The sequence below is a fragment of the Bubalus bubalis genome, chromosome 7 (assembly GCF_019923935.1).
Source record: "Bubalus bubalis isolate 160015118507 breed Murrah chromosome 7, NDDB_SH_1, whole genome shotgun sequence".
NCBI classification, from domain to species: Eukaryota; Metazoa; Chordata; class Mammalia; order Artiodactyla; family Bovidae; genus Bubalus; species Bubalus bubalis.
The window spans coordinates 37,341,298-37,629,655 of record NC_059163.1 but is presented as its reverse complement, the minus strand read 5'-3'; the positions used below and the strand labels follow the sequence as shown (position 1 = coordinate 37,629,655).

Genomic DNA, 288,358 nt, shown 5'->3' with positions numbered 1-288,358 from the left:
TGGAGAATTTGCATGGTATGTCTTGCTCTGGAACTTGTTGGCCCTTGGGTTGTGCTTGCTTTCAGCATAGGTATGGAGGCATTTGATGAGCTTCTATCGATTAATGTTCCCTAGAGTCAGGAGTTCTCTGGTGTTCTCAGGATTTGGACTTAAGCCACCTGCTACTGGTTTTCAGTCTTATTCTTACAGTAACCTCAAGATTTCTCCATCTACACTTCACTTTCAGATAGTCCCTTGATCCGGCTTATACTTCTAAAGATCTATAGGCCCCTTCCTATGTAGTCGGTGCTAACCACAGGTTTTAATCTATTGCACCTGTCACTTCCAAGGCGGTTTCCTCTGTTTTCGCTTCTTCTGTTTGCTGGTCTCTTCAGTGTCTAATTTCCACCCTGATACATGGGGGCGGTGGTGGTCATTTTTTAGGCTCCCTTGTTCAGTTGTACTGTGGGGAGGGAGGATCGCTGCAAAGAGATATCACTGGTGTCTGTGAGGGATGCTCGCAGTGTCTCAGCCACACCGGGTTTTCCCCAGTTCATGGCGTGTGTGCTTTCCCTGTATACACTGCTTAGGCTCTAGGTTGCTCTGCCGGGAACTTTCTGAGGCTGACCCTGGGTTATATGCACATCCCAGGTCTAAGCCGCTCAGGTTCAGGTACTCGGGTACTCCTCAAAAGTGCAGACTCAGTTGGGCCTGCGTTTTGTGCCCTTCCCAGGTCCAAGAAGCTCAGGTGACCAAGTGTTGGGCGAGCTCAGTTGCTGCAACTTATCGTCTCCCCCATCCCTGCCACTCGGTTTTCTGGGTATACAACCAGCGCACCTTCTCAGGCAGATGTTGACCATCCAGAAACCCAGGAAGTCCTGGTTAGCAACTAAGCCTGCTTGCGGTTTGGTAAATGATGCCTCTCTGGGGCCGTGACTGCCCTCTTCCAGCTCTGGCTGCCCTTGCCTGCCTGTCTCCGGCAGGGGATGGGCCGGTCCGCAGCCGGCTAGCTCTGCTCAGTCCTTTGTTTTGTGAGCTGGCCTGGTGGTGTCTTAGGATAGAGCTTTTCTCAGGGTAGCTATCCCACAGTCTGGTTTGCTATCTCAAGTTAGTTCCTTCAGATTGCCCTCGGGGCATTCAGGCCAGGTCCTTACTGTAAGCAATGCAGCCACACCTCCCTGCTCACCCCCTGCTCGCTAGTGGTGGATGCAGGCATCTGCGCTGCTTCTTGGCTGGAGTTACCCTTTGGCATGTAATCTGTGGGTTTTAATTATTTATTTATTTTTCGTCCTGGTTATGTTGCTCTCTGAGGTTCCAAGGCTCGCCACAGACTCATCAGTGAGAATGTTTCCTAGTGTTTGGAAACTTCTCTCTTTTTAAAGACTTCCTTCCCGGGATGGATCTCCATCCCTACCTCTTTTGTCTCTCTTTTTATCTTTTATATTTTTTTTCCTACCTCTTTTCCAAGACAATAGGCTACTTTTCTGGGTGCCTGATGTCTTCTGCCAGCGTTCATAAGTTGTTTTGGGGAATTTACTCAGCGTACAAATGTTCTTTTGATGAATTTGTGGGGGGAAAAGTGGTTTCCCCATCCTCTTTCTCCACCATCTTAGGACCGCCCTGTCCATGGGATTTTCAAGTTAGAATACTGGAGTGGGCTGCCATTTCCTTCTCCAGGGGATCACCCCTATCCCAGGATCAAACCCAGGTCTCCTGCCGCAGAGGCAGGTTCTTTACCATCTGAGCCACCAGGGAAGCCTTGGAAAAAAATAAATAAATAAAACTTCCCTTCAATTACAAAAAAAAAAAAAAAAAAAACACAGAAAAAAGCTATAAAGCTGACTATCATTTAAAACACGGGTCTCATTCCTTGATTTAAAACTTTTTGGTTAACATTTTTAGTGAGACAGATGCATTAACAATATGACATAGATAATTTATATGACACAATTCTCTGACAGTACCTGGACTTGCAGATGTCACTTGATAATACTTTTTTTTGCTTTGGGGAGTGAAAAGTTCTCAGTTGTAAAGCTGATATCAGCAAACTCTATGACTTTGATCTTCATAAGGTTATGCCTTAAAAATTAATGGGACAGCTACATATGAAATCAAAATCAATATACTATTTTCTACAGTGAGGCAAAAATGAATTATCAATATAAAAGTGTGGAACACTATAAAGGCTGCAGTCTCACCTCACTATTCTTATGTTTTCTTTTAATAAACTGTCCATGCTTTTTTCTTACAGTTTATGATATCAAAAGGACTCTTCTGTAAAATTACAGCAATAAATTTCACCTTATGCTGGACAGATTTTATTTCTTTCTATCTGACATCCTGTTTTGCAAATAATCAAGTCATGACAAAATTGATTAAAGATTTATCTTGCCTTCATGAAATACAATAACTGCCTTACTTAGTTAAAAAATGGCAATGTAAAAGCAGAGCTAAGTTTAGATCATGTTTCCATTGTTTATCACCACCCAGAGATAAGTGTATTAAGGTAAACCAAAATAGTTGCCTTTATTATCACTGAATATTTAATTCCATGTATTTCAAGATAAAGTGGATTTCTTTATTACTACTAGCATTTGGCAAAAGTTGTTAATCCATTATTTAAAAAAAATGCATTGTTTACTACCATCTGCTGTCACATCTGTTTTACAAATCCACGGCTCCAAAGAGATTATATATAGTTTGAACACAGACCATATAGTTTTCAATGTATTTTGAAATGCTAAACAAAGTTGTTGTTGTTATTGTTGTTGTTGTTTTATCTAACACCTGAATTTTCAGGATTTTTGTTATAACACCAAAAAATTACTGAACCATGTCTTACTTCTGGAATAAGCTTTCTTATATATGTTCTGATATTATTTTTTTATAATTTGTTGACTTTTGTACTCAGACCAAAATAACAAACCCTCATTTATCCCCCCATTTGATCGTTAAATACTATTACTAAACGTTGGTAATTAATACCAGTAAATGTCCATCCATTGTTGCTCATTGTTTATAATTTTCAATGATACTGCTCCCATTTTCTTGGAGTTTTACATGCCTCATACCTGTTTTCTCTGCCTTTGGTTAATTCAGTAATTACCATAGTCATACTGATTTTACACTAGTAGTTTTATTTTCTCACTCTTCTGCTTCAAAACTTTCAATAAAAAGCCTCAAACTTCTTATTTCATTGAATGTTATTCATATATGACTATACCATTTATTTACTCTTAATTCTCACTCTTTAACTATAATGATGATATAAACTCTCTCTGTACATAATTTGAATTTCTCTGTAGTTCTTCCTTGTAAAAATATTTAATTCCCTATTCTGCAAGCATTCCATTCTCACCCTAACTGTTCACCACATAGACACTGCCTACTTCCCTCTCTTCTACACCCAGCATATTTTATACCTGTTATGCCCACTTTCTTGAGAAGCCTTGTTTTATGTATTATAGTTGCTGCTGCTGCTGCTGCTGCTAAGTCGCTTCAGTTGTGTTCGACTCTGTGCGACCCCATAGACGGCAGCCCACCAGGCTTCCCCGTCCCTGGGATTCTCCAGGCAATAGCACTGGAGTGTGTTGCCATTTCCTTCTCTGATGTATTATAGAATTCACCACTAAAGGGAAACTTATTAGATACCCACACTCATCCATCACCCAGCATAACTTGAAATCCTTGATTTAACATGTGAAAAATACACCAGCTTTTTTTTAACTTTAACTGTTTAACCTGATATTACTTTCAATCAACACTCTATGTATCATAATGCTGAGACACAGAGCTGTAGTTCTTTGTAATTTAGTCTGCCATGAAAAAGTATAATATTAAAGGCCATGGAATAACACATGAACTAGCAAGCAAAGAACTTATTATGTTATACATACTCACTAAGGAGACCTATTTCAAAACAAAACATTGTGTTTTATAAATGGGATAAATTTCCCCCAGGATTTAAGTGAAGGCCACCCAGTTCTGAGATCTCTAGATAATGCTGCCTAATGTCCCATATTAAGGACACTTCCATTGGTAATCTATAATGTTGGCCTACAAAATCTTATATTTTATAAAGATCCCATTTTTCCCCCCACTGTGTCCACAACCCACACCTTCTCTCAAAAACTTCTGACCAATTCATATTCCTGCTAAACTAGACTACTTTGTCATTCAGATTCATCCAAGTATCCCCTCATAGCCTAAATCTCTTCTCTACATGTTCCCTCTACTGATTTTGCTCTTTGTCTCTCCTGTGAGGATAGTGCTTCCCCGTTCATGTTGCTAAATATTGGCTAGATTCTCCTGGCTCAAAACCTACCAGTAAGTCCTAAATGTTGAGTGTGGGCCTCTTTACTCCTCATTGCTATTTTCACAACCCTCATCATAGGTGAAAAGATACGAACTAAGGTTACAGTTGTCTAATTTAGAATACTAACAGTATGCAGAAATTAATAATTGCGTCTCTGTGAATTAGTATTTTACAAAACTAGTGGCAGAATAATTAAAACATTATCAAATGCTAATATGTCCTTAACAAGAAGTTTTAAACTTAAAAACAGAGCTTTAATTGACTGTCTATGGAAGTTCTTTGCAATGTCTGTGTATGTCCATCAAATCTGCAGAATAAGAAACATTCATGTACTCTATTTGGAGCTTTCAGTACCTTCAAGAATTGTTATTGAAATTAACCATTATGTAACATAGTGAAGTTATTTTTTTTCCTTCCTAATTAAAATGTTTCAGTGAACCTGTTGCTTCAACAGAAATGGCAAAGGAATTTAAAACTATCTTTTTATAATCTAAATATTCAAAACCCCTCATATTAAGGACAAATTTAAGATCTGTTGTTCTCTTCAGTATTTTAGTAGTAGACAAATTTGATAGAATGTGGAATGTGAATTGAGAAAAACAGGTAAGATCTATGTGTCAGTAAAGCTTATTACAGAAATAGTCTCATAGTGTTCCATTAAGAGGCAACACCTGCCTTTGTTTAAGTTCAGGTTTGCCAGTGTAAATTTAATATAGTGAGCAACTAATCCAGCAACATGCATTTATATAAAACATGATCCATGAAAACCAATTATGGAAACTGTTGACTCTGAAATATGCATGTCTCTGTAAAGCTTTGTTTTTCGTTTTGAAACAAATTTTTCTTGGCAAGAATGTTCTATGATTTTATTTAAAGGCAAAACCTTACAGATGTTATGTATCCTCATTTTCATTTTATTCTAAATTTTAGTTTTAAAATAAGATGATGACTTTCTAAAGAAAATTGACATAATTGCATACCACTTTAAAAATGGATAGAAAAAAAAAAAACTTAAAGAAACTTGCATTTCTGGATCATTCCTGAATAATAGTTCTCATTTCACTCCAAAATAAATAAATAAATAAGCAAGTATAGCTATTTTTAAACATAGCCCTGCTCCGTACGTGAATCTGAGTCTTTAGAAAAAAGAAAAATATATAATGATTAAATGAGACATCTTAAGTGATTTAGCATACACGTGGAGCACATTTAATACTTAAACATCCACCTTGGCTCTATATGTGCTCTGCAGAGGGCTACAGTTTTGATCCAGCGACTCTATTGCATAGGGATCCTGCTCCCGGGATTTTGTAGGCCAAGGGCAGAATCCCTAGTGGCTTTAGGCAGAGGTCAGCTGGCCTACAGGAGGGAAGTTATGGCTCTCCCTTTTGAAGCAAAGGAGGCAGTGCTGACAATCTTCGAGTTGCCTTTAGGGTTTGTTCTTTCCTTTGTCTAGAAAAATGATCTTTACAGCCAAGTAGCTCTATGGTCCCATCTTGTAAAATCCAAAATATCTGACAATTTTCCTTTTTTCTTTCTGATCTCCTTTTCATGCAATCAAACTAGTTTTCCTGCTTTCTTTATGAAATAGTTAGTTGGCCATGTTCCTAATGTTCTCTTCTGAGTGTGCTTCCTCATTTTCTGCATTATGGATAGGCTGAGAATTTCTGAATGTATGTTCTAGTTCCTTTTTTCTTAAGAATTCGGTCTTTAGGTTACTTCTCTCTTCTCATATTTTACTGTAAGCAGACAGGAGGAACCATGTTATTCCAACACTTTACTTTGAAATCTACTCAGCGAAATGAACACATTTCAGTGATTTTTTTTTTTTTTTTTTTTTGGTCACTTTATAACAAGCATTGCCTTTCCTCCAGTTTTCAAAAACATGCTCCTCATTTCCATCTGACACCTCTGCAGAATCATCTTAATATACATATTCACAACCATTCTGGGCATGATTATTTATGTATTCTCTCCAAAAAAGATCTTCATGACCCAGACAATCACGATGGTGTGATCACTGACCTAGAGCCAGACATCCTGGAATGTGAAGTCAAGTGGGCCTTAGAAAGCATCACTAGGAACAAAGCTAGTGGAGGTGATGGAATTCCAGTTAAGCTATTTCAAATCCTGAAAGATGATGCTGTGAAAGTGCTGCACTCAATATGCCAGCAAATTTGGAAAACTCAGCAGTGGCCACAGGACTGGAAAAGGTCAGTTTTCATTCCAATCCTAAAGAAAGGCAATGCCAAAGAATGCTCAAACTACTGCACAATTGCACTCATCTCACATGCGAGTAAAGTAATGCTCAAAATTCTCCAAGCCAGGCTTCAGCAATATGTGAACTCTGAACTTCCTGATGTTCAAGCTGGTTTTAGAAAAGGCAGAAGAACCAGACATAAAATTGCCAACATCCGCTGGATCATAGAAAAAGCAAGAGTGTTCCAGAAAAACATCTATTTTTGCTTTATTGACTATGCCAAAGCCTTTGACTGTGTGGATCACAATAAACTGTGGAAAATTCTTCAAGAGATGGGAATACCAGACCACCTGATCTGCTTCTTGAGAAATTTGTATTCAGGTCAGGAAGCAACAGTTAGAACTGGACATGGAACAACAGATTGGTTCCAAATAGGAAAAGGAGTCTGTCAAGGCTGTATATTGTCACCCTGCTTATTTAACTTACATGCAGAGTATATCATGAGAAATGCTGGACTGGAAGAAACACAAGCTGGAATCAAGATTGCCGGGAGAAATATCAATAACTTCAGATATGCAGATGACACCACCCTTATGGCAGAAAGTGAAGAGGAACTAAAAAGCCTCTTGATGAAAGTGAAAGTGGAGAGTGAAAAAGTTGGCTTAAAGCTCAACATTCAGAAAACGAAGATCATGGCATCTGGTCCCACCACTTCATGGGAAATAGATGGGGAAACAGTGGAAACAGTGTAAGACTTTATTTTTTGAGGGGCTCCAAAATCACTGCAGATGGTGACTGCAGCCATGAAATTAAAAGACGCTTACTCCTTGGAAGAAAAGTTATGACCAACCCAGATAGCATATTCAAAATCAGAGACATTACTTGGCCAACAAAGGTCTGTCTAGTCAAGGCTATGGTTTTTCCTGTGGTTATGTATAGATGTGAGAGTTGGACTTTGAAGAAGGCTGAGTGCCAATGAATTGACGCTTTTGAACTGTGGTTTTGGAGAAGACTCTTGAGAGTCCCTTAGACTGCAAGGAGATCCAGCCAGTGCATTTTGAAGGAGATCAGCCCTGGGATTTCTTTGGAAGGAATGATACTAAAGCTGAAACTCCAGTACTTTGGCCACCTCATGCGAAGAGTGGACTCATTGGAAAAGACTCTGATGCTGGGAGGGATTGGGGGCAGGAGGAGAAGGGGACGACAGAGGATGAGATGGCTGGGTGACATCACTGACTCTATGGACGTGAGTCTGAGTGAACTGTTGGAGTTGGTGATGCACAGGGAGGCCTGGCGTGCTGTGATTCATGGGGTCACAAAGAGTCGGACACGACTGAGCAACTTATCTGATCTGATCTGAGGAAGGTGGAATCTCTAGAGCTTTCTCCTATTCTTTGAGTTCTAACCAGAATTGCTTTTCAAATTCCCTTCACAGCAGCATCAGCTTTTTTTAGCTTACATACTGGGGTCCAGCCCCAGTGGATCCAGGGAAATTCGAAGGAGTGACAGCGTCGGTGAATACACTGGCTTTAATTATACATTAATTAGAGATATAAAGAGTAATAGAATGAGGATAGCTCAGCAGGAAAATTCAGTGGATAAAAGAGGCTGAATTACTTGGTTTACATGGAAAGTTAATAAAATTCCAAGGCAAGGATTTTACATCACCTACATAGGCCTCAGGCATCCTCCCATTCTCCCGAAGGAGAGGAGACACTAAGGCCTCCCCAGTCAGATCTTAGAAGCCCAGGCATAATTAGTAGGCTTGATGAGCCTCCACGTTCCAGATGGGGATTCAGCCAGAAGGTGAGAAAAAGAACGACATGAGGAGGCCAGTCTTTCGAGGAACTGATCCCATATTTTATTTTTCCAGGGTCTGTATTTATACACTGAGATGTTATACAAAAGTCACGCGGAGTCAGCTTCATACAAATGTATACAGAGGTCTTAGGGGTGTTACATCATCTTCTGGCCAGGGGGCCTGCTGACAATTTATGACCCTCTCCTTGTGACAGCGGTCAGTCAACACTTATTTCTCCAGGGGTGATTATTCTTAAAACAGATGCCACCTTCCAAAGGTACCAGATAAAGTTACATTCCTATGGGGTGAGGGTATAGTGGGTTTTAATTAAGGAAAGAATTTGCTTAGCCTAAGGCCTAATGTGATTAATATCAAAGGTTAATACTTATTTCTTCTATATATTCATTAATGTGTATAAGGGGAGGGGATGTGGAGACTTAGCAGCAAACATTGGCTCAACAAATGAAAAACCCTTCACCAATACAATTTCTAATCAGCCCACTATACTATACTAATAGTTTTCTAACTTCTCTAAAAAACCTGTTTTCAGAAGGTTTAAAATATCTTGTGCCTCTCACGGTTGAACAATCACATGTGGCCGGACAAGCCTGTCAGGCAGGCTAGAGAACCTTCAGAGGAGTTTGTAGGTTGAAACACTCCTATCACGCCCAGGAATTATTATTAACTGGAGCTCTAAGTTAACTCCTTCTCCTAAAGAGGTGGTGGGGGACAGCCCCCGTAAAGTCAGAGGTGTAGGTGAGAGCACAAAGTAGTAAAGTAGGAGGCTCTGGTTTTGGGGGTAGATGCTCAAGAATTTCCAGGGGGACTCCTGAGGCTCGATCCCGCCTTTGTGTATGTCAAGCCTCCTTCCTCATGACCTTTGCCACCGGCAGAGTTCCTCACACTGGCTCCCGGCACTTACATATCAGTACTTTTCCAGCTTCTCCACATTACCTAGTTCCTAAGTTGCTTCCAGATTTAGGGATATTTGTTACAATAGCACCCTACTTCTTGATATCAATTTCTATCTTACTTCAGGATGCTATAATAAATTACCATAGACTGGCTTAAGAACAAACATTCATTTCTCACAGTTCTGGAGACTGGCAAATCCAAGATCAAGGTACCAGCATATCTGGTGTTTGAAACAGAAAGATCCCACTTTCTATTTTGACTGCCACTTCTCTTTCTATCCTCATGGAAAGAGTAGTTCTGTGCATTTTTACGTAGCCACTAGTTTCATTCATGAAGGCTCTACTCTCATGGTCTAATTACATCCCAAATTCTTACCTCCAGATACGATCACACTGGGGATCAAATTGTAACACATGGATTTGAAGGAGTCTAATGATCCCCAAATCTCACTCACATGTCAATTTATATACTTTGACTATGTTCCAAGTGTTATTTATTATGTGAATAAATAAACTAAGGAAATCCAGTTTCTCTTTCATTTGTGAAACAGAATAAAAGTGCATGGCATATATTCTCTCTACTAAAATAATTTTAATACAATTATTTATGGACAATAGAGGGAAATAAAGCATTCATCAGTTCAGTTCAGTTCAGTCACTCCGTCATGTCCGACTCTTGATAACCCCATGGACTGCAACATGCCAGGCCTCACTGTCCATCACAGACTCCTGGAGTTTACTCCAACTGATGTCCATTGATGTCCATTGAGTCGGTGATGCCATATAACCATCTCATCCTCTGTTGTCCCCTTTCCTCCTTCCTTCAATCTTTCCCAGCATCAGGGTCTTTTCAATTGAGTCAGCTCTACGCATCATGTGGCCAAAGTGTTGGAGTTTCAGTTTTAGCATCAGTCCTTCCAATGAACACCCAGGACTGATTTCCTTTAGGATGGACTGGCTGGATCACCTTGCAGCCCAAGGGACTCTCAGGAGACGTCTCCAACACCACAGTTCAAAAGCATCAATTCTTCAGTGCTCAGCTTTCTTTATAGTCCAAATCTCACATGCATACATGACCACTGGAAAAACCATAGCTTTGACTAGACAGAACTTTGTTGGGAAAAAATGTCTCTGCTTTTTTAATATGCTGTCTAGACTGGCCATAGTTTTCTTCCAAGGAGCAAGCATCTTTTAATTTAGTGGCTGCAGTCACCATCTGCAGTGATTTTGGAGTCCAAAAATATACAGTCTGTCACTTTTTACACTGTTTCCTATCTATTTGCCATGAAGTGTTGGGAATAGATGCCACGATCTTAGTTTTCTGAATATTGAGTTTTAAGCCAACTTTTTCACTGTCTTCTTTCATTTTCATCAAGGGCCTCTTTGGTTTTTCTTCTCTTTCTGCTATAAGGGTTGTGTCATCTGTATATATGAGATTGTTGATATTTCTCCTGGCAGTCTTGATTCCAGCTTCTGTTCATCCAGACCAGTGTTTCTCATGAGGTACTCTTGCATATAAGTTAAATAAGCAGGGTGACAGTTTACAGCCTTGACATACTCCTTTTCCTATTTGGAACCAGTCTGTTGTTCCATGTCCAGTTCTAACTGTTGCTTCCTGACCTGCATACAGATTTCTCAAGAAACAGGTCAGGTGGTCAGGTATTCCTATTTCTTTAAGAATTTTCCAGAGTTATATCTATTACTGTGGGCAAGAATCCCTTAGAAGAAATGGAGTAGCCATCATAATCAACAAAAGAGTCTGAGTACTTGGATGCAATCTCCATAATGACAGAATGATCTCTGTTCATTTCCAAGGCAAACCATTCAATATTACAGTAATCCAAGTCTATGCCCTGACCAGTAATGCTGATGAAGCTGACATTGAATGGTTCTATGAAGACCTACAAGACCTTCTAAAACTAGCACCCCAAAAAGATGTCCTTTTCACTATAGGGGACAGAATGCCAAATTGGAAGTCAAGTAACACCTGGAGTAACAGGAAAATGGGCCTTGGGATACAGAATGAATCAGGGCAAAGGCTAATAGAGTTTTGCCAAGAGAACACAGTGGTTATAACTAACACTCTCTCCCAACAGCACAAGAGAAGACTCTACACATGGACATTATTAGATGGCCAATACAGAAATCAGATTGATTATATTCTTTGCATCCAAAGATGAAGTTCTATACTGTCAGCAAAAAAAGACTGGGAGCTGACTGTAGCTCAGATCATGAACTCCTTTTTGCCAAATTCAGACTCAAATTGAAGAAAGTAGTGAAAACCACTAGACCATTCAGGTATGACCTAAATCAAATCCCTTGAGGTTATACAGTGGGAGTCACAAATCAATTCAAGGCATTAGATCTGTTAGCCAGAGTTCCTAGAGAACTATGAACAGAGGTTTGTGACATTGTATAGGAGGCAGGGATAAAAACCATCCCCAAGGGGGTGGGGGGAAGGCAAAATGGTTGTCTCAGGAGGCCTTACAAATACTTGTGAATAGAAGAGAAGCAAAAGGTAAAGGAGAAAAAAAAAAAAAAAGATATACCCATTTGAATGCAGAGTTCCAAAGAATAGCAAGGAGAGATCAGTTCTAATGAGGTGAATGAAACTGGAGCCTATTATATAGAGTGAAGTAACCCAGAAAGAAAAACACCAATACAGTATACTAATGCACATATATGGAATTTAGAAAGATGGTAATGATAACCCTGTATGCGAGACAGCAAAAGAGACACAGATGTAGAGAACAGTCTTTTGGACTCTGTGGGAGGAGAGGGTGGGATGATTTGGGGGTATGTCATGGAAACATGTATAATATCATATAAGAAGCGAATCACCAGTCCAGGTTCGATACAGGATCCTTGGGGCTGGTGCACTGAGATGACCTGGAGGTATGGTACGGGGAGGGAAGTGGGAGAGGGGTTCAGGATGGGGAACACGTGTACGCATGTTGTGTATTCATGTTGATGTGTGGCAGAACCAATACAATATTGTAAAGTAATTAGCCTCCAATTAAAATAAATAAATTTGAATTAAAAAAGAAAGAAAGAAAGAAAGCCTTCTCAGCGATCAATGCAAAGAAATAGAGGAAAACAATAGAATGGGAAAGTCTAGAGATTTCTTCAAGAAAATTAGAGATACCGAAGGAACATTTCATGCAAAGGTGGGCTCGATAAAGGACAGAAATGGTATGTACCTAACAGAAGCAGAAGATATTTAGAAGAGGTGGCAAGAATACACAGAAGAACTATACAAAAAAGATCTTCATAACCCGATAATCATGATGGTGTGATCACTCACCTAGAGCCAGATATCCTGGAATGGAAAGTCAAGTGGGCCTTAGGAAGCATCACTACAAACAAAACTACTGGAGGTGATGGAATTCCAGCTGAACTATTTCAAATCCTATAAGTTGATGCTGTGAAAGTACTGTACTCAATACTGTCAGCACATTTGGAAAACTCAGCAGTGGCCGCAAGACTGGAAAAGATCAGTTTTCATTCCAATCCTAAAGAAAGGCAATGCCAAAGAATGTTCAAACTACCACACAATTGCACTCACCTCACATGATAGCAAAATAATGTTCAAAATTATCCAAATCAGTCTCAGAAGTACGTGAACCATGAACTTCCAGATGTTCAAGCTGGTTTTAGAAAAGGCAGAAGAACCAGAGATCAAATTGCCAACATCCACTGGATCATAGAAAAAGCAAGAATTTCAGAAAAACTTCAACTTCTGCTTTTTCACCATGCCAAAGCATTCATATGTATGTTTAAGTGACTTTAAAAACTTAAGTCTTCAAATACTAGGAAAGGAAATGAAGAGATATAGTCTAAACTGGATAAACCAAGACATAAATATAACCATTATTAAATATGCTATTAGCATATTAAAATATTGTTTAGAAAAGACAGTGTGACAGTTCAAAGGGACTGAGGGGCACAGTGGGACTGACAGGGTAATGAGTGTTGGTGGTGGGGGTAAGGGATTGCTGCTTTTAGACACTGGGCACTACCTTAATAAAAAGAAATAAATAATTTAAAAAGAAAAAAATATTTGAGGCCAAATATAAACTATTACTATAACATAGATAGTAAGTAACAAAACAGAAAATATAGATATCAATAGAAGAAAAATCACTAATCACCACACAACCCAAAGATAAATAGTGTTCACATTTGCTGCAGGTTTTGTTTTTTGTTTTCCTGTCTTTTCTCTATGAAAATATTTTTGTTTCTTATTTTTACATAGTTGTGTTCATACAATTGACTATTCTGAATTTATTTATGTATTATCATAGCAAAAACATTTCCCCATGATCATATTAAAATTTAAACATACTTTCAATGGGGTGCATTATAGCAGTATTGAGTAGCTATATTATAACTTTTTAAAAATTGAAATACAGTTAATTTACAATATTATTTGCAGGTTTACAACATAGTGAATCAATATTTTTTTGTATTATTTCCACTTAAATTTATTACAAAATGATATCTTTGTTTCCCTATGCTGTACAATATGTCTTTATTGCTTTTTTTTTTTCTTTTAAGTGCATGGTAAAACAAGGGAAGGTTCTTAAAATTTCTTTTGTAAAGTATCACAGCTCATTTTTAACCTTTTTTAGTTTTTTTGGCTAAAGCTTGTAACCAAAGATGGCTACATCTACCTTAATAGACTACAGAAGTATACTCCTCTTTCAGTGAAGCACTGAAAGTCACAAGGCAATGTGTGGGATGTAGGAATCTTTTTCCAGAGACAGCAGATAATAATTTATAAGTATATGCATTGTTTTGGGGGACAATTCACTTGTTTTCTATAATAACTAACCCCCTTCTGTCAAAAGGTGTAGTGCTTTGAAAATGTTGTTCAAGTCTACTTTGTGTATCTTGGGAGGTTTTCTCATTTATGTTGCCAAAAAAAAATTGTTACATTTAATGTCCCAATAGCTTATCCATGAATTGTTATATTAAATGACTTTTTCTCATTATGTTTTTAATTTGAACCATTTAAAATGTATTTTTCCTATTTGCTCATTAATAAACAAATCATTTTTAAAGACTTCAATCTAGGAGGCAATATAAAATGTGAAAAAATAAATAAGAAAGTATCCCTGTTTTTAAACAACTGCCCATAATATAAGAGATAAAACATACTCAGGTAGTGTCATCTCTTATGAAATTTAACATAGTAGGTAGTATATATAAATGGTTTGATTTTATATAAAATGGTTTGATTTTGAATGTAATGAAATTAGCTCAGTATTCCTCCATTGATTGAGCTGAGTAGATTTAATCCATGTGGTTCTTTACTATTCTCTGAATATATCTCCTGAACCAGAAAATCTCATTCAGTAATATGAACATGTATATGAAAGAAAAATTTCTATCTAGTGATTTGTTACTTAATATAGATATTCTGAGTAAGTATAAAATTGTCACCCTAGTAGCTCAGTTGGTAAAGAACCTGCCTGCAGTGCGGGAGACTTGGGTTCGATCCCTGGGTTGGGAAAATCCCCTGGAGAAAGGAATGTCTACCCACTCCAGTATTCTGGCCTGGAGAATTCTATGGACTGTATAGTCCATGTGGTCACAAAGAGTCAGGCATGACTGAGCAGTTTTCACTCACTCATAGGTAAAATATTTCAAAACAGATGAAAAAGTAATTAATATACTTCTGATTGGCATAAATACTGGTTTAAAACAAAATGTTTTATTTTCAATTTTCTGAAGATAAGCTTTCAATCATGTTAGATGATGGATGCATTAAAGCGGCAACACTTGAGATCTCAAAAAATGACACATGGTTTAATTATTCTGGAGTACAGGTGGTTGAACAAAATTATTACTTTTAAAATCCAAATATATGTTTCATTAAACTAATAGAAGCCCTTAGAATTTAATTTTAGTTTTAATATTTGAGTGTCAAAGAAACTTCTGTCCTTCTGACACCAATAATGTTACTAAATGAATTATTAATGTCAAACATTTTATGAAGTATTTTACATATATTATATTATTTAATGTTTAATAAAGCTCCTGTGAAACAGTCTAGCTAGTTCATGGTACAGACTAAAGATCTTAGGTCTAGAGAGTTTATGTAATTTACACAAAGTCAAAAGGCTAGAAGCCAGAGCTTACCTTCTGATCTGTCTCTTCCAAAGTACATGCCCCTGCTCAGTTTTGCTCAGTTTTGTCTGACTCTTTGAGACCCCTAGACTATAGCCCACAAGGCTTCTGTGTCCATGGGATTTTCCAGACAAGCATACTGGAGTGAGTTGCCATTTGCTTCTCTAGGGGATCTTCCTCACTCATTGATCAAACACACACCTTCTGTGTCTCCTGAAGTGCAGGTAGATTCTTTACCACTGAGCCACTGAGGAAACTCCCAAAGTAAAATACTAGATACTTATTTCAATATGGTTCTTATGTGTATCTTATGAGTTACATAGTTTGGAAGATGAAGAAACTGGAAGTTTGGAAGCTGGCTAGTAAAAGACAATTAATAATAAGTTAAAATTTTTAAGATATGTGATAGTAACCTGAATTATACATTTTCAGTACAATATTGATTTAAACACTAAAATATGCAGCTTTCTGCATAATAAACTGTTAAATACATGTATAGTGGTATTCAAAATGTTCTTTTGAGTTTTTCTGTAACAATTTATGGAAAAGCTCTAATGATCATTTTTGCCAACCCAGTAATAAAGAATTTTAGTACTGCTGTTACAAACAGGTATCAAAGAGAAAATTAATAGAGAGCATTATACTATAAAGTTAGAAAATTAGTTAGAAAATTATGCAAGAAAAAATTGGAGACTCCAATATTATGGAATTATAAACATCATTTTCTGAAGATTTTCAAGGGATTTTAACTTAATTATTGACACTCAGATGATGAATGTAGGTGCAAATTATAGGGAAAATATATATTATCACTTTTCTTATTCATAAATGCTAATAAAATGAAACTTTTTATATGGAGTTGATAGGATTATATTATATAATTAATGTCAAATAAATCATACATCTTGAATTCTGGCTTTCTTTTCTTGAATTTTAAGTGATTCCTAACTTTTATACAGGTTTCTGACTTTGCTGGGTTTATAATTGCAAAATAAGTAAATAAAATAAAACTCCAATGTTATGTTTGAAAAAAATGTAAATAGATTGTCAAAATTAGAATCCATTGTATATTTTGGTCTTTGAAATAATGTCAAGAAGATTTTAAATCAAAAACAAAAAGTTAAAATCAACAGGTGTTACCTGAAGTAAAAAAACATTATTAAAGGAACACACACAAAAAAATAATAAAAAAAAACATAAAGGAACACAAACATATTAAAATTAATATTGTGTGAAACACTATGCACAAGACATGGATTAGCATATTTAAAAATAATCATTTAAAATTTAACTAGTGATTAATATGTTATATAGCTAATATCACAACCTGGTGAACAACATTAAAAGAAAAAAGACTAGTAGAATTTAAGAAAAAGAAATGAAGGTTATACTGGGCATATACATGATTATTTTCCTTATTAACATTTTTTCAACCAATTTTAGGTTTATTTCTTGCATTGCATGTGAAATTTCTTTCAGCAACAATTTCAGTCAACATATTTTATTGATATTCACTTTCATACACTATTCTAACAGACACTGAGGATAAAATAGTTAACAAAATAGGAACGTGATGTCCAGTCACAGGGCTCTGACATTCTAATATTATAATTGTGACTCTTTTATATTACACAGATAAAATTTTATTCTACTTCTTTATTAGAAAATAAAAATGCCCCTCCCATTTCATTGTGCTGTAATCTATTATTTTGATACTAAATGAGAAAAAATTGAATAAAAGAGTGTATTCTGGGTGCATTTTAGCAACCATCCTCTGAACATCAAGGAAGACCATAAATAGCATCAAGTATAATGCTGCATGTAAGTTAAGGTTCAGTTCAGTACAGTCACTCAGTTGTGTCCTACTCTTTGCCACCCCATGAATCACAGCACGCCAGGCCTCCCTGTCCATCACCAACTCCCAGAGTTCACACAAACTCACGTCCATTGAGTCAGTGATGCCATCCAGCCATCTCATCCTCTGTCGTCCCCTTCTCCTCCTGCCCCCAATCCCTCCCAGCATCAGAATCTTTTCCAATGAGTCAACTCTTCGCATGAGGTGGCCAAAATACTGGAGTTTCAGCTTTAGCATCATTCCTTCCAAAGAAATCCCAGGGCTGATCTCTTTCAGAATGGACGGGTTGGATCTCCTTGCAGTCCAAGGGACTCTCAAGAGTCTTCTCCAACACCACAGTTCAAAAGCATCAATTCTTTGGTGCTCAGCCTTCTTCACAGTCCAACTCTCACATCCATACATGACCACAGGAAAAGCCATAGCCTTGACTAGACGAACCTTTGTTGGCAAAGTAATGTTTCTGCTTTTGAATATGCTATCTGGGTTGGTCATAACTTTCCTTCCAAGGAGTAAGTGTCTTTTAATTTCATGGCTGCAGTCACCATCTGCAGTGATTTTGGAGCCCAGAAAAATTAAGTCTGACACTGTTTCCCCTGGTTCCCCATCTATTTCCCATGAAGTGATGGGACCAGATGCCATGATCTTCGTTTTCTGAATGTTGAGCTTTAAGCCAACTTTTTCACTCTCCACTTTCACTTTCATCAAGAGGCTTTTTAGTTCCTCTTCACTTTCTGCCATAAGGGTGGTGTCATCTGCATATCTGAGGTTATTGATATTTCTCCTGGCAATCCTGATTCCAGCTTATGCTTCTTCCAGTCCAGCATTTCTCATGATGTACTCTGCATATAAGTTAAATAAACAGGGTGACAATATACAGATTGACCTACTCCTTTTCCTATTTGGAACTAGTCTGTTGTTCCATGTCCAGTTCTAACTGTTGCTTTCTGAAGTGCATATAAATTTCTCAAGAGGCAGGTCAGGTGGTCTGGTATTCCCATCTCTTTCAGAATTTTCCACAGTTTATTGTGATCCACACAGTCAAAGGCTTTGGCATAGTCAATAAAGCAGAAATAGATGCTTTTCTGGAACTCTCTTGCTTTTTCCATGATCCAGTGGATGTTGGCAATTTGATCTCTGGTTCCTCTGCCTTTTCTAAAACCAGCTTGAACATCAGGAAGTTCACGGTTCACATATTGCTGAAGCCTGGCTTGGAGAATTTTGAGCATTACTTTACTCGCATGTGAGATGAGTGCAATTGTGCAGTAGTTTGAGCATTCTTTGGCATTGCCTTTCTTTGGGATTGGAATGAAAACTGACCTTTTCCAGTCCTGTGGCCACTGCTGAGTTTTCCAAATTTGCTGGCATATTGAGTGCAGCACTTTCATAGCATCATCTTTCAGGATTTGAAATAGCTCAACTGGAATTCCATCACCTCCACTAGCTTTGTTCATAGTGATGCTTTCTAAGGCCCACTTGACTTCACATTCCAGGATGTCTGGCTCTAGGTCAGTGACCACACCATCGTGATTATCTGGGTCATGAAGATCTTTTTTGTACAGTTCTTCTGTGTATTCTTGCCATCTCTTCTTAATATCTTCTGCTTCTGTTAGGTCCATACCATTTCTGTCCTTTGTCGAGTCCATCTTTGCATGAAATGTTCCCTTGATATCTCTAATTTTCTTGAAAAGATCTCTAGTCTTTCCCATTCTGTTGTTTTCCTCTATTTCTTTGCATTGATCGCTGAAGAAGTCTTTCTTATCTCTTCTTGCTATTCTTTGGAACTCTGCATTCAGATGCTTATATCTTTCCTTTGCTCCTTTGCTTTTTGCTTCTCTTCTTTTCACAGCTATTTGTAAGGCCTCCCCTGACAGCCATTTTGCTTTTTTGCATTTCTTTTCCACGGGGACCGTCTTGATCCGTGTCTCCTGTACACTGTCATGAACCTCATTCCATAATTCATCAGGCACTGTATCTATCAGATCTAGGCCCTTAAATCTATTTCTCACTTCCACTGTATAATCATAAGGGATTTGATTTAGGTCATACCTCAATGGTCTAGTGGTTTTCCCTACTTTCTTCAATTTAAGGAGTTCATGATCTGAGCCACAGTCAGCTCCTGGTCTTGTTTTTGCTGACTATATAGAGTTTCTCCATGTTTGGCTGCAAAGAATATAATCAATCTGATTTCAGCGTTGACCATCTGGTGATGTCCATGTGTTGAGTCACAAATAGCTAAGGGAGAACAAAGAAAGGTTAGCTGCCGGGGTTCAGCCCCAGCTGATCCAGGGTATTCGAAGTGGGGACGATGTCGGCGACTATTTATTTATAAATATTTATCAAAGATATAAAGAGTAATAGAATGAGGATAGCTCAGTAGGAAAACTCAGTGGAGAAAAGAGGCTGAGTAGCTCGGTTTACGCGGGAGACCAATAAAACCTCAAGACAAGAAGTTTGCACCACTTACGTAGGCCGCAGGCGTCCTTCCATTCTCCCGAAGGAGAGGAGACATTGAGGCCTCCCCGGTCGGATCTTAGAAGCCCAGGCATAATTAGCAAGCATGACGGGTTCCGCGCTCCGGATGGAGACTCAGCCAGAATTTGAGAAAGAGAGCAACATGGGGAGACCAAGTTTCGGTGAACAAGGCCCGCACTTTATTTTCCAAAGTAGTTTTTATACCTAAAGTTGTGCAAGAGGATAATGGGGGAAGGGGTGGAGTCATGCAAGGACAGCAGTTCCTGGTCCTAATCGAAGCCAGGCTTTCAAACTTATCATATGCAAAAGTTCAGGTGAATTACATCATCTTCTGGCCAGGAGGCCTGTTTACATTTTAAGAAACTTATCTTTCTCTAAAGGTGATTGTTCCAAAGTCAGGCACCAGCCTCCAAAAAAGCATTGGACAAAGCTGCATTCCTATAGGGCAAAGGTGAGGTGGGCTCAATCAAGAAAAGAATTAATTCAAGGGTCCAACGTTACAAACATTGAGGCTACTACTTACATTTCTATGCACCCATTATATCAATCAATACACTGCCAAGGACACAGTAGGTACGGAGTATGGAGACTTAGCAGCAAACATTGGCTCAATAAGTGAAAAACCCTTCACCAATACAATTTCTAATCAATCTTTTAACTACTCAAAAGAATCTGTGTTTAGACAGTTTAGAACATCTCCTGCCTCCGGCAGTTGGGAGGCTCTGAACAATCACATGTGGCCGGGAAAACCTATTCAGACACGCTAGAGGACTTCCAAAGGAGTTTGTAGGTTGAAACACTGTGACACCCAGGAATTATTAACTGGAGCTGTAAGCTAACTCTTTTTTCAGAGAGAGGTAGTGGGGGACAGCCCCCCGTAAAGTCAGAGGTGTAGGTGAAAGCACAAGGCAGAAAGTAGGCAGACTCTGGTTTTGGGGGTAGATGCTCGAGAATTTCCAGGGGGACTCCTGAGGCTCGATCCCGCCTTTGTGTATGCCGAGCCTCCTTCCTCATGACCTTTGCCGCGGGCGGAATGCCTCACGCTGGCTCCCAGCAGTGATAGAATTCTAGTTGAGCTATTCCAGATCCTGAAAGATGATGCTGTGGAAAGTGCTGCACTCAATATGCAATATGCACTCAATATGCAATATGTCGGCTCCCGGCAGTTAGCAGTGTTGTCAGTCTCTTGTGCCTCTTCACTATCAAGGCCTTAATACAAATTGCTGCCATGATCTTTGAAATCTTTTCAAAAAGATTATGCATAAATGTAAACATAATGCAAAATTAGTGTCTTCTCTTAAAGCAAAACTTAGCTCTACTAGGCTTCCATCGTTTGAATGCTTCCTGGATTATCAAGGGGCTTCCCTGGTAGCTCAGCTGGTAAAGAATCCTCCTGCAATGCAGGAGACCCCAGTTTAATTCCTGGGTCTGGAAGATCTGCTGGAGAAGGGATAGGCTACCCACTCCAGTATCTTGGGCTTCCCTGGTGGCTCAGCTGGTAAAGAATCCGCCTGCAATGCAGGAGACCTGGGTTCAATCCCTGAGTTGGGAATATCCCCTGAGAAGGGAATGGCTACCCACTCCAGTACTCTGGCCTGGAGAATTCCATGGACTGTATAGTCCATGGGGTTGCAAAGAGTCAGATACGACTGAGTGATTTTCACTTTCACTCTGATTATCAGGTGACATATGATTTAATTACAAAAAATCAGAGCAGGCAGAGATTGGTCACAAAAGAGCAGGCACAGTTTGCAACATAGTAACCCCACCCTTGACTGAGGGTATGCTTTCTTGTTCTTTGGGAAGAAAGAACCCTACTTTTGAATATCAGTTTTCTCCAAGGCCTTGGGCTAAAGCTATTACAATTAAAAATTTTCATGTACTTTTTACCTTCCTAAGATCCAGGGGAACAAAGGAAAACTTTATCTTTGTGTTACATCTTTGTGTTACTTGAAAGAAAATTTAGTGCAAATAAACATAAAATATTTCTTTACCAAATCCTGATAACCACTTACACTGTTTTGTTATGAATTTTAAATAAAATATTTTAATATGTGCAAGAATAAATACAATAATATTCAGTAATGGAATTTGTAGTCAATGAGTGACATCTATTTCACATTTTAACTTTTTCAAAATTAAAGAGTAACAGAAAATTTTAAGAAATCTCTTATAAAACTACTTACTTAGATTTTAAGTTTAAAACTCATTAAATAATAGGATTAAACTTTTTAACCTATGTTACAGAGAAAGTGTACTTTATAATTTGATGTAAACAATGGGAACATTATTCTGTTAATATTATAAGTCAACTGTGCAAAATTATGATTTTATCATAAGGTGGAACGTGTTGAATTCACGTGTTCTCCCTTGACATCATTTAAATTGATGCCAAGTTTGGAAATTTGTCACTAAGATTGCAATAGTATATACATATGTTTGCTTTAAAAACTCACCAAAAGAGTGAGTTTTGTATGACTTTTTTTTTTTTTCGCCTTAAAACCTATTATTACAATTGACTAGTGAAAAATGCTACAATAAAAGAGATGCTTTTGTAATTTGTTAATATTTCGTTTAAAATGTTTCAGGAATGAATAGTAAATGATAAGAAAAAGCTGTAAGGATGTATCACTGAAAAAGAAAGAACACAATTAAAAAAAAAAAAAGCTTCTTATCTATACATAAATAATGGCTAAGCTGTTGTATCCTACTGTTCCTTATAAAAGGTCATTTTTGTACATATTTTCTGACAGAATGAGGACGTTTATTTTATCCCTGATTAGCTGAATAATGTCCAGTGGCATTTTCTCCATTGATGCAACATAGCAATGACAGCCTCATCTGCTGTTCATCCTGACCTTCTTCCCACCCACCCCTTACTACAGTCCTTCCCTCTAATTGACTTAGGGAGATCAGTATGTTCCAAAGTCTAAAAATAAAATGCAATTTTCTTCTGGCTTACAATACTAAAATGAGACCATTTTCATTAACATTCCTACCTACATTATGCTTTTTAAAGTGTACTTTTCTAAGAAAGTTATTCAATCTTATAAGAATTAATTCCCCACTAGGTAAAATTTTTGTTTAGATAAGATTTAATTTTAATTATACTTTACCTTGATTGTATATTTGTATATATAAACTGGATCTATGTTGTGCTTTTTTATTTTAAATATATTTAGTTAATTTAATGTATAAATAGCAAATATGGCTTTGAAGGATATTTGTAAGAGGAAAATATATGAAATTAATATTCACTTAATGATAAGCTAAATAACCCATTCAAAACATATTTTTGAATTTACTTTTTACATAATTGAAACAAAAAAGACAACTTTGAGAATCTTACATATACATAATAAAAGTAAACACATTGTTTTCACCAAAATGAAAAATGTTACTATCTTGAGTTATAGTGGAATATAGTCTGCTTTCTTAATAACATCATGTAATAGCCATTTAGAACAAAGGGTCTTTCTGTATAGTCTGAACAACTGCAAGAAATAGATGAAGTGGTCACATCAGCAAGGGAAAGATAGCCTAATACATTTCCCAAAATATGTCTCATGTTTAATTAGTTGTATTGAATGTTTCATGTATGGCATCATGGATTGTTCTTGTTCCTATAGATTTAGAAAGTACTGTATGAAACAAACTGAAATGCATTTACTTATTTTTACTTGATTTAGCAGCAGTATTTAATGTGCATTTTGATTCTTTCATACTTCTAAAATCTAATGAACATGAAACAGTTTCCCCAGAGGAGCCCATGGAACTAATTCTCTAACCACATATTCTTCTGGGAAATAATACTTTAATATATCTTGGCATTCTTTACGGAGAAGGCAATGGCACCCCACTCCAGTACTCTTGCCTGGAAAATCCCATGGACAGAGGAGCCTGGTAGACTGTAGTCCATAGGGTCGCTAGGAGTTGGACACGACTGAGGGACTTCACTTTCACTTTCATGCATTGGAGAAGGAAATGGCAACCCACTCCAGTGTTCTTGCCTGGAGAATCCCAGGGACAGGGGAACCTGGTGGGCTGCCGTCTCTGGGGTTGCACAGAGTCAGACACGACTGAAGTGACTTAGCAGCAGCAGTAGCAGCAGCATTCTTTAAAATGATTTAAAAAAAAAGCCAAATAAATGGAAACTCAAGGAAGAGAATTATAGTTAGCACATAACTCAATTAATTTCCGAGATAGAAACTACATATACTTGTTGTTGTTCAGTCACAAAATTGTATCCAACTCTTTGCGACCCCATGGTTTGCAGCATGCCAGGCTCCTCTGTCCTCCACTATTTCCCAGAGTGTGCTCAAATTCACATCCATTGAATCAGTGATGCTATCTAACCATCTCATCCTCCACTGCTCCCCTCTCCATTTGTTTTCAATCCTGCTTATTATCAGTGTCTTTTCCAATGGGTCTGCTCTTCACACCAGGTGGCCAAAGTATTGGAGCTTAGCTCCAGCATCAGTCCTTCCAATGAATATGTGGGGTTGATTTCCTTTACAATTGACTGGTATGATCTCCTTGCTATCCAAGGAATGCCCAAGAGTCTTCTCTAGCAGCACAATTTGAAAGCATCAATTCTTCACTGCTCAACGTTCTTTAGGTACAACTCTCAGCCCCATATGTGAATGCTGGAAAAACCATAGCTTTGATTATGTGGACCTTGTCAGCAAATTGATGTCTCTGCTTTTTAATATACTGTCAAGATTTGTCATAGCTCTCCTTCCAAAGGACTCTCAAGAGTCTTCTCCAGCACCACAATTGGAAAGCATCTGAGGGTCATTTTTGCTTTAGCCTAGCCACTTCATTCTTTCTGGAGCTATTAGTAATTGCACTCCACTCTTTCCTGGTGGCTCAGTTGGTAAAAAATCTACCTGCCAATGCAGGAGACACAAGTTCAACCTCTGGGTCAAGAAGATCCTCTGTAGAACAAAATAACAACCCTCTTCCCTATTCTTGCCTGGGAAATTCAATGGACAGAGTAGACTGGTTGGACTATAATTCACAGGGTCACAAAAGTTTAGAACACAGCTTAGCGACTAAACAATGACAGGAGGAGTCTGGCCTACAAGAGATGTTTAAAGCTTTCCAGGCTTTGCAGTGAAGGGCACACAGGAGAAAGGAGGGAGTGAATGAGGGAGTCTATCCACCATGTGGAACATACCAATGACCAAGATAGTGGAAGTTCATTATTGAATGCAAATATAACATAGGAAACAATTATGGATTGAATTGTCTCTCCAAAACTCACGTATTAAAGTCCTAACCCCCAGAACCTCAGAATGTGTCTTTATTTGGATGTAGGGTCTTTACAAATGTAATCTAGTTAAAATGAGGTTATAATCTAATTCAACATGACTGATATCCTTTTAAAAAGAGGAAAATTGAACTAGAGACATTCTTAGCAAGATCATGATGTAAAGAAACAAAAGTAAAGACAGCTGTCTACAAGGAAAGAGGCTTGAAACAAATCCTTCCCTCGTTACCTTCAGAGAAACTCAACCTAGCTAACACCTCAATGTTTAGACTTCTGGCCTCCAGCTAAGATAATACATTTTTGTTAGCTAAGCCATGTTATCTGAGCTACTTTGCTATGGTGGCCCTATGAAACTAGTACAGAAACTCACATCCCAATTTTTGCTATTTTATTTAGGTCTACCTTGTGAGCAAGCACATATCTAACAGTTAATAACTTTTTTCTTCATCTACCTTAAGTGTTGTAATATTTCATAATACAATTAAATGTTTGAATTATAAACCATTTCCTTTTACTCTATGAGGATTCTGAAAAGTGAAAGTGAAAGTCACTCAGTCCTGCCCAACTCTTTGCAACCCCATGAACTATAGAGTCCATGGAATTGTCTAGGCCAGAATACTGGAGTAGGTAGCCTTTCCCTTCTTCACGGGATCTTCCCAACCCAGGGATTGAACCTAGGTCTCTCACATTGCAGGTGGATTCTTTACCAGTTGAGCCACAAGGGAAGCATGGGGTTTCTAGGAAAGTCAATAAAATCTAATGGTAGAATATCCTTTTTACTTTGATTATCAGTTTATTATGTAGCTGTATGTTTGTTTGCTATGTTCTTTTTAAATTGCTGGGTGATTTGTATGTCACTAAGCAAAAATAAAAATTTTCTCAAATTCCAGGAAACATATAGTCTAATTAAGCTATATTATAAACAAATATCTGAAATATAATTTTAAAAAACATAAATTCAATGTGAATAATTAAAAAATAATAATAATTAAAAAGAAAAGTGTTAAATTTATGTAGTAACAGAGAATGGTGAACAGGAATTGCATTTATACATATAAATAACAAAATGTAAACTTTCACTTTTTAAATTTAATCATTGAAAAAGGAATCAATGGTATAATTTAAGATTTACTTTCACTAATGCTGGTATTCTTTTCACATAAAATCTGTGTATTTTAATGTATATAAATTAGTTTTGATTCAGGGTCTATAGGAATATTAGTATTATGGTGATTCATAGTATGTATTTCATTTATAACATGGCTGTTAATGATTGATTATAAATAATAAAACAGTCCTTAATTTATTAAAAAAATAGTAGTAAAAATATTCCATTGAAATGTAACAAAACCATATTGTAATTTAAAGCCACTTTGAATTACAGATTTAATATGTTAGATTCTTCACTTAAATGCATATATTTTTATGATTTAACACATATGGGGAGATGATAACCAAAATAAATTAAAATACACTCAAAAGCTTATTCAGATAACCTGCCATATAAAAAGACAATTCATATTAGACTGGGTGTGTGTATTTAAGTGACAAGTTATCAAATGATAACTTCCAGTAATTATTGGGTGTAAGACAGGCTTTTTAAACACACATATATACATCAGTTCAGTTCAGTTCAGTTTAGTCGTGTCCGACTTTTTCCGACCCTATGAATTGCAGCACGCCAGGCCTCCCTGTCCATCACTAACTCCCAGAGTTCACACAAACTCACGTCCATCGAGTCAGTGATGCCATCCAGCCATCACATCCTCTGGTGTCCCCTTCTCCTCCTGCCCCCAAACCCTCACAGCATCAGAGTCTTTTCCAATGATTCAACTCTTCGCATAAGGTGGCCAAAGTAGTGGAGTTTCAGTATTAGCATCAGTCCTTCCAATGAACACCCAGGACTGATCTCCTTAGAATGGACTGGTTGGATCTCCTTGCATTCTAAGGGACTCTCAAGAGTCTTCTCCAATACCACAGTTCAAAAGCATCAATTCTTCGGTGCTCAGCCTTCTTCATAGTCCAACTCTCACATCCATACATGACCACTGGAAAAACCATAGTCTTGACTAGCTGGACCTTTTGTTAACAAAGTAATAGCTCTGCTTTTCAATATGCTATCTAAATTTGTCATAATTTTCCTTCCAAGGAGTAAGTGTCTTTTAATTTCATGGCTGCAGTCACCATCTGCAGTGATTTTGAGCCCAAAAAAATAAAGTCTGACACTGTTTCCACTGGTTCCCCATCTATTTCCCATGATATGATGAGACCAGATGCCATGATCCTCGTTTTCTGAATGTTGAGCTTTAAGCCAACTTTTTCACTCTCCTCTTTCACTTTCATCAAGAGGCTCTTTAGTTCCTCTTCACTTTATGCCATAAGAATGGTGTCATCTGCATATCTGAGGTTATTAGTATTTCTCCCAGCAATCTTGATTCCAGCTTGTGCCTCTTCCAGCCCACTGTTTCTCATGATGTACTCCGTGTATAAGTTAAAAAAGCAGAGTGACAATATACAGCCTTGACCTACTCCTTTTCCTATTTGGAACCAGTCTGTTGTTCCATGTCCAGTTCTAACTGTTGCTTCCTGACCTGCATATAGGTTTCTCAAGAAGCAGGTCAGGTAGTCTGGTATTCCCATCTCTTGAAGAACTTTCCACAGTTTATTGTGATCCACACAGTCAAAGGCTTTGGCATAGTCAATAAAGCAGAAGTTGATGTTTTTCTGGAGCTCTCTTGCTTTTTTGATGATCCAGCAATTGTTGGTAATTTGATCTCTGATTCCTCTGCCTTTTCTAAAACCAGCTTGAACATCTGGAAGTTCACATTCACATATTGCTGAAGCCTGGCTTGGAGAATTTTGAGCATTATTTATTACCCACATATATAATTTATAGTAATTCTTTTATTATAGTTTAATCTTGGAGATGAGGTTAGGGTAATCCCTACCTATATCTGTATTGTACACTTTGTTTTCTTACTAAAGCTAGTTTTTCACCAAATTCATATGATTAAAGGCAAGATAGATAAGCAGATGATAAATGATAGGTGGATGTATAGATAGATAGACAAAAGTCATGCTTTTGAGATTTAAAGTTTACATAAAGCCACCATGAAGTGGTGTCAATATTTGCCTGATGCATTTATGATCTCAACAAATATTGATTGGTCATATGAAAAATGATGTTAAAACTCATTTTTATAAATCAGATGGACATTGTACTAGATTGGGAATTAACTCCCTAGTGGTGAGGCAAAATGTTATGAAACTAAAGATATACAATGCAAGATTTGGAAATCCTGACTATATCCTTGAATATTTGTATCCAATAAATTCCTAATAAAGCAAAAACAAATAATCTATTTGTATATGCTCAGTTGCTTCAATCACGTCCAACTCTTTGGAACCCATAGAGTGTAGCCTGCCTAATTCCTCTGTCCATGGAATTCTCCAGGCAAGAATACTGGAGTGGGTTACCATGCCCTCCTCTAGGAGATTTTCCCCAGATCAGATCAGTCGCTCAGTCGTGTCCGACTATTTGTGACCCCATGAATCGAAGCACATCAGGCCTCCCTATCCATCACCAACTCCCCCAGTTCACTGAGACTCACGTCCATCGAGTGAGTGATGCCATTCAGCCATCTCATCCTCTGTCGCCCCCTTCTCCTCCTGCCCCTAATCCCTCCCAGCCTCAGAGTCTTTTCCAATGAGTCAACTCTTCGCATGATGTGGCCAAAGTACTGGAGTTTCAGCTTTAGCATCATTCCTTCCAAAGAAATGCCAGGGCTGATCTCCTTCAGAATGGACTGGTTGGATCTCCTTGCAGTCCAAGGGACTCTCAAGAGTCTTCTCCAACACCACAGTTCAAAAGCATCAATTCTCGGTGCTCAGCTTTCTTCACAGTCCAACTCTCACATCCATACATGATCACAGGAAAAACCATAGTCTTGACTAGACAGACCTTTGTGGGCAAAGTAATGTCTCTGCTTTTGAATATGCTATCTAGGTTGGTCATAACTTTCCTTTCAAGGAGTAAGCGTCTTTTAATTTCATGGCTGCAGTCACCATCTGCAGTGATTTTGGAGCCCCAAAAAAGAAAGTCTGACACTGTTTCCACTGGTTCCCCATCTATTTCCCATGAAGTGATGGGACCGGATGCCATGATTTTCGTTTTCTGAATGTTGAGCTTTAAGCCAACTTTTTAATTCTCCTCTTTCACTTTCATCAAGAGGCTTTTTAGTTCCTCTTCACTTTCTGCCATAAGGGTGGTGTCATCTGTATATATCAGGTTATTGATATTCCTTCTGGCAATCTTTATTCCAGCTTGTGTTTCTTCCAGTTAAGCTTTTCTCATGAGGTACTCTGCATATAAGTTAAATAAACAGGGTGACAATATACAGCCTTGACGAACTCCTTCTCCTATTTGGAACCAGTCTGTTGTTCCATGTCCAGTTCTAACTGTTGCTTCCTTACCTGAATACAAATTTCTCAAGAGGCAGATCAGGTGGTCTGGTATTCCCATCTCTTGAAGAATTTTCCACAGCTTATTGTGATCCACACAGTCAAAGGGTTGGCATAGTCAATAAAGAGGAATAGATGTTTTTTCTGGAACTCTCTCTCTTTTTCCATGATCCAGTGGATGTTGGCAATTTGATGTCTGGTTCCTCTGCCTTTTCTAAAACCAGCTTGAACATCAGGAAGTTCACGGTTCACATATTGCTGAAGCCTGGCTTGGAGAATTTTGAGCATTACTTTAGTAGCATGTGAGATGAGGGCAATTGTGCGGTAGTTTGAGCATTCTTTGGCATTGCCTTTCTTTGGGATTGGAATGAAAACTGACCTTTTCCAGTCCTGTGGCCACTGCTGAGTTTTCCAAATTTGCTGGCATATTGAGTGCAGCACTTTCATAGCATCATCTTTCAGGATTTGAAATAGCTCAACTGGAATTCCATCACCTCCACTAGCTTTGTTCATAGTGATGCTTTCTAAGGCCCACTTGACTTCACATTCCAGGATGTCTGGCTCTAGGTCAGTGACCACACCATCGTGATTATCTGGGTCATGAAGATCTTTTTTGTACAGTTCTTCTGTGTATTCTTGCCATCTCTTCTTAATATCTTCTGCTTCTGTTAGGTCCATACCATTTCTGTCCTTTATCGAGTCCATCTTTGCATGAAATGTTCCTTTGGTATCTCTGATTTTCTTGAAGAGATCCATAGTCTTTCCCATTCTGTTGTTTTCCTCTATTTCTTTGCATTGATCACTGAGTAAGTCTTTCTTATCTCTTTTTGCTATTCTTTGGAACTCTGCATTCAGATGTTTATATCTTTCCTTTTCTCCTCTGCTTTTTGCTTCTCTTCTTTTCACAGCTATCTGTAAGGCCTCCCCAGACAGCCATTTTGCTTTTTTGCATTTCTTCCATGGGGATGGTCTTGATCCCTGTCTCCTGTACAATGTCACGAACCTCATTCCATAATTCATCAGGCACTCTATCTATCAGATCTAGGCCCTTAAACCTATTTCTCACTTCCACTGTATAATCATAAGGGATTTGATTTATGTCATACCTGAATGGTCTAGTGGTTTTTCCTACTTTCATCAATTTCAGTCTGAATTTGGCAATAAGGAGTTCATGATCTGAGCCACAGTCAGCTCCTGGTCTTGTTTTTGCTGACTGTATAGAGCTGCAAAGAATATAATCAATCTGATTTCAGTATTGACAATCTGGTGATGTCCATGTGTAGAGTCTTCTCTTGTGTTGTTGGAAGAGGGTGTTTGTTATGACCAGTGCATTTTCTTGGAAAAACTGTATTAGTCTTTGTCCTCCTTCATTCCGTATTCCTAGGCCAAATTTGCCTGTTACTCCAGGTGTTTCTTGACTTCCTACTTTTGCATTCCAGTCTCCTATAATGAAAAGGACATCTTTTTTGGTTGTTAGTTCTAGAAGGTCTTGTAGGTCTTCGTAGAACCATTCAACTTCAGCTTCTTCAGCGTTACTGGTTGGGGCATAGACTTGGATTACTGTGATATTGAATGGTTTGCCCTGGAGACGAACAGAGATCATTCTGTCGTTTTTGAGATTGCATCCAAGTACTGCATTTTGGACTCTTTTGTTGACCATGATGGCCACTTCATTTCTTCTGAGTGATTCCTGCCCGAAGTAGTAGATATAATGGTCATCTGAGTTAAATTCACCCATTCCAGTCCATTTCAGTTCACTGATTCCTAGAATGTCGACATTCACTCTTGCCATCTCTTGTTTGACCACTTCCAATTTGCCTTGATTCAAGGACCAGTGATCAAACCTGCATCTCCGGCATTGCAGGTGAATTCTTTGCCACTGAGCCACCATAGAAACCCATCTACTTGCATAATGGAACTCAGTTTCTGGTATTATTTAGAATTATCAGTGAAGTTCTTAAGAATGCAAATACTGAGTTCTCACCTTATTATATTGTGGTAAAGTGGATTGAATCAGGCTAATAGTATATGTGTCTTTATCAAACTTCTCAGATGTCTGTGTTACACACTAAAATTTAGAGGAAGAATCATTTATAAATAATGTCACTTATGTACATTTTTATGTCAATCTATAATATTTATACATACATTTTCACAACTGGCTAATATTTAAATTTAATTTATTTTTAAACATTAATTTTACTAGTACACTGGAACTAAAAATGAATAATTTCTTCTAATATTGAGATATCTTACAAAAACCAATCAAGGATTTATAAGATAAGTATCAGTAATTAAATATAAACAGAGTCTGCTTATATCCTTTGAAAGAGATTGGGGAGAATTGATATAAATTCTTCCTTAAATGAATTGTAGAATTCACCAAAAAGCCCATTTGGGCCTTGTGTTATCTGTTTTGGAAGATTATTACTTATTATTCCCATTATTTAAAATATACTGGCTAATTCATATCACTTATGTATTCTTATGTGAGTTTTTACAAACTGTGTCTTTCAAATAATTGGTCCATTTCCTTCATGTTAACACATTTGTGGACATCAAGTTGTTCATAGTATTTCTTTATTATCCTTTTAATAGCCATGTGACCTGTAGAGATGTTCCTTTCATTTTTGATGTTAGTAATTTGTGTATTCACTCTTTTTTTCTTATCTAGCCTAGTAGATATTTATTGACTTTATAGGCCTTTTCAAATTTCAACTTTAAGTGTTCAAGTCACTTTGGTTCAATCTTTGTTGTTTTCCTTATTTAGAGTAGTTTTCTTATTCACTTTAAATACTATTTGTTTTACTTTCTCTTGATTTCAATTTTAGGCCACCATACTGGTTGATTTTGTTTTTGTTGGAAGGGTTGTGGATGCAAAACATCAACACAGTTCCAAAAATAATAAAGAAGCAAGAAAAATTCTCAGACAAGTGTTGTTACTTCTCAATTATATCTATGACATTCTTAACACTCATTTCTTCCATCACAACCATTCCTTCTTTAAGTGACAGTCTGCTGTTGGCACAAGGAGAGAATGACTAATAGACCAATGCTACATATTAGTGAGTCCGGGAGTAGGAACAAATAGACACACATACATGCATGTACATGTACACTCAGGTATTTGATCATTTGTTTACCAAAAATGTGTTCTTTGAACAGTAGGAAAATGATGCTTTTATTAAATAGTGCCAGGTCCGTTGAATATACTTATGGAATACGTCAGTGAATATAATTTCTACTTAATATCAGTATAAAAATTACAGATAATTGCAGCTCTAAGTGAGACAGATACAACAGTAAAATATTTAAAATATAAAATATAAATATATCTTAATTACTTGAGTGAAGAAAAGATGCTTTCCACTATAAAAAACACTAACCATGTAAGATTGATAAATCTGATTTCTCAACATTTTAAAATTTTGTTCATATGAGAATATGAAAAAGGCAAGACATTGATTGCAGAATTATACTTGTAATACATATATCACAAAAATATTGAAACCAGAATATTTAATAAGCTTCAAACAATGAAAGTGAAAACAACTTAATGCCCTCATCCCATCATGGACAAACATTATTTTTTTTGATAGAAAATATTTTTAATGCACTTTACAAAATAAGATATAAATTGTCCTCTCTCTCTCTCTATATATATATATATATATATATATATGCAAATGTACCAAAATTGATAACAAAAGATAAATATAAAATAACTGTCATGACATATACAAATTAAATGATATACAACACAGAAAATTTAAAAATCAGGATTTAGAAAGAATTCAGAATAATTATGCTTATATGCAGTGAAATGAGAGTATAGTTGCCACAGTTACTTTGGATAATTATTGACCTTAGTTAGAAAACAGGACAGAGTTTGAGACCCACAGTACAGAAGTACCCCGAGTGGCCATTATCAGTAGAATATATATATATTACACATTTTACACTGTAATTTTATACAAGGAAAAATGACTGATTTTTGCAACAATAAACAGTATGTTATTATCTCTCAGAAAAATGTCTGAGCAAATAATGTCAGACACAAAATCTATTTCTCTATGAGTCATTCATTATAAAATGTTCAGTTCAGTCAGTCAGTTCAGTCGCTCAGTTCAGTTCAGTTCAGTCTTTCAGTCCTGTCTGACTCTTTGCGATCCCATGAATCACAGCATCCAGGCCTCCCTGTCCATCACCAACTCCCAGAGTTCACTCAAACTCATGTTCATTGAGGTGGTGATGCCATCCAGCCGTCTCATCCTCTGTCGTCCACTTCTTCTCCTGCTCTCAATCCCTGCCAACATCAGAGTCTTTTCCAATGAGTCAACTCTTCGCATGATGTGGCCAAAGTATTAGAGTTTCAGCTTTAGCATAAGTCCTTCCAATGAACACCCAGGACTGATCTCCTTGAGAACGAACTGGTTGGATCTCCTTGCAGTCCAGGGGACTCTCAAGAGTCTTCTCCAACACCACAGTTCAAAAGCATCAATTCTTCGGCTCTCAACTTTCTTCACAGTCCAACTCTCACATGCATACATGACCACTGGAAAAACCATAGCCTCGAATAGATGGACTTTTGTTGGCAAAGCAATGTCTCTGCTTTTTAATATGCTATCTAGGTTGGTCATAACTTTCCTTTCAAGGAGTAAGCGTCTTTTAATTGCATGGCTGCAATCACCATCTGCAGTGATTTGGAAGCCCCAAAAAATAAAGTCTGTCACTGTTTCCACTGTTTCCCCATCTATTTCCCATGAAGTGATGGGACCGGATGCCATGATCTTAATTTTCTGAATGTTGAGCTTTATGCCAACTTTTTCACTCTCCTCTTTCACTTTCATCAAAAGGGTCTTTAGTTCCTCTTCACTTTCTGCCATAAGGGTGGTGTCATCTGCATATCTGAGGTTATTGATATTTCTCCCAGCAATCTTGATTGCAGCTTGTGCTTCTTCCAGCCCAGCATTTCTCATGATGTACTCAGCATATAAGTTAAATAAGCAGGGTGACAATATACAGCCTTGATGTACTCCTTTTCCTATTTGGAACCAGTCTGTTGTTCCATGTCCAGTTCTAACTGTTGCTTCCTGATATGCATATAGATTTTTCAAGAGGCAGGTCAGGTGGCCTGGTATTCCCATCTCTTTCAGAATTTTCCACAGTTTATTGTCATCCACACAGTCAAAGGCTTTGGCATAGTCAATAAAGCAGAACTAGATGTTTTTCTGGAACTCTCTTGCTTTTTCGATGATCCAGCAGATGTTGGCAATTTGATCTCTGGTTCCTCTGCCTTTTCTAAAACCAGCTTGAACATCTGGAAGTTCACCGTTCATGTATTGCTGAAGCCTGGCTTGGAGAATTTTGAGCATTACTATACTAGTGTGTGAGATGAATGCAATTGTGCGGTAGTTTGAGCATTCTTTGGCATTACCTTTCTTTGGGTTTGAAATGAAAACTGACATTTTTCAGTTTTGTGGCCACTGCTGAGTTTTCCAAGTTTGCAGGAAATGTGAAGTAAAAGTACAGTAGGATACTACTATACACTCATCAACATTATGAAATGTTGGTAAATTTCCAATTTCTGGAAATGTTATCATTTTTCAGTGTATAAAAGTTCCTACATCTTTAGGAAACATTTTAATAATTTCTTATAAAACTCACTCTGTGAATGAGCAATACCACTTTGAGGTAGTTATCCAAGAAAATGCAAAATATATTTCACAATAGATTCATATGAAAATATTCTTAGAAGCTTTATTTTAATATCCAAGACTGAAAATTACTTTGTTATCCAACTATATGAGGTGGAAGGTGTGCTTACACGGAAAACACATAGCAAACTGAATGACTCTCAAAACCTTATGCTGACTGAGATAAACTTTTTTCATAGAGCAAATATTGTGGGTTTCCATTTATACAAAGTTTTAAAAATGGCCATTTATGTAGTAAATGGTTCTAACTAAATTTGTAAATGTGCTCATTGTAAATTTTTTTTTCAACTTTAATAAATGTTTGAATATTTTCAAGTAAAAATCTTATAAATTGGTTAAAGAAACAGCAAAGTAGATATTTCTGTAACCATATGTCACATATGGATTGCCAAACAAAGAAAACAGAATATTTGTTTAGATCTCTTCAATTTTTATCTATAAACAGCATTTAACATTGACACTCTTGGCTGATACACTTTTTTTTAAACTTGCTTTTTAATAAATACACGGGCTCTTTCTTTGTTTTAAAACATTTTACCAAGCCCGTCATAATTTTCTTTGCTGAATAACCTTGTGTTTCTGACCGTCACTGGAGTGTCCCAGAATCAAGAGATTTTCTTCTCTCTTCTGTTTATAAACATTATTTTGGTGCATTCATTTTGCCTCTTGATATAAAATACTAGGTATGTATTTTCAACTCACAGTTGTATATCTTTTGACCATAGCACTCTTCTAAATTCTAGAATTTTCCTACTCAGTAATTCCATTTAGAAGTTGAATTTCATCCAGAACTTATAATATCCAAATACTGAGTCACTGGAATTTTCCAAAACATTCTATATCTGCAATCAACCATATTTAGTTCATTACAGTGTCATTATTCCAGTTGGCCAAATTGAAAAAAAAGAAAACTCTTCCTTTATCTCTAATACCCAGTTCTACCTACTAGACTATTCTATTAAATTTATTTTCAAAATATATTCAGAACTTGGCTTCTTGTCTCAATCTCCATTTCTAGGACCCTAGTTGTAGTTACCATAATTTCTGCCTGGATTTTCTGCACTTTCCTTATGATTGCCTTTTTTCCACCAAGTCTATTCTAAGAGCAGATAATTCCACTAAAACAGAAGGCATAAAATGGTGAATATGTTATAACTCATTATTTGATATGAGTAAAAGCTCAAACTTTGCTCCATGATTTAGCTCTATGTCTCTTCTCTGACTTCATCTGCTACAATTCTCTCTCAGGTTTGATTACCTCATTCAGGCCATAAAGTCATATTTGCTATTTTTCAAAACTACTAGGGATATTCCTAAATTAAGGGTACTGACTGTTTCTTCTGACAGGGAAGAGTACCTGTTTGGATCCCTCCCTCCCATCTATGATGTCTGTGTATAAAAGTTGCATTTCAATGAGGCCACGGTTAATCAGTTCATATGGCGCTGTAAATGTTATGTAATGTTAATGATAGCTATTACCTCATTTTTTTCCCTCATGCAATTTATCATCTCCAATTTACATTTGATTATTTAGTTAGTATATTGATCATTTCTTTCCTGTCATTATAAAAATTCAACTCACTGGGAGCTGGGAATGTTGTCTATTTTCTTCATACACATTTCCCAAGCATAAATACCAAGGTTTAAGATATAGAAAGTACTATAGAAAGATATAGTAAGATATAGAAATACGTATTTCTCTAGTGAACAAGTTTAAACAGCATTATTTAGTGTGCCTGTGTATTAAGAAAAAATGAACTAAAGAATACACATTAAAAAAAAAGAATACACATTTTTTAGCATGCAAAAGATATTTCTATAATTTAAAGGCAAAGTGGATCATTTAAGATTGTAAAATTAAATAACTGATATCATAAAATAGCATGTTCTGATAATGACAGAATTTGGATAGACACTAATAACAAAGAAATATATACTTAAAACATAATTATACATTTGAAGACTCATAAACACTATCATCAACACAAGAGAAGACTCTACACCTCTACACATGGACATCACCAGATGGTCGACACCGAAATCGGATTGATTATATTCTTGGCATCCAAAGATGGAGAAGCTCTATACAGTTAGCAAAAACAAGACTGGGAGCTGACTGTGGCTCAGATCATGAACTCCTTATTGCCAAATTCAGACTGGAATTGAAGAAAGTGGAGAAAACAACTCAACAATTCATGTATGACCTAAATCAAATCCCTTATGACTATATAGTGGAAGTGAGAAATAGATTTAAGGGACTAGATCTGATAGACAGAGTGCCAGATGAACTATGGATGGAGGTTTGTGACATTGTACAGGAGACAGGAATCAAGACCATCCCCAAGAAAAAGAAATACAAAAAAGCAAAGTGGCTGTATGGGAGGCCCTGCAAATAGCTGTGAAAAGAGGGAAATGAGTCCTATTGTCATGTACTTGACCATTTCCCTCAAATATATTGCTTTTGGTTCTGTGGGCTTCCATTTTTGTATCTTGCTCAAACTCAATGGAGACTATTGCTAAAAATCAGCAAGCTTTATGCTAATAAAATTTTGCTGAGTTAAAAAAAAATAAAAAGAGGAAATGAAAAACAAAGGGGAAAAGGTAAGATATACCCATTTGAATAGAGAGTTTCAAAGAATAGCAAGGAGAGATAAGAAAGCCTTCTTCAGTGATCAATGCAAAGAAATAGATGAAAAAAATAGAATGGGAAAGATTAGAGATCTCTTCAAAAAAATTAGAGATACCAAGGGAACATTTCATGCAAAGATAGGCTCAATAAAGGAAAGAAATGGTAAGGACCTAACAGAAGTAGAAGATATTAAGAAGAGGTGGCAAGAATACACAGAAGAACTGTGCAAAAAAGATCTTCACGATCCACATAATCACGATGGTGTGATCACTGACCTAGAGCCAGACATCCTGGAATGGGAAGCCAAATGGGCCTTAGGAAGCATCACTACGAACAAAGCTAGTGGGGGTGATGGAATTCCAGTTGAGCTATTTCAAATCCTGAAAGATGATGCAGTGAAAGTGCTGCACTCAATATGCCAGCAAATTTGGAAAACTCAGCAGTGGCCACAGGACTGGAAAAGGTCAGTTTTCATTCCAATCCCAAAGAAAGGCAATGCCAAAGAATGCTCAAACTACCACACAATTACACTCATCTCACACGCTACTAAAGTAATGCTCAAAATTCTCCAAGCTAGGCTTCAGCAATACGTGAACCATAAACTTTCTGATGTTCAAGCTGGTTTTAGAAAAGGCAGAGGAACTGGAGATCAAATTGCCAACATCTGTTGGATCATGGAAAAAGCAAGAGAGTTCCAGAAAAATTTCTGCTTTCTTGACTATGCCAAAGCCTTTGACTGTGTGGATCACAATAAACTGTGGAAAATTCTGAAAGAGATGGGAATACCAGACCACCTGACCTGCCTCTTGAGAAATCTGTATGCAGATCAGGAAGCAACAGTTAGAACTGGACATGGAACAACAGACTGGTTCTAAATAGGAAAAGGAGTACATCAAGGCTGTATATTGTCATCCTGCTTAGTTAACTTATATGCAGGGTACCTCATGAGAAACACTGGGCTGGAGAAAGCACAAGCTGGAATAAAGAATGTCAGAAGAAATATCAATAACCTCAGACATGCAGATGACACCACCATTATGGCAGAAAGTGAAGAGGAATTAAACAGCCTCTTGATGAAAGTGAAAGTGGAGAGTGAAAAAGTTGGTGTAAAGCTCAACATTCAGAAAATTAAGCTCATGGCATCCAGTCCCATTACTTCAATGCAAATAGATGGGAAAACAGTGGAAACAGTGGCTGACTTTATTTTTCTGGGCTCCAAACTTACTGCAGATGGTGATTGCAGCCATGAAATTAAAAGAAAACTTTCCTTGGAAGGAAAGTTATTTCCAACCTAGATAGCATATTGAAAAGCAGAAACATTACTTTGCCAACAAAGGTCCATCTAGTCAAGGCTATGGTTTTTCCAGTGGTCATGATTGCATGTGAGAGTTGGACTGTGAAGTAGGCTGAGCACCAAAGAGTTGATGCTTTGAACTGTGGTGTTGGAGAAGACTCTTGAGAGTCCCTTGGACTGCAGGGAGATCCAACCAGTCCATCCTAAAGGAGATCAGTCCTGGGTGTTCTTTGGAAGGACTGATGTTGAAGCTGTAACTCCAATACTTTGGCTACCTGATATGAACAGCTGACTCATTGGAAAGGACCCTGATGCCAGGAAAGATTGAGGGCAGGAGGAGAAGTGGACGACAGAGGATGAGATGATTTGATGGTATCACCAACTCAATCAATGGACTTGCGTTTGGGTGAACTCCATGTGTTGGTGATGGACAGGGAGGCCTGACATGCTGCTGTTCATGGGGTCGCAAAGAGTCAGACACGACTGAGCGACTGAACTGAACTGACTGAAAAATCTTCATAATTAACACTTTAGTTAAAGTATAGCAATAAAATTTTTAAGTACTGTAAACTATGCTCTAAAGAAATTACAGTTCTCAATATTTATATTTGTAAATACCTCATGATTCAAAGAAGAAACAATAATAAAAATTTAAATTAATTTTAGATCTCCCATGAGGAATATATATTTTGAGTGCTAGTATAAATAAATTTATAAACGGTAAAAATGTATTTTTAAATGGATTTGTGGCAGAAGCATGTTGATGTATGGCAAAACCAATACAATATTGTAAAGAAAAAAGTTAATACATAAAATAAAATAAAATAAATAATTAAAATAAATTAAAAAATAGATTTTATACTTAAATAAAGTTGCAAAATAAAAAAATAAAATAAAATAAATGGACTTCTAGGATATTACAAAAAGAATGAAAAAATTTAAAAGTGTGTCAGATTATATTTCCTAAAGCTGATTGATGAACCATGTGCACGTCCAACAATATAACTGACTATTGGTCTTCATTTACTTCCCTTGAATCTCAGCAGAAACTTGGGAGTATCCATTTAAGTAGATGATATTGGAAGGATGCTAAGTCGATTCTGAGGCTTAGTCTTAAAAAGGATAGAGTTTCCACCTTACTTCTCACTCTCTAATGAGATGCCTTGGGGGACCCGAGTGGACATGTAAAAAAGCCCAAGTACTTTGAAGTGTCTGTGCTAATGAGATCACATGTAGACACCACATAAAGTAAATATTCCAAAAGAAATTCAGCTGTACTGGTCCTTAGCTCTTTGAGTTTTCTCATCACCAATTACCAGACTTATAAATGAATACATTTTGAGATGATTACATCTCCTGGCTTTCAAACCTCAACAGAAGATGCCAAGTAGTACTAAGACAAATATTCCCTACTGTGTCCTGTCAAAATTTCTGGCTCACAGAATCTGTGAGGATAATAGGTATTTGTCAACTTAGTTTAAACTGGAAACTATATTTTCTATTTTCCTCTTTCATATATATATTCCTTAGAGTTGAACAAAACAGGAAAATGGATAAGAGTTAAAAGTTTGAAATAAAGAAACATAATTTTTCAAAGGTCTTAGGACCACATCAGAGCTAGACATAGCTATATTCTGGAGTTCAGAATCCAGGTGATATTTCGAACTACTGGACCCAGCAGTCAATTGTGGACCCAAGACAGCTGCCAATCCTTTCACTGAAATTGCTTCAAGAATAGCTATTTCCACAGATCTCTCCACCAGATTTCCTTTCATGGTCTCACTTTGAAAGCTAGACTTGCACAGCTTCTAAGATTTCCCTTAAAGCTGAAATCAGTGCAACTGCTTCAATGACTAAGACTGTTATTGACAATAATTTTACCTCACGTCCAAGGAGTGGTGGCTGCGCTGGTGAAGGAGGGCTCAGAGTAGCTATTCCACATTCAAGGCCAGGAGGGGCCGTGGTGAGGAGATACCCCTCATCCAAGGTAAGGAGCAGCAGCTGTGCTTTGCTGGAGCAGCCGTGGAGAGATACCCCACGTCCAAGGTAAGAGAAACCCAAATAAGACGGTAGGTGTTGCAAGAGGGCATCAGAGGGCAGACACACTGACACCATAATCACAGAAAACTAGTCAATCTAATCACACTAGGACCACAGCCTTGTCTAACTCAATGAAACTAAGCCATGCCCTTGGGGCCACCCAAGACAGGAGGGTCATAGTGGAGAGGTTTGACAGAATGCGGTCCACTGGAGAAGGGAATGGCAAACCAATTCAGTATTCTTGCCTTGAGAACCCCATGAACAGTATGAAAAGGCAAAATTATAGGATACTGAAAGAGGAACTCCCCAGGTCAGTAGGTGCCCACTATGCTACTGGAAATCAGTGGAGAAATAACTCCAGAAAGAATGAAGGGATGGAGCCAAAGCAAAAACAATACCCAGTTCTGGATGTGACTGGTTATAGAAGGAAGGTCCAATGGTGTAAAGAGAAATATTGCATAGGAACCTAGAATGCCAGGTCCATGAATCAAGGCAAATTGGAAGTGGTCAAACAGGAGATGGCAAGAGTGAATGTCGACATTCTAGGAATCATTATATCTACTACTGTGGGCAGGAATCCCTTAGAAGAAATGGAGTAGCCATCATGGTCAACAAAAGAGTCCAAAATGCAGTACTTGGATGCAATCTCAAAAATGACAGAATGATCTCTTTTCATTTCCAAAGCAAATCATTCAATATCACAGTAATCCAAGTCTATGCCCCAACCAGTAATGCTGAAGAAGCTGAAGTTGAGTGGTTCTATGAAGACCTATAAGAACTTTTAGAACTAACACACAAAAAATATTTCCTTTTCATTATAGGCAACTGGAATGCAAAAGTAGGAAGTCAAGAAACACCTGGAGTAACAGGCAAAATTGGCCTTGGAATATGGAATGAAGCAGGGCAAAGACTAATAGAGTTTTGCCAAGAAAACGCACTGGTCATAGCAAACAACCTCTTCCAACAACACAAGAGAAGACTCTACACATGGACATCACAAGATGACCGACACTTAAATCAGATTGATTATATTCTTTGCAGCCAAGGATGGAGAAACTCTGTATAGTCAACAAAAACAAGACCAGGAGCTGACTGTGGCTCAGATCATGAACTCCTTATTGCCAAATTCAGACTAAAATTGCATATATATATATCTTTACATAAGTATTTAAGCCTCAAAAGTTTTAATTTTTAGTATCTTATCTAGTTTAATTGCTTTTAATGTTAACATTCAGAAAATGAAGATCATGACATCTAGTCCCATCACTTCATGGGAAATAGATGGGGAAACAGTGGAAACAGTGTCAGACTTTATTTTGGGGGGCTCCAAAATCACTGCAGATGGTGACTGCAGCCATGAAATTAAAAGGTGCTTACTCCTTGGGAGGAAAGTTATGAACAACCTCGATAGCATATTGAAAAGCAGAGACATTACTTTGCCAACAAAGGTTCGTCTAGTCAAGGCTATGGTTTTTCCTGTGGTCATGTATGGATGTGAGTGTTGGACTGTGAAGAAAGCTGAGTGCTGAAGAATTGATGCTTTTGAACTGTGGTGTTGGAAAAGACTCTTAAGAGTCCCTTGGACTGCAAGGAGATCCAACCAGTCCATTCTGAAGGAGATCAGCCCTGGCATTTCTTTGGAAGGAACGTTGCTAAAGCTGAAACTCCAGTACTTTGGCCACCTCATGCGAAGAGTTGACTCATTGGAAAAGACTCTGATGCTGGGAGGGATTGGGGGCAGGAAGAGAAGGGGACGACAGAGGATGAGATGGCTGGATGGCATCACTGACTCGATGGACATGAGTTTCAGTGAACTGGGGAAGTTTGTGATGGACAGGGAGGCCTGGTGTGCTGCGATTCATGGGGTTGCAAAGAGTCGGAGACGACTGAGTGACTGAACTGAACTGAACTTACCTTATCTCCCAGTTCTTATCTATCTTATTTCATTTAGCCAGTTCCAGTCACATTCTTGTAAGTCCTGATTTCCATCATAAACTCCTTAGCCCTCTAATATTTTAAATAGTTCTGTGCTAATCGCTAAGTCACTTCCATTGTGTCCAACTCTTTACCACCCTATGGACTATAGCCTGCTAGGATCTTCTGTCCATGGGATTTTCCAGGCAAGAATACTGGAGTGAGTTGCCATTCCCTCCTCCAGGGGATCATCTGGATCCAGGGATCAAACCCACATCTCTTATGTCTCCTGCATTGGCAGGCAGGTTCTTTAGGACTAGCACCACCTGGGAAGCCCCTGTCCTAATTAAGCACTAGTGTAATAATGAGCTTATTACCTATTATATTGAAAAAAAAATCTATGGCAAACTGGGTCAGAAAGAGCCCCTGGAGTAGTGAATGGCAACCCACTTCAGTATTTTTCTCTGAAAAATTTCATGGACAGAGCAGTCTGGTGGGCTACGGTCCATGGGATTGCAAAAAGGCAGACACACTGAGCAACTGAGCATGCACACACACACACACACCACACACACACAAGGCAAACATAAATATTTTTCTAGCTTGTATTAGAGACTACATTACTGCAAAGGAGACTTTGAACATTAAAAAAGGCAAACAACTTATACTAGTATTTAACCTTCAAGGATTTTCATACATTCAGCATGGAGTTGGCAAAATATTTTTGCAAAAGATGAGATCATGAATATTTTAAATTTTATAGGCCTTATAGTCTCCATAACAACTACTCAACTCTGCAGATGCAGTGCTAAATCAACCCATAGACAATACATAAATGAATGACTGTTACTGTGTTCCAATAAAATTGTATTTACAATAAACTTATAATATGCCAAACTTGGTCCATGGACCATAGTTTGCTGAACATGGTCTGTAGAATAAGATTGAAACAAATAAAAAGAAAATAATCTGAAAATCTGTTCTATTTTGGATTCTACTTAATTTAAACTTGCAAAACTGCTCTGTGCAAACCATATTTTATTACATATTTCTGTTGTAGCCATTCACTGCTTTCTAATTTGTATCACACATGCATTTTTCTTCTGGCACTAAATATCTTAGATACTTCACTTTCACTTTTTAAATGCTCAGCCCATTTCCAGCTAAAGTCTAACTCCATATATCAATTGACAAATTACATGGACTCACAATCTCATGTGTATCAGTTCATTTTATGCTCTGACTATCCTCCCGTATTTATTATGGAAATCTGGTATATGAATGGGATCCCCCATGGTAAAATGTCAGGGGAAACAGTGGTACATGAAATTCAGGTTGATTGAGCACCACAATACTGAACCTCAACTTGTCAAGCAAATGTGAGGATTTATTCCCTTTGCTCCATGCTAATAATATATCACTTAAAGAGTGAAAAATATAAAGAATAAATGAAACACTAGTTCAAAGAGCCTGAAGAATTTGTTAACATTCACATCTTGTGGACTTCATCTCTTTTAGGCAATGAAATCTCTGATTCATTTGGTAACCCTTAGAAGAAAACAAATTACTGTGACATTCCTGAAACATTTGTAATTCTGTCCACAGGCAGCTTAGAGCCTCTCCTTCATTAAGACTTTACATTCTGTAGCTGCTGTTGTCTGTTAAAGTCACAGTAAACACTTCTGACAGCCATCTGTTCCTTTCTTATACCATAACTGAACTGCTTAAAGTAAATCATTAGATTAAATCCACACACATTATATTTGCCACTCAAATGATAAAAGCATTCATCTGCAAATATCAGTAACATGGATTTTGAGTAACATAACATACTTCTCTGAGAGAAGAATTACATTTCATGTTACAAAATCTACTCTTAACTGTACACAGGCTTCAAATACTACTGAACATTTATATAACTATGTTTTGGCTTTGAACAGTGACTGGTTAAGAAGATTTGTTTGTTATGTGAAATGGTATTATTAAAAATGTTAAAGTGCTCTCAGTCAACTGTAGCTGTTGATTGTTCATTTAAACGAAGGTTAAATTTAAGGCATTTAAAATGAATATCATCCTTTTTCCTAAGTAAAAGATGATATTTTCATCTTTGAATTTAATTCAGGCAGTTATTGTTAACTGAGATAAGTTTATATATTTTTGGCATCCTTAAATACCCAGTAATTGTATGTGTACTTGTGCATGTAATTTTTTTTTTCTGGTAAAAATAAATCTATAGATAATAGATTAAAAAATGGAACCATGAATCAAAATGATCAAAAATGATTGTTATGATGCTAAGATCCAAAATATAACTTTTAACACCTTTTCTTTTAATTTAATAATAAAGCAGCAACATATGTTCTTTTTTTTTACTTTATTGATTTTTTAATTTAAATGTATTTATTTTATTTATTTATTTTATTTTATTTTTTATATTTACAATATTGCATTGGTTTTGCCATATATCAAAATGAATGTACCACAGGTATACATGTGTTCCCCATCCTGAACCCTCCTCCCTACTCCCTCCCCATACCATCCCTCTGGGTTGTCCCAGTGCACCAGCCCCAAGTATCCAGTATCGTGCATCGAACCTGGACTGGCGACTTGTTTCATATATGATATTATACATGTTTCAATGCCATTCTCCCAAATCATCCCACCCTCTCCCTCCCCCACAGAGTCCAAAAGACTGTTCTATACATCAGTGTCTCTTTTGCTATCTCATATACAGGGTTATTGTTACCATATTTCTAAATTCTATATATATGCATTAGTATACTGTATTGGTGTTTTTCTTTCTGGCTTACTTCACTCTGTATAATAGGCTCAAAATGGATTAAAGATCTAAATGTAAGACCAGAAACTATAAAACTCCTAGAGGAGAACATAGGCAAAACACTCTCCAACATAAATCACAGTAGGATCCTGTATGACCCACCTCCCAGAATACTGGAAATAAAAGCAAAAATAAACAAATGGGACCTAATGAAACTTAAAACCTTCTGCACAACAAAAGAAACTATAAGCAAGCTGAAAAGACAGCTTTCAGAATGGTAGAAAATAATAGCAAATGAAGCAACTGACAAACAACTAATCTCAAAAATATACAAGCAACTCCTACAGCTCAACTCCAGAAAAATAAATGACCCAATCAAAAAATGGGCTAAAGAACTAAATAGACATTTCTCCAAAGAAGACATACAGATGGCTAACAAACACATGAAAAGATGCTCAACATCACTCATTATCAGAGAAATGCAAATCAAAACCACTATGAGGTACCATCTCACACCAGTCAGAATGGCTGCGATCCAAAAGTCTACAAGCAATAAATGCTGGAGAGGGCGTGGAGAAAAGGGAACCCTCTTACACTGTTGGTGGGAATGCAAACTAGTACAGCTACTATGGAGAACAGTGTGGAGATTCCTTAAAAAACTGGAAATAGAACTGCCTTATGATCCAGCAATCCCACTGCTGGGCATACACACTGAAGAAACCAGAATTGAAAGAGACACGTGTACCCCAATGTTCATCGCAGCACTGTTTATAATAGCCAGGACATGAAAGCAACCTAGATATCCATCAGCAGATGAATGGATAAGAAAGCTGTGGTACATATACACAGTGGAGTATTATTCAGCCATTAAAAAGAATACATTTGAATCAGTTCTAATGAGGTGGATGAAATTTATTTATTTTAATTAGAGGCTAATTACTTTACAATATTTTATTGGTTTTGCCATACATCAATATGAATCTGGTTAACTTAATTGTGGAAACTTAGACTCTAAAAATAATTTTGTTTCTGGATTTAAAGCCTTTACATTTAAATACAATTTTCATGTCACATGCAAAAGGCATTGCATAAGACACTACAGAAATGACAGCAGAATTAATGCCTTTTCTTGAAATCAGTCAATAACTAACATTAGTATATTGTACTAACAATAAGTATATTGTAAACCAGAATTCTTCATTGTGGTTCTAATAATGACATGTGGCCCTATGATATAGAACAGTTATTAGAGCTTTAGTTTTTGAGGTTATCAAACTTTGGTCTGTGCCAGGGCACCAATTATTTCATACCATTTGAAAAGTCCTAAACAAGTGTTTATTGGTAGTATGATTGACTTTGTTATTTAGATGGCTTTCTCTTTCAATATATTTTAAACCACAAAATCAAGACTTTAGAACATGCTCATCTAGAAAATGGGTCTGGGTTAGGTTAGGAGAACTAGCAAATAGGGCATATTTATAATTATCCTTAAGAAACATTCATTTAAAATGAAATATAAACCAGTTTCACAAGAACTAATGAAAGAAAAGACACTTAACCTTCCTGATTCTGTAGTTTTATCATTTGTAAATCTCTTTTTGCTTGAAACTGCTGTGATTTCAGTTCAAAAAATGTCTAGCAATGGACCATGAAAATAATAAAGCATTGATCAGGATAATGGATTGAAAAGGATGTAATAAGTATTGGTGATTCCTTCTCAGAGGAATGAAGCTACCAAACACCTAAGGGCAATTTCAGCCATCAGCTAGTGAGATATTTTCACTTCAGTTACTAGGTAAATTTTATTGAGCAGAATCTGGACCTGTGTACTGGACTTAATAATGTACAATGAAAACTGTAGGACTTCCCTGGTGACTCAGATGGTAAAGCGTGTGCCTACAATGCAGGAGATCCGGGTTCAATCCTTGGGTTGGGAAGACCTCCTGGATAAGGAAATGGCAACACACTCCAGCATTCTTAACTGAAAAATCCTGTGGTCGGAGGAGCCTGTTAGAATACAGTCCATGGGGTTGCAAAGAGTTGGACACCACTGAGCGACTTCACTTTCATTTTCAATGAAAACTCTAAGGTATAGTATCTGATGTTAATGAGGCAAACAACCTACTTTTTCCTCCAGGCTTATTGAATTGACCTAAGAAAACTACTTCATGGCAAATAGATGGGGAAACAGTGGCTTTATTATTCTGGGCTCCAAAATCACAGCAGATGGTGATTGCGGCCATGAAACTAAAAGACACTTACTTCTTGGAAGGAAAGTTATAACCAAACTAGACAGCATATTAAAAAGCAGACACATTACTTTGCCAACAAAGGTCCATCTAGTCAAGACTATGGTTTTTCCAGTGGTCATGTATGGATGTGAGAATTGGACTATAAAGAAAGCTGAGCACCAAAGAACTGATGCTTTTGAACTGTAGTGTTGGAAAAGACTCTTGAGAGTCCCTTGGACTTCAAGGAGATCCAACCAGTCCATCCTAAAGGAGATCAGTCCGGGGTGTTCATTGGTAGGACTGATGTTGAAGCTGAAACTCCAATACTTTGGTCACCTGATAAGAAGAGCTGGATCATTGGAAAAGACCCTGATGCAGGGAAAGATTGAGAGCAGTAGGAGAAGGGGACGGCAGAGGATGAGATGGTTGGATGGCATCACCGACTCAATGAGCATGGGTTTGGGTGGACTCCGGGAGTTGGTGATGGACAGGGAGGCCTGGCGTGCTGTGGTTCATGGGGTCGCAGAGGGTCGGACATTACTGAGCGACTGAACTGAACTGAAGAACAATACTTGTTAAATATTTTAATTGGCCAAATGATCCACTCTTCATTGCTGTAGAGAAAGAGCAGAAATAGACTCCAGTGGAGGTTTATCAGAGACATGAATCTTCTAAATTATAATAAATATATGAATGCATCTGAGAGGCTCCCTTTGTAGCTCACTCGGTAAAGAATCTGCCTGCAGTGCAGGAGACCCAGGTTCAATCTCTGGGTTGGGAAGATCCCCTGGATAAGGAAATGACAACTCACTCCAGTATCCTTGCTTGGAAAATCTCATGGACAGAGGAGCCTGGTGGGCTGCAGTCCATGGGGTCGCAAAGAGTAGGGCACAACTGAGTGACTAGCACATACTTACTGAAAAAAAAAAAAAACAATATGAATTCTCTTATTTTTTAACTATAATGAAACACTTGGTTATGCATCCAGTATAGAAATGTACAGATATTTTATTTCTGAAAGTTTTATATTTTTGTTTATATAACTTATACCAGAAGAATTGACCCCACCTATCTCAGCGATTCATGGGGTTACAAAGAGTCAGACACGACTGAGCAACTGATCTGATCTGATCTCAGTGAAATGGTTCAAATAGTTGCTTATATTTAGAAACATAATTTTCAGCTACAACTGTCAATATTTTAAAAATAAGTTCAAAGGTGCTAATGAGGACTTGCCTCTATCATGTCATTCAAAAATAAATATGAACAGTTAAAATTAAGAAATACAAACAATACAAAGCACCTGGGTGAAAGAATTACAAATGTAAGAGATAGAAATAGCTACATGTTGAGGTCCTTTAATGGACTGGAACTTGGTGGTCCTGAGTCGACGATAAGAAAGTAAAGGAGAGAAAGAGACTGATATTCCTTGGTTTACACAGAAAGCCAATAAAGCCCCTGCACGGGGCTTGCTCTGTTCATGAAGGCCTCAGGCACCCTCTCAATGGGGTGAAGATGCAGAGCACCTTCTCGAGAGGGTCCTAGGGGCCAGGCAGGAAAGTGAACTCAGCGAGCCTCTGTGCTCCAGGGGATAAGCCTGAGAGAGAGAGAGAGAGAGAGAGAGAGAGAGAGAGAGAGACACGGGGACCAGAGCTCTGATGGAGCAAAGGTGTTTTATTCAACATTGTATAGGTATTTATACTGTCTTACAAGATAGCTATTTTCAGCAGCATCCATATGAAAGAGAGAGTTGTAAATAACCACTTTTACCATATGGTTCATAAAAAGGAAGAGGGTACTTATCACCATATAGAAAAACTAATGAAGGAAATGGATTCCTCAATCCAGGGAGAGGCTTGCCTCGCCTCTTAATTCCTGAATATTCAGGAATTAATAAGGAGCAGAGAATTCCTGACAGATCCAAAACAGCACACAGGAAGCCTCCTGTTAAATGCTTCCTGACACTACAACATAATTATATTTGTAATTATTTATGGTCTGTTAGAATGTGATTTTAGATCACCTTTACTGGAAAAGGTATAAGATATTTTTTCTCTTAATATTAGCCTTTTTAGAAACTTGGTAATATGGTTTAAATTAGTAAGGTAAAAGGTATACACATTAATCATATACATGAATATAACATTGAACATATAAACAGATTTATGTTTAAAATCACATTTATTTGTTAAAGAAAAATGGCAGACATAGAATATGAAAAACAAAGAAAAGTGAATTAATATTTTTTGAGGAGGAGCTACTATTATAAATAAGCCTTAGAAATGAATGTGTTAGTTATTTAGGTGCTTTTGCTTTCTATTATGAGTTACAATTCTCTATTTTGTGTCTTTGTAGGGGAAATGAAGAATACATTAATTAATTTTCAAAAATTTTAAGAAACAAATTTTATGGTTACAAAATTTTGTTCAAATTACCAAGAATAACATACGATTTGGTTTGGAAAAACTACTTGGTGTTTTAAGATAACTGATTTAGTTCAGGAGAAAACAGAGGTGTAATGATAATTATCTTATTGAAGGGCAGCATTACTTAACTGAAATAAAATGCTGCTTTCCATTTCAGGGACTTTCTCTAGGTTCAAGGATTACCTGTGTTTGAAAATCTAATAATTTGATAAGAAGCAGAAAGTGTTTCCTATTAAAAGCACAACAATCTAAAGCATAACTTCCTTCAAATCCTGAATAAGTTGCCTTCATTCTTTCCATTTAAGAAAGAATCAGGTTGAAGTAAAAATATTTTTTTTACTTGAAAATATTCAATTTCAAGATTTTCCTGTGTAGACAGCAAAATTTTCTTTCAACTCAGTGGACATAGTTCTGTAGCTTACTATTTTCTCTTGTCAGAGAAATGGAAAAACATGGAAATTGAAAATTTGAGGCTATAGAGATATTTATTATGAGCTGCATTGTAGTGTAGTTTCCAGAGACTCCATTTGATTAACTTAATGCATAATCAATCTTTGGACATGTGAATTGCAGGTCCCAAGCACTATAAGTTCAATAAATACTTCCTGTAACATTAAGTGGACCGTGCTTTCAGTCAAGATTTCAAGACCAAAATAAAAGTAATATAAATCATGAATAAAGATGATATTTATAATTACATGATTTAAAACAGAGTGTGAACATTAAGGGAAGACACTAAAATTCACTTGGCTAAGGCTTTGAAAATATATCAATTATCAGACTCAGGAATGAATGAATGGAATGAATAGAAAAGTAACTAGAATTATTTTATTGAGTGGCTATTATATAATAGATGCATTATGCATATAGTGTTTCACCTAATCTAATAATTTTACCATAAATTTAGTATCTTAATTCCAATTTTCATAAATAAGATTCATTTTGACATTTGGCAAAACTAATACAGTTATGTAAAGTTTAAAAATAAAATAAAATTAAAAAAAAATAAAAATAAATAAAGATTCCATGTGCTCACTTAAAGAATGAGGACAGTTAAAATCTTATCTAGAGTTTAGTTGGAAGATGTAAAGTTCTTCTGCAATTGAGCATGTTTGGGGAAGGAACAATGACTCCTATATTCCGAAATAAGAAAAGAATCTAAATGAGTTTTCTTTAAATTCTCAAATACCTTACTTTGGCAGCCCTTCTCTAATTAAAAATCAAATCCGAAACATAAAATCTGTATAAATTAAGGATTCACTCTCCATGCAGTGTTGAAAATGTTAAAAATCTAGTATGTTACAATATCTTTATTGATTTTAGAAATTTACCTCAAAACTGGAAATGTGCAAAAAATACTTTTCTGGTAAAATTATCTAAAAATTAAATAGGACTAGAAAGCACTCCCTGGAAGAGGTCATGGCAACCCTCGCCAGTATTCTTCCCTGCAGAATCCCCATGGACAGAGGAGCCTGGGGGATTGCAGTCCACAGGGTCACAGAAAGTCAGACACAGCTGAAGTGACTTAGCATCAGGAGCAGAAAGTACTCATAAATGTAAGCTTTGAACATACAAAATCACAAATTCAAAGATATATGTGTGTGTGAAATTATTAATTATGAAAGCATGGATTTTATATGTAGGTCTGCCGGGGTCCAGCCCCGGTGGATCCAGGGAATTCGAAGCGGGGATGGCGTTGGCGAGGATCAGGAAACAACTGCTTAATTAAACGTTAATTAAGGATATAAAGAGTAATAGAATAAGGAGAGCTCAGTGAGGAAATTCAGTGGAGAAGAGAGGCTGAATAATTCAGCCAGAAGGTGAAAGAAAGAACGACATGGGGAGACCAAGTTTCGGTGAACAAGGCCCGCACTTTATTTTCCAAAGTAGTTTTTATACCTTAAGTTATGCATAGAGGATAATGGAGGAAGGGGTAGAGTCATGCAGCAAGCCAGGCTTTCTTCCTGTAAACTTATCATGTGCAAAAGCCTAGGTGATTTGCATCATCTTCTGGCCCAGAGGCCTGTTAACATTTTAAGACCCTTTCTTCAGAAAACTTATTTTTCTCTAAAGGTGATTGGTCAGGAGCCACCCTCCAAAAGCATTAGATAAAGTTGCATTTCTACAGAGCAAAGGTGTGGTGGGCTATAACAAGAAAAAGAATTAACTCAAGGGTCCCAGGTTACAAACATTAAAGCTACTACTTACACCAATTATACTAATCAATACACTGCCAGGGACACAGCAGGTAAGGGATATGGAAACTTAGCAGCAAACATTGGCCCAACAAGTGAAAATCCCTTCACCAATACAATTTCTAATCAATCTTTTAACTGCTCAAAGGAATCTGTATTTAGACAGTTTAGAACATCTCATGCCTCTCACAGTTGGGAGGCTCTGAGCAATCACATGTGGCCGGAAAAACCTATTCAGGCAGGCTAGAGGACTTCCAAAGGAATTTGTAGGTTGAAACACTGTCACGCCCAGGAACTTTATTAACTGGAGCTGTAAGTTAACTCTTTTTTCAGAGAGAGGTAGTTGGGGACAGCCCCCCGTAAAGTCAGAGGTGTAGGTGAAAGCACAAAGCAGAAAGTAGGCAGACTCTGGTTTTGGGGGGTAGATGCTCGAGAATTTCCAGGGGGACTCCTGAGACTCGATCCTGCCTTTGCGTATGCCGAGCCTCCTTCCTCATGACCTTTGCCATGGGTGGAGCTCCTCACGCTGGCTCCCGGCAGTGATAGAATTCCAGTTGAGCTATTCCAGATCCTGAAAGATGATGCTGTGGAAAGTGCTGCACTCAATATGCAATATACAATATGCACTCAATATGCAATATGCCGGCACCCGGCATAGGTCTATGTAGGAAACTGATGGGGCCCAAATTTTGTACAGCAGGCCCTCCGTATCTGCAGACACAGAACTCACAGATAACAAGGGCTGACTATAAGGGACTTGAGCTTTAGAAAATTTTGGTATCCACGGAGATCTTGAATAAATGAACAAAACTGATGGATAGCAAACTAAAAGTGTGTGTATTATATATGTAAAACCAAACCAAACCAAAAAAATCCACCAAATTTAGAACAGTCCACTTTAGGAAAGCTGAGTATGCATTTACTGCTTGGTAACAGATTCTTCTTCCTTCTTAGGAGAACCCTTTCCCCTGTTCTGAGTACACAGTGAACTTGTTTGTTTTGCTTGACAGTGTGCATTATATGGCATTTGGCCAGTTCCACCAGTATATCTGTCCCTGCAGGAAGGGAAGAGGATCTTCACCTGCATCACAAGGAGGGTACATGTTATTCATCACCCCAAATCAACTATGGGGAGGGGCCTGATGGCCATGGGAGTTCTGCACACACTATAGATACTGATTATGTAAAGCATTGCTCTACCAGTGACTTGTGAGTTGAGTCTTTCTTGAAAACTCCAAACTTGTAAGAGTATGCTCACTTATGTCTGTGAGCAAATGCTTCTGATGGTTGGCATTATGACTTTTGCCATCCTTCATGTCATGGGAAACCTCACTTGGGACTGGTAGTTTGGATCTTCCTTCCCAACAGATAGACTATCCTGTCTATGTCTGTTATATCCAGTTGTGTGATTCAAGCCCTCTATTTGCTTACTTATCTTTTGTCTAGTTGCTCTACTCATTATTAAAATCTGATAATGAAATCTTTATTATTTTAGAAATGTCTGTATCTGTATCTTGAATTCTGTAACTATTTGCTTCATATAATTTGATGATTTATCATTAGGGGCATAGATATTTATAATTTCTATGTCTTCTTGATATATTAAAACTTTTATTAACATATGATGTCTTTTTTGGATCTTGCAAACTGTTTTGATTTTAAGTATTTGACTTGTCTTATATTAGTGTAGCCCACCCTTGCATGGAATACCTTTTTCCAGCATTTCCCTACCTATTCATATCTTTGGATCTAAAGTAAGTTTCTTGTAGGTAGCATATATATGAATCATGTTTTTCTTTTTTGTTAAATTAATCCTGCCCATCTCTTTCTTTTGATTGGAAAGTTTGTCCATATATATTTAAGTTACTTACTGATAAGGAGGGGCTTAATTTTGCTATTTGTTTTCTATTATGCATATCTTGTAGCTTTTTTTTGGTCCCTCATTTCCTACATTACTGTCTCTTTTGTGCTCAGCTGGTTTTTTTCTAGTGAAACATTTTAATTCCCTTCTGATGTCCTTTTCTGTATATTCTGTAACTATTTTTTTGGTTACCATGGGGATTATATTTAGCATCCTACCATTAAACATTCTAATTTGAATTTATACCAGCTGAATTTCAATAACATAGAAAAACTCTGCTCAGTTACACTTCCATCCCCACTCTTTTTACTTATTGATGCCACCAAATTACATCTTTGCATGTTGTGTGCCCAAAATCATAAGGTAACCATTTTTAATATATTAATATAAAATTATTTAAAAAACAAAAAAAGTTACAATTCAAAGTTATAATAATACTAGCTTTTAGATCAATCATTTTATGATGTATTAGTCTCTTAAATCATATAGAACACACAAAAAATGGAGCCATAAACCATTGTTACAATAATGCAAGCTTTCAGGATTGGAGAAGGAAATGGCAACACACTCCAGTATTCTTACGTGGAGAATCCCATGGACAGAGGAGCTTTGTGGGTTACAGTCCACGGGTCGCAAAGAGTCAGACACAACTGAGCGACTTCACTTCACTTCAGGATTGCCCATATATTTACCTTTACTTAAGTTGTTCTTTCTTTATATGGCTTTCTAGTTACTGTCTGGTGTTCTTTTATTGCAACCTGCAGGAATCTCGTTAGAACTCCTTTCAGAACAAGCCTAGTGGTAACAGACTTCCTCAGGTTTTATTTGGGAATATTTCTTCCTCACGTTTGAAGGATATTTCTTACCCGATATGAGATTCTTGCTTGGAAGTTTTGTTTTGAATTGTTTTTTTCTTATAGCACTTTAAATATATGACTCACTACCTCTGGCTTTCAATGTTTCTGGTTAGAAAACTACTGATGATGTTATTGAGGATGTGATTATTGTATGTGACAAGTCACTTATCTCTTGCAGCTTTCAAGATTCTCTCTTCATCTTTGTCTTTCCCCCATTTGATTACAGTATGTCTTGATTTGAACCTCTTTGAGGTCATACAGCATGAAGTTCATTGAATTTTTGGATGTTCATATTCACCTTTTTTACCATATTTGGAATTAATTTCATATGAAATGGTACTGAGTTTTCCAATGCATTTCTTTAATATGTCATAAAACCAGAGACATTTCTATTTGTCTCTTATAAACATTGTCTTGATTTTAAAAATAGTCTTCCTTTCCTTCAGAGAAACCATGTAATTCCACGGACTAAAAGGGGAACTAATCAATCTGAGATTATATAACTTCTAATACACATATTTTGCTAATAAATATGGGTGAATTCTACCTATCATTTATACCATCATACTTTGGGAGGAAAAATAAAATAATCAGCTAACACTTCCATGTAATGAAAGACTCAAAAGACTCAGAAAAATACACTATCCAGAAAAGTTCCAAAATTCCACTAGTTTCTCAAGGTAAATGTTTAATTGTCAACTGTATTGAAGTTTTATTTGTTTGTTTTTTAATGCTGCCTAGCCTTTTCAGTCAACACAGCAAACATTTAACAGTATTTTGGCAAATTTTAGTAATCTTTCTAGTAGTGCATCCCCAATACATTAGCTTATTTAATCTATCCAAATAAATAAATAAATGACTATTCTCCTCTATCTACTTTTGTGTGGTTTTTTTGAATATTTGTTTATTTTTGGGCTGTGGTAAGTTGTTGCTACACACAGGCTTTCTCTAGTTGTGGCACGTGGAGGCTACTTTCTTGTGGTGCATGGGCCTCTTATTGTGGTGGCTCCTCTTATTGCGGAGCACAGGCTCTAGGTGTGGGCTTCAGTAGTTGCAATGCATGGGCTCAGTAGTTAAGTAGTTAAGGCAGGAAGGCTCTAGAGCACATGCTCAGTAGTTGTGATGTATAGCCTTAGTTGCTCTGAGACATATTGGATCTTCCCAAACTGAGGATCAAACTGGTGTCCCTTGCAGTGCAAGGCAGATTCTTAACCACTGGGAAATCAGGGAAGCTCTACTTTTGTTTATTTTGGTGCTGCCTTTTTTGTTGTTGTTTTTTTCCTGTATTATTGTCTGTAGATTGTATATGTCATCAGGACATTTGAATGCTCTGAAAAATAAAATTGTAATTACATATCAAAATATTTCTGAAAAATAACATCCTTGGTGCTTGTCAGGGACAAACCTCTTGTCATCATGTTTTGTAATATATTATTCACAAATATTAGCACAGAAGCAGTATCTTTACACATTTTAGAAATGTCAAAATATAAATATTTTTCTTACATATGTTTTTATAGTCCTCAGAACATAAAATTTTGCTTTGTTTTGCAATGCATTCCCCACTACCCTGTTGCACATGTCCAGATGTAGTGTTATTACATGAATTGAGTTCAAACAGATAAAGGTGACCATTTTCTCTAAACACTTACAGAATGATAGTCCAGTTGTCCATCTTTTAAAACTGGGCTTTTCCTCATGTAGCAGTTGTCAAAAAAAAATAAGTCATCTGAATTATACTATTGTAGAACAAAAACTGATTTCACATTAGCAATGCTAGATTCGGCATTTCCAATCAAAAGAAAAAGAAAGGGAAAGAAAGAGCCCTAAAACTGAGCTTTTATCTGTGTGTCATGTCTAGATTGAAATCCCTGTAGCATTCTTGAATAATTACTCTTCACTCCAGATACAAGGATGATTAAAGCTTGATTCTTGCCTTCAAGAAAAGCAGAGTGCACTATCTATTAATGTAGGGAGATAATAAGTATATAAATATGAAAGATGATAGATAACTTGTTCAAAGAGAGTACATGCAAGTATAATAGAGTACAGTAAGCATGTTTGGGAGCCCAGAAGAACCAACAACCAGAACCTGCTTGAAGAGAAGAGGAAAAGAAAGTGTCAGGTTATGGAGTTTTACAGAAAAGTTGTTAATTTGGTTCATCTTTTAAGATGATTTCATAGCTTTATGATTTTACCTCTTTCTGGATAAAACTTTTGTGTGCATTAGTGTATACACACACACACACACACACACACATATAGAAACACACACATGGTTAATTGTAATGGAGATTGAAAAGATTGAAAAAAGTCAGATTAGACAAACACCTTCAAGGGATATTTTTAGTATTAAAATTTGGTCCTATCCTGTTCAGTTGCCTCAGAAGCTAGTACTGCCAGAAGGAAGAATATTATTTTCACTTACATTTAATTTAAACTTAAATCCACACGTTAATTAAGTTGTAAGTGCTTAATAAATAATGACAAGTACTTATAATCAGGGCTTCAATGTTTAAAAGTATATGTGTACCTATTCTTCTCTAATTGATCACAGGTGTGGAGAATCAACCAGGGAAACAGTTTTTAAACCAAAATATGTTAGATAGCAGAATAGCTAAAGGAATAATTTGCTTTCATTTTTTCTCTTGAAGAAACTTTGTTGGACTCTTGAGAGTCCCTTGGACTGCAAGGAGATCCAACCAGTCCATTCTGAAAAAGATCAGCCCTGGGCTTTCTTTGGAAGGAATGATGCTAAAGCTGAAACTCCAGTACTTTGGCCACCTCATGTGAAGAGTTGACTCATTGGAAAAGACTCTGATGCTGGGAGGGATTGGGGGCAGGAGGAGAAGGGGACGACAGAGGATGAGATGGCTGGATGGCATCACTGACTCGACTAACGTGAATCTCAGTGAACTCCGGGAGTTGGTGATGGACAGGGAGGCCTGGCATGCTGCGATTCACAGGGTCTCAAAGAGTCGGACACGACCGAGAGACTAAACTGAACTGAACTGAATGAGGTTACTTTATTTATGACAGTTATATGTTTCAAATGTGAAAGGTGCACAATGAATCAATAAACATATCTTCTGTACCAACACAGATATACTGGTGAAAAATGTGGAAATTTTCCAGTTGATTCAAGGGCTGGGAGTGTGCAGAAGTGAGAAGGGACCATTGTAATCAAGATCTTCTGTGGTTGTAGGATGACTTCAGGTACTGGGTTTTCAATCACCAGCACAGAAAAAAAAATCAGTTTAGCAGGATAATTTATTAAAACTGGAAAGTCCTCTAATAACATAGGTCATAGATATGTAACATAACTTTTTGCTCATGAAGTGAGAAGCCAAAGTGAAACTGCACAGTTGATATCAATGTAGAAAGTCATCAAATGCACTGTTGTGCCTATTGCTGATGCTTATGGATTACATAGTTTGGGGGATTTTCCAAATGAAAATTTTGTGGGTATTGATAGCTTTCACCTCTTGAATCCTAAACACAATTACATGTTTTTGTTTTTTCATGATCATTAAGTAGTGATAGAAGATTGTTTTAAAGTCTATAATGAATATGTTTTATTTTCTTTTACTCATATACCCTATAATTTTTTCAGGACAATTTGGACCAGTTTACTAGTTTATAATTTCCAAATTATTATCCATATTTCTTTAATCTCATTGTCTGCTGATGAATGGGGCTCTGGTCCCTCCCTGTTAGTTGTTTGTCCTGAGACAGCCCAGTTCTGGGGTCTACAGGCTCTATGGTAGGGCTCCTGGAGATCTCCAAGAAGAGGACTTATGCCAACATGTGCCTCCCAGGACTACTACTGCCAGTGCCCCTGTCCCCATGTCAGGCCACTGATGGCCCATGTCTCCACAGGAGACCGTCAAACACTCACAGGCAGGTTTGGCTCAGTCTATCACAAGAATAGATTTGAAAGTTTTTCTTCTTTCTCCATGCTCTTCTCGTGGTCCTACTGCTTGATGCTGTGCTTCTCTCTGGGGAGAGGTTTTGGGCTGGCTGATTCACTCTTTTAAACATTGTGTGGTCAGAATCATGGTTCTTTCCTGGGGCTCCTGCCTGTCCTGGCACCAGCCAAAAGACAGGGAAGCCTGACATGCTACAGTTCATGGGATCGCAAAGAGTCAGACACGATTTAGTGACTTAACAACAACAATCTTTATTTCGGCTCTACTAATAACTGACAGTGTAATTGTGGACAGGTTATCTATCCTATATAGCTGAGATTCTCAATGACAGTACTATTGCCATTTTCAACCAAGTAATACTTTATTGTTCATATTGAGGGCTGTTGGAGGAGGTGTATCGTGTGCATTGAAGGATGCTTAGCAGCACTTCAGGCTTCTATTCTATTGTTTCCAGTAGTAACCTCCCAGTCATAGCAATTAAAAACACCCTAAATATCATTAAATATTTTCTGGGGGACAAAAGCACCATGTTCATAGGCCACTGATATAGACCCTCTTAAAATCCAGTGTCTTTAGCAATACTATGAATATTTGAAGCTTTTTAAATGAAAATATGTAGTTCCTGATTGTCAGTAAATGTTAGCTATCCTCATTGTTTTGATTTTGTTACATGTTAATATATAGATGTGTTTTTCTTTTTGAAATATGTGTCTATAAATTATAGAGATATGTTTCACAAAGGAATATTTTATTACCTATAAATTATACTTATATGTTTCCTGTGCCAGCTAGAAAAATAAATTATGAATAAAGTTGTGACTATATTACATTTTTATGGGAAATGAAAGAATAAGAAGACATGTCTTACTCAAGTGGGTAGGTACAACTCTGTGCTTTTGAGAAGACAGAGATGGCAAAGCCCCAAGAGGAAGCAATAATTATTCTTATGAAATAAGAAATATTGAAAACCCTGAATATTACTATTAAACAAGGAGATGCTAATTGGATGAATGGAAATAAGTAGTAAATGTAGATGTGCACTGAATAGATAATTTTGGAAGTAAGAATATAGATGTTGGAGCTGGAAAAGTTTTGCCAAGTAGAGAGAAGTTGCTATATTTCTTTTTAATATAAGCAATATTGCACATCATTTTTGTTTTTGCATCCTAGCTAGACTGCATGTCAGTACGACCTACCATCAAAAAATTGGAACCTCAAACTGAGATAAAAGAAACCAGGTTTTAATCTATTCTCATTTATTACTGAAAGGGATAACTATATGTAATATGGCTGGGAAATGAGCTCAGTGTCTTCATTATTTTGGGCTACTATAATAGCATACCATAGACTGAGTACCTTAGGGGGAGAAATATTTCTCACAGTTCTAAAGACTTGGATCAGGGTACCAGGGTGATTGAATTCTGATGCAAATATTGAAAGGGATGAGGATGTCCAATAAACAACTAGAAAAATGTGTGCAAAGCTACATATGATACTGTTTATTAATCTTGAATGTTTTGAATAAAAAAAAAACAAGAATAAATCACAGCAATTGTACAGTTAGTCTACATTATTAGAAGTCATGCTCGCTTTACTTTTTGGGGGGTTAGTGGTAACTATAAGATAGCAGAATGGGTTGCAGGGAGGGGGCCTCTGGGATGCTGGAACATTCTGTTTCTGGAATAATCTGAAAACAGATTAAATAGTACTAGATTTTTCTAAATGTACTCCTATGTCATCTCTTTTACCCATAACAATTTTCCAGATAAGATATAGAATATCATATTTCTAAAGGCATATCTAAAAGCATATTTCTAAAAGATTGCATTGCAATGCTTGTTACCCTGCATGTATATATTTTTCCTTAGTTAGAATTAAAATATATATTCTATACTGTCCTCTTTAAAATTATCTTGATGCAATTTCAAATGTGCCAACTCATTTTCTTATATCCTCTGACAGAATTGAATATTCTAAAATAATACATCAAAGTAACATTAGATCCAGACTGGCCTAAGAGTCATGCATGTCCTCTCAATATCTCTCCAAACCCAGTACAGTTTGTTTACCCAGTATGTTCTAACTATAGTGGGTGATTTGTTGATCCTCAAACACACCAAGGGTTTCCTGTATCAGTGCCTTATATAAATCAGTTTTATTTGTCTAAGACATTCTTCCAGCAATACTTCACCTGGTTAAAATACTCTATAAGTGACAGCTGAAAGGTCACCCAATTAGAGAGGAAATTCACGGTCTCACCATATGTCTCATCCTGCCCCTCATATTAGTCTTTACTCTGTCATAGCATATAATTCGGAGAAGGCAATGGCACCCCACTCCAGTACTCTTGCCTGGAAAATCCCATGGACAGAGGAGCCTGGTGGGCTGCAGTCCATGGGGTCGCTAAGAGTGGGACACGACTGAGCGACTTCACTTTCACTTTTCATTTTCATGCATTGGAGAAGGAAATGACAACCCACTCCAGCGTTCTTGCCTGGAGAATCCCAGGGACGGGGGAGCCTGGTGGGCTGCCGTCTATGGGGTCGCACAGATTCGGACACGACTGAAGCGACTTAGCAGCAGCAGCAGCAGCAGCATATAATTCATTTCTTTATAACATGATCACAGTCTAAATTTACTTTGCTACTCATTTGATTATTATCTTCTCATTTCCTCTCTTAAATGAAGTTCCAAGAAAGCAGAAACCCTGTTTACTTTATTCAGGAGGGCTCAGAACTATTTTCTCAAAAACCAAATACCAATAATTATTTTAACAAATTACTTGAAATTATGTTGTACAAAAACTAAAAACCAGTAATATAAATCAAACAAAGATGTTATATAATTTTAGAAGCAATAATAATTTGAAAATTACTTGAGTCTATGACCATTCTCTATAAGGGAAAGGATATTATAGGTTGCTTACTTCAAACATCTCATTTTATAAAAAGAAACCACGTATCTAAACAGGTTAAAAAACTTAGCCAATGTCTAATAGTTAACAATAATAATTCATAAATTACTTACTTTTTCTATAAATTTATTTTTAATGTAACAGTACTTGGATTAAAAAATACTTATCAGTATTATATATCCTATTGCATTTTTTTATTGAATTAACCAAGAGATGATTAGGTAAAATATAACAATTCCATCTACTTAGAAATCCTGCCAGGGAGTATGAGAGAGCTTTTGGAAAATAAATCATTTGGTGAATTTATAGCAAGTAGAAAAATGAATTGTAAGTAAGAATTCATTATAGAAATAACATTGATTTCCAGGTTAGTAGAATGACAGGATATACAGAAAATTATGCTTTGTGATTCTTGTGAACATATCTTATATTCAATGTAAAAAGTAAAATTTTTAGGTAGCAGTCATTTCTCAGTCAAATAATATGAAAACATTACTTCTATATTGTCAAGAAAATTTTTTATGCTTATACATTCATTTTTAAAAATATTTCTGAGTATATTTTTCTTACATATTTTTAACACTTTTATCAAGCTACAGTTAAAAACCAAAATACCATTTTAGCAAGGACCTTCTGCCTCCAAAAATGATTTTGTACATTTCCATGATCAAACCTCCTCTGAAGTAAAGTTAATTATAGGTTTCAGTATGCACCTGGGTGAATATTAACTTTTAAGCAGCCTTTAAATAAATGGTTTTTAATTATTATCATTATGCAAAAGCTGCATAAATGCCTTTAATTGTACTTATAAAGTAACATTTGCTATAATCACCTCTAATATCCAGGAGCAACTACAATGTTTTTTTTTTTTTTTTTTTTCCTTTTTTTATTAAAATAAAAATAGAAGTAATCCTCATTATTGACTTTCAGGTCATTTTATTTTAAGAGCACAAATATTATAATTAAAATACGTCAACTGCTAAAATTTAACATGTATTGATAGTTACTCAAAATTGAACTTAAAGTTTCAAGAAAATAAGTTTAATTACTGGAAGAAGATTAAAAGTAAGTATGCACGATATTCAACTATAATGTTGAATTTTGTGACTTGATTACCCTTCAATATTAAGCATGATATTTTTTGAAAAGTAGAATTAAGGATGCACATTTGAAAAATAAGACTATATTTCATCTATTTCAAAATATTTTATGCTACCATTTTGTATTATATCTTTTAAGAAATGATATTGCTAAAAATTACTGTGTCTGTCTGTGTATGAGTTAGAGAATAATGTTCCCACAATATTTTGCTAAAAGACAAAATGTGCTAAGGGTCTATTTTTATTTAAACTTAGAAATTTTAAAAATATGGAAACAAATTAAAAATACCTTTAAAGTAGCAACTTGAGGTAGAAATGATGAAACGGTGGTCAAGAGAGGCAAGTGATAATATGAGGTGGTGTAGCAGCTGATTCAACTTTAGTTCTTTTGCATTTATTTTGATTTCTCTCCCTCTTTAGCTACTTTTTATAAGAAATGTGTAAAAGATGAAGATGTGGTATTTTAAAACCACTTTCAATTTTTTACTTTTGGGTTGAAAAAGTATTATTCCAGACAATTATTTAAAAATTAGCTATCAATGACTGCTGGGGTCCAGCCCCGGCTGAGCCAGGGTATTCGAAGTGGGGACGGCGTCGGCGACCTATTTAATTATTTATTCATAATAAAATGAGGATAGCTCAGTGAGGAAATTCAGTGGAGAAAAGCGGCTGAAATAAGGATAGCTCAGTAGGAAAATTCAGTGGAGAAAAGAAGCTGAGTGGCTTGGTTTATGCAGAAAATCAATATAACCCGTGACACCAGGTTAGCTCTGACCACGGAGGCCGCAGGCGCCCTCTCGAATAGCGGAAGGTGCCCCACCTTAGACACCTTCTCGAGTGGGTCTTAGAAGCCCAGGCAAATAAATGGTCGCAGAGGACATCCGCGCTCCAGATGGACACTCAGCTGGAATTTGGGAGAGAGAGTGACATGGGGAGACCAAGTTTCAGTGAACAAGGCCCGCACTTTATTTTCCAAAGTAGTTTTTATACCTTAAGTTATGCATAGAGGATAATGGGGGAAGGGGTAGAGTCATGCAGCAAGCCAGGCTTTTTTCCTGTAAACTTATCATATGCAAAAGTTCAGGTGATAGACACCATCTTCTGGCCAGGAGGCCTGTTAACATTTTAAGAAACTTATCTTTCTCTAAAGGTGATTATTCCAAAGTCAGGCGCCAGCCTTCCAAAAAGCATTGGACAAAGCTGCATTTTACATTTCTATACACCCATTATATCAATCAATACACTGCCAAGGACATAGTAGGTAAGGAGTATGGAGACTTAGCAGCAAACATTGGCCCAACAAGTGAAAAACCCTTCACCAATACAATTTCTAATCAATCTTTTAACTACTCAAAGGAATCTGTGTTTAGGCAGTTTAGAACATCTCCTGCCTCTCACAGTTGGGAGGCTCTGAACAATCACATGTGGCCGGAAAAACCCATTCAGGCAGGCTAGAGGATTTCCAAAGGAGTTTGTAGGTTGAAACACTGTCACATCCAGGAATTATTAACTGGAGCTGTAAGCTAACTCTCTTTTCAGAGAGAGGTAGTGGGAGACAGCCCCCCGTAAAGTCAGAGGTGTAGGTGAAAGCACAAAGCAGAAAGTAGGCAGACTCTGGTTTGGGGGGTAGATGCTCGAGAATTTCCAGGGGGACTCCTGAGGCTCGATCCCGCCTTTGCGTATGCCGAGCCTCCTTCCTCATGACCTTTGTCATGGGCGGAGTGCCTCACGCTGGCTCCCGGCAGTGATAGAATTCCAGTTGAGCTATTACAGATCCTCACTCAATATGCAATATGCCGGCTCCCGGCAAATGACTAAATTTAACTGTGATGCTTCTTTTTAATATTGTTTGTAATTACAAATCTAGTATCTGTCAGAAAATTCTAACTTTAATTCATTAAATATTGAATACTTATATCATAAAACTTCAGTGAAAGATATTAGCTAGCATTCTAATACTTCAAATAAAAGACAGAAACTATAGCTTGCAGGCATTCTAATTGTTACATAAAATGATTTGGAGATAGAGGCTAATATCTGTGAATTGTGATTCTGCTTACTGCTGTTAAAAATTATTTCCAGCATTAGCTTGGAATGGGGCCTTTATTAGTAAAGACATAGTAATTACTACTTTGACTTTTTTCACATTCCTTTTTTTTTTTTTTTTTTTTAAATTTTTTTACATTTAAGCCATCCTACGTGGCATGCGGTATCTTGATTTCCTGACCAGGAATCAAATCCATACACCCTGAGGTGGAATTGTGGATTCTTTTTTTTTTTTTTTTTTATTTTATTTTTAAACTTTACATAATTGTATTAGTTTTGCCAAATATCAAAATGAATCTGCCACAGGTATACATGTGTTCCCCATCCTGAACCCTCCTCCCTCCTCCCTGGCCATTCCCTCTCTGGAATTGTGGATTCTTAGCTTACTGGACTGCCAGAGAAATCTCTAGTAAATTCTACTTTAAGACAGGCAGGTTTATTTGAAAAACCTACTCCCCCGTGGGTCCAGTCTACTTTGGGTTGTTTTATCCTCCTGAAAACCCTTAAATTGATTCACATAGATTTGTGTTAATAGAAGAGAGTTACTAAACACCAAGTAAATGAGTGGATAACTCCATCTATGAAAATAGTATTGGACATTAATCATTAGTTCATAGATCTATCTCAGAAGACAGACTCATGGTATATTTGTATACATCAAAGAGTAATGGTATATTTTTAGTTTTTAAACTTTTTTATTTTATTATTAATGACATGTTCCACAAAAATGATAGAAATGGAGAGCAAATGCATTCTAATGTAAAATAATGGAGAAATGGCCTGAGAGAAAACTGCTCATGTGAACCAGGACATTTAATACAACCACAGTAGATAATTTTTAATAGGAATATAGAGGTTGAGGTAGTAGCCATTCCTATGTATCCATTTAGACCAAGAAATAAAAGAACCAAAATTGTCTTCACCAGTTCAGTTCAGTCGGTCAGTCATGTCTGACTATTTGCGACTCCATGGACTTCTGCACACCAGGCTTCCCTGTCCATCACCAACTCCTGGAGCTTACTCAAACTCATGTCCATTGAGTCGGTGATGCCATCCAACCATCTCATCCTCTGTTGTCCCTTTTTCCTCCTGCCTTCAATCTTTCCCAGCATCAGGGTCTTTTCAAATGAGTCAGTTCTTCCTATCAGGTGGCCAAAGTATTGGAGTTGTCTTCATATATGTTTTCAATTAACTTAAATTATTTCTACTAACAACATACTTTATCCTCATGAGTTATATTTGGGCTTCCTTGGTGGCTCAGATGGTAAAGAATCTGCCTGCAATGCAGGAGACATGAGTTAGATACCTGGGTCTTGAAGATCACTTGGAGAAGGGAATAGTTACCTGCTCCATCATACTTGCCTGAGACATCCCATTGACAGAGGAGCCTGGTGAGTTACAGTCTGGATCACAGAGTCAACAAGATTTAGTGATTGGCAATTACAGCAACAGCAAACATAGTCCAATACTTCATAGGGCTCATTTCCCCAAGCACTGAATGAATAAGGGAATATACATACTTTGTAGTTTGCATAACCTCATTGTGAATTGATTTCTTGGGCTATAGGACAAGAACTATTGCCATGGGGAAATCCAAGTGGAAACCTCTGAAACAGCACTCATTCTTTTGTAAATATAAACAAGCTGCATCCCAATGAATGACTCAGTTCAGTTCAGTCACTGAGTTTCTTCCAACTCTGTGACCCATGGACTGCAGCACACCAGGCTTCCTTGTCCTTCACTATCTCTCAGAATTTTCTCAAACTCATGTTCACCGAGTCAATGATGCCATCGAACCAGCTCATCCTCTGTCATCCCCTTATCCTCCTGCCTTCAATCTTTCCCAGCATCATGGTCATTTCCAATGCATCAGCTCCTCACATCAGGTGGCCAAAGTATTAGAGCTTCAGCTTCAGCCTCAGTCCATCCAATGAATATTCAGAACTGATTTCCTTTAGGATGGACTGGTTGGATCTCCTTGCAATCCAAGGGACTCTCAAGAGTCTTCTCCAACACTACACTTCAAAAGCACCAATTCTTTGGTGCTCAACTTTCTTTATGGTCCAACTTTCATAACCAAACATGACTACTGGAAAAACCATAACTCTAACTAGATGGACTTTTGTTGGCAAAGTAATGTCTCTGCTTTTTAATATGCTATTTAGGTCACCCATAGAATTTCTTCCCAGGGGCAAACATCTTTTAATTTCATGGCTGCAGTCACCATCTTCAGTGATTTTGGAGCCCCCCAAAATAAAGTCTGTCACTGTTTCCATTGTTTCCCCATCTATCTGCCATGAAGTCATGGGACCCGATGCCATGGCCTTCGTTTTGTGAATGTTTTGTTTTATGCCAGCTTTTTCACTATGCTCTTTCATGCTCATCAAGAAGCTCTTTAGTTTCTCTTCACTTTCTGCCATAAATATGGTATTATCTGCATATCTGAGGTTATTTATATTTCTCCCAGCAATCTTGATTCCAGCTTGTCCTTCATCCTGCCTAGCATTTCCCATGCTGTACTCTGCCTATAAGTTAAATAAGAAAGCCTTAATTACAGCCTTAATGTACTCGTACTTCTTTCCCAATTTGAAACCAGTTCATTGTTGCAAGTCTGGTTCTAATGGTTGCTACTTGACCTGCATGCAGGTTTCTCAGGTGGTCTAGTATTCCTATTTCTTTAAGACTTTTCCACAGTGTTGTGATCCACACAGTCAAAGGCTTTAGTGTAGTAAATGAAGCAGAAGTAGATGTTTTTCTTTCTGGAATTCTCTTGCTTTTTCTATGATCCAATGGATGTTGGCAATTTGATCTCTGGTTCCTCTGCCTTTTCTAAATGAGTGATTAGTGCTACGCCTAAAGAGTCAGACTGGACTAAGTGACTAACACTGTCCTGTTACGTGGCCATATTGGAACTCTGTTTCCTAGGTGATATGGCTGATGATAGCATCTAAATTGTTCCTTTCTCAAACCATGCAACTTATTTTTGACAAATCCCATATTCTTTGATGCTGACATTATGTGTTCAGTTCAGTTCAATTGCTCAGTTGTGTCTGACTTTTTGCGACCCCATGAACCACAGCACGCCAGGCCCCCATGTCCATCACCAACTCCCAGAGTTTACCCAAACTCATGTCCATTGAGTTGGTGATGCCATCCAATCATCTCATCCTCTATCATCCCCTTCTCCTCCTGCCCTCAATCTTTCCCAGCATTAGGGTCTTTTCAAATGAGTCAACTCTTTGCATCAGGTGGCCAAAGTATTGGAGTTTCAGTTTCTTTTTTTTTTTTTTTCCTGGTGTTATGACATCTTTTTTTTTTTTTTAATTTTATTTTATTTTTAAACTTTACATAACTGTATTAGTTTTGCCAAATATCAAAATGAATCCGCCACAGGTATACATGTGTTCCACATCCTGAACCCTCCTCCCTCCTCCCTCCCGGAGTTTCAGTTTCAACATCAGTCCTTCCAATGAACACCCAGGCCTCATTTCCTTTAGGATGGACTGGTTTGACTTCCTTGTAGTCCAAGGGACTCTCAAGAGTCTTCTCCAACATACATACATACTTTATTTAAAGTAGAGATAAGACCTATTTGTCTTTCTCTGTTTAAAGCATAGAATTTTTCACTTGCTAATATCTTCATAATCTTTACATTGACATAAAAATCACAATTATTGAAAATATACACACAAGAATTTGAGAATGTAGTTGCATTTATAAGATGAAAGTAGTCACACATTTGGAAATACAGCAGCATATCTGGAGTAAAATATTACTGCAAATAATTGTGATTTCATGCTGTTTTGCTGAATGAATATTAGGGAATAAAGTATGCTGTTATATTCTTTTGTGATATTTTAATAAGGTGCACTTGGAAGTGGTAAAGCTTTTGAATAGAGAATTTTGTTATTTCTTGAATAGTTGATCACATATCTTAATAAGAAACACCTACAAAATGCATTTAGACCTACCTTTACCAAAGACATTTTGTCAAATATCTAAATATCTAAGAGCTTTAATAATGATATTTTGATATATGTATGTCTACCTATCCATCTATTTAGATACATTTATATCCAATAACTGGTAAGACTCTAGATATTAAGCAGATTAAAAAGACCCAATTTAAATATGAATAAAAATTTCCTTTAAACTTTTAACTAATATGTATTTAATTTTTATAATATAATTCATCTCTTTGTCAAAGTATATTTCCATATTTACACACACAATCTTATACTTACTACACTGGATTTGAGAAGACATAGAAATTTAAAAATGTGGAAATAAAGGAAAATATATTTCCACTCTTAATCTCAACATTCTAATGCACACTTTCCTCATCATCACATATTGTCCATTTGAAATATATCTATTTCTATATTCACATATAAACATGATATATATGTAAATGTAAATATATATATTTCAGTATAGTATATTCAAATGTTTAATGAGTAATGTCTAGAATATATCTTGAATGTTGCATTTCCAAAATGATATACAATGTATATTATGAATAACCAAGATGCATGGCATATTACAAATATTTAACTTTTAATATAGGTAAAATTGAACTACTGACATAATAGTTTCAAGACATCTGAAATTTCTCAATAACATATTGAACAAAAAGAAAAAAAAATCACTCTCAAAATAATATGTAAAATTCAAGTGTTTGAAATATTGCAATATTCACTTTATAGAATTCAAATATTTTAAATTGTCTTAAGCCAATAGTGTTATGAAAGATTTAATGAAGTAAGAACATCTCATTCAAGTATCAGTCCCTTGCAAACATACTGGATGCTATTTTCAATTAGCGATATCTATAATTTCAATTTTCATTTGCCTCAAGTTTATTACTCTAAATTCAGCTAAATTTTGCTCTTATATATTTTTACTCAAGCCAAAATACTATTGTTTGTGAATTTATGGAACAGAATAGACAATTATCCTTGGTCAAATTTCATTTAGTGAGTTATTATACTGCTTTTCTGTACATGAGATAAGATCACTTATTTTTCTTACAGTATGAATGGAATCATTGCTGATTTCCTATGCATATAAGAATTGAATTTCTTCAGATAAATCTTATGTTTCTTTTTTGCCCACAGAGACATCTGGATACTCATCAGAAGTGTAAAAATCCCAACTAGAAGAAAAAAATAAATAATTATTGTTTCTTTTTTATTTTTATTATGGACATAACAAGTTATATTTGAAAAAAATAGCTCTTAAAATATTTCCCAAGTGTCATATAGTTCTCTATCAATTTTCCTTATTTATATTGCCTAGCATCATATGCATCCTATCAACATTGCATGGTTGAATAAACATAAAAATATAGAAATTGAAATAATTCTACATTTTTTACACCCCACTGCCACATAATACTTACAAAGAAGAAATTCTTAAAATCCCTTTGAATTTTTCAATAATAGTTTTTCATATGTATATAAAACACTTCTTCTACACACATATATACATATAAGACAAATCATATAAATTCTAGTCCACATTTTTGTACAGTGGAACAAGAATGAATGAAATGGAAATAATATATATCCCTTCTAATAAAATGAGTTTATTACAATTTAACTTATTTGTGTGTTAAAATGACCAGCATTCAAGATGATACATTCATGCCCCCAGCCTTCCCATCTCAGATGGGTGTGAACACTTGAAGACACAGTATGTACAAGTCTGTGTGCATACATGAGAGAGTTTAAAGTGAAGTGTGTTATTACCACTTCTTTTTAACAAAAACTTGTTGCTTAATACAAATATTTGGACTACATTTTCTAGTTTGGATTAACCACATTTTGGCCTCCCTGGTGGCTCAGTCAGTAAAGAATCTGCCTATAATGTGGGAGACCTGGATTTGATCCCTGGGTTAAGATGATCCCTTGGAGGAGGAAATGACAACCCGCTCCAGTATTCTTGCCTTGAGAATCCCATGGACAGAGGAGCCTGGCGGGCTACAGTCCATAGGGTTGCAAAAGAATCACACATACTGAGCGACTAAGTACAAACATGCAACCACAATTATACAGATATGCATAGTAAACAATGTTTCAATATAATTTTATACTGATAAAAAATCCAAAATAAAAATAAAGGCAAAAAAATCCCATTGCAAACATGCCTAATTTCAGTACTATAGCAATTTGTTCTCAAAAACCACTTCTCCTAAAGGTGTATCTACTTCAATCATTAGTAAACCTAGGTCTTACCTGGCAATGTTTGAGTCATGATTGTGAAACTAATCCATGATCCAATCTGTTAGATTAAAACATAAATTGACAAATATTGATAGTCAATCTAGAAATTTGTTCACTTGTGAACAATTAAATAGGCATTTATTAGGTATTTTAAAAGCTTAAAACAGTGGAAAATTTTAAGTAGAAATATATTTTCCAAAGTTATAATTTCATTGTTAAATATGATAGTGATTAAAAAACTCATAAAACAGTATCATTTTCCTAATAAAATGAAAGACATTATTCCAATTTTTTTTTATAAAATCCAGAGGCTTCTCAAGACATTTAACATGCTGTTTATAAAATTTTCTTTAAATATAGATAGATATATGCACAAATACTATTTATTCTGCAGGAAAAATTGTGAGTGAAATATTCTAATTTCCTATGCCTATAACTTCAATTTAAATCTGTATCATAATCTATATTTCTGTCTATGCCTGTATCTACACACTAAACATACATACATATCATGCATAATCTATAATACATGTAAGTACATAAACATATGTAGTTAGTATATTATCAAATAAAGTTCAGTTATACACATGCATATATAACATACCTCATAGGTGTAGTTAGGACATGAAACCAGGAAAAACATCCATGTAAAGGGGTTATAATTTGGACTTGGAAAACAGGCATTATTTCCTTTTAAAAAGTAGAGTACAATGTCAATGATGTTTCATATTTCAAATATAATCACTTATTTATTATATAGTTCTAAATTCCCTACAACTATATATCATATGAAATCTCATCATATATTTATAAAAACCTGTTTTACAAATTATTCAAAAGAGACCCAGTTTCAAATGTCATAAACTTTTGACTCAAAAATATCCTTATAATTTTCTGACCATGTCTACAGCTATGTAGCAGTAAAATCACAGGATGTCACCATAATAATCAATTCCTTAAATTTAAAAATTAAACAATATATAAACATTATTTTCTTTATCATAATAGTTCAGAAGTATTGCCTACTGAGATTTACATTATATTTTAATACTGCTAATGTGTTTTAATAATTGCTTGCCTCTTCTTATTTTCCTTTAGTGTCAAAGAATATATTTTTGGTTGAGATTATTAAATACCTCAAAACTCTCTTTCTGTTAAATTAGTAATGATCCAGAGGGAATTTCATAAGTATGTCATTTATATCAGAGAAGTATGAAAATCTCTCATAAGAGGATTACAGTGTATATCAGAATAGTTTATATTCAGAAAGTGAAAGTGAAGTCGCTCAGTCGTGTCTGATTCTTTGCGACCCCATGGACAGTAGCCTGCACCAGGCTCCTCCGTCCATGGGATTTTCTAGGCAAGAGTACTGGAGCGGGTTGCCATTTCCTTCTCCAGGGAATCTTCCCAACCCAGGGATCAAACCCAGGATTCCTGCATTGTAGACATACGCTCTGAGCCACCAAGGAAGTCATATTCAGAAGTACCACACAAATTATTTCTGCTCAGTAATCAGGATTGTTATTTACAACTCTCATTATACTTAGCATATTGTCCTTTATTTCAGTTACTTTTTGCCTTTTGAATTTTTCAAGAAATATTTTGTATAATAAATTCATAATGATATCGAGTTGAACTTTGAGCTGTGACATTTGTAAAAGTAAATGTGAATTATAAAATTACTGTGTATTCATAGCAAGACTTAATTAGATAACAGATCAACTAATCTCTTTTATTTAAATTCTAAAGTCTTAATAAAATGATAATATGCTGTTTTCAAAACTGTAAGGATTGTTGAACTATCAAAGTGAAAAATATATTAGGCAATGTGCAAATTTCATGTACTGCTTATTTCAAGATAAGGATAAATATATATGCCATTTAGTAGAACAGATTCTCTTGGTAACATTTATGTAAACACCTTTCTGTAACATTCATATATTTATCAAAAGAAAGATGATTGAGGAACCTATCCATGTTAACTGACTTTCAGAGGCAGAATGTGAACACAAGGTAATTTGGGTTAAAGCCAGTTTATGTCTGTTCAATTCCTGGAGGTAGTGGAATGATCAGGGTCCACAAATACACATTTCTTCCAGATGTGGTTTGTAGATTAGATAACCAATGTGTCTTATGACACAGAAAAATATATGTATATAGATATTTTGTTCAGTGTGTTGTTTGCTATTAATTGTAATAATATGTAAGTTTAGATATTAGTACCATCCTAAAGATCAGTCCTGGGTGTTCATTGGAGGGCCTGATGTTGAAGCTGAAACTCCAATATTTTGGTCACCTGATGTGAAGAACTGACTCATTTGAAAAGACCCTGATTCTGGGAAAGATTGAGGGCAGGAGGAGAAGGGGACAACAGAGGATGAGATGGTTGGATGGCATCACCGACACAATGGACATGGGTTTGGGTGGACTCAGGGAGTTGGTGATGGACAGGGAGGCCTGGTGTGCTGTGGTTCATGGGGTTGCAAAGAGTCAGACACAACTGAGTGACTGAACTGAACTGAACTGAACTGAATCTAATACTTACATTCCTATGAAATGTATCTCAGTGTATAGTTTCTATTTATAACTAATCTTTTATTATATTAAAAGTCTGAAGATTGTGTTACATTACAATGCTGCAGCTACCCAGATTCTTCCCCAGGTATAAAGGGTTTATTCCACAGCTTCTGGATTTACTGTTGGCCGAAAGCCTTTAACTTTCAGCATCCTCTGTGAAGATAATCTGGATGAAGGGAGCAAACTCATGCAAGGTCACACTCACTTTTTGGTTTACCCTTATCCATTATTGGATCAATGTGGCAAATTGATGACTTAATTCAGAACAACATTGATTGTTCAGTCCAGCTTTAGAAGGCCCCTAGTTTCATCTGATACTCTCAATGAAACTGTGTTACTCTCAACTTCTTACCCAGCCATGATTTCTTTCTTTTCATCTATCAAATCACCCTAACACAACTCCTGAATGCAAATCTCTGTTTCAGCTTCTCTATCACAGAAAACTGAACCTACAGTATTTGCCACAAGGAATAGCACCCAAAGCAGATACCAGAATGGCATTTAAGAGTTGAATGACCTACTGACCAGCCTGTGCTGTGTGCCCCATTGTTGATGGCAGGGGCCAAACGAAGAACTGTTGTTACAAGGTAGCCTTGCAAACATAAAACCTTTTATCCTGGTCTACTGGTATTTTATGCTGTTGAAAAGGATTGCTTTATTTGGTCCAATAGAATTTAGTGGTGACGCTATCAATGTTCTTCTTGGTAAAGATAGCTAAAACTGAAATGGATAATTAGCACTTAAAAGCCAACTGTGAAAACTGGAAGGCCCCCTTGGTAGTAAATTGGATTGGCCAAAAAGTTCAATTAGATTTTCTATAAGATGTTATGGAAAACCAAAATTAACTTTTTGGCCAACCCAGTATGAAGCAGCTCTAATCTGCAATGAGAGAAACGAAGAGTAAGCGAAGACCAGCCCTGGGACTTACTTGCAAGAGTAACCAAGCACCAAAGAACACACAACTCTAATCCAAACCAGGTCTGTTAAGCTAAGTCATCATTCATAGAATATTAGGCAGTACAGATTTTCATGAACTGCCTGAACTTGTAGAAGTAAGCTGCTCTTCCCTGTTCAAAATTAGCACACTCCCTTAGGGGAGCTAGTGATGCAATCTATAATGCATCTGACTACAAATCAGAAAAATTAACACAGTTCCTTCCTTAAAATTAATACAGAGGCTACTAAATTGCAATAAAATTCCTATCTTCCTCAACCCTCTCTTAACCTGTATGCTATAGTTAGTGTGACAGTACCAAATAATGTACCAGAGGTTGTTGTGACCAAATAAGGGAAGAAAAAAGTTATTCCCCAAGAGTGCTACAGAACCCAGCCAGTGTGAACTAGCATATTATAGGAGAATTTAGCTGTAATTGGATTCTGTTGATGCTGGATAACAGAGAAAGTGAAGTCGCTCAGTTTTGTCCAACTCTGAGACCCCATGGACTGTAGCCTGCCAGACTCCTCTGTCCATGGGGTTTTCCAGGCAAGAATACTGGAGTGGATTGCCATTTCCTTCTCCAGGAGATCTTCCCCACCTAAGATGGAACCTGGGTCTTCTGCATTGTAGGAGGCAAGATATAAAAGTGGATAAGGGGTTTCTGTTATTGGAACACTCTTATGGGATATAGGCATTCAGTTCAGTCGCTCAGTTGTGTCTGACTCTTTGCGACCCCATGGACTGCAGCACGCCTGACTTCCCTGTCCATCACCAACTCCTGGAGCCTACTCAAACTCATGTCCATTGAGTTGGTGATGTCATGCAAACATCTCATCCTCTGTTGTCCCCTTCTCCTCCCACAATCAATCTTTCCCAACATCAGGGTCTTTTCAAAGGAGTCAATTCTTCACATCAGGTGGCCAAAGCATTGGAGTTTCAGCTTCTGCATCAGTCCTTCCAATGAATATTCAGGATTGATTTCCTTTAGGATGGACTGGTTGGATCTCCTTCCTGTCCAAGGCACTCTCAAGAGTCTTCTTCAACACCACAGTTAAAAAGCATCTATTCTTCAGTGCTCATTTTTCTTTATAGTCCAACTCTCACATCCATACATGACTACTGGAAAAAACATAGCTTTGACTAGACAAACCTTTGTTGGTGAAGTAATGTCTCTGCTTTTTAATATGCTGTCTAATTGGTCATAGCTTTTCTTCCAAGGATCTAGTGTTCTGCTAAGCTAGTACAAACGCATTAACATACACCTGAAGCATGAACAAAGCAACAGTTCTCAGTAAATGAGGGGAAAAAAGTGTTTTGTGATTTCACTGGCAAACAGAAAAAGGTGTTACATTGCTTAGAAAAGTGAAGGTCCTTGGGTAGATAGTCTAAATAAGGCCAAAAGGGAAGTTCCGTTTCCATGGGAGGGAAAAAAATGTTCCCCATTTTTCGTATTCCCATAGTATTCCCCATGTTTCATTGGAAAACCTAGAGGACACACCATTTTCCAAAGCTAAAAGAAAGGTGTTAGTGCAAGGGCATCACCATTACTAAGATCAAGGTTGGCTTTCTGACATCCCAGACTGAATTTAAGTGATGTCATCTTAGAATGGGATGACTTGTAGTAACTGGGATTAAAAGATTCTTCCCCATCTCCCAAATCAAATCCATTTCTATTTGTGGCACTTCTTATAAGCCAAAATGAATGGGAAGTTCAGAAGTTACTTGATCCACAGAAAGCAAGGCTGGTTATAAGAACACAGTGTTCTGAAAGGTTAGAATTGACGGATACCACAAAATGAATGTCTTAATTTAGACAAAATAAATTTGAGATGAATAATCCAGAGACATGGGGAAGCTAGTTCAATACAAAGTTCCCTATTTCTTTCCCAGGTTTTAGACTGAAAGGAGTTGCAAGACACTAAACTCATTGATGAAATAACAGTCTGGGACCTCAAGGAGAAAGACTGCAACATGGAAACAACTGTAGATATATAAGCATTTTCATAATCATTCATTAAAATAACTTCACTAAATGATATACTGGCATCTGTTCATGGAACTGTGTACTAGTGAGAATATACTATCCTAAATTTTAAAGACTGCTACAAGTTCAACATTCAGAAAACTAAGATCATGGCATTCGGTCCTGTCACTTCATGGCAAATAGATGGGAAAACAGTGGAATCAGTGGCCGACTTTATTTTTCTGGGCTCCAAAATCACTGCAGATGGTGATAGCAGCCATGAAATTAAAAGACACTTACTCCTTGGAAGGAAAGTTATGACCTACCTAGATAGCATATTAAAAAGCAGAGACATTACTTTGTTAACAAAGGTCTGTCTAGTCAAGGCTGTGTTTCTTCCAGTGGTCATGTATGGATGTGAGAGTTGGACTGTGAAGAAAGCTGAGTGCCGAAGAATTGATGCTTTTGAGCTGTGGTGTTGGAGAAGACTCTTGAGAATCCCTTGGACTGAAAAAAGACCCAACTAGTCCATACTAAAGGAGATGAGTCCTGGGTGTTATTGGAAGGACTGATGTTGAAGCTGAAACTCCAGTACTTTGCCCACCAGATGCGAAGAGCTGACTCATTTGGAAAGACCCTGATATTGGGTAAGATTGAGGGCAGGAGGAGAAGGAGATGAGAGGATGAGATGGTTGGATGGCATCATCGACTCAATGGACATGAGTATGGGTAAACTCCAGGAGTTGGTGATAGACAGGGAGGCCTGAAGTGCTGCGGTTCATAAGGTTGCAAAGAATCGAACATGACTGAGTGACTGAACTGACAACCTGATGGCTCAATGGATATATAATCTGCCTGCCATTGTAGGGGATATGGGTTTCATCTTTGGGTTGCAAAGATCCTCTAGAGAAGGAAATGGTAACAACTCCAGTATTTTTCCCTGGGGAATCCCATAGACAGAGGGGTCTGGTGGGCTACAGTACATAGATTGCAAAGAATCAGACATGACTTAGTGACTAAACAGCAACAATAATCATAGTCTATTTCATAGGGCTCATTTCTCAGGCAGTGAATGAATAATTGGAATGTACATAGTTTGTAGTTTGTATATCCACATTGTGCATTGATTTCTTGAGCTTTAGGGCAAGAGCTATGTCCATGGGGAAAATCAAGTGGAAGTGTCTGCAATTGTTCTCATTCTTTGGTAAATATAAACAATCTGCTTCCCAATGGGTGATTAGTGCTACACTGAAGAGCCAAAGTATGCTTGAATGGTATTATTCATTATATCATCATTTAAGTCACTTTGCAAGCTCTGCAGAAGCCAGATGTATTTTGGAGGGTGACAGTGGAGTCCTGCAGACTTATATTATCCAACATTGCAATTGATGCATGCATGCTCAATAGCTAAGTCATATTACTGCCAGGTTTTTTTTTTTTTTTTTTTTTTCCCCTTGGTTCTTGTGTCCTTGTAGCAAAGAATTAGACTGACAGACTAGTTACAACTCAAGCAGGCAGGATTTATTAAGCAGGCAGTATTCACTGGAGGTTCTTGCCTCATCATAGCAAAGAATTGTAAGGCACACTAGTTAGAGCTCAAACAGGCAATATTGTTAAGAAGGAGGCATGCTGTACAATCTCAAGACAGGAGAGTGGACCAACTCCTGGAGGAGTGTTCTCGACTCCTTTTGGCTTCCCTTTTTATACTTTTTGTCACTTCCACTTGGTGGTTCCTAGGGCTTGACTGGCTATTCCCCAAGCAAATTAGGGCTTCTACTGGTGACCAGTCAGGGAAGGGAAGGTAAATAGAGTGTTCAAGGCCAACCCGGGAAAGAAGCCTGTTTGGGTGTGTTTTCAGGCCTGAGGTTCTCACTGTGGCTGCGGTTTTTCTTGGGCTTTTTCTCTTTCTTTCTTTGTCCATTTCATGTTTGTTTGTTTGTTTTAATTTCTTTGTTACTTTCAAGGGCTTTCTAAACTGCTACTTCTTCTGAGTGCCATTTTGAACTCTTTTTTTCTACTCTAACTACCTAATATTACTAAGGTAGATTAACCCAGCCTTGGGTCTATGGATATAGATTCTGACTGTTTAAAAATGTGTTTTTCCATCTCCATAAAAAAGGGAGGTCAGAATAGTTTACTTTCCTTTAAAATGAGCAATAGCACAGAATTTCAGTTTTTGTTGTTGTTTTTTCTAGAATTATTACTCCCACCCTTTACCATAAAACAGTCCAAGAAGGCTCAGGCTGGGCATCTCATTGAAAATCACTGTATCAATAACATTATGCTATTCATACTGAATGAGTAAGTGGCTAGTATGTTAATGGCCTTTTTATGACATTTGTGGTCCACAGAAAACATGGGGGTTGCTAATAAACACTACAAAGATTTAGGGGCCAAACGATTGTGGGGCATCCTCTCCAAAACAGAGAAAATATAGTGCAGCATGTACCTCCTATCATTAAGAAGGAAGCAAATTGTCTTACAGGGCTTTTCCAGTTTGGCAGGTAGCATATTACACACCAAGGAAATCTTTGAACTGTACACCATGGAGCACAAAAGCTATGAAAATTTGGTAGGATTCAAAGTAGAAAATTGCAGCTGTTTCAAGTTTTATTGTAAGCACTCCTGCCCTTGGACTTATAATCAGATAGATTCTACATATTAAACTTATCAGTGATGGAAAAAGTTAAGGTGTGGAACTTATGTATAACCTGCTGTTATATAATGATGTAAAAAGATGATATTTTGCCTCTAGCATTTGGACATCTCATGATATTCTCTCAACCCAAGAACAAGGGCCATACCCATGTCCTGATAAGATCCCTTCAGGTGAGTGTCCACATCATGCCATATATAATCCTTGAAATGTTAATTGTGCCAGTTGATAGTGGAGGGAATCTAGAAGTTTGTGAAGAAGAAAACTGGTGCAAATCAGTTGTTAGACGAAGGCCATGTGCAGCAGTGAAGGCTGTGTAATTTCCCACTAATGTCTCTCTTTTAAATTTCTACTGGTAGCAGAAAGCTTTTGAGTAGTATACCCTCTGAAAGGATGGCCTTGACAAAAGAAAGCTGCCTTATCCAAGATAATTTCCTCATTCTCAGGGGCCCCAAATCCAATTTAAATTTTTTCTAGTCATTCCAGCTTAGGCTAATTCAGAATAATTGCCTTAGTTTCAGATAACCCAACAAAAATGGCTGAGACCATCCTTGAGATAGCTTCACAGCTCAGTTTCCTACTTGGCATAAATTTGTCTCTCTCTCTCTCTCTCTCTCTTTTTTTTTTTTTTTTTCAGTACTTTGTAATAAGATTTTAAAAGCTTGTTCTATATGAAATTGTTGTTTCCTGGGGAACACATTTTGTAGATCTTGCTTAAACAGTCAGTAAGAGATAGTCCCCATCCATTATTCATGCCTACAGCATATCTAAGATATAGAGATATTAGTATAAATTCCAATGAACGCATAAGTGGGGTAATAAAATCTGGAAGCAACAGAGACTCAATTAGAGCCGACACAGAAACTGAGAGTTGGATAAAAATTTTATGTAAGGAAAAAGAATGCAGTGTGTGTGTGTGTAAATGTCTATATTTCATGATCAGAGGAGGTTTTACTCTCAGAAGCGGTCTGAGACTTGATATTATTGGAACACTAAATATAGAGAAAGGACATGCAATGACTTGAGAGTAATGAGTCCAGAGGTTCTCATCTTAGAAGACAAGGCTTCCAAGAAAGAAGATAATACTTGAAGGCTTAGAGGGGAAAGAAAGACGGATACATTTCCAGGAATTAAGAAATTTAGAAAACAAAAGAGTATATAGAGAATCAAAAGACACAATGAAACATCTCATGTCCTCCAGAGCACACTTTATCCTTTAGAGACTCCACTTCATCACCACATCTGTGAAAACATTTGTTATTTCTGTTCAAGGACAATCCATACACTTAAAATGAACATAATTTGATCAATATTCACATAAATATTTTATTTGAATAAAATATAAAGCAAGAATTTTCCCCAAGTGATAAAATGAATCCTCTCCAAAACAAAAGAGAAAAATTTTAACATACAGAAGCATTTGCAGATAACAGAGAATGTAGCTATGAGGAAATCCCAGAACTCAAAAAAGATATGTATATAACAGGAAGGAAAAGGAGTTGATTGTTTTCAAGAATTAAATTGTAGAAAAAGAAAAAAAAAAGTAATATGAGTGGAACATATTTCAGTTTGCATAAGGGTGGAATGATCAATAGAATAGTGGATATTTAGTAGATGAACAAAAACAGTAAAAACAACAACAAAAAAGAATGAACAAAAAGCTAAATATTGAAAGTGATAGAAATATAAAATAGAAGCAGATGTAACATGTGCACCCCACCATCTTCTCACCATCCACAATGTAACAAATCAAATTTAAACTATAATGCAAGAATAATAATACAAGAAAACTTTCTAGAACTTAAACAAGACATGAGTCAACCGACTAAAAGACTACATCATGTCTCTGGGAAAACTGGGCTTCCTGGTGGCTCAGATGGTGCTGAATCTGCCTGCTATGTGAGAGAAACAGGTTTTATCCCTGGGATGGGAAGATTCCTTTGGAGAAGGAAATAAATGGCTACCTGCTCCACTATTCTTTCCTGGAGAATTCCATGGACAAAGGAACCTGGTAGGTTACACTCCATGGGATCATACAGAGTCAGACATGATCTGGAATTATCAGCTCTGATACATCCTACGAAATTCAGTACAAAATTAATATACTTTAGTGATAATGAAAAGTGTTCTGAGTCTCAAGGCAAAAGACCAAGCCAATTAACCAAGGAGAGATTGCATTGGCTTCTGACTCGGCAAGAGCAACATACAAAGCAAATTAAAGAGTGGAGTAAAGAAACACACACATAAGTCTTCCTCACATGAACTTTTTCAGAGTTTGAGAATGTGATGATTTAAAATTTTAAAATAATGACAGCATATTCCAGGTGAAGAAACTTGAGCAAGTCACCTTGTTAGAGCCTCAGAGTAAAGAATAAACTTTTTGATAGTCATAGGCTTGTCAATGTTGATATTTTTATAAAATTGCATTGTGATCTGCTTCTATGCTTAAAAAAAAAATCAGACCATCAGAAGTTTTTCATCTGGACTTCACATACTTCAAAAGAGAAACCAGTAGATCTATGTATTTGGGTCAAATGAAAATAGTATTTAATCTCTTTGTTAAATGTAGGCTTTACTTCAATACAAATGCAGACAACAAACCATAATAGTATTTGCATTATTATGTTAAATTTTTTTCTGCAAGAGAAAGTACAGATAGTTTCAAGTCATATTCAGTTGTTTTATATATCCAAATGTATAATTTGCTATAATAAACTCAATCAAAAAGTTAGTTATTAAAATATGTGAATATTATAATAAAACAGTTATGTTATTATATATTATATATAGCTTTTTATATGTTCATAGATAGTCTAATATAAATTTTCTTTGTAATTTTATGAATTACGTGAAAAAAAATTCTGGAACATATTTCATATATCTACTTCTCCAGCCTGCTAGAAACTTTCAAGAAAATGTTAGGAATTTCAGGTCGATGTCAAAACAAACTTGAAGACACAAACACACTTGCAATTATAATGAAAACATGAAACTCAAGTGTTGACCACTGCTATTTTAAATTACAATTAAATTATGTACAATGTAAAATAAGTCATTGTGCTATAATTGAGCCTGAATGAGAGTATTGATTTACCAAAAATACCTTTAAATTATATAGACACTCTGTGTGTTCAATCACTCAGTCATGCCCAACTGTTTATGACCCCTATGGACTCTAGCCCACCTGGTTTCTCTGTCCATGCAACTTTCTAGGCACTGTAAATATTTTCAAATCTTTTAGCAAAATACTAAATTCAGTGTTCTCTCAGGTATTGCTATTCCACTGCCACTAAATTTGTCAAAGAAGACTCACTTTTATTGAAAAAGCTTATGATTTTTTTTTCAATCATGTTGGATTGTAGCAGTTATTGTGCAAACCAGATTAAGATTGAAAGTTAAGCTAAGAAATTTGGATAATCATCAATGGATTTCACACTTCTTTACATCTTAATCATGTTTTTTTTTTTTTAATGCTTAAAGAAAGTATGTGTGTGTGTGTGTGTGTGTGTGTGTGTGCATGTGTACATGTACACTTCATTTTAGAGAAACCATAATTAGGAACTATAATTTAGTTCAAATATTTTGAAAAATTAGACATAATAAAACAAGAATTGGGAGCACAAACCTTAAATGTTTCCAACCATTGTTTTAAAAAATAATAATTAGCATAATTCACTCTGGAGAAGATTTAAAAAGTGACTAACCTGTGTGATTGGGATGAGCCAACACTACATTGATGAAATGATTTCCAGCTTCACAAATCTGCAAAACATTTCAACATTTTGGTGTGATATACTTGGGTCTCTTTTAAAAATATATTTTTAAATATTCAAATATCCATGTAATATATTCTAAAGACCCAAAAGTATACTATAAGTGTAAGAAGAAGAGATATTGTATTATAACAGTGAAAGAAGCTGTTGTAGACATATATAGAATCAAAGGAATGAGTCACATTGAGGTAGAGATTTTGAAGATATCCTCAACCCCATTAGATAGCTATGTTCAGATTGCCTTGCCAATCAGGTCCTGTTGATTATCTGTTCTTTATTTGATACAATGGGTATATTTTTACAGCACCAATAGACAGGTCTTATCACTGAAGATAGATTTGGCATAGGTTTATGTATTCTGAATTTGCTAACACAGTAGCAACCTTTCCACTGCAAGGGTAGTAGTATGGTTCCCAGCTGGTCTCAGCTCAGTTTAGAAAACCTAGTATAAGCAATACTTCCCCACACAGGCACTTGTTGTCTGTCTGTCACCTGACTCTTTAGTCATGTACACTTCACTAGTTGTTCCTGTTTAGCACACTACAGTGGAAACAGTGACAGACTGTTTTTTTGGGCTCCAAAACCACTGCAGATGGTGACTGCAGCCATGAATTAAAAGACGCTTACTCCTTGGAAGGAAAGTTATGACCAACCGAGATAGCATATTAAAAAGCAGGGACATTACTTTGCCAACAAAGGTCCATCTAGTCAAGGCTATGGTTTTTCCAGTGGTCATGTTTGCATGTGAGAGTTGGACTATGAACAAAGCTGAGCGCCAAAGAATTGTTGCTTTTGAACTGTGGTGTTGAAGAAGAGTCTTGAGAGTCCCTTGGACTGCAAGGAGATCCAACCAGTCCATCCTAAAGGAGATCAGTCCTGGGTGTTCATTGGAAAGACTGATGCTAAAGCTGAAACTCCAGTACTTTGGCCACCTCATGCAAAGAGTTGACTCATTGGAAAAGACCCTGATGCTGGGAGGGATTGGGGGCAGGAGGAGAAGGGGACGACAGAGGATGAGATGGCTGGATGGCATCACCGACTTGATGGACGTGAGTTTGAATGAACTCTGGCAGTTGGTGATGGACAGGTAGGCCTGGCATGCTGCAATGCATGGGATCGCAAAGAGTCAGACACAACTGAGAGACTGAACTGAACAGAACTGAACTGATGACCTGCTAAGAAGTTTGACTGTTAATATCTTCTGGGTTAAAGATGTTTGAATTTGCCACATGTATCCTCTGAAGATAATCCCTTTGTCTGTCATATACATTTGACAATTTAATGCAAAGTATGTACTCAAGATATAAGTATTATGTTATTTATAGTAGGTTATGTTATCCAAGATTTTTGTTGTTTAGAGTATCCAACTTTTCATATTAATGTACCCCATAAATTGCACACTCTTAACTCAGTGGCTTTAATGCTAAAATCTTTTGCAATATATCTGATCTTTTTTTCTTTCAACAATTTCTGAATGCATTTCTTCACATATACTAATAGTCATATAGATTTTATTTTCTGGGTGACTTTAACATAACTGGTATATAATTCTACTCTGTAAATTTTAGGAAAGAAATAGATTGAAAGTGAAAACAAGACTCCATTTATCATCACCTAGAACTGTTGTACAAAAAGTCATTTGAAATAATCAGCTTCAACAGATTAATTCTCATAGAAGAATAATATTAGCAAATATATCAAATGTATTAAAATATTTGAAGAGTTAGAATATCATGATTGTTAGCAATCATATTTGTGCATAAAAATAATTGCAGAAAAGACTTCTAGTTTTTTATTTTACCACTAGAAAGACAAAGCTAAAAATTGAATTTTCAGATTATTATTTTATATTTGAAATGATTTACACATTAATGTGATTAAGCTTGTAGGCTTTATGCTAGATGGACCTGTGTTTGAAACCTGAGTCCTTTGTTTTTCATTGTTAGAGATTAAATGATTTAGATTTATTCTACATTGATTGCACTTCTCTAAGTTTATGGGTCACATAGTTTCAGCATTACAAAACATGTAATTACCAAATTTAATGTTATATTTGTCTAAGTTTTAGGTAGACTACTACTAGAGCAGCCTTGTAGCACAAGGCCATAACTTGTATTTGGGTGTCTTTAACCCACCACCACCATGATCACCCCCAAATATATAATATACTAACATAAGAAATATGAGAGAAGAGAATTTTAAAACTCGTAAATACACTGAATTTTTTTATTTTGCTATCACTAATGAAATATTTTTCTATATATATATTGTATGTGAAAAATCAACTCTATATGCTTAAAGATGCTTACTTTACCATTAATTCAGCAACTCTATTGGAATTTAAAGAACAGTTGTAATATTCGTAGTTTTTACCTTAAGCACTGGTTTTCAAAGTCTAGGCAATGAATCACTCCAATACATACAGGTATCAAAGCTAATAGATTGAAATAAAAGTATTTGATTTAATTTCTTCTTGGGTCAGCAATAAGATTAGGAAATTCAGTCAGTGCTATAAAACTCAGTATATAGTTTTATCACTGATTAAAATTTCAGGGCACATTAACTTTGAGACATTGGAATATTTCTCAGCATGATTCACATATTTCTCCTGAGTTGATTCTTCCCTAAATTAAATATTTTCATTTGGCGTACTATATGTTAACACAACAATTTCATAAATATTAGAGCTTGTGGGAGTTGCTAATAGTAGATTTTATTTAGCACTACTTAAATTGCAAATTATTGTAGATAATAAAATATGTGAATACTATCTACTTTGAGCCATTTATGGTTCCTAAGTAGAACATATTATGAAGGAAGTTGTAGACAATCATAAATAGTAAGGAAACACTGTCCAAATATATTTACATAAATTATACCCAAATATTATATACAAAAGAAGCATGATTTTCTTCACTATAGTAATATAAAAAACAAATATGAAAATATTTGTTGGGTTGCTCATATACAAATTGATAGTTTGCAACAATTTTACTTTTTTTTCAAAAAGTTTAATATAACTAAAATTAAGTTTATATATTTTAAACAACTTAAAGAAAGAGAGATAAGCAACTCACAGATATTACCAGAATTACTGTAGTTGTGAAGAACAAACTGGCCTAGATTTTAAAATTGTACAACAGTCTGAATATACTTAATACTACTGAACGGTACTCTAAAAATTGTTTTTACCACAATTAAAAGAAGACACTAGGTAGAGTGTTCTAAGTGAGAAAGAACATTAGAATGATAAATAATAAAAATTCAAAGACATATCTGAATGCTTATAGGTGGCTTAAATTTAAAAATATTCATGTGTGCTTTATTTTATATAAATTTATTGACTACTTGTTGCTCACACTAGCATTCATTTAAAAAATAGCACGGTGTTGAATGATTTAATAGTTCACTCTCTTCTTCAGAATTATCATTAGGTGGATAAATATTAAATATGAAATTTCAAGCTCGTAGAATAGAAAAAATATATTTTTACATAGAAAAATCATCTTTAAAAAATGTTTTCATTCAAAACATTTTTAATGAAAACATTTTTACTTTCTTCAGCACCCTTTGTACTCTCAGTTCATTGAGATTTCCATTTTATTTTTAATCAGCACAATTAAACATTTAACAATGTACAGTATGGGGAATGTTAAATTTTAATAAAACATGAAGAACCTTGGTTAATATATTAGAAGTGACATATTATGCATTATATTGTACTCCATAGAGTTTTCTGAAAATGCAGGCGTGTGTGTGCATGGTTAGTCATGACTGATTCTTTGCAACTCCATAGACTGTAGCCCACAAGGCTCCTCTGTCCATGGTATTTTCCAGGCAAAAATACTGGAGTGGGTTGCTTTTCTCTACTCCAGGGGATATTCCTGATGACCCAGGGGTGATGGAAGTTACATCAGCTGTCTTGGCAGAAGGATTGTTTACCACTGAGCCACCTGGGAAGCCCAAACAGGACTATCCCAATTAAATCCCGTTGTTTCCAGGCTGAAAGATGTGATTGATTCAGAATATACAACATTTCATCCTTAAGATTCTTATTGTTTAGTACTAGGTGAAGTATCCCCTTGACTTTATCTGCAGTTTCACTCTCTGTGATTTCAGTTACCTACAGTCAACTGTGGTCCAAAAGTATTAAAAAGAAAATTCCAAAATTTAAAAATTCATAGATTTGATGTTGTCGACCATTCTGAGTAGCATGATGAAATCTCAGGTCATTCTACTCTGTTTGGACATTCTCTTAGTGTGCTTAATTTATAAATTAAATTTTGCCATAGGTATGCTGAGAAAAAATGCATGGTATGTATAGGGTTCTATATCATGATATGTGATGTTCTATATCATCTATATCTCTGATATATGAGATCTTAGACATTCAACGAGGGCCTTGGAATGTGTAACCTATAGATAAGGGGAGACGACTATATTGTTCCTCAGCATGTTGGCATTGTGGCAAATATGCCAGTGGTCAATGAGCAAAAGGGTCGAGGGAGATCAACTTTCTGGGATATATAGTTTATATATTATTCTCCTAACAAGCTTCATCATGTTAAGCAGTCTCAGCTTTAAATAGTGAAAGTGACGTATACACAGGAAAAAAAAAGAAAACACTATAATACAGAATTTATTGCCATCAGCTAGTCAGGCTGTCACATTGTGAAAGTAAAATCCTTTTAGTTTCCACAGTAAAAACAAGCAGTCTTTATTTTATGACTGCATAATATTTTTATAGGATAAATATAATCTATCTTATTTCTGCATACATGTTATCCCTACAGTTTTATATGTATTATTAATTATTGGCAACTCTAATATTTTATAACTATCAAGCAATTTGATAGTCATTTTACTAATTGATTTGAAACACAGAATCAGCTAAAATGTTTCTATCACTTATAAGCTTGAGCTTCAGATATTTTTATTGTCTATTTATAATGATGATAATAAAATAATTATAATTTTGTTATGTTTATTTTTCCTTAATATATATTTCAAGAATAAAGAAAATTCAGGATAAATAAATAATTAGAAAAAGTTTCACCTACAAAATATATCAATGCCTCTGATCTTGGGAATTTAGCTTCCTATTTTTTTTTCCTCTTTGAAGTGTTCATTTCTACTTTAAGGGATAAGACATTATCACATACATTGTAAAACTGTATGACAATATAAGCTAATATTATACTGTTTCAGCAATCATGAAGTCTTTTAACTTATGATAATTTATATTACTGTGATCATAAAATTATATAACTTTATTCTAATTCCTAATCTCTACTCTTTTATTATGAAACTGACTTATATATTAGTCCATTCATAAAAAAAGGATAATATGCATGTATTTCAGAAGAAATGTATTTGATATATTAATTATTAAAATATTTATATATATATATAGTTGAAAATTATGAATGCCAACCTATAATGTTTTCATTGAGTTAATTTTTTAAAGCAATGTAAAATACACAGCAAAGTTGAGGAGAAGTTACAGAGATTTCTCATACATCCCCTTCCCCTGTATATGCATAATCTCCTTCTTTAGCAACACCTCCCAGCACAGTGGTACATATATTGTATTTGATGAACCTGCATTGATACATCATTATTACCCAGTGTGCACAGTTTACATTACAGTTTGCTTGGTGTTGTACATTCTGTGGATTTGGACAAATGTATGACATCTATGATTCCCACATCATATAAAGTATTGTCACTTTGCTCTGTACTTTATCCTTCTTGTTCATCCCTCTCTCTCCAGCTCCTGGAAACCACTGACTTTTTTTTTTAAACTATCACTACAGTTTTGCCTATTTCAGAATGTCATAGAGTTAGAATTACATGATATATATGAGTTTTTCAGATTGGTTTAAATATACCTTTAAGATTTAAATATACCATTAAGTTTTTCATGGATTGATAGCTCATTTCCTTTTAACATTGAATGCTATTTCATTGTCTGGATGTACCACAGTTTATTTATCCATTCACCTATTGAAGGCTAACCATTACTGCTTCCAAAATTTGTCAGCTCTCAAAAAATCTGCTTTAAACATCCCTGTGCAAGGTTTTGCATAGAGATATGTTTTCAACTCCTCTGGAGAATACTAAGAAGCATGATTTCTGGATCACATGGTAAAAATAAATTTAGTTTTGTAAGAAATACCAGTCATTTTTAAATGGCTTTACTGTCCTCATCAGCAGAAATGATAGTTCCTGTTGTTCCACATCCTCTCCAGCATTTGATATAATTAATGTTCTGGATTCAGGCTATTCTAATAGAAATATTAGGACTTCCCTGGTGGCTTAGACAGTAAAGCGTCTGTCTACAATGTGGGGAATCCAGGTTCGATCCCTGGGTTGGGAAGATCCCCTGAAGAAGGAAATGGCAAGCCACTCCAGTACTCTTGCCTGGAAAATCCCATGGACAAAGGAGCCTGGTAGGCTACAGTCTGTGGGGTTGCAAAGAGTCAGACACAACTGAGTCACTTCACTTCACTTCATTTCAATAGGAATATTATGATATCTTATTATTTTAATGTGCATTTCCTTGATGAAAATGATGTGGAGCATCTTTTCATATGCTTATTTGTCATTGCTATATCTTCTTAAATGAAGTGTTGGTTAAAGTCTTGGTCCATTTTTTACTCAAGTCGTTTTGTCTTTTGTTAAGTTTTAAGTGGATTTAAAAAAAAATACTTTGGATAACCATTTTTCATCAGATGTGCCTTTGCAAATCTTTTTTCTAGTCTATGCTTGCTATCTTATTCTCTTGATATTGTCTTTGCAAATCAGTTTTATATTTTAATAAATTAGTTTTTCAGTTATTTCTTTCATGGATTGTGTTTTGTTTAGTGTTTCGTTGTCAAGTCTGTGATCCATTTTGAGTCAATTTTGTGATAAGTGTAAGTTCCAGGTCTAGATTTTTTTTTTTTTTTTACCATGTGTATATCTAGTCATTTCAGCACCACTTATGACTATCCTGGCTCCATTGTATTGTTTTAGCTGTAACAAATATACTTTACTTCTGAAAATGAAAAACTAAAGGGTTTTAAATGAAATATAAAACATCATACTTATATTATTGTATGATAAAATGATACATTTGCTAGTTATTTTATTAATTTTTCCATGAATCTAGTATTTTATTCTATAAAAATGCCTATGACAGATGATATTTTAAGTCAGTAAATTGTAACTCAAAGTCTGATTTTGGAATATATTTAATGTTTAAAAATAGGATATCTTTATTTCTCTGACACATCTCATTACCACAATTTTGGGGATATCTCCATTTTTTTAATCCATAGAGCTTTTATGAAATACTGTATAACATAATAGTATACATATATACAATAAGAATATAGTGTAAGAATAGCACAATAAAGTAAAATTTTTAAAATGAATATATTTTACACATAGTAACTATGTAGTTCATTATTGTCAACAAACTAGTGATGATTATTTTGAGGACTTTTTTTACATTAGCTTTGATATTATATATTAATATATGTATATAATTTATAATTTTATATTTTATAGTTATATTTCAAATGACAATTTTATGGTTATAATAACAGCTGATTTTAATTTAAATAATTATTTTGCTTAGGTATAAGTCAGTTTTAGGTGAAAAAATAAGGATACTTATAATAAATTATGATAATACAGCAAAATATAATATCTGTATAATTTATATAATCAACTTCTTAAACTAGTTTTTTTAAAGCAAGTTATTTAGGAAACAGCAAGTTCAGCCTGATTTAGGTACAAAACTTGATTCCTTTTTATGTTATTTTTTATATCAGATATATCAGGGACTTTGAGAAGAAACTAAAATGATAAGAAAACATAGAGTCATAGATTTTAAATCTCCAATAAAGAGTAAATGTAAATTTTTTTATTGATGTCTCCCAATAGTTGGAAAAGTATCAGAAAAAAATCGTCACGTCCAAGTCTGAGCAAAGTGATGAAAATATTTAAGTTCGGTACATTCTTTTTCCTCTCACATTTATCTTATCCACGAATACTAAATATAAGCACTTTCCTAGCCTTTCTGTGCTTTCCACAGCAGGGTCCTGATCTCCCCCACCTTTATTAAAACCTATCATATATCATCCCAGAATCTTCTGCCCTAATCAGAAATTACTGTTATATACACAGTGTTTTTTTTTCAGCTAGATGTTATAAGAACAGCTATAACTTCTTGATAAGAGCCCAATTTATTGCTTTTCCAAGAGTATCTGCATTCTAATAATGAGAAAAAAAAAGCTCAACCTAAATGAGTGAATAACTAATGGTGACAAGGAAGACACAGAAGTAAAACCAGGGAGAAAAATTATTTCCATCACTCAAATATGAATTTTTCTCAAATTTTAGTTTTCAAATTTAAATTTTATTTATTATTAAGTTATTTAATAATTTTATTCAAAATTATTTTTTCAAAATTTAATTTTCACTCAAAATGTAAATTTCACCACTTAAAATGTCAATAATAGGCTATATGAACTATCAAGTTTGATACTTGGGTCAGGAAGATCCTCTGGAGGAGGGCCTGGAACTACACTCCAGTCTTCTCGGCTGGAAAATCGTATGGACAGAGGAGCCTATTGGGCAGTAGTCCATAGGATCACAGATTGTTGAACACAACTGAAGTGACTTAGCACACATGCATGTGAACCATAGGCTGTTATGCTCTTAATGATACAGTGCATGTGTCCTCAGTCACTCAGTCATGTCCAACTCTGATATGGCAGGAACCTTCAATTTTAGGTGATTATATACAAACTTAATAAACACATTAGTTGTTATATTCTGTTTTAGAATCAATTTTCTAAAATTTATATCTTACTATCCTATTTTATTTGTAAAAGTTAAATGTGTCTTACCTACATTAAGAAGTACTAGGACTAGTGAACCTTTTATTTCATTTGTTTTTTTTTTGTTGTTGTTGTTGTTTTGTACTTTGCCACTATAATTTATTACAAGATATTGACTATTGTATATTACAGCTTGGCTTCCCTGGTGGCTCAGATGATAAAGTGTCTACTGCAATGCGGGAGACCCAGGTCTGATCCCTGGGTTGGGAAGATCCCCTGGAGAAGGAAATGGTAACCTACTCCAATACTCTTGTTTGGAAAATCCAGGGATGGAGGGGCCTGGTAGGCTATAGTTCATGGGTCACAAAAAGTCGGACACAACTGAACAACATCACTTCACTTATTGACTATTGTCCCTGTGCTATGCAGTAGGCCCATGTAGTTCATACACAATTGCTTGCATCTGCAATCCCAAACTCCTAATTTATGTCTTCCCCAACATCACTCTCCCCTTTTGTAACCATAAGTTTGTTTTCTATGCCTGTGAGTCTGTTTCTGCTTTTTATTATATTTTATATTCAACATATATGATATAATACAATATTTGTCTTTCTCTAACCTACTCCACTCAGTGTGATAATCTCTATGTCCATCCATGTTGCTGCAAATGGCATTGTTTAATTCTTTCTTATGACAGAATAGTATCCATAAATATATATTGGTATATACTATGTTCTTTATTTACTCATCTGTCAATAGACACTTAGATTGCTTCATGTCTTAGCTATTGTAAATAGTGCTAGTATGAATATTGGGATGCACATATCTTTTTGAATTAGAGTTTTCTCCAGATGTATCCCCAGGCATGCAATTGTTGAAACAAATGGTAACTCTAGTTTCAGTTCTTTAGGGAAACCTCCATACTGTTTTCCATAGTGGCTGCACCAATTTACATTCCTACTAGCAGTGTAGGATGGTTCCTTTTTCTACTGAGGAATATTTTAAACAAGTTTAATACTAGGTGCTAAAAAGACAGTGGCACAACCTGCCCCTCTCACAGCCAGCATGGTACTGTATGTTCTTAACTAAATTATCAATTCTATGTGTATACACATACACACATACACACACACACACACATATATATATATGTGTGTGTGTGTGTGTATGTGTGCGTATTCATAGATCAATTCAGTCACTCAGTTGTGTCTGACTCTTTGCGACCCCATGGACTGCAGCATGCCAGCTTTCTGGTCCATCACCAACTCCTGGAGCTTATTCATACCCATGTCCATCGAGTTGGTATACACACATACAGAGGTTCATAAGAGAGCTTTTTACAAAGGTAAATGTTCAATTTGTGCCTGTATGAAATGGTGGGATATAAGTTGTTCAGTACAAACTTCACAAAGGATCTTGTCATATATGTGAATCATGTGAGTTTATCAGTGTATTAGGGACAGGAACAGAGTGAGTTAATCTATCATGGGCAAGAATGAGGGAAAACATGAATGAAGAATAAAAACATGGAATTAATATATGACATGCAGAACTAAATATGTTCCTAATACAGTAATTAATGCACTTCAGAAATTATGAAGAGTCTTTTGTAATCAGATTTATGCATATCAGATTCAGGTAATGCATATGTGAAGTTAAATAGAATGATCTAAAGACCTGGACTGAGGATAATTAGTAAAGAGCCCTGTTTCATTCACAAAAATATATTTTATTTTCATTCTGAATTACTTAACAATTAAGCCAAAGTATTTTGATTGATTATCAGGTAGACTTGTAAAACTTTTTGCGCTTAGCAGTTTGTAAGTTGGTAAATGTGAATACAACAGGAAGAATTACTGACTTTAATTTTTTCCCAAATTTTATTGTATTTCAAATAATTCTAATCATCCTTTAAAATGAGTAGAACATTTGGAATAAAAGACTTAGAGACTAATGACTTGATTATGGAAAGCTATTTATTTCATTTAATAGCATTATGTATATGGATAAAAATAAATCATATTTTCTATATGACAAATTCTCAAATGCTGTCTATTTGAATTCATAATAACGCCATGATTAGAGCATGAATAGCAAATAATATAAATAATACATACCAAAAAATTTATAGCAGATACTGCGACTTGCCTGTATCCAAATGCTAGAAAACAGAAAAAGATAACATTCATTTTTGTTATTTACATACTCTAAACATAATTCAGGCAAGGTTTATTGGCTATCACTACCCTCTAAATTAAAAGCACTGTGTGATATGTAATTGAGCTTTTGGAATGATACTTTTGCAATCTGCAGAGATGGTAATATTCTTGCTTTCTACATACACTTTTCTTCTAGTGACCTAATGATATTTAGAATATAAATGTAGTCTATTCATAATTTTTATTATTAAACATTTTAAAAGCAGGTTTGATCTATCCTGTTTATCCCTAATTTTTAATTAATTAATTTAGTTTTATTTTTGGCTGCATTGAGTCCTCTTTCCTGTACACAGGCTTCTCTCTAGCTGTGGTGTGGGGGCTTCTTGTTGAGGTGGCTTCTCTTGTTGCAGAGCACAGGCTCTAGGCACAGTGGCCTCAGCAGTGGTGGCTTCAGGGCTCTAGAGCACAGGATCAGTCATTGTGATGCACAGGTTTTGTTGCTTTGCACCATGTGGGATATTCTCAGACCAAAGATCAACCAGTGTCCCCTGCATTGCAAAATGGATTCTTAACCACTAGACCACTTGGGAAGCCATGTTTTTGTCAGTGTAAGTTTGTCAGTGTAAAAGCACATTAGTATGATCTAGTGTGTAAATGAAATCAATAATATCTCTTTTTAATGTTCAACAATAAAAAGAAAAAGATAATAATAATTTTTCATGTCAATGTATGGCAAAAACCACTACAATATTATAAAGTAATTAGCCTCCAATTAAAATAAATTAAATTAAAAAATAATAATTTTTATTTTTGCATTGATGTTTTGCAACAGACAGTATTTTAAGTGTTTTAAATATTTTCAACATGAAAACAAATACATGGAGCAAATACTATTTTTCTCATCATTTGGTAATATATATATATATACATATATATACTTTACATAATTTGTCAAATCTTGAAGAGTAATGGACAAAATGGAATTTGAAGCAGAGTTCTAAATTCACCTTGTTTATAGTAGAGAAGTTTGAATATAGAAAATAATGAAAATGGAGTTTTCTAATAAACTCATTATCTATATTAATAGTTGCATTTCTTCTAGTTTTATGTATTGGGCTGGCCAAAAAAATCCAATCATGTTGTCCTGTAACATCTTATGGAAAAATTGGAAACTACTTTTTGGGCAACCCAATAAATTGTGTTTATTTTTGTAAACACATCTTCAAATTACACATTAGTGTAATTACTCATTTTGAATCTTGGATTTTTTAACATAAGAATATATTTAAAGTATTTTCTGATATTATAAACATTCATTGTCAAAGGTATGATAGAAATTACATCATATTGTATAATGTAGTTCAGAGAAGGCAATGGCACCCCACTCCAGTACTCTTGCCTGGAAAATCCCATGGACGGAGGAGCCTGGTAGGCTGCAGTCCATGGGGTCGCTAGGAGTCGGACACGACTGAGCGACTTCACTTTGGCTTTTCACTTTCATGCATTGGAGGAGGAAATGGCAACCCACTCCAGTGTTCTTGCCTGGAGAATCCCATGGGCAGAGGAGCCTGGTGGGCTGCCGTCCATGGGGTCGCACAGAGTCGGACACGACTGAAGCGACTTAGCAGCAGCAGTATAATGTAGTTCATAAAATTTAATGTGAATATTATATATTTATTAATATAATTATATTAAATATATTCTAAATATTACATAGGAGGATCTATGCAATATTTAATTTAAGAGCTAAAAGGAGGGATTTGTTGTAATCAGGAAGATCAGGGAGGACTTTGAATACATAACCGAACTTTTATCTAAAAAGTGAATAGATGTTAATACATGGAAGAGAGGGGTTCAGAACCATTCATGCATCAAGACTGTGAAGATATGCTTTGTTTTCATTTTTAGTGAGAATAAATAATGACATGATAAAAAGGTATTGGACCAAAGAGTGTAATTTTAAAGTATTTTATATTTATTTCCCCAAATAAGTTGTAGATAAGATAATTTGAAACAAGCTTTCTAGAAAAAATATTAGATACCATTAAAATTGTCTATAATGTTTTTATAATTTGTATAATATTTCACATATAGATTGACAAAATATAGGTCATTTTTTCTTGAGTGCTTTTGAGACTAAACATTTTTATATATTAAACTTCCTGTACATATGCATTCTGGTTAGTAGTTAATAGAATGTTCTTGCCACTGGGCAGTTCAAATATGGTAATATATTTTTCTTATTTATTTCAAGTATTGTTCAAGTATGTAAAATGATCTTCCTAATGGTATATGTGTTGGAAATACATACCTATAGATTGCTTTTCATTTGTTAATGTGTGTAAATGTGTAGATGCTATTTATTTTATGCAGTCAAATCTATTGAGAATAAGGCTATAAAATGTGGAACTATTTGTACAGAGAATGTAGAAAGAAGTGAAAAAAAATTGATACAATGGGCAAGGAACAATTATTTAAATTATAAAAACATAAAAATAACAGAAAATTTTAATAATCATGTATGTAGTAAATAAAAAAATATCCTGAATTAAACACTTGAGTATGCATTGGGTTGGTCAAAAAGTTCCTTCACATTTTTAAGTTAAAAATAAAAGACACATTTTTCATTTTCACCAAGAACTATATTGAACATCCCATTCACCATTTTGTTTCGCTACCTTCTGCTATTTTTCAAGAAACTTCATAATCCCATTTTCTCAAACCTTTTCATTTTCTTGAGCAAAGAACTATCCCAGGTGCCTTTTACAGCCTTACAGGGAATAGAATTTTTTCCCTTAAGATAATTCTGTAAAGATCAAAATAAATGGACACCCAGAGTTGCAACGTCTGGTGAATTCGGCAGATGTAAAGCTTTAACAGTTTTCGCCTAGTCATCAAAGAAACACGCAGTCTTATGTTATCCTGATGGAAGATTACACATTTTCTACTGACTAATTCCAGACACTTTTCGTCAAGTGCTGCTTTCAGTTGGTCTAATTGGGAAGAATACTTTTTAGAATTAATCATTTGATTTTTCAGAAGGAGTTCATAATAGAACTTTTCAATCCCACCATATACACGGCATCACATCCTTTGGATGAAGACCGATCTTTGGTGTGGTTGGTGGTGGTTCCTTTCACTTGCCACATAGTCACTTCTGTACTACATGATTGCAAAGTATCCAGATTTCATTGCCTGTCACAATTTGTTTTAAAAATGGAATGTTTCTCTATATGTTTAAATAAAGAATCACGTGGAAATGTAGTCAAGAGATTTTTTTTCCCCTTAACTTATATAGAATACAAACACCAAAATGATTAACATTAACCAAGTCGGTGCAAATGATTTTTGGCACTTTATTTGAATAAATTGAATGTATCAGCTATCTCCCATTGATTTTTTCAGTTAGTGTCTCAATTTGATGACTATCAACTGCAACTGGTCTACCCAACCATGGTGCATCATCCAGCAAGAAATCTTCAGTACAAAACTTTGCAAACCACTTCTGACACATTTGATCAGTCACAGTACCTTCTATATACATGGTGTAAATCAATTTTTGTGTTTCAGTTATATTTTTACCTTTCTTGAAATAATAACACAAAAGGTGCCAAAAATGTTGCATTTTATGTTCCATCTTCAATATTAAAAGGCTACATAAAAATTCACCAATTTCTATAAGTAATTTTTTTTAAACTGCACACTGTAATGACAGCTGTCATAATAAAATGTAACAGAATTGTTTTGAATAAAGTTAAAGACAATTAAGCAGACTACAGATATCTTATGGGAAAAAATAAATGAACTTTTTGGCCAGCCTAATGTCAAAAGACGGAGAAGGCAATGGCACCCCACTCCAGTACTCTTGCCTGGAAAATCCATGGACAGAGGAGCCTGGTAGGCTGCAGTCTATGGGGTCGCTAAGAGTCGGACACGACTGAGTGACTTCACTTTCACTTTTCTCTTTCATGCATTGGAGAAGGAAATGGCAACCCACTCCATTGTTCTTGCCTGGAGAATCCCAGGGATGGGGGAGCCTGGTGGGCTGCCGTCTATGGGGTCGCTTCAGTCGTGTCCGACTCTGTGCAACCCCATAGACGGCAGCCCACCGGGCTCCCCCGTCCCTGGAATTCTCCAGTCAAGAACACTGGAGTGGGTTGCCATTTCCTTCTCCAATAGCATAGCATAGCAATGTCGAAAGAACATATATAAAGTGAAAGCACAGAAAAATATGATGAAAAAATTAGACACACATAAAAATACAATCATTGTTTCTTTCATTTTTATAATTGTGAGGTTAAACGAAAGATTACATTATATTATATGCATTCAGGTGTTAAAGAAAATTTACAATGGAAATAATACAGAAATTGGCTCAAATCTTCTGCAACTCTTAAGTATCTGAACTTAATACAGCATGCAGTTTGATTACAGTTTTTTAATCTAAAATAACTTTTAACTTGTTTAATTAGTATGCTTGTTTATTTTCATTAAATACAATTATTTAATAAGATTCTAAATACTTGGCTGAAAAAGTTTTTATATGTATCTTTACTCTTTTTGTCATAGTCTTTTCTATAATGTTAGTATTTTTGCTTTTAGATTAAATGCTGATTTAGGAATGGATTTTTAAGTATCTAGTTTTAAAATTATTGTTTAAAAAATTTTTGTGTTTGTCTATGTTTTCAGATTTAGTTCATCTCATTCAAAGATAATGTAGTTTGTATCACCTTTTTTTGTTTTCAGATTCCACATATAAGCCTATTTACAAAGCAGAAATAGAATCGCAGAGTAAAAAACATAATTATGGTTACAAAAGGGCAAAGTGGGGGAGGGACAAATTGGGAGACTGATATTAATATATACACAACTCAGCTGATAAAGAATCTTCCTGCAGTACAGAAAACACCAATTTAATTCCTGGGTCAGGAAGATCTGCTGTAGAAAGGATAGGCTATCCACTCCAATATTCTTGGGCTTCCCTGGTGGTTTAGATAGTAAAGAATCCACCTTCAATGCGGGAGACCTGGATTTGACCCATAGGTTAGGAAGATCTGGAGAAGGGAACGGCTACTCACTCCAGAACCTTGCCTGGAGAATTCCATGGAGAGGAGCCTAGCAGGCTACAGTCTATGGGGTCCCTAGGAGTGACTTTCACTTTATTTCATGTATAAAATAGGGGCTTCCCTAGTGGCTCAAAGGTAAAGAATCTGCCTGCAATGAAGGAAACCCAGGTTTGATCCCTGGGTTTGGGAAGATACCCTGGAGGAGGGCATGGCAACCCACTCCAGTATTCTTGCCTGGAAAGTTCCATGGACAGAGGATCCTGGAGTATTACAATCCATAGGGTCACACAAAGTCTAACACAACTGAAGCGACTAAGCAACAGCAGAATATATAAAAGAGATAATAAGAACCTCCTGTATAGCACAGGAAATCCTATTCAATATACTGTAATGACATTTATAGGAATAGAATCTGAAAAGGAGTGGATATATGTATAACTGATTCGATTTGCCTTATAGCAGAAACTAACACAATGTTGCAAATCACTATACTCCAATAAATAATAAATTAAAAAAAAAAAAAGATAGTGTAGAGTAGTCCTACTTTGGAGGAATAGCATTGAATTTTCCCTGTGGCTCAGTTGGTAGAGAATCTGTCTGCAATGCGGGAGACTTGGGTTAGATCCCTGGGTTGGGAAGATCCCCTGGAGAAGGAAAAGGCTAACTACTCCAATAATCTGGCCTGGAGAATTCCATTGACTGTGTAGTTCATGGGATTGCAAAGAGTTAGATAGGACTGAACAACTTTTTCATTAATTTCATTGTCAATATAAAATCAAAAAGTTTAACCTTAAGTTCTAAGCAAGCATTATAAAAGGGAAAGAATCCATTGTGTATATGTACCACAGCTTTCTTATCCACTCATCTGCTGATGGATTCATGTTGATGTATGGCAAAACCAATACAATATTGTAAAGTAATTAACCTCCAATTAAAATAAATTTAAAAAAAGGGAAAGAATCACTCTTTAAAAATCATTGGCAGAGATAATGAATGCAGGGCAGATCTTTTTGTAGATTAAAGCAGAAAAGTAAAATTCTGAGGAAAAAATTAAATGTAACAAATGTCATAATCATATGACAAAGTTAGATCTGCTGGATCCCATTATTAGGCTTCCACTCCACTAAGTCACTTCAGTCGTGTCTGACTCTGTGTGACCCCATAGACAGCAGCCCACCAGGCTCCCCTGTCCCTGGGATTCTCCAGGCAAGAACACTGGAGTGGGTTGCCATTTCCTTCTCCAATGCATCAAGGTGAAAAGTGAAAGTGAAGTCGCTCAGTTGTGTCTGACTCGTAGCGACCCCATGGACCACAGCCCACCAGGCTCCTCCGTCCATGGGATTTTCCAGGCAGGAGTAATGGAGTGGGGTGCCATTGCCTTCTCCATATTAGGCTTCAATGTGAGCTAATTATCCTAGGCCCACACCAATATTGTTACAGACTTAATGGTGCCCCCTAATAGTTAGATGTTATAGCCATAAATTTCAATATAATGGTATTTAGAGATTCCCTGATACATCAGTTGGTAAAGAATCCTCCTGCAATGCAGAAGACCCCAGTTCAATTGCTGTGTGAGGGGATCTGCTGGCGAAGGGATAGGCTACCCATTCTAGTATTCTTGGGCTACCCTTGTGACTCAGCTGGTAAAGAATCCACCTGCAATGTGGGAGACGTGAGTTTGATCCCTGAGTTGGAAGATCCCCTGGATAAGGGAAAGGCTACTCACTCCAGTATTCTGGCCTGGAGAATTCCATGGATATGAGCTAATTATCATAGGGAGCCCACTATTGCTATAGGTTTAATGGTGTCCCCTAATAGTTAGATGTTGAAACAATAAGTTTTAATAAAATTGTATTTAGAGATGGAACTTTGGGGAATTAAGTTTAGATGAGGTCATGAGGTTATGGCCCTTGTGATGGGACTAGTATCTTTGAGAAATGCCAAAAAGCTTGCTTTTGCTCTTCACCATGTGAGCAGTCAGTGATAAGGGAGGCATAAAGAGAGTCCCCACTAGAGAACCCCACTTGCCAACACCTTGATCTTGGACTTTCCAGGCTGAATATTTGTGAGAAATAATTCCTTTGGATTAAGCCAATCTGTGGTATTCTGTTAGAGCTATCAGTGCATACTGAGAAGTGATCAATTTAAGAAATTTAAGGTTTTTCTCAGTTCAGTTCAGACGCTCAGTCATGTCTGACACTATGTGACTTCATGGAATGTAGCACCCCAGGCTTCCCTGTCCATCACCAACTCCCAGCGCTTGCTCAAACTCATGTCCATCTAGTCAGTGATGCCATCCTACCATCTCATCCTCTGTCATCCCCTTCTCCTTCTATCAATCTTTCCCAGCATCAGGGTCTTTTCCAATGAGTCAGCTCTTCATATCGGGTGGCCAAAGGATTGGAGTTTCAGCTTCAGCATCAGTCCTTCCAAAGAATATTCAGGACTGATTTCCTTTAGGATGGACTGGTTGGATCTCATTGCAGTCCAAGAACCTCTCAAGAGTCTTCACCAACACCAGTTCTAAAGCATCAATTCTTCAGCTTTCTTTACACTCCAACCCTCACATCCATACATGACTACTGGAAAAAACATATCTTTGACTAGACAGATCTTGTTGGCAAAGTAATGTCTCCACTTTTTAATATGTTGTTTAAGTTCCTCATTTTCTTCCAAGGTGCAAGTGTTCTTTAATATCATGGCTGTAACCACCATCTGCAGTGATTTTGGAACCCAAGAAAATAAAATCTGTCACTGTTTCCATTCTTTTCCCATCTGTTTGCCATGAATGATGTGACCAGATGCGATGATCTTAGTTGTTTGAATGTTGAGTTTCATACCAGCTATTTCACTCTCCTCTTTCACTTTTATAAAGAACTCTTTAGTTCTTCTTCACTCTCTTCCATAAGGTGGTGTCCTCTCCATATCTGAGGTTACTGATATTTCAAATCCTGGCAATCTTGATGTGAGTTTGTGCTTCAGCCAGCCTGGCATTTCTCATGATGTACTCTCTAAGTTAAATAAGCAGGGTGACAATATACAGCTTTGACATATTCTTTTCCCAATTTGGAACCACTCCATTGTTCCATGTCCAGTTCTAACTGTTGCTTCTTGACCTGCGTACAGATTTCTCAAGAAGCAGGTCACGTTGTCTGGTATTCCCATCTCTTTAAGAATTTTCCACAGTTTGCTGTGATCCACACAGTCAAATGCTTTAGCATAGTCAATAAAGCAGAAGTATATGTTTTTATGGAACTCTCTTTCTTTTTCTATGATCCAATGAATGTTCACAATTTGATCTCTAGTTCCTTTGCATTTTCTAGATCTAGCTTGAACATCTGGAAGTTCTCAGTTCATGTACTGTTGAAGTCTGGCTTGGAAAAAAATTAGTATTACTTTGCTAGCATGTGAATGAGTGCAATTGTGAGGTAGTTTGAATATTCTTTACATTGCCTTTCTTTGGAATTAGAATGAAAACTGACCTTCCCAGTCCTGTGGTCATGGCTGAGTTTTCTAAATTTGCTGGCAAATTAAGTGTACCACTTTCACAGCATCATCTTTTAGGATTTGAAATAGTTCAGCTGAAATTGCATCACTTCCACTAGCTTTATTCGTAGTGATTTTACTAAGGCCCACTTGACTTCAGACTCCATGATGTCTGGCTCTAGGTTCATGATCATACCATCATGGTTGTCTGGGTCATAAAGATATATTCTGTATAATTCTTCTGTGTATTCTTGCCACCTTTACTTGATATCTTCTGCTTCTCTTAGGCCCATACCATTTCTGTCCTTTACTGAGCCCATCTTTGCATGAAATGTTCCTTTGGTATCTCTAATTTTCTTGAAGAGATCTCTAGTCTGTTTCCTGTTCTGTTTTTTCCTCTATTTGTTTGCATTTATCACTGAGGAAGGCTTTCTTATCTCTCCTTACTATTCTTTGGAACTCTGCATTCAAATGGGTATATCTTCCTTTTCTCCTTTGCCTCTCACTTCTCTTCTTTTCTCAGCTATTTGTAAGGCCTCCTCAGACAACCATTTTGCATTTCTTTTTCTTGGGGATAGTCTTGATCCCTGCCTCCTATACAGTGTCATGAACCTCTGTCCATAGCTCTTCAGGCACTCTGTATATCAGATCTAATCCCTTGAATCTATTTCTCACTTCCACTGTATTATCATAAGGGATTTGATTTAGGTCATACCTGAATAGTCTAGTGGTTTTCCCTACTTTCTTCAATTTAAGTCTGAATTTGGCAATAAGGATTTCATGATCTGAGCCACAGATCATGAAAGCCACAGTTCCCTTGTCTTGTTTTTGCTGTCTGTATAGAGCCTCTCCATCTTTGGCTGCAAAGAATATAATCAGTCTAACTTCATTATTGACCATCTGGTGATGTCCATGTGTAGAATCATCTCTTGCTGTTGGAAAAGGGTGTTTGCTATGAACAGTACGTTCTGTTGGCAAAACTGTTAGCCTTGGCCCTGCCAAACTTGCCTGTTGCTTCAGGTATGTCTTGACTTCCTGCTTTTGCATTCCAGTCCCCTGTGATGAAAGGGACATCTTTTTTTTGGTGTTCATTCTGGAAAGTCTCATTGGTCCTCATAGAACCGTTTAACTTCAGCTTTTTCAGCATTAGTGGTTGAGGCATAGACTTGGATTACTGTGATTTTGAATGGTTTGCCTTGGAATTGAACAGAGATCATTCTGTCATTTTTGAGATTATACCCAAGTACTGGATTTAGGACTATTTTGTTGACTATAAGTGCTACTCCATTTCTTCTAAGGGATTCTTGCCCACAGTAGTAAATAGAATCATCATTTGAGTTAAATTCACCCATTCTAGTCCATTTTAGTTCACTGATTCCTAAGATGTGGATGTTCACTCTTGCTATCTCCTGTTTGACCCTTCCAATTTGCCTTGATTCATGGACCTAACATTCCAGGTTCCTATGCAATATTGATCTTTACAGCATCAGATTTTACTTTCATCACCAGTCACCTCAATAACTAGGTGTTGTGTTCACTTTGGCTCTGTCTCATCATTGTTTTTTGAGTTATTTCTCCACTCTTCTCTAGTAGCATATTGGGCACCTACCGACATAGCGAGTTCATCTTTCAGTGTCATATATTTTTGCTTTAAGCTTCTCCTACTTAGATCAAAATTTAAGATCAAGTTGATGTGATTTTTTTTTTTTTCCAGAAAATGTCTATCCAGAATATATTGGTTTGGCCTACTAAGGGCTGACTAGCCTTTTACTCAGATTACTTCTTTCTGTGCCAAAGTGCCGATTCTGTTCCAGTTATTTGCTGGTTGTGAGTGAACTGAATAAGGGATGTGCAGTACCAACCACTGTCAGATGTCACTGACCATGATGTGCATCTGTTAGTTATAGAGTGATATGTAGACTGAGAGCTAGCTGCAAAGGTTGTACTTTGTGTCACTGCAATTCTCATGTGTGGTAACTGAAACCTGAAGTGTGGATTTAGGGGCTGGTATTATTTAACTGAACTATAAGAACTGAAATACATGCATATCAGAGCCATGCAAAGCCTGAGGTGCCTATACATGATATTCACTCTCCACTTGGCACAGTTATTGTAATGCTCCATATATCTTCACAGAATTGGAATCCTACTTACATCATATTTATTGTAAAGTCTTAAGCATGGTAAAATTAAGCTTTTAGCATCTTAGTTTCCTGATATATAATGGGGATTATTAACAGTTACATAATGATATTTTTCTCATTTAATTTTTTTTGTACTTTTAAATTGGAGGATAGTTTACAATGTTATGTTGGTTTATGCCATACATCACTGTGAATCAGCCATAATTATATATATATATATATATATATATATATACTCCCTTTCCTCTTGATTCTACATAACCCTCAAATGTTGTTTCTAATTCCAAAACAAATACCAATTTTACAGTTCTTGCCAAATAATACATTTTCCATAATTATTTTGCACATATTAAGCACTGCTGCTGCTGCTGCTAAGTCGCTTCAGTCGTGTCCGACTCTGTGCGACCCCTGAGACGGCAGCCCACCAGGCTCCCCCATCCCTGGGATTCTCCAGGCAAGAATACTGGAGTGGGTTGCCATTTCCTTCTCCAATGCATGAAAGTGAAAAGTGAAAAGTGAAAAATGAAGTCGCTCAGTCGTCTCCGACTCTGAGCGACCCCATAGACTGCAGCCTACGAGGCTCCTCCATCCATGGGATTTTCCAGGCAAGAATACTGGAGTGGGGTGCCATTGCCTTCTCCAAATATTAAGCACAGTTAACCTCTATTATTTTGCATCATATATATGAATGCAGCAATTTTCAGAGGCTCCTTTTCTTAAATATCATGAATCAAAAATATCTTTATTTTTTTTCTGTTCATGTTCTAAAGTTGGAAAGTACATTTTCAGATAAAATATTTTAAAATATCAGAGTTTTGTGAGATCAAGATCGGGGAATTTTTTTCCTTTCATATTCATAGTTCATTGGTTAGTATTTTGTTGTTCAGTCGCTCAGTCATATCCAGTTCTTTGTGACCCCATGGGCTGCAGCACACCAGGCCTCCCTGTCCTTCACCATCTCCTGGAGCCTGCTCAAACTCATGTCCATTCAGTCAGAGATGCCATCCAACAATCTCATCCTCTGTCATCCCCTTTCTGCCTTCAATCTTTCCCAGCATCAGGATCTTTTCTGATTAGTCAGCTCTTTGCATCAAGTGCTCAAAGTATTGGAGCTTCAGCTTCATCATTAGTCCTTTCAATGAATATTCAGGGTTGTTTTCCTCTAGGATTGACTAGTTTGATCTCCTTGCTGTTCAAGGGACTCTCAAGAGTCTTCTTCAACACCACAGTTCAAAAGCATCAATTTTTCAGCACTCAGCCTTCTTTATGGTATGACTCTCACATCCACACATGAACTACTGGGAAAACCATAGCCTTGACTAGATGGACCTTTGTCACCAAAATAATATTTCTGCTTTTTAAATGCTCTGGGTTTCTCATAGGCTTTCTTCCAAGGAGCAAGAGTCTTTTAATTTCATAGCTGCAGTTACCAATGACAGTGATTTTGGAACCCAAGAAAATAAAGTCTGTCACTGTTTTCATTGTTTCCCCAAGTATTTGCCTTAAAGAAATGGGACCGGTGCCATGAGCTTAGTTTTTTGAATGTTGAGTTTTATGCTAGCTTTTTCACTTTCCTCTTTCACTTTTATGAAGAGGCTTTTTACTTCCTTTTTGCCATGCGGGTGGTGTCATCTGCATATCTGAGGTTATTGATATTTTAAATCCTGGCAATCTTGATTCCAGTTTGTGCTTCATCCAGCCTGGCATTTTGCATAATGTACACTGCATAGAAGTTAAATAAGCAGGGTGAAAATATACAGCCTTGACATACTCCTTTCTCAATTTTGAACCAGTCAAATGTTACATGTCCAGTTCTAATGGTTGCTTCTTGACCTGCGTACAGAATTCTCAGGAGGCAGATGAGTTGGTCTGGTATTCCCATCTCTTTACAGAGAGTTAAAATTCTGAACACTGAAATCATTTGCTCTGATGGCTGAAGTAGATTTGCTGAATTTTGACAAAAACTCTGAATAATGTAATTCTCTGTGTCACTACTTCAAGTAAGGATATTAATTTAACATCTTTAAGGTTATCTTGTTTTATAAAATCTAAAATAAAGCTTGAATACATAATTTATATTCATTTATTTTCAAACTTAAAAGGTAGAAATTGACCACAAAAAACTCTGAATTAAGTGTGAAACATCACATATAATACTATGTGTATTATAATACATAATATATAATACTATATGTATTATAATACATAAATAATATATAATACAAAGGCTCTGCTATGAGTGCCTTTTGGACTGCAAGAAAAGATGAGGAAAGGTCCACTGAAGATTAAAAAAAATGGAATTCTTTGATCATGACATGTATGTCTCCCCCAAGAAGAGGAAATAAGGATTTAGGTTTTGTTACAGTGTGCATTGCACTAAATTGATTCATCTGCATCAAGGGATAAACATTTAATAAAGTTATAGGAAGGAATATGTCACAAGGGGAAACAAAAAGCCTTATTTTTCTTTTTGAATTATATATATATATTTTTTGAATTATATTTTTTAAAAATAACAATTATTTATTTAAAAACTCCTGACAGTTTATTGTACATAATTATGTGATTATGTGGAATTTTTTTTTCATCTTTACCTTTTCATTTTACTATCTATCATTTTTGAGATTTATAATCAAGTTATATTTTTGCTACAGTTTCTATGGAGAGAAAATAAATCAAAATATGTCAGTCAAATTTGATATTCTAATCCTACATAAAAATTTAATGGAGTATGTGTGAAAGCAATTTAAAATTGATATTTTTTCATTATTTTCTTATTCCTTTATGTGTGCCATGTCATGCATCATTTCTATGTACTTTAGAACAGAGTTTTGATGTTGGCAATTTAGCATGGGGATAGTTAAGAAGAAATTCTACATACATGGTGGTGTATACCGTGGATGATTAATGTAGTAGGCGATCCAAGAAGTGAATCCCCAATAAAAGGCACAACTCTACAAATAAAGCAAAATAAAAGTTAAGGAATATATATATATATACATAACATCATTTGAATCCACCCCATATATTAGTATTCCACATCACAATATTTTGGTATAAAAAGGTTATAAATTTTCTAAGCTTGATAACTGGAATGCTTCTTCATCCAGTCAAGTAGCTAACATCTTAAAAGCACCTATCTGATATCATTAAGAAAATGCATTTCTTTGCTCAACCCTTGTTAATAGAAATGAGTATTTAGAATATAGAGAAATGTAAAAATGTATTTTAGGAAGATTTTTCAAGAATAGCTTTTGTCTGTCAAGTAATAAATAGGAGGGAAGTAATAAAAATAATAAATTAATCTATTAGATAAGATTTACCAATAGTCATATCCCCAAAGTAAATGAATAATAGCATGAATTACCTAATGTTTCTTGACTGATTATGAAGAGAAATGGACTAGTTTGGGTTTACTAGGTTATGATGCTGATCTAATACTAATGTGATGAATGTTAATACCTTCTTTCAAAAGCAAAGCTAGTCTAAATGTTTTTTTGAGGTTTCTAAGACTTCAAGAGTTTACTGCTTCATTTTAGTGACAAAAATAGAACAGCTTCCTCTTCAAAAATTTTAGAAAGTAAATATTTGCTAAAATCCAGGAAGCTCTTAAAGATATAATTCATTTTGAAACCAAATTTTAAATAGGAAAATAAAATAAATTTAAATTGGAAAATTGAGTTATACCATATTGTCTAATGTACATTTCCATCTCAATATTACACAATGTTTTCTGCTTTCTTGATAATCATTTGATGGTTAATAGCATTTATATTCATCATTTTTGGGGACAGCAAAGATCCTGTCATTACACTGACAACAACCACAAATAGAGGATACAGCATCATCATTTTAGTCATACAAATTTATATTTATTAGAGGGTTTATTTTTCAGATTCTTCCTCTTCAAGTGGTACTTAGTCTGAATTCAGTGCTAAGTACTTTCAAAATTAAAGGTGCCTAAAAGTACCTTGTAACATAAGGTCATGGCAAATATTTTATGTAATATTATTTGTTGGGGTCAGCTCTGATGAACCAGATCCCTCACAAAATGACATTTCAGCAGTTTAAGATATGCTGATACACCTGAACAGAAAAATCTAAGCTTGAGAGAAATAAGCATGATTAAATGATGATGCAGATGATCCTATACATAAAATTTATCAAAAACAATTAAAATTACAAAACATATCAGTGCCCACCGTTAGCAAATTTTTCAAAGATGTATGTCCTGAAGAAACCTTGTGAACAAATAAGGTTTCCAAAAGGTATCGGATATAGTGTATACAATGACAGAAGCAGGCCAAGCTAGAAGGAAATAAAACACAAACCCATTAAATTCCTTTCCAAAAATTTGGATCACCTTATGGATAAGATATTTTCATTTTTTTTTTTTTAGTTTTCTATTACTTTCCTTTTTATTTTTGAATATAAATCTTTTAAAGTTAATTTTATTATAGTTAATTTACAATGCTGTTAGTTTCTGCTTTTCAACAAAGTGAATCAGTTACACATATCCACTATTTTTAAAATTATATTCCCATATAGATTATTACAGAATATTGAGTATAGAGTTTCCTGTGCTATATAGTAGGTTCTTACTCATTATCTGTGCTATATTTAGTAGTGTACATCAATCACAGTGTCCCAATTCATCTTTTCCCCACCTTTCCCTTTTGGTAACTATAAGCTTGTCTTCTACATCTATGAGTTTATTTTTGTTTAGTAAATAGCTTCATCTATATTAATATAGTGTAACTTTCTCTTTATCAAGAAATACTGGTTTTGATAACTAAAACACAAATTTTAGTTTTCATATTTTTATTTTATTTATTCTAGAAAATTTCTAAATTTAATAATAAAAGTACTGTTACAACAGTTTCTTTAAATTTACTTCTGATGATGCTCAAGATATTTTATAGTATCAGTCATAAACAGTATGTTCACATCTTTCTGAGGAATATATATATATATAAAGTACTTATAAATGTGATCATATGAAAATGGCTTAAATTTGAAGCAGAAAATTTACAACCTACTTAGAATGCATTTGACATGTGATAATATTCAAAATAGCTTTTCATTGCCTGGTTGTCCTTTAACAATTATCACAGATTGAAAAAGTTTGAATTTCACTTCCTATGGATTCAATGCAGCTTTTTTTTAGTTTGTTTTCTTGCCTAACATATTGCAATATTTTGTGTCTCTTTATGTAATTTGTTTTTGTTGCTTTTCTAACCCATCACCTCTTCTTGTCATTTGTATAATTAATATATAAAAAGTGAATGTCAAATACAGTTTACAGATGTATATTTCCTTGTTTACACTTAAAATATATTTCCATTAAAATATGCATCTATTTTATTATGAATAAACATATAAAATTTCAAAACTATTATTGCTATTCAAGAAAATCAATATTTATCAAAGATCATATATTAAACCAATAAATGTTAAGCACAAAAATCAGCATTTCACCTACAACATGTAAAATCAAACACTGAATCTACACTATATGTTTATAAAACCACAATGAATTGATGATTTCTGGTACTAATGAGTGACTTTGGGACAAACAGATAAACAACAAGCAACATACCTAAATCATTAGTTAATATATCATTGTTCATTAATTCATAAAAATAAAACTGCACCTGTTATGGGAGAGATGTTCTACATGGTGTATAGATCTATGAACAATAGGCAAATTCTGAAAGAAGTGAGAGAGTACTCTGTATGTATTTGGGGGCAAAGCTTTCTAGACAGTAACAGAAACAAAAGCAAAAGTTCTGATATAGGAAGTTGTCTGTGGGTTCAAGGGACTGACAAAATCAGTATCTCTCATAACTAGCTGGTTCAGTTGTAGAAGTATTTGTATAAACACCTGAGAAATAGAATTTTACATTTTGTAAGAAAGCAGAAAAATTATCTTTTGCCCAACAATGAAGCAGAGCACTGAATGAGAAATTTTAGTTTAAGCTATGATTAAGTTAGTCTACTTATTTAATTTTTATTATACCATTAGGGCATAGAGATTAGCATAGCAGATAGCAATGGTTTAATAGTTGGATATACACCACTTTGTACATTATTGATAACTCACCAAGTTTGATTTCATTTCAAAATATTTATGTTTGAAAAAGTGAAAGTCACTCAGCCCTGTCCAATTCATTTGAGACCCATGGACTATACAGTCCATGGAATTCTCCAGGCCAGAATACTGGAGTGGGTAGCCATTCTCTTCTCCAGGGGATCTTCACAACCCAGGAATCAAACCCAGGACTCCTGCATTGCAGGTGGATTGTTTACCAGCTGAGCCACCAGGGAAGCCCTAATTATAGTTGACTTCCATTCAAACATAAAATCTTTCTTTTCTAGTGCTAAACTAATAGAACATCCATAAGTAGGTTTGGATCCATTTCTTTTTTCCAGTTGTAATATTTGAAGATTTCTTATGTTTTATCAACTAAGTTTCAAGATATGAGGACTGTTAAAAAGAAACTTTATAAAGTTGCAAGGCAGTCATTGTATTAGGTTTTTTTAGAGGAAGAATATGAAGGCAATATTCAGATAAAAGTTTGTCAGTGTAAAAGATTTTGCTAACAGTGGATACTGAATTGCAGAAGGCACAGTGTAAGAATTCCAGGAATTGAGGGAAGTTCAGTAAAAGCAACAAATAGAAGGTTTTAGAGCATATTTAAATGGAGTATGAGATATGAGGGATGATCTGAATGTGGGGAGTTCATAAGGTCAGAGACCTAAACAAGGACAAAGTATCCAAATATCAAAAGCTGTTTTGTTGTTTTTTTGTTTGTTTGTTTTGTGTTTGTATTTAAGGCAGATATTCAAACTGTGGATACTGAGCACAGGAAAGTTTTCTCTGGCTACTTTTTCATCCCTGATGTTGCAGTTAAAGCCTTAAGGAGATGCACATAAGGCAAATGTGCATCTAGATCACTAGATCCCTCTGCTGGGAGGGACCATGGCAGTTTTGAGTATGTGTCTGCTCTCTAAAACAGTATTGACTGAATAAAGAACACTTGCATTACATCAAGCCGTGGGCCACCATTTCACTACTTGAGGAGCATAGAGATCATGCTGGAGATCTGTCCTTAGTCCTAGTATGTAGAGTTTTGTAAGAGATTCAAAGAATTTGGGGTCAGTTGAGTCACAAAAGAAGTGGAAACTAGCAGAAAAATGCTCTGTAATATGATTCAAAGTGACTTAGAAGAAGTAACATTGGATTATATGTCAGGTGGATGTGGGGTTTGAAATTTTATCTTTTTAACTTTGAGAAATGACCTGTCCTGAAACTGAATTGCTTTAGAGATCTTGGGATTATTTTATAGACCTCTACTAGACACTTAACTTTCAAAAGTAGTTTGTGTGTATCTACTCTGAATGATTTCATGTAAACTTAACATATTTGTGCTTTAGGAAGAATGTGGCACCCATGCATTTATCACTGAGATGTTACAAAACATGCCATGTTTGTGTTTAAGACTAGCAACCAATTATCAGTCAATTCCTTTGACAATGTTGCCGGGTAAAAAAAGAAAAAGGTCCTCCCTCCATGCTGTGATGTATATCTGGTGCACATTATTATTATATGTCTGATCTAAAAAATGAGGGCAATTACATTCTCCAATAAACTCTCCACCCCAGACTCTTTCTAAATGATTTGGGCATTCTCTTCACTTAAGAAAAAGAAAGACTGACTTTCATGTTACCAAAGGACCTGAACAACTTGTCCTATACTACCTGACCATGATCCCTGAGATCCAACCTTCTCTTGCCTCCTGTACACATGCTCCATACGCTTTCTCTCTGCTCCTACAAAGCATCAAACTTCTATGTACCACAGATAATTTCCATATTAATATTTCTCAGATTTACTAGTTTGGCAATCTCACATACCTTCAGAAAACATAGAAAATATTTAAACATAACTTTCTTTAAAAAGCCCATCTCAGAACACACATCCAGTTCAGGTTCCTTTCTTTTCATACTCTAAAAAGCCCAATGTAAAATAAATTTGTATGTAATTGTTTCATGCCTCTATTCATTCAAAACATTACAATTGCGTGTTTTTTTTTAAAATCATGTAATGTATTATTAACATAAAAGATTGAACATCAAAAGACACTCATTATATAACTTAAATTCATAGAGTGAAAAACACAAATGACTATGTAAATATATAATTTTAAAGTAATAAAATGTATAAAGGGAAATATTTTAGTAGTATATTTCTTATGGAAGGAATAGAAATGCTAACACTGATAAGAAATATTGAGCTTTATGTGAAGTTTGAATAAGAGATAAGAAAGTGAAAGGCCATGAAGAAAGGTTGGAGGAAGAGGGATGGTGTGTGTAGATGCTCTTGTGTGAAAGGGCATGGCAGAAATCAGAACAAGAAGGGTGGGCATTGTGGCTGTAGTACAGAAGTAATAGTGAATGAAAGATTAATTTCATATGGGACATCCAGGAGTCAAGTTTTTCTCTATCATATAGCATCCATACGATCTGAATTTTGCTTCTTAATTCACTTAGAGTTTAGGCATTTGCTCAGATTTCTTTTCCAAAAAAAATAAATTGGTAACTCTACATATCAAAGTAGCATCTTGCATGATTATTCTCTTTCTTTTTAATTTAATATTTGATCTAGGGGACAGACGTAAAGAATCCACCTGCAATGAGAGACCTGGGTTTGATCCCTGGGTTGGGAAGATCCCCTGGAGAAGGGAAAGGCTACCCACTCCACTACTCTGGCCTAGAGAATTCCATGGACTATTAAAGAGTTGGACATGACTGAGCAACTTTCACTTTCACAGAGAAAGAGGTTATTTCCATAGTATGTAAAGAATCATACATTCATATTTGATAAGTGTCTTTGGTCTTTTTTTGTGTTTTATATCAGAGTTAAATTTGATTTTGGCCTTTAATTTATTAAACGTAAATTTTAAAACCTTTTTTTCTTCCAGTTTATTAGTTAAGTTATTGATTATCTATGAAATTGTGCCCATATTTTTAGTATTTATATTCTGAGCCCTATATATGACCTCTAAACTTTGTAACATTAAGCATTTCATTTGCTTGTTGATTGTGATCATAACTAACAGAACTTATCTCCACTCTAAGGTGGAGGTATATACTCTATTATATACTCTTAATATACTCTATTAAGTATATTAAGTAATAGGTACTTTATAAACATATACTCTTAATATACTTTATTAAGTATATTAAGTAATAGATACTTGTTTATAAACTTACAAAATGTATTTCCCTAAAAGTGAATCCATGTTCATTGAGTTTACAATATTTTTTAACATAATATCTGTGTATTAGTTTGTCTACTTCTTAATCTATATGTACCATGTGTATGTATTACTTACTGTACCACTGGGTGACATAATCTTCTAGAGCTCTCTTTCATGTTATATATATACGGGATCCTCAAATAAAAGAGGAGATATATTAGCAGAGGTCCTGTGTATTCAGCCAAAAATACCTGAAAAAAGAAAGTGATTTAGTTTAAACAGTACATTTTATAGCTTCCCTGGTGGCTCAGACAGTAAAGAATCTGCCTGCAATGCAGGAGACCCGGGTTCAATCTCTGGGTCTGGAAGATCCCCTGGAGAGGGGAATGGCAACCCACTCTAGTATTTTTGCCTGGAAAATCCCATGGACAGAGGAGCCTAGTGGATGACAGAATACCTGGGGTCTCAAAGCATTGGACATGACTGAGCTGAGCGACTAACACAGAACCATGATAAAATGTCCCCAGACTTACCCTGCTGTATAAGCTGGTGAAATGGATAGGTGAGCATCTGTTCTCTAAAAACAACTAGACCAAGTGCTGTCACAAATAACAGGAAATCTTCCTTAGAAAAATTAGCCAAGAGTTAAGGTAAAGGACAATTATAAATAGTTAAATAAAAATATTAGACATAAATATAATGATGTCTTCATAAATAGCAAAGATTTTTATTTAATCATATGATTTTTATCATTAAATAAATTCATTTAATCAAATGCATAAGTGCATTTCTCATGTCTTTCCAGCCCCGTACTGAATGAATCTTCTATGTTAAACATCCCTGTCACTAAATGGAATGGGAAATAGCTTTTTGCTGCCATGTCATCTAGAATTCAATCAATTTGAAAGTGAAAGTGTTAGTCGCTCAGTTCTATCTGACTTTTTGAGACTCCATGGACTGTAGCCTACCAGAATCCTCTTTCCGTGGAATTCTCCAGGCTAGAATACTGGAGTGGGTTGCCATTCTCTTCTCCAGGAGATCTTCCTGACCCAGGGATCAAACCCAGGTCTCCCACGTAGCAGGCAGATTCTTTGCCATTGGAACCACCAAGAAAAATCAATTTGACCCTTATTCAAACTGAAATAATTTACTTCTCTCTCCTGGAAATTTCAGATTTTTACTGAGTCTGAGTGAGTAGTTTTAGAGGATTGCTTTCTGAATTCTGGAGCTTCTTTTGGAACTTGTCACAAGTATGACAACCATGTATGTGGAGAGAGATATCCAATCTATAGAGAGACAATCATAAGATTTGGAAAGATAATTGGAAACTAGACCACATGATTTCAAAAAGATTAATTGGCTGATTTTCTGATAGCTTTCTGAATCTGGTGAGTGTCCATCATTTGACTTTGTCTTGATGCTAAAACCAGGTTAAAGTCACATTCTGAAATTTTCAGTCAGAAAAGGGAAAATAATTTCCCTACGAGTTTTCAAAGAGAAAAGCAGAGAAGAGAAAGAAGACAAATATGACAATGATAAATCCAACTGCCACTTCTGTTTTGCTTTGTCTTTGCCAATTTTCATCATTTCTAAGAAAGGAAACTTGAAGCTGTATGTATTTTGCTCAAATATGTAAGTGCGCACATTGATTTTTCAGTGGAAACAGTGTCAGACTTTATTTTGTTGGGCTCCAAAATCACTGCAGATGGTGACTGCAGCCATGAAATTAAAAGACGCTTACTCCTTGGAAGAAAAGTTATCACCAACCGAGACAGCATATTGAAAAGGAGAGACATTATTTTGCCAACAAAGGTCTGTCTAGTCAAGGCTATGGTTTTTCCAGTGGTCATGTATAGATGTGAAAGTTGGACTGTGAAGAAAGCTGAGCACCAAAGAATTGATGCTTTTGAACTGTGGTGTTGGAGAAGACTCTTGAGAGCCCCTTGGACTACAAGGAGATCAACCAGTCCATTCTGAAGGAGATCAGCCCTGGGATTTCTTTGGAAGGAATGATGCTAAAGCTGAAACTCCAGTACTTTGGCCACCTCGTGAGAAGAGTTGACTCATTGGAAAAGACTCTGATGCTGGGAGGGATTGGGAGCAGGAGGAGAAGGGGATGACAGAGGATGAGATGGCTGGATGGCATCACTGACTCGATGGACATGAGTCTGAGTGAACTCTGGGAGTTGGTGATGGACAGGGAGGCCTGGCGTGCTGCCATTCATGGGGTCGCAAAGAGTCAGACACGACTGAGTGACTGAACTGAACTGATGCTTTTATCTCTGTTGACAATTTTGTGGAGCTACATGATTACAGTATATGATATATAGGCACATACATATAATCACATGTATATACATAAACATGTATAAATGTCTATTTATATATGTAACTGTCTTTTTACACATTTTTAAACAATATTTATTATCTCACAAGGTAAGAAATATTTTTAAATGAGGATAAGAACAATGCAATAATTTTATAAATTTATAAATCCAATAAATTCAGTACTAAAGCAACCTTTTAATATATTAATTTATGGCATAAAACATTCCTGATTATTCATATATAAATAAAAATATCTTCTGAATGTCTGATAATAGAATCTAGTTAATACTCTAGACTAATTAGGATGATGATTGTTTTAAAATATTTATTTCAATGTCTCTGACCTAGTCAAGTCAATTTTGAGCAAATTCTATAGTAAGATGTCAGAAATGAAAAACGTTGTAAACAATAGTTAATATGACCAAATATCACTATTTATTAAGTTGATAAACATACTGTCATAAATAGAAAGTTTTTTTTTGGATCAGAGGAAATTAAACTACAATCTTATCTCCATCATCTCTTAAAAAAATTGGAGATCCTGCTATCTTACAGTAATATGTTCTAGGAAACCCAATATTTTATCACAAATATTGTTCATTCTGAAACACTGGGATTAAAAGAATGCCAAAGTATAAAGGGTATATTCTGATTTAAAAGCCCTGGAGGGTAATAAAAAAATAACTTTTGGACTGATTAAACTTAGAAAGTGATCAGAAAATAGATTTATAATTTAAAAAGCAGGATATATAAATGTTAATAAAACAGATTTCTGAAACAGAAATTGCTTTTCTTCTACTAAAAAGAATAACAAAACTAAAGATGAAATAAACATACAAAGGAAATATATACTTAGAGGTATACAGCCTATGCAGATGAATTTACAATGATTAGAAACTCCATCTTAATCCAAAATTTACTGGTGATTTTATTTTCAAAATAAGCAAGTACACTTTCTTTTTTTTTTTTTACTTTGAAGATACATACTACTTCTAAGTTCAATATATTTTTATTTTTATTTTTTTTAATTTTATTTTATTTTTAAACTTTACATAACTGTATTAGTTTTGCCAAATATCAAAATGAATCCGCCATAGGTATACATGTGTTCCCCATCCTTATTTTCATACTTCCCCTTTATAGAAAGTTCTCTTTTTTAAACTAATGTGTTGCTTTTAATGTAAAATTCACTATTTTTACTAGACAAGCTATGAAACTGGTATTTTTTAGAACTCCTCTAGAATATTCAACTTGTTGTATTTCTAAATTGAAAAGGAGTAAGACAATAAACAGTTTTAGAAAATATAAATTCTATTCAACTGCAGTTGTAAATTGATTAAAACCCTTGGGCTAAGATTTCATTTAATGCATGCATCCTTCCTTTAAAAAAATATTTTTTAATCCTATTATTATTAGGGTGGTTTTGGCTTGTTCTCTAAAATTGCAATTGACCATTAAAAGGAACATGAATTGCTTGTGTCACAGTTGTTGAAAATTGTTTAGTTGCTAGGTCATGTCTGACTCTTTTGAGACTCCATAGACTGTAACCTACCAGACTCCTCTGTCCATAGAATTTTACAGGCAGGAACACTGGAGAGCATTGCCATTTCCTACTCAAGGAGTTCTTCCCAATCAAAGGACTGAACCTATGTCTCCTACATTGGCAGGATGATTCTTTACCACTGAGCCACTAGAGAAGCCCTGCTGCAAAAAATAGTGTCAACAGTAATTTTCTAAAGATAGGAGAGCTACTAAAATTATGAGAAAATTTCCCAATAGTAATATTGCTTAGTACTCCATGAGTACTATTGAAGCTAATGTGATACTAGAAGGTTTTTTTTTTTTTTTTCCCAAGAAAAATTAACTGTTATATGAACAACATGTAATGGATAATTCTATGCTCATGTTATGCAAACAAACCTTCATAATGAGATCACCAAGAAAAAATAATCAAAATATTTTTCAGGCTCCAAAGAGTTACTGAGTCTTTTAAGAATTAGAAGATCAAAATATTTTATAAGATTCTCCAGAGTAGTAATTAACCTGGGGTATGAAATTTGGTAAGTGCCTGAAGTAAAGACCAATCTTTTGAGGGTGCTTAAGACTGGAAGCACCAAAATTACTGTTTGTTGTCTGTTGAAGACTAAGGTGGCTATAAAAACCCCAGATTTTGAGTTGGAAAGTAGAACAGTTAAAACTTAGGAATGAGATGACCTGTACTCAATAGTGCCATTAGTCCATCTTCAGAATGATAAATTATATTTGAAAGATAAAATCACCCAAGGCTTCTCCAAGTAATCTTTAAATTTATTAATATAATTTTTCTGCAATGTCAGAAATATGCAGTTATACAAGGAGTGAAGATATCATGACCATAACCAAAAGCAGCCCCAGGCATTGAAAATGGTTGAACTAAAGGTTCACATAACAGAATTATCAAGCACATACTTTTAGAAAACAATCTTTTAATGTTCAAAGAAAAATAAAAAGTTGAAATTTTAGTGATATTTGAAAACTTTGTGTTTTTTTAATTTTATTTTATTTAACTTTACAGTATTGTATTGATTTTGCCATATATCAACATGAATCTGCCACAGGTATACATGTGTTCCCCATCCTGAACCCTCCTCCCTCCTCCCTCCCCATACCATCCCTCTGGGTCGTCCCAGTGCACCAGCCCCAAGCATCCAGTATCAAGCATCGAACCTGGACTGGTGACTCGTTTCATATATGATATACATATGAAAACTTTGGAAAGGAAAATATGAAAATGTAATAGGAATCCCAAAAAGAGAATACAAAGAAAATAATGGAGAATCAAAAGATGAAGAGATTATGCAATTTTTTCAAATTAGATATAACTATCAAGCCAGGAATGCAGATAACACAATAAACCCAAAGCAGGATAAATAAAACCACAATCATAACTATGTGCACCATAATCAAATAAAATAAAAATTCTAAATAAACCAGGGAAAAACTTTAAGGAGTACAGTAGACTTTTCAACAGAAATAATGGGAGTTGGAAATCAAACTAATAGTGTTTTTAAATAAAGACAGAAATAGCTGCCAATGTGTATTTTTTTCTGAAAAAATATTGTCCAAGAATATAGACTAAATGAATACATTTTAAGATGAACAATAATTGGGAGAACTCATCAAAGACAGAACGATAATACAACATTAAGGTGTTTTTCAGAAAGAAGGATAATGATACCAGATGTAACCTCAGTATTAGAAGGAAAAACTAAATTGCAGTAAAAAAAAATAAATTTAAATAAAGATTGACCATATGAAATTATAGTAGTATATTTTTGCTTTAAAATTTATAAAGAATTAAAATAATTCACAATAGAAAACTCAGAAGGAGACCAAATGCCTCAAATAAAACTCATTCAACTATTAATGCATTATCTTCACATTAATAAACAATTTTATTAGTACTCAATAGTTTAAATGTGCAGTGTAATCTCTTGGGTAATCATTAGAGTTATTGAAACATAGGATATAGCTACATCTAATTCTGCTTCATTGACTATGCTAAAGTCTTTGACTGTGTGGATCACAACAAACTGTGGAATATTCTTAAAGAGATGGGAATGCCAGACCACCTTACCTGACTCCTGAGAAGCCTGTATGCAGGACAAGAAGGAACAGTTAGTACTGGACATGGAACAATGGACTTGTTCAAAACTGGGAAAGGAGTACATCAAGACTATATACCACACCCTGCTTATTTAACATATATACAGAGTACATCATAGGAAATGCTGGGCTATATTCACAAGTTGTAATCAAGTTTGCCAGGAGAAATATCAACAACCTCAGATATGCAGATGATACCACTCTAATGGCAGAAAGTGAAGAGAAACTAAAAAGCCTCTTGAAGCTGATAGAGGAGAGTGAAAAAAAAGTTGGCTTAAAACTGTCAATCAGTTCAGTTGCTCAGTCATGTCTGACTCTTTGTGACCCCTTGGACTGTAGCATGCCAGGCTTTCCTGTCCATCACCAACTCCTGGAGCTTGCTCAAACTCTTGTCCATCGAGTCGGTGATGCCATCCAACCATATCGTCCTCTGTCATCCCCTTCTCCTCCTACCTTCAGTCTTTCCCAGAATCAGGGTCTTTTCTAATAAGTCAGTTCTTCACATCAGGTGGCCAAAGGATTGGAGTTTCAGCTTCAGCATCAGTCCTTCCAATGAATATTCAGGACTGATTTCCTTTAGGATTGACTGGTTTGATCTCCTTACAGTCCAAGGGACTCTCATGAGTCTTCTCCAACCCCACAGTTAAAAAACATCAATCAAGAACAAGACCCAGCTTCCCCCACAGTCAGTCTCTCCCATTAGGAAGATTCCATAACCCTCTTATCTATCAGAGGGCAGACAGAATGAACACCACAATCACAGAAAACTAATCACACTGATCACATGGACCACAGCCTTGTCTAACTCAATGAAACTATGAGCCATGCCACATAGGGCCATCCAAGATGGACATGTCATGGTGGAGAGTTCTGACAAAAGGTGGTCCACTGGAGAAAGGAATGGCAAACCATTTCAGTATTCTTGCCTTGAGAACCACATGAACAGTATGGAAAAGCTTATAACTCAGAATTCAAAAACAAGGATCATGCCATCTGGTCCCATCACTTCATGGCAAATAGATGGGTAAAGAGTGGAAACAGTGTCAGATTTCATATTTTTGGGCTCCAAAATAACTGTGGACAGTGACTGCAGCCACAAAATTAATAGATGCTTTCTCCTTGGAAGAAAACTTATGATCAAACTAGACAGTGTATTAGAAAGCAGATGCATCGCTTTAGTGACAAAGGTCCATATACTCAAAGCAATGGTTTTTCCAGTAGTCATGTATGGATGTGAGAGATGGACCATAAAGAAGGGTGAGCGCTGAAGAATTGATGCTTTCAAACTGTGGTGCTGGAGAAGCCTCTCAGGAGTCCCTTGGACAGCAAGGATATCATACCAGTCAATTCTAAAGGAAATCAGTCCTGAATATTCACTGGAAGGACTGGGGTTGAAGCTCCAATACTTTGGGCACTTGATGCAAAGAGCCAACTCATTGGAAAAGACCCTGATGCTGGGAAAGATTAAGGACAAGAGGATAAGTGGGCAACATGGGATCAGATGGTTGGATGGCATCACTGAGTCAATGGACATGAATTTGAGCCTACTCAGGGAGACAGTGAAGGACAGGGAAGCCTGTTGTGCTACAGTTCATGGGGTTACAAAGACTCAGACATGACTTAGCAACTGAACAACAACCACCAAAATACCAGAGAAGCTAATAGTATGGCAATTAATCCAAATGGAACAATAAAAAAGAAACCAGAAATGGATTATAAGATACGTGAGACAAATTAAAAAAAAAAACATTAGGCCTTGTGATTAAAAATAGATAATTATTTATAATAAAAATATTATGATTAAAATGTAAAATATAAAAATGTTAAATGATTAGAAAAACTCAGAAGAAGAACTCCTAGGTCTAGGGATAGGCAAATATTTCTTACATATGAAAGTGAAGAAAAGATCCTTTAAGAAAATATTAATAAATTATGCTGCATTAAAATTGAAAACTTTTTGTACAGCAACAAAAATCCTATTAAAATGATGAAAAGACAAGCTAAAACTGAGAGAAAACATTTGCAAACCACGCATCAGACAAAAGACTTGTATCTAGATATGTAGAATATTAAAAGTAATATTACAACTCAATAGTGATTGCAGAAAATTAAAAACCTATGTTCATATAAACACCAACACACAGGTAGGTTGTTGCTTTATTTGTAACAAACAATACTGAAGACCATTCAAATGTCTGTCAGTGGGTGAATAAACAAACCCAATTACATACATATAATCAAGTACTACTCACCAATAAAAAGAAGCATAAGTATTGATATACATGCAATAACCAAGATGGATCCCAGAGTCACTATACTAAGAGAAAAATAAACATCAGTCTCAAAAATTATTTGATTCTGTTTACAGAGCAATCACTACATGGCAATAATATAGAGATGAAAAACAGATCAGTGGTTGCCCCAGGATAGATTTCTCTGTAAATACAGAGGAATAAGATGAAGGAGTTCCTTTTGAAGAATTGAACAATTCTATATCTGAGTTTGGTAGATACATAAATCTATGCAAGAACTAATTTGCATAGTAGTAGTAGTTTAGTAGGTAAGTCATGTCTGATTCTTGTGACCCCATGGACTGTAGCCTGCCAGGCTCCTCCTCTGTCCTTGGGATTCTCCAGGCAAGAATCCTGGAGTGGGGTGACATTTCCTTCTCCAGGGAGTCTCCCTACCCAGGTATCAAAACCAGGTCTCCTGCATTGCAGGCAGATTCTTAACCAACTCAGCTATGAGGGAAGTTCATAATTTGCATAGGACTATGCATACACATGCTTCTCTTGTGGCTCAGATAGTTAAAAAAAAATCTGTCTGCAATACAGGAGACCTGGGTTTGATCCCTGGGTTGGGAAGATCCCCTGGAGGAGGGCATGGCAACCCACTCCAGTATTCTTGGCTGGAGAATCCCCATGGACAGAAGAGCCTGGCGGGCTACAGTTCATAGGATCGGACACAATTGAGTGACTACGCACAGCATGTACAGAAACATTAATGAAGATAAAAATGATGAAAACGGAATGTGATCTTTAGTTAATAGGATTTGTATGATGGGAATTATTTTATTATAATTATATTAATTTATAACATTATCCTAAGTCTTCCAATTTATCCTAAGTTCCACCAGACAAGAATTTTCTCAACATTCTGCAGCAAACTCTCGCCTCTTGAAAAATATTATTAAATTACTAATTTTGACCTTGCTAAATTAAAGAGATTGTTTCTCACAAAAAAGAAAACTTAATAATGCTTTTATTATAGGAGTGAATTTTAATATTTTATAAATGTGTAAGAATGTTAATTGTGGTAAAATATTGCTTTAATTGTGCAATTTAGTTGATATAAAGTGGGTGTGATGGCAATGTAATGTGTATATTTTTAGCATTTAATAGGACTGACTCATTTGGAGCAAAAAAGTGTGAACCATAGGGTTGATTTAAAAATATCCAGCCTATTTCATAGTTCTCTTTGTCACCTAAATGACTTTCCTCTCAGATAAGCTGTAATTTTCTAGCACAATTGTCACAGAATTCTACCTTAGCTTTTTTTTTCTCAGTGCTTATCCCAATGATGCAGCTGAAATTTATTATGTATCACAGTTATTGCCACTCACTCTGACACAGTTTCTGTAGATAGAATTCCTTTTTCATCATGAATGTGGACAAAGATTCTTTGAATATTTTAACCTTTGAAGATAAAAATCTGCTTGTCTAACATCTCTTTTAGCAAGGGTCTGTAGATATTACTTTTAAACTCTAAACACTTTTGTTACAATATGCATGCGTTAGTAGCTTTTTGGTAAACAGTATGATATACTCCACAAAGATTCAGAATACTCTAAACTTCAGTTCAGTTCAGTTCAGTCGTTCAGTCATGTGTGACTGTTTGCGACCCCATGGACTGCAGCATGCCAGGCTTCTCTGTCCATCACCAATATCAAGTTGGTGATGCCATCAACCATCTCATCCTCTGTTGTCTCCTTCTCCTCCTGCCCTCAATCTTTTCCAACATCAGGGTCTTTTCCAATGAGTCATTTATTCATATCAGGTGGCCAAATAACTCTAAACTTAGTTTTATTTATTTTTTAATGCAACAAATTAACACTCAAAGGCTCAATAAATCTTGGAAACTAGAGCAACCATTTAGCCAAGCACACTAAATATAATTATCTAAATTCAAGAAGATAATACAGGAAAAATTGGTGGAAAATTAAAGCATGTGACATTTTGATTCATGAATGTAAACTTGAATTTCTCATTATGAGACTTAAATAACAATGTATAAATTATCCTGTGTCTTTAATAATTTTAAAAATTGATTGTTTAACTATACAGGGAAAACTCAAAACACTAAGCTGGCAAAAGAAAGCCAATTTGAATAGAAAATATTAAAAGTAATCACATCACAAGTATGAAATTGAATGTAACCAGAAAAAATATTAAAAGTCTGAATAATATAAAGAAAATAGGTTACATTTAACTGAAAAATGAATGATTGCACTAATTTTTATACATCAGTGCCAAAGTTACTCATCAGATTAACTCCTTCACTTCCTGTCACTAAATAACACATCAGTTCAGTTCAGTTCAGTCGCTCAGTCGTGTCCGGCTCTTTGTGACCTCATGAATCACAGCACGCCAGGCCTCCCTGTCCATCACCAACTCCCGGAGTTCACCCAGACTCACGTCCATTGAGTCAGTGAAGCCATCTAGCCATCTCATCCTCTGTCGTCCCCTTCTCCTCCTGCCCCCAGTCCCTCCCAGCATCAGAGTCTTTTCCAAATACCACATAGCTTCTTGCTACTGAAGATATCCCATCTATCTATTCATTACTCATGAATCCTTCAGTACTTGTGAAGTAGTATCAAGTATTTTCTGTTTCTTACTTCTCTTGTTTTTTAATATGGTCTTCATTCTTCTAATGCTATTGGATTCAGTTGCCACCACTTTGAAATTACCTCCTTCAAGAAAGTTGAAAAAACACCCCAACCCCTACAACTCAAATAAGTCTTATTTCTTCACTCTCAGATTTTAAAATGTCCTCTCAACTGTCTTGGGACATTTTTTATTGAATATTCTATCTCCCTTCTTTCCAATGACAAATGTGTCTTCATTATACTGAGGCTCCTAGAAGGAAAAGATGAAGAAATACCAAGTAACTGACAAGACACAGGGAAAATAGAAATGAGGCCATCACTCATGCGATAGATTTGAATTTACAAAATAATTATTTCTTCTTTCAACCATTTTTTCCCCCTTTCTCCAGTTCTTGAATGGAAATTTGGCCATTGATCATAGTAAGAATGGAGAATTTAAAATACTTTTAGTGCAATATTTTGTTTCACTATGAATTTATTTGATAGAAAATATCCTCTCTCAACAAATCATTCACATCAAAACGTGGGACATCTATATTGCATTTCAAATTGATACTTACTGTAGTCCAACTGACTTGTTGACCTAGGTCTGTAAAATAGAGTGTGACAATAGATGAAGCTGCAACACTTTGAATGGTTAAGTTGTCCTTCAGAAAGGGCCCACCTTAAACAATAAGGAAATAATATTTTAATACAATTTTGAGGCAAACAAATGATAAAAATTTTTAAAGTGAAACTAGTGAAAGCTAAGGACAAAAGAAATTGCAATTTATAGTAAATCTTTAAAATAAGATAGCATATGAATAAACCAATTTTATAAAATATATCTGGCAAATTTTCAAATACACAGTGGTTTTCTAATGCCATTTAAACAAAGTACAGATTACCACTACCTACTATTGTGCTCTGAGAAAAATGTAATTTTAGATAATATCATAATCAAATATGATAAAGTATATTTTGAAGTATAATTTTGTGTGTCAGTAGACATACATATCAACTGTTCTATAATTGATTTTAATGTAAGATGAATTAGATGGAGTAGAATTTTTTTTTTTTACAGGTTTCTTTCATTTTTTCCTGTTTATTTATTTATTCATTTATTTTTTTAATTTTACAATATTGTATAGGTTTTGCCATATATCAAAATGAATCCACAGATATACATGTGTTCCCCATCCTGAACCCTCCTCCCTCCTCCCTCCCCATACCATCCCTCTGGGTCGTCCCAGTGCACCAGTCCCAAGCATCCAGTATCGTGCATCGAACCTGGACTGGCAACTCGTTTCATATATGATATTATACATGTTTCAATGCCATTCTCCCAAATCTTCCCACCCTCTCCCTTTCCCACAGAGTCCAAAAAACTGTTCTATACATCAGTGTGTCTTTTGCTGTCTTGTACACAGGGTTATTGTTACCATCTTTCTAAATTCCATATAAATGCATTAGTATACTGTATTGGTGTTTTTCTTTCTGGCTTACTTCACTCTGTATAATAGGCTCCAGTTTCATCCACCTCATTAGAACTGATTCAAAGGTATTCTTTTTAATGGCTGAGTAATACTCCATTGTGTATATGTACCACAGCTTTCTTATCCATTCATCTGCTGATGGACATCTAGGTTGCTTCCATGTCCTGGCTATAATAAACAGTGCTGCGATGAACATTGGGGTACACGTGTCTCTTTCAATTCTGGTTTCTTCAGTGTGTATGCCCAGCAGTGGGATTGCTGGATCATAAGGCAGTTCTATTTCCAGATTTTTAAGGAATCTCCACACTGTTCTCCATAGTGGCTGTACTAGTTTGCATTCCCACCAACAGTGTAAGAGGATTTCCTTTTCTCCACACCCTCTCCAGCATTTATTGCTTGTAGACGTTTGGATCACAGCCATTCTGATTGGCATGAAACGGTACCTCATTGTGGTTTTGATTTGCATTTCTCTGATAATGAGTGATGTTGAGAATCTTTTCATGTGTTTGTTAGCCATCTGTATGTCTTCTTTGGAGAAATGTCTATTTAGTTCTTTGGCCCATTTTTTTGATTGGGTCATTTATTTTTCTGGAATTGAGCTGTAGTAGTTGCTTGTATATTTTTGAGATTAGTTGTTTGTCTGTTGCTTCATTTGCTATTATTTTCTCCCATTCTGAAGGCTGTCTTTTCACCTTGCTTATAGTTTCCTTGGTTGTGCAGAAGCTTTTAAGTTTAATTAGGTCCCATTTGTTTATTTTTGCTTTTATTTCCAATATTCTGGGAGGTGGGTCATAGAGGATCCTGCTGTGATGTATGTCGGAGAGTGTTTTGCCTATGTTCTCCTCTAGGAGTTTTATAGTTTCTGGTCTTATGTTTAGATTGTTAATCCATTTTGAGTTTATTTTTGTGTATGGTTTTAGAAAGTGTTCTAGTTTCATTCTTTTACAAGTGGTTGACCAGTTTTCCCAGCACCACTTGTTAAAGAGATTGTCTTTAATCCATTGTATATTCTTGCCTCCTTTATCAAAGATAAGGTGTCCATAGGTGCATGGATTTATCTCTGGGCTTTCTATTTTGTTCCATTGATCTATATGTCTGTCTTTGTGCCAGTACCATACTGTCTCGATGACTGTGGTTTTGTAGTAGAGCCTGAAGTCAGGCAGGTTGATTCCTCCAGTTCCATTCTTCTTTCTCAAGATCGCTTTGGCTATTTGAGGTTTTTTGTATTTCCATACAAATTGTGAAATTATTTGTTCTAGCTCTGTGAAGAATGCTGTTGGTAGCTTGATAGGGATTGCATTGAATCTATAAATTGCTTTGGGTAGTATACTCATTTTCACTATATTGATTCTTCCAATCCATGAACATGGCATATTTCTCCATCTATTAGTGTCCTCTTTGATTTCTTTCACCAGTGTTTTATAGTTTTCTATATATAGGTCTTTAGTTTCTTTAGGTAGATATATCCCTAAGTATTTTATTCTTTTTGTTGCAATGGTGAATGGAATTTTTTCCTTTATTTCTCTTTCTGTTTTATCATTATTAGTGTACAGGAATGCAAGGGATTTATGTGTGTTGATTTTATATCCTGCAACTTTACTATATTCATTGATTAGTTCTAGTAATTTTCTGGTGGAGTCTTTAGGGTTTTCTATGTAGAGCATCATATCATCTGCAAACAGTGAGAGTTTTACTCTTCTTTTCCAATTTGGATTCCTTTTATTTCTTTTTTTCTGCTCTGATTGCTGTGGCCAAAACTTCCAAAACTATGTTGAATAGTAATGGTGAAAGTGGGCACCCTTGTCTTGTTCCTGACTTTAGAGGAAATGCTTTCAATTTTTTACCATTGAGGATAATGGTTGCTGTGGGTTTGTCATATATAGCTTTTATTATGTTGAGGTATGTTCCTTCTATTCCTGCTTTCTGGAGAGTTTTTATCATAAATGGATGTTGAATTTTTTCAAAGCCTTTTCTGCATCTATTGAGATAATCATATCATTTTTATTTTTCAATTTGTTAATGTGGTGTATTACATTGACTGATTTGCAAATATTGTAGAATCCTTGCATTCCTGGGAAAAAGTCCACTTGTTCATGGTGTATGATCTTTTTAATGTGTTGTTGGATTCTGATTGCTAGATTTTTGTTAAGGATTTTTGCATCTATGTTCATCAGTGATATTGGCCTGTAGTTTTCTTTTTTCGTGGCATCTTTGTCAGGTTTTGGTATTAGGGTGATGGTGGCCTAATAAAATGAGTTTGGAAGTTTACCTTCCTCTGCAATTTTCTGGAAGAGTTTGAGTAGGATAGGTGTTAGCTCTTCTCTAAATTTTTGGTAGAATTCAGCTGTGAAGCCGTCTGGACCTGGGCTTTTGTTTGCTGGAAGTTTTCTGATTACAGTTTCAATGTCCGTGCTTGTGATGGGTCTGTTAAGATTTTCTATTTCTTCCTGGTCCAGTTTTGGAAAGTTGTACTTTTCTAAGAATTTGTCCATTTCTTCCACATTGTTCATTTTATTGGCATATAATTGCTGATAGTAGTCTCTTATAGCAGAAACTGAAGAGGAACTAAAAAGCCTCTTGATGAAAGTGAAAGTGGAGAGTGAAAAAGTTGGCTTAAAGCTCAACATTCAGAAAACTAAGATCATGGCATCCAGTCCCATAACTTCATAGGAAATCGATGAGGAAACAGTGGAAACAGTGTCAGATTTTATTTTTCTGGGCTCCAAAATCACTGCAGATGGTGACTGCAGCCATGAAATTAAAAGATGCTTACTCCTTGGAAGGAAAGTTATGACCAACCTAGATAGCATATTCAAAAGCAGGGACATTACTTTGCCAACAAAGGTTCGTCTAGTCAAGGCTATGGTTTTTCCTGTGGTCATGTATGGATGTGAGAGTTGGACTGTGAAGAAGGCTGAGCGCTGAAGAATCGATGCTTTTGAACTGTGGTGTTGGAGAAGACTCTTGAGAGTCCCTTGGACTGCAAGGAGATCCAACTAGTCCATTTTGAAGGAGATCAGCCCTGGGATTTCTTTGGAAGGAATGATGCTGAAGCTGAAACTCCAGTACTTTGGCCACCTCATGCGAAGAGTTGACTCATTGGAAAGACTCTGATGCTGGGAGGGATTGGGAGCAGGAGGAGAAGGGGACGGCAAAGGATGAGATGGCTGGATGGCATCACTGACTCGATGGACGTGAGTCTCAGTGAACTCTGGGAGTTGGTGATGGACAGGGAGGCCTGGCGTGCTGTGATTCATGGGGTCACAAGGAGTCGGACACAACTGAGTGACTGATCTGATCTGATCTGATGATCCTTTGTATTTCTGTGTTGTCTGTTTTGATCTCTCCATTTTCATTTCTAATTTTATTGATTTGATTTTTCTCCCTTTGTTTCTTGATGCGTCTGGATAATGGTTTGTCAATTTTATTTATCCTTTCAAAGAACCAGATTTTGAATTTGTTGATTTTTGCTATAGTCTCTTTTGTTTCTTTTGCATTTATTTCTGCCCTAATTTTTAAGATTTCTTTCCTTCTACTAACCCTGGGGTTCTTCATGTCTTCCTTTTCTAGTTGCTTTAGGTGTAGAGTTAGGTTATTTACTTGACTTTTTTCTTGTTTCTTGAGGTATGCCTGTATTGCTATGAACTTTCCTCTTAGGACTGCTTTTACAGTGTCCCACAGGTTTTGGATTGTTGTGTTTTCATTTTAATTCGTTTCTATGCAAATTTTGATTTCTTTTTTGATTTCTTCTAGGATTTGTTGGTTATTCAGCAGCCTGTTGTTCAGCCTCCATATGTTGAAATTTTTAATAGTATTTCTTCTGTAATTGAGATCTAATCTTACTGTATTGTGGTCAGAAAAGATGCCTGGAATTATTTCAATTTTTTTGAATTTACCAAGGCTAGACTTGTGGCCCAGAATGTGATCTATCCTGGAGAAGGTTCCATGTGCGCTTGAGAAAAAGGTGAAATTCATTGTTTTGGGATGAAATGACCTATAGATATCAATTAGGTCCAACTGGTCTATTGTATCTTTTAAAGTTTGTGTTTCCTTGTTAATTTTCTGTTTAGTTGATCTATCCATAGGTGTGAGTGGGGTATTAAAGTCTCCCACTATTATTGTGTTATTGTAAATTTCCCCTTTCATACTTGTTAGCATTTGTCTTACATATTGCGGTGCTCCTATGTTGGGTGCATATATATTTATAATTGTTATATCTTCTTCTTGGATTGATCCTTTGATCATTATGTAGTGACCTTCTTTGTCTCTTTTCACAGCCTTTGTTTTAAAGTCTATTTTATCTGATATGAGTATTGCTACTCCTGCTTTCTTTTGGTCTCTATTTGCATGGAAAATCTTTTTCCAGCCCTTCACTTTCAGTCTGTATGTGTCCCCTGTTTTGAGGTTGGTCTCTTGTAGACAACATATATAGGGGTCTTGTTTTTGTGTTCATTCAGCCTGTCTTTGTCTTTTGGCTGGGGCATTCCACCCATTTACGTTTAAGGTAATTATTGGTTTCACCTTGGGTTTATCCTGTTTGGGCCTCTCTGGATTTCTTGGTCTTGAGTGATTATTTCCTTCCCCATTTTAGGGAAGTTTTCAACTATTATCTCCTCAAGTATTTTCTCATGGTCTTTCTTTTTGTCTTCTTCTTCTGGGACTCCTATGATTCGAATGTTTTAGTGTTTAATATTGTCCTGGAGGTCTCTGAGATTGTCCTCATTTCTTTTAATTCATTTTTATTTTTTCCTCTCTGATTCATTTATTTCTACCATTCTGTCTTCTAATTCACTAATCCTATCTTCTGCCTCTGTTATTCTACTATTTGTTGCCTCCAGAGTGTATTGATCTCATTTATTACATTATTCATTATATATTGACTCTTTTTTATTTCTCTAGGTCCTTGTTAAAGCTTTCTTGCATCTTCTCAATCCTTGTCTCCAGGCTATTTATCTGTGATTACATTTTGATTTCAAGATTTTGGATCAATTTCACTATCATTATTTGGAATTCTTTGTCAGGTAGATTCCCTATCTCTTCCTCTTTTGTTTGGTTTGGTGGTATTTATCCCGTTCCTTTACCTGCTGGGTATTCCTCTGTCTCTTCATCTTGTTTAAATTGCTGAGTTTGGGGTGTCCTTTCTGTATTCTGGCAGTTTGTGGAGTTCTCTTTATTGTGGAGTTTCCTCACTGTGTGTGGGTTTGTACAGGTGGCTTGTCAAGGTTGCTTGGTTAGGGAAGCTTGTGTGTGTCAGTGTTCTGGTGGGTGGAGCTGGATTTCTTCTCTCTGGAGTGCAATGAAGTGTCCAGTAATGAGTTATGAGATGTCTATGGTTTTGTAGTAACTTTGGGCAGCTGTGTATTGGAGCTCAGGGCTGTGTTCCTGTGTTGCTGGAGAATTTGCTTGGTATGTCTTGCCCTGGAACTTCTTGGCCCTTGTGTGGTGCTTGGTTTCAGTGATGGTATGGAGGCGTTTGATGAGCTCCTGTAAGTTAATGTTCCCTGGAGTCAGGAGTTCCCTGCAGTCAGGGTTTGGACTTAAGCCTCCTGCTTCCAGTTATTGGTCTTATTTTTACAGTAGTCTCTAAACTTCTCCTTATATACAGCATCATCAATAAAATATTTAGGTTAAAGATGAAAAGTTTCTCCACCGTGAGGGTCACCCAGAGAGGTTCACAGTGTTACATGGAGAAAAGAAGAGGGAGGAGGGAGTTAGAGGTGACCCGAATGAGATGAGGTGGAATCAGTAGAGGAGAGAGCAGGCTAGCCAGTAATCACTTCCTTATGTGCACTCCACAGGTGGACCACTCAGAGATGTTCACAGAGTTATACAGAAAAGAGAAGAGGAAGGAAGGAGACAGAGGTGGCCAGGAGGATAAAAGGGGGTAATGAAAAGGAGAGAGACAGATCCAGCCAGTAATCAGTTCCCTAAGTGTTCTCCACCATCTGGAACACAAATTCACAGAGTTGGGTAGAGTAGAGAGGGGTTAGGGAGGAGACACAGGCGACCTGGTGGAGAAAAAGGAGAGTCCAAAGGGGGAGAGAGCAGTCAAGCCAGTAATTTCGCTCCCAAGTAAAAAATGGATACTGAAGATTGGGTTCTTAAAGGTACAAAATTGGTAACAAATACCTAAAAGCAAAAATTAAAAATCTAGAGTAGAGTTTGGAATTTCAAAAATACAATGTTAAAGAAAAGAAGAAGAAAAATAAAGGGAAAAAACAAACAAACAAAAACAAACAAAGTCACAAAAATTATAAAGAAAATATAGGTACAAAATTGATAACAAATACCAAAAAGCATAAATTAAAAATCTAGAGTAGAGTTTGGAATTTCAGAAATACAATGTTAAAGAAAATAAGAGAAAGAAAGAAAAAAAATGTCACAAAAATTATTAAAAAAAAATATAGGTACAAAATTGATAACAAATACCAAAAAGCTATGGCAACCCACTCCAGTATTCTTGCCTGGAGAATCCCAGGGACGGGGGAGCCTGGTGGGCTGCAGTCTATGGGGTCGCTCAGAGTTGGACACAACTGAAGCGACTTAGCAGCAGCAGCAACCAAAAAGCTAAAATTAAAAATCTAGAGTAGAGTTTGGAATTTCAAAAATACAATGTTAAAGAAAGAAAAAAAAAAAGAAAGAAAGAAAGAAAAAGAAAGAAAGAGAAAAGGAAAAAAAAAAAGGTTACAAAAATTATAAGGAATATATATGAAGTTTGCTTTAAAAAAATAGGGTCTTTTTTTTTTTTTCTTTTGCAAAGTAATAGTAGGTTATAAAAGTGAAAATTAAAGGAGTAATAGAGGGCTTAAAATTTTTTTTAAAAATTTAAAAAAAGAGAGAAAGAATGATCATAAAAATAGTAAAAATATATCTAGGACTTTCTCTGGTGTTGTGGGTATTGTGGGGCAGTTCATTTTCGGCTAGTTCCTTGGTCCGGCTTATATTTCTCAAGATCTATAGGCCCCTTCCTATGTGGTTGGTACTAACGACAGGGTTTTAATTTATTGCCTGTTGCTTCCAAGGCGGTTCCCTCTGTTATAGCTTCTTCTGTTTGCTGGTCTCTTCAGTGTCTGATTTCTGCCCTGATACAAAGGGGGCGGTGGTGGACACCTTTTTTTTTTTTTTTAGGCTCACTTGTTCAGTCACGCTGTGGGGAGGGAGGGACACTGCAAACAAATAACATTGGCATGTGCTTGCAGTGCCTCAGCCACACTGGGCCTGCCCCCACTCACGGCGCGTGTAGCCTCCCTGCCCACACTGCTCAGGCTCTAGATTGCTCCTCCGGGAACCATCTGAGGCCAGCCCTGAGCTGCTTGTGCTTCCCAGGTCCAAGCCGCTCAGGTTCAGGCACTCGGGTAGTCGTCAGAGGCGCAGACTCGGTTGGGCCAGTGTTTTGTGCCCTTCCCAGGTCCAAGCAGCTCAGGTGATAAGGTGTTCGGTGAGCACGGTTGCTGCGACTTATCACCTCCCTGCCGCTCAATTTTCTGGGTGTACAACTGGCGCACCTTCTCAGGCGGGTGTTGACCGTCCAGAACCCCAAGAAGTCTTAGTTAGCAAAGAAACCTGCTTATGGTTTTGTAGATGATGTCTCTCTGGGGCTGCGATTGCCCGCTTCTGGCTCTGGCTGCCTGTCACAAGAGGGGGATGGTCTGCAGCCGGCTATCTCTGTTCAGTCCTTTGTTCTGTGCGCGGGCCTGGCAGTGTCTTAGGTTAGGGCTGGCTTTTTGCATTGTAGTTATCCCACAGTCTGGTTTGGTAGCCCAAATTAGTTTGCTCAGGTAGCACTCGGGGCATTCAGGCCAGATCCTTACTCTAAGCGATGCATCCCATACTTCCAGGACATTATAAATTATATTAATCACAGTAATGAGAGAACACATTTAGGTTACCAGTTTGTATGACAGATTTATTGCAACAATGGCTGAAATTATTCACCATTACCATGGCAGCATTACTCATAATATGACTTTTAGTCCCTTCTATTAAGAGTTGGTGTCGGTTTCCCCACCCCTTGAATATAAGGTAGTCTAGTATCTTGCTCTGACAAATAGAATGTGGGACAAGGGATCATAAGCCAGTTCTAAGCCTGGGCTTCATGAATTCTTGAATGCTTGTGCTCATTTATTTGCACTTCTGATTCCACCAAGGCCAGAACTTTCTGATGAAGCATGAAACCATATAGAGCAGAGAGGACTGGCTGCAGCCCTGAACATTCTGGCCAGTCCAGCAATCCACCAGCTCACCTTAGCTGTTTGAATGAAACTAGCCAAGCAAGGCCAACCCCAGCCCAGCTAAGCAGAGATCCCAAGCCAAAAAAATGTTGGCTATATTTTCCCATAAAAATAAATTGCTTGTTCTTTTATTTGTGTTTTAGCAGTTTTTTGTGTACAGAAAATGTAAAAGACTCTAAAATAACATGATATAATTATTCATAGTGCACTCATTCTGGCAAAGATACTCTGGCAGCAAATATGTAATATTCATGCCTTGCTTTGTTTTGGTGTTGTCTTTTTCCTTAATATTAATAGTTATAACTATGTTTAATGAGGTGTTAACCATGCACAAATCATTATAGTACTTTATAAACATAATCTTACTTACACACTAGCCACCACCTACAAAAAAGCACACATACACACACACACAAACCATAAGTTAGATTCTTTATTAGCTCACTTTACAAAAGAAGATTCTGAATATAAGTAAGTAGAAAGATAGGTTTTAAATTGTTTTATTCCAAATAGCCTTTGTGCCATATCCTGCTTATATCACTAAATTCATAGATTCCCTTTTTCAAATAGTTCATCACATTCTTATAAAAAAAACAATAAAGGTAGTCCTTGATGGGGCTGTTTATAAAACACTCCAAAAAAAAAAAAAACAAAAAAAAAAACAAAGAACACTTGGAGGGTTATGCTTTATTCTCATCACACACTGGTACATCCAACCAGGTATATGAGTGAAGGGAAATAAAATGTCACATTCACCAGAAAGGTTGAAGTAACAGAAATTCCCCAGTCCCTTATAACATCCCTCAAATTGAAATTACATCTGACACTGATGCTTGTGGTATTCAGGTTTTTTTTTTTTTAATTCATATAAGAATCAAGTTCAGAAAACAATACCATGATTTCATTTTATATTATTTCATCAACCATGTGTTAAAAAGCCCCATAGAGGCAAAAAGAAACAAGACAATGATTCTTCTTTTCAAAACTCTAACTGGATGAGAATTTGCCTTGAACACTTGAATTTCAAAAAATATGAAACCTCAAGAAATGGTGATTTATAAAAATATTCTGGATACCCATGTTTTCAACATAGACATCTCAGAAAAAGGTGGAATAATTAAGATAGCAATGAAAACAACAAAACATCTTAGAGAAATCATTTGCCCTTAAGTGAATATGATATCTAAGAAATGATAGCCTGGATATTAGCAAAGTACCAGAAAAATACAATGCAGGTCAGGATTGTGTAGGAAAATTTAAATATTTAAATTTCTTAAAAGATATCTCTGTAGATTTATTATCATGAACCTGAACTGAATATTCCTCAGACATTTCCAATCTACCCAGAGCTTTTATTTAACAAGTTCAAATGTAAGGTCAAGTGATGTGATGTCAATCCCAATGATTCTTAGCAGGACTCACTTTTGTGTATTTTTAGCATAAAATTTTTAAATTTTATGACCAGAAAATAAGGTTTGAAATTTTGAAACACTTGAGGCTTATTAAATGGAAAGAATACTTCTCCTTATAATTCATTAATTCTGTTTCTCCTTATCTCTCTTATTCTGCTTTTGAACAGGAAAAAAGGGAAAGAGAACTGAGCCGTATCCCTGAGAGTATATTAGCAGGCAGTAGACTGAGGGATATAGCAATAAAAGCTTTTGAGACAGATGTTAGTTAAGATCCTGCCTTCAATACACAATGACAGTGAATGTATGAAATTTATTTTTGTGAGACTAAAATTCCTCTACCATAAACGTGAATCACTAGCTTTTGAGGAGGCTCAAATAAAACAATATGTTTAAAGTATTTATTATAATACCTGTCATTTGGTAAGCGATAAATAAATATTGCCTATTGATGACAGAAAAGGGATTCTAAATTAAATAAATAGATGAGTGAAATTATTTCTTACCACGTTCTAGCTGCAGGCCTACTCGAGAAGGATACCACTGTGGACCTATTCAATGAAAAATGACATTTAATTGTAAGCACAGGTGTAAACATATTTTAAAAGCAATATTTTCCATTAGAAGATAGATTAGATCTCAGAAGATGATTAAAAATGATTATCCAGTATTAGAAATGGAGATAGTAGTTATCCTTTACAGGATAAGCACTATGGATAATTCTGGAAGAAAGCATGATGGGCGGGTGCTTTAGGGATGGTGATTTTCTGCTTTTTGGTCTAGGAACTTGTTACACAGATGAATTCAATTTGTGGACATGTAATAAAATAAGTGACCTATGTATGGTGGTGATTTAGTTGCTAATTTTTGTCCAATTTTGTGACCCCATGGACAGTAGCCTGCCAGGCTCCTCTGTCCATGGAGTTTCCCAGGCAAGCATACTGGAGTGGGTTTCCATATCCTTATCCATGGTATCTTCCTGACCCAGGAAGTGAACTCAGGTCTCCTGCATTGCAGGTAGATTCTTTACTGACTGAGCTATAAGGGAAGTTGACCTATGTATAGCTTGTGCAACTTGAAAATTATTCTTAAAAAAAAAAAAAAAAAGTCTTAGATAGCTTCATTTAAAACTGGAGAACTGTGACCTCATTCAAAATTTATTTAAAATTAACATGTGGAACTGAGTTATTTTCTCTATCAGGAATAAGCCACTCTATCACAATAGTATGTACTATTGACTTTTAGTATTATGAGCAAATTAATTATAGCAGAAATATAACTTTACTGTCTTCTACATAAAATACTACTAGTAATAAGTAGAATACTAAAATTTCTGTATGATTAGGAAAATCAAAATACCTTTATTATATGCTAAATCTGAAACTTTAGAAAATGAAGATCATGGCATCCAGTCCCATCACTTCATGGGAAATAGATGGGGAAACAGTGGAAACAGTGTTAGACTTTATTTTTTTGGGCTGCAAAATCACTGCAGATGGTGACTGCAGCCATGAAATTAAAAGACACTTACTCCTTTGGAAGGAAAGTTATGACCAACCTAGATAGCATATTCAAAAGCAGAGACATTACTTTGCCAACAAAGGTCCATCTAGTCAAGGCTATGGTTTTCCAGTGGTCATATATGGATGTGAGTGTTGGACTGTGAAGAAGGTTGAGCGCCGAAGAATTGTTGCTTTTGAACTGTGGTGTTGGAGAAGACTCTTGAGAGTCCCTTGGACTGCAAGGAGATCCAACCAGTCCATTTTTAAGGAGATCAGCCCTGGGATTTCTTTGGAAGGAATGATGCTAAAGCTGAAACTCCAGTACTTTGGCCACCTCATGCGAAGAGTTGACTCATTGGAAAAGACTCTGATGCTGGGAGGGATTGGGGGCAGAAGGAGAAGGGGACTACAGAGGATGAGATGGCTGGAGGGCATCTCTGACTCGATGGACGTGAGTCTGAGTGAACTCCGGGAGTTGGTGATGGACAGGGAGGCCTGGCGTGCTGCCATTCATGGGGTCTCAAAGAGTCGGACACGACTGAGCGACTGAACTGAACTGAACAAGCATCCATAATAAAAAAGTTGATTCACAATTATCAGAATATTTTTATTTTTTCTTAAAATGAATTCTTTATTATTACTTTAAAGGCTGTATTGAAAATTTAATTCTTAACTTTGAGGTACAATTTTAAGCAAATTCAATTCATATATAATAATTTAAGAGTACTGTCAAAAGAATATTACACAATTGTTATTTCATTTTCAAAACATTACTTTCTAAATTGTCAGTAAGAGTAATGATAATGTAATACAGCTTAAATGCAGTCAATTCTTTCTAAATTTACTGCAAAAATTCCTGCAACTTACACATGCAAGTTCTCATGAATAAATAACTCATAAGTTAAAACTTGTAATCAGAAGTTAAACTTTATTAAGATTACATCTAAACAAAATTTAATAATAGTGTGGCAAATGAGGAATACACAAACATTTAACTCTGACATTTGATTTTTTTTAATTAGAAAACATTCAGGTAAAGACACTTTTTTTTATTTACTACTAATTGTTTTATTTATATAGCCATTTGTTGTTCTGAAATGCGTGCTAAAATTATTTGTTGAAAAGAATTTTTAAATAGCTATATTTATTAATCATACTGAAAATATGCTGCCAAAGAAGTATGATGGAAACAAATGCAAAGAGGTATCTACAGTTTAAAATGACTTTGCAATTATGATATAGAAGAAAATATAAAACTTATGAAAATCCATTTATATTTGACAAATAATCATTGACCACCTCTGATTATACATGTTGTCAAGTTCACTCCATTTTAGTAATATTGGTGTAAGACACTATTTTCAATAGCACTTTATGAGGTTTTGGGGCTTCTTTGGTGGCTCAGATGGTAAAGAATCTGCCTGCTATGTAGGAGACCCAGGTTTGATCCATGGGTTGGGAAGATCCCTTGGAGAAGGAAATGGCTACCCATTCTAATATTCTTGCCTGGAAAATTCAAAGCATAGAGGAGCCTGGCAGGCTACAGTCCATGGGATTGCAAAGAGTCAGACATGACTGGCTGAATTTCACTTCACTTTTTTCACATTTATAGCATCTTTTTAATAGTGGGAAATATCAGTGCAAAATTAATTCAATCCTTCTAGGCAAAGAGATCTACCTGTGACCTAGATGAGTCAATTCTGGCTGTATCCACAATGATCAATCAGATAATTTAGAAGCTGTTAATGCCTTCAAGGAAAACTACTTCCTTTCAACGCTCTCAATAAGAATAAACTATAAGTCTCAGTTCAGTTCAGTTGCTCAGTTGTGTCCGACTCTGTGACCCCATGAATCACAGCATGCCAGGCCTCCCTGTCCATCACCAACTCCTGGAGTCCACCCAATCCCATGTCCATCGAGTCGGTGATGTCATCCAACCATCTCATCCTCTGTCACCCCCTTCTCCTCCTGCCCTCAATCTTTCCTAGCATCAGAGTCTTTTCAAATGAGTCAGCTCTTCACAGAAAAATAAAGTCAGCCATTGTTTCTACTGTTTCCATCTATTTGCCATGAAGTGGTGGGACCAGATGCCATAATCTTAGTTTTCTGAATGTTAAGCTTTAAGCTATAACTATAAATCTACTTATGAAATAAACATGGCATTTAAAGGTTGTAATCTTTGAACACTGTGTCCCAGAGAAACAGAGTTACTAACTGCTATATAAACCTTTAGATTAGTTTCAATTATGTTTTCAAAGAGCAAAACATACATTTTCTGATATTCTCTATGCTTGTTGAGCTTAGATGGAATAGGCTGGAAAAACATCAGGAAAAATAGTTTATAAAGGATAAGGATATACATTGCATAATGAATTTTAGCATGTGTGAATAGTCCTGAAAATTATAATACTGAGTACATTGAACTCGGACAGCTGGCTCACAGCTGAATTATGGCTATGTAGTAGCTCTAATGCATCTACTATACCTATTATATTCTACCATGACTTTGAGTTCTATCCCTGATGATTGGAAGAGTTCATAAACTATGAAATAACATCCCAAATAAGTAGTGTCTGCATACGATTCAAATATATTTATTTTACTAAAATAGGTTTTTCTGAATTGCTGGTTGTGACCATAATACGTTTAAAGATAGAATTAGTATTATTATCAGCAGTATATAAAGGGCTAGAATAGAGTAGAATAAAGTAGAAATGGATTGTCATGGCACTGGATGCAACATATTAGGATAAATTCTAGATAGACAAGTTTAGTATTGTTTCTTCAATGTTTTGTTTCAATAGCTTAAATTGTATAGATACATTTTTGTTTTTAGCTTAAATTGTATAGATACATTTTTGTTTTTATTTGACTACTGTACATTCTTTATTATGAATCATAGTAAAAAAAGTTGGTGACTAAAATGACAACTATGTGTGTGTGTGTATATATATATATATGTGTGTGTGTGTGTGTATATATAAAACTGCATTTTATTGCAAAATAAATAAATTTTTTTCTAAAGCTCTCTATTATAGAGGTTTTGCACAAAAATTCACATTAATGGTTGAATTAAATCCTATAATATAAAACAGATTTAAAAGGTTTGAGTATTTTTTTCCTTCAAGAAGATTTGTTCTTAAATTTTAAAATATTAAGGAACAGGGTAATGATACAAATTATACCGGATTTAAGTCATCTAAAATATTCAAGAAGTTTTACAAAGAAGATGAGAGCCTTGAAGATGAGCACAGTGGCCAGCCATTGGAAGTTGACAATGACCATTTGAGAGCAATCATCAAAGCTGATCCTTTTACAACTACATGATAAGTTGCCTAAGAGCTCAATGTCAACCACTCTACAGTCGTTCAGCATTTGAACAGGTGAAACAGCCCAATAAGTGGGTTCCTCGTGAACTGACTGAAAATCAAAGCAATCATCATTTTGAAGTGTCATCTTCTCTTACTCTAAGCAACAACAATGAAAAATTTCTTGATTGTTTTGTGACATGCAACAAAAAGTGGATATCACAACTGGCAATGACCAGCTCACTGGTTAGACCAGGAAGAAGCTCCAAAATACTTCCAAAGCCAAACTTGCACCCAAAAAATAAAAGATCATAATCACTCTTTGGTGCTTTGCTGCTGGTCTGATCCACTACAGCTTTCTGAATCTTGGCAAAACCATTATATCTGAGAAGTAGGCTCAGCAAATCGATGAGATGCACAGAAAACTGCAACCCATGCAGCCAGCACTGGTCAACAGAAAGGCCCCAATTCTTCCCCATTACAATGCCCAACCTCATGTCACAAAACCAATACTTCAAAAGTTGAACAAATTGGGCTACAGAGTTTTGCCCCATCTGCCAAATTCACCTGACCTTTCACCAACCACTTCTTCAAGTATCTCGACAATTTTTTGCAGAGAAAACATTTCCACCACCAGCAGGAGGCAGAAAATGCTTCCCAAGAGTTCACTGAACACTAAAGCATGGATTTTTATGCTACAGGAATAAATAAACATTTCTGTTGGCAAAAATGTGTTGATTTTAATGGTTCCTATTAATACTTTGATTAATATAGGTGTGTTTGAGCCTAGTTATAATGATTTAAAATTCGCAGTCCAAAACCACAGTTACATTCACATCAATCTAATATGATTAAAATTCTCCTTCTAGAATGTTGATCAGCAGTATAAATTTTAACTTAAATACTTAAGTTCATGTCTCCAGATATTCAATTTTAGAAATAATAAAAGTCAGCAATAGAATTTTTTTTTTAAATAATGAAAGTCAGAAATCTTTATTGACTCACTGATGGCATGTGTTCTGTATTTGTGTTTATGAGAAGCAGGAAGTGTTAGGCACTCAGTCATGTCCAACTCTTTGCAATCCCAGGGACTGAAAACTTAGAGTCAGTTAGTATTAACAGTTAGATCGTACAGACTAAAGCTTGCATAGGTTAAATTATTTAATACAGTATAATTTATAAGGTATTAAAATTATTTTTCATCGATCTTAATTACAGATGGAATTGAATACTAACTGAAACCTATATTCATAGTAATACTGAAAGAGGAAAAATTTAGAAGAAAAAATACTGAAGGAATTTTTCAAAAATAATAGTATCCTTCATGACCTAAAACATACCAAGTCTCATACTTAAGACTTGGTAAACCTGCCACCTAACCTCTACCCTTTGTATTTGATCACTAATCCTACTAGGAAGAAGAGGGCTTCCCAGGTGACACTAGTGGTAAAGATTCTGCCGGCCAATGCAAGAGACGCAAGAGACATGAGTTTGATCCCTGGGTCAGGAAGATCTCCAGGAATGGGGAAAGGCAACCTGCTCCAATATTTTAGCCTGGAAAATTCCATGAAAAAAGGAGCTTGGCAGGCTACTGATCATGGAACTGCAAAGAGTTAGACATGATTGAATGACTGAGCACACACATTAGGAGGGATAAATTTCGAGAACAGTTAAGGATTAATTAAAGAAACCACTTCATTAATGTGGTGGAATATTCCTGGTGGACCATGCAGAACATTTGGGGAAAGAAAACAGTGATCAATTTTTGTTGTCTACATCTTGGGTGCTTTGTGACTGCTGTGATGAGATAGGATGAAGAGTAAAGAAATAAAATTCTGTTCTTAAAAGTGTGTTATGCAGGGCTGGCATCAGTGACATTAATAACCTCAGATATGCATATGACACTACCCTTAGGTCAGAAAGTAAAGAGAAACTAAAGAGCTTCTTGATGAAGATGAAAAAGGAGAGTGAAAAAGCTGGCTTAAAAACTCAACATTCAAAAAACGAAGATCATGGCAAGTGGTCCCATCACTTCATGGCAAGTAGATGGGAAACAATGGCAACTATGACAGACATTATTTTCTTGGGCTCCAAAATCACTGCAGATGGTGACTTCAGCCATGAAATTAAAAGATGCTTGCTCCTTGGAAGAAAAGCTATGGCCAACCTAGACAGCATACTAAAAAGCAGAAACATTACTTTGCCAACAGAGGTCCGTCTAGTCAAGGCTATGGTTTTTCCAATAGTTATGTATGGATGTGAGAGTTGGATGATAAGGAAGATTGAGCTCCAAAGTATTTATGCTTTTGAACTGTGGTGTTGGAGAAGGCTCTTGAGAGTCCCTTGGACTGCAAGGAGATCAAACCAGTCAATCCTAAAAGAAATCAATCCTGAATATTCATTGGAAGGACTGATGCTGAAGCTCCAATACTTTGGCCACCTGATGCAAAGAGCTGACTTATTAGAAAAGATCCTGATGTGAGGAAAGATTAAAAGCAGGAGAAGAAAATGACAGAGGAAGAGATGGTTAGGTGGTATCACTGACTCAGTTTACATGAGTTTGAGCAAGCTCTGGGAGATTGTGAAGGACAGGGAACCCTGGCATGCTGCAGTCCATGGGGTCACAAAAAGTCAGACATGGCTGAATGACTGAAGAACAACAATGCAGGGCTGGCTCTGTTGAAAAGTTTGGTGGAAGTAAGAAAATGTTGTATATGGTAAAGCCAATACAATATTGTAAAGTTAAAAAATAAAATAAAATTAAAAAAAAGAAAATGTTGTACAAGTTCCTATGTGGCTCAGTTCAGTTCCTATAATTCCAGAACTTCATGTCAGAGAAAAAAAGTGAATTTGTATGGATTGTTCACTGTGATGTGCCACTAGATACAGGTGTTTCAGTCAATCTGGGAGATGATAAATACTGAGCGGAAGAAGCAAAGAAAGACTCTATTTTCTAGATAATTAATATATACAGACTATTAGGAGATATATTTGAAATGCTCAGAAAAATAAATATGCTACGTCAACAACCTTTAGTTAGTAAAGACTCAAAAAATGTAACATGATAGATTTAAAGTTTACTAATTATTATTTTCAATAATCCATTTGTAGAAAGCAAACTATATGATTAATGTGTTCATATGTAATATAAATGTGCTGATATTATAAATGTTCATTTTTTCAAATAAAATAATTATATATATAAAACAATATAGATTCATTTTAAAGTTAAAAAAGAAAAAATGGATTAAAATAGTTGCATCAATGTGTGAATAACATAACCTTAATACAAAAGAAACATTTATGTTTCAGAATTCTATTTGTAATGATAAAGTCTGGCAAAGTGTGAATATGTACTAAAGTTATTATATTGCAAAATCTTTTAATTATATTCCTTGTGTGAAAATTAATAAAGGAAGGATATCACCAATAGTTGATTAAGATGTTTGAGATTTTGGTGATAAATTGTTGAGCATAGAATACTATATTTCACATTCAGTGGACTTTTTTCTTACCACAGAAAATGACATTAGTAAAACAAATGCTGAAATAAACATAATTAGAAGGCCATTAAGATCCTATAGGAAAGAAACATTAAAAAAAATCTTTAACTCATGAAACAAACTTGATTTAATCTAAAATGACTTCCTGAAATGAACTAAAATAACTGCAATTGTAATTGAAAAACAATTGTCAATCCAATAGTTATTAGGTGCATTTCAAATGACATCCCATTTCAGGATAATCTTGTAAGGCAAGTAAATAAAATGAGTGTATTGTGAAATAAATTAAAGAAACTACAAGCACAAAGTAAAATAAGGAACTTAATTTTCCAAAAAAGATATGGTAGTAGTCTGCTATGCTTAAGTTCTATGAAACCATATCTGAGCTTTGAGTATATATTTACATGCAACACTTTGATGAAAACAGGCAAGAGGCAGTTCATAGAAAACATCAAGCATGGTGACTGTTCTTGAAATGTTGATTTTCATGTGATGATTCTGAAACATAGTATACATTTTATCTAAAAAAAAAGATTTAGGGGAAAATGAAAATAATTTTTAAATCCTGAAAAATTATTAAATAGAACACAAAGTATTAAAAACACCATTAGGGTTATTTGGAAGAAGGAATATTTGTACAAGGTCGAATTTCATTGAAAGTAGTTTAACCACTGTTTTCCTCTCATGCATGGGTGAGTGCTCAGTCATGTCTGACTCTTTACAACCCCATGGACTATAGCCTGTCAGACTCCTCTATACCTGTGGCAGATTCATGTTGATGTATGGCAAAACCAATACAATATTGTAAAGTAATTAACCTCCAATTAAAATAAATAAATTTATATTAAAAAGTATAGCATACTAGACGAATTGCCATTTCCTTCTCCAGGGGATCTTCCCCACTCATGGATGGAACCCATGTCTCTTCATCTCCTGCATTGGTAGGCAGGTTCTTTACCACTGAACCACCCAGGATGCCCTGGTTTCCTCTCACAAGCTAAGCTAAGCTAAGTCACTTCAGTCGTGTCCGACTCTGTGCGACCCCATAGATGGCAGCCCACCGGGCTCCCCCGTCCCTGGGATTCTCCAGGCAAGAATACTGGAGTGGGTTGCCATTTCCTTCTCCAGTGCATGAAAGTGAAAAGCGAAAGTGAAGTCGTTCAGTCATAGACATGTGTTAATGTGAATGTTTAGAAGATGATGTAGCATAAATACCTGTATTTTGTGAGAAGGCAGACTGAAAAACTTTTAACCAACATATCACTTCTCAAAAAAATATTAATTTAGTTCAGTTCAGTTCAGTCGCTCAGTCATGTCGGACTTTTTGCGACCCCATGAATTATTATTAAAAAATGAATACCTGAAACTTTGCATTAGCTTTTGTCAATTATCCTAATAGTATATATTTTTAATCTTTGTTAAAGGTAAATTAAATCAAGACAAATGATTGGGATAATAAGCATAAACTGCTACACATAGCAAGCATAATACTTATGCATAATAAACTGATAAATAATTTTTCAACATAGAAATATAATAAATAATTTTTCAATACTTTTACTTTATTCATGTGATACTGTAAATGTCTTTGAAATATATCTACTATTAATCATATGCGTGTCCATAAAGTTCTTACAGGCTGTTCCATAACATCTTACTGGAAACTTTTTGGCCAACCCAATATATGAACAATAAAAAAAGTAAGGACAAGTATGATTAAATTATAGGTCTAAATTTAATCAATTTAATGATTTTCTTTGATTTGATGTAATGGCTAATCTTGTCTAGCACCTAAGGATCTCAATTCCTAATTTACTAACTTTCTAATGTACTATTTTTTTTTTTTCTGAGTGTTTTCAGTCAGTAAATATCATGATAAAGAGGAGGAGTAAAATCAAAACAGTAAATGCAGGAAAAGGAAAATGAATATATGTAGCCACTGTTATTCTTCAATTCCCTGATTGTTTTAAGTTTTACCTGGGAGTTTTATTTTATTTATTTATTATTTATTAACATATAGTTGATGAACAATATAATATGTTAAATATATACAATATAGTTATTCACAGTTTAAGGGTTGAGCTCCATTCTTAGTTATTATGAAATATTGGCTACATTCCCTATGTTTCAGAATATATCCTTGTAGTTTATTTTATACATAATAGTTTGTACCTCTTAATCCCCTGTCTTTATGTTGCCCCCTCCCTTTCTGTCTCCCGCTTGGTAACCACTGGTTTGTTCTCCATATTTATGAGTCTGCTTTGCTGTTGTTGTTATATTCACTAGTTTGTTGTGTTTTTTTAGATCCACATATAAGTAATATCATAGAGCATTTTTCTTTCTGGCTTATTACACTTCTCATAATAACCTCCAAATGCATCCATGTTGCTACATGTGACAAAATTTCATTCTTTCTTATGACTGTTTCCATTTTATATCTCTATATCACATCTTTATCCATTCATTTGTTGATAGATATTTATGTTGCTTGCATATCTTGGCTATTGAAGTAAATGTAGCTTTGTAGAAATTATGTTACTTCTATAAAAATAACAAATTAAAATAGATAAGAAAGCTGATGGACTCTATTCATAATTAGTTTGTGACTCTCCATAGTCAATGATTGTATTTGTTTGGAAATTACATTTTCATTATCATGATTCACTGTATTCACATTGATAATAAATAAAGCCTCCAAGGTTTGTTTATGATATAGTCAATAATATGCTCAATCATCAGTGCTTTTTTAAAAACAAACATTGGAAATGTATCATACAATGTAATAAATTATCAAAGCCCAAGATTAATTTCAAAGAGCATTAGATGTATAAAGTGTCTCATTAACTTTATCACCTAAATTTATTTAAAAATGAGTAAAGATGTAAAATAAAGAATCAAAAACATGAGAAAATGTTGATGGTACTATAAACATTGTTTCATCTGACAAAATACCAAATAAAATGTATAGAAATCAAACAATTTTATGGCAATAAAAATGTAATGGAATGATGGTATAGCCAGTTAGACTAAGCAGAAGAATTTGTCAATTAGAGAATGAACCAGAATGTCTCATCTCTTATGTCTCCTGCATTGGCAGGCAGGTTCTTTACCACTAGGGCCACCTGGGAAGCCCTCAAAAAAAAGGAAAGAAAATTGAATGATATTCTATGTATTAGGTATCCTTAAGCATAAACAAAGAATTCCATCAACTGTAATGGTAAACTGCATGTTCTACCCAAAACTTCCTTCAGAGGACAACTAGGAAAGTATAAAAAATATTTTATCAAAATCTCCATAGAGTTAATAAGAAAGTGTAGTATTAGGAAGCTAATATTTGGGAGGAAAGGAACTCCAGAAAGCTGAGCCCAGAAACCGAAGCCACATTCCCCTAGAGACATCTGCTTGTATTGGAAGAGACAGTTAAGCAAGACTTTCCATAGACCCACAAGCCTGAGCAAACAAAAAAGCAGACTTTATTTCCAGTTAAGAAGGAGAATCCTTAATAAAAGCCAAAAATTTCACTGGTATCACAAAATAAAGAAGTCAAAAAGAGACCAGTTCTCAGAAAAAATGAAGCTGAATTTTGAATCATCTTACCACTTGTTTGGATTTAAGTGATCTGTAATTTCTAAAGTCCAGCCCTAAAGATTGAGGAAGCAAAATAATTCTTCTCTGGAAAGATACAACTTTATCCAGAGTCTTTAATTACCTCTACATTGTTTGATATTGTTAGACTTCACGAAGGGCAATTAGACAGACAGCAGGGTTCTAAATGATAGCAATAAGAGATTTTGTCCAAATAGCTTCCAAATGAAGTGTTTTTAAAGAAAATATAAAGCAATAACATTATTATTTAGAATGATCTTATACTCGAGATCCTTTTTCTGTCTGTTAATAGATGAACATGCAAAGGATCAACTTTGGGAAAAAGAAATTGATTCCAGAATTGAAATGAGATAAGTTAAACAATACTAATCAAAAAAACTGAGACATAGTAGATGTCTTATAAAAAATAGCAGAGCATATATATAATAGGAATATCTAAAATAATTATAAATAATAATTTATATTTATATACAAAAACAAAATATTTAACAGCAAAAGTATGTAAAGTGGAAAGTATTCTTTGAATTAAAACACCCTGGATGCCTTATATAATTTAGGAAAGATGTAAAAATAATCATTAATCTCAGATTTTGATAAAAGACTTCTTAAAATTTTAATAGTATTATTAGTAAAGTTTTATACATCTGCAAAGCCAAGCTTTTTCTTAATAGAAGCCACCTATTTTCCTTGTTCTGGCATCCAAAGATGTACCCAACTTTCTCCTTTCCTGTCTTATAAAAGCCCTGTTCTAGTGGGAACTTCTCATGTGTATAAAGCAAAATTAAGGGACAGAAAATATTAACCAGGCCATGGAAAGTTATACAGGAAATGTGGTTGTATCACGGAATGTCCTGTGCACATTGAATTATCACTTTAGTTACACTGTGTTAGTAGTACCATTGTGTTCTTTCCAAAACAGTAGAAGATTAAAAGCCTGAACAGAAGGGCGTGCACATGAGTTCTGTTGCTTTTTTGATTAGAAATAAACACCAAGTATCATTAAAAAAATAAAAAATAAAAAAAAAAACTCTTTCTTGATGTACTGAAATACTTTCTGGTGATTTAATATTGTTGAATCAGTTATCTGTGAGAAATGATTCCTTCATTACAGTAATTCACTCAAACTAAATGAACCATTTTATTTCCTGTATACCATTTCTGTGCAGTCTTATAAATGCCACCTACATAATTAAGTGATAAAGCTAAAATGAAATCAAGAAAACCAGTAAAAATATGTGTGATAGTGTTTATGTATCTGAAAAATAAGAGAACTATTTCCTATCTCATACCCTATAACAACAACAAGAAGTTATAACACTCAAATCAACATCAACAAATGTGTATAATTTTGCTGACCTTGAAAAGACAAGACATCTGCTAAGGAGTTTGCTAGTACAGAGCTCTCAAATAAGAAAGACAAAGTGTAATAATGGTGTATAATCAGCAACCACGAAGCAAATCCTCTGTAGGAAAACAGACATGATTCTAAAAATATTTAAAAGCAGTGTAAACAAGTATTCAGAGTTAAAGAATAAAGAATATGAAAAACAAGAGGCATAAAGTAACAAGCCAATTTCACGGTAAAATATAAAACACAAGGCAAGAAAATATGGGACAGGAAGAAGCACATACAGAGAATGACTGAACTATTTATTTGTCTTCCCTTGTTTAAGCTTATAACTAGCTTGTTCACCTAATCACCTACCATACTTCTAAGGAACCACTAGGGTTGGTCATTATGCCTACGTTCCCATTTACCTTACATTACCATTTAACTGTTCAGGAGTCTCAGAGCATCCATCATCACAGGAATACTTTTCTCAATTTGGCTTTGTACAACCACTACTCAGACTTTACTATCTAGCTTCTCAGTCTTCTCCAGTGTACTTTAGAGCATTTATAGTTTGTCATTAGCAACAACTTTAAATCAACAACTTCTACTCAAAAGACAGTATTCTTACTTTACTATAAATAAAAGTTTTCTGCATATTCTTCAACTGGTGTGTGTTCTTTATGCCAAACTCAGCCAATCATGAACCTAAAAGTGTATTAGGAATTATTCTTGCTGTTACATCCAAAACCTGTGTTCTCCATTCTCCTCAGGTAATGCTCATCACCAGAATTTACTACATAGTATTATTTTGTTATTGTTATTGCCATCTGTGATGGACTGGGATTTCCATCTAAGTCACTAAAGACAACTCAGAGTATCCTCTCCACCACTACTCATTTACCATTGTGTGTGATAGTCACTCAGTCATGTCTGACTCTTTGCAACCCCATGGACTGTACCCTGCCAGACTCTTCTGTCCATGGAATTCTCCAGGCAAAAATACTGGAGTGGGTTGCCATTTCCTTGTCCAATTTACCATTATAAGTAATTTCAATATCACTTAAATTCCTTCCTTGGTCTATGCGTTCAAATGTTTTCTGCCTATTGTCTCACTCTTATCCAGAGTCTTATGCTTACCAATAAATATTTCACCTCCAAACATATTTCAAATATTCTACTTTCTAATCATCATGACCATTCCTTCCTATTTAATTAAGTCAGTATTTCTACTTCAGATAATTTTTGATTCTCCAAGGATTTCCCAGCAATCATCTTACTGTTTTGACTCTGGTAATTTTTTTTTATTTCTCCCACTATAACTGTAATCACACCTAATCAATGATCTTAACTACTTTGTCTAACTTTCTTGGTTTCACTACTTGGAAAAATGCTGAGCCTTACTATATTCAACTATTCCATACTCTGTGTCTGAATCTGAGTCTTTGAATCATTTTCCCATGATGCTGTCACTTCCCTGGTTTCCTTGATGCCATCAAATTTAGCAGATCCCAGTGCTACTTTCAGTTACTTTCTCTAATTACCTGTTTTTGATTTTTCTACCTGAAATTATATTATGGACATATTAAGATGCTTAGTATACATTTCTCCTTATTATTATGAAATATTATGAGAACTAGTAGCTGTAACCACATTTATTACCACTATACTACAGTCCATGATGGGGTCGCAAAGAGTTGAACACAGCTGAGCTACTAAGCACAGCACAACTCATTAGAAGACTGCCTGGCACAGAGGAATGCGTGATTTTATAAGATTTCAATAAACATATAGCCTCTTATTGAAAAAGAATCGGCAGAAGGTATGAATGTGCCATTATTTTAATAAAATGCAATGTTAGTTGTCTATGGTAAATTATTTCCCCTATAGTGAGTCAGTGTCTTATAATATTTAATTTCAAAGGCTGTGAACTTTGACTAGATTTAAATCCTGAGACTAACTACTAGTTGTCTTTTTTATCTTGAGCAAGTTACCTTTCTGAATCCTATTTTTCTCATATGTTAAGCAAAAGTTTTTTTAAAAAGAGGAACAATTAATAAAGTTATCTCTTAGGGATGTTGTGATATTTAAATAAAATAGTACATTCCAATTACCAAAAACTCTGAAGAACTAATTAAAAGATGTGATATATGTAAGAAAGATTTGTGACTGCTGAAATTAACAAAGATAAGGGGAAAATAGATCATAAACATTTCAAAGGCAGAACACATGGGCAAATTGAGCCAAGTAAGTAATAAATACTGTAATATAGTGTCTATTATGTGAAAAAGATCACATCTTCACATGGCCATGCCATGTACTTTGCCATCAGTTACTGTTCCTCAGTAGTTCAAAGTAATAATTCTTATACAAGTGTGTATGAAAAATTGTAAACTTAGTATTATGCTAATATAATTCTCCTATTTATCAATCACATATGAATGTATCAGAGTTATAGAAATAGAGCAAATAAACAGAATATGAATAATCTCATAGTCAAAAAAGCTGCTGTTCAATAGGGAAAAAAAAAACTAAGAAAACATTCCTCACTTCACACCTCAAATGACATATTATATATATATATATATATATATATATATTTTATTATTATTATTATTTTTTGCCACCACTGAGATAAACACACATGCACATGGAGTATGAGGACATTATGAGAAACTTCTAAACCATAAAGAGCTTGATGTTGATATTGGAGGTAGTAAGGTAGTAAGGACAATATACTAGAGTGAGTAAATATGTGAGAAAATGTATCCAACTGGAGGTTATTGCAGGTATATTTCTAGATTACAAAGACTTAAACTGTAGTGATGAAAATTAGCTATTTTCAGATTTCAAAGATATTAGTGGTAGAGAATGGGTAATTTTTTAGTAGTAGTCATTTATTAACAGTCAGAGATCCCTTTCAGTAATTTGCATTACAATCTCTGAATACAATCTAAGAATTTTAATAAATATACTTGTAACAATAATATGGCTGTATATAAATATACCCATACAATCACACTTATACACAAAAACAAATAGTTATTCTTATAATTGCTAGCAGTGATTTCTAAATTGAGATATTCTTGATAAAAGAATAAAGAGGAAGCACTTGAAGATAAAGGGAAAATGAGATTAAAGGGATAAAACTTCTGAAGATATGGAGAGAGGATTACATACTGAAGCTAAGAATTCAATTTGGATCAAGCCAAAAGAAAACAGTTTAGATAAAGTGTAAAAGAAAATCTTAAGTTAGATGATAAATGACAAAGACAGGTGGTGTTCTACAGACTATATATCTCTGTGAGTTCCAGAAACTGGGAATCCTGAAGCAAGAAAGAGAGATGTTTAGAATAGTAGATGGTCAAGAGATTGCTCAAGTCATATTGGCATAGGGAATTAAGATATTCTGTTGTTCAGAACATGTAGATATAACTAATTGTAATGTGTTAATCATAACTTATTTGCATTATATATACAGGACATCCCAGATGGAGCAATGATAAGAAACCACCTGCCAATGCAGGAGACACAAGAGACAAGGGTTCTATCCCTGAGTTGGGAAGATCCCCTGGAGTAGGAAATGCCATGATCTTAGTTTTCTGGATGTTGAGCTTTAAGCCAACGTTTTAAGCCATACTATGTGGCATAAAATTATAAATGATGCATTAAAGGGAAGGTGTTAGTCATTCAGTCATGTCAGACTCTTTTTCCATCCCACAGATTGTAGCCTGCCAGTGTCCTCTCTCCATGGAATTCTCCAGGCAAGAATACTGAAGTGGGTAGCCATTCCCTTCTCCAAGGAGTTTTTCTAACCCAGGGAGTGAACAGAGGCCTCTCACATTGCAGGCAGATTCTTTACCATCTGAGCCACTAAGCAAGTCCTTATAGCACACTAAATGAAGAAGAGATATTTAGAAAAGTCTATTAAAATTTTAAATTAAAATGAAATAGAATTCATGAAACTTCATTCTCTTTTCCTGGAATAACTTTTTTATTTTTCTTTTTTAAGTCATCAAGGATGCAGCTAACTGATGGGTCTCTTGTTATTTTCAGCTTAGAGGAGCATGTATAATCCAGAATCTCTTTGTCCAGTGGTACACTCGTTAGAATTTCTTCAAAGACCAGAACATCAAAATTGACAGGTTTTATTAACTTATCTCAATCTTTAAATTTACATGTAATAGGAAAAAATTGATGAATTTTGTGCCGAGTTGTAAAAGGGCCCTATAGTACCTTCAGTTCAGTTCAGTCGCTCAGCTGTGTCTGACTCTTTGCAACCCCATGAATTGCAGCACGCCAGGCGTCCCTATCCATCACCAACTCCCGAATTCACTCAAACTCACATCTATCGAGGCGGTGATGCCATCCAGCTATCTCATCCTCTGCCGTCCCCTCCTCCTCCTGCCCCCAATCCCTCCCAGCTTCAGAGTATTTTCCAATGAGTCAACTCTTTGCATGAGGTGGCCAAAGTACTGGACTTTCAGCTTTAGCATCATTCCTTCCAAAGAACACCCAGGACTGATCTTTAGAATGGACTGGATGGATCTCCTTGCAGTCCAAGGGACTCTCAAGAGTCATCTCCAATACCACAGTTCAAAAGCACCAATTCTTCAGTGCTCAGCTTTCTTCACAGTCCAACTCTCACATCCATACATGACTACTGGAAAAACCATAGCCTTGACTAGACGGACCTTTGTTGACAAAGTAATGTCTCTGCTTTTTAATATGCTATACAGGTTGGTCATAACTTTCCTTCCGAGGAGTAAGGGTCTTTTAATTTCATGGCTGCAATCACCATCTGCATTGATTTTGGAGCCCCCCAAAATAAAGTCTGACACTGTTTCCACTGTTTTCCCATCTATTTCCCATGAAGTGATGGGACCAGATGACATGATCTTAGTTTTTTGAATGTTGAGCTTTAAGCCAACTTTTTCACTCTCCCCTTTCTTTGTGATTAAATTTCTAGAAGGCCGTAGCCTCTTAATCCATAGCTTTCACAAAATGTAACCTTGACTCTTATCAAAGAATAAACAACTGCCAAATTACTCCATTTCTCCATCTAAGTTATTGACAAGGTTCATAATTCCTTTTGCTAGAGGAAACTACTAGAAAAAGAATGTTAGCTGCTTCTTGATTTAGCAGTAGATCACTTTTGTAAGAAAAGCATTCTGCCACTTCTATCTTTAATGGGATTTTTCATTTTTCTAGCTTGTTTTTTTGAAGAGATCAGGGAATTCTACAGCCTTGTCAGGGAGGCTCCTTTGAAATTGCCTAGAGAATACTCATTATTCTATCCTATAAATCCTTCTACTGTGTTATCTTTATTTGAGTTACTCTCTTTGAACCTGTCAAAGTTTTGCATTGTTTTTATCTCCCTGGCCTTATGGCAAAGATGTATATGCATTTCAAGTGTCACAATAAATTATTTATTCCTTTATGTGGCTGAAATTACAGCTGGACTGCTAAATCCACTGTTCCTTCTCTTGCTTTTTTCCTAGGGCTCTGTTTGGGAGCTGCAGAGATAATGGTCCAGTAGATTACAAACATCATTGAAACTTCTTATGATTTTGTCAAGTAACAGATAACATGCAAGTGAAAGTGAAGTCTCAGTCATTTCTGACTCTTTGCAACCTCGTGGACTGTAGCCTACCAGACTCCTCTGTCCATGGGATTTTCCAGGCAAGAGTACTGGAATGGGTTGCCATTTCCTTCTCCAGGGGATCTCCCATCCCAGGGATCGAACCTGGGTTTCCCACATTGCAGGCAGATGCTTTACCTTCTAAGCCACAGGGAAGTCATACAAGTCATGGGCAAAAATGATTTTGCTTTTGCTTTCAGAAACTAATTCTATGATAGAGAGCCAGTGCACAAATTACACTTCAGTTATTTGTCATTCATTTTTTTTTTTTTACCTTAGTTTATATACTACAAACTCTTGTTAGTCACACAATAGAAAATGTCATTAGCAGTTTCAAACCATATTTCATTCTTTCATTTTATTCATATGTATGATTGTTTTTAATTTAATTATTTGTTTTATGGTGACATATGGCATTAGACAGAGATTTCAGTTATTGGAACCAATTGAGAACTAGGCTTAGAATGATATCACTATGAATTATTATGTAATTTCTAAATTAACTTTCTAGTTAGCTCCCTACTTTCCAATTGGGAGTAACAATAACCTTTACCATGGAAAATAAATTGGTGTTATTTTGATTTCTACCTGAAGAAATTTACAAAAAAAATAACTCAGTAAAACAAATACAGTGGAGATTAGTGGAGTACAAGGTATAGAGTCGTATTATATAGATCCCCTAAGTAAATTATATAGTTTGAATTTCAGCTCAGCCATTTATTAGCTCTGTGACCTTGTTCAAGTTATCTAAACATTTTTAAATGTCATTCACTGTAAAATGAAAATTATAATACTACTAGATGACCACAGAGTTTTATTTTTTTTAATTTGCTATATGGAAATATCTTAGGAGATTCATGACAAAAAGTGAGTGTTTGACAAATTCGACTATATTTGTTTTATGTTGATTTTATAAATGTTAATGCAAGTTAGCTAGAGCTTAACACAGAGATATTATAAGGCACAGTATTTCATAGTAAGTGCTCATATTTGATGCTGGCTGTAATTTTTAAAACCACAGGAAAGTTGTCACAAGAAAAAAGCTTTCCCTTCACTTTTCTTCATGATTTCCTCCAATTTTCTTAAACACAAATTTTTTTTAATGAATTTTGACAAATATACTGCTAGTCCATATAAACTCTATAAGGAGGGAAATTCCATAGAATTGCTATTCTAATTTCATGGTGGTATTATTTCTGATGGTTTTCTTTAATTTTTATGTGTTTATTTTAAGTTCTCCACCCAATTGCGACAGATGTGTGGTACAGTCTCCCCACCACACATACACCAACAAGCAAATCTCAGGACACTATAGTGGCATCTTATAATTTGAATCAATTCTGACACTATGTACCTGGAGAGAGCATCGGGTTTCACAGGTTAAATGTTATTGCAAACCTGCCCTTCTCCCTCACCCCCTGCCATCTTCTCATGCCAGTTTCAGGTCTAAGTTCTCACCTGCACTTCTAACCAATTGGCCTCAGAGATCCCCATGAACCCTTCCTTGGGTTCAATTAATTTGCTAGTGCAACTAACATAACTCAAAGAAATATTGTACTTAACTACATGTTTCTTTAAAGAAAAAAAAATACCTTTTATTGGAGTATATTCAATTAAAAATGTGATAGTTTCAGGTGGACTGCAAAGGAACTCAGCCATACATATGCAAGTATCCATAACAGGTTTCCTAAAAAGGAATATAACTCAGGAATAGCTAGATGGATGAGATATGAAAGACAAGGTACAGGGAATAGTCACAGAACTTCCAGGCCCCCTCTCCAAATTTACAGCAGCCTCTCTGAACCCCCTCCATTGGGATTTTTATGAAAGCTTCATTACATGGGCATGATTGAATAAATCACAGGTGATTGGAAATTGTTTCAATTTTCAGCCCCTCTGAGAGTTCCAACTCTCTAATTACAGCTTGACAATCAGCACTGATCTTTTGGCTAGGTCTAGAATTCACCGCATTAACAAGAAAAAAAAAAAAAAAAAAACCTTTATGCTGTTATCACTTAAAAAATTTCAAGGGTTTTAGAAGCTCTTTGCAAGAAAAAGTGGACAAATAAAATACATATATATTTTATTATAAATCATAATATAGCATCATCCTAATATATTTTGAAGAATTTAAAAGGAAGCATGAGCTAGAAATGCTAAAAAACATGTATTGCTTAAAAATGTCTAAATAAAAAAAGTAATAAAATTTTTGTTTCAAATAAGGATCCAGAGTATTTATGGTGAATTATCTAGAAACAATTCATCAAGTGTTTGGTATGTATGCTTACCTCAGTCAGACTCTTATACAGTTAATTTGCCAATTATGTATGTGTCAATATAGACTTCGAAAATAAGGGTTTTGATATAACTTTGAAGATATATAGTAAATGTTATATGATCTGTTACTTAAAAAAAAGATTGACTTTCATTTAATATTCTTGAAATGCTCATTGGAATTTATATGCCATCCAACTTTAAAGCTAGTTTTAACTATAATGATGGTAGAGTGTGGTGTATAGAGACATGAGGGTGAAAATCACTGATGTTCTCCAGGAAAGACTTCAAGATACAAGCAAAAACAATGATTACAAATGTTAATGAATAAACAGAGAATATGCAGCAAAGGGTCTTTTATCATTTTTCATACATTAAAGAAGAAGAAGTGAAATAGGCAAAAGTATATATTTGTGTGCACATGCATATATATAATTTATAGTTTTATATGTATCTTTTCTTCAGGAAAGCCATTGGTCTTTCTCCTTAGTCTTGCTGCTGCTGCTGCTGCTAAGTCACTTCAGTCGTGTCTGGCCCCATAGATGGCAGCCCACCAGGCTCCCCTGTCCCTGGGATTCTCCAGGCAAGAACACTGGAGTGAGTTGCCATTGCCTTCTCCAATGCATGACAGTGAAAAGTGAAAGTGAAGCTGCTCAATCGTGTCTGACTCAGTGACCCCATGGACTGCAGCCTATCAGGCTCCTCCACCCATGGGATTTTCCAGGCAAGAGTACTGGAGTGGGTTGCCATTGCCTTCTCCCTTCTTAGTCTTAACAGCTAATATTATAATTGTAGTTTTCTTCCCTCTCATCTTTTCATCAGTCTAATTGTTCATTACAGTGTCACCAGGGTGATCTAAAAGGTGACTTATACAAAAGCAGAATTGAAAAACATGAACCTTATAAAGGCATGATAGTCATTTTATAGAATGAGAAAATCACAGTAAAGTAAGTTCTAAAATAGAGCTAAGAAAAATATTAAACTGACACAAGTCAGAGAAATAGGAGGAAGACAAAAATTCAAGATCAATTTCTAGTAGTCATGTATGGATGTGAGAGTTGTACTATATTGAAAGTTGGGTGCTGAAGAATTGAAGCTTTTGAACTGTGGTGTTGGAAAAGACTCTTGAGAGTCTCTTGAACATCAAGGAGATCCAACCAGTCCATCCTAAAGGAAATCAGTCCTGAATATTCATTGAAAGGACTGATGCTGAAGCTGAAACTCCAATACTTTGGCCACCTGTTGAGAAGAACTGACTCAATGGAAAAACCCTGATGCTGGGAAAGATAGAAGGCAGGAGGAGAAGGGTACAACAGAGGATAAGATGGTAAGTAATCTCAGGGAGTTGGTGATGGACAGGGATGCTGGGAGCAGGAGCTCCGCCCATGGCAAAGGTCATGAGGAAGGAGGCTCGGCATACACAAAGGTGGGATGGAGCCTCAGGAGTCCCACTGGAAAATTCTCGAGCATCTACCCCCAAAACCAGAGTCTGCCTACTTTCTGCTTTGTGCTCTCACCTACACCTCTGACTTTACGGGGGGCTGTCTCCCACTACCTCTCTCTGAAAAAAAGAGTTAACTTACAGCTCCAGTTAATAAAGTTCCTGGGTGTGATAGTGTTTCAACCTACAAACTCTTTTGGAAGTCCTCTAGCCTGCCTGAATAGGTTTTTCCAGCCACATGTGATTGCACAGAGCCTCCCAACTGTGAGAGGCATGAGATGTTCTAAACTGTCTAAACACAGATTCCTTTGAGCAGTTAAAAGATTGATTACAAATTGTATTGGTGAAGGGATTTTCACTTGTTGGGCCAATGTTTGCTGCTAAGTCTCCATATCCCTTACCTGCTGTGTCCCTGGCAGTGTATTGATTAATATGATTGGTGTAAGTAGTAGCTTTAATGTTTGTAACCTTGGACCCTTGAGTTAATTCTTTTTCTTGTTATAGCCCACCACACCTTTGCCCTATAGGAATGCAACTTTAATGCTTTTGGAGGGTGGCACTTGACTAATCACCTTTAGAGAAAAATAAGTTTTCTGAAGAAAGGGTCTTAAAATGTTAACAGGCCTCCGGGCCAGAAGATGATGCAAATCACCTAAACTTTTGCATATGATAAGTTTGCAGGAAGAAAGCCTGGCTTACTGCATGACTCTACCCCTTCCCCCATTATCCTCTATGCATAACTTAAGGTATAAAAACTACTTTGGAAAATAATGTGCGGGCCTTGTTCACCAAAACTTGGTCTCCCCATGTCGTTCTTTCTCTCACCTTCTGGCTGAATTATTCAGCCTCTTTTCTCCACTGAATTTCCTCACTGAGCTATCATTATTTAACCACTCTTTATATCCTTAATTAATGTTTAATTAAGTAATTGTTTCCTGATTGCCGATGCCGTCTCCCCTTCGAATTCCCTGGATCCACTGGGGCTGGACCCACCGGGGCTGGACCCCGGCACAGGGAAGCCTGGCATGCTGCACTCCATGGGGTTGCAAAGAGCATGAATGAGCAACTGAACTGAACTGAAGAGAACAAATGATAGAGATAAAAGACATACAAGGGGAAATTTTCCTCTTAGGAAATCTAGTCTTCTGATAAGAGTTATATATAATTTTCTTTATAAAATTAACACACATTCCCATTATAACTCCAAGGCCTAGAAATAAACAGCATTTGAAGTATCTTAATAAAAAATCACTTGGTGTCAAAAACATAAGAAGTGACTGTAAAAAATTTATAGTTCTAACACTTTAGTTATAAAACAATTGCATATATAAAATATATAACTACACATGTAATATATATTTTTATTATTTAAATAATTTATGGATTTAAATAAATGTTGATTTAACAAATTTTAAAATATGTTAAAAAGATGAAATATTAAGGTGATCAACAGATCAATCTTTTTATAATTATGTATACAGTCACTTCGTAAGTCAAGTTGGCCTTAGAAAGAATCACTACAAACAAAGCTAGTGGAGGTGATGGAATTCCAGGTGAGCTACTTCAAATCCTAAAAAATGATGCTGTATAAGTGCCGCATTCAGTATGCCAGCAGATTTGGAAAACTCAGCAGTAGCCACAGGACTGGAAAAGGTCAGTTTTCATTCCAATCCCAAAGAAAGGCGATGCCAAAGAATCTTCAAACTACTGAACAACTGCACTCATCTCACATGCTAGCAAAGAAATGCTCAAATTTCTCCAAGTGAGGTTTCAACACTGTGTGAACAAAGAAAGTCCAGATGTTCAAGCTGAATTAAGAAAATGCAGAAGAACCAGAGATCAAATTGCCAACATCTGCTGGATCATTGAAAAAGCAAGAGAGTTCCAGAAAAATATCTACTTCTGCTTCATTGACTATGCTAAAGCCATTGACTGTGAGGATCACGACAAACTGGAAAATTGTTCAAGAGATGGGAATACCAGACCACCTTACCTTCCTCCTGAGAAACCTGTTTGCAGGTGGAGAAGCAACAGTTAAAACTGGACATATAACAATGGACTGCTTCCAAATTCGGAAAAGAGTATGTCAAGGCTGTATATTTTCACCCTGCTACTTTAACTTATAAGCAGAGTACATCATGTGAAATGCGAAACTAGATGAAGCACAAGTTCAAGTCAAGATTGTGGGGAGAAATATCAATAACCTCAAATATGCAGATAACACCATCCCTATGGCAGAAAGAAAAGAGGAATCAAAGAGCCTTTTGATGAAAGTGAAAGAGGAGAGAGAAAAACCTGGCTTAAAACTCATCATTCAAACAACAAAGATCATGGCATCCAGTCCCATCACTTCACAGCAAATAGATGGGGAAATAATGGAAACCATGACAGATTATTTTCATGGGCTCCAAATCACTGAAGATGGTGACTTCAGCCATGAAATTAAAAGACACTTGCTCCTTGGAAGAAAAGCTATGTCCAATCCAGACAGCATATTAAAAGGCAGAGATGTTGCTTAGCCAACAAAGGTCTGTATAGTCAAAGCTATAGTCTCTCCAGTAGTCATGTATGGATGTGAGATTTGGACCATAAAGAAAGCTGAGCTCGAAAGAATTGATGATTTTGAATTGTGGTGTTGGAGAAGATTCTTGAGAGTCCCTTGGACTGCAAGGAGATCCAACCAGTCCATCCTAAAGGAGATCAATCCTGGGTGTTCATTGGAAGGACTGATGCTAAAACTGAATCTCCAATACTTTGGTCACCTGATGAGAGGAACTGACTCATAAGGAAAGACCCTAATGCTGGGAAAGTTTGAAGGTAGGAGGAGAAAGGAATGACAGAGGATGAGATGGTTGGATGGCATCACCAACTCAATGGACATTAGTTTGTGCAAGCTGTGGGAGTTGGTGATGGACAGCAAAACATGGTGTGCTGCAGTCCATGGGGTCACAAAGAGTCAGACACGACTGAGCGACTGAACTGAACTGAATACAGTCATATATTGTTGGATTTAGCAATATTTTTTAGTGAATAAAGCATAATTTAATTGACATCTAGATATTTCTCTGTCATGTAATATGGAAAAAATGGTTTTGTGTTTCTGTACTTTTTAAAATCTGAAGACCAATACTTTTTTGAAATACATTCTAATAAATGCAATATTTTATGGATATTCTCTTTCTTTAAGTGATGGATATACTTTTAAAGGAAAGGTAATTTTGAAAAAGTAGAAAAATTTACAATTTACTTAAAGCTGTTAAAGTTTAGAACTGTTCTTTGAAAAGTGATAAAAATACTTGTCAAGAAATCCCTAAGTGTATATGTCTTACTACCTTTAATATAGGTATTAAAACTAATCATATTGTCATATTTTCAATTGTCCAGTCATAAAACTGGATATTTCTAGGAGTTTTCACAAGCTACTACACCTCACTTTCCTAATTACTAGAAAGAAGTTCTAGACAATGTAAATGTAGTGTGTGCTCAGTTGCTCAATTGTATCCAACTCTTTGCCCATCCCATGGGTTGTAGCCCTCCAGGCTCCTCTGTCCAAAGGATTATCCTGGCAAGAATAGTAGAGTCGGTTGCTTTCCAAGCATAAATTGAACCTACATATCCTGAATCGCCTGCATTGGCAGGCAGCTTCTTTACCAGTAAGCCACCTGGGAAGACAACATAAATGTAGTCATGGTTTAGTCGCTAAACCATGTCAAACTTTTTGCAGCCTCATGGACTATGGCCCACTAGGTTCCTCTGCCATTGGATTTTCCAGGCAAGAGTACTGGATTGGGTTGCAATTTTCTTTTCCACAGGATCTTCCCCACCCAGGGATTGAACGAGGGTCTCCTGAATCGCAGATAGAATCTTTACCAACGGAGTCATAAAAGAAGCCCATACATAAATGTAGAACTGGATCTAAAATTTTGTTGACATATAATTATGTCCATTTGTAGATACAGACTAACATAAAAATAGTCACAATAACACACATCAAGGTGATTACACATTCTTTCTAAATATACATTAGTTTCTGATTAATTTCCTTGTTTTCAGACAATAATACAAATAATAAATTTATACTGTCATTATTAAATGAAATAATTTTGTCATATCTTTCTACTCTACAGTAAGCAAGTGTTTCTGAAATGTCTTCACACTTATTCAGTTCAGTTCAGTTCAGTTGCTCAGTCGTGCCTGACTCTTTGCAACCCCATGAAGCACAGCACGCCAGGCTTCCCTGTCCATCACCAACTGCTGGAGTTCACTCAGACTCCATCCATCGAGTCAGTGATGCCATCCAGCCATCTCATCCTCTGTCATCCCCTTCTCCTCCTGCACCCAATCCCTCCCAGATTCAGAGTCTTTTCTAATGAGTCAACTCTTCGCATGAGGTGGCCAAAGTACTGGAGTTTCAGCTTTAGCATCATTCCTTCCAAAGAAATCCCAGGGCTGATCTCCTTCAGAATGGACTGGTTGGATCTCCTTGCAGTCCAAGGGACTCTCAAGAGTCTTCTCCAACACCACAGTTCAAAAGCATCAATTCTTCGGCGCTCAGCCTTCTTCACAGTCCAACTCTCACATCCATACATGACCACAGGGAAAACCATAGCCTTGACTAGATGAACCTTTGTTGGCAAAGTAGTGTCTCTGCTTTTGAATATGCTATCTAGGTTGGTCATAACTGTCCTTCCAAGGAGTAAGTGTCTTTTAATTTCATGGCTGAAGTCACCATCTGCAATGATTTTGGAGCCCCAAAAAATAAAGTCTGACACTGTTTCCACTGTTCCCATCTATTTGCCATGAAGTGATGGGACCAGATGCCATGATCCTTGTTTTCTGAATGTTGAGCTTTAAGCCAACTTTTTCACTCTCCTCTTTCACTTTCATCAAGAGGCTTTTTAGTTCCTCTTCACTTTCTGCCATAAGGGTGGTGTCATCTGCATATCTGAGGTTATTGATATTTCTCCCCGCAATCTTGATTCCAGCTTGTGTTTCTTCCAGTCCAGTGTTTCTCATGATGTACTCTGCATATAAGTTAAATAAGCAGGGTAACAATATACAGCCTTGATGTACTCCTTTTCCTATTTGGAACCAGTCTGTTGTTCTGTGTCCAGTTCTAACTTACTCCATGTCCAGTTCACACTTATTACTGTAATCTAAACTTTCTGAAACCACTTTACTAGATAGAATTACTGAGTCTTTCCAAGGATGGCAATTCAATTGCTAGCTTAACAAAACAACTGCATTTAGAATCTAAATAAACTGGAGATACTCATGGAAATAACCAGGGCAACATCTTTCACATACACTATGTAGATATAAATTTGGAGTTTCAATAATTTACAAAAATATTGGCATAAATATACAGAGAATTTTTAATTACCAACCTAAAAGATTTAATCCATTATAGATCTCTGCACTTCTCTTGCTTTATTCTTTTTATCTCCACTATATAATTCATTTCTGTTTCATGTTAACATATCTAAATCTGACTTGTCTTCATGGTAAAATATCAGAACTCACCTTCCTCTAGAATTTTAAACTGACTAGGCCTGTTTTCCCCTTCATGGATCACAGCCTTTTTATGGTGAAGGGGCTTGTGTTACTCTGAAGCTATGAAACATGCCATGTAGGGCCACCAAGATGGAGGGGTCAAAGTGGAGAGTTCTGACAAAACATGGTTCACTGGAGGAGGGATGGCAAACCACTCCAGGATTCTTGCCATGAGAACCCCATAAAGATTATAGGAAGGCAAAAAGATATGAAACCAGAAGATGAGCCCACCAGGTCAGAACGTGTCCAGTATGCTACTGCGGAAGAGAAGAGGGTAATTACTAATAGTTCCAGAAAGAATGAAGAGGCTAGGCCAAAGCAAAAGTGATACTCAGTTGTGGATGTGCCTGGTGGTTAAAGTAAAGTTCATGCTGTAAATAATAATATTGCATAGGAATATGGAATGTTAGGTCCATGAAACAAGGTAAATTTGGATGTGATCAAACAGGAGATGGCAAGGGTGAACATTGACATCTTAGAAATCAATGAACTAAAACGGACAAGAATAGGAGAATCTAATTCAGATGACCATTGTATCTACTACTGTGGGCAAGAATCCCTTAGAAGAAATGGAGTAATCCTCACAGTCAATAAAAGAGTCCAGAATGCTATAGTTGTGTACAATCTCAAAAACAAAAAAATGATCTCTATTTGTTTTTAAGGCAAACCATTCAACATCACAGTAATCCAAGTCTATGCCCCAACCACTGATATTGAAGAAACTTAAGTTGATCAGTTCCATGAAGACCTACAAAACCTCCTAGACTAACATCAAAAAAAAAAAAAATGTCCTTTTCATCATCAGATCAGATCAGTCGTTCAGTCGTGTCCGACTCTTTGCGACCCCATGAATCGCAGCACACCAGGCCTCCCTGTCCATCACAAACTCCCCCAGTTCACTCAGAATCACATCCATCGAGTCAGTGATGCCATCCAACCATCTCATCCTCTGTTGTCCCCTTCTCCTCTTGCCCCCAATCCCTCCAAGCATCAGAGTCTTTTCCAATGAGTCAACTCTTCACATGAGGTGGCCAAAGTACTGGAGTTTCAGCTTTAGCATCATTCCTTCCAAAGAAATCCCAGGGCTGATCTCCTTAAAAATGGACTAGTTGGATCTCCTTGCAGTCCAAGGGACTCTCAAGACTCTTCTCCAACACCACAGTTCAAAAGCATCAATTCTTCGGCGATCAGCCTTCTTCACAGTCCAACTCTCACATCCATACATGACCACAGGAAAAAACATAGCCTTGACTAGATGAACCTTTGTTGGCAAAGTAATGTCTCTGCTTTTGAATATGCTATCTAGGTTGGTCATAACTGTCCTTCCAAGGAGTAAGTGTCTTTTAATTTCATGGCTGCAGTCACCATCTGTAGTGATTTTGTAGCCCAGAAAAATAAAGTCTGACACTGTTTCCACTGTTTCCCCATCTATTTCCCATGAAGTGATGATTGGAATACAAAGGTAGGAAGTCAAGAGATTTCTAGAGTAACAGGCAGGTTTGGCCATGGAGTACAAAATGAAACAGGGCAAAGACGTAAGAGTTTTATCAAGAGAACACACTGGTCATACAAAGCACCCTTTTCCAACAACAGAGTAGACATCTCTACACATGGACATCACCAGAGAGTCAATACCAAAATCAGATTTTTTATATTCTTTGCAGCTGAAGATGAAGATGTTCCATACAGTGAGCAAATACAAGACCTGGGGCTGACTGTGGCTCAGATCATGAGCTTCTTATTGCAACATTCAGTCTTAAATTGAAAAAAGTAGGGAAAACTACTAAGCCATTCAGGTATGACTTAAATCAAGTTTCTTATTATTATACAGTGGAGGTGACAAATAGATCCAAGAGATTATATATGATAGACAGAATGCCCGAAGAACTATGGATGGATATCCATTACACTGTACACACGGCTGAAGCCAAAATCATCCCAAAGAAAAATAAATGCAAGAGTCAAAGTGGTTATCTGAGGAAATTTTATAAAAAGCTAAGGAAATAAAAGCAAAAAGCAAGGGAGAAAGTGAAATATATACACAACTGAATGCTTGAGTTCCAGAGACTAGCAAGGAGAGGTAAGAAGATCTTCTTGAATGAACAGTGCAAGGAAGTTAAGGAAAATGATAGAATGGGAAAGACTGGAGGTCTTTAAGTAAAATTTTAGATACCCAGTGAACACTGCGTGCAGGAATGGGCATGATAAAGACAGAAACAGTAAGGAACTAGCATAAGCAAAAGAGATTAAGAAAAGATGGCAAGAATACACAGAAGTACTATACAAAAAAGCTCTTGATCTGGATAACCATGATGGTGTGGTCACTCACCTAGAGCCAGGCATACTGTAATGTGAAGAACTAAAGATTCTCTTGATGAAAATGAAAGAGGAGAGTGAAAATGTTGGCTTAAAACTCAACATTCAGAAAACTAAAATCATGGCTCTGGTCCCATCACTTCATGGCAAATAGAAGGGGAAACAGTGGAAATGGTGACAGACTTTATTTTTTGGGCTCCAAAATCACTGCAGATGGTGACTTCAGCCATGAAATTAAAAGACACTTACTCCTTGGAAGGAAAATTATGACCAACCTAGCTATGACAACTCACTCTAGTACTCTTGCCTGGAAAATCCCATGGGCAGAGGAGCCTGGTAGGCTGCAGTCCATGGAGTCACGAAGAGGCAGACATGACTGAGCGACCTCACATTCACTTTTCACTTTCATGCATTGGAAAAGGAAATGGCAACCCACTCCAGTGTTCTTGCCTGGAGAATCCCAGGGATGGGGGAGCCTGGTGGGCTGCTGTCTATGGGGTCACACAGAGTCAGACATGACTGGAGCAACTTAGCAGCAGCAGCAGCAGCAGACAGCATATTAAAAAGCAGAGACATTGCTTTGCCAACAAAGGTCCATCTAGTCAAGGCTATGGTTTTTCCAGTAGTCATGTGTGCATGTGAGAGTTGGACTATAAAGAAAGCTTAGCACAGAAGAATTGATGCTTTTGAACTGTGGTGTTGGAGAAGACTCTTGAGAGTCCTTTGGACTGCAAGGAGATCAAACCAGTCCATAGTAAAGGAGCTCGGTCTTGGATATTCATTGGAAAGACTGATGCTGAAGCTAAAACTCCATTATTTTGGCCACGTTATGAGAAGAACCAACTCATTTGAAAAGACCCTGATGCTGGGAAAGATTGAAGGCAGGAGGAGAAGGGGACAACACCGGATAAGTATGATGGCAATCACTGACTCAATGGACATGAGTTTGAGTAAACTCTGGGAGTTGTTGATGGACAGGGAGGCCTGGGGTGCTGTAATTCATGGGATTGCAAAGAGTTGGACATGACTGAGTGACCGAAATGAACTGAACTGAACTGAATTGATTACATACAAACCCAGTTTTGGTGATGGAATTCCATCTGAGCTATTTAAAATACTAAAAGAAGTTCTTGTTAAAGTGTTGCACTCAATATGTTAGCAAATTTAGAAAACTCAGCAATGGCCACAGGACTGTAAAATGTCAGTTTTCATTCCAATCCCAAAGAAGAGTAGTGTCAAAGAATGTTCAAACTACAGTACAGTTGTGTTTATTTCACATGCTACTGAGGTTATGCTCAAAATCCTTCACGCGAGGTTTCAACCGTACGTGAACAGAGAGCTTCCAGATGCATAATCCAGATTTAGAAAAAGCAGACGAACCTGAGATCAAATTGCCAACATTTGTTGGATCATAGAGAAATTTTGTAATGATTCCAGTAAAATACCTATTTCTTCTTCACTGACTACACTAAAGCCTTTGACTATGTGGATAAAAATAAACTGTGGAAAGTTCTTAAAGAGATGGGAATACCAGACCACCTTACCTGTTTTCTGAGAAACCTATATGCTTGTCAAGAAGCAACAGTTAAAACTGAACATGGAATAAAGGAGTTCCAAACTGGGAAAGGAGTATGTCAAGGTGATAAGTATACTGTCACCCTGTTTGTTTAACTTATATGCAGAGTACATCATGCAAATGCCAGGGTGGATGAATCACAGGCTGGAATCAAGATTGCTAGGAGAAATATCAACAAGATATATCTTTATATATATATATAATATATGTTATAGAGTATATATTTATATAAAATAAAATATAATGTATTGTAATATAATATAATATATAATATATGATATATTTATTTATTTATTATATATAGAATCTTCTTTATTAGAAAATTTTTGAGGGCTAGTGAGAAATTATCTGTTTTCATTTATTCATTATGCCTATCATGTCATAAACACAAAAAGTATTCAGCAAATATTCTGCATCTTTCTTGAAAGAAAATAATGAAATAATTTTCCTAGTTTACTCAAGTATTTTTTAAAAAATTGATAAATTAAATTATAAGCTTTAAGTATTTTCTGAAAAGAAACATTGTTCAAATAAATCTAGAAGTATTGAAAATGCTCCTTTGCAAAATCTATAGAATGTGCAACATTGAAAATGAATTCTAATGTAACTACGCACTTAGGACAATAATGATGTGTCATTGTAGGTTCCAGGAGTATAACAAATGTACTCTTCTGAATGTTATGGTGGAGAATGCTGCCCATGGTTTTCTGTGTTTGCCAGGCACAAATAATCCACTTGCAATGCATGAGATGAGGGTTTGATCACTGAGTCAGGATGATCCCCTGGAGGAGGAATGGCAACCCACTCCAGTATTCTTGCCAGGAAAAATCCCACAGAGAGAGGAGCCCGTGGGATCCCAAAAAGTCAGACATGAAACTGGGACTGAGCATGCATGCTGTCCATGTGTGGGGCAGGGGTATATTGGAACTCTGTGTATTTTCTCAACAATCTATCGTGAATTTAAAAATGCCCTAAAAATGAAGTTTATTAAAAATTGTTAACTGGTAATTATAGGCATCATCACTATGTTAACAATTATAGGTAAACTAATAAAAAAGTTGTAAAAATAAAAATTAAACATATTTCATATATATATATATTTCCCTATAAATAATAACAGGATATCTATTACTGAGGAAAATCTAGCCATTAGTAAAATTAAATAACAATTTAAATGCAATTTTTAAGTATTCCTATGTGATAGATATTTAATCAGTATAAATACATGAAATAAAAAGCCTTCTCTATATTTGCTTAAATATAAGGAAATACCTTATATTGATTAATGACTTTCACATATAGGATGTTTCCTGTTAGAATGGAAAAGTTCAAATAAAACTTTGAGTTTTGAAGATTAGAGTGTGAGTTAAAGAGGTAGATATGAAAATGTTCACGATGAAGGGGCATTTATCATAGTATTATTTCTGAGTTCCATGTAAAAATATGATTTCCACATACTCCTTCCATCATAATATTGAACTTATTCTTATAGGTAAATCTGAACCAATTTGAGAAAAAGAGTGTAATATAAATTCAAAATTGTATATAAACTTACATGCTTTGTGAAATTTCTGCTTAACATCATGAATGGTAGACTTTTGTGTCACCTGAAAAATGGAGAGAATGATTAAGAAAACGTATTCATTTGTTTGCTTCATATTCATTTAATAAGAAAACATTTGTTTAATAGGTTTAAAATATAAAATAAGTACAAAATGTCTAGCTTTTTTGTTTAGCTCTCTAGTCACTACCTCTCTGATGATTTTGAAACATTGCCTCTTTAAGGCTTTTGCCAGTTTTGTATTTATATATAACACAATAATGTAATGATGAGGTCATCCAAATTCTTATTTCAAGATTTATTTTTATTGATTTTCTCCACCTGTGATATTCAATTTCTGATTTCCAAATTGGTGGGACTATCAATTCAAAGTATGAATGAATTCAAAAGAAATAAAGTAAAAGAGTTATCAGAGGGATCCAGGGATATAAAATTTATTTACACAAACAAAAGAGGGAAATATTTACTTCAGAATATCATGTAAAGAAACAAAATATTCTAAGTTTCATAGTTATGTTTTTAAAATTTTCACCTGAGGTGCCATGCTGCTGCTGCTGCTAAGTTGCTTCAGTCGTGTCCGACTCTGTGTGACCCCATAGACGGCAGCCCAACAGGCTCCCCGTCCCTGGGATTCTCCAGGCAAGAATACTAGAGTGGGGTGCCATTGCCTTCTCTGCAAGGTGCCATAGGACCATCAAAAATCTGTTAGACATTTTTTTTTTATTCTTTAAGTATATTATTATTATTTGGTCCTAAAAGACTCTGATGCTGGGAGGGATTCGGGGCAGGAGGAGAAGGGGACGGCAGAGGATGAGACGGCTGGATGGCATCACTGACTCGATGGATGTGAGTCTGAGTGAACTCCGGGTGTTGGTGATGGACAGGGTGGCCTGGCGTGCTGTGATTCATAGGGTCGCAAAAAGTCGGACACAACTGAGCGACTGAACTGAACTGAACTGAATCTACAGAAATTAAATCTTTCCAGTGTTAGAAAAGGGCTTCCAGGTGTCACAGTGATAAAGAATCCACCTGCCAATGCAGGAGATGCAAGAGACACAGGCTGTATCCCTGGGTCAGGAAGAACCTTTGGAGTAGAAAGTGGCAACAACAACAGAAAAGGAGAAAAGTGTGGCAGAGGATGAGATAATTAGTTAGCATTACCAATTCAATGGATTAGAACTTTAGCAAACTCAGATAGTGAAGGACAGGGAAATCTGGTGTGCTGCAGTTACAAAGAGTTGAACATGACCTAGCAATTAAACAATAACTACAAAAATGTTAGAAAAGAGAATAAGGGAAAATGTTTCTTCATCTAAATAGGAAAATTCATTAGGATAAGAGTTTTATCAAAATACCCCAAACCATTAATTACTTTCTGATTCAGTCCCTAGCCAGCTTGCAAACTGAAATTCCCCTCTGCTTCTGATTTCTCATTGGCTTATGAAAAACCCAACAATCCTTCAAGGACTATGTCAAAGATATTTTCATATTCATGCAAGTCAAATATATTTCCTTTCTCTAAACAAATATAGAATATTGTGTGCATGGTTTATTTTAGTTTTTGCTACATTAAAATCTTCTTATGGCTATTTTGGGAGGATAAAATGAAAAAAAATGTGTCCAAAGGGATGGTACATAATAATATTCTAGGCAGTTGTTATTGAAATTATCATATTTAATATTGTATTATAAATCAAAAGCATAACAAAGAGTACATTTCTTTTACTATATTCCATTCCCTCCTGTAACCAAGTGTGACAAACCATTCAGAATTATTTCTTATTTCTTCTATGTTCATAGTTTACTAAACCAGAAAGTTTCAAGCACTGAAAAATGATATTTTTTCCATTTGTGTTATGCTTTAAATTACAAAAGAAACCTAAATGATTCTGTTAGTGTGAATTTTAAGTTCTTCATATCATTGTCTTTTCTAAATGTTGGAAAATATTTGAAAAATTTAGAAAGGATAATACATATTTATATGCTTAAGCATATCATGTTTTAATTTTGATTATTAAACTTTGATATTTGAATTATATTTTTAAAGGTGATGGTTTGTTTTAGTAATATTCACTCCAGTAGTTCATTGTTATTTAATAACCATAAATAACATTAAATAACAAAGCACCATTATATGTTGTGGCCTCTGACAAAGACACCTAAGATCCATGTACTATTCTCTAGAGTAAAAAATATCTGTTCATCAGTCTTTTCAAGAGCCATATATTTAAAAATATAATATAATATAGTAATAATTTTCATGATTAACTCCTCAGTTAGGGTTCACTGTCTGCTCAGCTCCCGCTATTTGAGGGCACATAATCTTGACTGTGTGGATCCCAAAAAACTGTGGAAAATTCTGAAAGAGATGGGAATAGCAGACCACTTGCCTCCTGAGAAATTTGTATGCAGGTCAAAAAGCAACAGTTAGAACTGGACATGGAACAAAAGACTGGTTCCAAATAGGAAAAGGAGTACATCAAGGCTGTATATTGTCACCCTTCTTATTTAACTTATATGCAGAGTGCATCATGAGAAATGCTGGACTGGATGAACCACAAGCTGGAATCAAGTTTGCCGGGAGAAATATCAATAACCCCAGATTTGCAGATGACACCAAATTTATGGTAGAAAATGAAAACAAAACAAAACAAAACAAAAGCACCACTAAACAGCCTCTTGATGAAAGTGAAAGAGGAAAGTGAAAAAGCTTGCTTAAAACTTAACATTCAGAAAATTAAGATCATAGCATCCAGTCCCATCACTTCATGGCAAATAGATGGGGAAACAATGGAAACAGTGACAGATACACATGGTGACTGCAGCTATAAAATTAAAAGACGCTTACTCCTTGGAAGAAAAGTTATGAGCAAACTAGACAGCATAGTAAAAAGCAGAGACATTACTTTGCCAACAAAGGTCTGTCTAGTCAGGGCTATGGTTTTTCCAATAGTCATTTTGTGTATGTGAGTGTTAGATTATAAAGAAAGCTGAGAACCGAAGAATTTGGTGCTTTTGAAGTGTGGTGCTGGAGAAGACTATTGAGAGTCCCTTGGACTGTAAGGAGATCCAACCAGTCCATCCTAAAGGAAATCAGTCCTGAATATTCATTGGAATGACTGATACTGAAGCTGAAACTCCAGTATTTTGGCCACCTGATGTGAAGAACTGACTCATTTGAAAAGACCTTGATTCTGGGAAAGATTGAAGACAGGACAAGAAGGGGATGAGAGAGGATGAGATCTTTGGATGGCATCACTGACTCAATGGACATGAGTTTGAGTAAATTCCAGGAGTTGGTGATGGACAGAGAAGCATGGTGCATTGCAGTCCATGGAGTCACAAAGAGTTGGGTATGAGTCAACTTCTGAAATGAACTGAATTGAATCTTGTGTATACATGCCAGTGGTTCTAACAGTCTACGAAATCCTTGAAAACAATTATCTGGTGTATCGTAGTTTGTGTTTCAAAGTGTAGCATACCATATAGCATATAATACAGTGTTAGGTCACTTTTGTTGAAGTGAAAAATAAAGATATGAGCAGAAATTTGCATGAAAACAGAAGCCCCATGATTTGATATGAAAAATCTTTCACAAGATTACTATGGAAAAGCTGTATGCTTTGTTTTTCAAACCAGCATACAGTAAATAACAATCTTCTAACTTGGCATATACACATTTCCCTCCCTGAATTTATAGACTTCCAAGACTAAAATTATGTTTCCCTGAAAAAAACCTACTTGTGGAAACTGAGTTATTATTACAAGCTTTTCACAAAGTTTTAAATTTAATATTTTTATTGTTACATTTAAATTTCACTTGTTAAAAAAAAAAAGCTGCTGACTTTGAATAAATCTTTGAGAACTGCCCTTTTCTAGAACAATTTTAGTCAAACACGGCAGAAAAATATATGATTAACCATGAAATGATTCAGACAGTAAGTGTTGCTCAATTAGCCACAAGCTTGTGCTTGGTCAACTCTTTCAGTACTTTAGTTGTACTCAGCACAAAAAGAGGAAAATATGATCATTAATAGAGCATATAAGACTTTATGATTACTAAATAAATGTCTCTGTAGATTCATTAAGAAATTTTTTCATAGTAATTTCTACTTTTAGCCAGTTTAAACAACAGGGACCAGCTAGCTATCTTTGCAATAATTCATTCATTTTTGTAAATCACAATTAATTGTGCTGTTGGGAGAAAAAGTATTCTGTCGTCTGAAATCTTAAAATTCTCTTCATTAATCTTTCTTTATAATCAGAGTGACTTAATCTTAAAATGTTAAGTACACAGGGTAATTGATGTTAATTAGTTGAACCAAAAATTTATTCCTAAATTTCAACTAATCATAGTTGAGTTTTGCATCATCATTACTGTTTTCAACATTTAAGTTGATGGACTTAGAAAAATATTTTCATGTTAAAGTGCAATTTAGGGTTTGCTTGAATTTCCCCCTTGTAAAGATACTGCAGTATTTCACAAAATAATTTTTTTTTCACTATTACTACTTTTTGAACTTTGAAAGTGGCAATTCTTTTACTGTCTGAGCCACCAGGAAAGCTCTTTATATAATATAGTGGGTTATTTTAAGAAAAGCTTTGCACTATCAAAAAAAAAAAAGTATGTATACATATATGTATTTCAGATTTTATTATCATAGCAAATGGTTCTTTATATGTTACAATAACACATTTTGTCAATTATTTTTTAAAATATAAAAATAAGCATTCATACATAAATTCTTTAAAATTTTCACCATGGAAATTTTCAAAAATATATCCTTCTGAATAATTTTCTTTTAAATAAATATTTAGCTCCAAGTGAATTATGTGTAAATATACATTTTACCTAGAATTGTAGCCTAAATATTATTTATTTTCTCATTACATATATATATATATATAATATAAGTATTGTAAATATAAGAGTAGAAAGAAAAGTATGGTTGAAAATATGACTGCATATCTGATTTTATTCTATATAACTATTATATGATTACAACATTGCAGACATAAATACAGTGTCAATAACCACTCTAAGACTAGCATTTAATTTTTGCAATCCTTCAATAAAATTAAATATCCTTTAGTGACTAGAATATTCATTTATAATGTCTATTATCAAGCCATTTAATTTCTATTTAATGTGAAAATAATAGTCTTTATACATCATGTACTGAACAAGTGGCTATTTCTATACATTATTTTCTGCCTTATAGCTTGATATTATAACATGTTGAAAATATGAAACAAAATGTAAAATTGCAACTAGAGTTTGATGCCCAACTCAGCAGTGGCAACAGGACTGGAAAAGGTCAGTGTTCATTCCAATCCCAAAGAAAGGCAATCCCAAAGAATGCTAAAACTACTGCACAATTGCACTCATCTCACAATCTGGTAAAGCAGTGCTCAAAATTCTACAAGCCAGGCTTCAGCAATACATGAAACATGAACTTCCAGATGTTCAAGCTGGTTTTAGAAAAGGCAGAGGAACCAGAGCTCAAAATATCAACATATGCTGGATCATGGAAAAAGCAAGAGAGTTTCAGAAAAAACATCAATTTCTGCTTTATTGACTATGCCAAAGCCTTTGACTGTGTGGATCACAATAAACTGTGGAATATTCTGAAAGAGATGGGAATACCAGACCACCTGACCTTCCTCTTGAGAAATTTGTATGCAGGTCAGGAAGCAACAGTTAGAACTGGACATGGAGCAACAGACTGGTTTCAAATAGGAAAAGGAGTATGACTAGGCTGTATATTGTCACTCTGCTTATTTAACTTATATACAGAGTACATCATGAGAAACGCTGGGCTGGAAGAAACACAAGCTGGAATCAAGATTACTGGGAGAAATATCAGTAACCTCAAATATACGGATGACACCATCCTTATGGCAGAAAGTGAAGAGGAACTAAAAAGCCTCTTGATGAAAGTGAAAGAGAGTGAAAAAGTTGGCTTAAAGCTCAACATTCAGAAAACTAAGATCATGGTACCTGGTCCCATCACTTCATGTCAAATAGATGGGGAAACAGTGGAAATGGTGGCTGACTTTTTTTTTTTTTTTTTTCTGGGCTCCAAAATCACTGCAGGTGCTGATTGCAGCCATGAAATTAAAAGACACTTACTTCTTGGAAGGAAAGTTATGAACAACCTAGATAGCATATTAAAAAGCAGAGACATTATTTTGCCAACAAAGGTCCATCTAGTCAAGGCTATAGTTTTTCCAGTGGTCATGTATGGATGTGAGAGTTGGACTATAAAGAAAGCTAAGTGCAGAAGAATTGATGCTTTTGGCGCGTGGTGTTGGAGAAGACTCTTGAGAGTCCCTTGGACTGAAAGGAGATCCAACCAGTACATCCTAAAGGAGATCGGTCCTGGGTGTACATTGGAAGGACTGATGTTGAAGCTGAAACTCTAATATTTTGGCCACCTGATGCGAAAACTCATTTGAAAGACCCTGATGCTGGCAAAGATTGAGGGAAGGAGAAGACGGGAAGACAGTGGATGAGATGGTTGGATGGCATCATCGATTCAATGGGCATGGGTTTGGGTGAACTCCAGGAGTTGGTGATGGACAGGGAGGCCTGGCATGCTGTGTTTCATTGGGTTGCAAAGAGTTGGACACAACTGAGTGACTGAACTGAACTGAACTGAAAATACAAAATAAATAAAGAAAGAAAAAAGTGTTTGTTTTTATTAAATTAGAAAATAATGTGTTGGATTTTAAGACTGCACTGTTTTCCATGGTGAATAAACTTTCTGGAATATTTTTTAGAATATATGTTTTATTACCTAAGTGAGAACATTTTAGCACTAAAGGAGACCATAAAGACCAAAGAATTATAAATATATTTGTGAAATTAATGTTTATGATTATTTCTTTGATGATGTTCATTATGCTTTCCTATTATGAGTTTGTGAAGTCAAAATAATCCTTGCACTCAGGGAAGTTTGCACTTAACACTGTATTACTGAAATAAGGAAGCCCAAATCATGTTTAAATGAATTGGTTTCTCCATACATATTGGAGGACTCTTTCAAATAAAATAGTATCACCTATAAGAAAAATAAGTTATCATTTTAAAAATCTATTATAAAAGCTAGTGATCAAATGACAATTATATTCCTTTCCAAATAATCAACACGTATCATTAATGAAAGTTAACTATATGAAGAAAACATTTAGCAAATGATTGATATTATTTACTTATTGATTAATTACTCAGCCTCATAATCATAGGGAATAAACTATATATATATATATATATGCATTATCCAAATTAATTTATATTTATTTCTTTGACAAAGATGATTTTTCCATAAACACAAAAATTCTACATCAATATGCAGAAGAATTGATGCTTTTAAACTGTGGTGTTGGAGAAGACTCTTGAGAGTCCCTTGGGCTGCAAGGATGTCCAAACAGTCCATCCTGAGGGAGATCAGTCCTGGGTGTTCATTGGAAAGACTGATATTGAGGCTGAAACTCCAATACTTTGGCCCCCTGATGCAAAGAGGTGACTCATTTGAAAACACCTTGATGCTGGGAGGGATTGGGGGCAGGAAAACAAGGGGATGACAGAGGATGAGATGGCTGGATGGCATCACCGACTAGATGGACATGAGTTTGGGTGAACTCCTGGAGTTGGTGATGGACAGGGAGGCCTGGCATTCTGTGATTCATGGGGTCACAAAGAGTCAGACACAACCGAGCGACCGAAATGAACTGAACTGAACTACAGTTCATCAAAATGTAAATTCAGATAAAACTAAAGGGGATGCGATACTGGATGCTTGGGGCTGCTGCACTGGGACGACCCAGAGGGATGGTGTGGGGAGGGAGGAGGGAGGAGGGTTCAGGATGGGGAACACATGTATACCTGTGGCGGATTCATTTTGATATTTGGCAAAACTAATACAATTATGTAAAGTTTAAAAAATAAAATAAAATTAAAAAAAAAAGAAGAAAAAAAAAACTAAAGGGGAAATAAAATGTCCATATGATATATTTTAAATCTATTTTGAGTTTTCTTTATTACTATCTGAAATGTTTTACGGCCAAATTTAAATGATATAATTGCCTAATAATTATCAGAAAAAAATTCTTGGAAAAAGTAAGGATTTATGTGCTTAGTCACTCAGTCTTGTCTAACTCTTTGTGACCCCATGAACTGTAGCCTGCCCAGCTCCTCTGTCCATGAGGATTCTCCAGGGAAGAATATCGGAGTTGGTTGCCATGCCCTCTTCCATGGGATCTTCCAAACCCAGGGATTGAACCCAGGTATTCCACATTGCAGGCAGATTCTTCACCTTCTGAGCCACCAGGGAAGGACAAGGATTTATAATCTTTTGAAAAAATTTTGATTAAAATATAGTTGGTTATCAGTTGTTGATTTGCAGTAACAATGACAAAGACATTTACCAAAGTTGCTTAGCCTTTAGTTGTAAAAGGAAAAGATGATGTTTATGAATACTTCAATAAGTATTGCCATGAAATGTATGTTGAATAAAGGCCTAAATATAGGGGAAATACCAATGGAAGTGATAAGTAATAATGAGTTCAGCATTAGAAGTATCCATCAATCTGCATTGTTTATATGTATCAGTTCAGTTCAGTCGCTCAGTCGTGTCAGACTCTCTGCGACCCCATGACTCTTAGCACGCCAGGCCTCCCTGTCCATCACCAATACCCAGAGTTTACCCAAACTCATGTCCATCGACTCAGTGATGCCATCCAGCCATCTCATCTGCTGTCATCCCCTTCTCTTCCTGTCCCCAATCCCTCCCAGCATCAGGGTCTTTTCCAATGAGTCAACTCTTTGCATGAGGTGGACAAACTATTGGAGTTTCAGCTTCAATATCAGTCCTTCCAATGAACACCCAGACTGGTCTCCTTTAGGATGGACTGGTTGTATCTCCTTGTAGTTCAAGGGACTCACAAGAGTCTTCTCCAACACCACAGTTCAAAAGCATCAGTTCTTCGGCACTCAGCTTTCTTCACAGTCCAACTCTCACATCCATACATGACCACTGGAGAAAACATAGCCTTGACTAGACAGGTCTTTGTTGGCAAAGTAATGTCTCTGCTTTTTACTATGCTATCTAAGTTGGTCATAACTTTCCTTCCAAGGAGTAAATGTCTTTTAATTTCATGGCTGCAATCACCATCTGCAGTGATTTTCGAGCCCTAAAATACAAAGTCAGCCACAGTTTCCCCATCTATTTCCCATGAAGTGATGGGCCTGGATGCCATAATCTTAGTTTTCTGAATGTTGAGCTTTAAGCCTACTTTTTCACTCTCCTCTTTCGCTTTCAACCAAAGGCTCTTTAGTTCTTCTTCACTTTCTGCCATAAGGGTGGTGTCATCTGTATATTTGAGGTTATTGATATTTCTCCTGGCAATCTTAATTCCAGCTTGTGCTTCTTCCAGGCCAGCATTTCTCATGATGTACTCTGCATATAAGTTAAATAAGCAGGGTGACAATATATGCTATTTATTGATAATAAAAGTACACATTATTCTCTACTATTGTGCTGTGATAAAAACAGTCACAATATTTTGCAAGTCCTCCCATCAAGAAGTAAAATTATTACCCTCAATGTTAAATTTAAGCTAGTCTTGCTATTTGCTTTAACCAAAAGCATTTTTTGAAAGTGAGACTGCAAGTCGTGAAGCTAAGATTCAAGAGGCCATGTATTTTCCATTCTTTCTGTTAACACCCTAATCAGCACCTTGTAACAGGGCCTAAGTTAACTTCCCCAGTGATGACAGACTCATGGCCCTGTTGCTCCTTTTCCTAGAGCTCACTCTCAGATCAGTCACCTAGCTACTTGGCAGTGAGCTGCAAGTCTTTGCCAACCCAGCAGACATCATCAGAACTGTTGAACAGCTGTATGCTAAACTCCCAAACAGAATAATGAGATAAATAAATGGCTTTTGCATAGTTAAGTTTTAGAGTATTTGCTCTCAAATGTTAAAGAGCTATTAAAAACATTAACCATGAAAGGAGGACAAGGAAAAGAAATACATAGCTCAATTATTTCATTGTATAGGTTACAGACATTCAGAAGAGTGATGTTTACTTTTTATAAGTTTTTATCAGGTTAGTAAATCAACTGAGATATTAACTCTGTTGTATATATTTTTTTTTTGCTTTTTCTCTACTGATGATGTTAGAGACATGTAGATTAATTTTTAAAAATACACTCAGCTGTCAAATTATATATACAAAAAATGTAAGTAATATGGTACCACTGTGAAATATGCTATGTGTTTGTTTTTATAATAAATCTGAAACTATTCTTGACTCACATAAGTATTTAACCTCAATATTTAAGATACTTAGTATTTGCTTTTGAAAGCTGCACAAGACAATAAAACTGAATTTCAGCAAAAGCTAACACAACACAATACCAAAAGCAATAACAAAAACAAAATCAAAAATGTATAATGCATAATGTCTTAAAATGTGAGATTTATTCCCATGAGATTCAAGGAAATCCCCATTTTAAGATTAATAGTATCTCTTGGAAAATGAGTCATTACGGGTAACCTCGTTTCTGAAAACATAGGAATTCATCTACCTCTTTAAGCATCAAATATGTAAATCTATCCAATTTGAATACTTTTATTTCTAAAATATATTATATTTATTGCCATTTCAAGAGAATAATAATTTAAATGATTTTGGGAGCTGAATATCTTTGGCAAATTAGTCATGTTTAGCAAAAATTTGTTGTATTCTTCATTTACACTTCTTTAGAAAGTGATGTTTGTTGTGTTGGACTTGGCTCTTTGACTTGCTTTGGACAATGGACTGTGGAAGAACTGGACAGAATCAATTTCAAACGTTAGAAATCACTCCATCTATGCCAATTTTATAGCAATTAAAACTAAGACACACCCTCTCTGTTCACTCTACTTGGAAATAATGTTAACAAGAGTTATTTCATCAACCTGGTTTTGTGCAACGGAGAGCTCAGAGCACAGTCATAGCTCATCCATGTTGGCATGCCATGAGTGAGAATGAAATCTTTGTTACTGTCCATCTTTAGTTATTTGGAGTCATTGGTTAGTTTGGACTGAAAATTGCTCTATATACATTCAAAAAGTTGTGGGACTGTCTTTTAGATAACTAGATTAAACATATTGGTGTGGAAGGACTTCATGTCTTACAACCTTGATAGATAGATAGATGTTTCCAAAACATCAAAGATCACTTCACATTTTGAAGTGATTCTTATAAATGTCTTAACAACTACACAAGATTTATACTGCATTTTTTAAAATATAAAGAATGTGAAATGAATTTCAAGCAAAAATAATTTGGGAGGAAACATCTTTAGAAAGCTCACGTAAAGTTTAAAAATAAAATAAAATTAAAAAAAAAAAAGAAAGCTCATATTTGTAATTAATCGTTTGACATCAAACCACAGAGACAGGTGCTAAATTTTTTTCTGCATCATTGGCTCACTATAAATGCTACTATAGAGTGCTGGCCACTGAAAGTAATCACATTACTTTTCAAATTTCACTGTGTGTATTGCATGTTCACAGACCAATTTATCTTCAACAATTAAACAAATTCATAGTTTATTTCATCTTAGAACAATGAAGAATTTATTATTTAATGTGCCTGAAAATCTGAAAAATGTTTGATGATTAAAGAATCATGAAGCTTCAACACCTTCATTACATCACATTATATTACATCCTGGGTAATGCATTCTCATGGCTTCTAATGCCATATATTTTCATAATCCTCAGATGTATATCTCTTGTACTATCTTGGTTCATAGCTGCAAACTTATATATACAACTGAATATTTAACACATTTACGTGGATGTGTGACAGTGATCATAACTTTAAACATCCAGTACTGAATGCTATGTGGATTAAGCCAAACACTATTTCTACTCTAATGACACCAATATTCAAATGGTTTTTCAAACCAAAATCTTTTTATAAACCATGAATTTTCAACTTCATTATCTGAAAAATCACAGAGTTCTATTGGTCCAACCTATTCTATTGATTGCTTAGAATCATCCCCTTCTGCTGACTATTACAGTTATTCTCATCTACTATAAATATATTAGGTACTCATTAAACATTCACTGAAGAAATTAATGTGCCATGGATAGATTGAATATCAATTTATTGAATTATATGTATAATAAAATATTATATTTAAACTTTTATACAGTTTTATGCATGTGTTTATTAAAATATTTTATTTAAAATTTTTGGGGTTTATTGACATATAATTGGCAAGTTAAATTATAAGATATTTAAAATGTATAACATGATTTGATATGCATATATGTTATTAAAAGATTTCACCCATGAATTAACTAACACATCCATTATTTATATATTTACTGTTTTGTTTTGTTTTGGGTGAGAACATTTAAATTCTACTGTCAGCAAATTTCAATTATACCATACAGAAATATCAGCTATAGTCGTTATGCTATACAATAGATCCTCTGGCCTTATTCCACTTATAAGTGAAAGTTCATACTCTGTTAACAATCTCTCTTTATTTCTCCCAACTCTCAACCACCAGCAATCACTTTTCTATTCTCTGTTTCTGAGTTCAACTTAAATTTATTTTTTTAACATATAAGTGATACTATGCAATATTTACCTTTCCTATCTGACTTATCTCACTTAGCATTATGATCTTTAGTTTCACCCATGTTGTTACAAATGACACAATGTCCTTCTTTTTAAAGGTTGAATAATATTTCATTTAATATATATGTAATGCAGATATCTTAGAGGTTGTCTTATCATTTTTTGATGGTTTCCTTTACTATGCAGCAAGCTTTAGTTTAATGCAGTCCTGTCTTACTGCAGTCTTACTGTTTTAAATAGAAGAGGAAACATTACACATTTGTTATTCAGTCACTAAGTTGTGTCACACCCTTTGCAACCCCATGAACTGCAACACACCAGGCACCCCTGTACTTCACAATCTCCTGGAGTTTTGCTAAGATTCATATCCAGTAAGTTGCTGATGCTGCTGACCCCCTTCTCCTTTTGCTTTCTGTCTTTCCCAGTGTCAGAGTATTTTTCAGTGAGCCAGCTCTTCACATCAGGTGCCCAAAGTATTGGAGTTTCAGCTTCACCATCAGTCCTGCCAATGAATATTTAGGGTTGATTTTTTTTTAGGATTGACTGGTTTGATCTCCTTGTGGTCCAAGGGTCTTTCAAGAATCTTCTCGAGCACCAAAATTCAAAAGCATTAATTCTTCAGCACTCAGCCTTCTTTCTAATCCGACTCTCAAATCTGTACATGACTACTAAAAATTATAGTTTTTACTATATAGAACATTGTCAGTAAAGTGATGTCTTTGCCTTTTAATATGCTGTCTAGGTTTGTCATAGCTTTCCTTCCAAGGAGCAAGTGTCTTTTTTAATTTCATGGCTGCAGTCATCATTGGCAGTGACTTTTTCAGCCCAAGACAAGAAAATATATCACTTCTTCCACTTGTTCCCTTTCAATTTGCCATGAAGTGATAGGATCAGATGCCACGATCTTAGTCTTTATAATGTTGATTTTAAAGCCAGCTTTTTCCTCTTCTCTTTCACCTTCATTAAGAGGCTCTTTAGTTCCTCTTCACTTTCTGCCATCAGAGTGGTATTATCTGCATATCTGAGGTTGTTGATATTTCTCCCAGCAACCTTGATTCCAGTTTGTGGTCCATCCAGCCCAACATTTCACATGATGTATTCTGCATATAAATTAAATAAGCACAGTGACAATATACAGCTTTGTCATACTTCTTTTCCATTTCTGAAACAGTCCATTGTTCTATGTCTGGTTCTAACTGCTGCTTCTTGACTCGCATACAGGTTTCTCAGGAGACAGGTAAGATGGTCTGCTATTCCCATCTCTTAAAAAATTTTACACAGTTTGTTGTTATCTGCACAGTCAAAGGTTTTCATGTACTCAATGAAGCAGATATTTTTCTATAATTCCCTTGCTTTCTCTATGATCCAACAAAAGTTGGCAATTTGCTCTCTAATTCCTCTGTCTTTTCTAAACCCAGTTTGTATATCTTTGGAAGTTCTCAGTTCACATACGGCTGAAGCCTATTTTGAAGGATTTTGAGCAGAACTTTACTAGCATATGAAATAAGAGCATTGTACAGTAATTTGAATGTTATTTGGCGTTGTCCTTCCTTGGGATTGGAATAACTGACCTTTTCCAGTCCTGTGGCCACTGTTTTCCTAGTTTGCTAACATATTGAGTGCAGCACTTTAACAGTGTCATCTTTTAGGACTTGAAATAGTTCAGCTCTAATTCCATCACTTTCACTAGCTTTGCTCATGGTAAATCTTCCTAAGGCCAGCTTGACTTCACACTGCAGGATGCCTGGCTCTCAGTGAGTAACAACACTGTCGTGGTTATCCAAGTCATTAAGGCCTTTTTTGTATCATTCTTCTGTGTATTTTTGCCACCTCTTTCTAATCTCTTCTTCTTCTCTTCTGTCCTTTATTGTACCCATTCTTGAGTGAAAAATTCCTGTGATATGTCCAGTTTTATTAAAGAGATTCAAGTTTAATGGAATACACCTGTCAGAATACTCTAGATTGTGCTGCAGTTTTAAAGCATATACACTATGCTTTCACATGCACTACGTGTATATCACAGGCTGACTTAAGGAACTACCCTGCATTTTTCTCAATCTAGGCTCTTCATTGACATAGCAGACATCACATGGAACACTGCTTGTTTCTGAGGCAGAGGCTAGGGGGCAGAAATTTTGTGAAATTAGATTAGGTTCCTAAAGCTTTCCTCAGGAAATAAATATACATCTTTCACTCTCATTTCATAGCACAGAATACATTATTACAAGAAAGGTAGGCAAGTTTCATTTTACCATGTTTGTGTGAGAGAACAAGAAAAAAATCTTAATAAATAACTCTAATATTTACCATCTGATCAAATATTTATTCCCCTATCCTTTATTCATGTTGTATGTTTTCAAAATATAACACCAGGTCCTCATGAAAGCAGTGAAAACTTCCTTTCAGTTATGGTATCAATCTCAAAGCCCGAGATATTTGAATGATGTGAAGGGTTGTATACCTATTCAACCCAGAAAGCTGTGAACTAAATGACAACGTGTCTGCTCTCAAAGAGCCCACTTCCTCCCCATGGGTGTTGAGAAACCAAAAATAATTTTAATACTTTTAAAGTCAAACTCCAAAATGATTACAATTTTATTTTCTTATCCATGCACCATTCCATCATTTCTGTGTGTCAGAAATAAGATTACACTGCACATGTTACTTTACTCTCATGATAGATATATAGCTATAATATTGCAAAGATATTTCAAACATTATTTTATACATGTTTGAGAGAGAGGGAGAGAGAAAGAGGAAGAAAAGAGAGGCTGGAATTTTTCTCTGACTGGAGAGACATAATATGAAATATAATGCATTTTCCCTGTTTTATGTAAGACATGGTCTTTCCATCTTTGATCATGAAAAATGTGTTTCCTAAACACATGATAAAAATAAAATATAGTCAGTTTATCAGGTTTTAAATAGATATAAGATCAACTATTTTATTACATGAATTACAAAGTTACCCCCATCACCGGGGTGGCCTTATATATAGTGTCCATAAAATCATGATTGCAAATAATAATAAAAATTTCTTCCCAACTGCATAAGTCAGGCAGCTTAGTCTCTGTTTCTCATGGTCTAGAAGTGGTAGTTATTAGGCATGGTAACATCATCATTCTTCTCATTGTTGTACAGTTAACACTTTTTGGAAACTGTTATCAATCTCTTTTGAAAATATAAAAATTAATCTCTTGTAGTTGTACAGGCCATAGGCTTATAGAGTACATTCATCTCAGAGGCTGTGTAGAAAAGGCAAACACAGAACTCCTAGTCTTAAGTAAGACAGTTTTAAATGTAAAAACTTTGTTTTATTAAACACAGGACAAAATAAGAATAAGAAGTATTATATAGGTAAGGAATTATACCTCTGGACATATGATCTCTGGTTTCTGTAACTGAACAGACTCTAGGTGAAAAAGTGATAATGCAATAACAAAACTATTTCATTTGTAATGCTGCTGCTAAGTCGCTTCAGCCGTGTCCAACTCTGTGCGACCGCATAGACGGCAGCCCACCAGGCTCCCCTGTCCCTGGGGTTCTCCAGGCAAGAACACTGGAGTGGGTTGCCATTTCCTTCTCCAGTGCATGAAAGTGAAAAGTGAAAGGGAAGTCGCTCGTCGTGTCCGACTCTTAGCGACCCTATGGACTGCAGCCTACCAGGCTCCTCCATCCATGGGATTTTCCAGGCAAGAGTACTGGAGTGGGGTGCCATCATTTGTAATAACAAATAGCAAATTCTATTTCATCTGGTGGTCTTATGTAAGCTTTATGGCTGTAACTACTCATATAGAAACCAGTATATTTACATTATTCATTGTATATTTACTCTGTTTTGCTACATATACTGTGGGTGTTCCATGAAGACTGATGTAGAATGTAGATCAGTCCATACATCAGAGATGATGATAATTTAAACTAGGATGGTTACATTCAGTGAGAAGATATTTTGTGTAGAGAATGAAATGGTTTACTGATTGGATGTAGTAAAGACAGCGAGAGATTCTAGAGAGTCAGCAGCTTGATAAACTGGCTAAGTTTATCAACTGGCTAAACTGATAAACTGAAACTTTCTCCCTCAATTCATTAAAGAAGTCTCTTCACAGGTGAAGTCTCTGTTGATGGGGATACTTTAATCATGTTGCAGTCACTTTCTTATTGTTGGATTCTTCAACCTCCTAAATAAATAACTTTGAGGTAATGATGTGACCAGATATGAAAAAAAAAAAATCAATTGCACATTCAGTCACATGTGCATTTTGGAACTCCACAGGTCGGACCATCATTTTAGGACTGATGCAATGCTGAGTGGTGTGTGTAATTAGAACAGCCATGATTAGGAAAGGGGGCAGTGGATGTGTGTTCCTGAAAAGAAGCAAAGCTAAACTTTCAGTCCAGATTTCTTTCTATTACAATACAGTATAGCCTTAATATGACTTTACTAGAAACTTAGGTATTTTAGCCAAATTGTGTTTACATATTCAGTTCAGTTCAGTTCAGTCACTCAGTCGTGTCCTACTCTTTGCAACCCCATGAATCACAGCACGCCAGGCCTCCCTGTCCATCACCAACTGCTGGAGTTCACTCAGACTCTGTCCATCGAGTCAGTGATGCCATCCAGCCATCTAATCTTCTCTCGTCCCCTTCTCCTCCTGCCCCCAATCCCTCCCAGCATCAGAGTATTTTCCAATGAGTCAACTCTTCTCATGAGGTGGCCAAAGTACTGGAGTTTCAGCTTTAGCATCATTCCTTCCAAAGAAATCCCAGGGCTGATCTCCTTCAGGGAGGGGTGTTCAGGATTGGGAACACGTGTACACCCGTGGGGGATTCATGTTGATGCATGACAAAACCAATACAATATTGTAAAGTAAGTAGCCTCTAATTAAAATAAATAAATTTAAATTAAAAAAATGGACTGGTTGGATCTCCTTGCAGTCCAAAGGACTCTCAAGAGTCTTCCCCAACACCACAGTTCAAAGGCATCAATTCTCCGGTGCTCAGCTTTCTTCACAGTCCAACTCTCACATCCATACATGACCACTGGAAAAACCATAGCCTTGACTAGATGGACCTTTGTTGGCAAAGTAAGGTCTCTGCTTTTCAATATGCTATCTAGGTTGGTCATAACTTTTCTTTCAAGGAGTAAGTGTCTTTTAATTTCATGGCTGCAGTCACCATCTGTAGTGATTTTGGAGCCCAAAAGAATAAAGCCTGACACTGTTTCCACTGTTTCCCCATCTATTTCCCATGACGTGATGGGACCAGATGCCATGATCTTCGTTTTCTGAATGTTGAGCTTTAAGCCAACTTTTTCACTCTCCTCTTTCACTTTCATCAAGAGGCTTTTTAGTTCCTCTTCACTTTCTGCCCCAAAGGTGGTGTCATCTGCATATCTGAGGTTACTGATATTTCTTCCGGCAATCTTGATTTCAGCATGTGCTTCTTCAAGCCCAGCATTTCTTTCTTTATTTTTTTTTTTTTTTATTAGCAACTGAGTGACTTTTATTTTATTTTTTTTATATACAAATATGTCGTTTGATGTATTTTGATGAACAAAACATACATACATATATGCATACACATACATCTGTGTATTTGTTTAGTTTCATATGTAGTAACATAGTGATACTATTTATATAATTATAATTATTTACATTTGTATTTGTATTTTTATTATTTTTTTAAATAGCAGTTTTATTGAGATATAATTCACATGTTATACAATTCACTTATTGTAAATATGTAATTAAATGGCTTTTAATATAGTCATCAATAATGTGTAACTGTCAGCACAATCGATTTTAGAACATTTTCACTATTGCCCCCAAAAAGAAACCCTGTATTCATTAACAGTCACTCCCTATTTCCTCCTACCCCTTGTTGAAGATCACCCCATTTCTCTGACGATCAATTTATTATTATTATTTTTTAAGTCTTTTAAAAAATTTTATTGTATAGTTTTTATGATGTACTCTTCATATAAGTTAAATAAGCAGGCTGACAATATAGAGCCTTGACGTACTCCTTTTCCTATTTGGAACCAGTCTGTTGTTCCATGTCCAGTTCTAACTGTTGCTTCCTGACCTGCATATACGTTTACATATTAGGTTGGCGCAAAAGTAATTGCAGTTTTGCATTGTTGAACTTTGCCAATTGACTTTGGAATGCATTCTTAAATAAATGTGGTTAGGTTATACATAATTTTAATGTTCATTTCTAGCTTTATGTTTACTTTTGCTATTGACTTATTGCTTGCTGTTTATTTTACATTTATTTAGGCTATGGAAATAATGTTAGACAAAAAACAAATTCAAGTGATTTTTTAATTCGAGTTCAGAATTGGTCATAATGCAACAGAGACAACTCATAATATCAACAATGCATTTGTCTCAGGAACTGCTAACAAACGTACAGTGTAGTGGTGGTTCAAGAAGTTTTGCAAAGGAGAGGAGAGCCTTGAGGAAGAGGAGTATAGTGGCAGAATATCATAAGTTGATAACAACTAATTGAAATCAATCATAGAAATTGATCCTCTTAACAACTACACAAGAGGTTGCTGAAGAACTCAACGTCAAACATTTGATGGTCATTCGGCATTTCAAGCAAACTGGAAAGGTGAAAACACTATAGGTGGGTGCCTCATGAGCTAACAGAAAAAAAAAAAAATCGTCATTTTGAAGTTTCATCTTCTCTTATTCTATGCAACAATAATGAAACATTTCTCTATCAGATTGTGACTTTCCATGAAAAGTGGATTTTATATGACAACTAATGAAAACTAGTTCAGTGACTGGACCAAAAAGAAGCTTCAAAGCACTTCCCAAAGCCAAACTTGCACCAAAAAATGTCATGGTCACTGGTGGTCTGCTGGTCTGATCCATTATATCTTTCTGAATCCTGGTGAAACCATTATGTCTGAGAAGATGCACAATAAATCATTGAGATACACCAAAAACTGCAATGCCACATCAGTCAACAGAAAGGACCCACTTCTTCTCCATGACAACACCCAACCAGAGCTTCAAAAGTTGAAAAAATTAGGCTAAAAAGTTTTGTCTCATCCACGATATTCACCTGGCCCTCGCCAAACACTACCACTTCTTCAAGTATCTTGACAACTTTTTGCAGAGAAAACGCTTCCTCAACCAGCAGGAGGCAGAAAATGCTTTCCAAGAGTTTGTCAAATCCTAAGGCATGGATTTTTACTCTACAGGAATAAACAAGCTTATGTCTTGTTAGCAAAAATGTGTTGATTGTACTGATTCCTGTTTTGATTAATAAAGCCTGAAAAGTGTGCATGTTTTAAACTCTTAAGTAGGTAGAGAATTCATCTTTGTTTTCCTTCCTGAAAACTCCAGAGTTGTCTTTAAAACAGTATGCCTTCAGTGAAAGCCTGAAAAGTCAATAATGTAAGGCATTTTAGAGGAGATAATTTCTACTTCAGTAGACTGCCCTTAACTGTTACAGCTAGGCCCAGAATGATCCTTCAGTGTGCTGGAACTGTTAATAAATGGAAGAGACCTCTGAAGCTGCTTTCTTCAATAGAAGAAAAAGAAAAATCATCCTTTGAGTCCAACACCTTGTTCTTCCCTCTCCTTTTTTGTTCAGTTGTCAAGTTGTGCCCAACTCTTTGTGACCCCATGGACTGCAACATATCAGGCTTCCCTGTTTTACACTAACTCCTGGAGTTTGCTCAAATTCGTATTGATTGACTCAGTGATGATATCTAATCATCTCATTTTCTGTCATCCTCTTCTGCTTATGCCTTCAATTTTTCCCATCATCAGGGTCTTTCAGCTTACATTATATTGTATTGGACTATTTACATGTTAATATTCATTACAATGTGGTGAACATCTGAAAAGGAGGAACCATTTTCTGTGGTTTGGTTTGGTGTCTGTACTATTGTTCCAAGTGCCTACTACAAGGCCTATCAACAGGAAGATTGGTATTCTTCAGTATTTATGAAGGAAAAACAAATAGGGAAAAAGGAAAGTAGGAGAAAAGTGGAAGGCAGGAAATGTTCTTGAATTATACCTCTGCAAGATATTTTTGTCACTGGAGAAGGGAAAGGCAAACCACTTCTGTATTCTTGCCTTGAGAACCCCAAGAAAAGTATGAAAAGGCCAAAATATAGGACACTGAAAGATGAATTCCCCAGGCCAGTAGGTGCCCAATATGCTACCAGAGATCACGGGGGAAATAACTCCAGAAAGAATGAAGAAACAGAGCCAAAGGAAAAGCAACACCCAGTTGTGGGTGTGACTGGTGATGGAAGTAAAGACCAATGCTGTGAAGAGAAATATTGCATAGGAACTTGGAAAGTTAGGTCCATAAATCAAGGCAAATTGAAAGTGGTCAAACAGGATATGGCAAGAGTGAACATCTATGTTTAGGAATCAGAGAACTAAAATGGACTGGAATGGGTGAATTTAACTCAGATGACCATTATATCTACTCCCATGGGGCAAGATTCCCTTTGAAGAAATGGCATAGCCATCATAGTCAACAAAAGAGTCCAAAATGCAGCACTTGGATCCAATCTCAAAAATGAAAGAATGATCTCTGTTCATTTCCAAGGCAAACCATTCAATATCAGAGTAATTCAAGTCTATACCCCAAACAGTAATGTTAAAGAAGCAGAAGTTGAATGGTTCTATGAAGACCTACAAGACCTTCTAGAACTAACACGCAAAAAAGATGTCCTTTTCATTTTAGGGCACTGGAATGCAAAGGTAGGAAGTCAAGAAACACCTGGAGTAATGGACAAATATGGCCAAGCAGTATAGAATGAAGCAGGACAAAGACTAGCAGAAATTTGACATGAGAATTCACTAGTTATAGCAAACACCCTCTTCCAACAAAACAAGAGAAGACTCTACCCAGAGACATCATCAGATGGTCAATATTGAAATCAGATTGATTATATTCTTTTCAGCCAAAGATGGAGAAGCTCTATACAGTCAGCAAAAACAAGACCAGAAGCTGACTGTGGCTCAGATCATGAACTCCTTATTGTCAAATTCACACTTAAATTGAAAAAAGTAGAAAAAACCACTAGACCATTCAGGTATGACCTAAATCAAATTCCTTATGTTTATATAGTGGAAATGAGAAATAGATTTAAGGGACTAGATCTGATAGAGTGCCTGATGAACTATGGACAGAGGTTTGTGACACTGTATAGGAAGCAGGGATCAAGATCACCCCCAGAAAAAAAGAAATGCAAAAATGAAAAATGGTTGTCAGAGGAGGCCTTACAAATAGCTAAGAAAAGAAGAGAAGTGAAAGGCAAAGGAGAAAAGGAAAGATATACCCATTTGAATGCAGAGTTCCAAAGAATAGCAAGGAAAGATAAGAAAGCCTTCCTCAGTGATCAGTGCAAAGAATTAGAGGGAAGCAATAGAATGGGAAAGACTAGAGATCTCTTCAAGAAAATTAGAGATGCCAAGGAAAAATTTCATGCAAAGATGGGCACAATAAAGGACAGAAATTGTATGGACCTAACAGAAGCAGAAGATATTAAAAGGTGGCAAGAATACAGAGAAGACCTACACAAAAGAGATCCTCATGACCCAGATAATCACAATGAAGAAGAAGTGAAGTAGCTCAGTCATGTCCAACTCTTTGCGACCCCATGGACTGTAGCTTACAAAGCTTCTCTGTGCATGGAATTTTCCAAGCAAGACTACTGGAGTGGGTTGCTGTTTCCTTCTCCAGGAGATCTTCCTGACCCAGGGATTGAACCCAGGTCTTCAGCATTGCAGGCAGATGCTTTACCATCTGAGCCACCAGGGAAGCCCACGATAGTGTGACCACTAACCTAGAGCCAGGCATCCTGGAATGCGAAGTCAAGTGAGCCTTAGGAAACATCACTAAGAACAAAGCTAGTGGAGGTGGTGGAACTCCGGATGAACGATTTCAAATCCTAAAACATGATGCTGTGAAAGTGCTGTACTCAATATGCCAGCAAATTTGAAAAAAAAAAAAAAAACAGTGGCCACAGGACTGCAAGTAGTCAGTTTTCATCCCAATCCCAAAGAAAGGCAGTGACAAAGAATGCTCAGACTACCACACAATTGCACTCATCTCACAGGCTAGTAAAGTAATGCACAAAATTCTCCAAGCCAAACTTCAATAGTATGTGAACCGTGAACTTCCAAATGTTCAAGCTGCATTTAGAAAAGGCAGAGGAACCAGAGATCAATTTGTCAACATCTGTTGAATCACCGAAAAAGCAAGAGTGTTCCATAAAATATCTACTTCTGCATCATTCACTAAGTCAAAGCCATTGACTCTGTGTATAACAACAAACTGTGGTAAATTCTGAAAGAGATGGGAATACCAGATCACCTGACCCGCATCGTGAATAATCTGTATGCAGGACAAGAAGCAACAGTTAGAACTGGACATGGAACAATAGACTGGTTCCAAATCGGGAAAGGAATATGTCAAAGCTGTATATTGTCACCCTGCTTGTTTAACTTATGTGCAGAGTACATCATGAGAAATGCTGGACTGGATGAAACACAAGCTTGAATCAAGATTTCCAGGAGACATATCAATAACCTCAATGGACACAAGTTTGAATAACCTCCAGGAGTTGGTGATGGACAGGGAGGGCTGATGTGCTGCAGTCCATGGTGTCGCAAAAACTGGACATGACTGAGTGACGGAACTGAAGATATCCTTGTAGGTATCTGAATAGTAGTCAACCGAAACATTTTAAAGGTAGTATCATCTTCAAATAATGATCACCTCCAAACTTTTCAGCTCTTATCATGTAGCCATTCAAATAGCATCATTTTTATACAAGAAAGAAAGATACAATATGCTGTACTGTGCTTAGCTCAGTCACTTCAGTCCTGTCTGATTCTTTGTGATCTGATGGACTGTAGTCTGTCAGACTCCACTGTCCATGGGATTCTTCAGGCAAGAATACTGGAGTGGGTTGCCAGGCCCTTCTCCAGATGATCTTCCCAGCTCAGGGATTGAACCTGAGTCTCTTGTGTCTTCTGCATTGCAGACAGATTCTTTACTCACTGAGCTATCTGGGAAGATGCATTGTAAATATACATAAATATAAATCACATGTTTATGTGTAATTTAGGACTATGTGGAGCTTAGAATCTGCCACTATACAAATTTTAGCAAAAATATAAATTCAATCTCTCCTTTGTTTCTTATAATGCAAACTGAAGACCCCCAGAAAGTACAAACATGCACCAAAAACTTGTATCATAAAGATTATACAAATCTTAATGTAATATAAAAATCAGTTTTCACTTCCTACAATATTGTCCCTTCAGGCTTCTCTACCTTAAGCCTTTCAGTTCAGTTCAGTCACTCAGTCATGTGTGCCTCTTTGTGACCCCTGGACTGCAGCACACTAGGTTTCCCTGTCCATCACCAACTCCCAGAGCATGCTCAAACTCATGTCCATCGAAACAGTGATGCTGTGCAAACATCTCATCCTGGGTCATCCCCTTCTCCTCCTGCCTTCAATTTTTCCCAGCATCAGGTTTTTCAAATGAGTCAGTTCTTCATGTCAGGTGGCCAAAGTATTTGAGTTTCAGCTTCAGCATCAGTCCTTCCAATGAACATTCAGGACTGATTTCCTTTAGGGTTGACTGGTTTGATTTCATTGCAGTCCAAGGGACTCTCAAGGGTCTTCTCCGACACCACAGTTCAAAAGCATCAATTCTTTGGTGATCAGCTTTCTTATAGTCCAACTTTCACATCCATACATGACTACTGGAAAAACCACAGCCTTGACTAGATGGACCTTTTTCGGCAAAGTAATGTCTCTGCTTTTTAATATGCTGTTTAGGTTGGTCATAACATTTCTTCCAAGGAACAAGTGTCTATTAATTTCATGGCTCCAGTCACCATCTGCAGTGATTATGGAGATCCCAAAAATAAAATATTTCACTGTTTCCAGTGTTTACCTATCTATTTGCCACAAAGTGATGGGACCAGATGCTATGATCTTCTTTTTTTGAATGTTGAGTTTTAAGCCATCTTTTTCATTCTCCTCTTTAACCTTCATCAAGAAGTTCTTTACTTCTTCTTCACTTTCCACCATCAGGGTGGTGTCATCTGGGTATCTGAGGTTATTGATATTTCTCCCACAATCTTGATTCTAGCTTGTGCTTCATCTAACCTGGCATTTCTCATGATGTACTCTGCATATAAGTTAAACAAGCAGGATGGCAATATACAGCATTGACATACTCCTTTCCCAATGTGGAACCAGTCTGTTCCATGTCTGGTTTTAAATGTTCCTTCTTGACCTACATACAGATTTTTCAGGAGGCAGGTAAGATGGTCTGGTATTCCCATCTCTTGAAGAATTTTCCACAGTTTCTCATGATCCACAGAGTCAAAGGCTTTGGAGTAATCAATAAAGCAGAAGTAGATGTTTTTCTGGTATTCTCTTGCTTTTTTGAGGATTCAACGGATGTTGGAAAGGTGATCTCTGGTCCTTCTGCCTTTTCTAAATGCAGCTTGAACATCTGGAATTTCATGATTCACATACTGTTGAAGCCTTTAGCCTTAATTACCTTAAGCCTTTAGATAATTTAAAGTATATTTTAAATTAAGCCTTTAGATAATTTAAAACACATTTTAAAAATAGAATGCTCCCACAGAGTATACTTTATTGGTGTTTTTCTTTCTGGCTTACTTCCGAGTCACCAGTTCAGGTTCGATGCACGATACTGGATGCTTGGGGCTGGTGCACTGGGACGACCCAGAGGGATAGTATGGGGAGGGAGGAGGGAGGAGGGAGGAGGGTTCAGGATCGGGAACACATGTATACCTGTGGTGGATTCATGTTGATATTTGGCAAAACCAATACAATATTGTAAAGTTAAAAAATAAAAAAATAAAAGTAAATAAATAAAATAAATTTAAAAATAAATAAATAAGTAAAAATAGAATGCTCATTTATTAATGTTGCCTTAAATTATCACTCATTTTTAAAATATTTTTGGTATAATGGATAGTTACAGGAAAGAAAGTTGTCACTAGATAACTTTGAGCACTGAGGTCAGTAAAAGGAATAATTAAATCTGTTATATTTAAGTAACATTAAGATCACAGCAACAAGTCAGTTAATGATTTTGACAGTTACTTTTCAAGCTACTACAAGTATAATAAAATGTTAATCTGAACAAGGTACATACTTAAAATTCAATTTCCTTTCATTTCTTTGAAAAAAAAAATAAAATAAAAACCTAAAAACGTCACATAAAAATATTTCCCAGAATGAATTTCACCTTCTTCTCAAGCGCACATGGAACCTTCTCCAGGATAGATCACATCCTGGCCATAAAGCTAGCCTTGGTAAATTCAAAAAAATAGAAATCATTCCAAGCATCTTTTCTGACCACAATGCAGTAAGATTAGATCTCAATTACAGGAGAAAAACCATTAAAAAATCCAACATATGGAGGCTGAAAAACACGCTGCTGAATAACCAACAAATCACAGAAGAAATCAAAAAGAAATCAAAATTTGCATAGAAACGAATGAAAATGAAAACACAACAATCCAAAACCTGTGGGACACGGTAAAAGCAGTCCTAAAGGGAAAGTTCATAGCAATACAGGCACACCTCAAGAAACAAGAAAAAAGTCAAATAAATAACCTAACTCTACACCTAAAGCAACTAGAAAAGGAAGAAATGAAGAACCCCAGGGTTAGTAGAAGGAAAGAAAACTTAAAACTTAGAGCAGAAATAAATGCAAAAGAAACAAAAGAGACCATAGCAAAAATCAACAAAACCAAAAGCTGGTTCTTTGAAAGGATAAATAAAATTGACAAACCATTAGCCAGACTCATCAAGAAACAAAGGGAGAAAAATCAAATCAATAAAATTAGAAATGAAAATGGAGAGATCACAACAGACAACACAGAAATACGAAGGATCATAAGAGAGTACTATCAACTATTATATGCCAATAAAATGGACAACATGGAAGAAATGGACAAATTCTTAGAAAAGTACAACTTTCCAAAAATCGACCAGGAAGAAATAGAAAATCTTAACAGACCCATCACAAGCACGGAAATTGAAACTGTAATAAAAAATCTTCCAGCAAACAAAAGCCCAGGTCCAGACGGCTTCACAGCTGAATTCTACCAAAAATTTAGAGAGGAGCTGACACCTATCCTGCTCAAACTCTTCCAGAAAATTGCAGAGGATGGTAAACTTCCAAACTCATTCTATGAGGCCACCATCACCCTAATACCAAAACCTGACAAAGATCCCACAAAAAAAGAAAACTACAGGCCAATATCACTGATGAACATAGATGCAAAAATCCTTAACAAAATTCTAGCAATCAGAATCCAACAACACATTAAAAAGATCATACATCATGACCAAGTGGGCTTTATCCCAGGGATGCAAGGATTCTTCAATATCCGCAAATCAATCAATGTAATACACCACATTAACATATTGAAAAATAAAAACCATATGATTATCTCAATAGATGCAGAGAAAGCCTTTGACAAAATTCAACATCCATTTATGATAAAAACTCTCCAGAAAGCAGGAATAGAAGGAACATACCTCAACATAATAAAAGCTATATATGATAAACCCCCAGCAAACATTATCCTCAATGGTGAAAAACTGAAAGCATTTCCTCTAAAGTCAGGAACAAGACAAGGGTGCCCACTTTCACCATTACTATTCAACATAGTTTTGGAAGTTTTGGCCACAGCAATCAGAACAGAAAAAGAAATAAAAGGAATCCAAATTGGAAAAGAAGAAGTAAAGCTCTCACTGTTTGCAGATGACATGATCCTCTACATAGAAAACCCTAAAGACTCCACCAGAAAATTACTAGAAATAATCAATGACTATAGTAAAGTTGCAGGATATAAAATCAACACCCAGAAATCCCTTGCATTCCTATACACTAATAATGAGAAAACAGAAAGAGAAATTAAGGAAACAATTCCATTCACCATTGCAATGGAAAGAATAAAATACTTAGGAATATATCTACCTAAAGAAACTAAAGACCTATATATAGAAAACTATAAAACACTGGTGAAAGAAATCAAAGAGGACACTAACAGATGGAGAAATATGCCATGTTCATGGATTGGAAGAATCAATATAGTGAAAATGAGTATACTACCCAAAGCAATCTATAGATTCAATGCAATCCCTATCAAGCTACCAACAGTATTCTTCACAGAGCTAGAACAAATAATTTCACAATTTGTATGGAAAAACAAAAAACCTCGAATAGCCAAAGCGATCTTGAGAAAGAAGAATGGAATTGGAGGAATCAACCTACCTGATTTCAGGCTCTACTACAAAGCCGCAGTTATCAAGACAGTATGGTACTGGCACAAAGACAGAAATATAGATCAATGGAACAAAATAGAAAGCCCAGAGATTAATCCACGCACATATGGACACCTTATCTTTGACAAAGGAGGCAAGAATATACAATGGATTAAAGACAATCTCTTTAACAAGTGGTGCTGGGAAATCTGGTCAACCACTTGTAGAAGAATGAAACTAGAACACTTTCTAACACCATACACAAAAATAAACTCAAAATGGACTAAAGATCTAAACGTAAGACCAGAAACTATAAAACTCCTAGAGGAGAACATAGGCAAAACACTCTCTGACACACACCACAGCAGGATCCTCTATGACCCACCTCCCAGAATATTGGATATAAAAGCAAAAATAAACAAATGGGATCTAATTAACCTTAAAAGCTTCTGCACATCAAAGGAAACTATTAGCAAGGTGAAAAGGCAGCCTTCAGAATGGGAGAAGAAAATAGCAAATGAAGCAACTGACAAACAACTAATCTCGAGAATATACAAGCAACTCCTACAGCTCAACTCCAGAAAAATAAATGACCCAATCAAAAAATGGGCCAAAGAACCAAATAGACATTTCTCCAAAGAAGACATACAGATGGCTAACAAACACATGAAAAGATGCTCAACATCACTCATTATCAGAGAAATGCAAATCAAAACCACTATGAGGTACCATTTCACACCAGTCAGAATGGCTGCAATCCAAAAGTCTACAAGTAATAAATGCTGGAGAGGGTGTGGAGAAAAGGGAACCCTCTTACACTGTTGGTGGGAATGCAAACTAGTACAGCCACTATGGAGAACAGTGTGGAGATTCCTTAAAATACTAGAAATAGACCTGCCTTATGATCCAGCAATCCCACTGCTGGGCATACACACTGAGGAAACCAGAAGGGAAAGAGACACATGTACCCCAATGTTCATTGCAGCACTGTTTATAATAGCCAGGACATGGAAGCAACGTAGATGTCCATCAGCAGATGAATGGATGGGAAAGCTATGGTACATATACACAATAGAGTATTATTCAGCCATTAAAAAGAATACATTTGAATCAGTTCTAATGAGGTGGATGAAACTGGAGCCTATTATACAGAGTGAAGTAAGCCAGAAAGAAAAACACCAATACAGTATACTAACGCATATATATGGATTTTAGAAAGATGGTAACAATAATCCTGTGTACGAGACAGCAAAAGAGACACTGATGTATAGAACAGTCTTATGGACTCTGTGAGAGAGGGAGAGGGTGGGAAGATTTGGTTGAATGGCATTGAAACATGTAAAATAGCATGTATGAAACGAGTTGCCAGTCCAGGTTCGATGCACGATACTGGATGCTTGGGGCTGGTGCACTGGGACGACCCAGAGGGATGGAATGGGGAGGGAGGAGGGAGGAGGGTTCAGGATGGGGAACACATGTATACCTGTGGCGGATTCATTTTGATATTTGGCAAAACTAATACAGTTATGTAAAGTTTAAAAATGAAATAAAAATTAAAAAAAAATATTTCCCAGAAATACATTTTGTAAACACAGGCTTTATCTATTTTGTTTGAACTGTTAGAATATGAAAAAACCAAAAATTGCTTCACTGTGAACTTTCTGATAATTACTACAGCATGCACATTTTCAGATTTTGTTGACTTTAGCTAAGACACTCCATCATTTTGCTGCCTGGTCTTGTGTATTGTTTGACAAAGCAGACTGCAGTAACCTTAAACTTACCCGTCAGCCATTCGGATGTCCTCAGTAACAACCTTCAAAGTCACAAGTAAGTTTTAAGTTTCTGATGTGACTTCCCTACAGCTCCTCTGATCACAGTCTCACCTACCTGCTAAGCCCTCCTCCTAGGTGCTCCTTAGATAAGTTCCCCACAGGTTTTACCAAAGCCCCACTATTTTGGTTTGAATTGACCAATCTGGCTTTAGTGCAGAAACCCCAAATTACTCCATTCATGGACCATAATGAAGGCATGTGCCCAGGTCCTGTCTCTCTTTCATTGTACTCTGCAGTGTAGTCCCTTGAGGCCTGCTGGATCCTTCTTCAAGGGGCTGTGAATACTAAACTCTATTTCAGTTTCCCTCCTGGTCTGTTGAAACTCAACTTACCATCTGGCACCATGTGCTCCACATAACTAGTGTTAATTTGACAAATTAATAACATATTTACTTCTAGAGAGATTGCCTTGATTCATTACAAATCAAAATAATAAAATCCCAGTGAAACAGCATTAAACTGAAATGAAATGGTAATAATATATTCCTTTCACTTGTAATATCACATTCTACTCTATTGAAACTGGATGCATATATTTGTTCAACCTGTGTAGGCTGTACTACATTTGATAGAAACCACTGTATGTTCACTGCATAATTATTGTATTTTGTTATAGGAATGGTATTCAGTAAATATTAAATTAGAAATATATGTGTGTGTGTGTGTGTGTGTGTGTATATATGTATATATATAGCTTAAAGGTTCAAGTGTAACCTAAAGATGGGCCCAATGATTTATATTTATTTGAACTGTTTTATACTTATACCTCAAACTTGGGGAATACACATACATACATACTTTTCTTTCAATATAAACCTGTTGTTAAGCCTTCCTTTATTTTATGGGTTTTAGTATATTTAACTGATTTGAGATTTCTCATAGTACTAAATTTGTAAATTTCTAAATTTTTTTAGCTGTGTCCTACTTTATTCAAGGCACTGAGCCATAGCCATTACCTTCTGGAAATTCCTCATGGAAGGTGATATATGTTCAGGTGCCTCCAATCAGATAACTTGTATCAGTTAAGTATAAGGGAAAAGAAACAAGGCCATTGCCCAATGTCACAAACCAGTTACATGTGGCTGAGTATCCTCAAATCCTAAGCAGATCCCCTGATGTCAATTTATCTCCCATGTTTGTCCTTAGGTTGAGAAAATATTTACTTCTCAGTTTTACTGCACTCTCTGTTTTCAGTATTTCTACTATTCAGTCTATCTTTCACAAGGTTGCCAGATTTGATTTTCCATTTGGCAGATCTGAAAACAGTATCCCTCTGGTTTGAAAGAGAATAAGAAGTCCAGATGCCTTGCAAGGCATGTAAGCCTCCACCCATACCATCAGTCCCACCCACACCATCTGCTCTGCTGCTGCTGCTGTCGCCTCAGTCGTGTCCGACTCTGTGTGATCCCATAGACGGCAGCCCACCAGGTTCTGCCATCCCTGGGATTCTCCAGGCAAGAACACTGGTGTGGGTTGCCATTTCCTTCTCCAATGCGTGGAAGTGAAAAGTGAAAGTGAAGTCACTCAGTCGTGCCTGACTCTTCGTGACCCCATGGACTGCAGCCCACCAGGCTCCTCCGTCCATAGGATTTTCCAGGCAAGAGTACTGGAGTAGAGTGCCATTGTCTTCTCCAACACCATCTACTGTTTGTTTTCTCAATTCACTCCTTTTTGCAGCATCACACCATGAACTTAATTACATAGGGCCAGAAATCTTGCTTATTACTTTTCTGTCTCTTTGCCTTTGTTATGCTATGTATTCTTCTGAGAGGATGTTATTTCTACCCTACATACGTGAATGTATTATACTATACATATTTAAAAAAAATATTTTTGAGTCCCTCCTTCCAATGAATTCAGTTTTCTTATCCTCACCCACTAAACATCCCTCTGATGAGAAGTATTCTTTTCTCAGCTTTCTTAGTATAATTTGGGCTAAACTCTCCTATGCTTTTAGTCATATTATAATTTGTTTTAAAATGTCTAGTCTCTCTCATTCATATCAGAGTAAAGAAATGTGTCTAATTTTCAACCCCAAGTAACTAACCTAAAATACAGTAGCCACTCATAAAGTAACTTTGTCTAATTTAAATAACAAAGTAGCTATAACCCTCTCACCTTTACACATCTTGCTAAAATATAGTCACCATTTCACAGCTATGTTCTGTAAAGAAAATGTTGTATGTCTATTAAACATATGATTCCAACTATTAACTTTCTTCATTCAGTCTTGAATTAATAGGAAATAGGTTCTGCTTTGGGAGAAGGCAATGGCACCCCACTCCAGTACGCTTGCCTGGAAAATCCCATGGATGGAGGAGCCTGGTGGGCTACAGTCCATAGGGTCGCTAAGAGTCGGACACTACTGAGCGACTTTACTTTCACTTTTCACTTTCATGCACTGGAGAAGGAAATGGCAACCCACTCCAGTGTTCTTGCCTGGAGAATCCCAGGGACAGGGGAGCCTGGTGGGCTGCCGTCTAGGGGGTCGCACAGAGTCGGATACGACTGAAGCTACTTAGCAGCAGCAGCAGCAGCAGGTTCTGTTTTAATTGCACAATATAATCCTCCAAATTTTCTTCCTTAAATGGTTAACATTTCATTTTTCATCTGATCTTTAAATTTCCAAGAGAAACGCAATTCATTTACTTGTATTTGTCTAAAATTTTGTCATTTTAGCCATAAGTGTTGTTCTATATTTACAACATAAACCTTTGAGAGTTATTATTTTACTTTGCCTTTCAAGAAACTGTGATCTTTGGAAAGAAATCCAGGAAGAACCTAAATATGGCATGCTCTTATATTGCATCCAAGATACATATATTGTAAAATAGCATTTAGGTGATTTGATCTGCTTGAATGATGGCAGTGTTGAAATGGTCACTTTCATGTCATCTTGTTTAGTGCTTCCCAAACTATGTGGGATAAAGTATCACTTCTGAAAAATTTCAACTTTGCTGTAGACTAATTCATTTGTAAAATAAAATGAAACTAAGTTGCTATAAAATTAAATACTGATATACCAGATACAATCGTTATTTCAAGAAGATTATGTGATTGAGCAAGCACAAAATCAATTTTTCAAATTGTTAAGATAGGTACAAATGCTCAGTCCCAACTACTAGCCTATATAACGTACATAATGGAGATTTCAACTAATTATTACTGGGACAAAGAACACATCTGCTTATAGGATATAATACTGGCACATGAAATGGTTGTTGTCTCAGTTGGACCATGAAGAATGAATGTGAATTAGACATAAGATTGTGACAGTACACTTCAGGAACATGAATCAAATTTGATCAAAAGTGAAACAATGCAAATTACAAGACTCTTTTGGGATAGCTGAGTAGTATAGAATATTGAAACATGGAGTAATAAAGAAAAGGTAGAAGATAATCCCAAGTATGTGAATTGAACTAAATAAGAGTATAAAGTTGAATAATAGAGTTAGGACAAGTACATTTTTCAAGAGCCTCTCCCCCCGACCCCAACCTACAAAGGAAGGGCCTTTCAGGAAACTCAAATTTTTATTCTTCATTTCTTGGCAGCCCCATTCCAGACTAGATTCCCCCCAAATTATTGTATCTAAAGTGGTCTCATTAAATTCAGCAATTAATGCTGCAACCTTTAATATATGGGACACTCACAGCATTCCTCTGTTTTACTTAGCTGCATTTGACTCTACTGATCTCTAATCAATTTTTTTCTTAAATCAATTTTTTTCTTAGTCTTCTGTTATATAACATTTGACATATTTCTTCTAATACTCTGGAGCCTTCTCTTCATTTATATCTTTATTTAAAATCTTCTTCATCTCTTTATTTAAAATCTTTACATTTTGGAATTTCTTAGTTTTCTACAGTTGAATCTTTTCCCTTCCAATCAATCACATTATTCTTTCTTAATTTTATCTTCTCTACTCAAAAGGCTTCAAAGACTACCTATATGATTCTAATCCTCAAGTTAATATATTTCATCTGGACCACTGTCCTGAGTTCTACATCTTCAAATGCAACTGCTTACTGGTTATCTCCCAAAGATCTCCAATTTAAAATGTACAAACTTGAGTGTTTGCTTCCTCCCTTACTCTCAACTAGTCTGAAAAATAATAAGAAAGCAAACTAATAGCAAACATAAAAATCCACAATAAACATTCTATCAGTTCAGTCACTCAGTTGTGTTCTACACTTTGTGACCCCATTGACTGCAGCCCACCAGGCTTCCCTGTCCATCACCAACTCCCAGAGCATGCTCAAACTCATGTCCATCCAGTCAGTGATGCAACCCAATCATCTCATCCTCTGTCATCCTCTTCTCCTACTGCCTTCAGTCTTTCCGAACATCAGGGTCTCTTCCAATGAGTCAGTTTTTCACATTAGGTAGCCAAAGTATTGGAGCTTCAGCTGATGAGTCATTATAATGCAAACTGAAGACCCCCAGGAAGTACAAACTGATGAGTCCTTCCAGTGAAAACCCAGGAATGATTTCCATTAGATTTGACTGGTGGGACTTTCAAGAGTCTTCTCCAACACCACAGTTCAAAAGCATCAATTCTTCAGTGTTCGGCTTTTTTATAGTCCAACTCTCACATCCATACATGATTACTGGAAAAATTTTAACTTGAACTAGATGGACCTTTGTAGGCAAAGTAATGTCTCTGTTTTTTAATATGCTGTGTAGGTTCATCAGAGCTTTTCTTCCAAGGAGCAAGTGTCTTTTAATTTCACAGCTGCAGTCACCATCTGCAGTGATTTTGGAGTCCAAGAAAATAAAGTCTGTCACTGTGTCCATTGTTTCCAATCTATTTGCCATGAATGATGGGACTTGATGCCACGATCTTTGTTTTTTTTTTTTTGAAAGTTGAGTTTTAAGCCAGCTTTTTCACTCTCCCCTTTCACTTCATCAAAAGACTCTTTAGTTTCTCTTTGATTTCTACCATAAGGGTGGTGTCATCTGAATATCTGAGCTTATTGATATTTCTCCCACAATCTGTGTTCCAGCTGTGCTTCATCCAGTCCACCATTTCTCATGAAGTACTCTGCATATAAGTTAAATAAACAGGGTAACAATATACATTCTTGATGTACTCCTTTCCCTATTTGGAACCAGTCTGTAGTTCCATGTCCAATTCTAACTGTTGCTTCTTGACCTGCATAGAGATTTTTCAGTAGGCAGATAAAGTGGTCTGGTATTCCCATCTCTTGAAGGATTTTAAACAGTTTATTGTGATATACACAGTCATAGGCTTTGGTATCATCAATAAAGCAGAAGTAGATGTTTTTCTGGGGAGGAGGCACTGGCTACCCACTCCAGTGCTCTTGCCTGGAAACTCCCATGGATGGAGGAGCCTGGTGGGCTGCAGTCCATGGGGTCACTAAGAGTCGGACATGACTGAGCGACTTCACTTTCACTTTTCACTTTCATGCATTGGAGAAGGAAATGGCAACCCACTCCAGTGTTCTTTCCTGGAGAATCCCAGGGACGGGGGAGCCTGGTGGGCTGCCGTCTATGGGGTTGCACAGAGTCGGACACGACTGACGTGACTTTGCAGCAGATATTTTTCTGGAACTTTCTTGCTATTTCAATGATGTTGGCAATTTGATCTCTGGTTCCTCTGCCTGTTGTAAATCTAGCTTGAACATCTGCAAGTTCTTTGTTCAAGTACTGTTGAAGCCTGGCTTGGAGAGTTTTGAGCATTACTTTGCTAGTGTGTGAGATGAGTGCTATTGTGAGGTAGTTTGAATATTCTTTGGCATTGCCCTTCGTTGGGATTGGAGTAAAAACTGACCTTTTCCAGTCCTGTGGCCACTGCTGCATTTTCCAAATTTGCTGGCATATTGAGTGCAGCAGTTTCACAGCATCATCTTTTAGCATTTGAAATAGCCCAACTGGAATTCCATCACCTCCAGTTGCATTCTTCCTAGTGATGTTTCCTAATGCCCACGTGACTTCACATTCAAGAATGTCTGGCTCTACATGAGTGATCACACTATTGTGATTATCTGGGTCATGACAATCTTTTTTGTATACTTCTTTTATGTATCCTTGCCACCCCTTCTTAATATCTTCTACATCTGCTAGGTCCATACAGTTTCTGTCCTTTACTGTGCCCATCTTTGCATGAAATATTTCCTTGGTATCTGTAATTTTCTTGAAGAGATTTCTAGTCTTTCCCATTCTATTGTTTCCCTCTATTTCTTTGCATTGATTACTGAGGAAGGTTTTCTTATCTCTCCTTGCTATTCTTTGGAACTCTGCATTCAAATGGGTATATATTTCCTTTTCTCCATGCCTTTAACATCTCTTCTTTTCTCAGCTATTTCCAAGGCCTCCTCAGACAACTACTTTGCCTTTTTGCATTTCTTTTTCTTGGGGATGGTCTCGATCACTGCCTCCTGTACAATGTCATGGACCTCCATCCAAAGTTCTTCCGGCACTCCATCAGAGCTAAACCCTTGAATCTATTTGTTTCTTTCACTGTTTTATCATAAGGGATTTTCATCTTCAGGATCTTCAGTTGCTCAAACATCATTTTAGCATCATATCTACACCCTTCCTGTCCCTCATTCTTGACAACCAAACAATATGTACTGTTGTTTCTACCTCCTAAGTGTCTATCTTATCCTCCTACTTCTCTTCATCTTATTCACTATCTGGGCCACACATAAAAACCATTTCTCCAGGAAGAGTTTTCCTGTCCAACAGACCAAGTAATCTTCCTATGTTTACCACCCCAAATTACCTTATTTTTCCTCTCACATTGTATATATTTTTGCATGTAAAATTACTTTTACAGTGTTCATCTTCCATAGGAGAGAATTAAATCAATGAAATTAGGAATTGCATCTGTTTGTGTTAATGCATTATTTCGAAAAGGTAATAGAGCACTGGACAATATATCAATAAATATCTTTTGAATCGATAGATACTTGATTGTGATACTATAAAATGTCAAAATATAGAGTAAGAGAATGACTGAATCGGGTAAATTTCAACCATTTTATTTCTAGAGGCATCCTCTAAAACCTAATCATCTATGTTTACTTTCTAAATAGAGTATCATGACCTCATGTATTAGGAGATAAAAATGACATCTTAGCCTTACTGTAAACAGTGATAAAAATGGAAAATTGAAATGTGTAGACATAAATTAGTTAAATATTTACAACAGTGTATATTAGTTTTGTAAATGTCATTCATTAATAGTTTTCTAGAATACATTATTTTTTTTTCTCTACTATTAAAGTGACAGGAATTGCTTGTACATCTATTGGCATCTCTCATGGTATAACATAGTATAAGTAAGTATGCATATTATTTGGAATATGCGGGTGGGATACAGACTTCTAGGAATTGATTCTGCATAGATGGGGCCCTGTGACTATGTTTTCTAATTCTAATGCTTCCTAATCAGTCGTGTCCGACTCTTTGCAGTCCCATGGACTATACAGTCCATGGAATTCTCCAGGCCAGAATACTGGAGTGGGTAGCCTTTCCCTTTCCCAGGGGATCTTCCCAACCCAGGGATCGAACCCAGGTCTCCCACATTGTAGGTGAATTCCTTATCAGCTGGGCCACAATGGAAGCCCAAGAATACTGGAGTGGGCAGCCTATCCCTTCTCTAGCAAATCTTCCTGACCCAGGAATCCAACTGGGGTCTCCTGCATTGCAGGCAGATTCTTTACCAACTGAGCTTATCAGGGAAGTCCTTACTAATCATTTCAGAAAGGAATAATAATAACTATCATTGAAATGCCTAAATTTTTACAGTCATAATAAAAAATTATCAGTTTAGATATTTTCCCACTTCAGTGGAATAATATTTTAAAATGTATCACCACTATCTAAAATAATGTTCATTTGCATACAAATAACTGTGTGACAAACATGGTACAACATTTTTCATAGAAGTATAAAATCCACAGATACTCCTGGAAGATAGATGTTTACCTTACTGGTTTGATATTTATCCTACTTGGAAAACCAAGAATCAGAATAGTTAAGTAATATGTTAAGGTGATAAGACAATGATTTGCAAAGCTCAAATGCAGATACAAACATTTCTGATTTCAGGGCATAAATCATTGCACTAAATTATCTCTTTAATCACATTATATATTTGGACTACATGTCATGAACAAACATACAGAATAGGTATACCTTTTCTGAGATAAATATAAGACAGGGCAGCAAATATTAAACAATGATTATTTTGAAATCAGAATTGCATGCTGCATTATGGAATTCTCAATTATATATAAAAGAAGAGTGGGCACTGCGGATCTCGTGGGTTCATACAAAATGATTATACTAATTACCTTTTTTGGGAGGAACCATTCATTTCAATTTCTTAATTTTAAAAAATAAGAACTTTTAAAGCACATTTTATCTTTATTATTAGAGAAAATTTTAAATATTTTTAATTTCTAGGTTTGAATACTAACTAATTTTATTTTATGTATATATATATCTATATATATCTATATCTATATCTATATCTATATATATATATATATATATATATCTTTACTGCCTGAGCCACCAGGGAAGCCCATAAATATATTTTAATATGCTTAAGAGTCTTTCTTTATGTTAAGTGGAAAGGCAAGTAGACATCCTTGTAAAATAGGACCAATGGCCTGAAACACATTTTACTGGAAGTCAGATGCCTCAATCATGAAATTAAATAGAAAATGAGGATTTTGGCTAGTAAAGGTCAATAATTTTCCACATAATAGTGTATGGTAGTTAAGAACAAGCCACAGAATGTATATTGGCCAGATTCAAAGTTTGGTTCTAAAACACACTAAGTTCTTCTTTTCAACTCCCTTGCCAATTTTTCTTCATCTATACAGGGGAAGAAGATTAATAATATCTAGATACTTTTCTAGAAAAAGATAATAAGGGACATATATATTGGACTATATCCAAGGAAAAAGAGAAAAAAAAAAGCAGGCCAAATTTATATTAAAATATGGTGTATTTTAGTTCAAAAGTCATAAACTTTCAATTATATGATGCCACATCATAAGAAATAGAATAGAGGGGATAAAGTGGAGAGGAGAAAAAAAGAGAGTAGGGATGTGAAGAAGACAGTGAAAAAATAGAGGAGAAAAGAGGAATAGAAAACAAGAGAAGGAGAAAGAAGAGTTGGAATGGAAGAACAGGAAGATATTTGTATTTGCATATGTATGAAATTCTGAAAACTGCCATTAGACCATTTTAAGGCAAGTGCCATTCTCATTTTACAGATTAGAAAATTAAGGCACACATATGCTAAACTACATGTCCAAGATAAAATATTTAAAGTGGCAAAGTCAGACATTAAGAATTCTCAAATTTTCTAACTTAAGTATTAGTATTTTCTAGGTTTGAATACTAACTAATGCTATTTTATGTGTATATATATATATATATATATATATATATATATATATATATATCTTTACTGCCTGATCCACCAGGGAAGCCCATAAATATAGGCTTCAATTTTTGTGAAATCTTACTAGCCTATTATTTTCTCCACAGTTTTCTAGTAAACACTGGTATTTTTGCCTTTAAAAGAATTAGAGAATTACTGAGTATTCTATTCATAAGAAGTCTTTTAAAAGTTTTCGACAATTTTTTCATGGAGTATACAAAATAAGAGATAGAGGTCTCTTGAGGTCAAGTTCCTTGGAGAAAAGATTAAAGAAAAAAGAATGTGATGATATTGGAAATGTTAACGAGCTTAGCTTTTCAGAGTTCTTTCCATGCTCTTGAATCATTCACTTGTCACCAGATAAGCTTCTGACATTTTAAAAAATAGAAGTGAGATGTGAATAGTTAGCAACTAGAAATTACTCATTGTTAATTTAAAAAAAATGTACTTTTCATATGTATTTTTAATGTTCCAAAAATACTTAAAATGATATTTAACAATATTTTTTAAATCTTCTCACTTTTATCTGTCTTTATTGTCATACTTGGCTTCCTAAGTGGTGCTAGTGGTAAACAGCCTGCCTCCCAGTGAAGGAGATGTAAAAGACACATGTTCAATCCTTGGGTCGGAAAGATGCCCTGGAGGAGGGCATGGCAACCCACTCCAGTATTCTGGAAAATCCCTTGGATAAAGGACTCTGTAGGGCTACAGTCCACAGGGTCACAAAGAGTTGGACACAATTGAAGTGACTTGTCGTGCACGTGTGCGCGCACGCACACACACACACACACACACACAGTCATATTGGGCTTTTCCGGTGGCTCAGTGGTAAAGAATCCGCCTGCCAGTTCAGAAAACGTAGGTTCGATCCCTGAGTCAGGAAGATACCCTGGAGAAGAAAATGGCAACCCAATCCAGTATTTTCGTCTGGAAAATTTCATGGACAGAGGATCCTGATGGGCTATAGCACGTGGGGTTGCATGTGCTATTAAAAAAAAAAAAAAAAAAAGAGTCAGATAGGACTTAGCCACTAAAGGACAACAAGATACTCATATTATCTGCAGTTTAATTATTTATGGGAAATAACTATACTAATTAAATATTCCCATATACATTGCCTTTTTATGAAAGGCTTGTTAGCTTCTGTAATAAGAACATGACTATTTGTTAGTAAATTATACACAATACAAAGTTAAATTCTATATATTTTTTTTGGAGCAAGCCAAGAGTAATTTGGGCATTCAGTGAAATGATTTAATTAAATGTTTTTCTATAAATATATTAACATTTATTTGATTTGTAGTTAGATTTAAGTAAGTGTTAGTCACTCAGTCGTGCCCAACTCTTTACGACCCCATGGACTGCAGCTCACCAGGCTCCTCTCTCCATGAGATTTTCCAGGCAAGGATACTGGAGTGGGTTGCCATTTCCTTCTCCAGGGGATCTTCCCAACCCAGGGATCGAATCCAGGTCTCCTGCATTGCAGGCAGATTCTTTACCAACTGAGCTAAAAGAGAAGCCCAAATTAGATTTAGAAAATAGAAAAAAACAAAACAAAACAGTATTTTTAAATATCATACTCCTCCATCCCAAAACCACCACTGCTAAACATGAGTGCATTATCAAATCCACATATCTCTTGAACAGGCATTGAGTTATTCAATAAATTGAATAAAGTGCTTTCTTTGAACCAAGCACTGTTTTAAGTGCTAGAGACACAGGAGTGAAGAAAAAAAAAAAACAAAACACAAATCCTTGAATTTGTGAAGCTAGCATAATAGGGTTAGGCCAAATAATAAATAAAATGAAAAAAGGAAAATAAACAATATGTTAAATAGTAATAGGTTTTAGTAAAGAAGTAGAACAGGGAAGGGTAATGAAGAACAATGGCAGACTTTGCAGTTTTAAGTAGGTAGTCAGGAAAGGCCCCAAGGAAAAAGTGACAGGAAGTAAAGACCCAGAGGAACACATTGACTAGTTATGAGTGGGGAATGATGTTCTCTGACATGATTTAACAGTCTAGTTTTTGTTGCTACATAGAGAATATATTGAATGTGCTAAGGACAGAGCAGAGGAAAGATTTAGTAGTGCTGGTGGGAGAGGCGGTTAAAATTTGTCAGTCTGGATATATTTGAAAGTATCATGAAGCGGATGGATTGTATGTGGGCTGTGAGATGAATAGACCAGTCATGATGCCTCCAAGTGTTTGGCTTGAAGTATTTGAAGTGTGTAGTTGCTACTTGTTGATTTAGAAAACTCTGTGGAAAAATTTTCAGGGAAGACCAAATGCTCAGTTTTAGATACTTCAGTTTGAGATGCCTAGAAAAGATCCAAATAGCTGGATAGAGAGATGGATGAATACATAGCTATATAGATAGATACCTACATACATACATACATACATAGGAAGATAGACACAAAAATAATTGGATTTGCACTTCAGGGTAAAAGATAAGCTATGATTACATATTTATGAGTCATCAATAGACAGACGATATTTAAAGCTATAGCACTCCATAGGTAAATGATTAAACATGGAGAAAAGTCCTGATGACTGAGTTGGTGACAGTCCACATCTAATAAGTCAGTTAATAAAGAAGCAGCAAGAGAAAAGGAAGAAGTCAGCAACATTGTTTTTTTTTAAATGCATGTGTGTTTTCATGGAACTCAAGTATCAAACATATTTTATGGAGGATGATGTACTTAACAGTGGCAAACGTTATCCATATACCGAGTAAATAAAGCATGAGAATTGACCTTTGGATTTAGTGAGGTATTTATCACTGCCTCACTGGCGAACCTCAGCAAGTTCATGTTCTGAGAAGTGATGGAGGCAAATGCCTAAACGCAGTGGGTTTAAAATAGAATGAAAGAGAAAAATGTGGACAGACATCATGACCACGATAAAAGTAATGAGAAAAAAGAGATAGAAACTGGAGAGGATAATAGAAGGATTTGTTTCCTGGGGTGTTTGTGTTTGTGTATATGAATAAAAGAATGTGATTCAATATGTTTTATTTAATCCAAAGAATTATTTTAATATTTTTGTCTTATGAATATCTTGAACAAATATTTTTTGCTCATTCCTCAGTTAAAGTTGTATTGGCTAGATGCAACAAAATTTCTACTAGAGTTCAGCACATATTACTAAATACATACATCCTATGCATATTTGAAAATTCATATATAACATATTATAACAAATCTTCTCAATAGGTAACTTTCAAGTGTTTCATCACTTATTTTTTCTTGGATTTGTAGGCATATTAAATTTCTCCCTCCAAATGATTATTAAGCTAAAAAAAATTGCTTTTCCCTATTATGTTCAAGACACTATGCTAAATGTGTTACATATCTTATTCTTACTCTTCACCATAGGCTTATAAAATAGATTTTATTAACCTATGTTCAAAATAAGAGTCCTGGTGGTCAGCACTTCAATGGTTTTCCTGAGTGTTTGATAGATATGACTGATGTAGTAGGTATTTGGTCACAGTATACTTGTTCCAAAATATATGACCTTTAACTTTTACTACTTTATAACTTTTATTACAGTTACTGAAAGACAGAGACCAAATTTAAGTAACACGATTTTCATATACTAGGTAGAGCCAAGTATAATGAGAGGCAATTAACATGACCTACTATTAATATAGCTGCTAATTTGTTTAATAAAAAACTGTGTGAGACAAAAACACTATTTTTCATGTTTACAATCATAAAGCAAAGCAGCAAAGTACTCCAGATTTTTTTCTATGTCTTGCCATCATTATGAGACAGTTTACCAAATTGCAAAACTAATACAAGACAAAACAAAACCCATTGTACTGACAAGTCAATGATTTGGATGCAGCAAGTTACACATCAGATGGTGTTGATTGTGCAATAAAAGCCGTGAGGAATCCCAAATTAATCCTCTAGCTAGCCTAATGAATTTCCCTAAAGATTTGCCATTGGACATGCAATTACTGGGTCTCTTAGAGTTCAGATGTGAGATTCTGAAAACAAACCTTTATCTGAAAAGAATACTGGTTTTCTGTATGCTTAAATTTTGTGCAGTTTAATTAATACCTAAAAATGCAAGCCCTGTGTCTTAAAAATCTCAATAATAGGAAATTTAAATGTAGTAGGGAAATAATTAGGAGCTCAACATTTTCTCATTACTTTAAAATGAATTTCATGTCAAAGTTTAGACACATATCAGAAAAGACACAATAACATCTCATTTTAGAATCATGTTCTTTGGAAATCCTTGGCCAATATAATATCTATTCCATTTTTGTTTTATTCTACCTTAATTTTATTATATTTTCCTTGTAAGTTTTCAATTTTCAGTAGTGAGAACCTACAAACATCAACAACTTCTGGATAGTAGTTTTATTTTCAAAATTTATCCTACTACAGTATAATATAAAAAATCACACATTTTACTGAAATACTTAAATTGTAACATGCCTGAAGTTTGTAAGTTAAAAATATATTATACATAATGCATATTTATAATTTATACATGACTCTAGTGGTACTATAGAGAAATAATATGATTTAGAGTTCTGAAGTAAAGGTTTTCAATTTCATACATTCCACATATGACCTGCATGAACTTGTAAAAGTTCTCTCTTTCATTTCCACCTGTAAATAAAAGTATTTTCCAACTAATGGACTGGTCACAATGTTTAATCACTATAAGAAGGTATATATCATATTCTTGGCAGTTAAAAACAAGTAAATAGTTTCTTCTCTTTTCCTCTTATCTAGAAACATAGCTAGAGCATAGATAAATGGAATCAGTGATTGAATTTTCATTTTAGAAAAATAGCAAAATACTTATTCAACATGTCTTTAGAGCAAAATAAATAAATGTTTTATTAAAATGTCAGTCTTTCCCATAATAAACTGAAGTACTCATTTTTTTTTCAAACTTTAGAAAAACTGAAAATGATTGGAAGATTGTACATACACATCTATCTACAACGCATATATATATTTGTGTGTTATTTTTCTAACCTGGTAAGTATATATCTTATCTTTCCTTAGTGAAACATCAGTCATATGAGTGTAGAAGAATGATATATTAAGCAAGACATTCTTCTTAGGAACTCAGACTCTGTAGTTTTAAACAGTAATTTAAGTTCCTAAACACTGTAACACTGTAGACAATTAAATCAATTCTAAACAATTTTCAAATGGCTAGATTTTATCCCATATGTTACATATTATTTTAATAAATTTAGTGCCTTTTGCCTGCTGTTTTATACAAACACTATTAAAACTATGGAAATTTGAATATGCAAGGCAGTGCTTGAAGAGAAAAACCTAGGCAAATGTCATGTAGGCTGAGAAGGCGAGCACTGAAATTTTACCTCCTGACAATGGCCCCAATGTTAGGAAGAAAACCGGAACCTAATAATTATTAGCTACCCTTTAAATTGAATATGAAAGAAGCAATGGGTATCTTTTATAGAAACAAAGTATGCAAAACATACTTTAAAGTACATGCTAAAGTATCCATCCTAGCTATCATAAAATTGGTATGAAAACCCAAAAATATATTTTGGTATAGTCTTTTACAGCATCAATCAACTGATCAATGATCTTTGAAGCAGAAAAGAGAAATTCAAATAAATAAATAAAACTCACCTTGTCCACAATACATATCTGCTTTTTGGTTTGAGCATCAAGTATTTCAATCTCAAAGTGAGTAGTTTTTGAATGTTTAACTGCTGACGTTGATTTTAGAGGGCCTGCTGAGATTATAAATTGTGACAAAAAATGAAAATTTCTTAAGTCATCCTTCAGTATGGACCGTGTAGCTCTTGAAGAAATCAACTCTCTCCTGCGTTCTGAAGCAAGAGACTTGTGCCTTTTGAACATTCTGCAAACTACCAGGAGAAGCTGCCTTGTCAACAGGAGACACATGCAAGTGTGCTCCCTTTGAACACGTTAAATACTGCTGGTGAAACCTGGAAAGGTCAAGTGGCATGCCATTCCAAGAGTTCAGTTTTATTTAGCAGCCTTGAAAACAATGACTGATCTCTTTCTATATATAACACACTATTGTGAATTGCTGCAGTGTAGATTACTAGCGTTAAAATTATTTCTTGCTTTCTCCTTTTATCTCAGGTTCTTAATATGGCCAGTAGTATTGAAATTCCAAAGCAAGAAAGAAATAGACAAGATTTTTTATTATCTCTGGATTCTGGATGCATTAATCTTCAAATACATGTATTATTCTTGCATTTATATGTAGATGTACTAAAAAATATCATACTGCTATCTTATATCTTATACTGCTGTTACTAATGTACTAATACTTAGTACATTATTATATAAACACGTTTTTTGGCAAATAATTCCTAGAATAAAGATTTGTGCCATATTTTGAATACTCACGTATACATCTGATAGAAAATGGATAAATTCTTCATTCCATGTGGAGAACAGAAAAACAACAAGTCATCTGTGTGATTGGGATATATAGAGAGGAACTTTATAATTTAAGGAAAAGGAAGAAAACCTTATTTTAACACTTCTACAGACATTATATCACAGGGAAATCATTAAATGTATATGCAAAATCAGTACTAAACATCACAAGTATCATAAAACTAGGTTATGGCAAATTCAAATAAGCTCAGAATGAACAATGAAAAGTAAAAAACAACCTAGAAAGAGGGGTTTGTTAAAGACTCCAAGTACTCTGAGACCTGTAAAGTGGGTGAAGGAATAACAAAAATCCAAATTATAGTGTTACTGATTCAAAGGAATTTTACAAAATGTTACAGGAAAATATTCTAGGATATTATTTTCAATTAAAACATGAAAAAAAAAAAACAGTTACAATAGTAGAGGGGAAATCTATATATCTATATTAGGGAACCAATCTTTAATTTTGTAAATAAAATAATGCAATTAAAACATTTTGGCCTATGCATTGTGTGCCAGAGATTCACGTACACATTGTTCAGTAATCGTTTCTCATACTCTAGACCACAATTCCACTCAATATTTATTATTAAACACTAGAAGTCAGGGATTTTTTTCATATATGTTTGCACACACACACACACACACACACACACACACACTGTCAGTTTTATCACCGTAGTTGTTCAGCACTTTAAACTTGGGATTATCCTTAACATTTCCCTTTCTCCCACATCTCAGATCTAATCCATCAAAAATCCAGAACACAATATTGTAAAGTAATTAACCTCCAGTTAAAATAAATAAATTTATATTTTAAAAAATCATAAAAAAAAATCATCCAGAACACAGTCTTACCACCATCCCACAGCTAATTTCAGAGTATCATTTCACCTGTATTGCTTTTCCAAACTGGTCTTCCTGCGTGAACACTGGTCAGTCTATAGTCTTTAATGCAGCTGCTAAAATGATCGGTCTTTATATTAAAACAAGCAATGTGATTAACTTCTCAACATACTCCTTGAGGATTCATATTTTATTCGTATATAATTAAAAAGCCAACGTTTTCTGAAGAGGTCTACAATACTCTCCGTCATCAGCATTTTGTCATATCTCTGATGCCTTTCCCTAAGCTACCCACAGTGCTCAGAGGAGTGTCTAGCACACAGTAGGTGCCCCGTACACATGTATTAAAGAATCAACTAATAAATAATTGATCAATAAGTGTATATTGAAGGTGTAGTCAGAAGGATGTAAATTAATTACATGGTGAGGTGAACTATTAGTGCATTATACAAAAGTAATATAACTCTGCAACTATATAATATAATCTTCAGAGATAGCTTCTATTAAAAACAAAAAAAGGAATAGTCAAAGGACACAGGTGCCAAACTGAAAGAGCTCCCATTGCCAACACTGAAATAATTCAAAAACATAAATACTGATGATAATATATTCTGACTCAAAGAACTTTGTAAATATCTATGAGTCCATACTGCTATAAATAAGTGACGGAATAAGTGATAAATAAATAAATGAGGACAAGAGATGAAATTTTCCTACATAAGAATTCCAAATTGTATATGCAGCTTATCTCCGCATGAGTGTAAGTTTCACTTAAGTAACACAATGAATGGAAGCAGAAAATAGAAGCTTTACAGTGAGTAAAGAAACTGGCAGGGAGACATATTTTAACCTGGAGATCAAGTCTAATATCACCATGAAGAGTCATGTTGATATTACATACTGACAGATATCATGAGATGAGGGCACATCAGCTCTGTGGTATTCTTTCCAAAGTTCATTACATAAGTTTAACCCTGAGAAAACAGCAAACAAACACAAATTGAGGGACGTTCTACAAAAATACCTAATAGTCTCAAACTGTTAAAAATATGAAAAACAAGGAAACAATTGAGATAAAGTTACAGATCAAGAGATACTATATAAAGACACAAATAGAAAATGTAATGTAGTATATTGATTGTTTTCTAAGAGAAAATAAATGAGAATAGCATCTGAAATTTAACTAATTGTGTAGTACCAATATCAATATCTGAGTTTTGGTAAATACCATTATGAAAGATGTTGAAATTAGGGGAACTAGGTAAAAAAATACACACAAAACAATTATTCTCAATGTTTTCCTAAAGTTATTCTAAAATAAAAAGTATCAACTAAAACATACCCACACATGCAAAAAAAAAAAAAAGTTGAAGAAAGAAAAAAATGGGTGTAAATGGCATTATTTATACGGGAGTAAATTGCAGATTTTTGTCTATGCCAGTCACCTATATTAAAAGTTTTGAAAGAAAAAAAATCATTTTGTATATTAGGCTATTATTTCACTAGTATTTTGAAGTAGCTTTAAAAATAAAATATTTTCTATTTGCTAAGGTTTTTTTTTAATTATTGCTAAATAGAGCATAATGAAATTAACATCATTAATTACTACTGGTTTAATACTAGACCTGGGATACCACTTTAAAATAGATAACAGTTTGAAAATCTTTTTAGTGGAAAACTATTATAAAATGATGCATGTAAAACAGAAATCTTTATTCCAATTGAACATACTTATAGTAAAATGTGAAGGGAGGCCTTATTGTATCATTGTTCTTTACCCTCATATTTTTCTTTTTGACAGAAGGCATATCATTTAAATTTATTTTCCATTTGAAGTGCTACTTCTTAAGAGATCACTTTAAATAATAGAGCTATTTTATAGAGCAGTTTTAGTTCACACAAAATTGAGTAAACAATTCCATTCCCTCCTGATATACTATATACCTTATTATTAATATCTTGCATTAGTGTGAAATTTTGTTACAATTAATGAACCAATATTGATAAATATTTATGAATTAAAGACAATATTTTATTTTAGGGATTAGACTTTGTGTTTTATAGTTCTGTGAGTTTTGACAAACAAATAAATTCATGCATCCACCATAATAACATCATACAAAATACTTTCACTGACCTGAGAATGTCCTATGCTTTACATATCCATTCCACTCTTTACTCCTCCTAAATTCCTGGCAACCACTAATCTGTTTTACTGCCTTCACAGTTTTATCTTTTCCAGAATATCATTAGTTAAAATCATACAGTATATAGTTTTTACAGACAGACTATTTTTAATTAACAATACACATTTCAAACTAGAGCTTTTTAAAAAATGATTGAATAATACCTCATTATATCTTGTACCATAGTTTACTTATTCATTAATCTATTGAAGGACATCTTTGTTGTTACTTTGAACATTAGTGTTTTAGGTTTATGTGTGAGTATACTTTTTTTTATTTATTTTAATTGGAGGTTAATTACTTTACAATATTGTATTGGTTTTGCCATACATCAACATGAATCTCCCACAGGTATACACGTGTTCCCCATCCTGAACCCCCCTCCCACCTCCCTTCCCGTACCATTCCTCTGGAGTATAATTTTAAATTTCTTCCAGTAAAGAACTAAGAGTGTGATTGCTTAATTGAATAGTAGGTCTTTGTTTAGCTTTGTAATAGTCAGACTGCCTTTCAAAGTGTAACACTTTGCATTCCCACCAGCAATGAATGAAAGTTCCGGTTGCTCCACATCCTCCACAGATTTGGTGTTATAATTGTTCTGGAATTTGGCCATCCTAATAAGTGTGATGTAGTATCTCATGTTTAAATGTGAAATTCTCTAATGACAAATGATGTAGAGTATCTTTTCCTATGCTTATTTTCCATCTGTACATCTTTGCTGAAGTACCTGCACAGATCTCTTGTCAATTTTGTAATTGCTTTCTTATTCCCTACTGTAGAGTTTAGAGAGTTCCTTTTATATCTTGGAGATAAGTCCTTTATCATATATGTGTTTTCCAAATACTTTCTTACTGTTTGGTTTGTCTTCTAATTCTCTAAAGAGTATTTTTCGTAAAGCAAAAGTTTTAAAATTTAATGAATTCCAATTTATCTTTTCATCATTCATGGATTGTGCTTTTCTGATGTTATTTTCTATAAATTGTATAATTTTGTATTTTACATGTATGTCCATGATCCATTTTGAGTTAATTTATGTGAAAGGTGTAAGGTCTATAAATAGATGTTCTTTTTGCATGTGGGTATCTAGCTGCTTTGGTACCATTTGATAGAAAGACTATCCTTTCTCCAATGGCCTGTCTATACTTGCTTGATTATATTTATGTGGATCTATTTCTAGACTGTCTGTTCTGTTCCATTGATCTGTCTATTCTTTTTGCCAAAACCACATTGTCCTTCTTATAGTAGCTTCATAATAAGACTTGATGTCTGGTAATCTCAGCCATCTAACTTTGTTTTTCTTTTTCAGTATTGCAAGGGATATTCTGAATCTTCTGTCTCTTAGTCAGGTTTTATGATAGATACTCCATGTATTGGAGCTTCCATGGTGGCTCAATGGTAAAGAATCCACTTGACAATGGCAGGAGCTGCAGGAGACGCAGATTCAATTCCTGGGTCGGGAAGAACCCTTGAGGAGAAAATGGCAGCCCACTGCAGTATTTTGCCTGGAGAATCCCATGGACAGAGGAGCCCGGCAGGCTCCAATCCACAGGGTCAGAAAAAGTAAACACGACTGAGTGACTGAGCACACAAGCATGCACTCCATGTGTTTCCACAATTGCATTGTGGATTTAATAAACTATAGTGGAAAATCCCATGGACGGAGGGGCCTGGTGGGCTGCAGTCCATGGGATCACTAAGGGTCAGACACGACTGAGTGACTTCACTTTCACTTTTCACTTTCATGCATTGGAGAAGGAAATGGCAACCCACTCCAGTGTTCTTGCCTGGAGAATCCCAGGGACGGGGGAGCCTGGTGGGCTGCCATCTATAGGGTTGCACAGAGTCGGACACGACTGAAGCGACTTAGCAGCAGCAGCAGCAGTGGATTTTCTAAATTTGAATATCTGCATGTTAACAATGAATATTCTCATAAGATTATAATATTAGGAATTTCCAGAATTGATGCACTTTTACTCTAAATCAAAGGCAAAAAATGCAAGAAGAAAGAACATTATTCCCATCATAGGAAAAATTGTTCTTGGCCATTTTTCTGGAGAATAGTTTATTTCACTGTATGTATATTTTCACTGATACTTTATCAAGTAATGAAAATTGTAATCATACATACATGTACAACTTCCCTGATGGCTCAGACAGTAAAGCGTCTGCCTACAATGCAGGAGGCCTGAGTTCGATCCCTGGGTTGGGAAGATCCCTTGGAGAAGGAAATGGCAACCCACTCCAGTACCCCTGCCTGGAAAATCCCATGGACAGAGAAGCCTGGTCAGCTACAGTCCATGGGGTCGCAAAGAGTCGGACACAACTGAGCGACTTCACTTTCATACATGTTTGTGACATTTAGCCACCAGATCATAAAATTCAAGAGGCAAAGATTAGATCTAATTTTGTCCATCACTCTACCTTCAAGGCATAGTATAATTACTGGCATGTAATAAGTACTCAACAATGTTTGTTGAATGAATAAATCATCATGTGAATATTGTCTCATTAAGTTGAGATTCTAATCAATGATATCAAAATAAGGTAGTCACCTTTTTTTTTTCCCCCAGTGTAATCATTTTATCAACAAACAGAAACTATGGGTTCAGACAAGAGTACAAATCACAATATTTTTCCCATGGGTTAAATTGTTACATTTTTATAATAAAAATAAAGAGTCGTCATAGTTAACTTATCAAAACATAAAGTGTGCCTATTGAGTTTTGATTGTGCAAAGCAAATACAAGAAAGTAAAGTTGTGCCTGTGAAAGTTTTGTCCTAGAAATAGACTCACACAAGTATAGTGGAAAGGACTTCATGATAAGAACTATGGTTTTAATCTGTACTGAATGTCACCTGAGTAAATGCTTGAAGACACTAAACCCAGAGTTAAGTGGGTCAAAGAGAAACAAATAAGAAGACAAAGACAAACCCACATGTCCTGGATATTTTTGGTCAATGTTCATGAGAAAATCTTGTATATTAGGTACAAAGAATTAGAGTTTTAGGAAGTTAAGATGGAAGCAGAATATTAAGCATTAAGGCATACTATTATTGTACCTAGGAACATATATAAGCAAGTAATATGTGTCTAGAAAATAACACTTTTTTAGTGCAAATAGTATTGATTCAAGAATTTCCTTGTTAAATAGTCATGTAATATCAAGCTTTCCATTATCTGTCCCATTCTGAAATCATTATGGATTTCAACAAGACTTATGAAATACAAGACACTATATATAAATTAAATAGAGAAGTTTCTGAAAAATTTGGAGGGCATTCAATAGATACATACAACGTATTTTCTCAGTGTTGGTCTCCAAAATCAGATTTATGCCTCCCAAAAATCAGATCTTTAATTTTTGTTACCCCATCACCCTAATTAAACATTCAGATTATTCCTCTTCTATACTCTTCTAAATCTAGATGGTTACAATCATTGGAAAATGAAATTTACTTATCATTACTACACTGATGGCTGTATAAATTTCTAACCTAGTGCTATTGGCTCCCTAAAATATTCAAAAGTGTATTTATTATCCTTTTCCCCTATAAAGTTTATATAGTCTTATTTTTCTCCACTTTTCTCAATTTTAGTGATACCAATGAACTGTGAAGTGGGCTCTGAGTCAGCAGGCTAAAGGCAGATAGAAAAGTCTTAGCAATATGAAAATAAATTGTTTTCTGAGTCTCCAGAGAATATGAGTTTTCCCAAAAGAATGTTTTATATTTGTTACACAAGCTTCTTAAAGTGCTGAAACTAAGTGGTTAAAACCACTTATGTTAACATTTGAACTAATACATAATAATTGAAAAATCACATATATTTATTATTTATTTGGGTTACATGAAATAAATTACTTGTAATAGAGAAAAGGATTAAAAGGAGGAAATGTGTTCTTACCATGGCAAAGTTTGTTTTACATTTTTGACAAATTAGGATAGTTGGTAAATTAGAAATAATGAATAAATAAATCTGTTCAGATTATAGATAGATAATAGTTGTTCTATTACAAAATACTATAACTGAAATGTAGGGGAAAGAACTCTGGAGTTAAATTCAGAGATGCAGACTCGGTCTACTCTGACAGCGTGTGCTGTATGATACTGGATAAACTAAGAAACCTCTCTTAATACTAGTTGTATCATTCATGAACACTTTCTTAGCATGATATCTAATGATCCTTCTAACTGTGATTTCTGGGTAATATTTAAATTTTTTCCTATTTAAAGCCAACCATAATAAAAAAAGTAGAAATAAGACCTATATAGTTGCTGTTCCCTCACAAAGTTACTGTACCATGATAGTAATGTTAGTAAAAATGAACTGTATAATTCAATACATTAATAAATTAAACTGGAGTGGGAGTCTCTGTACTGTATTTCACTGACTATGGTGAAATTAAATGGTTTCCTGAAAACAAATCAATTGGACTGAGATATGATCATTTTTTTTAAATTGAGGAAAACACTCTCATCTTGTGTGTACAAGGTTCAAGTGACTTGTAAAATTAAAATATCCATAGCAAAAGAAAAGTAAAAAGGGGGTGACAGACATTAATTCATATTCAGTTTTGAGCAGACTATATATTTCTATTTATCTTGTCTTTTTTGAATTTTGAGTTGAATATTTACCAAGATGTTTTCTTTGAGCCATTTGTAGAAATTACAGAGTCCTCACAAACCATTCAATCCAGTATTTAACTCAGCTCTATGTGCTTCATTTTTCCTTGATTGCACACTGTGTTTTCATTAGAGCAGTTGGCTATGCTGTCTTCTGTGTTCTCTGATTCCACCCTGGAGAGTTTCCAGACATTCAGGCCTGCCCTTTCTAAAGCTGGCCACATAATTGCAGTTGTCCTCTGATGTATTCTGGCAAGTGCTGTCCTTTATTCTGGGAGCTCAGGCCATGCCTGTTTATCCTCTTCCAGGGATTTCTTGTCATAAATAGAATGAACTATAGAGTTCCTCTCTCAACTTTGAAAGAAAAACTTGAAAAAGAAAAATCTGAATATTTTGGGATCTATATATTTAGCAACAAACTCATACACTTTCTTTGCAGTTTTATCTTTGCTCTGGTAAACTGTGAGGAAATCATAGTCAAACAAAAAATTAAAGTTTCATTTGAGAAATAAGAACATAGTGTGTTCATTTTTTATTATGTACAGCTTCATTTTTTCATTGGGCTTGGGAAATTGAGGCCAGTACATTTTTTGTTCATAAATTTTCTATAAAAAAACTTAAAAACATCAGAGAGATAAGAGTAAGACAGTGCCAACAGGATGAGGATATTAACTCTTTAGCTTTATAATTTAAAAATCAATAATATTACTATTATTTAGGTTTCTCCTGCACATTTCAAATAATTTAAATAATATGAACTGAGATGGTTGCGGTACATTTTCATCTGGATAGAAAGATGTTGACTAGCACTATTTGAAATATTATCTTGTTTTAGGATTATCTGGAGTTGTAATGTTTTCATTTTTGAACATTTTATGCCACAAGGTTTGCATAGTTTAATCTACTTAGAAAACAGCAAAAGTTATATCTTTAGTGAAATAATTGGTATTCACAGAGTAATATTGACTATGTGAGGCTTATCATGGTTCATGCAATGTACTCAGTGCTTATCCACATAACTGTATAAGATAGTTTTTTTGGGGGGGGGATTTTTATTTTATTTATTTTATTTTATTTTTAAAATTTATTTATTTTAATTAGAGGCTAATTACTTTACAATATTGTATTGATTTTGCCATACATCAACATGCATCCGCCATGGGTGTACAAGTGTTCCCAATCCTGAGCCCCCCTCCCACCTCCCTCCCCATAGCATCCCTCTGGGTCATCCCAGTGCACCAGCCCCAAGCTTCCTGTATCGTGCATCGAACCTGGACTGGCGATTAGTTTCTTATATGATATTATACATGTTTTAATGCCATTCTCCCAAATCATCCCTCCCTCCCTCTCCCACAGAGTCCAAAAGACTGTTCTATACATCTGTGTCTCTTTTGCTGTCTCGCATACAGGGTTGTCGTTACCATCTTTCTAAATTTCATATATATGCGTTAGTATACTGTATTGGTGTTTTTCTTTCTGGCTTACTTCACTCTGTATAATAGGCTCCAGTTTCATCCATCTCATTAGAACTGATTCAAATGTATTCTTTTTAATGCTGAGTAATACTCCATTGTGTATATGTACCACAGCTTTCTTATCCATTCATCTGCTGGTGGATATCTAGGTTGTTTCCATGTCCTGGCTATTATAAACAGTGCTGCGATGAACACTGGGGTACACGTGTCTCTTTCAATTCTGGTTTCCTCGGTGTGTATGCCCAGCAGTGGGATTGCTGGGTCGTATGGCAGTTCTATTTCCAGTTTTTTAAGGAATCTCCACACTGTTCTCCATAGTGGCTGTACTAGTTTGCATTCCCACCAACAGTGTAAGAGGGTTCCCTTTTCTCCACACCCTTTCGAGCATTTATTGCTTGTAGATTTTTGGATCTTTTTTTAAAAGAATATAGCACAATACTTAGTGTAATATGACAGGTGCTGAATAAAATTTAATGAGTAAACAAATGGCAATATAAAATTATTCTTGAGAGTATAAAACAATAGTTAAAATATACACTTTTATATTAATAAGTAGAGTGAATATTAGTATTTGGTTAGATTGTATGTGGGGCCAAAATATTTCTTTGATTATGTTAGTAAAGAAAGATCTAGTCAAGTTTAGTCATACTCAAACTCTGAAGTGTCTGTCTCCTGGTAGAATGTACTGACCACAGATTAACTAAGAAATATCAGATATTAGAAAGATATAAAATTCGGGAAATTTTTTGTATCTCCTCTCTTGTCTATGCAATCACAAAAATAGTGAAGAATGGTAATTCTTTAGAGTAATATCAACTAATAAGGAATAAAAGAATCACAAAAACTATTTTACTATCATATTAAAAAATATTTTCTGGTAAGAATATTCAATGGACAATAAAACAGGATACTTACATAGTTTTGACTTATCTACCAAATAATCACAAACTAAAGAAGGAAAGTGGTAATGTTTCCAACAATATATGATGTCAATAAACTGGTGTCTTATATCTCCTAATAGGATACACTTAGAGGGCTGTATTAATTCTACAATATTCCTTCCAAAAATAAAATTTTGCTTTAATCATAAAGAAATATCAAATAAAAATAGACAAGACACCTGAACTAACTTTCTCAAAATTACATTATAAAATAATGATTCAGTAACCATTCCAGATGAAGAAAGACTAAAGAAATCTGAACAATAATTAATATTTACTTCTCAATTGGATTCAAGATAAGGTAGAAATTTGTATAATGCTATAAAAGACAGATTTGAGATAACAGAAGACACATTGAACTGTATATTAAATAATATCTTTGTAAAAATAATGTTTTAAGTTGGATACTTTTTAGCACAGTTATATAAGAAACTATGTATGATAGCACTCTTATGACTATCACAGTGAAGAAATTGAAGAGGAATTAAAGAGGTTCTTGATGAGTGTGAAAGAGGAGAGTAAAAAAGTTGGCTTGAAATTTAACATTCAAAAAACAAAGATCATGGCATCTGGTCCCATCACATTATGGCAAATAAAAGGAGAAAAAGTAGAGCCACTAACAGATTTTATTTTCTTGGGCTCCAAAATCACTATGGACGGTGACTGCAGCCATGAAATTAAAAGGCACTTGCTCCTTGAAAGGAAAGCAGTGACAAGCCTAGACAGCATATTGAAAAGCAGAGACATTACTTTACAGACAAAGGTCCATGTAGTCAAAACTATGTTTGTTTTTTTTACTAGTCATGTATGGGTATGAGACTTGGACCATAAAGAAGGCCAAGTGCTGAAGAACTGATGCTTTTGAACTGTGGTGCTGGAGAAATCTCTTGAGAATCCCTCTGCCAGGACATCCAACCAGTCAATCCTTAAGGAAATCAACCCTGAATATTCATCGGAAGGACTAATGTTAAAGCTGAAGCTCCAGAACCTTGCCCACCTAATATGAAGAGCTGACTTTTTGGAAAAGACCCTGATGCTGAGAAAGATCAAATGCAAAAGAAGGGAGTGGCAGAGGATGAGACAGTTAGATAGTGACACCAATTCAATGGATGTGGATATGCGCAAACTCCAGAAGGTAGTGGAGGACAGCTGAGCCTCCTGTGCTTCAGTGGATGAGGTCATAAAGAGTAGGATTAAGCAACTAAGCATGGCACAGTGCAGCAACCTTGTATAACTACTTAAAATTAAGAAGTATTTTTGTTATAAGTGAAAAGTCCCAAACTATATGACTCAAGAGAGATGAAAGTTAAAGATATAAAGATACAAACTTTTAATTTATCATATGCTTCTCATTTACAATGAGATTAAATGGAAAAAAGTAGTTTAAATCAAGAATGTTCTTCCAGGTATCCATGACATCTTGAAACTTTCAATCTCCTAGTAAGTGTATTAGTAGCTTTGTTTTCTGGCTTGTCTTAAGAATAATGAGTTTCTGTTATGACATTATATAATTTATATTTTAGTGCATTCTACATATAGAAGGCACTGAAAAATTATAGAAATGAATAATTACTATAAATTGTACATTATACCAATACTTTATAATAGGAAAAAATGTTATTTGCCATAGAATAGTTATTGATTTTCTCTTAATTTTAGAATTATTTATCTTGACTTTTCTTTGTCTGTAAATATTAGTAAATATGCAGGATAATTTTAAACACACCCTAAACTTTGGTTCTAAATATCATATAGGTCATCTGCTAAGGGATGAATATTAATGTGTTTATTATTTAACTCCTAATGGATATAACACAATTTAAAATCTTACAATTCACAAATGTTTCTGTTAATATTATTTTAAATCTATTCAAGTTAATACAACAAAGTATTAATTTATTAACTTATTAATAAGTCATTATTATGCCTGTTAACATTAAAAGCAGTTAAACTAGATAAGATACCAAAAATTAAAACTTTGAGGCTTAAATACTTATGTAAAGATAATATATATATATATATTTGCAAAGGTGAATATAAATATATATCAAACTATATATGTATTTGATATATATGAATACATATTCATATATATCAAACTATGGATAAAATTGATTTCTTAATAATATAAGTTAGAAAATTATTATGTGTGATGAAATCATAATTCTTCACCACTGTACACTGAAGAATTGATGCCTTTGAACTGTGGTGCTGGAGAAGACTCTTGAGAGTTCTTTGAATAGCAAGGAGATCAAACCATTCAGTCCTAAAGGAAATCAACCCTGAATATTCATTGGAAGGAGTGATGCTGAAGCTGAAGCTCCAATATGTTGGCCACCTGATGCAAAGATCTGACTCATTGGAAAAGACTCTGATGTTAGGAAAGATGGAAGGCAAAAAAAGTAGAGGTCACAGAGGATGAGATGTTTGGATGGCATCACCAACTCAATAACATGAGTTTCAGCAAACTTGAGGAGATGTAAAGGACAGGGAAGCCTGGTGTACTGCAGTCCATGGGGTAGCAAAGAGTCAGATGCAACTTAGTGACTCAACAACAACAACAACATAAAATCATTCCTCTTCTGTCCAATATGTACAGAGAGAGACTTTTTTGGAAGAGATAATCCATACACTCTGTTATTCACTCTCTACACTTCTATATTTAATCATCTGAGTGTGTGGAATCTTCTTTTTTTTCTTAACACTTTTACCCCACACTTCTCTCTCTCAGCTATTGAATTTTCCTCAAATGCCAATAAGAAAATATAACCAGTGGGAAGAGAAGTTCCACATCTGTTAATAAACCTGCTTCTCTGTCCATACATTCATACTTCTCTGCACTCATAGTGCAAGACTGACCTCCCACTGAAAGACAGAGCCTCCAAATGTACACTAATTCCCGTTTCGTTTTGCTGGTCAACAATACTGTTCCACCACTTACTTCTTTGTTTTCTGTATTATCATTTTAAATTCTTCTTACATTATCATTAATATTAGCTTAAAATTCCACGAACAAAGAAGCCTGGTGGGCTACAGTCCATGAGGTTGCAAAGAGTCGGACATGACTGAGAAATTGAGTGCACACATTCACACACAGACACATAAATGTTCTATCACTTACATTGAAAAATAATCTCTCTTTACCCTATGTCTTATTTCATCTAGCTATCCCTTATTTGTATCAGTTCAGTTCAGTTCAGTTCAGTCGCTCAGCCCTGTTCTACTCTTTGTGACCCCATGAATCTCAGCACGCCAGGCCTCCCTGTCCATCACCAACTCCCGGGCCACCCAAACCCATGTCCATTGAGTCAGTGATACCATTCAACCATCTCATCCTCTGTCACCCCCCTTCTCCTCCTGCCCTCGATCTTTCCCAGCATCAGGGTATTTTAAAATGAGTCAGCTCTCACATCAGGTGGCCAAAGTATTGGAGTTTCAGCTTCAACATCAGTCCTTCCAATGAACACCCAAGACTGATCTCCTTTAGGATGGACTGGTAGGATCTCCTTGCAGTCCAAGGGACTCTCAAGAGTCTTCTCCAACACCACAGTTCAAAAGCATCAATTCTTCTGCACTCAGCTTTCTTCACAGTCCAACTCTCACATTCATACATAAACACTGGAAAAACCATAGCCTTGACTAGATGGACCTTTGTTGACAAAGTAATGTCTCTGCTTTTTAATATGCTGTCTAGGTTGGTCATAACTTTCCTTCCAAGGATCAAGCATCTTATTTGTATGTTCCTTTCTATATAGAAACTCTAACAAATTTTATCTGAAATCCTTGCCCTGTCTTCCCTCGTCTCCTTACATATCAAATTTTCAGTTCTCATTCTTCAGTATTCAAACCAGTCTGCAGGGTTTAACTGAGTAAATCACAATCTCCATAGCATTTTCAACTTTTGGCCTATGAGAGTTCATCTCTTCTTGTTCTCTTTTATCACTTCGCATTGTCTCCCAAGGATTTTTTTCTAGGATTCTTTTGAATCCCTAGATGCTGCCTCTTTTCCCTTGTGTTAATTAAAAAAAAAAAAAAAAAAAAAAACTTGCTTTCACCACAAAAAATCACTCTCTAAATAATATGATCCTGTCTTATGGCTTTTCTTTTAATCATCAAATATTTAGCACCTGTTCTGTACCAGGCAATAAGATGTATGGCAATGTTGCCTCAAAAACTTTTTGGATCTTTCTGAGTTTTATTTGAAACTGACCTCTTCATGTAGAGGGCAGGGAAAAACCTAAGAAAAAGATAGACCACTGCAGATTGGCAGGGGGCAATTTTATTAAGCAAGAGAATTTACTCACAAGTTTTGTCTTGAGTGGCCACAAGACAAATAGATTTCCTCATCTGCTTACCAGAACCATAAATGTTTATTCAAAGGGCTTAACTGTATTCACATACCATTCCAGATAGCTTCTTCACTACATTTCTATTTCAATGTTGCATGCTTAGAGCAGCTTTTGGGAGCAGGGAAGGCAAGGTGAAAGCACATTCCAAGGACTGGGAGAGGATGGGGAGCCTCCAGTTGCCCAGGTCCAGCTCAGGTCAACTGCTGATCACATATTTTTGATGGCCTCCTCCAACAGGTAGAGAAATATGAATGAACAAAATGAACATGTAGCCTGCCTCCTGGTGTGCACATTCTATTGGGTAGAGAGGCCTGTAATATATAACAAGTTATATAGTGTAATGCATGCTAAGTCACTTCATTTGTGTCTGACTCTTTTTGTGACTCTATGGACTGTAGCCTCCACCCATGGGATTTTCCTGGCAAGAATACTGGAGTGGGTTGCCTCACTCCCATGGGATTCCTGCCAGGTTCCTCCACCCATGGGATTTTCCTGGCAAGAATACTGGAGTGGGTTACCTCACCCTCCTCCAGGGGATCTTCCTGAATCAAACCCGCATCTCTTACATCTCCTGCATTGGTAGGCAGTTTCTTTACCACTAGTGCAAGCTGGGAAGCCCATATAGTTAGTAGAAAGCAGTACATATTATGAAGAAAAATAAATCAGTGCTAAGAGGAGTTTTGTAATTTAAAATAAAGATGACATGGAAGATCCTGAAGAGTGTGTGTTATTTGAGCAAAGGCCTGAAGAAAGTGGAATAGTGATCAACAAATTCAGGAAGTCTTATATTTTAAATGCAGCCTGTGCATGGGGAAAATATCTCAATTTACAGCTACAGCTCTTCACTATACACAAACAGCACATTCCTATACCCGATTACCTACTTATATCCCATGTGGATAAATAGCCTAAGAGACATCTCATGTATGCCATGTTGAAAACAGAACAAATGTTCAAAATCCTTATTTTCTCTGACAAACATTTTCATTTACATTTCAGTAAATGACATTTCTAGTTTTTCCAGCCAACATGCATGTATCAACATTTTCTCACAACCCAGAGCCAGTCCAACAGCAAATACTGTTGATTTCATTGTTTAAAAGCATCTGGAGTCCAATCATTTTTATAACAGACAGTGCTGTGAAGACATCATATCTCCCAAGACATCATCATTTCTCATTCTGAATAGCTTCCAAACTGCTATTTCTTGTTCTAGTATTTCTCAAAAGCCAGTCCCTGCGGAAACCAAATCTGTCTTATCATCTCCCTAAAAAGTAAATGCAAAAATAATACCATACACTGCAGAGTCTTGTATTACTAGAGCCCCAATCCCATTTCTTTCCCCACTGTTCTCTTTGCTCATTCTGCTCCATCACCGATTCAGCTGTTTCTAGAAAACATCAAACATTTCTCCCCTCAGGTTTGCATCTTGTCTTCACTCTTCTTGGAATCCAATTACTCAGATGTTTGTAAGAGTACTTAAAAATTGTTCCAGGCTTCTGCTTAAATATCATCATTTTAAAGAGAACATTCCTAATCACTCTGTCTCTATTGGCCAAAAGTCTGTGTCCTTATCCTCCATTATTTCTTCTGAGCACATATTATCATTTGACACATTAAAAATGCATTTTAGAATTCTCCTCCCAGTTCCACTAGAATATAAGCTCCACAGAGTAGGATATAGTATGTTTTGTTTACTATTGTATCTTCAATGACAAGAATAATTATCAGCCATATAAGTATGAGAAAAATATTTATTAAATGTAATTGAATAAGTTAAACATGAAACAAAGCAGATAGTTTAAATAGGTTGAAGATCAGTGTAGCTGAAAATATTCTTAAGATTTAGTAGTTTTATAGCTCTCAAAACCAAAATGGACAAGAGACACAATAATGTGTGAGTATGTAAATATATTTCTATTTACCTCTACATTAAGAAAAAAATTTATACTAGAAGCTCTTCTCAAAAGAGTTTCTAGGCTTTTTTGTTTGTTTGTTTCTTTAGGTAGGTTACATTATTCCTGAGAATAGTATAAAATAAATAATATTTCTTGGATGCAAATCTAAATTGGTATCTTGAATTTTCCATAAAAGGGAAAAAAAGAATAGCTATAGACCATCCCATTTTTGAGAACAAACATGAACACTGATGAGATAATATGCTCACCAACAGTTTAAATTTTTTTACAAATGCTTATATGACACAGTGCTTTAGAAAAGCCTTTTAGTAATCATGAGACTGTTCTTTCCACTGTTATGCATTAATATATTTTATTTAATGTACTAACTCACAGCCTCTCATTTGCCCCCATTCCACATCATAATTATATATAGTGCATGTGTATGTGCTCAGTCTCTCTGTCGTGTCCAACTCTTTGCAACCCATTGGATTGTAGCCTGCCAGGCTCCTCTGTCCATACGGTTTTCCAGAGAATACTGGAATGAGTTTCCATTTTCTATTCCAGGGGATCTTCCTAACCCAGGGATCGAACTTGCAGCTCCTGCATCTCCTGCACTGAAGGTGGATTCTTTACCACTGAACCATCAGGAAAGCCCATTCTATATACAGTACTTTTGTCAAATTTCCATACATTCATTTTTCTCAGAAAAATCAACTTCTGTCATTTAGTAATTAATATTCTCTACATTGATGCTTACTGGATTGGCAAAGCTAAAATGATTTATTAATCCAATTACTGTGATAAATAATAATTTTTAGTAGAATATTGACATGAACATTTAGACTCAATAGAAAATGGAGAATAAATACATTACTGGATGTAGTAAGCAGTGAATGGGGGCATGAAACATTTTGCTTGGTATTTAAAAAAAAAAAAAAAGGCTGCTTACCTTTTGCAGAGTATCAGTATATTTTTAGGATAAAAACTAATATGTACTGATGGCTGCTTCAGTAGGTTCACAGATTCAGATCTGGGGTTTTCTCTTAAAAGTTGCTTTCCCCCTGTATAATCGGCTCCAGTTTCATCCACCTCATTAGAACTGATTCAAATGTATTCTTTTTTTTTTTTTTATTTTTAAACTTTACATAACTTTATTAGTTTTGCCAAATATCAAAATGAATCCACCACAGGTATACATGTGTTCCCCATCCTGAACCCTCCTCCCTCCTCCCTCCCCATTCCATCCCTCTGGGTCGTCCCAGTGCACCAGCCCCAAGCATCCAGTATCGTACATCGAACCTGGACTGGCAACTCGTTTCATACATGATATTTTACATGTTTCAATGCCATTCTCCCAAATCTTCCCACCCTCTCCCTCTCCCACAGAGTCCATAAGACTGTTCTATACATCAGTGTCTGTTTTGCTGTCTCGTACACAGGGTTATTGTTACCATCTTTCTAAATTCCATATATATGCGTTAGTATACTGTATTGGTGTTTTTCTTTCTGGCTTACTTCACTCTGTATAATAGGCTCCAGTTTCATCCACCTCATTAGAACTGATTCAAATGTATTCTTTTTAATGGCTGAGTAATACTCCATTGTGTATATGTACCACAGCTTTCTTATCCATCCATCCCAGAAAGAAAAACACCAATACAGTATACTAATGCATATATATGGAATTTAGAAAGATGGTAAAGATAATTCTGTATGTGAGACAACAAAAGAGACACAGATGTATAGAACAGTCATTTGGACTCTGTGGGAGAGGGGTGGGGGGATGATTTGGGAAAATGGCATTGAAACATGTATAATATCATATAAGGAATGAATCATCAATCCAGGTTCGATGCAGGATACAGGAAGCTTGGGGCTGGTGCACTGGGATGACTCAGAGGGATGGTATGGGGAGCAAGGTGGGAGGGATGTTCAGGATTGGGAACACGTGTACACCCATGGCATATTCATGTTGATGTACAGCAAAACCAATACAATATTGTAAAGTAAAAAAAAAAAAAAAAAATTAAAAAAAAAAGTTTCTTTCCTTTATGGCTTAATGGTCTGTACTAGTATGACATTACATAAATTGTTAGTTTTACAACATTAAAACAACATATTTATCACATACACACACATGCTTCTTGGACTCACATATTCATTCTAGACTACTTTTCAACTTTAGAGACAGTCCAGCTAATTTTTAAGGTATGCTTTTTAGACTACTAGAGAAGTTAATATCCACTTATATTGTGTGTTATAAATTTGTAAATTCTGTGTCTGAAATATTTTCAAGAAAGATACTTCAAAATCATAGGATTTTACTCTTTTGGTTCCAATTTAATTAAGAAAAAACTAAGCTCATTTTAAAATATAGTTTAATCATCATATTTGATTGCATATTCATTTCACTTAATATATATTTTTGAAAAACAGAAATACAATGTTGTTTGATTTTCTAATAGTTTCATTCTTTTTTTAAATTTATTTATTTTAATTAGAAGCTAATTACTTTACAATATTCTTTAATTGAACATGTTAATGCCAACATGAAACAAATAAACTGATATTTTTAATAAGTTCTCTGGCCTCATCATTAGTCATAATCTTCAACTGTCTGTGGCAGATCATGTTGGATGTTGAAAACTCCATTGTGTGGAATAACTGTTTGCATACTGAGCTATTTTCATTGTATCATCTTAAGTGTAGCTAATGACTAAGTCCTATGCTATGAGATAATGTTTGCTTTTATTATAGAAGGACAGAGAATAAGTTCTTGGTTCAAAATTACATTAATACAATTTGAATATATACTTCCAAAAAGCATGCAGCTTGATTTTGAAAAACAAAGACCAAATACATCACCACATTTTTTGTATTGTCGTATCATACACTGTTGACTAGCAGTCTATCTATCCATACGTATACACAGTATGCACACACACACTACAAACACACATACATGTTCACATCCTATTGTTCAGTTTCTTTAGAGAAAACCTGACTAATAATATACTACATAATAGGCAAATTCTGAATCATATTTTGATTTCAACTTACATTCTCCCTCTGACCTAGTCTGCTCCAACTGGACACCTGAAGCAAGCACAACTGATTTTCTAATTTTCCCTTATCTTATGCTTCTTTTTCTCACAAAATCTCCAACTTGCTAAACATGCTTTATGAGCCTTCCAGTAGTTGGAGTAGTGGCCAGGCCAGGTCTAGTTGACCAATACTGTCATGATCTATCACATGAATGAAGGATAATTGGATAATTTTACCATATAAAAGTAAATATAAAAGCCTTAACCTTAAATTGCATCAATGAGATTTTTTTTTTAAAAAAAGCTCTATATGCAAAATTTGTTGTGGGAAATAATTATTTTGCTTAAATCAAGGCTTAAGATAATAAAACATAAGAATGGTAGCAAAGTGAAGCAAAATCTCCCTTTCTTTCTCAGCTATTACCAAGAAAATAATTATTTGTATAATCGATTACAAATTTAGAGGGGGGAGAAAAGTCTACCTTCTTCAGCAAAAAATCTCATGCTCAATCTAAATTCCATGCAGAGGAGTCTAAAATACAGTCTATTATTGGTCATGAGAACCAAGTAAACCATATTACATTTTTACTCTACTCTCTTAGTTGTCTTTCTCCAAATTTTTCATCATTCCAGACTTCAAAATTTCTTCCATATGCAGGTTATCAATATATGGACAAGCTATCATTTATTAGTAAAACTAGAAGCAATCAAAAGAGATATTTCACATATTCTTCTAATCATGAATAAATTTTGTTTTCATGTAAATTGCTTCAGCTACTGTTAAGATGGTTAAACTCTTATACTGCTTTCTAAGGCCAACCTCCTTTTATACTAGAGCTCATCTCTTGTTGCATAACAAAGACACTGCTCCAAGTAGTATATCCTTTCTCATCTATCGTTTTGTTTCTCTACTGTATTATTCTGATAGAGCAAACAGATGCTATAGATATAATAGCAAAACATTCAATAACATCTCATATTTACATATATATGTAAATATATATTTACATATATACATATATATACAAATCTTTTCTTGACCTTACATTCCCCTTCCAGCTTCCCCTGTGGCTCAGCTGATGGAGAATTCACCTGCAATGTGGGAGACCTAGGTTCAATCCCTGGGTTGGGAAGATCTCCTGGAGAAGGAAAAGGCTACCCACTCCAGTATTCTGGCCTAGAGAATTCTGTGGACTTTATGGCTCATGGGGCTCAAAGAGTCAGACACGACTGAGCGACTTTCACTTTCACTTTACATTGCTCTTCATTGACTATTTCATTTTTCCCCCAGTCTTGAAACCAAATTCTAAATAAACTTGTCTTACTCACTGAATCCATTTCTTTACCTCCAACTGCTTCCTAAATTCACTCTAATGAGACTTTCATGCCTACCAGTTCAAAGAAATGTTTTATCAGGGTCACGAATGGAGCTTCTTTGACTTCTCTCTTTTTTTGTTTACCCCACAACCAAATCATGTCAATAGCCAGTAAGTTGTTTTTGTTTTAAATTCACACACACACACACATACATACACAATCAAAGCATGCCCCTCCACTCTAGTACAGTCTAATCTGTATCAGTTTCCATACAGCAACCAGGGTTTTTTAAAAATTATTTTAACAAAATGAAATCATACCAATAGTCTTCTTAAAGCATTGCAGTGGCTTACCATCTTATTCAAAGTGTAAGTCAAAGTTTTTCTAATGATCTACAAAGCTATTTGTAATCTTCTCCCTACCACATATCAGATCAGATCAGATCAGATCAGTCACTCAGTCGTGTCCGACTCATTGCGACCCCATGAATCGCAGCATGCCAGGCCTCCCTGTCCATATGGCTCTCTAATTTCATTTTCAACCTTTATCCTGTAGTTTATTATCTTCCAGTACTATTTACTCCCTTTATGGGCACCAAACACACCAAGGATATTCTTATTCAAAGTCCTTGTCACATGTTCTTTCCTCCTCCTGAAATCCACCCTGTGCCTCCATGTGGGAGATGCTCACTCTGGCACTTCTTTCTTGCATCTGCTCTAATGTGACTTTGTCATAGAGTCTCTGTCTCATCACCCTCTGTGAAACAGTCAGCTTTAGCCAAGATGTCTGTCTCTGTTACCAGATATCATATAACTATCCAGCGTACATGATATATGTGTTTATTTTTTATCCCACCTGAATGTGAGACTCAGGATGGTAAGAACTTTATCTGTTTTGTGCAATGACACAATACCTGCACCAGGAATATTATCTGACACTCAGTAGATATTCAATAAATATTGCCAAAATAATGAACAGTGATAGCTTACGATGTATAGTGTTGGATTCTTGATCTCCAAAGAAGATTTAGCTTCGGGACCAGGGACTAGGCTTAATCACTCAAGAGCTCTTCCTCCTTATGAATTCCAGACCCTGCTCTCCTCCTTGGGGACCCCCAAACCTTTTTTTCCTTCTTGGGGACCCTGAACTTCTTAGTAACCTGCCTAGGAATTGACTCTCTCATTCCCCCGTTTCTTGTTGGAGAATTATGCTGCCAAGGGACAGGGGTGTCTTTTTCATTCCATAACTACTTCCTGCTGTTGAGGAGCATCATCCCTAAATTGTTGAGGCAACATATTCTCCTAAACCTCATATTGAGGGCCTCTGATCCAGGAGCCCCAAGTAATATTTGGAGCAGGCTGTGGCACTCATATGAGCCTGGGCAACCATTTGTAACTTAGAAGCTTTCAGATAGTTAGAAACAAATCCAGTTACAGTAAAGCTAGTCAGAGAATCAACTTGTAGCATAACATCTGTAATTCCCAGAAAGGGAACAAATATTACAGCCAGATAATCATACCAGTGAAATACAGACCTTGCCCAATGAGTTTTAAGTTGTGGCAGATTAGCAGTCTTCTCTGGAAGCTCTGAAAATATGAAACCATGAATAAAATTTAGACCTAGAGTGCATCTCCCTATCTAGCCAGTGGTAAGCCATGTCCATAAAAGAGCCACATATCCAGTAGATACCATTTGGAGCAAACCAGTGTGACTGAGGGATCCAGTAGCAATTAGTAGCAATCAGGCAAAAGGAGGACCTGAACTTCTTATGTGTAGCAAAACAGTCCTTAAACCAAGTTAAAACATAATAAAAATTAAAAGTTACATTATTTCCATAGTTAAATCAGTCCATCTTAGGATTTTTAGAAGTCATCAGATCAAGAAGAAGTGTCACATGATTGTCGTTGGTGAAGATATTCACAGAGTTGAAGAAAGTCCTTTCATTGAAGCAGAGGAACACACCCTGCAAAGCATTTCACTGATGAGGAGGTCAAAAAGCTGAATCATATAGTTAATTCTAAGGCTTCAGGATCTATGACAATATCTGTGCACAAAGACAGTCTGCCACAGAGACAGGCCTTTCTTCTTAGGGGCAGTTTGGGCCCGCATTAAAGATATGGGTACAACTTTAAACCAACTGCCTGTGTTTTCTGAGTTAACTTATGCAGATTCCTCTTAATAATCTCATTAAGGTTTTCAACTTTTTCTGAAGATTGGTGTCTCCAGGAACAGTGTAAGTGATATTCAATTCCTAGAGATTTTGACGTCACTTGGGTTACAGTAGCTTCAAAGGCAGAGCCATTGTTGCTCTGGAGGATCTGTGCAGCACAAACCTGGGAATAATTTCATGGATTAAAATTTTTATAACTTCCTTAGCCTGTTTGCTATGGCAGGGAAAGGCCACAACCCATCCAGTAAAAGTGTCTACCCAGACCTGTAAGCAAGAAAATCCATTTGTTTTTGGCAAATGAGTAAAAGGAGCCATAGCCTCATTTATTATTCATAAATCTTGAACTAGTCTCCATTTATCATTTGACTTTTTCTACACCAAAATAGGAATGTTGCATGGATCGTTGCTGCTGCTGCTAAATCGCTTCAGTCATGTCCGACTCTGTGCGACCCCAGAGATGGCAGCCCACCAGGCTCCGCCATCCCTGGGATTCTCCAGGCAAGAATACTGGAGTGGGTTGCCATTTCCTTCTTCAATGCATGAACGTGAAAAGTGAAAGTGAAGTCGCTCAGTTGTGTCCGAAACTCAGCGACCCCATGGACTGCAGCCTACCAGGCTGCTGCATGGACTGTTATGGGGAATTAATAGTCCTTGTTCCTTTAAATTTTCAATGATGGGCCATAACTCCTCAACCTCAGGCTTTAGTGAGTACTGCTTTTGATGTGTAAATAGGTGAGGGTCTTTGATATTGATAATGACAGAAACAGCATATTGTGCTTGACACAGTTTTTCCATCAGCCCAATCTAGGATTTGCATTTTGTTCAACTAAAAAGAGTGAGTTTCATATTTATGAAAACAGAGGCCTCGGTCTTGTTCAGTATACCCTCCCCAGAAGGGGTGAGGGAGATTCCAGCACAACCAGAAGTTCACTAGAAAAACAGCAGAGTCCCAGTTGCGGCTTGAAGGATGACTGAAATAATAGCATTTGGTTCATCCAGTCAGCCCCATTATAGTAGTGGATCAGGAGGAAAGCAGACCAGGAGCTTCAGTGAGCACAGAGAAAGTTGCTCCAGGATCCAAAAGAAAATCGACTGATTGACCCCCACAGTTATTTATACCCAGGCTTCCTCAGGTGTTATTAGAATGGGGGCTTATGTGGGGATCCCCTGGCACCTTCAGTCCTGATTGCCTTGCGAGTCCAACCCCTGGGGCCTGTGCATCAGAGGGCAATCTCTTCTCCAATGTGGTCCTTGCAGACCTGACATGGAGCCAGGGACAGCTTAGATGCCTGAGGGCAATGCCACTTGAGATGCCCCTCCTTTCCATAGTAGTAACAAGTCCATCCCTTTTCACCATCTGAGCCAGCTGTAACAGCTTTTCTAAAGACTGATTTGGTCCAAATGCCTGTTTTCCTAACTTATGGTGGATACCTGGAGCTGACTAAGTGAGAAATCTCTTTTAAAATCATTCCTCTCTCTGCACTTTCAGGATCAGCATCAGTAAACTTTCAGAGAGCCTCCCATAGTCTATCTAGGAATTCCCTTGGAGTTTTCTTCTCTCACTATTCTGTCAGCCAGCTTAGCATAAAGTCTTAGCACGTGCTCACTTGAGTCCTATAAGAATACATCCAGCAAAGTGGCTCTGTTATGGGAACCATTTGGCTCCCAGTAGGAAGGAGGGCTATTTTGTGTTACCTCTTTTCCCTTGTCTCACGTTCAAGCCATTCATCTCCAAAAGTAGTAGCTTCCACAGAAACTCAAGCTCTCAAGTCAAGAATCAGCGTCTGTCTCAAGACATGTATTATCTCTCTCCAAGCAAGGTCATAAAGTAAAATTTGTCCCTTAAAGGCTTCTATGTACTTTTTGGATCCTAAAAATAGTCTCGACCACAATTGGGACTGTTTGAATTTCTACCTGGAATGAGGCAACCCCTCCTAGAAGGATACCCTAATTCTAAGCCTGTTCAGTTGGGAGCCCCAGATACAGGGTCACAGTAAGAGGACAGAGGGAAGCTGAAAGTTTCACACCCAAATCTGTACCCTTAGGACATAAGTCTGGCATATCTCACAGAGAGATAAAGAGCAACACACATGTCATTTCTACCCATTTCCATTGTTTTCTACAGAACTGGTTTCAGTTGTAAAACAGCACTAATTGAGACTTTTCAACCAGCCAGTGTTCACCATCTTCCAAATGATACTATGGCCATTCAGTATCACAGAAGAAGATCAGGCATCTTTTTTTTTTTTTTTTTTTTCAAATTCTGAGCATCAAACTAGTCCCAACTTTTTTAAAAATACATTTTAAAAGAGTGATTCCGGAACTGTCAACTCCCATCTGTAAGAGAAAAGAAAGCAACATCCATGGCTGTGGCTTCTTTCCTCTAGAGGTGTCCCTCCCTGCTCTAGATGAGGGTGTAGATAGACTCTCCACCAAAGTTTTCCTTCCCTGGTCAGACTTTGTTTGTCCCTTACCAACGCAGGTACCTTCCTCATCCCTCCCACGGTCCTACCATGAAAGTGGGGTGGAGATGCACCAAGAGTAGTTTTCCAAGCTAGTACTACAAGGGGAAGCATCTGTCTTCTATGTGCCCATTCACATTCCTGAGTACAGTCCTGACTGCCATAGAAGCAATGAATCATTGCCATGTGAACAAGCCACTTGAGAGCTTTATCCTGTCTGCTAAGAGCTAGTACTGCCAAAGGAAGAAGCCCACTGTATTTCCAAACTGGGATTCCTGACCTGTGTTCTCAGAAACCTCACTCTCACTAACAATGTTTCCATCCATACAGTTTGGAAGCACAGCTATAAAAAAGTGCCTCATCTAATGAGGCACAAGGACTCACTAGTTCCACTTAGTTCTTAAATTCACTCCTAGCAAATCTGGGTTCCCATGACTACCAAGCTTGAGGTCTAAGTAAAAGTACATATTAATGCCATGAATCACAAGACCATTGAAAGTCTATGATCTGATAGATTAGATTAGTAGTTCTAATTTCCCATGCAATTCTGAAATAGTCAAGGAGATTAGGAAAACTGACCAAAAAAGGAAAGTTCAGCCCACACACTTCACTCATTTCTGGTCTCTACCCTCTCAGGGACCTTGGGTGTCTCTTGGCATTGGCATGTCGGTACAACCCCCCAACAAGACTCCCCTTTTGGGGGCTGCTTTCAGTCATTATGAGGCACCGTGAAACCACAGAGCAGGGCTCATCACTTGCTGCACGCAGGCTGTGTCATTCATTCACACAAGCACACTGACGAGTTAGTAAAACAGAAAACGTGTATACTGAGAAAGCAGAGAGGCTAGAGCTCTGAGTGTTCTTACCTTGTCCTGAAGATCCTGGACAAACCCTCAAGATAATAGCTTACAATGAAAGGTGTCGATTTCTTGATCTCTGAAGATTTAGCTTCAGGACCAGAGATCAGGCTTGATCACTCAAGAGCTTTTGAGTAGCAGAGTTTTATTAAAGTAAGAAAAGGGACAGAGAAAGCTTCTGCTATAGACATCAGAAGGGGGACAGAGAGTGCCCCCCTTGCTAGTGTTAGCAAGGGAATTATATACTTTTTTTTAAATTGGTTATTACAATTAATCAAAAGAATGTCTCAACATTGTAAAATTTTTTACAGACCCAATCCCACAATATATATTTTAAGATAGCAGAATTAGTCAGAAGGTTTTCAGGAGGAGAAATTGCCCTCAAGAAAGATATATATATAATCCTTAGTACAGAGTTTAAACTGAGTTGTTTGCTGTGTAATCACCAGTTCTGGGCTTGAAGAAAAAACGTTTTGTGTGACTAAGACTAAGGAATGTAGAGAAAAAAGAAGTTTGTCCTTTCCTCCTTGAGAATTCCAGACCCCTATCTCCTCTTCAAGAGCCCAGACCCCTCTCTCCTCCTCTCAGGCCTCTGATCAACCTGCCTAGGAATTGACTTTACCAGATAGATGGATGTATGGGCAAATTAGCCAGGTTGTGGTATCAGAAATTAGAACCATTATGCTCTTCCATAGACCAAACTTCAAGGAGTAACTAAAGCGTCTAGAAAAATATGTGCATTTGAATCAAAGGACATTATCCCAGTTACAGGATAACGTTCAAGGATAAAGCAAAATTCCAAATAAAAGTTGGTTTATTATGAGTTTATGCAGACAGCGTCTCACAGGCTTACTAGTGCTAGGCCAGGGGGAATATAGTTTTAAGTTTAAAGGCACCTGGCACAGGTGGCCGGAGAAGGCAATGGCAAACCACTCCAGTACTCTTGCCTGGAAAAATCCCATGGACGGAGGAGCCTGGTGGGCTGCAGTCCATGGGGTCGTGAAGAGTCGGACATGACTGAACGATTTCACTTTCACTTTTCACTTTCATGCATTGGAGAAGGAAATGGCAACCCACTCCAGTGTTCTTGCCTGGAGAATCCCAGCTTCAGGGGAGCCTGGAGTGCTGCCGTCTATGGGGTCGCACAGAGTCGGACACGACCGAAGTGACTTAGCAGCAGCAGCAGCAGCAGCAGCACAGGTGGCTCTAGTAGTAAAGAATCTGCCTGCGATCGCAGGAGACACAAGAGACATGGGTTCAATCCTTGTTTTGGAAGATTCCCTGGCATAGAAAATGGCAACCCACTCCAGTTTTTTTGCCTGGAAAATTCCCTGGGCAGAGAAGCCTGGCAGGCTACAGTCCATGGAGTCGCAGAGTTTGGACATGACTGAATGATTCAGTACACACACAGAAATAGCAAAGAAAGTTAGTGGGACCGAAGTGGACAGAAAGGTGCTCCTTTATAAATTAATAGAATCCCAATAAGATTTTCACGTATTGATGATGAAGGTGAAGGAGTGAAGTACATGAGGTGATGGATATCTCAGAGAATCTCCTCAGGTGTTCATGGTATTAAGTATTGCAGGGACACTTTTTCTTCCAGCTTTGGCACAATTAAACAATTTTTCCAAGATATAGCATGAAATGCATGATGAGTGACTACATTATTGTCTCTTACTGTTAATTTTCTGAACTCTTCAGAGTATAGAGGGCTGGTTTGTGGGGATGTCTCTAATTGGCTTAATGGAAGCCTCAAAAATGTGTTTATAGACATAGTATTAATAGATTTTATAAATTATAAAATTTATAAATTATATAGAATTATAATCCATTTAATATTACTATTGACATTTTATCTCATGATGACTAATATTATCTACTATCTGCTCAACTTGCTTTTTGATAGAGTTAGCTTAAGTTAAAAATATCACCTTCCATATTGTGGAATGATTTGTTATTTTCCTGTTGGTCCCCTTTCTAAATCCAGTGATTTTTTTAGTAATAAACTTAGAACACAAATGTATATGTATATTGTTGTTTGTTGTTGCTTAGTCGCTAAGTCATGTCCAACTCTGTATCCCATCAGACTCCACTGTTGAGGGATTTCCCAGACAAGAATACTGAAATGGGTTGCCATTTCCCTTTCTACAGTATCTACCTGACCCGATGATCAAACCCACGTCTCCTTCATTGGCAGATGGATTCTTTACCACTGAGCCACCAGGGAGGCTTATATATGTATCAGTTCAGTTCAGTTCAGTCTCTCAGTTGTGTCCGACTCTTTGTGACCACATGGACTGCAGTACACCTGGCTTCCCTGTCTATCACCAACTCCCGGAACTTACTCAAACTCATGTCCATTGAATCGGTGATGCCATCCAACCATCTCATCCTCTGTCGTCTCCTTCTCCTGCCTTCAATTATTCTCATAATCAGGGTCTTTTCAAATGAATCAGTTCTTCTCATCAGGTGGCCAAAGTATTGGAGTTTCAGTTTCAGTCTTTCCAATGAATATTCAGGACTGATTTCCTTTAGGATGGACTGGTTGGATCTTCTTGCTGTCCAAGGGATTCTCAAGAGTCTTCACCAACACCACAACACATGTATACATGTCATTTAATTATTTTGATAGAGTATTGAAATTATACAATCAAGCATAGAATCTTCTACAGATTTGAATGGGAGACATTTGATAAGGCCATCCCAAATATTAAGAAAAAAAAAAAAATTCAGGAGTTTGGAAGACAATCAACTATACAAACATTATATTTTCCCACAAAAATAAAACAGCTAGGTAGGTTTTTTAGCTAAGCTATTTTACATAGGCACATGAAATTGATTGAATAGGAAAATTAATTTCACCAGATAGTTTTCAATATGATTAAATATATGAAGTAATATGGCTCCTTCTCCTTTATTAATAGTATTTTTTCAATGATACTGAAAACAAGGGAGTTATAAACATATCACAGCATCCTAGGCATTCTTTAGGGATAGCAAGTATGTCATCTTGAAAGCTAAACAAGAATTTATATAGAGTAGTTTGATTTCATAACAGCAGAGACGAATGGAACAATTTAATGAATGAAGTCTGTCTAAATAAATGAGCTTCTTAATCCTCAAATCTACACAAAAGTTCCAACCCATATCAGACACAAATTAAAATTGTGTATAGAGGGCAGGAAAGCTTATGATTCATTCCGTTTTCATTGATTAATGGATTTCTCATTTTTGCCAGGAGATAGCTTCAAAAATTACAATCTATGTGAGTAATTAATTGGAGAGTCTTGTTATTTTTCTATCTAACAGGAATGAGCAAGTGACACCTAAAGTTTAGGTAGGATAAATAGGCTTCTTTTTATCATCCTGGTAACATTTTCCCACTATTTTCTTTTCAATCAAGATGTAAATGAAAGTGCTAGTGCTACAGAACAGATATTATAACAGAAAATATATTTAGCACATATCTGGTGTGCATTAGAAACACCATAATTTTTATAACAGAGAAAAATAGAAGCAATATTATATATTTCCCATTTTATCATAGAAATCTAAAAGCAGATCAATGAAAGTAAGTTATACTCATTTATAAATATTATAATACAGAAATATTCTATCTATCATTTAATAGAAGTATATAGAGCTTTTTAATCTAAAATATTTCTTGAGAAATTTATTGAAGTGTTGATAGAAAATTGCTCTTATAATATACAATCAGTATTTGCTGGCTTAATTTATACAGGACACTTTATAAAAATACTTGTTGAGGAGACACTATAGAAAATCAATAAATCAACTAACTAATACTTAATCATTTCTTATATTAAATCTTTTTCCATTATAAAATCTATCTGTAAATATTTATACAGACACACACACATACATATCTCACACATGGGCAAGTGTATTTTCTCATAAACACTTTTGTCAGTTTCTCGTTTTTTTATTGTTCAGTCACTAAGGCATATCTGACTCGTTGAGACCCCACAGACTGCAACCTAATTTCTCATATTAAATACGTACGGAAGACATAACATTGTGTTGTAGGTCAATTATACTTAAAATACAAGCACACAAACTCATGGGAAAAGAGGTAGGATTTATGGTTATCAGAAGGGTGGGGGTAGGGGAAGGAATATTGGATCAAAGTGGCCAAAAGGTCAAACTTCCAATTATAAGACAAACAAGCACTAGAGATGTAATTTGCATGATAAATATAATTACTGCTTCATGTTATATACAAAGAAAGAGTAAATCCTGAATTTTCATTACAGGGAAAACTATTTTTTTTCTTTCATTTTGTCTCTATATGATATGATGGCTGTTCACTAAACTTATTGTGGTAATCATTTCATGATGTATGTAAATCAAATCACTAACTCTACACCTTAAACTTATATAGTATCGATTATATCTCAATAAAACTGGAAGAAAAATTATATACTACTACAGATCTATAGTTAATATGCATGTTCCTTGTTATAATTACCAGTTTTCTAGGGTTACTTGGCTAGAAAGTCATTTGTCAAGATTAAGGTGAATCATTAAATGGAAACTTTAACAATATTATCTTTTGAAAATATTGACAATAAATATATGTTTATAATAAATTATTTCTATTAGTAAAATGTATCTAACAGAGAAAACCAGAATCAATGATGCTTGATGTTCTTGAGAATGAATGAAACCTACTTTTTTTTATTTTTAATACTTTCCAGGTTTTGCATGCTCTGCACATATATGCACTAATATGTGTAGAAACTGGAAAGCGATTTTGGGCCATATTGAAAGGACTGATGCTAAAGCTCCAATACTTTGGCCACCTCATGTGAAGAGCTGACTCATTTGAAAAGACCCTGATATTGGGAAAGATTGAAAGTGGGAGGAGAAAGGGATGACAGAGGATGAGATGGTTGGATGGTATCACCAACTCAATGGACATGAGTATGGGTAAACTCCAAGAGTTGGTGATGGACAGGGAGACCTGATGTGCTGCAGTCCATGGGGTCGCAAAGAGTCAGACACGACTGAGCAACTGAACTGAACTGAGGTGCCAAGGGATGAATATTTATTGTAATACAACTGACTCATGAGAACCTTTAGCCAAAATATTAAAACAAATTGTGGCTATAAATATAGTAGTGGACATTCTGAGATTAGAAATCTAGGTTAAAAATTGGAACAATGGGCCTCTGGTTTTATTTTACTCCTGATCCACATCAGCAAATAACAGACTCTAAATAAGTGTGCTTAAAAAGTGAATGGATAAAGGTTTTTAGATTTATTTTCTCATATATTAATGTAAAATAAAATTTCAAAGTCATTTTATACCTGATTTTTTTTTCCTGTTAATAGTTGTGGGAACTAATAAAATATGCATAAGATACATTTCTAAATGTTAAAAAATATATTTTATTCATAAGGCATTTCTATTACTTGTCAAAGAAAACTCAAGTTAACATGTTCAACTTGATATGTGCAGCATATTTACCCTAAAGATTGTATTGTATTACAGGTGGGCTCTATATATAATTATAAAAAGAAATAAGAAAATTTTTGTCATTTACTGGAGACTCACTGAGGCAATATTATGACTGTTGATAGGTGCTCTGGAATGAATATTCTCAAACACAAACATAACAGAAAAGAGGTCTACACAGTACTTGCCTATAAAGCATTCTGAGATTTCTCATTTAGACAAGCAAAGAAGAGGAAACATTCAAAAATACAAAGAACTTAAGTTAGGGGAACTAAACCAAATCTTGGACTGGCCTTTAAGCTGTGTAAGTCTTAATTCTATTTTTTCACCTTTAGATTTGGTACTTTTGTTTAATTTTTTGTGTGCTTGATTTGTATCTAGTAGGTTTAATACAGTATAGAATAACGAACATTATGGCTAGCAGGCAATATGAGAAGTAGGATGTGTGGCAGCACAATTCACTGTGGTGATAAAATAAAAATAATAACTGAGATAAGGCTCCAATGTAAAATGAAAATAATTTGAGCATATGGGGCATGAGGCAAAAGACAAGCGAAAACCAAGCAGGATTCCAGGATCATATAAAGAAGGCCAGGTTCAGGGTAAGGCTCTATTATCAAGATAAAGTAAAACATAAATCAGAAAAGACAAGCATCAGCATTTTGTCAAAAATAAATGCAAAATGAAGAGCAGGCAGGAAAATTTCCAGAGCAGACAAAACCATTTAGTCCATATTAGAAAAACTAAGTTTAGCTTATTTCATAAACATTAATTGAAACTTGGGTTTCAATTATCTCTGAAAATAATAAAGTAAAACTTTTCCTTCAAATTAGCACAAGGTAACCATGTTTAACCAATCCTTTAGAAGTAGGAAAACTTTTATGCTACAGCCCATCATTGGAAAGAATAAACAGCCTCTGCATTTTCACTGTCCTGTAACAACATGCCTCTGAGCCTCATCCTGCTATTGACTTGAGAACTCCCAGTTCACAAAATGCTCATACATGCATAATAAACTCCTGTTGAATACTATTTTATTGATTTGGTAGCTTTAACTTTGCTATTTATGGAGTTTCAACAGCATGGACTGGGACTAGAAGAGCAGGCTTCAGGCCTATCACTGCCCTGTGGTCACCACAGCACTCTGAATGTCAGATCTGCTACAGACAAGCCAATGCCACGTGAAAACTAAACTCACATAACAAAACCAGAAAGAAAGAGTCCCCAAACACTCCTTGTCTGATTAGAGTTGTTTAATGAACTTGGAATATTTGAACTGAGTAGACATTTTCCTGTTTTCCATAAATCAAACATATTCCACAAGTTGCTGTGCTAAGTCTCACAGTTGTGTCTGACTCTTTGAGACGCTATGGACTGTAGTCCACCAAGCTCCTCTGTCCATGGGATTGTCCAGGCATGAAAACTGGAGTGGATTACTATGCCCTCCTCTAGGGGATCTTCCTGACCTAGGAATTGAAACTGCATCTCAATGTATCTCCTGCATTAGCAGGTAAGCTCTTTACCACCAGGACCATCTGAGAAGCCCATAATCCACAAGACACATAGTTTATTCACTTTACAGTAGATCAGCATCCAGAGGCCTGAGCTTGTCTCTCTATGATCTGTTTTTTTTTTTTTTTTATTACTACTATTATTTTTTTTAATTTTATTTTTTAACTTTACAATATTGTATTGGTTTTGCCATATATCAACATGAATCCGCCACAGGTATACACGTGTTCCCCATCCTGAACCCTCCTCCCTCCTCCCTCCCCATACCTGTTATAGTTTGGAGTTTAGTTGATTTTTCTATCTTCAGTCTTTTAGAAATAGCTTGAAGTAATTTTTGGCAACATTTTTCAAATTTGTCATTAAAAATAAGTGGATCAACACTATCTGAATCAGGAACAAAATCACCAATGTCAATATGAATACATGTCTTGTGAAAACCTATTGTAAATGGGTAATTTTCCATCTAAATAAGAAAACTATTTTAGAGTTTCTCTCAGTTGCCATACAACTGAACATTATTTATGTCTTATTTTATCTTACCTGTTTTAAAACTTATAGGAACCTAATGGGAAATGTCTCAAGAGTCATACTTTACATAACTTAGTAAGAAAATTTAAACTTGCTTTCATGGGGACCATATCACTTTTTTCTCTTCATTACCAACTGACAATAGAGAGGAGTGATTGCATTCTTGAAGTAATTTTTGTGTGATAGCACTGTGAGAAGAACACTGGCGCTAAGAGACAAAAGTAATGACAGACAGTTGCCGTAGGGTGCTTAAAGAGAACTGGACAAGACCAATATGTAAGCAGATACTGCCAAAAGGAAGCCCTTGGCACTCACTATGCAAGGATAGTAGCATGTCTGTCAGTGCTCCTCAATTCTGGGAGTCAAAATATGAAACTTTCTAATTAGACATTAGATCAGTTTCATGCAGTTGCAGGGTGACAACAGCAACCTCTAAATCTCATCTGGAAAATAACACACAAAAAAATTGGTGACATTTATTTATTTCCTTTGTTGAAAAAACTTGTCAAGATGGCAATGTATATACATTGCATATCTTCTCCTTTCTCCTATGAAATGTTTGCAGAGAAAATAATACAAAAGATACTTTAAAATACTATAATTAAAAATCATGTATAGAATTGAGGAGATTGTGCCTTCTTGAAATACAATGAGAAAACAAATATGAAATGTATTTTAATGTCTACTTTATATTCTTAAAAAGGTTCAAAAACTATAAGCAAAAAGAATCCTTAAGTGCTTGTGTGTCCATGCACACACACACACACACACACATACACACACACACATGAAAACACACATATCCAGATTCTATTCATAACAGTGAAGATAGTATAAATATATAATAAATATGAAAATAGTGTATAGAAGATAAAAGATAGGATCAAAATTTCAAAACATTCTGAAACTTAAGAGAAAAACTAAATAACTAATTTCAATTTACCTAAAGTGCTTCTTTTGTGAGACACACCATTATTCTATATATTGCTAATATCATAGAACCCAAACCTAGTAAAACTGCAATATTAATTTAAAATGTGTCCCTATATCAAAATGTTATATACTAAAATATCTTAGAATCAGTTAAGCACAGTAAATGAGGATATATACCAGTTTATAGAATGGAGTGGCATCATTGAAATTATATCAACTACTCTCACACTTTATATATATGAATGTATTTATTGACATGTGAGTCAAATTAAAACTCCAGGTATTTTTTGACCTTAGAGAAATTCTTCTGAAAGAGCAAATCATATAATAAAAATAAAATTAGTTCTTATACATAACAGCAATTAAAGCAGGTCTTTCCTACTAGATGTTAAAATACATATAAAAGATACTAGGATTGTAAGAGGACACTATTACAATAAGATTAGTCAATGGAAGTTAAAATAAAATGAAATAAAAACTACTGGGAGTAAAAATATAGATACACAAGAAACATACCAGTAACCTATAGGATGAAGATGAGTCATTTTAAAAATATGTCAAAAAGGACTTCACCCAGAATTTTAAAGATACAATGGACAGTGTAGGATGTTGGAATCAAATCTACTCCTTGAAATATTTCTTTTGAGTTTGGTTTTCAATATTATCTATAGTAACAAACATTTTTTTCATCCTGTATTTCATTACTCATAAAGTAAGGATATTATGAAATAATCTGTACTTATCTTCACATTTCCCTTTATACTTTCTTCCATATTATTAATAGTACTTTCCAAACTCTTTCTTGCATGACTTCCTCTGTGGTGAGTGTAGGGCCAGATTAAATCCCTGGGTTGGGAAGATGCCCTTCCCAGAGAGAAGAAAAGAGAAGGAAGGCTACACATTCCAGTATTCTTGCCTGGAGAATCCCTTGAACAGAGGAGCCTGGCAGGCTATAGTCCTTGGGGTCATAAAGAGCTGGACATGATTGAGCGACTAAACACGCATACACATGGTGAGCTTATGTCACCTCTGCATGAAGATTGAAGCATTGTTATTTGACAAGGCAGAATATCTGAATTCAGGATATATTTGGTGATCCCAATTCACAATAGTATTCTTTTTTTAACTTAACAGCTGTCAGAAATTTCCTAAGACTGTAAGAATGTTAGTTCAGAATCAAGAAAGAAATCTTGTTCAATGAATACATTTAATGGGACAAGAAAAGAAAAAAAAAATACTTTGTTTTAAATTACAGCCAATAAACATTGTCTGTGTTAGTATACCAGAGAATGGCACCCCACTCCAGTACTGTTGCCTGGAAAATCCCATGGGTGGAGGAGGCTCGTGGGCTGCAGTCCATGGGGTCTCTAAGAGTCGGAAACGACTGAGCGACTTCCTTTTCACTTTTCACTTTCCTGCATTGGAGAACGAAATGGCAACCCACTCCAGTGTTCTTGCCTGGAGAATCCCAGGGACGGGGGAGCCTGGTGGGCTGCCGTCTATGGGGTCGCACAGAGTCGGACACGACTGAAGTGACTTAGCAGCAGCAGCAGTGTTAGTATACATATATACAATGGAATATTACTCAGCAATTAAAAAGAGCACATTTGAATCAGTACTAATGAGGTGGATGAAACTGGAGCCTATTATACAGAGTGAAGTAAGTCAGAAAACAAAAAAAATCACCAATGCAGTATATTAATGCATATATATGGAATTTAGAAAGATGATAATGACAACCCTATATGTGAGACAAAATAAGAGGCACAGATATAAAGAACAGACTTTTTGGCCTCTGTGGGAGAAACCAAGGGTGGTATGATTTGAGAGAATAGCATTGAAACATGTATATTACCATATGTGAAATAAGTCACCAGTCCAAGTTTGATGCATTAAACAGGGCACTCAAAGCCGGTGCACTGGGACAACCCAGAGGGATGAGAAGGGAGGTGGGAGGGAGGTTTGGGATGGGGCACACATGTACAGCCGTGGCTGATTCATGTCAATGTATGGCAAAAACCATCGCAATATTGTAAAGTAGTTACCCTCTAATTAAAATAAATTGATTAATTTTAAAAAGTGTAGATAAGGTCATATTACTCCTAGAAGTATATCCCAAATACAACTATTAAATCATATTTACTTAAACAACAAAGGTTTTATAGTTTGCATTGCATCAGACAATGCAAAAATAAATATTTAAAATATAGCACATCTTTGCATGTTTTTATTCATTATATAGCTGTATATATCCCTTAAAGTAGCATAAAATAAACCTAGCAACGATCTAAGAGAACTTTTATATATGAACAATTTCAGTGCTCTTAAAACATTCTATCAATTATGTTTACCTTTGTTATTTTGGGGTGATATAAATAAAGCAAGTACACTTCAGAACTGCTTAATAATATATAACACTTCCAGGGCACTTGACTACTTGCTGCATAAAATCAAAGACAGAAAGAAATATTTTGAGCTAGATAGATACTAATGAATGTATATTATAACCTATAAACTTAAAATTATACTCTATGATAATTTATCCAAATTTTAAGTATTTTTTCACATTTCTAGCATATTTTTTAGAAAGAAAATGATCAAGGAAGAAAAGTATTTGTAGGAATTCAAACCTTCATCTAGTTAACTTGATATCAGGGGCAAGTTATTTTTTTCCAGATACCAATAGGGCAAATGGCACAAACACAGACACATACAATTCTTCTGGGGTGATGATCAAGCTAATGCATCCTAGCAGAGTAATTGACACTTTGTTCCACTTACTTGCTATTTACAGAGAATGAGATTATGGTTTTAGTAAAATTAAAAAAAAAAAAAAAACGCTATATGGGTTTATTTTCAATTATAAAGTGTGCATACTCAAAAGATTTGTAGTGAAACTTAAAACCTTCTTGAATTGATTTTGATATAAAAAAGTATAGTCAGTTTAAATTGTGGCTGTTAATAAATGATCACCCAGATGACATTTTTTATTTCAGAGGAAGAAAATGCCTTAGAGGCATTGTGGAGATGTATCTATATCATAAGGAATTAGTAAGGGGTGGGGGGACAGCAAGGAATACAGTCAAAATTAGTGTCCTTCAGGAAAGAAGTATTAATATCAGGCTATGGCAAAACTGGGAAAGCATAAAAGAAACTCAACATATGTCTCTCAAGGACATTAAAAGAAGAGAAGAAAGTAATGGATGTTACTGCTGTCCTGGTGTTACTTAAAACAATCATGTGATAGTCACAAATCATTTCAGTCAGCTCAGTTAAGTCACTCAGTTGTGTCTGATTCTTTGTGACCCCATGAACTGTAGTACCCCAGGAGTCCCTGTCCATCACCAACTCCCAGAGCTTACTTAAACTCATGTCCATTGAGTCAGTGATGCCATCCCACCATTTCATCCTCTGTAGTCCCCTTCTCCCCCAACCTTCAATCATTCCCAGCATCAGGGTCTTTTCAAATGAGTCAGTTCTTCGGATCAGGTGGCCAAAGTATTGGAGTTTCAGCTTCAACATCAGTCCTTCCAATGAACATTCAGGACTGTTTTCCTCTACGATGGACTTGTTGGATCTCCTTGCTGTCCAAGGGACTCTCAAGAGGCTTCTCCAACCCCACAGTTCAGAAGCATCAGTTCTTCAGTGGTCAGCATTTTTTATAGTCCAACTCTTACATCCATACATGACTACTGGAAAAACAAAAGCTTTGACTAGACGGACCTTTGTTGGCAAAGTAATGCTTCTGCTTTTTAATATGCTGTCTAGGTTGGTCATAACTTTTCTTCCAAGGAGTAAGTGTCTTTTAATTTCATGGCTGCAGTCACCATCTGCAGTGATTTTGAAGACCCCCTAAAAATAAAGTCATCCACTGTTTCCAATGTTTCCCCATCTATTTGCCAAGAAGTGATGGGACAAGATGCCATGATCTCAGTTTTCTGAATGTTGAGATTTAAGCCAACTTTTTCACTCTCTTCTTTCAATTTCATCAAGAGGCTCTTTAATTCTTCTTTGCTTGCTGCCATAACTGTGGTGTAATCTGCATATCTGAGATGATTGATATTTCTCCCGGCAATCTTGATTCCCGCTTGTGCTTCATCCAGTCCAGCATTTCTCATGATGTATTCTGCATATAAGTTAAATAAGCAGGATGACAATAAACAGCCTTGCCGTACTCCTTTCCCGATTTGGAAGCAGTCTGTTGTTATGTGTCCAGATCAGTTAGACTTTGTTATTTAAATAATTGTAAAATATTTAAGAACAGACTTAAAAATGTCTAATGGAATGGTGCCACCAAATCCAATATTTCTTATTCATTTAAATCATCTATTTATGTTATCCATTCTGGGATCATATACAACTTAACAAAAATTAATTTGCCCACAGTTTACTTTATATTTTTTAACCATTTGATATTTATTTTTAATTTATAATGTATTGCTTTCTATATAACAGCTTTAACATCATGAATAAAACCACATCTTTCACCATTTTCAAGATATTTAAAAATTCCTGCTTTGATTGAACTATTATATTTAACATTATAATAAATGTTATTATGTTATTATAAAGGTTATTATAAACATTATGGAAATAAGAGAAGAAAAGTGTTTATGTTGACAATTTTATCAAATTTTTATATTTAAAAAGATAATAAATGATGATTATTGTAGACAGGTCATCAATAAGGTAATTACTTAGCTAGGTTCATGTTAGTCTTCTATTTTTTCCTTAAAATATTCCTATAAAAGTAAATGGACAAATGTCTATCAACCATGAAGGACAAAAGTATGATACTCAGATTTACTAAATTCAAATTGCCTTTGTACAATGCCAGTTAGAAGAAAATGTTGCCATTTATTCTTTCTCTGATAAGTATTAAGAACATATACTAAATATGTGTTATCTTTAAAAATGTTAATATAACATATGATCACAATATATGCCTTACCCAGTCACTTCTAATTAATCCCCTACACCACTAAGTTATGATATATGACTATTGGAATTTTATAGGGCAGTTAAAAACATTCAGTTCAGTTCAGTTCAGTTCAGTCACTCAGTCATGTCCGACTCTTTGCGACCCCATGAATCGCAGCACGCCAGGCCTCCCTGTCCATCACCAACTCCCAGAGTTCACTCAGACTCACGTCCATCGAGTCAGTGATGCCATCCAGCCATCTCATCCTCTGCCGTCCCCTTCTCCTCCTGCCCCCAATCCCTCCCAGCATCAGAGTCTTTTCCAGTGAGTCAACTCTTCACATGAGGTGGCCAAAGTACTGGAGTTTCAGCTTTAGCATCATTCCTTCCAAAGAAATCCCAGGGCTGATCTCCTTCAGAATGGACTGGTTGGATCTCCTTGCAGTCCAAGGGACTCTCAAGAGTCTTCTCCAACACCACAGTTCAAAAGCATCAATTCTTTGGTGCTCAGCCTTCTTCACAGTCCAACTCTCACATCCATACATGACCACAGGAAAAACCATAGCCTTGACTAGACAGACCTTTGTTGGCAAAGTAATGTCTCTGCTTTTGAATATGCTATCTAGGTTGGTCATAACTTTCCTTCCAGGGAGTAAGTGTCTTTTAATTTCATGGCTGCAGTCACCATCTGCAGTGATTTTGGAGCCCCCAAAAATAAAGTCTGACACTGTTTCCACTTAGGTAATAAGAAAAGCAATACTTATAAATGTAACATCTTTATTACTTAAGGTAACACTACTTGATGTAAACATCTCAGAATCATACCTAAGTAGAAGAAAAATTACATCTTTGTAACTCATTGGAAAAGACCCTGATTCTGGGAGGGATTGGGGGCAGGAGGAGAAGGGAATGAAAGAGGATGAAATGGCTGGATGGTATCACCGACTCTATGGACATGAGTTTGAGTAAACTCCGGGAGTTGGTGATGGACAGGGAGGCCTGGCATGCTGTGATTCATGGGGTCACAAACAGTCAGACATGACTGAGCGACTGAACTGAACTGAATGGAATAAAGTCTCCATGTTGACTATCCTGATTTCTACAGATTAATTGCAAATAAATGTGAGCTAGAAGTCCTCAGATTAAAAATTAAAAAAAGAAAATGCATGGATTAGTAAGCAAAATGCATAAGAGTTAACAGAAGTATTAGCAAAGATGAGAAATAGATAACAGAAAATGTAGCTATTTAGTTACGATATACTCAAATACCACACTTAACATTTAAATCAACTTGAAAAGAGATAAATATAAAAATAAAAGTTGATCTTAAAATATGAACAATGAAACAAGAAACCTTAAAAATCAACAGGTTACTTTACAAAGAACAAAGTAGAATTTCTAGGCAGTATAAGTATATATTTCACAATTAGTAATTTGATCAATGTCTAAAACAGAGTAAACAGCTTAGATATAACAGAACTAAGAATTAAAGTATCTATTTAAATCGAGAAATAATCTCAAGAAATATAAAGTATAGCAAAGAAATAAGATAAATAAATATAAGTAAATTTTGAGGAAAAAAAAATCACCTGAAAAATTGTTTGCAAATGTCTGATAAAACAATATGGAAAGGAAATACTAAGAACTTTTTAAAAATGTGAAGTTATGTTAACATGAAAAATGTCATAATGAAAAAAATATTAAATAAAAATGGATACCTAGATAATATGAAGGACTATCTAGAGGGTACTAGTGGTAAAGAACCCACTGGCCACACAGGAGACACAAGAGATTTGGGTTCAGTCCCTGGGTAGGAGATATCCCCTGGAGAAGGAAATGGCAAACAACTCCAATATTCTTGCCTGGAAAAGCCCAAGGACAGAGGAACCTGGCTGGTTACAGTCTACAGAGTTGCAAAGAGTCAAACACAACAGGGCACACACATACACACACACAAACACACTCACTCACTCACAAATAATGTGAAATGTTTAATGTGAAAACATTGTTTCCTCTTTCAACAATTCAAAGTTCAGTTCAGTTCGGTCGCTCAGTCGTGTCTGACTCTTTGTGACCCCATGAATCACAGAATGCCAGGCCTCCCTGTCCATCACCAACTCCAGGAGTTCACCCAAACTCATGTCCATCTAGTCGGTGATGCCATCCAGCCATCTCATCCTCTGTCGTCCCCTTCTCCTCCAGCCCCCAATCCCTCCCAGTATCAGGGTCTTTTCCAATGAGTCAACACTTCACGTGAGGTGGCCAACGTATTGGTGTTTCAGCTTCAGCATCAGTCCTTCCAATGAACACCCAGGACAGATCATCTTTAGGATGGACTGGTTGGATCTCCTTGCAGTCCAAGGGACTCTCAAGAGTCTGATCCAACACCACAGTTCAAAAGCATCAATTCTTCGGCACTCAGCTTTCTTCACAGTCCAACTCTTACATCCATACATGACTACTGGAAAAACCATAGCCTTGAATAGATGGACCTTTGTTGGAAAAATAATATCTCTGCTTTTCAATATGCTATTTAGTTCATTTCAGTTCAGTCGCTCAGTCATGTTCGACTCTTTGTGACCCCATGAATTGCAGCACTCCAGGCCTCCCTGTCCATCACCAACTCCCAGAGTTCACTCAGACTTACGTTGTTCCTAACTTTCCTTCCAAGGAGTAAGGGTCTTTTAATTTCATGGCTGCAGTCACCATCTGCAGTGATTTTGGAGCCCAAAAATATAAAGTCTGACACTGTTTCCACTGTTTCCCCATCTATTTCCCATGAAGTGATGGGACCAGATGCCATGATCTTTGTTTTCTGAATGTTGAGCTTCAAGCCAACTTTTCACTCTCCTCTTTCACTTTCATCAATAGGCTCTTTAGTTCTTCTTCACTTTCTGCCATAAGGGCGGTGTCATCTGCATATCTGAAGTTATTGATATTTCTCCTGGCAATCTTGATTCCAGCTTGTGCTTCCTCCAGCCCAGTGATTCTCATGATGTACTCTGCATATAAGTTAAATAAGCACAGTGACAATATACAGCCTTGACATACTCCTTTTCCTATTTGGAACCAGTCTGTTGTTCCATGTCCAGTTCCAACTGTTGCTTCCTGACCTGCATATAGGTTTCTCAAGAGGCAGGTCAGGTGGTGTGGTATTCCCATCTCTTTCAGAATTTTCCACAGTTTATTGTGATCCACACAGTCAAAGGCTTTGGCATAGTCAATAAAGCAGAAATAGATGGTTTTCTGGAACTCTCTTGCTTTTTCGATGATCCAGCAGATGTTGGCAGTTTGATCTCTGGTTCCTCTACATTTTCTAAAACCAGCTTGAACATCTGCAAGTTCGTGGTTCACGTGTTGCTGAAGCCTGGCTTGGAGAATTTTGAGCATTACTTTACTAGCGTGTGAGATGAGTGCAATTGTGCGGTAGTTTGAGCCTTCTTTGGCATTGCCTTTCTTTGGGATTGGAATGAAAACTGACCTTTTCCAGTCCTGTGGCCACTTCTGAGTTTTTCAAAGTTACTAGTAGTGATAAGAATAATCTTTATCGGTTGTATATATACATTACAATCCCTCTTCCACTCCCACACTCTACTTACTACATTTTCCAATCCTGTATTATATACTAATCATGCTCATAGAAATATCATTGATTTTAGGGAAAAATTCTATTTGGTGACAATAAAGTTTTATATAATCCCCTTTCTTAGAAAGTTTAACATGGTAAGAATCTCCAGTGAGATGACTAGTACTTTTTGCCTTTTCCTACTGTTCATGGGCTTCTTGTGGCTAGAATGCTGGTGTGGTTTGCCATTCCCTCCTCCAGTAGACTGCGTTTTGTCAGAACTCCTCACTATGACTGATCCATCTTGGGTGGCCCTACCTGGCATGGCTCATAGAGTCACTGAGTTACACAAGTCCCTTTATCACGACAAGGTTGTGATCCATGAGGAGGCATGGATGATTATTGTTTTACTTTATAAAACATTATTAAATTAATGTACTTTAATCTGTTGGTACATTTTCAGTATAACTAGATGAATCCTCTTAACATTATTATAGAGAGTATAGTTTTCACTCAAAACTACAAATATGATTTTCTAAATACTGGCTATTTATTCAAAAAGAAGCCCATGTAATTAGAGCTATGAGTCACGTTAAATGCAATAAAAACTTGGAAATAAGTTTCATACTTTAATTGAAAAAGAGAAAACCAGATGGTATATACTTATAATTTTGAAGGAAAAATACATAAATAAATTTCACACTAATGCTGTATCACATTATTTAAAATATTAAACATTTACCAGTAATTTAAAAATAAAATTTTAGAGTTTCTGCATTTAAATCAGTCATGCTGCTGCTACTGCTAAGTCGCTTCAGTAGTGTCCAACTCTGTGCGACCCCATAGACGGTGGCCCACCAGGCTCCCCCGTCCCTGGGATTCTCCAGGCAAGAACACTGGAGTGGGTTGTCATTTCCTTCTCCAATGCATGAAAATGAAAAGTGAAAGTGAAGTCGCTCAGTCGTGTCCGACTCTTAGCGACCCCATGGACTGCAGCCTACCAGGCTCCTCCATCCATGGGATTTTCCAGGCAAGAGTACTGGAGTGGGGTGCCATTGCCTTCTCCTAAATCAGCCATGCCACAGTTTAAAAAATGTTATTAGTATGTCTCTTGGCAGATCATAAGAGAAAAGGATTTGAATTATAAATAGGTACTTATTTCTTTAATGACACATTTGAAAGTGTGGTTGAGAAATCTGGATAGTTAAGGACTTGTAGAAAAAGATTAATATTTATTAAGGGATCATTATATGTCATGCATCATTCAAAGCATAGATGTTCTTCATGTAGTGCTACCTTAATCATAACCATACAACTTCCTTGTGAGAAACTTGATACTTTGAAATGGATGAACACAAAATTAGTGAATAACAATCTCTATTAAATTTCCAAATCCAAATTGTTTGTATAATATATCAGTTCAGTTTAGTCGCTCAGTCATGTACAACTCTTTGCGACCCCATGAATCACAGCACGCCAGGCCTCCCTGTCCATCACCAACTCCCGGAGTTCACTCAGACTCGTGTCCATTGAGTCTGCGATGCCATCCAGCCATCTCATCCTCTATCCTCCCCTTCTCCTCTTGCCCCCAACCCTTCCCAGTATAATGTATCAGGTATCCTAAAATTATGAAATTTATTAACACTTGCTCTTTGTCACCACATAACTTTATGGAAAGAACTATATTGCAATATAGGAGCTGCTTTAAAGAGAAATTCATCAGCAAACTTAGAGAGAAAGTATATAATTTCTTACATAATAAATTAGAAATAAAATCTTACCAACTTACGAAAATAAATTGCAATACATATTTATGTTTATGTTCTACAATTTTTTTTTTAAATTTTAGCAAGATTGGCATCTCTAAAATACCCAGATATACCAGGTTTGGTATTGATACATGTAATTTAACAATAGAAAACACGTTCCTTCCAGGGGAAAACTTTTTATTTTATTCTCCTCTGTAAGACCTGGCTATAGAATGATAATATTAAAGGACACAACATGGAGTTTAACACATCAAGCTTTAATTTGGTAATAGAGAATTTGCAGCAGCACATGCTATAAAACTTCTCCTTAATAGTCAATAAAACCGACAAGAGTCATTGCTTACTACCTGATAGCTAGTCAGTTTTCAAATTATAAAATTCATTTGTGACACTCCACTTAGCATATCTATAACTTTCCAAAAAGAAATTCCATCTTCAAGCAGTTATTTTAATGAGTGAAGGATTAAGTGCTAAAATAAATGGTGATATAAAGGAAATGTGAAAGGTAATTACATCCTGTATCGTAAGACAAAAATGGGGATCACCTGGAGGTTCATATCTGTTTTTCTCAAAGATTTTATTTAGGAAGACATGAAACCATAAGAAAATAAATATCACTGCACTATATTCAAGTATGGTTTCAAATGCATCTGTGAATAATATATTGGTAGTGGTAGTATTTATTATAAGTAATCCCAAGCAGCATACAAGGACAGAAGAGGTGATTGTTACTATCCACTGAAGCAAGTCTACATCTGTATGGAAATGTAACTCTTGCTGTTACATATATCAATACGGTAAAACAAATCTACCAGAACTCTTGTCACATTAAATCCTACTTTTTTCTTTTTATGCAATAGTATTTAAATAAATGCTTTAATTTATTAAAACATGTATAAATTTAGTAATTTATTAAAACATTTAATATACATTTGAGATTATATAAATTTTCCCAGAACAATTTTGTCACTCACTGTGTTGCATTAAGGGGAAAACCTTCCAGGGCCTGAGAGTGGGTTTTTATCTAACACTTGGACATGAATTGTCCAAGGAGACACACGTGCTGAGAAAACAAGAGATTTCATTGGGAAGGTCCACCTGGAGAGCAGTAAGGTAAGGGAATCCAGGAGAACTGCTCTGCCACTGTGGCTCACAATCTTGGGTTTTATGGTGATGGGATTAGTTTCCTGGTTGTCCTGACCAGTCATTCTGAGTCAGAGTGGCTCCTAGTGATGCACCCACTGCTTAGCCAAGATGGTTGCCAACGAGAGGGATTCTGGGAGGTGGTCGGATACATGGTGCCTCCTTTTGACCTTTCCTGAACTCTTCTGAGGGTGGTGGCTTATTAGTTCCGTGTTCCTTACCAGGACCTCCCAGGATCTCTTGTTATAAAACAACCCATGCAAATAATTACTATGGTGTTTGGTCAGGGTGGGTGGTTTCAGTTAGTGTGCCTTCCCTAACAACTGGCCCTAGACTGGGATAGTAATAAATTACTGTTTAGAGCCGAACTAAGTTGAAAAAAAGAAAGAAACTGTTTCATGTTAATAATACACTTTGTTCTAAGTGTCAGGAGAAAATTTTCTGAGTCGCTCTACTGTGACAAAGTTGTCATGGAATGATGAAAATAACATGAAAGGGAACAATTTGATGCTATAGTGCACATTAGCAGTATGTTACAAATTCTTACCAGTTTTAGCCTGTGAAAATTGCCTCAAACTGAAGATGGGCAGATTAGTTATACCAATTGCTTCTCTGTGGTACTGAAAACTAAGTAGGCTCTTCTCATTGCATATTAAAAAAATAATAATAATAATAAGTGTGTACTTTTTGTCAAAATATTGTTTCCCATAATCACACTCCTTCCCTGTATCTCTTGTGAAATGAAATGTTTTCTGTTTTATGGTCTACCAGTAAACAAGCCTTTTTCAAATGCAAATTTCTGACCAGATATTTGGAAGCCATAAGCTACTACCTTCCCTTAAAATTAGGGCTTCCCAGGTGGCACTAATGGTAAAGAACCTACCTGCCAATGCATGATACTTAAGAGACTTAGGTTCAATCCCTGGGTCAGGAAGATCCCCTGGAGAAGGAAATGGCAACCCACTCCAGTATTCTTGCCTAAAAAATCCCATGGACATAGGAACCTGGCTGGCTATAGTCCATAGGGTCACAAAGAGATACGAGGACATGACTGAAGTGAATTAGCACAGCACAGCACAAACGCTGAGGAGCTGGGGCGATGTGAGAGGCGGCCATCTGACACATTTTCCATGTATTACATCTCTTATGGTAAACAAGGAATTAGTATGTGAACTAACTGGACTTCTCTGTTGAGCTATTGGGCTTCTCTGGTGGCTCATATAGTAAAGAATCTACCTGCAATGTGGGAGACTTGGGTCGATCCCTGAGTTGAGAAGATCCCCTGAAGGAGGGCATGGTCACCCACTCCAGGATTCTTGCCTAGAGAATCCCTATGGACAGATGAGCCTGAAGGGCTACAGTCCATGGTGTCTCAAAGAGTCAGGCATGACTGAGAGACTAACCAGAGAGAGTATGCGAACTGTAAAGGAAGCAAGATTGGCTCCAGATAACTAGATGCATATCAAAGAAATTATCTCAGCAAGCCCTGACACTTACATCTTCCCATATATAGAATATAGCTAAATCTCTTCACATGAGAGATTCAGTTTTCTTTTAATTAACAGTAATCTTTTAATATTCAGATTACCTGCCCCTTGCTTCAAACTTGAATATAATCTGTCTCCTCCCCTGCCTCCTTATAGTCAGCTCTCTCGGGGTCACCTGAGATACGGTCTCCTGGGCTTGAGTACTAACATTCCCAACAAATAAAAACTAACTCTTAACTTAGGTATGACATATTTTTTTTTTTTAGTTGAGACACTTTTTATTTGAAAATTTATTTGTCAAAACTATTACTCGTGTTCATATTCTTGCCATCAAACTCCAGTATGCACTGATGGCTTTGTGATTATAGTTCCTCTATGTATTAGGACTTCAGAGGTTGTTGAGATGGACTTCTACAATGTCTGAAAAGCCTTTGAGAAGATAAAGTCCTTTAACTCACAGATAATCATCTAAGGACAAGAGTTTGTTAACAAAAGCATGGTTAGTATGTGTGTTTTTTGAGAACTTTGATCTTTCTTCATCACAGAAATCTTATCTCTGTTACTATATCCTAGCAAGGGAAGGAAGACAGTTGAAATAATGAATGAATGTGACTGAAAATAAAATTCTTTATATATATATATATATATATATATATATATATATATTTTTTTTTTTTTTTTGTAAAGGATGAATGACATAGCAAGTTGTCTGAGGACCAGGGAAATAGGTAGAATGTGAACTTGACCATACGGAAAGAAAACTGGACCTGGGTCTGCCCTTAGATACCAAAGAGAGGCACTGGGAATAGGTACTGTGCTGTATATTTACATTGATGAACTTAATCTTAATTTTTCTTGTGATTTTATAGCACAATTACATTGCTAGTCTCATTATTTTAATACAAATTTTGAAGACAGGAAAAGAAAATGTTCTTCTCACAGAAATTAACACTATCACAACCAAACAGGAACATTTTCTTCCCACATTTTCTAATTATCATTTAAAATCTGAAATTTTCAAAAATAACTAAAAGCTAAATGATTCTTTTCAATTCTTGAAACTTGTTTCTGTAATTATTTTCTTCTCTTTGCCAACAAAGTCCATCTAGTCAAAGCTATGATTTTTCCAATAATTATGTATGGATGTGACAGTTGGATTATAAAGAAAGTTAAGCACCAAAGAAATGATGCTTTTGAATTGTGCTGTTAGAGAAAACTCTTGAGAGTCCCTTGGACTGCAAGGAAATCAAGCCAATCCATCCTAAAGGAAATCAGTCCCGAATAGTCTTTGGAGGGACTGAGGCTGAAACTGAAACTCCAATATTTTGGCCACCTGATGTTAATAACTGACTCATTTGAAAAGACCCTGATGCTGAGAAAGATTGAAGGTGTGAGGAGAATGGGATGACAGAGGATGAGATTGTTGGATGGAATCACTGACTGGATGGACATGAGCTTGAGCATGCTCTGGGAGTTGGTGATGGACAGGGAAGCCTGGCGTGCTGCAGTCCATGGGGTTGCAGAGTTGGACATGACTGAGCGACTGAACTGAACTGACCTGAAAGGTTCCCTACTAGGTTGATGGGTTTTCAAATCCAGACATGCAGCTCCACCTGCTGATTATAATCCACATTCTTAATATGGGTAAAAAAGAAATAGCTGATTCTCTTTAGATTTCCCACATGTATCTTTGGCAGCAGCTTAAAATTTCTGTAAATTTAATATTTAATAAATAAATAAAGATAAAACTTTCATCAGTCATTTTGTGAATAACTGTACCTTTTGGCCAATTTATCCCATATATGTTTCTTTAAAGCTATGTCACTTGTACTTTGGCTTAGTTCAATCATTATATGCTCAAAGCTGTCAACGGAGGAAATGTACCTATAATTCAATAACTTTAAAGACCTCTATAATCAAGAAAATATGATTGTAGAGCTTATCATCACATAGCCCAAAAGCAAATTGCACATTTAATATTAAAATTGAATTATTAACTAAGCATATCAGGAATAGACTTGGAAGAAAGGTAAGCTAAAGGGAAACATTTTCATGCAACTTTACATGCAACATCTGACTTATAATAACTTTTACCATTCATTCATATGTTAAGTTGTAATACAGTGTCAAGTAATATATTCCAAAATATTTAATTCAAGTGAAATTATTTCAAATAATTTAATCTGAAATTATTCACAAATAAACGTGTTATCACTAAATATTTAAAGTTAATAAACACTCTGGGGGCTTACATTAAGAACCAGTTTATCAGAGTTCAATTGAAGAAGCTAAATCACTTGGTGATATTTATATTAATAGATATAACATGGAATTTGTCACAGGAGGTGCCCTTACACAATTGTAGGAGCCATTCAGACATTCCCTGTATGATTGCTGTGCTCATGTCTGATGCTGGAGCCTAGAGTTGCAGGACTGGTAGTGAGAGTGTGTATAATAATAATGGAGAACAAAGACAAGGAGGACCCCATGAGAATGGACTGAAGCCCATGTCAGCTTTTGCTGTTTCTGGTGTTGATGGTATAGGTATCTTGCAGGAGAAGCTTCTACCATTTCCTTGGGAACTAAATGCCTGACCGAGAAGATGAAAATCTCAGGACTATTCAGGGGACAGGGAAGAATTTTAGTCCTGGGTCTGTAGCATTATGCTAGGAAGATGAGGCACCAGTTAAGTGACAGCATGTATGAACTACACATACCTGTTCCTTCATTTCAGCCCTCCAAACTTGCACAAGAACCTCTAATGTGGCCAATCTAAAAAGAAATCATTCAGAGAGTGGGAAGCTGGGAAATATAGATTTGCATAGCCAGTCTGACACATTAAAAAGCTACCAGAGCCAAGAAAATCTCTGATTCTACTTTTGGGTCCTGAATTTCAATCCCCAAACCATCTCTTTTATTAGTGTCAATCAATTTCTATTTTGATTCCAATGACAAATGTATGCATTAACACATAGGCAGTTACTTCCAGGTGGTATGTAAAGATGATCATTTTCTTTCTTTTTTTTTTTTTAATTTCATTTTATTTTTTAAAACTTTACATAATTGTATTAGTTTGCCATATATCAAAATGAATCCGCCACAGGTATACATGTGTTCCCCATCCTGAACCCTCCTCCCTCCTCCCTCCCCATTTTCTTAAACTCTGAAATTATCAAATAGAACTTCTCTAATACTTATTAGATAAAGATTACTTATACAATATTTAGATAAGCATAATAAGAGAGCTAATCACAGTTTTCACTGATTAGAGGGAGAGGGAAAGAAAACAATTTTGTTTCTTGTTCAAAGAACAAAATTTAAATAAAAAATAATCTGAGGTGCCTGTCCACTGTCTTTACTGGGGGCATGAAGCAATCCATAGGTTGAAGGCATGGTGTGGTTGAATTAGTCAACCAGCAGAAGGGAAGCTGGAAGAGACGCCCATCCCCAACTACACTACACTGGTGGAGTCTTCTGCTGAGCCACCTGGGAAGCCCAGCAAAGGAAGAGAACATCGGATTTGATGTTGGACAGACCCAAGTTCAAATCCTTTCTCCTGCATTTGGCTACTGCTGCATGGTGATCTTTTCCAAGTCTTTGTCCAGATAGAAAAGACAGGCTCCAGCTGACTGAGAGCCTCTTCCAAGGTCCTGCCCTGCACCCAGAGATCAAGCCCTGAGCCTTTGGAGTGGAAACACTGACTTCAAGACCCTAGACTACCAGAGAACTAACCCTGCCGCTGCTGCTGCTATGTTATTTCAGTCGTGTCCGACTCTGTGCAACCCCATAGAGGGCAGCCCAGCAGGCTCTACCGTCCCTGGGATGCTCCAGGCAAGAACACTGGAGTGGGTTGCCATTTCCTTCTCCAGTTCATGAGAGTGAAAAGTGAAAGTGAAGTCATTCAGTTGCATCTGACTCTTAGCGACCCCATGGACTGCAGCCTACCAGGCTCCTCCGTCCATGGGATTTTCCAGGCAAGAGTACTGGAGTGGGGTGCCATTGCCTTCTCCGGAACTAACCCTGCTGCTAAGTCACTTCAGTCGTGTCCAACTCTGTGTGACCCCATAGACGGCATCCCACCAGGCCCTAGGGAGTACCAAATAGCGAGAACTCACAAAAAAGAAACCACTTGAATACAAGACACAGCATCACCCAACCACCAGTAGCAACCTGTCCAGGACACCTCATCTACAAAACAAGCAAAACAAAAATATAAACACAATCATCAGCAGACAATATTATCACCTCCTTCAGCCTTGCCCACCAGAGGAAAAACAAGCAAACAAACAAACAAAAAATTCAGCACAAATCTCACCCTATGCCAAGCTTACACAAACCACTGAGAGAAACTTAAGAGGGCAGAAACCAAAAGGAAGAAAGAATTCAACCTTGAAGACTGGGAAAAGGAGACCTCAAACACAATAAGTTTTTTTTTTTTTTTTTTTTTTTAAGAAAAGGCAGGGAAATACTTCACAAATGAGCAACAAACTAGAAACACAAAAGCCCAAATAAATGAAGAAGAAATAGGCAAACTGCATGAAAAAATAATTCAGAATAAAATTTATCAAAAACCTTGAAAACAAAATGGAGAAAATGCAAGAATCAATTAACAAAGACCCAGAAGAATTAAAGAATAAACATACAGAAACAGATAACACAATTACTGAAATTAAAAAATACTCTAGAAGGAATCAATAGCAGAATATCTGAAGCAGAAGAATGAATCAGTGAGCTGGAAGATAAAATGGTGGAAATAAATTCTTAAGAGGAGAATAAAGTAAAAAGAATGAAAAGAACTGAAGATCCTCTGAGAACTCTGGGACAAAATCAAACACACCAACATTTGAATTATAGGGGTCCCAGAAGAAGAGAAAAAGAAAGGGTAGGAGAATATTTCTGAAAAAATAGTTGAAAATTTCCCCAACATGGAAAAGGAAAGAGTCAATCGAGAGGCATGAAGAGTCCTATACAGGATAAACCCAAGGAGAAACATGCCAAGACACACGCTAATCAAACTAACAAAGACAAAACACCAAGAAAGAATATTAAAAGCAGCAAGGGAAAAGCAACAAGTAACATACAAGGGAAATCCCATATGTTTAACAGCTGATATTTCAGCAGAAACTCTGTAGGCCAGAAGGGAATGGCAGGATATATGTAAATTACTGAAAGGGAAAAACCTACAGCCAAAATGATGGTACCTGGCAAGGATCTCATTTAAAATTGACAGATAACTCAAAAGATTTTTAAACAAGCAAAAGTTAAGAGAATTCGGTACCACCAAATCAGCTTTACAACAAATATTAATGGGACTTATATAGTCAAGAAATACAAGAGAAGAAAAAAAGATCTACAAAATCAACCCCAATTAAGAAAATGGCAATAAGAATATATATATATATATATATATATATATATACACACACACACACACACATATATGTGCATATATATAATTATATTTATATTATAAATTATATATATATTTATATATATATATATATATATATATATATATAATTACTTTAAATGGAAATGGATTCAATACTCCAACCAAAAGACAGAGACTGGTTGAATGGATACAAATACAAGACCCATATATATATATGCTGTCTTCAAGAAACACACTTAAAACTAGAGACACATATAGACTGAGAGTGAGAAGATGGAAAAATATATTCCATGCAAATGGAGAACAAAAGAAAGCTGGAGTAGCAATCATCATATCAGACAAAATAGACTTTAAAATAAAGAAGATTACAAGAGATAAGGAGGACACTACATAATGATCAATGGATCAATCCAAGAGGAAGACATAACAATTATAAATATCTATGCACCCAACTTCAAAGCACCTTGATACATAAGACAAACACTAGCACACATAAAAAGAGAAATTTACAGGAATACCATAATAGTAGGAGACTTTAACACCCCACTCACACCATGGACAGATCAAGAAAACAGAAAATTAATAAGGAAACACAAGTCTTAAATGATACATTAGATGAGATGAATCTCATTGATATCTTCAGGACATTCCAAATGCAGACGAATACACCTTCTTCTCAAGTGCACATGGAACATTCTCCAGGATAGACCACATCTTGGGTCACAAATCAAACTTCAGTAAATTTAAGAAAACTGAAATCATATCAAGCATCTTCTCCGATCACAACACTATGGGACTAGATATAAATTACAAGGAAAAAAAAAAAAACTATAAGAAACACAAACACATGGAGATGAAAAAACACATATCTAAATAACAAACAGGATATGGAGGAAATCAATAAGGAAATCAAAAACTGTCTAGAAACAAATAGCAATAAAAACACGACAACTTAAAACCTATGGGATGAGGCAAAAGCAATTCTAAGAGGGAAGTTTATAGCAATACAATCCTACCTCAGAAACAAGAAAACATTGACTAGACAACCTAAATTTACACCTAAAACAACTGGAAAAAGAAGAAGAAGAACAACAAAAACAAACAAACAAAAACAAAATTAGTAGAAGGACAGAAATTATGAATATTTGAGAAGAAATAAATGAAAAAGAGATGAAAGAAACAATAGTAAAGATTAATAAAACTAAAGGCTTATTCTTTGAGAAGATAAACAAAATTGATGAACCTTTAGCCAGACTGATTAAGAAAAAAAAGAGAGAAGAATCAAATAAAGAAAACTAGAAATGAAAAAGGAGAGGTTAAAACAGACAATGCAGTAATACAAAGGATTATAACAGACTACTATGAACAACTATATGGCAATAAAGTAGATAAACTGGAAGAAATGGACAGATTCTTAAAAAAGTTCAATCTTCCAAAACTGAACCATGAAAAAATAGAAATGATGAAAAACCCAATTACTAGCACTGAAATTGAAGCTATGATCAAAAATCTCCCCAAAAGCAAAAGCCTAGGACCAAATGGCCTCACAGGAGAATTCTATCAAACATTTAGAGACGAGCTAATGCCTATCCTTCTAAAGTGCTTTCAAAACGTGTGGATGAAAGAACACTTCCAAACCCTTTCTATGAGCCCACCATCACCCTGATACCAAAACCAGACAAAGGCAACACAAAAAATAAAGCTGCAGGCCAATATCACTGATGAACATAGTTGAAAAATCCGTCAACAAAATTTTAGCAATCAGAATTCAGTAACACATCAAAAAGCTTATACACCATGATCAAGTTAGGTTTATTCCAGGGATGCACTGATTCTTCGATATATGTAAATCAATCAATGAAGTACACCATATTAACAAATTGAAAGATAAAACCATATGATCATCTCAATAAATGCATAAAAAGCCTTTGACAAAATTCAGCACCCATTTATGATTAAAACCCTTCAAAAAGTGGGCATAGAAGGAGGCTACCTCAACATAGTAAAGGCCATATTTGATAAGCCTACAGCAAACATTATTCTCAATGGTGAAAAATTGAAAGCACTCCCACTAAGATCAGGAACAAGACAAGGGTGTCCACTTTCAACACTATTATTCAACATAGTTCTGGAAGTCCTAGCTACAGCAATCAGAAAAGAAAAAGAAAATAAAAGGAGTCCAGATCGGAAAAGAAGAAGTAAAGCTTTCACCATTTGCAGATGACATGATACTGTACATGGACTGTAGCCTACAACACTCCTCCTTCCATGGGATTATCCAGGCAAGAGTACTGGAGTGGGTTGCCATTTCCTTCTCCAGAGGATCTTCCCAACCCAGGGATTGAACCTGGGTCTCTGCATTGTAGGCAGATGCTTTACAATCTGAGCCACCAGGGAAGTCCATTACTGTACATAGAAAACCCTAAATATAGTATCAGAAAATTACTAGAGCTAATCAAAGAATTTAGCAAAGTTGCAGGATAAAAAATCAATACATAGAAATCACTTGTGTTTCTATATATTAACAATGAAAAATCAGAAAGAGAAATTAAAGAATCCCATTCACAATTTCAACAAAAAGAATTAAATATCTTAGAACAAACTTACCTACAGAGACAAAAGTACTCTACACAGAAAGTTATAAGACACTGATGAAAGAAATCAAAGATGACATAAACAGATGGAGAGATATCCATGTTCCTGGGTAGGAAGAATCAACATTGTGAAAATGACTATACTACCAAAAGAAATCTACAGATTCAATGAGATCCCTATTAAATTACTAAAGACATTTTTCACAGAACTAGAACATGAAATTTCACAATTCTTATGGAAACTTAAAAGACTTCAAATAGCCAAAGCAGTATTGAGAAAGAAGAATGGAGCTGGAGGAATCAACCTTCCTGACTTCAGGTTATACTAAAAAGCTACAGTCATAAAGACAGTATGGTATTGGGACAAAAACGGAAATATAGACCAATGGAACAAGATAGAGCATAGACATAAGGTACCCATTTTTGGGTACCTTATTTTTGAAAAAGGTGGCAAGAATATACAATGGGGCAAAGACAGTCTCCCCAATAAATGGTGCTGGGAAAACTGGACAGCTACGACATGTAAAAGGATGAAATTAGAACACTTCCTAACACCATACACAAGGGTAAACTCAAAATGGATTAAAGACCTAAATGTAAGACCAGAAACTATAAAACTATTAGAGGAAAACAGAGAATACTCAATGACATAAATCAAAGCAAAACCCTCTATGACTCACCTCCTAGAGTAATGGGAATAAAAACACAAGTGGGATCTGATTAAACTTAAAAGTTTTCCACAGCAAAGGAAACTGTAAGCAATGTGAAAAGACAGTCCTCAGAATGGGAGAAAATAATAGCAAATGGAACACTGACAAAGGATTAATTTCCAATATATACAAGCAGCTCATACAACTCAATACCAGAAAAACAGACAACCCAATCAAAAAATGGGGGAAAGACCTAAACAAACATTTCCCCAAAGACATACAGATGGCTAACAAACACATGAAGAGATGCTCAACATCGTTTATTATTAGAGAAGTGCAATTCAAAACTAGAATGAGGTATCACCACACACCAGTCAGAATGGCCACCATAAAAAAGTCTACAAACAATAAATGCTGGAGAGGGTGTGGAGAAAAGGGAACACTTTTGCACTGTTGGTGGGAATGTAAATTGATATAGCCACTATGGAAGACAGTATGGAGATTCCTTAAAGAACTAGGAATAAAAGCACCATATGACCCAGCAATCTGACTCCTAGGCATATACCCTGAGGAAACCAAAATTGAAAAAGACACATGTATCCAATTGTTCACTGCAACACTATTTACAATTGCTAGAGCATACAAGCAACCTAGATGTCCGTTAACAGACGAATGGATAAAGAAGTAGTAGTACATATACACAATGGAACATTACTCAGTCACAGAAAGGACACATTTGAGTCAGTTCTAATGAGGTGGATGAACCTAGAACATATTATACAGAGTGAAGTAAGTCAGAAAGAGAACGTTAAATATTGTATTCTAATGCATATATATATGGAATCTAGAAAAATGGTACTGAAAAACTTATTTATAGAGCATCAGTGGAGAAACAGACGTAGAGAACCGACTTATGGACATGGGGAGAGGGAAGCAGTGGGTGAGATGTATGGAAAGGGTAACATGGAAACTTACATTAGCATTTGTAAAATAGATAGCCAATGGGAATTTGCTGTATGGCTCAGGAAACGCAAACCGGGACTCTGTATCAACCTAGAGGGGTAGGATGGGGAGGGAGACGGGTGGAAGGTTCAGAAGGGAGGGGATATATGTATACCTATGGCTGATTCATGTTGATCTTTGACAGAAAACAGCAAAAGTCTGTAAACCAATTATCTTTCAATTAAAAAATAAAAATAATCTGAGAAGATAAGCATAATGTATCAGAAACTTTATTATATATATCTTAAACAATCTGTAAAATAAATTCTAAAATTGTGCTATTTCTTTAATTTATAGTTTTCTGTGAGCCATACAAATCATAGTTTTTCAGCTATTTTTTTTTTCACAAAATAGAACATAATGTATTATATAAAAATGTTCTTTTTCAGATAATAAAAATATCAGCGATTACTCAGTTTAAAAGTGAAAGGGGTGCGTCTCCTTTGTGGAAGGAATATCTGTTATTGAGTGCTTCCTCCATGTAAAAAATTTGATACACATCTTAGAAAATTGCAATGGAATACAAGCCTATAGTGCCCTACTTTTGTGTCTCTACATCATTTACAAAATTCTATCCAGGTTGATGTTTATAAATTCTCTATACTTGTAGAAAATGTTTGATTAAAAAACAAAAAAAAAACTATATTGTAATTCTTTTCTTAGACAACCTGATAAGAATGATAATTAAACATATGAATATTGAAAATAGCAATAGTTCTAATCACTGTTTGTATAAAACTAAGATTAAATAACATCTGATCTCCAACGTTAACCAGCCCCCATTTCCCTAAGAATTCTTCAATACCTAACTGGGAATGTTTGAAGAGTGTCTAATATCTTAACTAACTTGGCTTCTGTCTGGGTAATTGCTGGCCTCAATTGCTTCTATTTTTTACATTTCACCTCTTCCTAGCCTCTACTATCAAAGGATTTCCTGTCAACACTCACCCTCAAGTTACTGCTCTGATCGCTGGCTCCATCAAGTGAAAGTCCTCTGCTGACCTAAACTAGAGATGAACTCAAACTGTTACTCTAATCTTCTGAAAACTAAGAGATAGGCAATGTCATAATCAGTTACAAGAGTCTCATAAAACTTTTCATGGAACTTATGAATTTATATAGTTATATAGCAAATACTTGTAACAGACATTTTTTTAACATGTATTATTGTTATTTAAAGGAAAAGAAGTAAGAAATCAATCATATTCAAAATTCCATAATTTCAATTTAGTTATTCTACCTAGCAGAAATTTACACATGAAATTTATAGTTGTATATTCATCAGATTTGAAATCTGATCCAATTTTATTAATTACTTTATATTTCAATGAAATTGCTTTTATATTTCAGTGAAATTACTTAAAAAGCTATGCATTCTAACTAAATGAGTATGCATTTCTCATAGAGGCCCAATTAAAATATAGCCAATTACTTATATGAATATTGATTATACACAAGATTAATTTGTTATTGTTTTTATGGTAAATATATTTATAAACACTATGAATTTGTGACACTATTTTTTATTGACATATGTATTCTCTGAAATAAAAACAAGACCCTGATTCATAAAACTGGGTAAAACAGATATTAATTCATCTGAGCAATAATGAGCATTAATCATGATAATGATATAATAATTATTATTTGTATGGTAAATTTAGTATGCTAGGAACTGTTCTAATCAAAAGGGGGCTCAAACTATACTTTATAAAATGTAAAATGAATGGACATGCAGTAAGAGGAGATAGTGAAAGTGAAAGTGAAGTCGCTCAGTCATGTCTGACTCTTTGCGACCCCGAGGACTGTAGCCTACCAGGCTCCTCCGTCCATGGGATTCTCCAGGCAAAAATACTGGAGTTGGTTGCTATTTCCTTCTCGAGGGGATCTTCCCCACCCAGGGATTGAACCCAGGTCTCCCATTGCGGGCAGACGCTTTAACCTCTGAGCCCTAATAGGACACAGTATATAACCAAGCTGGGCTGTGTGTATTAAGGGAGTCTTCAGTTGAAAGTAGCCTTCTATTTTTTCTGTTTCTTCTTTTATTCATCAACTCCTGTTTCTTTAAAAATCAAGCTATAGAAATCACAGTTACCTACTTTATGGAATGATTTTTCTCCCCACGGCAGCAATAATCCAATTTTTACTGTTTGTCCTCCTCTGTGCCCTGGGACAATGACTCTCCAGGACTGCATTCTTTTTTGCCAGCTGGCTTCTGTTTGGACTTGGCAATGGAATATAATGATATTAATAGAAAACTGGAGGGGAGAATGGAGAGGTTGCCTCCCTGATTAGGGGCACATTTTCTGGCCTTGGAGATTTCCTTCTGGACTGCAGCTTCTGGGCTCTGGGAATACTTATTCTTCCCATTGCCCCCAGATGTCTAAGGGTGATAACAATGTTCCACAATTGCCTTTCTCTGAATATTTAGTATCCTGTTATTTGTTACCTTAATTCAGAGTACATCAACATTAGCACTATTAGCCTTTTATGCCAGATGGATAATTTTTATGTGGGGCTGGCTGTTCTATGCATTCTAAGATGTATACCACATGCTTGACCTTTTGCTAGATGTCAGTAGCACCCCATACCCCATCATGATAGCCAAAAATGTATTTTGTCATTGACAAATGTCCTCTGGGAGCAAAAATCACATACCACATCAAAGGATTCTTCTGTTGAACTTTTTTTAAAAGTCATGAATTGGATTCTGGTTTCTACTGTGAGGCTAACCAATGCACCATAGAACTCTACTCCACATTTCATACTCTTGAATAATTCTCACTTCTTTTAAAACTTATCCATTATTGTTTTCCCCATAACTTCATTTTACCATTCTCTTGTCTTGAAAACTGTTTAGAGGTTGTACTTATTTTCATCTTTTGATTTTCCCATTGTTTAAAATATTGTTATTTAAATAGAAATATGACAAAGAAATAACTATTCTTGGTTTTCTGTTTATTATCAATGATTTTTATTTCCCATTATTTATGATTTTCACTAAGTGAATATCTAATTTGGTGAACATCTCATTCAGTTGGATTTTAAGGCTTTCTGATAGCAAATGTAATCTGGATAACTATATTGAATGCAATAAGAATGTGAGATCTGAAAGTGGTGTATTTTTAATTTTAAATATTGTAAAAAAAAACTGTATTTTTTGGCATCTAGTGTCTTTGTTTTTCTAGCCCGAGCCACCATAGTGATTTTTCTTATGAATGTCTCCCAAGGAATAATATAAAAATCTTCAGAAAGCATAGTGAACATGTAACATAAGACTCTATTACCATCTTACAATTGCAGACAATATATTTTACAATTTATATATGTTTGAACATAAAAAGCAGACTAAACTTCTTTAAGAAAACAACATGGATTATATAAAGAGCAGACTAAAATTCTTTTAGAAAACAGTATGGATTATAATCAAATCTGTTCCTATCCAGGAAATTAAAAGAACATTGACTCAAGATTTCTCAGGCAAATAAAGTTCATTTTGATAGTAAGTGTAAATTCTGTTATTTTTGGCTTTTGAGTTGGTGGTGTATGTCGCTATTATTTTTAGAAATAGATTTGTTATGTATAAAGTTGTTTTAACTTAAATGAAGTTTAAAATTAGTTTTCTTCGAGTTGAGCACACCAGTTTGAGAGAACCAAAGAACCACAGACATATAGCAGAGAAGTAAATACCTGTAATATTTGTTTTGCAACCTCATGCACTGTAGTTTACCAGGCCCCTCTATTTATGGGATTCCCAGGCAAGAATACTGGAATGGAATGCCTTTTCCTTCCCAATGCAGATATCAAACCCACATCTCCTGCACTGGCAGCGAGGTTCTTTACCACTGAGGCAACAGGGAAGCCCAACCCATACCTCCTGCTATATTATTCCAATATAAAATGATATTACACTAAAAGGTAATAATCTAAATTTTATCTGTTGGTACTGTGATTAGTTGCTCAGTTGTGTCTGACTATTTGTGACCCCATAAACTATAGCCTACCAAGTTCTTCTGTCCATGAGGATTCTTCAGGAAAGAATAGTAGAGTGGGTTGCCATGCTCTCCTCCAGGAGATCTTTGCAATCCAGGACTTGAACCCAGGTCTTCCATATTGCAGGCAGATTCTTTACCAGTTTGAGCTACCAGGGAAGCCCAAATTGTATCTGTTAACATAGAGTTATTTATTGAGTGTAATGTATGCAACATTTTAAGTTCAAAGAATGGAAGGGGGAAAAAAAAACCTGTATTAGTCTAATTTGTTGTTGTTCACTTAGTCATGACCAACACTTTGCCACCCCATGGACTGTCACACAGCAGGCTTCCTTTCCTTAACCCTCTGGAGTTTGCCCAAACTCATGGAAATTAAGTCAGTGATGCCACCCAATCATCTCCCCCTCTGTTAAACTGCTTCTCCTGCCTTCAATCTTTCCCAATATCAGGGTCTTTTCCAATAAAGTGGCCAAAATATTGGAGTTTCTGTTTCAACGTTGGTACTTCCCATGAATATTAAGGGTTGACTTCCTTTAGGATTGACTGGCTTGATCTCCATGCAGCACAAGAGACTCTCAAGAGTCTTCTCCAACATCACAGTTCAGAAGATCAGTTCTTCAGTGCTCAGCCTTCTTTGTGGCCCAACTCTCACATCCATACATGACTACTGGAAAAACCATAGCTTTGACTATATAAACCTTGGTCAGAAAAGTAATGTCTCTGCTTTTTAATACACCATATAGGTTTCCCATAGCTTTTCTTCCAAGAAGCAGTCTTTTAATTTCATAGCAGCAGTCACTGTCCACAGTGACATTGGAGCCCAAGAAAATGAAATCTGTCATTCTTACCATTGTTTCCCCATCTGTTCGCCATGAAGTGACAGGACTAGATGCCCTGATCTTCGTTTTTTGAATGTTTTGTTTTATTTTTTGAATTAATATATGATCAGTCCTAGGTGTTCATTGGAAGAACTGATGTTGAAGCTGAAACACCAATATTTTGGCCACCTGATGTGAAGAGCTGACTCATTGGAAAAGACCCTCATGCCTGGGAAAGATTGAGGGCAGGAGGAGAAGAGAAAGACAGAGGGCTAGATGGTTGGATGGCATCACAGACTCAATGCACATGGGTTTGGGCGGACCCCGGGAGTTGGTGATGGACAGGGAGGCCTGGCGTGCTGTGGTTCATAGGGTCATAAAAGAGTCAGACACGACTGATTGACTGAATTGAACTGAACTGAAGGATAATTGCTTTACAGACTTTTGTTGTTTTCTGTCAAACGTCAATATGAATCAGCCATAGGTATACATATATCCCCTCCCTTCTGAACCTCCCACCCATCTCCCTCCCCATCCTACCCCTCTAGGTTGATACAGAGTCCCGGTTTGTGTTTCCTGAGCCATACAGCAAATTCCCATTGGCTATCTATTTTACAAATGCTAATGTAAGTTTCCATGTTACCCTTTCCATACATCTCACCCAATCCTCCCCTCTCCCCGTGTTCATAAGTCTATTCTCCATGTCTGTTTCTCCATTGCTGCCCTATAAATAAGTTTCTCGGTACCATTTTTATAGATTCCATATATATATGCACTAGAATACAATATTTAACTTTCTCTTTCTGACTTACTTCATTTTGTATAATATGTTCTAGGTTCATCCACCTCATTAGAACTGACTCAAATGTGTTCTTTTTTGTGGTTGAGTAATGTTCCATTGTGTATATGTACTACTACTTCTTTATCCATTCATCTGTTGATGGACATCTAGGTTGCTTCTATGCTCTAGCAATTGTAAATAGTGTTGCAGTGAACAATTGGATACATGTGTCTTTTTCAATTTTGGTTTCCTCAGGGTATATGCCTAGGAGTCAGATTGCTGGGTCATATGGTGCTTTTATTCCTAGTTCTTTAAGGAATCTCCATACTGTCTTCCATAGTGGCTATATCAATTTACATTCCCACCAACAGTGCAAAAGTGTTCCCTTTTCTCCACACCCTCTCCAGCATTTATTGTTTGTAGACATTTTTATGGTGGCCATTCTGACTGGTGTGTGGTGATACCTCATTCTAGTTTTGATTTGCACTTCTCTAATAATAAACGATGTTGAGCATCTCTTCATGTGTTTGTTAGCCATCTGTATGTCTTTGGGGAAATGTTTGTTTAGGTCTTTTCCCCATTTTTTGATTTGGTTGTCTGTTTTTCTGGTATTGAGTTGTATGAGCTGCTTGTATATATTGGAAATTAATCCTTTGTCAGTGTTCCATTTGCTATTATTTTCTCCCATTCTGAGGACTGTCTTTTCACATTGCTTACAGTTTCCTTTGCTGTGGAAAACTTTTAAGTTTAATCAGGTCCCCACTTGTGTTTTTATTCCCATTACTCTAGGAGGTGGGTCATAGAGGGTTTTGCTTTGATTTATGTCATTGAGTATTCTGCCTATATTTTCCTCTAAGAGTTTTATAGTTTCTGGTCTTACATTTAGGTCTTTAATCCATTTTGAGTTTATCTTTGTGTATGGTGTTAGGAGGTGTTCTAATTTCACTCTGGCTGTGATACTCCTTTTTAATTTTGTGTGTCAGGCACTTAAAGGGCCACCCTGTGTGGGGTCCTACTCTGTAGTTCAGTGCATCACACATTTAATGGGCCAGCCTCTATATTGTTCAGCTGCCCATGCTGGTGTCTGGGGAGAGAGAGCCTATGGTGATTGCTCCACCCGCTATGCGTGGCTCAGCAGTATTGCCTTTCTTCTATGGCTGCCTGGCTTTCCTCCACAGGCATTTCCCACCACTATCTCCTCCTTCACATCTCCTTGATCCATATCTCCACCGTCAACAGCAGCCTTTGTCCTGGGATTGCTCCACAATCCCTAAACTCCAGTTTCCAGCCACTGTACCTTCTAAGGGATCTGCATCCCTTTCCAGGGTATGGAAGGCTGCAGCAATGACTGTCTCATTCTCATTCTATTTAGGCTGCCACAGATCAGCTATTTCACTTTCAGCCTTAAATGTTTCTCCTCTGACTCAGACAATTGCCCTGATGTGGGGATCAGACTCCTACTCCAGTTCCCCATCCTGCAGAGGGCAGGTCTAGTGCTACTAACAGTCATGTTTTTCTCCCTAGTTCCTTCATCCTACCAAGTTTTCCATGGGTCCATATATTCCTTTCTGCTGGTCAGGTATTCCTGTCTGCTCTCAGCTGGTGTTCTGCATGCACTTCTGTGTCTGAAGGTGTATTCCTGATGTACCCTTAGAAAGAAATGTACTCCACGTCCATCTACTCCTCCATCATCTTGTTCTCTTGAATGCTGAATTTTAAGCCAGCTTTTTCATGCTCCTCTTTCACCTTCATCAAGAGGCTCTTTAGTTTCTCTCCACTTTCTGCCATAAGGGTGGTGTCATCTGCATATCCTAGGTTATTGATATTTCTCCTGGCAATCTTCCAGCTTGTGCCTCATCCAGCCCTGCATTTTGTGTGATGTACTCTGCATATAAGTTAAATAAACAGGGTGACAATATAAAGCCTTGATGTACTCCTTTCCCAATTTTGAACCCGTGCATTGTTCCATGTCTGGTTCTAACTGTTGTTTCTTCACCTGTGTACAGGTTTCTCAGGAGTCAGGTTAGGTGTTTTGGTATTCCCATCTATTGAAGAATTTTCCACAGTTTGCTGTGATCCAAATAGTCAAAGGCTTTTGCATAGTCAGTGAAGAAGATGTTTTCTGGAATTCACTTGCCCTTTCTATTATCCAGTGGATGCTGGCATTTTGATCTCTGATTCCTATGCCTTTTCTAAATCCAGCTAATGCATCTGAAAGTTCTCAGTTCATGTACACTTGAAACCTAGCTTGGAGAATTTAGTACATTATTTTACTACTGTGTGAAGTGAAGTCTAATTGTGTCCAACTCTTTGCAATCCCATGGATGATAGCCTACCAGGTTCTTCAGCCCATGTGATATTCCAGGCAAGAATACTGGAGTGGGTTGCTATTTCCTTCTCCAGGAGATCTTCCAACCCAGGGAATGAACCGAGGTCTCCCACATTGTAAGCAGACGCTTTACTGTCTGAGCCACCAGGGAAGTTGACGTGTGAAATGAGTGCAATTGTGCAGTAGTTTGAACATTCTTTTTCATTTCCCTTCTTTGGGATGAAAATAAAATCAACCTTTTCTAGTCCTGTGGCCCTCACTCACCTCCAGTAATCACAGTTCTTCCCTATGTCCACTCAGCCCTGGGATAGTTTGGATTTTGCTATTTCTAATTGTTGATTACTTCACAACCCCTTGCTTAATTTGCCAGTAAAGTTTTCCAAATTTACTGGCATAGTGAGTGCAGCACTTTAACAGCATCATATTATAGGATTTGAAATAGTTCGGCTGAATTAGTTTTGTAACTACCATGTATTGGTAATTAGTCTAATTACCACATATGAAAGTGCTTGCAATATAACCATAAAAATTCAACAAATGTTCATATACATAAAAAAAATGACATGTTATTGTGCTGAGTCACAAAGAAAACAAAATTCACTTCAAATGATTCAAACTAAAGGATTCTAAGACAAGCCTCCTTTGCACAGGCAAAGAAATAAGCAGGGGGTTGTGAGGTAATCAAAAATTAGAAATATATTGTAAAGTGAAAAAAGAAAAACATCTCAAAAAAAAAAATTGGAAATAGAAAAATCCAAACTATCCCAGGGCTGAGTGGACATAGGGAAGAACTATGATTACTGGAGGTTAGTGAGGGCCAGCACTTTGGAAAAAGAGCTGTAGTCTATGTGGGAAGCAGCAAATGCTTGAGATGTAGTGCAGAAATAGGAAAGGAGAAGAATGAACAAACAAAAATCCATTTACAAGCAAAAGAAAAAAAAAATTTAATCTCTCTCTTCTCTGTAACTCCCATAACCTGTAGGTACATCCCACTTTCTGAATTTCCTGGAAGCCAACTGGTAAGGAGATTCTTGTCATGTTCTCCTTGGGATGCAGCCTTTTAGTTGCAGAGTAAGGTGAAGAATGTCAGAGGATGGGAGTATGAGGCAAATGGAGAATAACCAGTAGAGTACCCTTGCTTATTTATAAGGCATCTATAAATTTATCCCCCAAATTTTGCATTTTTATTTAGTCATTTTGATGGTAATTGAGAAGGAACAGTAGTAACAAACAATACCTTAAATGAGTTTGTAGAATGAGATGAACATTTTGCTTTCCCAACACACACACACTTTAGTCATGAGAAAAAAAAAAAAAAAAGCCCTTATTTCTAATTTCTTAATGGCACCCCACTCCAGTACTCTTGCATGGAAAATCCCATGGACAGAGGAGCCTGGTAGGCTGCAGTCCATGAGGTCGCTAAGAGTCGGACACGACTGAGCGACTTCACTTTCACTTTTCACTTTCATGCATTGGAGAAGGAAATGGCAACCCACTCCAGTGTTCTTGCCTGGAGAATCCCAGGGACGGGGGAGCCTGGTGGGCTGCCGTCTCTGGGGTCGCACAGAGTTGGACACGACTGAAGCAACTTAGCAGCAGCAGCAGCAAACCTAAGTTGAATGGAAGACTTATCAGTATATTTTACCTTTGTCTCTTTCATTGGAAAGAGCTAGCACTGCTATCTAGTAATGGATTATCATGGTTTTTGTATGTTATGAACTCCATTTTTTTAAGCATAAAGAATTAGTATTTATGAGGTTTATATTTCACTTTCTCTCTTTTTTGGGGCTTCCCAGTGGTGCTAGTGTAAAGAGTCGCCTGACAGTGCAGGATGTGCAAATGATGTGGGTTTGATCCCTGGATTGGAAAGATCCACTGGAGTAGGAAATGGCACCCCATTCCAGTATTTTTCTCTGGAAAATTCCATGAACAGAGGAGCCTGAATGACTAAAGTCCATGGGGCCACAAAAAGTCGGACATGACTGAGCAACTGAGCACACACACATCCCCTTCTTAAAAAAAAAAAAAAAAAAAAAAAAGTAGGTAATATGTATGAAGAGCTTACTATGAGCCACATATCATATAAAACTTTGTATACATTATGTACTTTAATCATATAAATTATATTTCTGATTTTCTCTTATCCACATTTTATGGCAGAGGAAACTTAGGCTAACAAACTTACCAAGGGCTTATTATAATCAAGGGGCAAATCTATTTCTTGAACAAAATCAAACTAACACAAATGGTCATTTTCTTAATAATTATACATTTTTCACTCTTACAGTATCCATATATGTAATTAGTATCCAGAGAGTTTTACTTAATTATCTAATCCTGTTAACAGGATTTATTAATTTAAATTTGTTTTATTAAGGCTGAAAATACTTACAGTCCCAGAGAAATAGCTGTGCATTCTACGAAAACATTGTGGAATCTATTGTTTTCAGTTTTGTACTATAATCTGTAGCCAAATATAAAACATTTGACTGACAACACACATAAAAATCATTCTTATAGATGCACATATCTTTCAAGAACCATTTAATTTCTGGCGATTGGACAGTAATGCTGTTCTAAGTCATATTCTTAGGGAAGCCAAGTGTGAGTAAGAGTCCAGCATTAAGATGTTTATTAGGAATAAACTGTTGCTATCAATATCAACAGAAAAAAGGAAAGGGAGCAAGGGAAATTAGGGTAGCTCAATAGCTGCAACCTACCAGTTAGAAATTCTGGAGTTGAAATGATCCATCTAAGGTGTCCAGTGCTGCATGGGAATAAGGAACCCCTTAAAACCCCCTTTTATGTCCCCCCATCAATCATTAGTCACCCCAGGAGGGGCATGAGCATGAGCCGGGTACTCCACAGCAGATACCATCCTAAAAGTTCTGAAAGCATAGGCTGTCAGCAGATGGCATTCTACAAACCAGGGAAATGTATTATTCCTTGAAGGGAAATCTGGGTTGTACCTCTCTATTTCCATCACAGATGTATTGCCCTACTCAGAAAAACTAACATTAGCAATAATAAAGAGGGCTTCTTTCCTCTTAAACTTGAGTATATTTTGTCCTAAAAGTACTAGATCATATGATGTATCTGCACATTTGTATGTGTCCATCACATCTATCTCCTTTCTAAAATTTATCTAATTCATTTTACATATCAGGTTTTGAATTCTTAAATTGCTCAAACATGCCAGTAACCAATAGCAAAGGTTTCGCTTTCAGCTTTCATTAACACCAACAACAATATAACTTTCAAATATTCTCAACCTTTTTCCAAGTGCATGGTGGATTTGTTGTAAATTTGTGGTTTGCTGACAAATCTTTATTTATTGACTACTGCAGTCGAGAATGTAGCAGAAGGTTGTTCTGACTATTGGAGCCTGAAAATCCTATGCACCAATGTTAAAACTATGTGGTTTCTCTGCAAAAAGAGCTTTCCCTTCCTCTCTCTAGCCAGCTAAAACAGAATGTAATTAGAACAGAGAAAAAAAAATCTGAGGCTCAAACAAAAGCTGTACTGTTTTGAAGTTTAAAGGTGAGTTTGTACAAATTTCAAAAGCTAATTAAGCAGAACAGGTGATATTTAACTACTTTGAAAAAGGAAAACTGATTTTTATCTCATTGGATTAAATTACATTTTTATACTGAATGACACAAAGTGCTTCTGTTACTTGTCTTACAGACAAGGTAAATACACTAGCTGCTATTCATTCATGAAACCCTATCTTTCAAAATTTCACAGAATGTTATTCTAACATTTTATTATTGAACAAATATTTTGATAGGTGATGATATTCCAGAAGATAAACAGAAATATATATCCAACCAATTCCAGTATGCAATGTAGACCTAGAAAATAAAGTGTAGAAGTAATGGAATGTATTCACAGGTCAATTCTACCTGTGTCTGATATAGATTAAGATCAATGGAATCAATAAAGCTTAATTAAAACTTTGACCATTTAATATTTTTGTCAGTCACAAAACTGAGGTTCTAGGAGTTCAGTAATCATTTCAATTCATTTCATCTCACCTCCCCAAAGTTATTAAAAGGCTAAGGATAAAAACACGGAAGCCCCATAGAAACATTAAACCATCAGAAACCTTAGTAGAAAATTCCTAAGAAAATGGGGCAGAGTAACATAAAAGTATAAAAAAAGTCTTCTTCTCTGAACTATAATCCCCTCCAATAGAAAAATACCATTTTAATGGATTGTTTCATTTTGCATTTTGGGTTTGGAACATAAATAATGTGATAAAATGCTTAGAAGGAGGCAGGAGTTCAGAGAGACAGCTAAAGTTAATCTTGAAAAGTAATTTTTATCCCCACAATTTTAGACTGTTATTGTGCTGGTGGGAAATATGAGCTAAAACAGAATGGAATTGGGGGGAGGGATGGTAGAGGGGATTTGTAAAACCTCTGTGAATAAGATCTGGAAGAGAAATGGAACACATCGAAAATTAATAACTGAAAAAAATTGCTGTCTTATTGAAAAATTTATTATTGTTCTAATTTTCTACTGTACTTCACTCCTCAAGGAGTTAAGACTTTGCCTCTTAAAATTAATGAAATTCAAATACTCAATATGCCCTGAAAGTTAGTAAATGATTTTACTCCAACCACCTTTCTGATCTCATTTCTTACCTTTCTCCATAATAGTTTATTCTGTTCTAGCCACACTATAGCCATTGCAATTTTCTAAATATTCGAAGTACACACACAACTCAACCCATCGTGGCATCTTATCCTCTGTCTCAGATATCTACAAGGCTTACTGGTCACTACCTTCAGTTATCTATTCAAATAACTGGGCGGACTTCCTTGATAGTTATTTATGAAATTTCACCACCCCTTGTGACATTTGCCATTTATTTTATTTTTTCAGAACTATTATCACTTGTGATATAATATTGATTGATTTTATTGTAATTGTCCATCATCAATCATTAAGATATTTTATTCATCTTACCATCTACCCTATTCTGTTAATTCTTGTATCCTAACATGTGAAGGAGATTTAATAAATATTTAGTCAATGAATGAGTTAATGAATGTATTTCCTTATCTCCCTAAAGAACTTTTAGTAAAAAAATTAACTTTATTTTTTGTTATAAAATTAGATATCCCTTGGGAGACAGAGGGCTTCCCTGGTGGCTCAGTGGTGAAGCATCCACCTGCATTGCAGGAGCCACATGAAACACGGGTTCAATCCCTGGGTTGGGAAGATCCCCTGAAGAACGGCATGACAACCCACTCCAATATTCTTGCCTGGAGAATCCCCATAGACAGAAGAACCTAGTGGGCTACAGTCCTTTGGGTTGCAAAGAGTCAGACACAACTGAAGCAACTCAACATGCACACATGGGCGATACAATTAAGTATTAGTAGAGCCCCAAGATAAATGCAGGATGGCATTAGCTCATAGCTGCTTCCATGGTAATCAGTAGTCAGTTACTCCGAGAGAGCAGAAAAGCATCTTAAAGTATTATTTATACCCTCATGCTAATAATGTACAGAAAAAAAGAAATTGAGGAATTTCATATACTCATTACATACTAAAATGATAGCTATATACTATGAAGTAATTTGGGTAAGTGCTGTACCTTAGAAATTAAATAATATGCTTCAGATAATATGGCTTTATGTAGATTTAATAGAAAGATAGAAAATAACAGAACTGGATGTCCTGATATAGGAAAACAGTTCACCAAAGGTATTCTTATTCCTTGGTGAAATTTATCAGGAATTGAAAAACAAATGATTTAAGAATGAAAATACTAGAAAATATGGAATTTCCTCTACGTATATTCAAAGAGCGATTATATCACAGCCAGGTCTAAAATTATCTACAGATTAACCAAGACAAATATTTAATTCCAGGCTGCCTTTACTACTTTTCTCTAAGGCTATTAAAAAGTTTTATTTTTTATTTTTCTAGAATATCAATAACGAATGTAGTCAATATTCTCCCAACTGTAAAAGGGTAAATTTGCTACTAGAAATACAAAAAACTCTTGGGAATTAGATTTCTCCTTCAGGCCACTGATATGTCATTCAGTGGGAACAACTAAAAACAGAAGAGACACTTTGTTCCAGGGCACGCCACTAAATCATTGGTCCCATATATCAAACAGAATGAAAAAGCATCTAATTGTCTAGAACCATTAAGTTTTAACTGGTAATGTATTTTAGAGCAAATCTTAGAAAGGGCTTTAATTTACCTGTGAATCTGGAGTCTAAAACAAGCAGATTTTTGACATGTGAATTCCTCTGTTTACTATTCTTTCCACATAGACTATATCAGGGTTTATCACACAGCTAGTGCTTCAAGAAACATGTGGCATAACTGAGAGAGTGAACAAAGTCTATGCATAATTTTATGAGTGTGTTGCCTGGGAAAGAAATATACTTTAACTCATGTTTTAGATTGACAAGACATTGGAAAGTTGAGACTGACAATGCCATGACTTTTTAGATACAGCAACAAAGAAACAATCTATGAAAAAAAATGATAATCTGGACTTCAATAAACTGAAAAACTTCTTCTTTGAGAAAAAAATTTTATCAAGAGAATGAGAAGAAAAGCCACAGACTGGGAGAAAATACTAAGCACATGAAAAGATGATCCATGTCGCTTGTCATCAAGGAAATGAAAATTACAACAATGAGATATAGCTAAATGGCCAAAATCTAGATCACTAGCAATATTAAATGCTGGCCAGGATATAGAGCAAAAGGAACTCATTTATTACTGATGGAAATGCAATATTATATAATGCCATAGTTTGGCAGTTTCTTACAAAACTAACCATATATTAATATAGGGTTCAACCATCACAGTGCTTGATATTTACCACAAGCATTGAAAAATTATGTCCACATAAAACTATGCATATGGATGTTTATAGCAGTTTTATTCATAATTGCCAAAACTTGGAAGCAACAAAGTTCTTCAGCACGTGAATGGATAAATAAACTGTGATACATCCAGACAATAAAATATCATTCAGCACTGAAAAGACATGAGCTATCAAGCTATGAAAAGATACAGAGGAATCTTAAAAACATATCATTAAGTGAAAGAAGCCAATCTGAAAAGGCTACATACTGTATGATTCCAACAATATGACATACTAGAAAAGGCAAAAACTATGGAGATAATAAAAAGATTAGTATTTGGTGAATAGGGGTTAGAAATGAGTAGGCAGAGAAGAGATGAGTTTTAGCACAATGAAAATACTTTGTATATTCTAATGGTAGATGTGTCATTATATATTTCTTAAGCCTATAAAATATATAGCACAAAAGTGAACTCTTAGGTACACTATGCACTTTGGATTATGATGCATCAATGTAGATTCATCCTTGGTAAAAATTTACCATTCTGGTGACTAATGTGAATTATGGGGGAGACCATGCGTGTGTCGGGACAGGTAGTTTGTGATAAATATCTGTACCTCCCTGGCAATTTTGTAGTCAACCTAAAACTTCTGAAAAATAGTCATTAAAGGTATAAAATAAAATAACATCTAAAATAAAATAAAAACACTGAGACCATTTTATACATGTGAAAGGCTAAACTAAAGCAGGCCTGAACATCCTGAATAAATTTCTTGAATTAAATAAATAAAGATATCTGACC

General features: G+C 35.8%; 1 protein-coding gene across 5 annotated transcripts; it reads right to left on the bottom strand.

Moving 5' to 3' along the window:
- Positions 1–66,382: 66,382 nt before the first annotated feature.
- On the bottom strand, positions 66,383–215,168 carry TECRL (trans-2,3-enoyl-CoA reductase like). Of its 5 annotated transcripts, XM_044945838.2 has the most exons (15): positions 214,861–215,167; positions 169,991–170,042; positions 136,892–136,936; positions 125,831–125,934; positions 122,638–122,702; positions 120,357–120,372; positions 114,548–114,663; positions 109,352–109,457; positions 108,031–108,103; positions 94,412–94,455; positions 83,395–83,452; positions 72,162–72,247; positions 71,570–71,615; positions 70,365–70,488; positions 66,383–66,610 (listed from the first exon to the last, which is right to left on the bottom strand). In XM_044945838.2, exons 1-15 carry the CDS (start codon positions 215,137–215,139, stop codon positions 66,541–66,543), a joined length of 1,284 nt encoding a protein of 427 aa, XP_044801773.1. In that variant the 5' UTR covers positions 215,140–215,167; the 3' UTR covers positions 66,383–66,540. The 5 variants fall into 5 exon arrangements, with proteins under 5 accessions (XP_044801773.1, XP_044801774.1, XP_006080634.1 ...); XM_006080572.4 differs by lacking the exon at positions 66,383–66,610 and having other exon boundaries at positions 69,210–70,488; positions 214,861–215,164; XM_044945839.2 differs by lacking the exons at positions 120,357–120,372; positions 122,638–122,702 and having other exon boundaries at positions 66,387–66,610; positions 214,861–215,162.
- Positions 215,169–288,358: the final 73,190 nt, after the last annotated feature.

Excerpts from the sequence above, each read along its gene's own strand:
- TECRL (XM_044945838.2), bottom strand. The coding sequence starts at position 215,139 with ATGTGTCTCCTGTTGACAAGGCAGCTTCTCCTGGTAGTTTGCAGAATG. Across the intron at positions 125,935-136,891 it reads AGGCCTGCAGCTAGAACGTG|GTGGGCCCTTTCTGAAGGAC; the intron begins GTAAGAAATAAT and ends TTATTGTTTAAG. Across the intron at positions 83,453-94,411 it reads TATCTGCTATAAATTTTTTG|ATTTGTGAAGCTGGAAATCA; the intron begins GTATGTATTATT and ends AATGTTTTGCAG.